Source organism: Mauremys reevesii, linkage group 10 (assembly GCF_016161935.1).
Source record: "Mauremys reevesii isolate NIE-2019 linkage group 10, ASM1616193v1, whole genome shotgun sequence".
Classification (NCBI taxonomy): domain Eukaryota; kingdom Metazoa; phylum Chordata; order Testudines; family Geoemydidae; genus Mauremys; species Mauremys reevesii.
In genome coordinates this window covers 37,673,850-37,956,852 of record NC_052632.1, presented here as the reverse complement: position 1 = coordinate 37,956,852, position 283,003 = coordinate 37,673,850, and the positions used below count along the sequence as shown (strand labels likewise).

General features: G+C 49.0%; 9 protein-coding genes across 19 annotated transcripts; 8 read left to right on the top strand and 1 right to left on the bottom strand.

Moving 5' to 3' along the window:
- Positions 1–53,964: 53,964 nt before the first annotated feature.
- On the top strand, positions 53,965–89,196 carry C10H15orf39 (chromosome 10 C15orf39 homolog). Of its 5 annotated transcripts, none has more exons than XM_039492065.1 (4): positions 57,900–58,288; positions 70,920–74,633; positions 82,090–82,123; positions 85,675–85,809. In XM_039492065.1, the coding sequence occupies exons 2-4, from the start codon at positions 70,979–70,981 to the stop codon at positions 85,676–85,678; spliced, it is 3,693 nt and encodes a 1,230-aa protein (XP_039347999.1). In that variant the 5' UTR covers positions 57,900–58,288; positions 70,920–70,978; the 3' UTR covers positions 85,679–85,809. The 5 variants fall into 5 exon arrangements, with proteins under 5 accessions (XP_039347995.1, XP_039347999.1, XP_039347998.1 ...); XM_039492064.1 differs by lacking the exon at positions 85,675–85,809 and adding an exon at positions 83,245–84,348; XM_039492061.1 differs by lacking the exons at positions 57,900–58,288; positions 82,090–82,123 and adding an exon at positions 53,965–54,042 and having other exon boundaries at positions 85,675–89,196.
- Positions 89,197–98,335: 9,139 nt separating this feature from the next.
- Positions 98,336–115,450, top strand: LOC120374146 (mucin-2-like). Its single transcript, XM_039493442.1, has 13 exons — positions 98,336–98,430; positions 100,967–105,062; positions 105,810–105,868; positions 106,294–106,451; positions 107,058–107,182; positions 107,681–107,739; positions 109,332–109,468; positions 109,558–109,682; positions 110,472–110,530; positions 111,018–111,172; positions 111,802–111,911; positions 112,597–112,719; positions 113,551–115,450. Exons 2-13 carry the CDS (start codon positions 100,980–100,982, stop codon positions 113,599–113,601), a joined length of 5,244 nt encoding a protein of 1,747 aa, XP_039349376.1. The 5' UTR covers positions 98,336–98,430; positions 100,967–100,979; the 3' UTR covers positions 113,602–115,450.
- Positions 115,451–127,304: 11,854 nt separating this feature from the next.
- Positions 127,305–131,675, top strand: LOC120373390 (zona pellucida sperm-binding protein 3-like). Its single transcript, XM_039491786.1, has 9 exons — positions 127,305–127,746; positions 129,501–129,619; positions 129,710–129,813; positions 129,904–130,081; positions 130,160–130,280; positions 130,381–130,472; positions 130,586–130,731; positions 130,885–131,010; positions 131,502–131,675. Exons 1-9 carry the CDS (start codon positions 127,333–127,335, stop codon positions 131,633–131,635), a joined length of 1,434 nt encoding a protein of 477 aa, XP_039347720.1. The 5' UTR covers positions 127,305–127,332; the 3' UTR covers positions 131,636–131,675.
- A 10,084-nt stretch (positions 131,676–141,759) lies between these two features.
- LOC120373389 (zona pellucida sperm-binding protein 3-like) lies at positions 141,760–147,753 on the top strand. Its single transcript, XM_039491785.1, has 9 exons — positions 141,760–142,206; positions 143,668–143,786; positions 143,875–143,978; positions 144,067–144,244; positions 144,324–144,444; positions 144,564–144,655; positions 144,741–144,883; positions 145,055–145,174; positions 147,576–147,753. The coding sequence occupies exons 1-9, from the start codon at positions 141,766–141,768 to the stop codon at positions 147,707–147,709; spliced, it is 1,452 nt and encodes a 483-aa protein (XP_039347719.1). The 5' UTR covers positions 141,760–141,765; the 3' UTR covers positions 147,710–147,753.
- A 6,650-nt stretch (positions 147,754–154,403) lies between these two features.
- On the top strand, positions 154,404–169,394 carry LOC120373391 (zona pellucida sperm-binding protein 3-like). Of its 3 annotated transcripts, none has more exons than XM_039491787.1 (9): positions 154,404–154,859; positions 155,502–155,620; positions 155,711–155,814; positions 155,892–156,069; positions 156,154–156,274; positions 156,374–156,465; positions 156,554–156,696; positions 156,840–156,965; positions 157,683–157,837. In XM_039491787.1, the coding sequence occupies exons 1-9, from the start codon at positions 154,419–154,421 to the stop codon at positions 157,787–157,789; spliced, it is 1,431 nt and encodes a 476-aa protein (XP_039347721.1). In that variant the 5' UTR covers positions 154,404–154,418; the 3' UTR covers positions 157,790–157,837. The 3 variants fall into 3 exon arrangements, with proteins under 3 accessions (XP_039347721.1, XP_039347722.1, XP_039347723.1); XM_039491788.1 differs by lacking the exons at positions 155,502–155,620; positions 155,711–155,814; positions 155,892–156,069; ... (3 more) ...; positions 156,840–156,965; positions 157,683–157,837 and adding exons at positions 167,254–167,372; positions 167,463–167,566; positions 167,644–167,821; ... (3 more) ...; positions 168,592–168,714; positions 169,234–169,394 and having other exon boundaries at positions 154,414–154,859; XM_039491789.1 differs by lacking the exons at positions 154,404–154,859; positions 155,502–155,620; positions 155,711–155,814; ... (4 more) ...; positions 156,840–156,965; positions 157,683–157,837 and adding exons at positions 163,289–163,730; positions 167,254–167,372; positions 167,463–167,566; ... (4 more) ...; positions 168,592–168,714; positions 169,234–169,394.
- A 7,651-nt stretch (positions 169,395–177,045) lies between these two features.
- On the top strand, positions 177,046–180,152 carry LOC120373392 (zona pellucida sperm-binding protein 3-like). Its single transcript, XM_039491790.1, has 9 exons — positions 177,046–177,453; positions 178,182–178,300; positions 178,391–178,494; positions 178,567–178,744; positions 178,827–178,947; positions 179,048–179,139; positions 179,234–179,379; positions 179,516–179,658; positions 179,988–180,152. The coding sequence occupies exons 1-9, from the start codon at positions 177,046–177,048 to the stop codon at positions 180,009–180,011; spliced, it is 1,335 nt and encodes a 444-aa protein (XP_039347724.1). The 3' UTR covers positions 180,012–180,152.
- Positions 180,153–194,958: 14,806 nt separating this feature from the next.
- COMMD4 (COMM domain containing 4) lies at positions 194,959–203,426 on the top strand. 2 transcript variants are annotated; one of them, XM_039493235.1, is made up of 8 exons: positions 194,959–195,181; positions 196,516–196,587; positions 197,263–197,328; positions 198,296–198,335; positions 200,247–200,366; positions 200,921–201,001; positions 201,803–201,979; positions 202,255–203,426. In XM_039493235.1, the coding sequence occupies exons 1-8, from the start codon at positions 195,179–195,181 to the stop codon at positions 202,293–202,295; spliced, it is 600 nt and encodes a 199-aa protein (XP_039349169.1). In that variant the 5' UTR covers positions 194,959–195,178; the 3' UTR covers positions 202,296–203,426. The 2 variants fall into 2 exon arrangements, with proteins under 2 accessions (XP_039349169.1, XP_039349170.1); XM_039493236.1 differs by lacking the exon at positions 196,516–196,587 and having other exon boundaries at positions 194,981–195,181.
- Positions 203,427–205,146: 1,720 nt separating this feature from the next.
- On the top strand, positions 205,147–219,463 carry NEIL1 (nei like DNA glycosylase 1). 4 transcript variants are annotated; one of them, XM_039493350.1, is made up of 10 exons: positions 205,147–205,278; positions 206,341–206,828; positions 208,836–208,955; positions 209,936–209,999; positions 212,177–212,279; positions 213,820–213,944; positions 215,812–215,839; positions 216,448–216,509; positions 217,390–217,630; positions 218,333–219,463. In XM_039493350.1, the coding sequence occupies exons 2-10, from the start codon at positions 206,350–206,352 to the stop codon at positions 218,377–218,379; spliced, it is 1,269 nt and encodes a 422-aa protein (XP_039349284.1). In that variant the 5' UTR covers positions 205,147–205,278; positions 206,341–206,349; the 3' UTR covers positions 218,380–219,463. The 4 variants fall into 4 exon arrangements, with proteins under 4 accessions (XP_039349284.1, XP_039349286.1, XP_039349285.1 ...); XM_039493352.1 differs by having other exon boundaries at positions 205,270–205,302; XM_039493351.1 differs by lacking the exon at positions 205,147–205,278 and adding an exon at positions 205,320–205,409.
- Positions 219,464–235,546: 16,083 nt separating this feature from the next.
- MAN2C1 (mannosidase alpha class 2C member 1) lies at positions 235,547–262,356 on the bottom strand. The gene is given in 28 exon segments (XM_039490294.1): positions 235,547–236,217; positions 236,305–236,408; positions 236,968–237,113; positions 237,326–237,405; positions 238,046–238,155; positions 238,929–239,072; positions 242,838–242,994; positions 243,350–243,454; positions 243,927–244,021; positions 244,205–244,287; positions 244,711–244,872; positions 247,252–247,337; positions 248,352–248,473; positions 249,659–249,782; positions 250,054–250,199; positions 250,696–250,791; positions 252,001–252,117; positions 252,835–252,927; positions 253,976–254,086; positions 254,456–254,562; positions 256,013–256,202; positions 256,656–256,833; positions 257,334–257,404; positions 258,044–258,167; positions 259,695–259,762; positions 259,764–259,821; positions 262,190–262,211; positions 262,214–262,356. Coding segments are annotated over 28 exon segments (3,093 nt in total). The 5' UTR covers positions 262,290–262,356; the 3' UTR covers positions 235,547–236,099.
- Positions 262,357–283,003: the final 20,647 nt, after the last annotated feature.

The window sequence follows — 283,003 nt, the reverse complement described above, 5'->3', positions numbered from 1 at the left end:
AAACGTTTGGCTGCCTAGCCCTGATCTTCGAAGTTAATGGAATGTTGATTTCGAAGGACCTATCAGTGGAAGAACTTCTGGGATTGTCTCCAGCTCCATGACTCAGTGCAGCGAGGAGCACATGGCCCAATAGCTTCTGCAGCCTCTGGGAAGGGGAGCTCCCCTGCCATCCTCTAGAAAATCCTCCTGTGATTTAGGAAGGACAGTGGGTCCAGCTGACATCTTTCTCCCTTGTCCCCAGCTGAGGCTTCACTAAGGGAGGAGAAGCCATCCAATGCCACCTCAATATCCCTAGAGCAAAGGGAGCAATGACCTCATGTGGAGTGGAGCCAGGCTTGGGGAGAGGGTGCAGGCCACTGGGACAGTCTCTCAGAAGACTTGAAAGACAAGAGAGGGGTCTCTGGGCCTTTTAGGCAGGGAGATTGCTGGAGGCAAGTGAAAAGGAAGGAAAAACCTGTTATTAGGATGCAGATCCTAGGCCACATCAAGCAGCAGAGCAGCCAAACGTCCCTACTATTTAGGATGAATTAGCGGAAGTCCACCCTGCAAAGCACTGTGTAAATGAGCGCTCTGTGCGCTAAAGAAATAGGAATTCTGTGCTCCACAGAAATGGACACTCCAGCCCTGGCTCAGGCCAACCCAGAACTTGGGAGGGGAGGAGATGAAGGTGACTTTATGCCACCTTTCTGGGGCTCCTTAAGTCTGACGGTGGCCAAGGGCCAAAGCCCCTGAGGCCATTCCAGCAGCTAGGAATTGTTGGAGCAGCGAGATGCCCCAACTGCACCCACTTGCTCTTAACCATAACCTCATGCCAAGGGCTGCAGAGACGGGTGGCTCAGAGCCTATAAGGCATCCAGAGATTTCCCCCTTAGAGCAGGGTGATAGAGTTTGATTGTAGACCATTAATGAGATGAAACATCAAACAATCAAGCTCAGTTAAGTTTAGTAAGTAAAAGCCTAGCAGCACATACAGAGAGGCAAAGGTTAAGAGTTCCTTACCTAACCTGGGGCCCTCACTGCAGCATAATCCACTCCAAAACCAGTAACTCCCATCTAGCTGTATATATACCTCTGTAGTTTACAATGGAAAGGAAACTCCCTGAATTCCATTGTCTCATTATGTATTCTATCTGTCTTTCTCATCCAGTTTGTACTTGCTTTTCAAGGTTCCTGGACTTCTGTGCCCAGTGATTTCTAGCAAACTGCAACAGTTATAAGAATTGCTCATTAATCTAGCAAACCTCCTCAAAACACTCTTTTGTCCTTAATGGTTACATGTGCCAACAATGAAAGCAGCACAGTTGAATACATATCCAGTGCAGAGCACACCATGAGTGAGGTTCAATTAGCATAAGTACAGGGTGTTTAAAAAGGCATAACATTGGCTAAATAAATATCAGCTAAGAAGAAGTGTTCCTAAATGGCTGGATCTGCCAATTAGAGCAACAGAGATTTGAGCCCAGAGTTTATAGAATCTACTAACAATTCCTGTGCAGTGTAAACCTGAGAAGCCATTTGAGTAAAACTGCCACTCTACCACATCTTGCACACACACAATTAAGGCAATCTGGGGGCCTGGAACACACCAGCACATAGGTCCCCAATGGTCCCACCCCCTGCGCCGTGACCCCTCCCCCCCATCATTTCTTGTGGTAGCGGTAGATTTCAGAGCCAAAATGTTGGACTATTGCTTCAGGCTGTCTGCAGACTCAGGCAAATGTCAGTTACACTCAGGTCACGTTTTCAAGCTTTTCTCTCCATCCATGTAGGCTAGAAAAATGTATATTTTAAATGAAAGCTGGGATACTGATGGAACCACAAGACTCCAGGAGCAAGGACCCTAGACACTGGCCCATAGTGCACATGCATTAATCCAACCCTCGTAGCATACACAATATGCCTTGTTGGCAGCAGAATTCATTTATCTTGTGGATCTGTTGCAGCAAATTCTCCAGTCCTCTCAATCCATTTTGTGACTGTTACATAGATGGATGTGCTCAGACGTGTGTGACAAACATGTGAGTCAGACAGAAGGATTTGCCTGGGATTACTTTTGAAAAATGAGCCCTGTGGGATCCTTTTCAGTTGGGGGTCAGTTCAGAGGTCATGGAAAAAAGGAATTTTCACTTCCTTGCAGTCAAGTGGTCTGTGCAGACTTGTCTGGCTGCCAGCTCCCACATCAGATCCAGCAGTTTCACTGCTATTATTTTGGAATGACTGGTATTTTCCACGTTTCCCCTCCCTGAGCAAAGTGAGTGTGTTATCTATGTGGAAAGCAAAGAGCAGGGCAATCGCATGCCATTCAGGGCTTGGGCATGGAAACGTGTACTAACATGCCCCTTTCTCCACAGAAGGCATTGCTCCATTGTCACCGTTCCCAATGCACTGAATACAGCTGGTACCACTCTGCAGCGCTGGATCCTACAGTGATCGCCACAAGTTGCTTCCATTCACAGTGAACCTTTGTTGTTTGCTTTGATCTTTCCAGCTGAATTAATCCTTCCCTGACCCACCTTGGTCAGCAGCCAGGATTTACTGGGCCTACGATAAGAATATGGAGAAACAGGGATCACCCCTTGGATGGCCAAATCCCTTGCTACATCATCAGCGGGGACCTTGCCCTTCCTTTCCCCATGCCAGGCTGCTTCTCTGTCTCCCCTTCCCCCCCCACTGTCTCAGTTCCCCTTGCTGCCAGCACATCCTCCTTGAGCCTGGCTGCACGATAGTGCACCATGCACACAACACGTCCATTAGCACTCAACCCCTGCCTGTCAGCTCTGCACCTGACCATGAGACACGGGCCCAGGCACTAGCAAGGCGGCCGAGTGTGCTGCTTTGCGCACACACACACCCAAGAGCATGGACCAGCTGCCTGGGGCTCTAACACCACGCCCCTTAGTGGAGTCTTCTCACCAACCCACCTCTCCACTGCATTATACATTATAACATCAGGAGACTGGCAGCGTATGATCTGAGACAGGATTTAGGAAGCAAAGGACCAGGATGTTTGATTACTAGCTATAAGGTCAGCCTGCAGAAAGTGCTTCTGACTAATCCAGACTTTGCTTCCCACCCTGAAACCCCTGCTTCACACACAGAAATGGGGGGGCACAGACCCACCTGCATCTGCCCCTTCTGTGGCCCCCTTCCCCTCTTCTCCCCAAATTAAGCCAGGTTCAACTTCAGGCACCCTCTAGATTTGGTGGAGATTGGATCTGGGGGTTTGGTTCTAGCTCATCTCCTAAACATAAGCCTTAAACCGACACTAGGAAATTGAAAGCCTGCTGAAAGTGGTGTTTGGCCTCTAAAAATTCACTTCTGGGTCAGTTCAGGTTTAAGGGGGGAGCTTAGTTTAGTTCAGCTGTTAATAGATGGGAGATAGTTTGTCCATTCCTGGTTAACATCAGCTCTATGCAACAGTAATGAAGCCATCAGCTTCCATTTGGCACCTTTAGCTGTTTGCTGGAGTCCACCTCCCCGCTCTCCTTTGTTATCACATTCACTTACAGCCTTTTATGGGAGGGAGGTTGCACAACAGCTGCCAAATCGCTAGTCCTTTGGAATCAGGGCTGCTAACTGGCTACTTTAGCAATAAATGCAGCCCTCAGCTGCTGCAGCGAGCGTGGAAGAAGCCGGAGCATTAAGATGTCAGTTATTTCTGCCTTTAAATAAATTCGATGTGTGCAGTGCAGGGGTAAGAGGCGGGGAGGGGGACGTGTGAGTTGTTGAGGATTGTCCAGTGCAACCACCAGGCAAAGAAGAAGTAAACAAGTCCTGTGCAGATGCTGCAACTTACTCAGGCTGATCTCCTGCAAGCCTGCCCCAGAGTTACATCATGGCCCTCATTAGCAGTCGTCAGCACAATCCCACAGTCTCAGGCTTGTTCCGTATTTGTCAGGAGAAGGATATAGTGCTCTGTAAAAGGATCTCCCCGGGGATGGCTTGGAAGCTGTTTAGATTATTTTTCTTCAGCCTCTTGTGATTTCCCCTAACAAGGCCACAAGCCACATTAATTCCATATACCGGGGCTGGCCCTGACATAGAGAACCTGCCACTGCATTCTTCACAAGCTCTCCCTGACGGGCAGAAATCAGTTCTTATGTCCAGCAAAGCTCTAGAGGTGACACATATACACTTGCAGACCCTCAGAATGTCACACCTGTCTGAGTATCCACCAACCCCTAAAGTCCTATAGGTGTGTGCACACTCAGGCTAGCCCAAAGAGTCACACAGCCCCAGAGGGACTTGCTTGAACAGACCAAGCAAGCACTGAGTGATCCATCCCCATTCATCTGGATCCCAGATTCCGACAGTCAGAGGGTTAGGGACACCCAGAGCATGGTTTTGCATCCCTGACCATCTTGGCTAATAGCCATTGATGGACTTATCCTCCACGAACTTATCTAATTCTTTTTTGAACCCTGTTATAGTTTTGGCCTTCACAACATCCCCTGGCAATGAGTTCCACAGGTTGACTGTGCATTGTATGAAGAAATACTTCCTTTTGTTTGTTTTAAACCTGCTGCCTATTAATTTTATTGAGTGATCCCTGGTTCTTGAGTTATGTGAAGGAGTAAATAACACTTCCTTATTCACTTTCTCCACATCATTCATGATTTTATAGACCTCTGTCATATCTTTCCTTAGTCATCTCTTTTCCATGCTGAAAAGTCTGTCTTTTTAACCTTTTCTCATATGGAAGCTGTTCCATACCCTTAATCACTTTTGTTGTCATGCCCTGTACCTTTTCCAATTCTAATCTATCTTAATTTTTAGACAGGGTGACCACAACTGCACGTATTATTCAAGGTGTGGGCATACCATGGATTTATATAGTATCATTATGATATTTTCTGTCTTATTATCTATCCCTTTCCGAATGGTTCCTAACATTCTGTTAGCTTTATGGACTGCCACTGCACGTTGAGCAGATGTTTTCAGAGAATTATCCTTGATGACTCCAAGATTCTTTTTCAGTGGTAACAGCTAATTTAGACCCCATCATTTTGTATGTATAGTTGGAATTGTGTTTTCCAATGTGCCTTACTTTGCATTTATCAGCATTGAATTTCATCTGCCATTTTGTTGCCCAATCACCCAGTTTTGTGCGATCTCTTTGTAACTCTTCGCAGTCAGCTTTGGACTTAACTATCTGGAATAATTTTGTATCATTTGCAAATTTTGCCACCTCACTGTTTACCCCTTCTCCCAGATCATTTAGCAATATGTTGAACAGCACTGGTCCCAATACAGATCCCTGGGGGCAGAGCCATCCCTTGGGTACGGCGAATCGGGGTGACCACTCCTGCCCCATGCTTTGGGGGGCCCCGCAGGCTGCCAGTGCAATTGGCCAGCGTGGTCGGCCTTGGAAGTGATGGGTCAGTCCCGGAAGTGATGGATTCATCACTTCTGCCCCAGGCCGCACACCCCTCTAGGGCACTGCCTGGGGGACACTACTATTTATCTCTCGCCATTCTGAAAACTGACCATTTATTCCTACCCTTTGTTTCCTGTCTTTTAACCACTTACTGATCCATGTCCCATGACCCAGCTACCACTGCTCAAGGAGGTGTTACTTACAGCGATGGAATAACCCCTTTTGTCAATGTAGGAAGCGTCTACACTATGGCGCTAAAATGGCATAGCTGCAGCACTGCAGCCGTACCATTGTAGTGCATGTAGTGAAGACTTAGCCTAACTCTCTTGCCCTGCTGTGCTGCTGCAGAGCCAGTGCCTCTAAAAATATACTGCTCAGTTAGAATCGGTAAGGCCAGCTGTGGTCTATTTCCAGGTGGATGACACAAGTTGCCAGGTGCTTGGGCAAACTCGGGCAAGACCAGGACATGGAGATATAGTGCCACTGTGACATGAGGCAGTGTAATGTCACCATGGCATGAAGCAGTGTCACTGTGGAACGAGGTGGTGCGGTGTCACCCTGGCACGAGGTGGTGCCGGGTCACCCTGGCACAAGGTGGTGCGATGTAACCCTGGCGCGAGGTGGTGCGGGGTCACCCTGGCACAGGCCACCCTGCAAACTGCTGAGGATCTGCAGCTGTTGAGGGCATGGAGCAGACCCCACCCAAACACATTCCAGACTACAGTGTAGCCATCTCCTGCTATTCTCCCCCGCGCCCTCCCTCAAGACACAGTTTTGGCCAGGGCTGGAGCTGCTGTGGCCATGACCCAACATGCTCCAGCCCTGGGGTGAATTTCAGCCCTGCCTGAGGGAGAAACTTCCTCTGGTTGGCTGCCTTTCCCAGTAGCCCGCCTCTTGGGGAAAAGCAGCCAATCAGAGCTGCTGCAGGAAGCATGTTGATCTCCTTCCCCTCAGGAGCCCACAGGAGTTATTGGGGAATGGCGGGAGGAGGGGGATCAGCCAGCACCATTGTCACAGGAGCTGGGGGGAGGGGAGCAGACAGAGCCCAGCTGCCCAGAGCGGCTCTGTCCCATCCTCCCCCACCCACTGCATCTCAGCAACACCAGCTCTGGCAGAGGGAGAAGAGGTTCCTGCTGTCCCCACTAGGTCTGGGAGAAGGGGGTGAAGAAAAGCCACCTTTGTGCCCCCTCCCCTGGGGCCCACGCCCTGGAGGCATCACACAGAACCTCTCCCCTTCTGGTCTTTGGCAGTGTCCTGTGTATCAGTCCAGGCTGGGTGGGGGGATAGTCTCCGGCTATGCTGGTTTACAGGTGAGCCAGGATAGAACCTTGATCCACAGAGCTGGGGATTTCTGCATTCAAAGATCAGCCGAGGGAGAGAATGGATGTGAATGTGTTTCATTATTCGATAGCGCCTTTATTCCCAAGGAGCTTCACAAGCTAGATCCTCACCACACTGACATGCAGCATCTTCTGGGGTGGAGGAGGTGGCAGCACACAGGCATATGGTGAATGACCTCCTTCATACCAGTGGGCGAAAGGGAAACTGACCAAGGACAGTGGGGTTTACTCTTTCCCTTACAACAAGGACCATGGGATCTTTAGGGTCTAATTTTCAGACCCTAGAGAGGTGCAACATACACAAGTATGGGCCTAGTTTCCACTGGGAAGGCACTTTCTTTGTACACATGTGGATGTGCATGTAAAAAGGCATACCTGTCTAGGAGCCAGAAGTAGACAGGCCCTCAAATTCCAAGGACACATCAGAAAACCCCACACTTGAAACAGTCAAGTCAGCAGCATCCAATGCATCTACCACCGACGGATGGCGGGTTGAGTGGACACTGCCAGGATCTGAATATCTAGTTTCACTTGAGGATGTCTTCGTATTACAGAACCGATGCATAGCGTGCTAAGCCACCCCACCGGCCTTTTTGGCAGTGGATTTTCAGTGGCCCCTGGCTCAGGCTGGTGAGGTGCAGTGGCTGAGTGGTTAAAGTGCTCAGCTACATGCCTGAGGGCGGTGGGCTAGTGTTGCTTGATCACACACCGAAAAGCCCCCTCCAGTTCACCAGCTGCAAAATGGATCCTGACCCCTTGGGTTAGGGCAGTCAGATGTGATGGTGGCCACAGCACTTCCTTGTGTACTGTTAACTGTGAAACTGACAGGCCTGAACTGTGTCAGCCCAATGAGCTAAGTTTGGGGGAGCTCTTTGACATTGTAGCCCACAGGATTACTTTGCTAGCTATTATAGCCTACTAATCCAGCCAGCCATAGCCAATAATATGTTTCTCTTGCTGAATTAATCCATTTCATATATGATTCTTATATTTTATCAGTATTAATTCATATGAAATGAGGCTGTGTTGAGGCACATGATATGTGTTTCCTAATAATTATATATAGAATACGTTTTGCTGAAATGCAAGAAACCTACCGGCCTGTACCCGGTAAGATCAGCTAAATAGCTAAAAGTATGATCAGTTAAGAGTAAGTCAGCATAAAGGCTGGCAACCTTTGGCACAGATAGAAATGGTCCCTGAACTTTGGGGAACCAAAGGGAGGAACTACACCCAACACTGAACAGGTTTATCCAGTGTCTGCAACCAGTTGGTAATCACAGGGTACACCACAAACCTGGAAGTCGCCAAGAGAGCCTAGGTTGGCAGTTTTTGGAGTGAGACAATCCTTATTAATATGTAGAGAGTAAGTGTCATAATCCACTAACCTATAGGATAAGGGTGCCCATACATTTCTTAGGGTACAGAAATAAGATTTGGGTATAGTAGGTTGGGCCTGAATTACATAGCAACAGGATCCTATAAAATACCATGTAAGGATATCTGAGAGAGCTTTTTTCCTTTTCTTTGTTTTCCTATAGGATCTTTTTAAATCTACCTATCATTCTATCTTCCATCCCGCCATCAGCTCAGCTTATGCAGTACAATGCAACTACTCAACACTCCTAACCATTGCGGAAGCCGGAACCATTGTGTTATTGGGCATGCCAGGAGTGAGGCTGGTCCTTCACCTCCTATTACCAGGTCCTCAAGGAAGGGTGAGAGTATGTTAGGTTAAGGTACTTATAATAGGAATGTTACCACCAGGAGTTTTGGAATTAGTTTACTGTTTTGCAGTCATAAGTTTCATAGCATTTATTATTTTTTTGTTAATCTCAATAAAGCTTTTATCAATTTAGTATTGTCCTCAGTGTAAGTGTTTTTGCCAGGCACCCCGAGAGTCCTCTCCCGCTATGGAACTCTCTGAGTTCTTGGACCCTGTAGTCTGAATTGGACAAGAACCTATAAATCTTCTGGTCGGATGCGATCAGTGGCGAGGCACAACAACTAACCCATCAAATTCAGGTCAACAACATGCAGCAGGCAATGCATTCCCCCTTCCTCCTCCCCCACCCTCCCGGTATTTGCCCAGAAGTCTGAAGAGCTGAAGATATCTGCCCTTGAGATATTGACACCATGGAGAGATATGGGAGCAATTTTAGACTGGGATCCTAAACAAACAGGTGTCAAGATGGAGCTTGATAAGTTTATGATGGGGTTGCCTACTATAGCAGGGCGCTGTGTAAGCATCCATGGGACAAGAATCTAGGTCTGCGGAACCTGGGCCAGCTCATGCTCACCCATCACCACTGGGAGGCCCTGCACAGCCACACCCAGGGAGCACTGTGGAGATTAGGCACTGCAGGAAGTGCTGCCCACAGGGTCCAGAGTGACAGCACCCTTCTGATTGGCCATGCTCACTATTTAACCCTGGCGAGCACCCCAGGAAGTTGGCTGGGCAACTGTGCAGAATTCTGACCTGCTGTGACTCCAGACCTCACCTTGCTTTCTGATCTCCAGTCTCCAGCCCCAGCCTGACTCTGGCTTCCTGATTCCAGCCTGGTAACTGTCTCTGATCTCCGGTCTCTGACCCCAGCCTGACTCTTGCCTATTTATCATGGCTCCAGCAATTACTCTGATCCCTGCATGTTGGCCACTGTCTCATGGCTGTTTTTGACTGATTGGACTTGATGGCCCAGGAGGTCCCTTCCAGTCCTAAATCCCATGTTCTTTTAGTCACCCAGAAATCACCATGGGATTTCTCTTATCAGGCCACGTTCCTGCAGTCCCTGGGTCTGGAGATGATATAAGGGAGGGAGGCAGGGTAAAGGTCACAGGGGAAAGGGCATGAGATGGCTGCTGGGAGTGGCCTGAGCTACACAGTGGAAGGTTTGAAGGGCAAAGCATCAAAAAGAAGAGGACACCTGGGGAGACAGAAAACACGATGTCCTCCCTGCAGTTCCCCTAGTCAATCTGGGCAGGGGGAGGTGCTGACAGCTCTCACTTGGCATAACAGGAAGGCTCTTGATTCCATGCTGGCTGTGTCCTGCATCACATCCTCAGCTATAACTCGGCCCTTCCCAACTCTAGGACCCAATGCCAAACCGTCTCTGGAGACTCAGCTATACAGCTGCACCTGGAAGGTGTTTCAATCAGTGCTGAGTGAGCATGTTACCTTAGTGCACAAGGGCCTGTGTCTGCCTGCCCATGCCTGGCACACCTACAACTCTTGGTTCATTACGTGTAATGACACAGTCTCTGTTCCCCAAGGGGTGATGACAACACCAGTCAAGGGGCTTACAACTGCTGCCTACTGTGAGATTGTTAGAAGCCAGCAGGAGGGAATGAGCCACCCGCCCGCGCTATGTTGTGCATATGCATAATCCTGCCACGTTTTTCCTCTGAAGGGTAGGAAGCTTGTATCAAGTCTGGTGTTTAGAGCAAACAAGACTTGCCAGCTCTTTAGGAACCATGAGAAAACAGGACGCATTCATGCTGGTAGCCTACTCACAGCGTACACAGTGCAGACAAATGCTACAGGACCGTCATGGGGGGGTCTCTACCATATTGTGTACTGGGAAAGGGACCCTCCATGGAGGGATGCGATGGTCATTAGAACATCTGAAGGAGACCTGGTGAAAGAATTGTATCTAGGGTCTTTTTGAAACTGTAAATCAACAGAAATGAAACAATAGCAAAAAGCAGTAACATTACAAGGTGAAGAGCGAAGACCTGGAGCACACGGTGCTTGGCACTGCATACACCATCTGGCATTTCAGATAAAGATGGGCCTGAGCTGCAAGATTTGGGTCCAGGTTTGATCGTTCCCAGGGATTCGATGAGTTCAGGTCTGAGGTTTTGGATTAGCCCCACAGATGATGAGGGCAGCTGCAGAGTTCAGCTGCAGAGATCTGGGACTGGGGAATCTTGTGGGTTTATGGCATTTCTATTATATGAACATTTGGGAAGGGATTTCTCACCAGATTGTTTAAAAATGTCACTAGTGATTTTGAGTGCCTGAAATTTGGGGTACTCTGTTTGAAACACCTCCCCTCTGAAAATTAAAGTGTCTCACGTTGGGCTCCCAAATCACTAGCTGGCTTGGCAAACCTTGATCTTTGATTTCATGTGAACTTCTGACAAATGCTTGGGAGAAGAGCTCTCTCTGTGAAAGATTTGCCATCTCTGGCCTCTCCAAATTGAGTTGAGAAAGCTCCCACTCTATAGGGTGACCTGATAGCAAGTGTAAAAAATCAGGATGGGAGTGGAGTATAATAGGTGCCTATATAAGAAAAAGCCCCCCAAATCATGTCCCTATAAAATCAGGACATCTGGTCACCCTACCACTCTAGGTCTCCGGTCCTCCAAGGAGTTCTCCAGCAGAAGGCCAGATGTGATATTTCTCATGTGAAAAACAAGTAGAAGAACTGTTCTTGAAAATCAAGAAGGTGGGGAAAAGAGTGCTCAGGTCTTCTTTACACAGACAGGCCTTTTCCTTTAAATGTGAGGTGCCTAGGGGCAGTGTGTATGAAGCCTGGGTCCATTTGAGGGTGCAGAGATGCTAGCTAGATGGGAAGAATTATAGCATGGAGACTGGGGGGGGGGGGGGGTAGATGGGCCAGTATCAGGAGTGCTCTAGAGCTGTCTCCCTGTGGCAGAGAATTGGGAGCCATAAAAAGCTGATGTTAGAGTCTGCAGTGGAGCTATGACTACCCAGCTCAAGTGGGGATTGAACTCAGAACTAGCCAGCTCAGTTCTTTACCACCTGAGCTGTGGGAGAATCTCCTCTGCCTGCATTTGGGCCTGTGACACCTGTTTGAGCAGGCTAGTCATTCTGTCAAGTAGAGCGCAGTGGTGCAGATAGACATTGTTGTTATGTATTTGCACAGCAGCAGCAAGCATTTTGACAATGCTCAGTGCACTTAGGAGGGGCAGGATGTGCCACAATGGACAGTGGTGTGGGCCTGCTGCCTGAGATCACAAGTGGTGTGTGTTTAAGGATGTTTCCCAACATTGGGTACACACTGTACTCAGGGAAAGGGTGTATGGCTTTATCAAGAAGGAGGCATCACAATCATCAGATCCTGTATTCTCTGCTGCATAAACATGATAAATTTTCATTAAAGCTGGACTGAGCTGTAATCCCTGGGCCCTACTGTCTCTGCTACCCCGCTATGCCCCACCCCACACCCCACTGCCTGCTTTTGATTAGTGGACGATTAGAGGGGAGCTCCCAGGGTCTGATTCTCCTCCCACTTACACTGGTGTAATCAGGAGTAACTCTGAGGAGCATCACTAATGTAAAACAGGCATCAAAAGCAGAGCCACATCCCTGCCTGTGCTACAAAAATAATCATGGTTCAGTGTGGCTGTGTCCAAACTGTGTAATGAGGTGCCTGAGCGGGCACAGCAGAAAACCCATGTTACAACCCTGGCAGATACCTACAGCCAGATCCTCCGCTGGTGTACATCAGGAAATCCATTGGTGCTACTCTGATTTACACCAGCTGAGAATCTGGGCCCTAGGTTGAACCATGGTTTTTTTTACAATGTTCCAGTATTGTTTCTTTTCGCTCACTAGCCACAATGAATAATGTTCTACTAGCATGGTTTGGCCAACTGTTTATCTATGGGTTTTTCTAGGGTTCAGGGGACCTAGGGGACAAGGAGGGATCTCCGAAGGGGAAGGAGAAAAATGAATTGTGGGAAATTAACTAGCAAGTATAATGTCCTTCAAGGATCCCCTCCATCAACCTGACCAGGATTCTGGAACAAGAAACAAGAGTAGAAGCAGCCTCTGAAGAATCCATGCCAGGTCACATGTGCTCAGACTGGACATTCTTGGGCCAGTGCTTGGCCACATCCCATTTACCATCATATCCATAGAAAGCTGTTAGAAAATTCTTGCATAGAAGAAGAGCTTTCTCTTCTGGTTCATGTATTGTACCCATCACAGTGGTGCAGAAACCTTCCAGTGTTAGCATCTATCATCCGTGATTTAGTCTTTCTTTCTTTCTTTCTTTCTTTCTTTCTTTCTTTCTTTCTTTCTTTCTTTCGAAAAATTGTGTGTGGACTCTTTTTAAAACTCATTTATCCTTATGTCTCTGTTTATTATTTCTGTGTTTCATTATCAGAGTCAGGCCCAAGAAAGCATGCAGGGTGAGAGGTGCTGAGATTTCAGGTGGTTCCTGGTTCCTGCGGTTATGTCTCCTCCATAGTCGAGCTTTATCCTGGGAGTGGACCATTCCCCTGTGTTCAAGGAGAAGGGATGTAGACTAATGGTCCTTGTCCCAGAGCTTTAGGCAATCTTAAGTATCAGTGAGCACTTGAAAGCAAGAATCAAGACCTTGATATGATATGCTATAGGAAATAGTAGGCCGTGAAACCCCCCTTGGGTTCCTGTGGCGGAGAGGAACTAAAAGAGGTGGCTGTGGAGAGGGAGGTGCATAAAGGGGTGTGGGAGCAGCAGGTTCCTGGCAGGTTACACCCCTTCCCCACTGGAGCCCCTCTGCCCCAAGTCTGCAGAGTCAGGGCTTCAATGTTGTAGAGGGGAGATACTGGGGGGTCAGGAAGAGAAGGAAAGTCCACAAATTGGAACATAGTTTCCTTGTGCCTGTGTGGAGTTTTTCTCCTGTCAGGCATATTCTGGGCTGTTATTAGGGGCTGTGGGCTAGATCCTTATCAGGGGGAGCTATGATGATTTGCACCAGCTGAAAATATGGCCTGCTAGTTTGAGGAGCCCTTAGGATACACTTGTGGCACATTATCAGATTTTTCTCTGCAACCAACAGGGCTAGGAACACACTACTTTCAGTATTAAATGAAAGCTGAATTTCTCCTGCAATTTTCTTGAGAGCAGCTGAGCACCACTAACTCGCTCTGCTCTGGCCCATCAGGCCCTCTGCGTCTCAACATCTGGGAGAAGGTCATGTGAGGCTGCGGTGCTATATCAAGCCAGACATGACTGCATGTGGAGCTGGCCGATAAGAGCATAATTCCTCTTTTGGACCCACTCTGGCCTGTTCTGTCAAGGCGGTGAGCCAGATCGGGCGCACCTGGGACCACTGCACAGCCGGTCCGTTGGCCCCTCTCCCTGGCTGCAAGGCCCAAGCTTCAGTGAGACACATCTGCTCCAAGCTGCTGAGTCATGCCAGCTGGCGGGGCAGGGGAGGGTGGGTGAGCAATGGAAACCCTGCCCAGAGCTTGTGTGTGTGTGTGTGTGTCTGTCTGTCTGTCTGTCTTCAGGGAGAGGTGGCTGGGAGGAACATGACGGGAGGTTTCCTCTGAGCAGGCCCTGGCCAGGACAGAGATAAGGGAACCGATCTGCCGATGCAGCGTCTAACTGCACTACAGTGGAGTGTGCACACCAAACCTCACCCATCCCCTCCATAGCACACTGGGCTCTTCCCAGCTAGAGGCTAGTTGCCTAGCTGGACCAGCTCTGTCTGCGTGGCTGCTACGGTCTCATATAGTTTGCTGTGGCTGGCTGTTAGCAGACATGTTTTCAAGCCTACCTACCCCCACGATCAGGAGGGAGGAGGTTGGACTGTGGCCAGCAGATGGGAGAGATGTTGGGTTTCACAGGTGCCCTGAGATAAAGGAAGGGGCTGCAATGAAGCAAATTGGGTTAAGCTAGCAGCAGCTGCCCTTCATGCCTTGGGCGATGCGTCATTCCAGCCAAGGGGCACGGGGGAGGCAGCATTCTTGTCAGAAGCAGAAACATCTGCCCCAGCACAGCTGTCTCTGTCTGTGGTGCTCAGCGGGGACTGGGAGTGGGGTGCTGTAGTCAGGTTTGCGATGGGCCTGAACTGAAATCCTGGATCTGAGCTCAGGACACTCAGATCTGGATTTGTGTCCACTCTCATCTCTACTTCAGCTCCATGCAGCGCCCCCTAGGAAGAGCAGAAAAGCAGGAGCAGACATGACATAGGGCTTAGACTCATGGGTCCATGCTATGCCCAATGGCCAACAAGTCAGATGCCAACTGCTTCTGGTGGGACAGGCTGCCAGAGCAGGGCTCTTCCAGGAGGGCTGCAGGGAAGCGCCAGCCCCTTCTGTCCCATTGTTTCAATGTCGCGACACAGTGATGCAATGTCACAATGTCAGTTGGAAGCTGTGAGCTTCAAAGAAAGGTTTGAAAGCTAGAAGCCTCTCTGTTAATTGGCTGAGCCTTAGTCAGTGGGCAGGGCTATCAAGAAGGCCAGGGCTTTATAAAGCAGTGCGCAAGCAACCAGGGAGCTTTGCAAACAGGGGCTGCTAACATGGAGTTTTGCAAGGGAGTTGAGAAGGGGGCAAGGTTCACTTGCCATCCTTTAAAACCTGTAAACTAAACTACATTCAAAACTTCTTGATTTAAACAAAACCCTTTCATTAACTAGGTAGCTGCAGGAGACAATGCAGGCAGAAGCCCAGCAGCAGAGTGGGGGCTATCCAGTTTATTGCGCTGAGTGCAGCATGTATGGGCAGGTGCCGTATGTGTGCATTTGGTGCAAGGAGCTCCTGGCCCTTAGAGACCACGTACGGGCTTTGGAGGCCAGGGTGGCGGAACTGGAGGAGCTAAGGGAGGCAGAGAGGTATGTTGATGAGGCTTTCCGGGACACTATAGAATTGTCCCACCTCCGCTCAGACAGCCCCTGCGCTGTTGAGGAGGATGAAAGGCCCAGGGAAGCAGAGCAGTCAATGGGAGCAGAGGGAAACCTTCCCATAGTTAGGACCCTCCTTCCAGATGGTGTTAGGGTATCCTCTCACACTGAGGTTGCCTCTCCGGGTTAGGGAACTCCAGTCACTAGGAAAAGGCAGGTGTTAGTAATGGGAGATTCGATCATTAGAAACATGGATAGCTGGGTTTGTGATGACCTGGAGAACCGTATGGTGACTTGCCTGCCTGGTGCGAAGGTTATGACTCTCTTGAGGCATCTGGATAGACTTATGTGCAGTGCTGGGGAGGAGCCAGTGGTCGTGGTATATGTAGGTACCAGTGACATAGGGAAGGGTAGGAGGGACATCCTGGAGGCCAAATTTAGGCTGCTAGAGAAGAGACTGAAATCCAGGACCTCTATGGTAGCATTCTCAGAAATGCTCCCAGTTCCACGTGCAGTGCCAGGTAGGCAGGCAGAGCTTCAGAGTCTCAATGCGTGGATGAGACAACGGTGTAGAGAGGAGGCGTTTAGATTCATTAGGAACTGGGGAAACTTTTGGGATGGGGGAGCCTATACAGGAGAGATGGGCTCCGCCTAAACCAAAGTAAAACCAGACTGCTGGCACTTAACATTAAAAAGGTTGCAGAACAGTTTTTAAACTAGGAGATGGGGGAAAGCCGATTGCTGCAGAGGAGCATGTGGATTGGGCAGAGACTTCTCTTAGAGGAGAGTCTATTGATAGAGATTCTCTAGGTTATAGTCAGGAGTAGAGGTTGGAAAAGGATAATGTAAGGACCAGATCAGACGAGAAACATTCACATAAAAAATCAGACACATCAGAAAAGGGCAGACAAATAAACAGGGACAAGTTTTTAAAGTGCTTGTACACAAATGCTAGAAGTCTAAATAATAAGATGGGTGAATTAGAGTGCCTTGTGATAAAGGAGGATATTGATATAATAGGCAACACAGAAACCTGGTGGACTGAGGACAATCAATGGGACACAGTCATTCCGGGGTAAAAATATATCGTAAGGACAGAACAGGTCATGCAGGGGGGCTGGGGCGGGGGAAGGGAGGAAAGTGGCACTATATGTGAAAAAAAATGTAGAATCAAATGAAGTAAAAATCTTAAGTGAATCCACATGTTCCATAGAATCTCTATGGATAATAATTTCATACTCTAATAAGAATATAACATTAGGGATCTATTGTCGACCACCTGACCAGGATAGTGATAATGATGATGAAATGCTAAGGGAAATTAGAGAGGCTATCAAAATTAAGAACTCAGTAATAGTGGGTTTCAGAGTAGCAGCCGTGTTAGTCTGTATCCGCAAAAAAAACAGGAGTACTTGTGGCACCTTAAAGACTAACAAATTTATTTTAGCATGAGCTTTCGTGAGCTGCAGCTCACTTCTTCGGATGCATAGAATGGAACACACAGACAGGGGATATTTATACATACAGAGAACATGAAAAGGTGGAAGTATGCATACCAACAGGCAGAGTCTAATCAATTGAGATGAGCTATCGTTAGCAGGAGCAAAAAAACTTTTTGAAGTGATAATTAAGATGGCCCATAGAAGGTGTGAGGAGAACTTAACATAGGGAAATAGATTCACTTGGTGTAATGACCCAACCATTCCCAGTCTTTGTTTAGGCCACAGTTAATAGTATCTAGTTTGCATATTAATTCAAGTTCAGCAGTTTCTCTTTGGAGTCTGTTTTTGAAGTTTTTTTGTAGCAAAATTGCCACCTTCAAGTCTGTCACTGAGTGGTTAGAGAGGTTGACGTGTTCTCCCACTGGTTTTTGAATGTTATGATTCCTGATGTCAGATTTGTGTCCATTTATTCTTTTGCATAGAGACTGTCCAGTTTGGCCAATGTACATGGCAGAGGGGCATTGCTGGCACATGATGGCATATATCACATTGGTAGATGTGCAGGTGTACGAGCCCCTGATGGCGTGTCTGATGTGATTAGGTCCTATGATGGTGTCACTTGAATGGATATGTGGACAGAGCTGGCATCGGGCTTTGTTGCAAGGATAGGTTCCTGGGTTAGTGTTTATGTTGTATGGTGTGCGGTTGCTGGTGAGTATTTGCTTCAGGTTGGGAGGCTGTCTATAAGCGAGGACTGGCCTGTCTCCCAAGATCTGTGAGAGTGAGGGATCATCTTTAAGGATAGGTTGTAAATCTTTGATGATGCGCTGGAGAGGTTTTAGTTGGGGGCTGTAGGTGATGGCTAGTGGTGTTCTGTTATTTTCTTTTTTAGGCCTGTCCTGTAGTAGGTGGCTTCTGGGTACTCTTCTGGCTCTGTCAATCTGTTTTTTCACTTCAGCAGGTGGGTATTGTAGGTTTAAGAATGCTTGATAGAGATCTTGTAGGTGTTTATCTCTGTCCGAGGGATTGGAGAAAATACGGTTGTATCTTAGAGCTTGGCTGTAGACAATGGATCGTGTGGTGTGTCCGGGATGGAAGCTGGAGGCATGTAAGTAAGTATAGCGGTCAGTGGGTTTCCGGTATAGGGTGGTATTTATGTGACCATCGTTTATTAGCACAGTAGTGTCTAGGAAATGGACTGCTTGTGTGGATTGGTCTAGGCTGAGGTTGATGGTGGGATGGAAATTGTTAAAATCTCGGTGGAATTCCTCGAGGGCTTCTTTTCCATGACAGCAGGATTGTCTGGCTATGTGGACTCTCTCCTCAGGCCCTATGCTACCAGCACTCCCAGCTATCTTTGAGACACCACTGACTTCCTGAGGAAACTACAATCCATCAGTGATCTTCCAGAAAACACCATTCTGGCCACTATGGATGTGGAAGCCCTCTACACTAACATTCCACACAAAGATGGACTACAAGCCATCAGGAACAGTATCCCCGATAATATCACGGCTAACCTGGTGGCTGAACTTTATGATTTTGTCCTCACCCACAACTATTTCACATTTGGGGACACAAATCTGACATCAGGAATCATAACATTAAAAAACCAGTGGGAAAACACTTCAACCTCTCTAACCACTCAGTGACAGACTTGAAGGTGGCAATTTTGCAACAAAAAAACTTCAAAAACAGACTTCAAAGAGAAACTGCTGAACTTGAATTAATATGCAAACTAGATACTATTAACTGTGGCCTAAACAAAGACTGGGAATGGTTGGGTCATTACACCAAGTGAATCTATTTCCCTATGTTAAGTTCTCCTCACACCTTCTATGGGCCATCTTAATTATCACTTCAAAAAGTTTTTTTCCTCCTGCTAACGATAGCTCATCTCAATTGATTAGACTCTGCCTGTTGGTATGCATACTTCCACCTTTTCATGTTCTCTGTATGTATAAATATCCCCTGTCTGTGTGTTCCATTCTATGCATCCGAAGAAGTGAGCTGCAGCTCACGAAAGCTCATGCTAAAATAAATTTGTTAGTCTTTAAGGTGCCACAAGTAATAGTGGGGGATTTCAATTATCTCCATATTGACTGGGAACATGTCACCTAAGGACAAAATGCAGAGTCAAAATTTCTCTAAACTTTAAATGACTGCTTCTTGGAGCAGCTGGTATGGGAACTCACAAGGGGAGAGGCAACTCTCGATTTAGTCCTGAGTGGAGCGCAGGAGCTGGTCCAAGAGGTAACTGTAATAGGACCTCTTGGAAATAGTGACCATAATATAATAACATTTAACATCCCTGTGGTGGGAAGAACATCTCAACAGTCCAACACTGTGGCATTTTTAAAAAAGGGGAACTATGCAAAAATGAGGGGGTTAGTTAAACAGAAATTAAAAGATACAGTGACTAAAGTGAAATCCCTGCAAGCTGCATGGACACTTTTTAAAGACACCATAATAGAGGCCCAATTTAAATGTATACCTCAAATTAAGAAACACAGTAAAAGAACTAAAAAAGAGCCACCGTGGCTTAACAACCATGTAAAAGAAGCAGTGAGAGATAAAAAGGCATCTTTTAAAAAGTGGAAGTCAAATCCTAAATAGGTAAATAGAGGTAAATAGAAAGGAGCATAAACACTGCCAAATTAAGTGTAAAAATGTAATAAGAAAAGCCAAAGAGGAGTTTGAAGAACGGCTAGCCAAAAACTCAAAAGGTAATAACAAAATGTTTTTTAAGTACATCAGAAGCAGGAAGCCTGCTAAACAACCAGTGGGGCCCATTGACGATCGAAATACAAAAGGAGTGCTTAAAGACGATAAAGTCATTGCGGAGAAACTAAACGAATTCTTTGCTTCAATCTTAACAGGTGAGGATGTTAGGGAGATTCCCAAACCTGAGCCGGCTTTTGTAGGTGACAAATCTGAGGATCTGTCACAGATTGAAGTGTCACTAGAGGAGGTTTTGGAATTAATTGATAAACTTAACATTAACAAGTCACCGGGACCAGATGGTATTCACCCAAGAGTTCTGAAAGAACTCAAATGTGAAGTTGCGGAACTATTAACTAGGGTTTGTAACCTGTCCTTTAAATTGGCTTCTGTACCCAATGATTGGAAGTTAGCTAATGTAATGCCAATATTTAAAAAAGGCTTTAGAGGTGATCCCGGAAATTACAGACCGGTAAGTCAGTACCGGGCAAATTAGTTGAAACAATAGTAAAGAATAAAATTGTCAGACACCTAGAAGATCATAAATTGTTGGGGAAAAGTCAACATGATTTTTGTAAAGTGAAATCGTGTCTTACTAATCTATTAGAGTTCTTTGAAGAGGTCAACAAACAAGTGGACAAGGGGGATCCAGTGGACATAGTGTACTTAGATTTCCAGAAAGCCTTTGACAAGGTCCCTCACCAAAGGCTCTTACATAAATTAAGTTGTCATGGGATAAAAGGGAAGGTCCTTTAATGGACTGAGAACTGGTTAAAAGACAGGAAACAAAGGGTAGGAATAAATGGTAAATTCTCAGAATGGAGAGGGGTAACTAGTGGTGTTCCCCAAGGGTCAGTCCTAGGACCAATCCTATTCAACTTATTCATAAATGATCTGGAGAAAGGGGTAAACAGTGAGGTGGCAAAGTTTGCAGATGATACTAAACTGCTCAAGATAGTTAGGACCAAAGCAGACTGTGAAGAACTTCAAAAAGATCTCACAAAACTAAGTGATTGGGCAACAAAATGGCAAATGAAATTTAATGTGGATAAATGTAAAGTAATGCACATTGGAAAAAATAACTCCAACTATACATACAATATGATGGGGGCTAATTTAGCCACAACAAATCAGGAAAAGATCTTGGAGTCATTGTGGATAGTTCTCTGAAGACATCCACGCAGTGTGCAGAGGCGGTCAAAAAAGCAAACTGGATGTTAGGAATCATTAAAAAGGGGATAGAGAGTAAGACGGAGAATATATTATTGCCCTTATATAAATCGATGGTATGCCCACATCTTGAATACTGCGTACAGCTGTGGTCTCCTCATCTCAAAAAAGATATACTGGCACTAGAAAAGGTTCAGAGAAGGGCAACTAAAATGATTAGGGGTTTGGAATGAGTCCCATATGAGGAGAGATTAAAGAGGCTAGGACTTTTCAGCTTGGAAAAGAGGAGATGGGGGGGAGGGGAGGAGAGATGATAGAGGTATATAAAATCATGAGTGGTGTGGAGAAAGTAAATAAGGAAAAGTTCTTTACTTGTTCCCATAATAAGAACTAGGTGTCACCAAATGAAATTAATGGGCAGCAAGTTTAAAACAAATAAAAGGAAGTTCTTCTTCACACAGTGCAGAGTCAACCTGTAGAACTCCTTGCCTGAAGAGGTTGTGAAGGCTAGGAGTATAAAAGGGTTTAAAAGAGAACTAGATAAATTCATGAAAGTTAAGTCCATTAATGGCTATTAACCAGGATGGGTAAGAATGGTGTCCCTAGCCTCTGTTCGTCAGAGGGTGGAGATGGACGGCAGGAGAGAGATCACTTGATCATTGCCTTTTAGGTTCACTCCCTCTGGGGCACCTGGCATTGGCCGCTGTCGGTAGACAGATACTGGGCTAGATGGACCTTTGGTCTGACCCAGTACGGCCGTTCTTATGTTCACCCAAATGCAAAAGAGGCACTGACTCTGTGTTGTTGGCAGCCAGCCTTACTGTGGTGGGGTTCAGCCTGGGATCACATCCATAGCAGGGCCGCTGGGTCAGCTCCAGCATTAAGTCCCCGAACACCCTTACTTGGCTCCTCTCTGCCTGCGGTTGCTCTGCTGCAGTTATTTCCTCTCCCTCCACTCAGCTGGTTTCCTGACCTTATGGTAATGGGGCCTCCAGTGGGCGGTAAATAAAGCAGCATTGCTATGTATAATTTAGCGCTGCGAAGAGTGTGGTGATGAGCTGCATATACAGGCACTCGACGCTGTCCCATATCGCTGCTAGATGGGTTCAGGTACAGAGAGGCTGTCTGCTTTAGACAGCCCTCCCCGCCCCCACTGACTCTCCGCAGCCTTGACCTCCCACTGGGGCCATGCACGGACAGGTAATAGGCAACAATAGGAATGATATCTCCAGCTATCCCAGCCCACCCTCTCCTTCTCCCTCGGTGGTTGCCCTTCCTGTCCCATGACACTTGGATGAGCTGATCTTCGGAGAGCGGAAGCTACAAGCCTCCTCCTCTTCAGAAGCACCTGAAGCCAATTAAAGCACCTGAAACCAATTAGAGCACCTGAAGCCAGTCACCTGATAAAACCCCCCTGCTTCAATCAGACAAGTGGAGGTGTTGGAGCAGAGAACAGTTTGGAGGGAAGCAGAGGAAAGTTTGGAGAAGTGCTGTGGTGGGCTAAGAAGACCAAAACCCTAGGTAAAGGGACACCTGGCTTGTGCAGAGGGAGGGCAGGAAGCACCCCCCCACCCCAAGCTGAAGGGCAGGAGAGGGAAGTAGCCCATGGGAAGGAACTGCTATTTCAAGTGGTTTACTGCTATCCCTAGAGCCCCTGGGCTGGGACCTGGAATAGAGGGTGGGCCTGGGTCCCTCCCTCTTCACTCCCCTCCTCTAGGACACTAGTGGGATAGTTAATATCCCAGTTCTGGGGCAAGAAATGGTGTCCTGAACCCCCCCCCCCCCGAAGAGACAGTGTGAGACCCATCATAGTAGTGCTGGCAATTTGCCACAAGACACAAACACAAAGTTACTGGGCTCTGTGCATGGGTAACCCTGTAAAATTCTCTGGCCTGTTATGCAGGGGGTCAGACAAGATGATCTAAGGGTCCCTGCTGGACTTCAGATCTGTGAAAAAGTAACATCTGTTCTCTGTGCCTCATTTTCCTCCCTCTCTAAAATGGGGATAATGAAACTGACTTAGCTCTCAGGTGGGCAAAAGCACTGTCAGATCCTGGGGTGTCAGCATTAACAGTGATCTATTAATTATTATTATCATAACTGTTAGAGAAGTGGAGAGAGAGAGAGAGTGACTAGGAAAAAGCTCACTCTGATCATGCATTGCATGTGCAGGATTAACTGAGGAGCTACTTACTTGGCAGCCACTTGGGCACTTTTAGGACGAGAGCTTTGTTTGCCCTTATCTGGCCACTTGTGTGTTCAGTTGCCCAATTTGTGTGCACAACTGGAGTGATTAACTGCACTAATACAGTCACAAAATTGTGCCTCTAAGGCATTTTTAAAAAGTGTGATTGTTAGGCTCCAGGATCAACACCTGTTTAGATGGATCCAGTAGTTTGCACCAATTCATGCTAAGGCCTTGTCTGTGGTAGCATCAGTGTAATCGAGTGGTTCTAAAATCTGCTTAAATTGCATTTAAACAACATTAAACTAAATGGGTATAAACTTGATTCAATCTGGTTTACACTGGTGTAGCTAGATTAATTTCAGATTGATTATTTACAAGTTATCTAATATAGACAAGGCCTAAAGCTATTTTACATTAGAATTATGCCTGGAAGTTTTTCTTTCCTATTGTAGGAGCCAGAGAGAGAGAAAGAAAGAATTAGATTCTGCAGCAGACTCAGTCCTGGGATTGGACAAACAAATCCCAGATACAGGCTCTCCCACATGTCACACACATTTCCAAGTGAACCACTTGGTCACCACCAGCAGGGGCGGCTCTAGAAATCGGGCTGCCCCAAGCAGCGCGGAGCGCTGCGCCGCCCTTCCCCGGTCCTGCGGCGTGTCCCCTCTTCCCGCTGCTCCGGTTGAGCTCCTGCCGGCATGCCTGCGGCAGGTCGACCGGAGCCCGGGACGAGCGGACCTGCCGCAGTCATGCCTGCGGGAGCTCAACCGGAGCTGCGGGAAGACGGGACCCGCCGCAGTCATGCCTGCGGCAGGTCCGCTCGTTCCGGGCTCCGGTGGACCTGCCGCAGGCATGCCGGCGGGAGCTCAACCGGAGCCAAATGCCGCCCCCCCGCGAAACGGCCGCCCCAAGCGCCTGCTTGGCGCGCTGGTGTCTAGAGCCACCCCTGACCACCAGGGTGGCTCTATACATTTTGCCGCCCCAAGCAGGGTAGGGTGCCGTGGGTCTCTGGTCCCGCTCTGCCGGTCTCTGGTCCCGCTCTGCCGGTCTCTGGTCCCGCGGCTCCGGTGGACCTCCCGCAGGCACGCCTGCGGGAGGTCCACCGGAGCCCTGCCTGCCGCCTTCCCGGCGACCAGCAGAGCACCCCCCCAGCATGCCGCCCCAGGCACGTGCTTGGCGTGCTGGGGCCTGGAGCCGCCCCTGGCCACCACTCCTCAGCTTGTCTGTGTTGGTCCCTGCCAGCCATGTTCCAGGAAGCAGCACAGCTTTCCTTCTAGTTAAAGTGCAAAGGGCTGTCAAAGTCCTGATTCATGATCCTTCCTAACGGCCAGATTGTGGCTTTGGCTTCACTGCTAAAAAACGGTGTCTTTTTACCATCTGGTAATTCACACTTTAGCTCTAGCAGCTTGTTGTAAAACCCTAGTGGAGAAAAGGTGCTGGAGTTTTACCATGAAGTAAACTAGGTAAGATCAAATCTGGGCAGGGGGTACAGTGTTAACTGTGCCTCATTACCTCCCACCTACCGGTGCCTTGTCTCCACTAGGATTTTACAGGGAGATAACTAAAGCAGGATAGGTTTCAGAGTAGCAGCCGTGTTAGTCTGTATCCGCAGATACAGCTGTAGCTCACAAAAGCTCATGCTTAAATAAATTTGTTAGTCTTTAAGGTGCCACAAGTACTCCTGTTTTTTTAAAGCAGGATAGTTATCTCGCTGTAAGCCCTGCCACACCCTATATTGGCAGTGAAGACACAGTGCGTGACTGTGACAGTAATAGCTTGGTCAGTGCTGCTAGCTTCTAGAGCTTTCAGACTTACTGACTGTTTGCAACTGAATTTTGCTTCACTGATTTTTTTTATAATGGAGAGTTTATTGCACAATCACTTTGTTTTCAGGGGTTTCGTAATGGTAATTTTGGGAAGAATTTCTTAGGACAAAGCCTCTGAGCCTATCCTAGGTCCAGCCAGGCCACGTCATATTATAGCAGTAGGCCATATTTTTATGCAGGTGGGGTGGGAGGAATTGGCAGAGAAACAGATTGATAGGAACATAGGAATGGCCATAGTAAATCAGATCAATCTCCATCCAGAGCAGTATCCCGTCTCTGACAGTCCAGGACCAGATGTGTCAGAGGAAAGTACAAGGAACTCCGTGATGCACAATTATTGAATAACTTTTCCTTAAGGAAGTTTCTTCCTGACTTCAAGCAGGCAGTGGTCAGCTGAAGCATGATGGTTTATATCCCTTATGAATTTTATATCTTGTCTAATGTCACAGGGAGTGTTCCATCACTTGCATAAACACCTGATCCTTTTTGGAACTCTGCGATGGTCTCCTCCTTAATACTTTAGTGTGGCAGTGAGCGCCACAAGTTCAATATGAGTTGTATAAAAGAATATTGATGTGTTTACCAGTAACTGTGGGGAGGAGGAGGAGGAGGCGGCAGCTATGAATTTAGCCTAAGTGAGAGGTACAAGATAGACAACCAAAATTAAGCCTTGAGGGAGAACAGGCAAAGCAACCGCAGCTCAGCCTTCCCCCCCAGCTCCCAACAACATGCCTCCGGCCTGTATTGGATGAACCATCTCCAAAGGGGAGACAATAGTTCAGTCTTCAGGCTCATTCAGTCCTTGGCTTGTAGTTTCTGTGATGGGGACAAAGACCAAAAATCATTTCATACAGGCCAGCAAATGGCTTTTAGATGGTAAAGGCTTTTGATCACAACTGGATTCAAACTGGTGAGAAGGGACCACTGTGGTCCTGCTAGTGAAGGCAGGGATGACCTTTCAAGGTCCCTTCCAGTTCTAGGAGATAGGATATCTCCATTAATTTATAACACGGGCCAGAGAACATCCCTGAATTCATTCCTGTTTGAACTAGGGCAGGCTTTTGGAAAAAATCCAACCTTGATTTTAAAATTTCCAGTGGTGGAGAATCCACCACTAACTTTTGGTAAGTTTTCCCAATGGTTATCACTTTCCAAAGCTTGTGCCCTGTTTCAAGTCTGACTGTGTCTAGCTTCAACTTCCAGCCGTTGGGTCTTGGTAAACCTTCTCTGCCAGACTGAAGAGCCCTCTATCATCACATTTCTGATCCCCGTTGTAACAGAGGGGGTAGTGAGCCAGTCAGCCCTGTGCAATTAGCCCCACCCTGCTGCACCTATGCAGTGTTCAGAGCTTAAAAAGAGGAAAGCCCAGGCCTAGCAGTTGAGGATTGGGGGGGCCCTGGTGATGTAGGGCAAGAAGCTGGGCTTCAGCTAGAAACTGGCTGAGGCCTGCCACAGACCCTTGGCAGGAGGATAAAGCTGACCTGGCTGGTTGAATTGATTGGTGCCCCGGAGCTGGTGAGTAGACAGTGAGATAGTCTATTGGTGCTGGAAGCTTGCCTGTAATGAAGGGGTCTGAAGGCTGACACCAGCAGGACTGAAGACTTTGTTCTTATGTTCTTCGACTGGGGGCTCTGTTACCCTGGAAGGGGTGTCGTGCTCTGAAGTGACTTGGCTGCAGAGCCAAGTCATATGTATGGCTGGAGTGGGCTGAAGAATGAGGTGGGGAAGATTGAGGTGGGCATGCTGCAATGCTCTGGGATGGTGAGTCTTGAATGCTCACGTACATGGACAGCTGGTGACCCAGCCACTGGGGGAGGCTGGCCCCTGGCCCCTCCCCTTGTGCCCAAGGTCACGCCCCTCCCCTCCTGCCCCGCCCTTTCTCCCTCTCCTTCTGTCTCCTTCCCCCACAGGAGCCCAGTGCACCCGCACCGTGGTCTGGACCCCAGCACCGGGCGGACGGGGAGGGTGAGGCCCCAGCCCTGGTGCTCCAGGCAGCCGGGTGGTAGTGCCACGAGCCCCGGTGCTCCAGGCAGCACCCCCAGCCCCGGTGTGCAGGCAGCAGCACCCCCAGCCCCGGTGCTCCGGACAGCATGGCCACAGCACCAGCCACCAGAGTCCCTGCAGGAGGCAGGCCAGCCAGGGTACTGGGAACCACAGAGAGGGGTCCTGGCCTGGGGCGAAGCGTGAGCGGGGCCACTCTAGGCCAGTGGTCCCCAACCTTTTTCGTCTGGCGGGTGCCAGATGATGAGCCGCAGAGGACTGTGGTGGCGGACGAACATCCGCTGAAATTCTGCTGACAAGCGGCAATGTCAATAGGCGTTGCCGCCGAAATGCCGCTGACAAGCAGCGTCATCCAGAGGCATTGCCGCCAAAATACCGCCGAAAATCAGCGGCAACACCTCTGGATGACTCAGCTTGTCAGCAGCGTTTTGGCAACTGTTCATCCGCTGGCCAGTACACGGACACACTTAGACACTCCGGCGGGTGCCATGGTGCCCGTTGGCACCGTGTTGGGGACCCCTGCTCTAGGCTGTTTGGGGAGGCACAGCCTACTGCTGCCTAGAATACCCACCACCCATGCTCATGTAGATACTGAGAGACTGACCAAACCCTCCTTTTAATCTTCCATCAGACTCCCGAAGCTCAGTCTCTCCATACCTACGTGGGTGTTCAAGACTCGCTCTTGTGAAAGGGGCTGTATGATGTTATGAGCCCCCTGAGAGGACAGCAGCAGTTTAGTACCTAATATAGCTAGTCAAAATTAAAATAACTATTCATCAAAATCTAGAGTTTTCATTGGAAAATTAATTGATTCAAATTTCCAAAAAAAAGCCCCCAAAACTGGCTCTTTTAACCAAAATTTTTTTTTAATGGAAAATATTTCAAGAACTGAAAGTTTGGTTTCAGTTTAACTTTTTTTTGTTGGAAAAGCTGAAATTTTCATGGTGAATGTTGATGAAAATGCAGAAAACACTCCCCCCAAGCCCCTACCACCACCAAAAAAAAAATCCCCTGTTAAGAATCTCCCAGTTCTAGTAGTAATGACAGTGTGTGTGATTTGGGGGTGAGTGTCCGCACCTCGTGTTTCCTTTAGGGACACTGCCTCATCTGCTTTACCTTCCTCCATACTTGCCCAGCTCTTCCTGGGGTGAGATAAAGACTCCAGCTCTGAACCCAGTGGGGAGAGTTCTGATTTCCCTCTAGCTGGCCATGTGTGTCTTCTGACCAGCCCTGCATGGCGAAGAGAACTTTGGCCTCTTGTCAAGTAGTGATGTGACAGTCCTAGCTGTACTTCTAAAGCATCATTCCCTGACTCTTTCTTTCTGCCAAGGCACGTGGTGCAGCAGGAGCAGGGGGAAACCATCCTACCGGAAAGGGAAATGAATGAACTTGCCTTTATTGTCATCAGGCGCTGGGGGAGGCAGCAAGGCTGCACTGGCCCACCCAGATGGAACAAACACCTAGACCTGGGTACTTTATCATTGCATCAATATGTTTAGTGTGTTGTATCTTCCCCACCAGCTTCCCTGCACATCATTATTATTGCTAGTTAAATAATCATGGGAGCTGTGGGGTGAGATCCCCACCCCTGCTCTGGCTCCTTTACACCAGTTAAAAGAGCAGTGGAAAAGGGGCTCTAAAAGCCCCAGTTCTGTTCAGAGGGCAGGAGGGGCATGAAGGCTGGGGCAGGGGGTTGGGGCCCGGGAGGGGGTCGGGGTGCAGGCTCCACATGCTGGTGCTGCCCCTGCAACTCCCATTGGCCATGGTTCCTGGCCAATGGGAGCTGCAGGGGCGGCGCTTGGGGCGGGGGAAGCGTGCAGAGCCCCTTGGCTGCCCCTATGTGTAGGAGCCAGAGGAGGGACATGCCGCTGCTTCCAGGAGCCATGTGGAGCCACGGTACATGCGGAGCAGGGCAAGCCCCCAAACCTGCTCCCTGGAGGGAGCTCGAGGGCTGGATTAAAATGTCTGAAGGGCCAGATGCGGCCCCTGGGCCATAGTTTGCCCACCCCTGTGTTAATGGCTGGACTGGGGCATGGGGCCACAGGATGCAATGATGCTGAGATTCTAGCACAGCCTGGGGAGGATGCATAACTCAGCCGGGCCCCCAGGGGAGTTATGCCAAAGGCTTCAGAGTGACCCATGATCAGGAAGGCACAAAGGTGGCTTGCAGCCACCTTAGCTTCCTCTTCTCTTGGATTGCAAGTTCTGTGCTGCCTCTGGGAGGCAGCAGCAAAGATCACCCCTGGGATCTATTCCTGGCTTTGCCAATAGCCTGTGGCATGAGGTTGGGCAAGTCACCTCACACTGCATGCCTCAGTTTCCCCTAACAGTCTTTCAGGACAAGTTGCCTGAAAATCCTAGACAGCTGGGAGAGATAAGATCATCAGGAACAGAAATAATAGATTAGTTCTAGTATCTGTGCAGTAAAAAGAATAAAAGGCTGGGTGTAAATTGGACACCTGTCAGCAAACTTTCAGGGGATTCCCAGAATCTGAGACATTTGAGGAAGCCATTTGACTATAAAAATGACAATGTTTGCAGTTTCACCTCCTGTTTGTTATAAACTTCTTCCAAGACACTTCTCAATGACGGGTTCTCAAAGAGTTTATTGACACTTTGAGAGACAAGCGGGATGAGGTAATGTATTTTACTGTCACTTACAGGTGACCTGCATGCGGGGAAAACTGTGCTTTCTCTTGCTGCTTTTTGATGATTAAATAAGTCTCAAAGGATGTTTTGCTCTTTTTACATTAGTAATGGAGTCTTGCTGACCTGTTTTTTTTCTAGAAGATTCTCTAGACAACAGGAAAACCAGTAAGAATATCATAGATACCAACCAAACAAAACCTGATTGAGCGAAGTGCTTTGAATTCAGAGTTCAAGCATTGTTCTTTTGCTGTTTTTGAAAATGCTTATTAAACTCAAATGCCTAAGAACAGCTGTAAGACAAGCTTTCTGTTAAGGATTCGATATCCCTGTCTCTTCCATCAAGAACATAAGAACGGCCATACTGGGTCAGACGAAAAGTCCATCTAGCCCAGTATCTTGTCTTCTGACAGTGGCCAATGCCAGGTGCTTCAGAGGAAATGAACAGAACAGGTAATCACCAAGTGATCCATCCCCCGTTGCCCATTCCCGGCTTCTGACAAACAAAGGCTATGGACACCCTCCCTGCCCATCCTGGCTAATAGCCTTTGATGGACCTATCCTCCATGAATTTATCTAGTTCTTTTTTTGACCCCTGTTATAGTCTTGGTCTTCAAAACATCCTCTGGCAAGGAGTTCCATAGGTTGACTGTTTGCTGTGTGAAGAAATACTTCCCTTTGTTTGTTTTAAACCTGCTGCCTATTAATTTCATTTGGTGATTTCTCAAGGGCTGAGAAGTCGGTCTTCTTCCCTGAATCTCCAAGGAGGCCTCTAGCAAACCCTTAAAAAAAATTAGGCTTTTTGAACACATCACGAAGAACTAAAAGAAGAGGCACTTTTTTGTTTCCCTGCTGAGGTCACTTTTGAAGTGCAAAACGACACTTAGCTCTGGTTTTTTTCATGGTTCAGGAGCTAGATGCCCCACACCATGGACTGCTGGAACAGTTGATCATCAAGCTGTACAGTGAGAAATGCAGAGCTCTGCCTCTGCAGCCCTTCACGAGCTGTCTGCACTGTGCCATCCGCTCTCTGTGCAGGGGGTTGAGGGAATGGCTGCTCTTTACTTGACTTAACAAGCTGGAATAGCTTGTTCCTCTGGGGGGCTAGCATTTCAGCATGATTGCCTCATCCCTGGGAGCTTGTTAGCTCACCGGGACAGGGACCTGGCTTTTTCTCATTAGTCTGCCCTGCCAGCACGTATATAAGGGCTTGAAAACTCTGTCTTGGTACCTCTGTGTTCTGAAACCTCTGAGTGCCTCTCTAGTATCTATGGATCCCGCTTCTTGATTCTCTGCAGCCCAGCCGCAACTCCCTGCATCCCAGCCCCTCATCACTGCTGCGTCAGTCAGACACTACTGCATTCTGGCACCTAGTCTCTGAAACCTTCTTCCTGGGGTCCCTCCTCTCCCAGAGCCAAGGCAGTATTTGCTTGCACCCTGCTGGTGCCATGGGCTGGGGTTACATGGCAATGGGTTAATGAGGAATAGCAGAAGATCTGACAAGTGAAAGGAAAGCTGCATGGGTTAACGGTCAAGCTTCTTGTCTGGGGATCTGATCCAGAACCCAATGAAATCAACAGGAATGTCTCCACAGATTTCAGTGGACTTTGGATCAGAACCTGAATGCTAATGGCACCCATAGCACACCATACACAGAATGCCAAATGCTGCATGTAGCTGCAGTGGTGGAAATCCATTGAAGCTGGGGGGTTTACTCTGGATTTACATGAGTAACTGAGATCAAGGGTTCAAATCCTCAGCTGGGGCTAATTTACATCATTTTAGGATCTGCTCCTAGAAGTGTATTCGGGTAATGGAGAGCGGCTGTAAGATGCTGGTCACAGCAAAGGGCTGGTAATGAGGAAGAACCTCTGTTCATATGCCTGGCTGAGCTACTCCCTTACCATGTGACCTAGGGTGTAATGACACTTGGTCTCCTCAGCCATGCAGGGAGAAAACTGGGACTCGAAGCTGTCAGTTGCTGATATTCCCAATCAGTGTCTGCGCTGAGCTTTCCTGGGTACATAAACTACAAACAATAACCAGACAAACAAAGCGTGCTTGGCTTCTGAGAGGCACACGAGGCATGAGCCTGTGGAGCAAATAGAAAGGGGGTGACATTACTTGGTCTCCCCGAGGAGGCATCAGGTAACAGTGTCAGGTCTCTGGGGTTGGCAGTGCAGACAGGAGCGTGTAGCATTGTGGTTGTTTGTAACACAGCTGCTGCTAAGATGTAGGAGGTTTCATGTCTGGATGCAGTAGAGGGGCATGTTTGGTCCTTGTCAGTGCTTTGAATGACAGATTCTTGGAGTAGTGACCCTTCCCCAGAGGTAGATGCTCCACTAGCTTAGATGTGGCTCTGCTGCACTTTAGTGCCATTAATATGCTAAGGAAAGGTCGCCAATTGTGACCAATGAGAGGTCAGGAAGCGGTCTCTCCAGGACCAATAGGTGTTCAGAAAGAATCTGATCCAAAGCCCATCAAATTCAATCAGTCTTTCCACTGACTCTGGGCTTTGGATCAGGCTGTCAGGGCCCATGCTAGTCGTGCCTAATACTGGGCTCCTGAGATCTCCCCTCTAGGTAATGGTACCGGCGTTGAACTCGGAGACTTCTCCCTGACACCAGGATAATGGTGCCACTGGGAGTTCGTTAAGCACCCTCACCCAGCACAGGGACTCCAGTAATAGGAGACTGAGGAGAACATTGTCCCATCTTGCGCCCCTTCACAGAAAGTGGGCTGATGGGGCACATATGTTGTAGCGTTGATCTTCCCTTTCTTCTTTCCCCGGGTCTCTAAGGTTCTTTCTTTCTCCATTCTGTTCCCTATACCCTGCTGCCTACATTCTCCTTCCTAGCTCTCCCTCCCCTTGCTGATGTGTTTTCACTAGCACTCAAGAATGATGCAAGAGAACCTGGACAGGCTGAGCTTGGGGAGTGTGCGCACTGTAAATTAAGACCATCTGTATATCTCTTATTCCAATTAACTCAATAATTAGCAGCTCATCAAGGACATTGTCTGCCTGAAAGCATCTCCCCAAGGCTCTGCTCTCAGAGGCATCCAGCTTGGAGTCACTAACTAGCCTGGAAAATGATGTGCTAGTATGAGTCTGGTTAGGAACTGGATGGTCACCTCATTGGGCTGGGTAGGGCAAGTATTATTCCATGAGTGAGCATGCCCTGATTTGGTGATATGCTCAAAGCTATTAGGCCAAATTATTTAATGTAACTCCATTTAAGACAAGTTAGTCAGTTTACACCTGTGAGGAATTTGACCCATAACATCTACACTGGTATTTTAAAGGAACAATTGTTCAATCACATGAAAAGAAACCGTTTCAGGTAGGCTATAATTTTAACAAAAATGCATGTAATTCGCAAGTCCAAAAGCACTGATGTTCTGTCCACCGGCTGGGAGTGTAACGTGATCATGCGGCTGAAAATTGCTGCATCATTGGAATTATTCGTAAATTGCCTCAGATCCCTGCTCAGGGGTTAAAAGCTTCATTAAAATAATAAAAAAAAAAAAGCCCAGTTCCCCAGGCTTTATATCAAGGAAGGTTCTCTAGCCTTCAGAGTTGTGAAGAGAACATTCAAAATGTGAAATCAGTGTAAAATATACCTGAATCTGCCGACAGCTCGAAACAATAGCGGGCAGAGATGTGAACTGACCTGCATTGACCTCAGAGGGGTGTGAGTGCTGACGCCCATTTAAATGAATATGTAACCATATCACCACTGATCAGTTTAGCAGAAATATCCAGCTGGATGATGAAAAGGCTGCAGTAAAACGCTTCAGGGCTGCAGTAACCTACTTCTTCCTGTCCCATCTTGGAACGAGAAATTGTGGCTCTAGGTTATGCCAGAGCTGGCTGAAAAATTAGGAGAAATTTTCACAAACATTTTTTGTTGATGATGAAACTTTAAAAGAAAACAAAAAAACTAGCAAAAATCCACTCTGAGAATTCCATCTAGTTGTACTGAATGCCTTGTGGGAGTCTGGCTAGGCCGGCTCAGGGCCTACGAGAGTGGGAGGGAAGCTGGTACAAATTACCAGGGTCTGGCAGTCCGAAGGGGGCCTGAGGCCCAGCTTCGTCGGCCCTGTTTAACCGGTCTGCCCTTGCTGGGGGGGCCCCAAATTTTTTTTCACTGGGGCCAGAACCCGCTGTCAGTGGCCCTGCCTGTGCCCGTGCCCATCCCCTTATACACGGCTAAAGCCACAACCTAGCTCTTGCCATCTTTGGGAGCAAATGCTGAATACCTGCTGCTGCTCTGAATACTCACAGTAATATAGCCCTGGCCTGCTGAGTGAAGGCTGTGCACCTATTTGCAAATATAGTCAAGTACCTCATTTTTTCATGATTCAAACAGCTCTAGTTTTACCTTAGCCTTCCTGCGGTACTGTATCCCCCACCCCAATATCAGCCACGGCCACCGAAAAGGGGGCTAAATCTTCAGATGATGTAATCCCAAATCTATCTCTTCATGTCTGCAAATCAAGACTGGATGCTTCTCCGGCAGAACTGCTTAGTCAAACCCTAGTTGTTGGGCTGAGAACAGGAGTCACTGGATGGAATTCTCTGGCCTGTGTTATACAGAAGGTAGGATTAGATTAAAGCCCTTCTGACTTTAAAATCTATGAATAAATTGACATCTGGCCCGAGGAAATGATTAAGGCTTTGTCTTCTCTGCCACAAAGGTGATTGTTTTTAGTTTAGGGGTTGGATAACAGGCTACTATGCTTCTAAGCGCTGCCGCGCTGCAGCTGCGCGCTGGGCGGCGCAGCAGCGCTTGCAAGTCAGCGCCAGCGCCAGGGAGAAAAAAACTCCAGCGTCCTCCTCCTCCAGCTCCTGGGGGGAATGGGGGAGCGCGCTGGCGGCGCGGGCGGCAGCGCTGGGGCTTACACTGGCGGCGCGGCGCGTAGCGCAATTTGCAGCGCTGCAGAGGGTGTGTTTTCACACCCTGCTGCAGCGCTGCAAATTTGTAAGTGTAGCCAAGCCCTAATAGTCTCACTGTAAATTGCTAATCCTGTAGCATTTACCAGGAGGTAGCTAGATTAGGTTAACACTTTGTGATGTCAAATAACCAACTCAGCAGAAGTTTTATTTAAGACAAACACTCGGTACTTAATACAGCACTATACAGAATATAGAAAGAAAAATATACATTAATAACAACCCCCCCTGTAAGTGATGCACTGGTGGTAGCTTGTCCACTTCCAACTAACTTCTCAAAATTCATCCCTTCGGATACTGGTTTAGAACACAGAAAATTCTTTGTGATTATTTTGAATCTATAAGCCAATGATATTTGTAACTAATTTATCACTCTGGAGACCATCTGGGACCACATCTAGCTCTTAATGCTTAGACATTAATCAATACATTACTACTTAATAGTTTGCTGTTATATTGAGGGCTCCGGCTGGTGGCTCTGGGGTGGGGCCAGGGATGAGGAGTTCAGGGTGCGGGAGGCGGGTCAGGGCTGGGGCAGAGGGTTGGGGTGTGGGGAATGAGGGCTCCGGCTGGGGGCTCTGGGGTGGGGCCAGGGATGAGGGGTTCAGGGTGTGGGAGGGAGATCAGGGCTGGGGCAGAGGGTTGAGGTCTCTGGCTGGGGGTGTGGGCTCTGGGGTGGAGCCGGGGATGAGAGGTTTGGGGTGCAGGCTGTCCCAGGGCTGCAGCGGGGAGGGAAGACTCGCCCATGGCGCTCTCACTGCAGCAGCCTGGGGCCTTGGGAGAGGCGCCTCTCCCCATCTGTGTGGCCCTTGATAGCCTGTTGCGCAGCCACCTGGCCATGCAGCTTTCAAGGGAACTTAGGAGAACAAGTGTTGTTAACAAATGTTCCCTGTCCATTTTATTAATTACCAGCATTGTATCAATTATAGTACTCGCTTATGAGAAAACACCTATTTGGGTAGTTCCTGATAAGTTAAAAGCATCTCTTGAAGGATTATGATTTGATCAATTACAAGTAGTCGCTTTCTGAGCATCTAGACTATGTCAGCCAGGTTAGAGGAAGAGGACACACAATCTATTAACATACTGAGGTCCAGCTAAAAACGTAGGGCACCTCTACACTGGCACAGTTACAGCGCTGGCAGTTACAGTGCTGCTCAGGGAGCACAGAAGGAAAACGGCTGTTGTGTGTTCACACTGACAGCTGCCTGTGCAATAGTGTGTTCACACTTGTGGCATTTGCAGTGCTATTCGCCTGTGTGCAGCAATGGTCTCTCCCCCCACCCCCATCCCACCGCCCCATGATGGCAAAGTGGCGCAGGAAAGTTATCGTTAATGGGGAAAGAAACAAAACAGCTCTGCCGAGGAACCTGTGGCAGCAGATTGCCCGGTATCTCCACGAGAGTTTCCTGGAGAACTCTGAGGATTGACTCCCTCACTTCACGGTAATCTCCAACAGCCCATTCCGCCACTCAGTCTAGGCATGCGGTGGGAGACAAGCCTGCTTTCTGCAACCCTCCTGCCCCCAACAACTCACTTCAGCGATTCCCCAAATCAGATCCACTTACCAAGGGCCTCCTCTCCTGTTTGCGCTTTGTCAAAATCGGTCTGCTTTGACTGGCTAGGCTCCTCCGGGATAGAAAAGAGCTCCTGGCTGCATGCATCTCTGGCCTCTGAGTCATCCTCTGCCTCTGGGTCCTCCCCCTCTTCATCCAAGATTTTCCCCCTCCTGGCTCAGTCTGCTCTCGACTGGCACGCAAGCCAACAAAGTATCCACAGGGGCCCTTGCAGTGGAGGTGGGGTTGCCACCAAGTATTGTGTCCAGCTCTTTGCAGAACCAGTAGCTCATGGGCGCAACATCAGAGAGGCAGTTTGCCTCCCGTGCCTTGTGGTAGGTGTTCTGCAGCTCCTTCACTTTGACCCTGCACTGCAGTGTGTCCCGGTCATGGCCCCTTTTGGTCATGCATCGTGAAATCTGTCCATAGGTATCCTAATTCCTATGGCTGGAGCGCAGCTGGGACTGGACAGCCTTCTCTCCCCAAATGCTGAGGAGGTCCAGCAGCTTGGCATTGCTCCCAGCAGGGGATCGCCTGGTGCGTGGAGCAGGTATGGTCACCTGGAAACATGAGCTGAGACCACTGCACGCATCACCAAGCAAACAGGAAGGAGACTTTCAAATTTGCAAAGGAATGTATGGGGTGGGGATGATTGGTCACCTGAGGGCAGGGCAGTAGAGCTCAAACTAATGACCAGAGAGGCAAGAACAAGCATTGTGGGACACCTCCCGGAGCCAATCGCAGCGCTGTAATCGACCAGGGTGTCTACAATGACACCACAGCACTGTAGCTGCAGCGCAGAAAGCTGTACGCTTCTTGTTGGGGTGGGTTTTTTTAGAGCGCTGCAACTGCGCAGTTGTGTACACCTCGGGAGTTACAGTGCAGAAAACTGCTTTACTGTGCAGAAACTTGCCAGTGTAGACAAGGCCTTAGCTTATAATAAGACAAAAAGGTCAGCAAAAGTTCACTTTAAGTACAAAGAATTATAAACATGAAAGCAGAGTGACTTTAGCTCATCTACAAAGAATCAATGTTTGGTTCATTTACTAAAAACGCTTTGTGAATGATATGCTACAAAAAATCAAGATCACATCAGGAATGATTTGTAAAGAGGAGGAAAAAAAAGTCTAGCTGTGAACTCTTTCATTCTGACACCTTACTACTTGTATGCAGTTTTGTTTGTAGTTGTGTAGGTCCCAGGATGTTGGAGAGACAAGGCGGGGGAGGTGACAGCTTTTACTGGACCAATTTCTGTTGGTGAGAGAGACGAGCTTTTGAGCCACAGGCCCACAGAGCTCTTCTTTATAGCTAGTGTTTTAGCTCTGTGACAGCTCATGCTTAAGTCATATAGCATTGTGCTTGTTTCCTCATTGGGTGAGGTTTTAAACAGGAGAATAACATAATGAGGAGTATAATTTCCTTGTTCCCATGCAAATAGTTGATTGTTTAAAGAACAGCCATTCCCTCCAAACAAACACTCAGGCAAACAAAAGCCCAACGATCGCACATCGCTAACAATAAGGGCATGAAGGTGGCCTCAACCAAACAGCTGTTCTGTATTCCAGTTTGAATATTTGTCAACCTGGGCTTTGCAGCATTCCAGGGACTCTCTGTAATAGCCGTTTCAGTGGGATGTAGTGAGGCATAATTCATGGCTATCTGTAAGGAGTTTTGCAATCCTCTGATGGGGGTACAAAAGCCCCATGCTACATTGATTTACACCAGCTGAGGATCTGGACCCAAGCCCAAGTGCTATGCCTTTCCTGCTGCGGGCAGGTCTTTCAATTCTTCTTTACCCTCCTGTGGCTCCTCCCTCTTCTGTTTTGGAGGCATCATCTCTTTGTTCTGTAGACTTCCAGTCCCAGCACATTCGTGCTTTTCACTTCCTTCTCCCTTGTCCTTCTCCTCTGCCCTCTTCCCTCACACCTTCCTCTGTAATCAATGCCTGTGGCGTTTACATCATTATCAGAGCATAGGGGCCAATTAGTCTGGCCCCCTTGGGGAATCAGTGTGAGGTAACTGTCCCTACCCTCCAGACTCTCCAACATGCACCCTCCAGGCGCCTCGTCACAGCACGGTTTTAATTACCAGTCACCGATGCTCATGAAACGCCAGCCCAGCCACTGCAGGTCCAGGTTTCATACCTGTTGTGTATCCATGGGTCAAAGTCATCTGTGGTGTAACTCCACTGAACTTAATGGAGTTACAGCAGGGGTGAAATTGCCCCAAGTTCCTGGAATGTATGTCCCATTTGTCTTGTTTCTAGCATGATGTCTGGGAGGGTGGCATGATCCTTGCTCAACGTCTGAGCCTGTTCAAGAGTTCACTGTGTCCGAATGGGGACTTGTGGGCATTTGGCAAGGAAGGAGGTGATAAAGGGCTGCTCGCCTGCCCTGATTAATCATGTTCAGCATCAAGCTGTGTAGTACCTGCTGTAACGTAATACGACGAGGCCCTTCTGGGGTGTGGGTGGGAGCCTGGTTCCATGCACAACCACCCACTTCTGAGAGTTGCTCCCCTTGGAAGAGTTGCCACCAGGAATTCTTACCCAAGCCTTAAACAGTGAGAGGAGGCTTGTGTTTCCCACTGGCAGATTCAGTTACCAGACCTCACAGCCTCCCCGGTTGCTGAGCCCTCCCTGCCTTGGGCATCCACGCTCCGAGCGCTTGCTGGTAGTGTTGCTTGGATACTCAAGGAAAGCAAAAGGTGGCTGCCAAGAACCTGCTCCCTTTACTGATGCGACAGGGAAGTCCTGTCACGACCCTCTGCAGTGAGAATCGCTCTTCACCGCCACATTGCTATGAGCTGTCCACAGACCAGCAGAAGACGTGCTTCCAGCTTGCCCTACACCTCCCGCCCTTCTCCAAACTCCCCTTCCAGCCTTTCACAAATAGCAACAGGGACGCAGAATGAAAAGGGAAGGAAACCAGAGGGAGATGCAGAGGATGATGCAAGATACCTCCAGGTTTCTGATGAACTGTCAGGGTGATTGGAAGGCTTTCTCTAAGGGCTTGGTGTGTGTGTATCAGTGGGTAGGGTGCAGGGATGAGCTTGTTGTGTTTATTAGTGTGTCCACTGACCTTGGGAAACTTGAAATAAATGCTGGATGCAGGAAGAAATCTGTTGAATTTCATTAAACCCTTGTGAGTTCAGGGCGATCAAGGTGCAGCGATAACCATCGGTAACCTCTCCTCCCCACTGTAACTGGTGCATGTGCTGACATTAGGGTGACTATATTTCTCAGAGGGGCTGGCTTGTGCCTCCCCCCACAGCTGATCGGCCGACATGTCCGTCCCCCCGCTAGACTGTTGCTGGTTGCTCAAGGGCCCACCCCCACTCCTGGGAGGCTGTCTGGTCGCTCAAACTCTGCCAGCCTATTGCTGGCTATTGCTCAAGGCTATTGCTGGTCACTTGAGCCCTGCCTGCCCCTACACACGGAAACCCTTCCTGCCACCCCTCCCCCCAGCCCTGCCTCCCCGCTGCACGGAGCTGGCATCTCCGCTCACCCCCTGCACATTCCTACATACCGCACCCCACTTGTCTGGCAAACAGGACAGATGCCCACTTTTGCCAAAAAACAAAAGGCTTTAAAAAGGGACTGTCCCAGCCAAAATGGGATGTATGGTCACCTTCGCTGACATGGATCTGGCAGCAATGTGTGCATCACTGTGATCACAGGCAGGTTGGGGGGAGGCTCACCTGTACTGTACAGTACACCAGCCTTTTGACAGCTGGCTGCTGTCTTCATTCCTTTCATGTGACCACAGTGAATCCTTTGCAGCTCTAAGGAGAACCCCCACTTCTCGCTCTCTCCTTGCTGGTAGCGGTGTCTCACTAACAGTAGTGAACAAGTACAATCCCTCCAGGAGATGCCTAAGGGGGAGGATCTCAGCCTCTCTCCCTCTCTCAGCTCAAGGTTGCTGACTGGATGTCATTAAGGCAGCTGGCAAAGTGCCAGTATTTGGCCTCCTGCACCAGTGCAGACAGGGTGTATCCTCGCCCGCTCCCCAAACCAACAGACTCCAAGGGCACTGAGACTCTGCCTGGGCAGGATTGCTGGGCATTCTGTGCAGGTTGGGGTAGGTTATGAAAAATCTGCAGTTTTCTGAAGAATTTGAGATCTAAATGAAGGAAGAAAGAAGAAGGGGAAGAAGGAAAAAAAAAAAAAGCCCTTCTGCATAGAGACCTTCCAGTATAATATGATACTGTGCTGACTTGTGGTCTATGAATCAAGATTTGAGGACATCAGTAACTCAGCCAGAAGTTATGGGTCTATTACAGGAGAAGTGAGGTTCTGTGGCTTGCAATGTGCAGGAGCTCAGACTAGATGATTATGATGGTCCTCTTCTGGCCTTAAAGTCTATGACTTAGAGCCTGATCCAGAACCCATTCAAAATCCATTGGCTTCAATGGTCGTTGGATCAGGCCTTTCCTGAATCTGCAAAGACTGAAGCAGGGACTTTCAAAAAGGTGCCTGTGGGCGTTAGCTACGCCGAGCCCATTGAGTGTCCGTGGGAAACTGGGCACATAACTCCATTAGGCCCTGTTGAAAATGCCAGCCTGAAACAATAGCCCTGCGCAAGGTGGGCAGCCCCCAATTCCTGCCCTCAGATTTAATGCTAAAGTCGAGCAGGTCAGAATCGTTTGTGGGTTTTTTCCCCTTTTCTCCTTCTTAGAAAATTTGGGAGGAGAAATAGCTGTCATTTCAGCAATGAGTAAACAAATCAGCAAGGCGAGTGAGGCAATATCTCCTATTGGACCGACTTGGGGGAAGGGACAAGCCTTCGAGCTTCACAGAGCTCTGCCTCAGGTCTGGGGCCGGCAACCAGACAGTGTCTGAGCTGAAGCCAAGGTGGGACAGATTGTTAAGGATAAAAGGCTTAATGAAGTGAGTAATAGAGGATTAGCAGGCAGCAGGGTGTGTGACAAATTGTTGTAATGAGCCATAAAACCAGTGTCTCTAAGGCCATGTTCTTTAGAGTCCAGCAGAGTTACCAATTGACATTCTTGTAGGCAGTTGAGCCTGGCCCTGTTGGGGAATCAGTGTGAGGTAACTCTCCCTACCCTCCAGACACTCCAACACGCACCCTCCAAGTCAGGGCCAGCCTTAGGGGTGGTCCAGTGGGTGCTGTGCACCAGCACACAGGTGCATGCTGCTGGTGTAGCGTCAGAGACTGCTCCCTGGGAAGCAGGACACCCAGATTTCTTCCCACTTCCTCCCAGTGGAGGATCATGTGGGGGACTGTTGACACACAGATACAGCTCACACCCCTAATGCAGGGGTGGACAAATTTTTTGGTCTGAGAGCCACATCAGGGTTCCGAAACATTACGGAGGGGTAGGGAAGGCTGTGCCTCCCCAAACAGCGTGGCCCCCACCCCCTATCCGTCCCCTCCCACTTCCCACCCCCTGCCTGCCCCCCTCAGAACTCCTGACCCATCCAACCCCCCCTGCTCCCTGTCCCCTGACTGCCCCGACCCCTATCCACACCCCTGCCCTCTGACAGGACCCCAGGATTCCCATGCTTATCCAACCACCCCATTCCCTGTCCCCTGAGCCCTATCCACACCCCTGCTCCCTGAAAGTCCCCCCCCGGGATTCCCACACCTATCCAACCCTCCCGTTCATCATCCCCTGACTGTTCCTCCCCAGAACCTCTGCCCCATCCAACCGCACTCTAGTTCACCCATCTTAGTATCTAGACTTCTAGCATTTGTATATAAGCTGTGTACATTTTATCAATATTCAGTTGCTTGCCTTCCTGTATTATATTAAATGGGACTCTTACGTTTGACTGTTCCTCACTAGCTCCTACCTGTACTTTTGCCAACTTCTTTCCCATCCTTAGCGTTCCCTCTTTAATAAATTCACCCCTAAGGGATATGTCTGCCCACACCGTGTGCTCCTCTGCACCAGTCAGCTTTCCCCCAGCTCCTAGTTTAAAAAAATTATCTGCAACCTTTTTAATTTGACATGCCATCAGTCTGGTTCCATTCTGATTTAGATGGAGCCCATCCTTGCTGGAGAGGTTCCTCCTTTCCCAAAATATTCCGCAGTTCCTGATGACCAATATTATAGACTCATCCAAACATTAAGATCCTGCAGTTCTGCCTGTCTTCCTGACTCTGCATATGGAACTGGAAGTATTTCAGAAATCTGTATATATCTTAGATATGTTTGTAGTAAAAACAAGAAGTTTATTTGACAAAGAACAGAGGTTTGTGAACAAGCAAGTAGAAGTAACAGAAAGAAATGGTTACATATAAAATAAAATCATAACATGCTTTCTGGAGCCTAAACTTAACTAACAAGGCACTATCATGTCATATAGTGCAAAAGTTCACTGTGACAGTCTGTCCCCCTGTCGTCACCCCTTGCACACTATTGTAATAATCTTTGTACAAAGTATACCTTGTGAGGTATCATTTGAATACTCATAATTTGCTGATCATTATTGTCCTAGTAAAATGTGTGGCAACATTGTACATAAAGTTATAAGATTTCACTGTATGGGATTACTGTCACACTTTTCCTGATTCGGGTCACAGCTGAGAATTCCAGATTCAGGACAGACTATAGGAAACAGGGCAGACACACTCCAAAACTGGTGGTATATTCTATTCTAAGATCTTACCAAGCCAGTAACAACAGTGAGCTCTTGTAGAACTACACTAGTTCACAGAGAGACACCCAACAGTCCTCTATGCACTCCAGCCCCTGGTTACCACTCAGACAACTGGACTTAGTGATGAAAGGTTATTAAAACCAAACTCTACCATACATTCCAATCCCAAAGAATCACACACTTACCCCTAGGTCAACATGTACTTTCAGGATATTACAAAATACCACACTGCAGCCAAACTTTAGTAAACTAACTAACGTTTTTTTGTTTGTTTGTTTGTTTGTTTTAAAGACAGAGCATTATTAAATGGTTAAAGGAATCATATACATTACAATCAATTTCAGAGTCTGTAGGTCAGTATAATAGCAGTGACAGTAATTCTGCTAACTTGCAATAAGTGTTTCTGTATCACCCAAAAAGATCAGTCCTTTGTTTAGATCTTCCTTCTTGTTTGAAAATCAGAGTCCAGAAAAATGGAGCAGGATTGAAAACTAAGAACTGAAAGCTAAGATTGAAAACTAGTCCGCAATTTATACTTCTTAGTCCAGGTGCATGGAAAGTTACTGGTACAAATACGAAGTCCTGGGTCACCTGTGCCTTGCTGAGTCATGAGGAATTCATTGCCTATGTGCTGCCTGAAGAGACCTCGGGAGGGGTCCCTGGAAAAGCTGATTGTCCTTAATGGGCCATCAAGCAGGCTGGCTAGCCTTGATGTAAATCTGTGTTGGGAGTGTTATCCAGAAACACAACAGGTTTGAGATACAAACACCTAGCAACATTTCATAACTTAACATACAATGACAATACATGCATAGAGACAGGATAATCGTGCTTAGCAGATTATAACTTTTCCAATGATAAAGTGGCATACTTTGTACAAGATTTATCATAACAGTGTGATACATCAGTGTAAACATGGTGACCTTTCTTTTATACAACCACAGTTATTAAAACACATTCCAAATCCGGGGAGTGGTCAAACCAGTTCCTCAGAGACAAAGGATAAACTGATGCCTCAGCCAGGTGTAAACAAGATCAAATGGGCCATCACCTTCTAAGTGGCCAGGAGGAACCTGAGGCAGAGGGGGAGCTGGAGCTGCCAGCGGCTGAGTACCCGGAGGGACTGGAGGAGCCTGAGGGGGAGCTGGAGCTGCCTGCAGCCGAGTACCCGGAGGGACTGGAGGAGCCTGAGGGGGAGCTGGAGCTGCTGCAGCCGAGTACCCGGAGGGACTGGAGGAGCCTGAGGGGGAGCTGGAGCTGCTGCAGCTGAGTACCCGGAGGGACTGGAGGAGCCTGAGGGGGAGCTGGAGCTGCTGGAGCCGGAGGGACTGGAGGAGCCTGAGGCGGAGTGGGAGCTGGAGCTGCCTGCAGCCGAGTACCGGGAGGAACGGGAGGAGCCTGAGCCACAGGGAGAGCTGAAGCTGCCAGTGGCTGACTACCTGGACGAACTGGAGGGACCAGAGGGACTCATACGAGCAACTGGGTAGGAAGTAGCCCAGGGACAGAACTGCACCGCACTGAGTCTATTTTGCGGAAGGACCCCCACTGACCCAGTGGCGGGCAGTGGCGGGGCGAGGGTCCCGCCACTGTCAGGGCCCTGGGCTGGAACGCAGTGGCGTAGGGTGGGCCTGCATTCCCCATCCCGGCTGACCCGCCTCGGGAACAGAATCCGGACAGCATCCCAGCCTTTTTGCCAGCGCTCCCCTGCCTGAGGGGCGCTATAGACTTTTGCCGGCGCTCTTCCCGCCACTAATTCCCCAATGACAGAAGCGTGACCCAGGCCGGCCAGTGAGGCCGTATCTCCCCATCACCCCCTAGCGGCTCGGTGTGCCAACGGACACAGTTCACAATCTCTTTGTAGTTAATAAGCTTGTTTTATTGTTTTATCTAACCTAGTGTGTTTGAATGGAAGTGTCTGGGGAAACTCCACTTGGGATAACAGAAAGAATATGCACAAATCTTGTTAATAAAATGATGAACATGATCTGCACTTGTATTGTCCAGGATAAGGCCTTGCAGTGCACGACACATACTTCACGGGGGAAATGAGGGAGTGTGCTGATGTCGCCCTGCAATATATTTCAAGCTGGTAAAAGCCTGACTGTGACTGGCAGTTTGCAAGTGCACTGACATAGCTGGGAGTGACTTACATGCTAGAGTCTGTTTGTGAGCAATCCACGAGTGGAACAACAGCAAAGCAGCGTAAAGGGCACCCCAGGTGAGAGGGCAAGGGACACAGCTACTCACTAGTATAGAGTGTATCCTGTATATGTCACACTCACCCAAAATCCTTCCAATATATAGCAGCCAGGTTTGGCTGCTATCTTCCATTCATGAGACATCACATTATCCTCCTGTCTTCTCAGTAGAAAGATCCCCTGTATCTCTTTGCAATCCTAGATATATCACAACAGTCCTTTGATCTTTATTCATAAAGAGGACACACCCTTTTGATTGATCTTCCCTGTGGCCTCCCTCTCTTTTAATTAGCATCTGGCTCCACGTGCAGATAGGCTGAAATTGTGAGATGCACAGTACATGCCTGCCTAGACACACAGAGAGAAGTGTCGCCTATCCTCTGCCTGAACAGAATCCACCCAAGGCTGGTCTCCGCCCGGTAATTTGCCTTTAACTTTAAAACTTTAAGAACATAATTTTCAGTGTATATAGATACAGACATTTTGCAATGACTAGGATGATCAGTGCAGTACTGGCCGTTGGTAGAGACCTCACATGCCACCCTTTGGTGCACTATTATGTAGACAGGCCCAGGTGATTCCTGTAAACCCCTACGTCCTCCCACCCCCATGCCCTGTGCCATTTGGCAACAAGAGGTTCCTGTGTCACACACAGCTTATAAATATCTTACTCCAAATAGTAGGAAGTTGTCTCTAGAGGACAAGTGGTTGGTCAGAACTGAAAAAATAAACACAGTCGCAGGTACAATGGAGACTAAGACAGAGCAGCAGTTCAGAAGGAACGGAGGCCATGGGCCAGAAATCTGAAGCCAGCGTGGTTCCTGAGTGCTCACAGAAAGCCTAAAGACAGCAAATCACAGATAAAGTCACCCAAGTGATGAAGCTGAAGATAGGAATGATTGCTGCAGTGGCTGAGAAGCCTCAGAAAGAAATGTGGAAACCATACCTCCACAATTTGACAACCCACACGTTTCCTGCTGCTTTTAGCCCAGTCACACATCAGTCACTTGGCCTGCCTACACTAGGTATTTTTGGATGTAGCTCTCCCATTGCTATCCCCAATGTAGATGCATTGCATTGGTTTAAAGTGGGGTTCACACTAGTTTGACCAAACCTGGTGTCATACTGGGGGAAGCCCCGCTATGCACCTGTGCAGGGCATCTACACTGGCGGTATGCATCAATACAGCTACAGCCCCATGCAAAAAGCACTAATACAGACAAAATCTTAGGCTTTGCCTCCTCTGCTTAAAAAAGATGTGTTTTCACCATGGGCTAGACAACAATCACACATTAACTATCCTGCTGTAAAATCATGGTGGAGACAAGGCTCTGAAGTTGTACCAGGAGGTAAACTAGGTTGAGGTCAACCCAGTACCCTTGCCTAGCTACTGCACTATAAACAGTACAGGTGCTTTGTCTTCACTAAGACTTTACAGTGAGATAACCATGGAGTGTCAGTGATCTATCTGTAACTTATTTCCCCTGCCTCCACACCTTTTTGGCAGTGATGACATAGCTTTAGAGAAGGAGGGGCTGTTTCTCAGGCCATGTCTACACTACCAGCTAACTTGGCACTGCTGTGATCGATGCAGCGCTGTCGATTTAGCGGATCTGGTGAAGACATGCTAAGTTGATGGGAGAGTGCTCTCCCGTCAACCTCTGTACTCCATCTCCCCGAAAGATGGAAGCCATGTTGATGGGAGACGCCCTCCCGTCGACATAGCGCAGTGTAGACACCGCTGTAAGTCGATTGTATGTAACTCAAGTAGCGTAACTTGCATTGACTTACAGCGTTAGTGTAGACCAGCCCTCAGATAGATCATGGAGGATCTTGAAAAGGAAAGAACAACAAAGTGATTACAGAGGGATATGAATGCTGACTTAGTGAAAGCAGTGCAGATGCCTTTGTGGACACTTCTATTTAAGAATGGCTTATTTTTGGTTTACGCTTAAACCTGTGCCTCCTCAACTTAAACTAAACCAAAAACCTGGTTTAAACTGAAATAAGATCATCCAGGTAGCCTTGAATGTTAACTGTTCACTAAATGATGTATCTGAAAGTCTATATGTGGAACATTCAAGGATAAAGGTGCTGAGCTTCTCCTGCGAGATGCTCAATATCCTCAGATTTGCACTGGAGTCAGGACAGAATCAGGCTCTTAATCAGTTCAAAAAATTAGATACAATTTTGAGCTCACATTACTCTCATTCAAGAATTCAAATTTGTTGCTATGGTCATAACTAGAATGAATGGGTGTGGCGGATCCAGATGAGCTAATCAGAGGGGATATGATAATGAATCATGGTCCTGAATCAAACTCTCAGGTCCAAATACCTCTGAACTCTGGAGAAGTTTGGATCTGTCACTATATCAGTCTGCCTTGCTGGATCACGGCCTAAGAAGCATGCATTTATTTCTATAAACACAGACAGAAAAGAAAAGATGCATCGGATAGTAGAATGGTGGGTTAGGTACAGGAACCCACAATAACAGTGACTATAATAGGTCTTAATGATTTTGTGTCTTGGGAGGAAATTTTATGACAAATATTCATTTTAGAACAAGTCAAAATAAAACTGCATCTCTGGAAATCTGGGGAGGCTCTAGGGAGGACCTTTGTCATGCCCAGCAGTAATCAAAAGTTCTTTATGAGAAAAAATATAATTCAACAGGTGGAAAATAAATCTACTCCAAGAAAAGCTACTGAAAATAAGGAAAAAGTTGAACTATTTAAATAAAGTCTTAATACTGTTATGAAAGGGGGTACTACATAAATAGCTGGAAATAAATGTAAATTTATCACTGGAACTATTCATAAAAATATACTGCTCCATGGACAAATTTTCTAGGGAATCACCAAGAGACAAAAGCATGGAATACACCATAATGCTGTTTTCACACAGTCACTTCTCACTGCAGAAAGGGATGTTAGGATCTCCACTTAAAAACTGGCTGATAGGTTGAAAATAATACTAACAGCAATAGTTAACAGTTGCTGACATAGCTCAGTTTCCCCAGGAATCTGACACATGCATAAGAACAGCCATACTGGGTCAGACCAAAGATCCATCTAGCCCAGTATGCTGTCTTCTAACAGTGACCAATGTCAGCTGCCCCAGAGGGAATGAACAGAACAGGTAATCATCAAGTGATCCATTCCCTGTCGCCCAGACCCAGATTCTGGCAAACAGAGGCTAGGGACACCATTCCTGCCCATCCTGATAATAGCCATTGATGGATCTATCCTCCATGAACTTATCTAGTTCTTTTTTGAACTCTGTTATAGTCTTGGCCTTCACAACATACTCTGGCAAGGAGTTCCACAGGTTGACTGTGCACTGTGTGAAAAAATACCTTTTGCTTGTTTTAAACCTGCTGCCTATTAATTTCATTTGGTGACCCCTAGTTCTTGTGTTATGAGAAGGAGTAAATAACACTTCCCTACTTACTTTCTTCACACCAGTCATGATTTTATAGACCTCTACCATAGCCCGCCTTAGTCGTCTCTTTCCCAAGCTGAAAACTTCCAGTTTTATTAATCTCTCCTAATATGACTCGCAGCCGTTCCATACCTCTAATCATTTTTGCTGCCCTTTTCTGAACCTTTTCCAAGTCCAATATATCTTTTTTAAGATGAGGTGACCACATCTGCATGCAGTATTCAAGATGTGGGCGGACATGGATTTATATAAAGGCAGTATGATATTTTCTGTCTTATTATCTATCCCTTTCTTAATGATTCCCAACATTCTATTCACTTTTTTGACTGCCGCTGCACATTGAGTAGATGTTTTCAGAGAACTATCCACTATGACTCCAAGATCATAGAATCATAGAATTGGAAGGGACCTTGAGAGGTCATCTAGTCCAGTCCCCTGCACTCATGGTAGAACTAAGTATTAGCTAGACCAGAGGTGGGCAAACTATGGCCTGCAGGCCACATATGGTCCACAGGACCATCCTGCCCTGCCCCCGAGCTCCTGGCCTGGGAGGCTAGCCACCAGCCGCTCCCCCGCTGTCTCCCTCCCCCGCAGCCTCAGTGCTCCACACCACCGGTGCATTGCTCTGGGTGGTGGGGCTGTGAGCTCCTGGGGCAACGCAGCTGCAGAGCCCGGCCTGACCCAGTTCTCTGTGCTGTGTGGTGGCGGAGGTGGCAGCATGGCCTGGCTCCAGCCGGGTGGTGCAGCTGTAGCGCCGCCAGCCACTGGTGCTCCAGGCAGCATGGTAAGGGAGCAGGGAGAGGAGGGGTTGGCTTGAGGGCAGGGGAATTCAGGGTGGTGGTCAGGGGACAGGAGTGTGGATAAGGATGGGGGGGAACAGGGGGTTGAATGGGGGCAGGGGTCCCGTGGCGGCAGACAGGAAGGAGGGGGGGTTGGATGGGGCAGCAGGGGGCAGTCAGGGGCAGGGGTCCTGGGGCCATCAGGAATGAGAGGAGGGGTTGGATGGGGCAGCAGAGGTCAGAGGGTGGTCAGGGGACAGGGAGTGGGGGGTGTGTGGATGGGGCAGGGGTCCCAGAAGGGCTGTCAAGGAACAGGGGGAGTTGGATGGGGCAGGAGTCCTGGGGAGGTGGGGGTGGTTAAGGGGGTGGGGGCGGGCCACAACCCCCTCCCCTAACCGGCCCTCCATATAATCTACAAAACCCAATGCGACCCTCAGGCCAAAGAGTTTGCCCATTCCTGACAGGTGTTTGTCTAACCTGCTCTTAAAAACCTCTAATGATGGAGATTCCACAACCTCCCTAGGCAATTTATTCCAGTGCTTAAGCACCATGACAGTTAGGAAGTTTTTCCTAATGTCCAGCCTAAACCTCCCTTGCTGCAATTTAAGCCCATTGCTTCTTGTCCTATCCTCAGAGGTTAAGAAAAACAGTCCTTCTCCCTCCTTCTTGTAACAACCTTTTATGTACTTGAAAATTGTTATCATGTCCCTGTGATGTTATTGACAGGAACTGTGATTATATAGATCATTGTTGCAACCAGGGTCCTATGGTTGCACCAGCTCTTGTACTGAGGAGGCCAAGTGGGGTGTCTATGGAAAGGTTGCAGTTTGCTGGGTATGATTATGCTGTCTGTATGTGAGTATTATTTTTGTATTTGAAGTTATGAATATTGGCTATGTACTTGTTTGATTCTAAGTAGTCTCAGTGAAGCATGTGGTCAGATTCTTGAGAAAGGACTATTCTCAGTAAGTACCCAATTAAGAAACACTTAACTGACAATGGACTGTGGGAGACGCCAATCCACATCTGAGCTTTCCTGGGAACTCAAACTGTTGTAGGAGCAGCCCTGATCTGTATGCTATGTATAATCTGTATGCTCAAAAAGTCTATTACGCCTTCCCCCCCCTCCCTCTTGTCTCCTCTCCCTCTTTGAATACCTGTGAAGTGACTTTCTCCCTCCCCCTTCCCCTCCCCCTCTCCCTCCTGGAACGCTTGTGGGACGAATGGGCTGCTTGAACAGCTGGAAGATCAGAAGAGCTCCCAGATAGAGAAGGTGTCTGGAACTCTAATTAGGCAGCGATCACACACCCAATGCATGCACACTTCATGGACACTGCCTAAGGTGGAGTGTGACCAACCAGACACAGCCAAGTCACCTCTAGTTGCAGGCCATGAGGAGCAGGTCCTTAAAAGGGGAAGGGGCCATGTGTTCAGGAGTGCACTTACAAGATTGTATCTCCCACAAAGGTCCTTTGCTCAGACCGCCTTGCCAGTGGTTTGCCACATTGCATCGTCCATCATTGCGCTGTGGGACACTTACCTTGAAGGATTCTGACATCTCCAGTGCCGTGCCTGTCCTGGGAGTGTGAGTATGCCTGTGTGAGTGTGACCCCCGCCACCCTTCTTTTGAGCTTAGCTATCAGTATAATAAACGTGCTGCTTTCTGCCAAACTCTGGTGGGTCATTAGTCCTCCCTAAGCTTACTAGCTGGCCGAATTTCAGGTAACACAAACTAACATGTAAACAATGGCGTCAGCCTGCAAAAAGCTGACTCATTCATAGACAGGTGACTTGCCTAGGTGGCTAGAGACTCCATCTTGTGGCTGTGATCTTGGTCAGGGGAACAAAGGGGTTTCCTCCCACAAGAGAAAGAATATAAAAGGCCCTAAAACCCCCTCCATTTTGTCTTCAACTAGCTCAAGGGATAGCCTCTCTACCCCAAAGAAATGCCTGAAAAAAACAGGAACAAAGGACAGTAACTACGGGGGTGTGAGTGATTGCTGGACCCAGACTAGGAAGGAGTCTAGTCTGTGAAAGAAGCTTATTGGAACATCTCTGAGGGTGAGATTTTATCTGTAATCAGTTTCTTAATGTATTAGGCTTAGACTTGCATGTTTTATTTTATTTTGCTTGGTAACTTACTTTGGTCTATCTGTTATTACTTGGAACCACTTAAATCCTACTTTTTATATTTAATATAATCACTTTTTGCTTATTAATTAACCCAGAGCAAATATTAATACCTTGGGAGCAAACAACTGTGCATATCTCTCTATCAGTGTTATAGGGGGTGAACAATTTATTAGTAGTAAAACAATTTAGTAGTAAAACAATTTATTAGAGTAAAACAGATTTATTTGTAGTTTGGACCCCATTGAGAACTGGGTATCTGGCTGCTGGAGACAGGATCACTTCTTAAGCTGTTTTCAGTTAAATCTGCAGCTTTTGAGGGATGTGGTTCAGACCTGGGTCTGTGTTTGTAGCAGGCTAGTGTGTCTGGCTCAACAAGACAGGGTACTGAAGTCACAAGTGAGGTAGACTCAACACATTGGGTGGCAGTCCCAAGAGGGTTTCTGTGACCCAACCCATCACAGTCCCCTCTCAGTCTTCTCTTTTCCAAACTAAACAAACCCAAAAGAAAGATCTTTTTCTTGAGTGGTAACAGCTAATTTAGACCACATCATTTTATATGTATTGTTGGGATTATGTTTACCAATGTGCATTACTTTGCACTTATCCACATTGAATTTCATCTGCCATTTTGTTGCCCAGTCACCCAGTTTTGAGAGATCCTTTTGTAACTTTTTGAAATCTGCCTGGGACTTAACTATCTTGAGTAGTTTTGTATCATCTGCAAATTTTCCCACCTCATTGTTTACCCCCTTTTTCCAGATCATTTATGAATATGTTGAATAGGACTAAGCCCAGTAGAGACCCCTGGGGGACACCACTATTTACGTCTCTCTTTTGAGTGTGTGAAGTGGATCTATAATTCATGGTAGATGTTTTAAAGAGATTTGGTTTGTGAGTACATTTTCTAACTGGTGAAAGAATATTTTATGCTTTCATCTTGTCTAGTGGAGTGCATTCATGGTCGCAAATAAGCTTAAATGATGTATTATTATACATCTCAAATATAGATGGATTCGTATCTGTCGAATTTTGTGCCATAATTAAATTACAGTAAACTCTGATGATATCAGTACGTGCAAATAAGAAAACTTATCACCTTCCTACTTGTTGGGTGTGAATCCAAATATATATACCTGTGTATTAAAAGTCAACAAAGACATCAATGTAAAATTATGTAATTGGCCAATTGCAAGAAAACACAACTGGGTGGTAAAAATTACCTCTGGTATATTTAGGAAGAGCTGAGATTCTATGCACACTTTTCCAAACTATTCCATTTTCATTATCAGAATCAGACCTTACCGTCATACATATTAACTAAATATATTGAAAAAAATAAAAGTTTAAACAAACCCCCTGAGTCTGCAGATAGAAGGACTCAACAGGTTTTAGGCCCCAATTCAAGAAAGTACTTAAGCACATTCTGTTATTTGCTGAAAGGGGGTATAAAAGAGGTTTGAACTGCTTCAATCATCTCAATAGGGTGCTAAATCTGAAATGTAGTTAGGAGAATTTAAATGTCAATTTTGTTAACTATTCCACTGATGATAACTTTAGCAGAAACACTCAACTACTCGGGGATTGTGAGAAGAGTTTGGCAGTTAGATACAATATTTCCACCTCCTACCTCCCACGTCTGACTCCTGACACACAAGAGGATTTTCAGTACACATAAATCGCAGAATTAAATACAAAACCACAAAAACGGTGGGAATATAGATCAAACACATTAAACCGTCTTCATGAGCAAATTTAAACTTAGATTTGCATTAAGTAATAATAAGCACTTTACTTGACACCTTTGTGTACACTCTTTTCTCCTCTGCTTCCTCATTACTTATCTATAACAACAGCAATATCCTCAATAAAAGTTGATGGGCCACAATTCGACTGGTCGAGTAAGGTAAGTATATTCTGTGGAAAAAGTTTGAATGAGATAAAAATTCATTTTATCTGAAGTTTTTCATGGAATTTTTGAATAAAACAAAATATGTCATTTAATTTCCAATCACATTTTTGTTTCATTGAAGTTTTTTTTTTTTTAATTTCTCCCACTGGAAAGTGAGGAAAAATAATTTTAAGAAATATACACAATGAAAACTTTCATGCTTATCAAAACATTTTGTTTGGTTGAAAAAATTCCAAAAGAAATGGAATCCCCTCCCCTCCAAGTTCTTGAATTCCTCCAAAGAGCCAGTTTTCATTTTTTTTAAGAATGCAATAATTTCTAGCCACAATAATGTTATATTGAATCAGTAGCCAAAAAATAATGTAGACCTTGAAAACAACATATTTTTCATATAATCCCCATTCAGAGGTCGGTAATTTAGCTAGTGTCAGCCACTTTTCTTCTTTCCCTCACTTCTCCTCTTGGACCCCAAGGGAAGTGGGGAGGGAATGGGGGAGCTAGAGAAATGAGACACTACTGAGTTTCTCTGCTTAGAACAGATATAACAATCGGTCTGAAAGAAGTGTGAACTGATCTCATTCATCACAATGGAGTGTTAACTCAGAAACCTGGTACTGGAATGGTGAATGCCAACATGGCTAATTTTTTCACTGCTGATTGTTTTAGGGTTGGTCTACACATAGAAATTGCAGATTCAACTAAATCAGTTACTAAATCAATGTAATTAAATCCCTTAATTTAAGGCCCTTAAATTAAGCAAATTACATCAATCTTAGCCACACCCAAACTGATTTAACAGTGTTCCCACATGGAGGTGACACCAGTTTAACACTAGTCTGTGTAACCAATCAGTTGCAACACACTTGTATTGTTGTACTCAGCCTATCCCCGGTTGAGCAGGGGTTGGACATGCAACAAACCATGGCTCCTGCCCCCTCCTCCAATTTAAGGAAGAGCTACTGCTGCTGGTTAACTGCTAATGGCTGTCTTTTCTTTGTCACTCTACAGGAGTAGAGCTCAACTCCTGCAGTATATATGAGAGGAGGAGCCAGGAGGCAGCACATAAAAGAGAAGGAGCTGACTAGTAGGCAGCTTTCCCTTAATGCTGTTCTAGTCTTGACCTAGTAGCAGCTGGTGTAGTTTCTACTGAAGGTAGGTGAAATGAAGTAAGACCCTGGGTGTGTGTGTGGTAGTATTATCATCTGGCAATGAAATATTCTCCCATGACCATTCACCATCCACTCTTTACTGTTCTATGTGATGAGAAAGACAGCATGGCTGAGTGGCAGCTGTGAGTTCTAATCCTGCCTTTCCACTGGCTTACTGTGTGGTATTGGGGAAAGTCACTTAACCTCTTAATGTCTCCTTCTGTAACACTGACCATACTTCCTGGAGTATGGTGAGGGTTAATTGTTGGTTAGCTAATGTTTGCACAGCCCTTTGAAGAGGTAAGGGCTAAATAGCAATAGCAAGAAATGCACTTAGGGCCTGATGCTCCAGAGCCTTGCACTTTGTGTAGTCAGCTTTTCTTGTGCAAAGTGCATGTAAATAGCTGCTATATCAGGTTGGGAGTTTTGTGTGTCCTCTGCATGGAGGTGAATTAAGCAAGGCAGTGAAGAATCAGGCCTTCAATGTCTGCTTGAAAAGTGATGTTGCCCTAACTTCCCGCCTAGTTTAACTGCAGAGTTTAAAGGCCTGATTTGCAGGGACACTGAGAGTGCCATTAACTTCAATATGAGCTGTGTGCACTCAACATTTCCAAAAAACTGACCCTTGTCCTAAGATGTAGTAATCTGCACAACTGTAAAAAGGTTCTGGGGGGTGAGATTATTCTGAGCTCCCTCAATAAATATTGCAGGCTGCTTAGGACTTCAAAAGAAAAGCCCTAGATTTCATGGGTCTGCCCGCTTAGGTCAGCTACAAGCCTTCAGTTTATTTAGGGCTCCCCTGCAATGCCAGCACATGACCTCTTGGCTCCTAATAGGATGTTGCACCATTAGGCGAGGACAAGAACTTATCACGGACTGATGCAATGTCAGGAAGTAGCATCACAATGACGCAACTCTTTCCTCCCACTGGGTAAAGACAAAATAAGTAGTCTCATGTCTGGGAGTGTTTTAAAACACTCCCAATTTCCTTGGGGGTGGGGGGAGAAGAGAGAATGATCTTTGGCCTCTATTTAGTTATCTTTCCATTTATAGCTCTGCTTGTGGGGCAGGAAGGATTGTTTTCCTGTGTGTAACTACATTGCTGTACTTATCAGAAATAAACTGCATTAGTTCCTGCTCTGGTGTAAACTTGTGCCCAGAAATCAATTTGTCGGGGTTGGACAGAGTGGAAGTGTGTGTTTGTTCTAATTGAGCTCTTTCCAAAATCAACAAACTCTATACGCAGTCCTGGAATAGCTGGATGTTTCTGTTAATATGACATGAAATAGTTACACAAGAAGTAGGCTCCAGAGTCAACATATGACTGAGATGAATAGAAAATAGATCTAAAAAATATATGAATTATAATTTGAGTCAATCTGCTGACTCAGGAAGACACACTATATGGTTCACATTCAGAGGGGTTTTTTGAGTGACAGTTTAAATTCTCAGAAACTGATGCCCCTGCTCAGCCCACTTCCTGCTGATGTTCTAGGGCCATTTCTGTGTGTGCCCCGAGATAAAAGTTAGTTAACTCTACGGTGAGATCACTCTTCAAAAGAAAAACAATCCTAGCCCAACCCCAAACTCCACCAGCTCTCACCAGCATGGAAGGGAGGTTTCCTCACTTCAGAGTGGTTCTACAACTTGTCTTCATTACAGTGTTTTGTTCCACTGACTCCTGTCCACAACCACAAATCTCCAGCTGAAGTTAAATGGTGCTTTAAACCTTAGCTAGATATCTAGTCATTGGTGGGTTGAAGCTCTAGTACTATTTGTAGTACTTGGGCAGGTGGGCCTAGGCCTACCCCCTTAAACTAGACCACAAATGATTTCTCGGGACAACAATGGGGGGGGGGGGAGGAAGACACCCTGACTAATGGGGGGTGAGGTCAAAGGTAAAAAATAAAGGGATCCAGAGGAGGATACTAAGCAGAGATCCTCCTAACACCCACTGCTCCTCAAAGGCATTTAAGGTGTACATGGACACCACCTACAGAAACTCTGCTTAGAGACCTGACCAAACAAGGGAACAGAAATAAACCCTACAGTCACCAACCACTCCCCCAACCAGCTTCCTTCTCTGAGTATGATGGATGGCATCTTGGCCAGCACCAGGAGGAGGTTGATGAGGTGGTCCTATGACTTTTTGGGGCCATGGATCGGGTGAGTGTAGATCAGGAGACGTGGGGAGAAGTGCAGCAAGGATTCCAGTAAAAGGTTTTGGAGGAGCCAGAAGAAGGGCTGTAACCTAACGCATTCTACATAGACGTGCCCCAGGATCTACCTCTCATCACAAAAAGGACAGGAGTCAGACGGCTTCATGGACTGTGCCAGGTTACATGCCCATGCTCATACCCCTGTGGAGGAGCCACCAATAAATATCCTCAGTGAGCTGTGGAATACAGGCTGGTCTGCTAGGTTCCTCACTAGCCATACATGGCAGAACCTGGTATCAGGGCAGGACATGAAGGCAAGGAGATGGATGGTGTGAAGCATGAGCATGCACAGATGTTTTCTGGGCATGGTTTGGAGGTAGAACGGCTGACTATTGTGCAGCCAGCTCATATGGTGTGCTGGGGGGCCTCATGGGGCATGGGCCTGAGGGCATGTTCCAGAGGGTGAGGGGTGGGTGGAAAGCACCCTCCTGCAATACTTCGAGGAAAGAGAAGCATGAGTCAAGTCTGCCCTTGCCTTCTGGGTCACATGATGGGATGCATGGGGTGGAGAACCCCATGCACTGGCCAACTGCTGCAGGGTCCACCCAGCCCCTCTGAGCGTAGTTCAGAAGTCGCAGTCGGGGGGTGCCGGTCAGGACCAACCTCCGGCACACCAAGGGTAACTCTGTCACTTGCACACATAGATGGCGGTTGTGTAGCAGAGGTTTGGCATGGAGATCCTCCCCCTTGGCAGTTGCTATGGACCTGGGTGCTGACACTAGCTTTCAGCTCCTGAGGAGGTCTCAGTCAAGAAGATCTCAGGGACGATGTCTCAGGTGGAGATGAAAGAGCTGCTGGTCTCTGAGGCAGTGGAGGAAGGCATGTGTCTGCACACTCTACCTGCACTGTAGAGAAGTCTGTTCAGGCTCTGAAGGTGGAAGGTAGACCTGGCTGTGGATGCAGACCCAGCCCTGGCTGCTTTCCCCACAGGGGAGGCTCAGGACACCTGCAGAGACTCAGTGTAGCTCCGTGCAGAAAAAATCCTTCCAGAGGTGGGCCGGGGTGCACGGGGTGGGCTTGGCTGCTGAATCGCTGCCCGAGCATGGCCAGGACCAGCTTGTTGAGCACCAGCACCCTCCTCTGAAGGGAAAGACACCAAATCAGCCCCATCCCCCTCTGCAACCAGTCAGATACCTAGACTGATTCAATTCTCCAGCGGGGAGGAATTAGTGGCAGAAGGGTACACACCCAGACAGAGCAGTGGGCCCAGGCCCCACCAGAGGGCCCCAGGCTCGAGTGGGAGGTAGGACGTCTCAGTGCCACTCCACTGGAGTTGGCCAGGCTCATGGGCTGCTCATGCCATGGCTCTGCCTCGCTCATCAACTCCTGCTGTGCAGCTTTGGCTTGAGCCTGGCCAGCTCCTTCAGCGCAGTGGCCGTCACGGTGAGCGGAGGCAAAGTCTCTCTGTGGCCGCGAAACACTTTGCGAGTCTCTTCAATCCCACGCCCAGGCTGGGTCACAATCTCAGCCCAGGCAGGCTGCCCTCAAACTGGGTCCCGGCTCAGCTCCTGCCAGCACTTCTTTCCCTTTCAACTCCTCCCTCTTCCCCACCCTCTCCCTAGGGCCCCCCTTATCCTCCTACCCCCTTCCCCTTCCTCCCACTGACTAACTTCCTCTTCACATTCACAATGCAGCGGGTTCTCAGCTCTGGCCGGCAGCGGCTCCAAACCCGTTCCTGCGGTGGAGTGTTTTTCTTCCCCTCTTGATCCGGAGCAGCCCGGGAGGAAAAGCCTGTCAGGGCTGAATTTACAGCCCTGGATGCCTGCCTGCCCCGATCGCTCTCACGCGGACGGAGTGGGGCTGGGACCGGCGCTCCCTCGCTCGGAGGTGGATGCGGCGTGGCTGGGAGCGCACGGCGGGCTTTGGGAAGAGAGGTACCCGGACGTGGCCGCTGAGCGCCTGGCTTCACCGCCCTGCCCAGCGCAGAGAGCCCCTTCCTCCGCCGGAGCCCCCCGCTGGCTCTGGACCATGCGCCTGGGGAGGGCCAGTTTACCTGCGGGGAGCAGCCGGTCCCGGCACCAGCAGCCACGGGTAAGCCCAGCCGCCCCCCACTCACAGCAGCCAGTCGGTTAAGTCAGGACAACGTGCTGGGGGCGAGGCGAGACATTTCAGTCTCTTGTTTGGCCATCCCTGGCTGTCCCCGTGCTCAGAGGAGAGGGGCACTGCCAGGCCCGCAGCCTGCGACTGCCCCGTGGGCTGGGGGCAGAACAAGTCACTCTGCAAAATTGCTTCGTCTCTCCATTCCCCAGCACCCCCCTTAAAAAGCACCGCGTAGTTTTGTCGTGTGAGGCAGGGAGCGGAGAGGAACTGAAAGATCTGTTATTGCATCAGATTACTGGAGGCTGGGGGAATAGAAACCGGAGAGGTAAATGTGGTTCCTCCCTCTGTATAGGAGACTCAGCATCGACTGTGCAGAGGGCTGGGTGGGGATCTGAGACGGAGAATTCCTTGACCATCCCCCCCTTTCTTGGGTATTACCAAGGCTTTTAGCTAGTTGTTTAGTCTACTTGGTGGATTTGGGCTAATGCCAAAATGTGCTTCACAAAATGATTCTATGATGTCTCTTGGCAAGTTCCTTCTTTTTCTTACAGTCTGGAACCATTTGTTTTTAAGAAAACTCTCCATTTTAAAAAAGGATCCTAATCTTTTATTTTAAAATGCCTTTTTTCTGTTGTCCTGAGGTGCCCCAGCATGTGTGCAAGCACAACTTCTGGAGAGGAAGAGTACTCAAATTAAAATGTTCGGTGTCTAGATTCTTCTATAGTCTGTTTAAACCTGATTCACTAGTGGTATTTATTGTTTCTCATTTCCCTTCAATTTTATCACTCCTTAACAGTGATAAAATGACTGGACTGGAGCCTGGCCTGTGGCCATGAGAATAACTTTCAGCAACTGGCAATATAATCTTTTGTAAAAAGGGCTGGTTATAATCCGCCCCTCTGACACAAGGGTTCTATATTTTATAATAGTATAGTGAGTTTTCCCCAAGCCCCTCCCACCTTGACTGTACTGGGTTTTTATTAATTCCCACAGATCATCTGTTTCTTGTTGTATGGTTAAGAGAATAATGGGCTCTTCAGGCTTCAGTTACAGCTTCTTACCCGTCTGTGGAGAGTTTAGGTTCCTGTGGTTTATGTACAATGTGTATGCTGGGCCAAATGCTGTTTTCAGTGATTGTATTCAACTCTCATTTAAATCAAAAGGCATTGATGAACAGATCTAAGTAAGTACTATAAGGTTTATTTTTATGGTAACTATAGTACTTGCATCAACAAAGGGGCTCAGTGGGCAGAACCTAGGAAATACCATTTGTGTGAATGTGTGTATTGAATAAACAGCATTTGACAATAGTACATGCACACATGCATGAGCTTTTGGTTCTGTTTCAGCTACAGCTTTTCTTAATTCTTTAATAGATCGTTAGAGCAAGTATAGTTAGACTTAAAATATTTAGTGATTTGTGTTTGTGTCAGCCTGTAAGCTGCCACCAGCTCTAAAATGTGTACGTCTCGGCTTGTTGTATCTTCAATTAAACTGGTATGTTTGAACCAGATCTGTGCATAGGACAGCACCTGCAAACAAATCCCCTATCTTTATAGCTTATTTGCTACAAGCATTCAGATAGTACTATCTCTTTTTGGATACAGAGTACACTTGATTGTTCTCCTGCCTTATTGGACCAGCTCTACACTCAGGCATAGAGCGTTCTTCCCCACTTATGGTACTCTTCAAATGCTCTTAGAAATAATTCTCCTATTTGCAATAAAAATGATGCACACCTGCAGGTAGGGGTGGGAGTGAGTGAGTACCAAATTCACTTGTTTTGAGTTGATGTTTAAGAAGCTGTGTAAAGGGAAAACTTGGCTTTACTCTCCCTCACCATTTGAAAGATCCAATAGTGAGGGGCTTCTTCGGGAGAATAAGCTGTGCAATGTGAGTAAGGGCTTGAACCTTGACATCTTCCATACTTGATCCTGCTACTGACCTCAATGCTGGCTCGAACCCTAAGTCAAAGGCTGCTGGAGAGGTTACTGGAAGCCGATCTCCTTTGTAGGGGCCCAGGGTCTCTGAGATCATGAAACCAGCATTGCAACTGGGCAGAAACTCTCATAATTGTAGAGAGAATTCCAGTAGCTTTTGGGCAACATTTTAAAACACTTTAAGACTGAAAAATCTGACTCTGCCTTCTCAGGCTGCTTGTTTCATATGGTGTCAGTTTTGTTTTCACATGATAGCTGCCACCAGTGTTATCCAAAATGGTGCCCACTGTCTTATAAAATGTGTATTTGCAAGTTATAAATGGATCCAGGACCTGGCAATAGGATCAAGTACCTCCCACCTCTTTAGGCTGCCAGTTCAAATCTGTCCTGTGGTGTTGGCTAAAGCTGTTATCTAGTCACCCATGTGGGCTGTAGAGAGTTGTCTCAGCTGTCAGTCCAGTGCCATTTGCATGCATTAAAAACAGCTTTTAACAGTGTATTCTCAGTGAGACGGGCTTCTAGTAACAAGGTGCTTTTTGTCTCTTTGAACTATCAGTGCTGAGCTGAGTAAAATGCTGGCCTGAAGAAGAGCTCTACGGAGCTCAAAAGCTTGTGTCTTTCACCAGCACAAGTTGGTCCAGTATAAGATATGGCCTAACCCACCTTGTCTCTCTCAAAATGGGTACAGACCTTTTGAGGATGGAGTTCTCCCCCATTTCCCATCCTTTGGCACCCCTTCCTCTATCTTGCCATCCATGCCTTGTCCCTGCCCCAGAATCTCATGTCTTTTCCCATGTGCTTCATGGGACCCAGCATCACAGATGGAGCTTCAAAGGAGGCTCTGCAGTAGATGGCAATGCTGCTTATAAAGAATCTAGAACTGAGGAGGACCTGGCTGGGAGGGACCGAATAAATCTTTTTTAATGGATGGTGAGAGATGAGGAATGAGAATGTAATTATGATTCACCTAATCCCCTGGCCAGCTACTGATACCCTCATGGGAGCTGTACACTATAGAGTGAGAGCAGCTGCTTCATGGGGCTGCTAGAGGAGCATAAGTGTGATATGACTATAGGACTCCTGCCCTTAGATCTAGACAACTGGCGTGTGGATGGGAGTTTAAAAAAGTGGCTAGAGATCTCTTGGCTTGTTGCTACCTGTCTCTTTTGGATTGGCTGAGAGTTGGTGATTACCTCCTCATACCACATGGGGGTAGGAGGAGAGTGGCTGAACTGAGAGACTTACACTTCTCCTTGTTGCTATATTGTTCCTGAGTTGTTGGGCATCTAATCACGTGGAGGAAAGGCAGGGCAGCTGTACTGTGTGGTGTGGCGGCCATGTGACGGCTTGGCCCCTGAGGGCTGAAATGATAGACACAGTTGTACTTGTTCTGAGCTGTCAAAACAAAAACAAATTTATGAAACCTCCTGAGCAGGCTCTGTGGCTGGGGATGGAAGCCCTGATAGACATGTGCTGGATGGTTTCATTGAATTCCTCTCATTTTGGGAGAAGGCGGTGGGGTGGGAACCTCACCCGTGCCCTTTAAAAATCTCAAATGTGCCAGATAAAGCAGATTGTGACCAATCAGTTCTTGTAATAAATATGATTTTGTTCACATTTCCCCACTTTAAAAAAGAGAGCATTTATTTTCATCTCATTTCCCCCTCCCCCCACAGCTTCTGGGAAAAACCCATCTGAAAACAAGAATAAATCTATTTAATCCACCCACCTTTTTCCCCCAGTCATTATTTGTGAGAGGTTTCAAAATCGCTCACAAAGGACTCTGCACGTGTTTGAAATTCATTCAGGCATTTCCCTTGCCTCCGCTTCCTACACGCAAAGGATGGTACAATGAGACAATAGCTTTTGTTTTTGTAGCTTTATCTGTGCCAGGTGCTTATCAGTCTTGTAACTCTTAAGACCACAAGTTTATAAACCTTTCTCATTTAAGTAGTTCCATCCACTACTTGTATGTGTAAGGCAGGATCTGGGCCTAACGCTATAGTCGCAGTGGAGGCAGCTGAACTATATACAAGGAAAAGAAAAAGGGTTTCTCCCCCGTCCCCCACCTCGAATAGCAGTGTGTTCATATATTACTTATTGTGCACACAAAGTGCTTTTAGCAACACTTACTCATTTTTTTCATCCTGGAGTGCTTTATTAATAATGGAAATTGACAAATAGCCTTAGCAATAGATTACAAAGTTCAAGCAAAGATTAAATATCAAATGGGCTGTTTATATGGGATTTGTTCTTAAATGAAAAATATTTACCCACAATGCTTTTAATGAATCTGGCCCAGAGTGTCAATACACTGAGTGGCATGGGATGGCAGGAATGATGGGACTAGAAAACCTAGCCTTTTCCCTCTAGTCCTCTTAACCCTCCTCGGGAGGGTGGGGAGGGAGAAACATCTCTCAGTTCAAGCTTCAAGAATATTGTTTCAAAGTGTCTCCTCATAATGAGTTAGACACTGGTAGTTCAGTGCCTGTTAACAGCTACCAAGTTTGCAGCAGCCTTTAAGTAAATGTAATCAAATGGAAATACTGTGATAATCCAGACTAACACAGCTACCCCTCTGATATGTGATAATTCAGTCTACCAAAAAAACCCTGTATGCTGAAACACAAACTCATTAGGAATTGGGGAGAGGAAACAGTCCTTTGTGCATTTAAATTAATAAACTTACTGTTGCAGTAAGAACACTTCAACCTCCCTTGCCACACAATAGCAGATGTTAAGGTGGCCATCCTACAACAAAAAAACTTTAGGACCAGACTTCAAAGAGAAACTGCTGAGCTCCAGTTCATCTGCAAATTTAACACCATCAGTTTAGGACTAAACAAAGACTGTGAATGGCTTGCCAATTACAGAATCAGTTTCTCCTCCCTTGGCTTTCACACCTCAGCTGCTGGAACAGGGCCCCATCCTCCCTGATTGATCTAACCTCGTTATCTCTAGCTTGCTTCTTGCTTGCTTATATATACACACCTGTCCCTGGAAATTTCCACTGCTTGCATCCGAAGAAGTGGGTATTCACCCACGAAAGCTCATGCTGCAAAACTTCTGTTAGTCTATAAGGTGCCACAGGATTCTTTGCTGCTGTTGCAGTAATGTTGTATTTTGCACTTAATTTATTGTGGGGTTGGGGTTTGGTTTTTTTGGTTAAAGAAATTTGTTGTGCTTAGTCTGATCACTTCAAAAATAGTATTTAGCATTAGAATAGCTTAGGTTTTGACATTAATACGTCCATCAAGGAGAACGGGAGGTGGAAAAGGGTATGTTTTCCCTTCTGTTATAGTTTTCTGCAAGGCTGGGTTAATCGCAGCAGCCAGTCTGTCTTCATTGTGAGGATTACATATGTGAGTTGGGCCCTGCCTGCTAAAATTACAAAAGTGTTGTCAGGATCTAATTGTGCCAAGAAATTGGCTTCTGTATGGTTTGGAGATGGCGTGATGGTCTTGCACTCGCTACACAGTTGAATTGTGTTTACTGCTTGGTTGCATAATTTTAATTTAAAAAGTTTGGAATTTCCAGAAATCAGAGTTGTAGGAAAAACCCACAGGAACACCTCAAAATCTTAGGATCCGCACTCTCTGTTCTTCACCTCAATTTTCCAGACGATGCATCATGACCATGTGAAAACGGGAAGGAAAGATAAATGGAATCTCTCTACAACCTCAGCTACAGAATTTGCTCCTGAGTGGTCACTATAGATAGATTTCAACATAAACTCCTCTTCCAGAACTTGGACACTCCAACTGAGTACATTCAGATTGGGAGGGGGTCTGCATTTTGAAATTTGAGTCTCTTACCATCTTGTTGCCCAAGTGTGGTTATCCGATACTCGCAAAGTCAGAAAAGCTGCTGTCTCCTGTCAGACCTGCTTATTGTTCATCTTGCTAATCCATGAAGCAGTGATGTCTAGTGGTTAGGGGGCATCACTCGGTTCTAATCCCAGCTCTGCCTAGTAACTGCATTGTGACTTTAGGCCACTCACTTCCTATTTCTCAATGACTCAGTTTCTCCATCTGCGCACAAGGTCTGATAACAAGGGTGTTGTGAAGCTGAATTGGTGTTTGTAAAGACCTTGCAGCGGCAACATGTTATCTAACTGACATCTGACTTTATCAGCTCTCCTCTCTCAGGGGCAGTAGAAGACTTCCGGGAGTGGGGGTGTGGAAGGTATCACAGGTCATCTGGCACTCCGGTATTCTTTTGTTGAGGACTTTAGCACTGTAAACAGCCAGCATCATTAAGGTGGTGGGTTTTTTGTTTTGTTTTTTTTATTAAAGGAGGTTAAAGGTAAATTGCCAAGGAGCCTCCTGATCACATTCTCACCCAATCCCCAAGTACCGGCTTCCTGTGAGAGCAGCTCTGTAACAGAGGGGAAAGGTGAGGTAAACAAACCTGTCAGAAACAGGAAGGGTGAGGAGACGCCCACGTGACTCTGCTGTCAGAGTCACTCCATGTTACTATACTCGGGAACTACATAAGGGCAGGTGCATGAGTCTTCTTGCTGCAGTGCCATGTAAATGCCAGCCTGGCCTCTCTGGGAGGACTGAGGTGACTGTAATCTGGGTGTGGCAGGCTGGTCTGGTACTTCCCTAGATGGTCACCAGTCAGTTGTGAGTGGGCCCAATCGCTGGATCTCAAGTGCTTCTAAGCCAGGTGGGTCTGAGCAGAGTCCTGTCACTGTTTGTTTGTAGCTCTGGGCCTATAATGGGCACTCCTGGGTTCAGCCCCCCTGTCTTCCGCCTCAGGAGGTAGGGTGGGCGACTCCAAAACCAGTGTCTGAGACCTCCTGAGTGTCTCACAGAGCTTCAGCTGGGCTGTGGGCTCTCTGGGCTTCTCGTCCGACCCTTCAGAGATAACGTGGCAGGGAACGTAGGTGTAGCAATGGAATGTCTTAGCCACAATCTTCTTGCCTGTAAAAGCAGTCAAAAGCTACAGATCTCTGAAAAGAACAAAGCTCCTGAGCTGCCCCCTCCCCATGTCTGATCTCTCCCCTTCTGTGACTCTCAGGTTTGTCAGTGTCTCAGGCTGGGCAGAGTCTAGGGTTGCCAACTTTCTACTTGCTGAAAACAGGTCTCACCCCTGCTTCACCTCTTTCCCCCTCGCTCAAGGCTCATTACTCTCCCTCATCCTCCCAGCTGGGCTTCCTCTGCTCCAGGGCGGGGACAGGAGCTGCAGCCTGATGTGGAGCTTGCTGTCTGCCTGCCCATGAGATGCAGGTAGGAGCTCTGGCTGAGTAGGGGCTGGTACGGGTTGATGAGCTGGTGCCTCCCCCCACCTGTAGTAACCGGACTCTTGGTGTCCAGTCAGTACATCTGACAGGTCCCCTTTTGGACCAGACTTTCCAGTCGAAAACCAGATACCTGGCAACCCTAGAGAGTCTCTCCTGCCTGTCCTGCTCCCATGTGGCTCCCTGTGCTCAGAGCAGAGACTTGCTCCCAAATAAAGTCTGTCCCTTTGCCACATGCTCAGATGGAAAACTCTAGCTGCCTTTTTCTCCACTCTCTCTCCACCTGTGGGCCCCTGTGCAGAAAATCCATTGTTCCCTTGGCGGTGGGCCAGCCAATCAAAGTCAGTGGCTCCAAATCGCTCTGCAATGGCTTCTCAGTGATAGCCCTTCATGAGGTGTCAAGCACCTTTCCTGGGCAGTGCGGCATTCTGGAACTCAGTACAATTGGCTGCCTGGGGCATAGAGCACACAAAAGGAGTTCGTAATCTGATACAGACGTGAGGGTCTGGCTCAGACTAACAATCGCCTATTAGTCTCCTGAGGAAGCGGGTGCTGCACACACTTTCCTAGAGAAAGGAAGAAACCGAACCGTAAAGCTCATGCTGTGGCAGTTCCTGCTGCCTTTGCTATATGAGAGAGGTTTTCTCACCCTCTTTCTTCCTCTTCCATCTCTTCTCTCCCCCCCCCCCCCCAACTCTTTTAGCTTTTAAATCCTGTGGATCTGTGTCGTGCTCCAGGATGGGTGTGTGTATTGAGGGGAGGGGGAGGAATAGTGATCATGTGCGATAGCTCCCTGTATGGATACTCTAGTCTGAAGTAAAAGTGAGTTTATTTTGGAATAAGTGCTCCACTCATAAAGCGGACTATTTGGAATAAAATCACTTTTATTCTGGAATATCATGTCTAGAGGGGGGAATTATGCCAGAATAGCTATGCTGGTCAATTTCTCCTGTGTAGACAAGACCTTTATTTCATCCCCACTTTCTATTTCCTCCATGTTTCCCTCCCAATCACGTTCTGTGAGCACTAGATCTTGCCAAGAAAAAAACTCAGCCCCAGATAATAAATGGAAAGAAATTCATCAGTATGGTCTTGACATTAAGTGGCATTTCCAGATGTCCTGCAGCCATTGCTATGATGGTCCTATAGCTCCCTCTGCTGGAATGATAACCCATTGTAACAAATGAATACATTGAGCCATATGAAAGGCATTAACTGACATTGCTGAATACTAACACAAGAAGTCCACAGATACATGGAGGGGGGAGGAGGGGGGCAGAGTGAGTGACAGACAGTGTGTGTTGGGGTGTGGGGGGGGAGAGTGTGTGTGTGTCAGGATGCTGTCTCTTTAAGTTCAGACAGTCACCAGAAGCAACCAGTCTGAGGCAGAAGCTGGTGCACAGACAGCTGGTGTCCTCCAGCCTCCCATCTCAGCTGAGACTGGTACACGGGTGGGTGGAGGAGGACACCCCAACATCAGCCTCTGCCTCACTCCCTGACTCTGCACAGCAGGAGTCTCTTCCCACCCTTCCCAGCAGCAGCCTGCCCTGCCTGTCTGCCGCTGTGGTCCTAGGGCCAGAGGGAGCAGGATTCTGTGTTAATTTGATTCCCTCTGAGCTCTCCCGGGTCTATGGGGAGAGGAGGCTGTGGGAGATCTGTCTCCTCCCCTGTAGTCCAGGCAGGAGTGTGTTTGCTGCTGGCATGCCTAGCTGGGCAGCAGCTATGTAAGCTCTCCATGTGGAGCAGTTTCAAAACTTCCTGGGGCTTTGAAAGGGGAGGAGCACATGCATGTGTAGATGGATTCAAGGCAATGGAGTTCAAAACGGTGAGCAGAGCAGTCACGATGGGCATTGTGGGATACCTCCTGGAGGCCAGTTATGGTGACATAAAGAACGCAGCATCTACACCACGGGTTCTCAAACTGTGGGTTGGGACCCCTCAGGGGGTCAAGAGGTGATTACATGGGGGGTCGCGAGCTGTCAACCTCCATCCCAAACCCCGCTTTGCCTCCAGCATTTATAATGGTGTTAAATATATAAAAAAGTGTTTTTAATGTATATGGGGGGTCGACTCAGAGGCTTGCTCTGTGAAAGGGGTCACCAGTGCAAAAATTTGTGAGCCACTGGTCTACACTGACGCTTTGTTGATCTAATTTTGCTGCAAAAAGCTCTATGCCTCTTGTTGAGGTGGTTTTATTTTGGTGGCAAAACGGGCATTTTTGTTGGCAGGAGGAGCATTGTAGCGTGCACACCTTCGCTGTTTTGTTGACAAAAGCTGCCTTTTGCCGACAAAATTGTCTACTATAGACAAAGCCTTAACTGAGTGTAGGGTCTCGGTTTGCTCTCAGCCAGTAAACCGTGATAGCACAATAACATTGTCAGCATCTCAGGCACTAGCTCAAAATAAGAAATCGAGACTGGTCATATTAAAGAATATCTGATTTATAACATTTGGTTTAAAATGAGTATGGTAAACTTTAAGGTTAATTAACCCAATTACCTGTGCTACACTTAATTGAATTCCAAGCGTAATATATGCAAATGTACAAACACAATACAGTTGCATAATATAAATTCCCCAAAATGTTTGGATGATTAAGAAAGATTGGCCTAGAAATACTTTTGAGAAAACCATTTTAAATCATTTAAAAAAAATGGCTCAACTGTTTACACTCCCCCCGCCCCCCCTCTCCAAACGTTAGATTGAATCATGGCTGAACCATCGCACGTTGCTATTGCGTGTTTGGATTTAATAAGGAGTGATAGCAAATACCTTAACTCAGGTCAAGTTTTATTTAATACAATTGATCGGTACTGAATACGCACTATGCAGACTACAGACGGAAAAACATACATTACCAATGTGAAAGCGGAGAAGTTTGTAGCTCACTTTGCTTCCATCTAACATTCCCAAATTCATTCTTTTATATATTGGTTTAGGACAAAGAAAATTCCTTTGAGGAGGGAAAAGCTACTTTCCCATAATGTATCCTAGTGTTTCTTCTCTCTTCAGTATCTCAATTTACCTCAGTACTTGATGGATGTTTTTCATAGAATTCAAGATCAGAAGGGACCATTATGATCATCTAGTCTGACCTCCTGCAAGATGCAGGCCACATAAGCCGATCCACCCACTCCTGAAATAATTCTCTCCCTTGACTCTGCTGTTGAATGCTCGAAATCATGATTTAAAGACTTCTAGTAGCAGATAATCCACCAGCAAGCGACCCCTGCCCCATGCTGCGGAGGAAGGCGAAAAACCTCCAGGGCCACAGCCAATCTACTCTGGAGGAAAATTCCTTCCCGACCCCAAATATGGCAATCAGCTGAACCCCGAGCATGCGGGCAAGACTCTCAAGCCAGACCCTCTGGAAAAAGGCTAACAATATCCCAACATTGACCCTTTGTACTAATTACCATTGTGGCATGTTATTGACCTATTGACTAAACCCGTTATCCTATCATACCATCCCCTCCATAAACTTATCTAGCTTAATCTTAAAGTCATGGAGGTCCTTCGCCCCCACTGTTTCCCTTGGTAGGCTGTTCCAGAATTGCACTCCTCTGATGGTTAGAAAACTTCGTCTAATTTCAAACCTAAATTTCCTGACTGACAATTTATATCAGTTAAATAATTATATATTTTTTATGGTATCTCAGTTTATATGATTGATAAGCAAAAGGAATTTCTAATCCAGTTTTTATTATTAACAGCGGTGGTAACAAGCAATTTTTAATGAGTTAAAAACATCTTTCAATGGGTCATGTTTTCATAAATCACAGAAAACATCTGCAATAACAAATACATCTTATCAATCACAGAACTGAATTGTATTATAAGTAAGGCCCTACTTAATTTGCGATATTGTGGCTTTTCCAAATCACTGCAATTAATAAAGGTCCATTATTAATTTTCTGTTTTTTTTAGCCCCCCCCCCCCCCCCCCCCCCATGTCTGGTCTGCAACTCAGCTGCAATTATTTGACAATCATCCCACAATTCAAGTAGGGCCTTAGCAGGGTAATTGATGATAGATGCTTAAATTTATGTTCATTATAGCACACTTCTGTAATATGAGGCATCCTTAGTTAGTGCCAGGAGTCCCTTCCTGGACATCTAGACTAGCCCAAGGGAGTTAAAAGATCCATACACATTTCCTTATGAGTACATGCCTTTCCTTCATTTTGTCAATGAGGTTCAAGTTAAGTACAGAGAACTCTTCAGTTGAATAGGTACAGAGACTAAATTATACAAATGCACAACATAAAAAGGATTGTAGTTAACATATAAAAGAACTATAGTGGATATTAAAACCCCTAACACTGCCAAGCCTCACAAGTTTATCCAAGGTTTTACATATTTGGTGTTTGCTCATAAAACCCCAGTTTTTGGAATCATGGGATTACATGAAAATCTCAGCTTTCATTTAAACAGTCTATAGTCCTCATGGCTGCAGAGAAAAGCATGAAAAAAGTGACCCTTAAAGGTTTGCGAAGTAGAAGACAAACTTAAAATGTATTTTCTACAAATCTCAGTATTTTGTGGGGCCTGTCTGGACCATGATTTTTGAATGATTGAGATTGGCAATACGGTGTAGGCATGAAAATTTTGATTGGCATTCAACCAAGGCCTATATTACAGGATCTGTGGCTTCCATACTGACAGCAAAATCATCTTTCCAGATAAAGATTCGATAAGATTACTACTTAGAATCATAGTATATCAGGGTTGGAAGGGACCTCAGGAGGTCATCTAGTCCAACCCCCTGCTCAAAGCAGGACCAATCCCCAGACTTTTTTTTTTTTTTTAAACCCCGGTTCCCTAAATGGCCCCCTCAGGGATTGAACTCACAACCCTGGGTTTAGCAGGCCAATGCTCAAACCTACTTGTGAAGACTTTTGATTTATTGTGTATCATTTGCACTGGACTGCCATAAAAATTTTGAACATTGTATGTGACTTTAATAACAAAGCTATTGCCTACCAAAAAAATGTAGAATGAGGTATAGCAATTCCTCCAGCCAATGAGCAAAAACTGACCAATCAAAAGCAACATCCATTGAATTTGAAATCCTGGGATTATGCTGCATTGCTCTCGCAGTACCGATAGTTATACACACAAAGGAGTTCAGTTTAATTATCACCAAAATAATGCCACAAGCAGCATAAGTCTCACTGCCCCGAATTTCATGCTCGAACGTCTCCATTTGGGAAGACCCCTTCAATGCATCTTTCCGTGGTATCATGCCATGGTGTTGGCAGATGCATTGTGTGTGTGTGTTATGAAACTAACCTGCTGTCTTCATTTTACACCCCTGGTTCTCCCCAGTTGTTACCAGTGAAAAATCACATGGCAGGACATTTTGCGTGGCAAGTTTCTGTGTGACTTGGTTTTGGCCCTTTTGCTTAAATCACTGTTTTCCTTTTTCTTCTCTTTCAGGCAAGTCAGAGTGAATCCCCTATTGTGCAGCCAGGACACGAGGTGGAGAGTGACTTATAATGGCTGGGAAACGACACTTAGAGGACCTGGACCCTGTGGCCTACAACAAGTTACCTCGGCTGGAGACAGAGCCAAATTGTGTCCTCCCCACAGGCTTGTGTAAATCAAGCCCCTTGCCTAGTCATGGCTCTGAAAACCATTTCAGCTACAAGGGAACCTACTTTGCTTATCCGCTGCAAAACCCCGATGGGATCGAGTCTCTGACCCACTGGAGTCCAGCCGCATCTTACATGCAATATCCAGGTAATGCTGCCAGCCAGCACATGAGGACAGATGGTGCGCTGATGAACTGCCTGCTGTACGGACGAGAAGCTGAGAGTCTGGCGGTAAGACTCCGGCGCTCTGGTGCTGACAAAGGGAAGGACAGCATGGTCCGAGACCATCTGGTTGTTCAGGAGAAGTGGGCAAATCATATGCAGCAGGCTCAGGGCCATGCTTTCCCAGTGCAAAAACCTGGGCTCCTAAACAAAACAGTTGCTCAGGCAACTACAGGGTATTCCACCTTGGCAGTGCCCAAGCCAGTTTATAGAAGCCCTGTTTGCTATGTGGACCCCAGGGCTTCTATGTCCTTACAAACTCAGATGGAGAGTATGCAGAAGAGGCCGTCGGAAGTGGAATGGACTGTACCAGCCCCAGTACCCTCAGGGCACTATATCCATGCAAAAGACCAGTCTTGTGGAACTGCTTTACCCAAGAGAGCCCATCATCCTGATCCCAGCTTCCTGCAGTTACACCAAGGCACAGGGGTTCCCACTAAAGAGATGGTAGCAGCCTCTGTAGGCTTTCCACCTTACCATGCAGCATTTGAGAAATACAGAGTACATCAAAACACCTCCTTTCTTGAAGCAAACTACCCAGCCATGTACAACAACCAGAAAAGGGCCAAAGATGTACATGGCAGCAGCTTATCCCAGCATACATGGTCCAAGCTACAGCCTGCCGCTGCCAGCCCACTGGCCCATTCCCAAACAGCAGCCTATCGGGATAGATCTCCAGCTTGCTACTCAGTGTCTCACTACCCACTGACCTCACACAAGCAAACGTTTCTTTATCAGGAGGCCCCTCATGCTGAGGAACAGAATGGCACTCTGTCAACCTTGCCAACTGCAGGTGGCTACAAAGGAACCAACTTTCCAGGAAGTGGGGAACCTCGGCCCTTTTCTAGCACTTACCTGAGACATCATTCCCCAAGAGGCTATTATGCCAGCCCTCTGGAGGGCTATGTGTATAGCCCAGCTGGTCTAATTCCAGTGGCCTCTCCAGCTTTGAAGCCTGGAGTTTCTTCTAGCGAACTGGAGCTCCAGCAGAATTCCAGCTGCAAAGTGGACTATCTGCAGCAGAACCCCAGTTTTGTTTTTGCACCTTCTGACATGGCTTTGTACAATGCCTCCTTAGCCAATACGGATGCGGGTCATGATGGGCACGTTGACAGCAGAGTTGCTGCTTCTCATGGGACTCAGTCGGTGAGGGAGAATCCCAGAAGCAAAGAGGTTGCTAACCAGCACGGTGCTTTCCAACTGATTGGTGCTCTAGATAGGCTACCCAACAGCTCCAAAAGGCTCACTGAAGCACTACCTAAAGGAGAGCCAGGCTGTGGATCGGGCCTGTGTCAGACAGAACAACCCAACCTGCATGGAAAGGAACAATCCCACTCGGAGAGAAGGTCCAGCTTATCCATGAAAGAGCCTATGCACAGAAACACAGGGATTCATGAAGCTCAGTTAGGAGCTCCCATTGTCATTACTGATAGTCCAGATCCGTACCACCACCACAAAAAAGGAGAAGCCCCCAAGGTCAAAGGCAGGCTTGTTTCCTCACCCCAGATAATTTCCACTGAGGAGGGACTGAAAAGCCTGAGAGATGCAGGTTCTCCTCCCTCCTCCCCACCTATGCCAGTTATCAACAATGTCTTTAGCCTGGCACCTTACCGGGACTACATAGAAGGGTCCAAAGGGTCGGCAGAGATTCCCTTATCAAAAGATCACCAAGAGGAAGAGTCCCCCTTCCGAAACAGCCTGGCAAGTGGAGACTGTAAGGCTGTCTCAGAGCCACCTTCTGCCAAGGATTCATCAGAAAAGCCTCTTGGGAAAGAAGCAACCCAGGCCCTAAAAGCAGAGATTGGGATGGGTGAAAACCTCAATGCGATACAGCAGGATGGAAGCTGTAACAGCAGGACTTGTGAGATCTACAAGCCAAAGATTCTGCCACGCAGCCTGCCAGCAAGAAGTGAGCCACAGAGCGGCAGCATCAGTGCTCCAGCTGCCACTGGGAGCAGGGAACTTGCTCAAGAAGATGTAGTGCTAGACCTCAGCTTGAAAAAAGAGCTAGTGAAGGCCAATGATCCTCTGAGCCCAGCTGGACAGACCGAGGTGACTCCTAAAGGAGAACGTGGTGAGGAGGAGGAGGTGAAAGAGGGACCACTCAAAAAGCAGAGGGTGTTCGAGAGTTCCAAGACCCAGGCCTTGCCTTTGTCAGTGGAAAATAGCTCCGGGGACAAGAGCAACTTCCAGAGCTCGACAGCCTTCATGTTCAAAAAATACAAAATCTCTAAATCTCTCCCGACGCGAGCAGTGCCCCCAGTACAGGCCAATAGTCCCCTGGCAGCTTCCCAGGCCAATAGTCCCCTGGCACCCGCGCAGGGTCCTCAGGCAGCCGCCCAGGCTAACAGCCCCCCGACAGTGACACAGGATCCCCTTGCAGCCACCCAGGCCAACAGTTGCCCAGCACCCGTCCAGGCCAACAGCCTCCAGGCAGCGATGCAGGGCCCTCCAGCACCTGTCCAGGCCAACAGCCCCCTGGCAGTGACGCAGGGCCCCCTGGAGACCTCCCAGGCCAACAGCCCCCCAGCAGCGACGCAGGGCCCTCCAGCACCCATCCAGGCCAACAGCCCCCCAGCAGCGACGCAGGGCCCCCCAGCACCCATCCAGGCCAACATCCAACCCTTGCAGATGACGTGCCTTTATCTGAAACTTCCCGACATTTCAAAGTCTCTGTCCCCCAGTGCCCCAGAAGCCTCCCCGGCACTGGGTGAGGCCAATGTCTCGCTGCCCAGCAACTGTGAACCCCCTGCCCAGCAGACTTCATCCAGCCAATATTTCACTGCATTGCACATATCTCTCTGCAACAGGATTTCATATTTTGTGTCCGGAACATCTCCGGAGCTCCTCAAGCAGTGGCTGAGGAGGGTGGAGCTGGATGGGGAGCAGAAAGAGAGCTCAAAATCTCCTCTCAAACCCAAGAATGGTTCCCGGATCCTGGAAGCTCAGAAAGCCTCCAAAGGCAAGGAGATCTGGCTGGGTTTCCAGGATATCAGCATACTCCTCAGCAAGCTGCTGTCTCAGCTGGAGACCTTCATGTTCACTCGCAAGTGCCCCTTCCCACATGTGGTTCGAGCAGGTGCCATCTTCATTCCCATTCATGTGGTGAAGGAGAAACTGTTCCCCAAGCTTTCTGGAGCATCTGTGGACCACGTGCTGCAGGAGCACAAGGTGGAGCTGCGCCCCACCACCCTGTCTGAGGAGAAGCTTTTGAGGGACTTAGAGCTTAAGTGCTGTACTTCCAGGATGCTGAAGCTGCTCGCCCTGAAACAGCTGCCTGACATCTACCCAGACCTTCTGAATCTCCACTGGCATGACTGTGTCAAGCACTATCTTGGTAAGTGGTGCTAAATCTCCAGTAAGCCCTTTCCCACCCCTTAGACTGTTCTGCCAATGGGACATTTTCCATATATTAGTAGCTCTCCAAGAGAAGGGTCAGCTGTACATGTCCAGTAATGGGCATTTTATTGTGTAGCTGAAAGTCTAATGTGCTCAAAAGAACATTGATCCTGTCTCTCTCCTTCATTCCCTTTCCCATCACTGTTAACTAGCCGACCAATGTCAATTGACGTACCCTCCTTTCCAAGCAGCCTGCCTCCCCCTCCATCTGACTCATCCAGTGGTGTTGGGTCACCGGCTGGTGTTTGAGCATTTCCGGGGGAATGCATTATGTTACAGTCTCACAGTTCCTGAATTGCAAAATCTCCCACTTGGCCAACACATCCGGTGCAGGTGGATTAGAATGGAGACCAGTTTCTGTTGATGCACAGATAAGTTGGAACTGTGGGTGAAGAAATAAGGAAATGCAGCTTTCTGGGAGAGATGCAAGGTTCTTTATAGAAGCTGGTCTAAATGTTGTTAGGTAATAAAGGTAATAATTGGAGATATACCAATCTCCTAGAACTGGAAGGGACCTTGAAAGGCCATTGAGTCCAGCCCCCTGCCTTCACTAGCAGGACCAATTTTTGCCCCAGATCCCTAAGTGGCCTCCTCAAGGATTGAACTCACAACCCTGGGTTTAGCAGGCCAATGCTCAAATCACTGAGCTATCCCTCCCCCCTTGTTGTGGCTCTGTAACGCCCAGGCTTTCCAAAATGACTAGTGACTTCGTGTGCCACCATTTTGCGGTACCTACCTTGGCACATCATAAAGGGGAATTGACCTTTAGACTGAGGGCACTTTCTGAAAATTGGGTCTGTGTGGGTACTCAAAAAGAAAAAGGCACCCAGAATCATTAGCCACGCTTGAAAGCCTTCACCTCAGTCTACAGTGGATGATTTGCAGCTGTGATTAAGGGTTCCTTGTGTGGGCTTGCAAAGTAGCTAGCTGTATGTTACTGTAAAGATCCAGCTACTCTCTGGGTCCAGGAGGCTTCCCAGAGGCTAATGCAAGGGTGCATTGCATAACCTCTTGGCACCAGACTCTTGTGGCCTAGCCTGTTGGCAGGGGTGAAACTCATGTCAGGAATTCATAACTGCTGGGAGTGATGTCAGGAAATGATTGTTCTGTACCGAGCTGCTGGGTTGCAGTGTTCCATTGAATACAATGGGATGTGCAATGCATCTGAGACAGAGCACTGCACTCTGCTACTGGGTGCTCTCTGAAGCACAGAGTGGCCAGTCTAATGCCATTTTGTGTTCCTTAAGGAGACCACAGAAGTTGGATAATCACTGGCAGCAATTGAGGGAGAGGGTGGGGGGCAGGGGGAGACTTTTACTTCCTCTTCCACTCCCTGTGTCTTGTCCATTTTGGAGACATGAGTTAATAAACATGTTAATGCTTATTACAAGCATATTGAAAAGAGCAGTAAGTGGAGAGGAAGAGGCGAAGGATAGATGAGAGGTAAGTGGAAGAAAAGGAGAGTAAGGGATAGGGGAGGACAGATAGATAGAAAAAGATATATGGTGAGATTTCCAAAAGCTCTCCACATTGAGTTAGGGCCATGCAGAGTCCTCTTGGAAAACTGACACACACAATTTCTTAAAGGTTCTAAGCCACCAAAAAAATTGACAGACAGACCAAAAGAACCACTGAAAGTTCCTATTTTATCTTCTGTAAGGCCCCATCTAAGCCTACTTTCAACCATAGCATGGATGAGGCTGAAAAAACTCTAAATGGAAAAGTTTTTTTAGAGTTCCCTCTTAAACCTTTTAAAATTTAAATTGTGTGGGAGGCAATCATGACTTTTGGGTAGTATTCAGTCATGACCAGCTATGCCCCTATTTTAGCATTTAAATGGGCGGAGGGTCCCAAACTGCAATTTCAGGAGGCCGGACGATATTAACGAGGTCTGATTCTCCTTGCAGTTGACACATGCTATCATTAGTGACAGGCTCTGGGCATGCCATGCTGCCTCTCGATGAGACGGATGGGTCTGGAATGGCTGTGGGCCAGATTCTGATCCCACCCTCTAATGATTTACTTCAGTTGATCAAGTGTTGGGCGTCTCCTGTGATGCTTGTGAATGTGGCCATCCCCTCACGTCTGTCCTCAGGCCTGCTCGGAATGTCATGCATCATGTTGGGATTCCATTGCCAGTTCTGCTCCTGACCCCACCCAGGGGCTGTTGTGTCAGAGGAATTGAAGGCAGCCAGCCAGTTTTCCCAGCTGGTTCCAAACCTGCATGGAAAATGATGTTGCAGCCAGCTGCCCCAGTACCCTGTTAGCAAGGGAGGGAAGGGAGCTGAGAATGGAAGGGGGCCAGCATGTATGGCATAGGCAGAAAGGGGACAGAGCAGGCAGGGGTATGTTTGATGGATAAACTAGTCCCTTGTATAACATGTTGAATTGTGCACACACAACCTGGCCAGAAGGGCCTATGAGCCCTGGCCTTATCCTCTGATTTTTCTCTGGACACGGTGACATGCCTCAAGAGAACAGCTCTTCTGCTGTCAGAAATGTCATAGGATTGGCAGGACGGTAGAAAATGAAGGGTGTGGTAGACACCTCATGGGGAGGTGGAGTGATCTTTACAGTAGAATCTCTCTAAAAAGAAATATCGAGCCTGCAGCTGTCCGATCCTTGTCACAGAGCTCCGTGAACTCTCACCTGTACTGCAGTATATGACGGTCTGGTCAGGGATCAGGGGTGCAATCCAGACCAGTGAGGGGTTATCACCATTTGGCCTGTAACACTGGGTGCCTCACAATGTTTTGCTGCTGTAGCTCCCAGCCTGGGCCACTCTCAACCAGCCTGCCAGCATGTAGATTACACCTTGAGTGTGTCTGTGCTTAGATGGCCCTGGTTCAGCAGCTCTGACCTCAGCAGCCAGTCTAAAGCCCCATTCTGATTTTCACCATCCTTGGTTACAACCAGCAAGATGACCCCAACACACTCCCAATCCCAAATTTTCCCCAAAATCGTGTGCTCTGCAATGTTCAGACCTCTCCTGGATAATAATATGGTTCGTTTCTTCCTCTAAAGACAAACGCATCACAACTTATTAACTTAACTTGGGGGTAAGTACACCCTTCTGTTCAAACACAGCACAGAGCTGGTTTATGGTAAGAATAAAATCTTTTTATTAACAATAGGACATAAGTGATGCCAAGTAAAAAGAATAAAGCTAAAAAAGGTTACAAGTAAAACAAAAGTGAAAACACACATCTAAAAGTCTAAACTTAATCTAGCAAGATATCGGCTTTCTTCAAGATGGTTTCTATCACTGGTCATTCTTTTTCCTAGTCATGGCTGACTTTCCCTCAGGACCTTCCACAAAAGTACAAGGTTCTGGCTTCCCTTGTCGTCTTAAGTGAAAGATCTTTGCATAAGCAAGTTTCTGTCCTACATTCGGTTCTAGAGACTTCAACCCCCTTTGGTTGAAGGACCCATCTTTCTTAACTTGCAAGGGCTCTGTTCCCTCGTGCTTGTCTAGCCATGGATGCCAAAGATGGCTTCAAGCCTTTGCTTATATCTTCCAACGTTCCAATGTCTTTTTGTTTCAAGGGGCAGGATGACCTCCTGCTATTTTTCCTTCCTGTCATCTTCCCATGCTAGTTTCTATGTAAATAGGGCTTCCATTGTTTTTAGTCGCACCTTGCTTAATCTCTTTGTAGACACATAGATAGCCGTGACATTCCCTCCTGTCTGGGCAGACTGTACAGCCTAATATCCATGAACATCCATGATTCCCTATGTAGTATTAATACATACAATTCATAATGATATTGATCACCGTGTGTCCTTAGTTTTCAGAAGAGACCTTGCTCAATATGTTATAACACAGTAATATTGTAAACAATTGTTGATTCAGTTGCTTATCACTTGAGGTTCAGTGCCCTCCAACCCGTCTTTATAGACCAGTGAAGCTTTGCAGTGTATTCTTTGAAAAGTAAAACCCAGACCCAGTGTCTGTCTCCTGCTGGGTGTAGACACCAGGCTGTCTTCTCCCTCACCTGTTAGTGTGAGGTTTGCCTCCACCTCTTGTTAGCTTGATGAGTCTGGTTCTGTGATATGTAAATACATTCTCATTGACTTCCAAAGTACTTGAGAAGTAATTCCCAGGTGGGGAAAACACGTTCCTTTTGTCTAGGGCAGACCTGTTTACCAACTCTTCCTGGCATAACTGGTTTACATACACTTGAGTCATAATTTCACTCTTAATACAAACCACACATTGCACAAGGATATTAATGATCAGTGTGTTAGATTTCAAATAATACCTTGTGACGGTGCTGCCCGTGGGAGCCAGCTGAGGTCAGTCAATCAGGGTGAACTGCAAACAAAACAGGGCAGACAAACACCAAATGCTGGTGGTTATTCCAATACTTAGATTTACCAACCAGTACAAAACAGCTTCTATAGTACCTCACTGGTCACTTAGAAGTCCAAACCACGCAGTTCCCTTAAAGTACCCAGCCATAGGCCTCCATCCAGACACACCTGTCATATATGACGATGATTCCTGAAAATCTTCTCATCATATAAAAGAAAAGGTTCTTCCAATCCCAAAGGATTAGCCACATACCCAGGTTCAATTATAACTTAGATCTTACCCAAAATACACGCTATAGCCAATTCTTATTAACTAAGTTAAAATTTATTAAAAAAGAAAAGAGAGAGAGTGTTGGTTAAAAGATCAATATACATATAGACTTGAATTCAATTCTTGAGGTTCAGATGCATAGTAGAGGTGAGCTTGTAGTTGCCAAAAGTCCTTTTAGAAATAGTCCATAGGTTACAGTCCAATGTCCATATTCGGGGTGGCTCCAGTCAATGACCGGGGATCTCAATCCTTGTGGCTTAAGGTTTCCCCCTCTTGAAACCCAAAGCAGATCTGAGATGAAGCAGGATCATGTCCCAGGCTTCTTCTACATTTCTAGCAGCCTTTTGGCCTGAGAAAACAATAGGCTTAACTCCTTCTCCCAAACATCCTGGCAATTAGCACAGAGTAATTTATTCATTAAACAGTTCAGATACAGGTTACCACAACCTTCAAAGAGACACATAGACAATAATACTATTTCACTCAAGCATCATCATAAATGTTAATATTCCTTTTTTGATCTTTGAATTAAAACTATAGCAACAGACAAGACTTGTTTGCTTACATCACAAGATCTGGGCAAACATCTACCTTTGAGATCTCTAACAATGTAGACTCATAACATCACACCTCACAAGGCATATTTTGTACAAAGATTATTACAACAGTGTGCAGCGTGTGAATACAGGGGTGCTTAGTGTCACAGTAGGTAAATGTGTGTAGCTTGGAGTGCCATTAATCCTACCTCTGGCATTTAACCTCTGGCATCTTCTCCCCTTTCTGCCCCATGAAACAAGGTACCCTGCCCCTGAGCTCTATCAGTCTAACCAATCATTCATGTTCTTGCTCACTGCTACCAGATACCATGGTGATGGGTAGTCTTTAGACAGCAAGTAGATAGATCAGTGCTGCAGAGCACGTGTGAGAATTCTAGGTCAAGGCACTGCTTGGCAGTCAGTTCAGAAGCCCCTTTTCCCCAGTGCAGATCGTGGAGGGGAATAGTCTGCTGCATTTCAGTCAGCATTCGCTACAGGCTAAGAAACTAACTGAATTTTAAAACCAAACAGCAAACGTTTGTTTGTTCTGATCCAGACAAAGTAGCGTTACCTTTTGGGTCCGAGCAGTTATTTAGCATGGGGTAGGGTGGGCCAAGCTGGGCAATATATGCTCACAGCAGCACCTTTTGATTTTCTTCAGAATCTTCTATCACTGCTTGGATATGGGCCCTGTGCTGTGATGACAGAGACTTACTATGATCTGGAGAGGGGCATCTGGTCACAGGTCGGGGCATAAGGAAGTAGCAAACTGCTCCAATTTTACCTGTAGCAGACTGTACAAGTGAGAAGTATTGTCCTGATCTGCCTATGCACTGTAGATGGATGTGTTCCCTTACTGTATTTTTTTTAACATAAGCAGATGGTTACACTCTTGGGTTGTCCCTTAATTTTAAAGGGACTTATTCTGTCCCTGTGGGAGGGACACCTTCTCCAGCTAAATTCTCAGTGGCTGAATTTCTTTTGCATACCCTGTCTGCAAATGCCACCCAAAAACAGCCCTGTAAATAGATGCTCCGAGCTACTAACTGTCCACATATGAACCTGTAACAACAGAGGATTAGGATAAAAACAGGGCAAAGGAGCCTAAAGAAATCTTGACCTTTAACCGCTGTGACTATACAATCACCTGCTTTTGTGGCGGTTAAAATGTCTTTCTAGTCATTAGGGCCATGTTCAGCAAAGCAATTAAGTACATGTTTAACGTGAAGCATGTATAGTCCATCGATGTGCTTTACTGAACAGGGGCTTTGGTCATCTCTAGGTTCCATTAATGAGAAGAATGGAGGTCTTTGCTCTTACCCCTCTAATTCTATACATTTAGGTGTCTTTGAAGGTGTCTTCACTGGCATTAGCATCTCTTCTCGAGTGTTAAAGATAAATCTCCCACAGAACGTTTGCGCTTGCCTCTCTGATGTTGCAAGGCAGTAACTGGAGGAGCACAGCATCATTAGAGGCCCTAGTGTTGGGATGAGGTGTTGAGGCCTGTCCTTCCCATTTTTACCCAATGGAAAAAGTCAATGGAAAAGTTACTCTGTGTGTCATTGGTGACACTTCTCTGGGAACTTGGTTTGCTGTGTCTCGTGTAGGCAGAGCCAGTTGGCCAACTTTGACCAGAAACAAAGGGTCTGATCCCTATATGGAACATTTAGATGGGATTCTGTGCAGCGCTAACTGGATTTATTTCCACTGAAAGCCTTTAATTACCAGAAATATGGTGTGTTCCCAGCATGTGCACCCAGACCCAGCCTGTGTTTCTGCAAGGGAAGCGCCTCTTGCAATTTTTTTGGAGTGACCCACATGGAAGGCATATTAAACCAGACCCCTGGCACAATGAGGTTAAAATTCCCATTTTATTCTCAATGGAATCACCATGCTTTAGATCCTGGCCCTGGAAGGTGCTGGTTTGGAGGTGCCCTGTCCCTTGTAGAATCAAAACCTCAATTCCATATCAATCACAATGCAAATCAACCAAGATTATGCTAGGAATTCCCAGCTTCTCTGGCCTGGTGAAATCCCTCTACAGCCTTAACAATAGGGTGTGCAGGGCTCTAAGTGGTTAGGGGAAAAGAGATTGCTCCGATTTCCCCAGGGGATCAGTTTGCACCCTGAAGAAAATAAGCCTAAGTCTCTCTTTGTTTCAAAGTAGAGACCCTGATCCTACTATAATTAGTTCCAACTGCCCCTTCCTAGTAGCCTTTGAATAGTGTCATCTTTGCGCTTCAGATGATTACCAATAACTTTATTTCTTACAGGTCCAAGTTCACAAGCTGGCCAGCATGCCTCCAAGTAGGTATTTGTTCTTTGTGTGTGTTTTTAATATATTAAAAACAGTTGAAACCATGCTGTTGGGGAGAACACCCAATTATTTATGGGGCACAGAGGTGAAGTGGCACTGGTGTCTGAGCAACTGGCCTTCCATCACAATACTGGACAGCAGATTACCATCTGCCCTTGTGTATGTTAGTCTGTCTGGGGGAGATGAGAGAGGGAATGACTGGCCTAGAGTGTGTTGGCAAAACTGGAATAATTCTTGACAAAGTAACTCCTGCCTATTCTTCCTCTCAATATGCCTTTAAAATCCCATCCAGAACAAATCCCTTTCAAAGGAGCTTAAGGGAGTTAGGTGCCCAAATCCTTTAGGCTCCTTGGAAAATCCCACCCAAAATAATTGGACACTATTTGGTTGTTAAGTGCATCATAGTTTCGGACACTTACTAAGAGAACATTGGCTATCTTTGCTAATTCCTTTTTTAAATTGCTTAGGGGTGAAAGCCCTACTCCAAGAGTAATTCTCAATGGTTTATTGTTAAACTGGGAGGATGCACCTAGTGAGGTATTTTAAAGGGTGTGTCTTGGGTCTGTTACTACTTGATATTTTCATTCACAACATAACTGATGGAGTGGAGGCTCTACTTACAAAATTTGTGGATGACGCTATGCTGGGAGGGGATGCTAGCACTTTGGAGGTCAGGATTAGAATTCAGACAGGTCTTGACAAATTGGTCTGAAATCAACAGGATGAAATGCAATGAAGATGAGTGCAAAGTACTAGACTTAAGGAGAAAAAATAAAATAACAAATACAAAATGGGGAATAACTGGCTAGGCAGTAGTGCTGCTGAAAAGGATCTGGGGGTTATACTGTATCTCAAATTGAATGCCAACCATGTGATGCTGCAGTGAAAAAGGCAATTGTGATTCTAGGCTGAATTAAGAGTGTTGTATCTAAGACACAGGAGAGGTTTGAGCACGGGCCTGCTAAACTTAGGGTTATGAGTTCAATCTTCAAGAGGGCCATTTGGGGCAAAAATCTGTCTGGGGATTGTTCCTGCTTTGAGCAGGGGGTTGGACTAGATGACCTCCTGAGGTCCCTTCCAACCCTGATATTCTATAATTGTTCCACTTTAGTCAGCACTGGTGAGGCCTCAGCTCCAATCTAGAGCACTGCACTTTGAGAAAGATGTGAACAAATTGGAGAGATTCCAGAGGAGAGCAACAAAACTGTATGAGGTTTGGAAAACATAGCCTCTGAGTAAGCCCCTTCATTTTCAATTTAAACTGATTTTTACTGAAAATCCTGGGTTTTATAAAAATTATTTTGGTGGTTTTTTTTCCAATTTTCACCCTACTTTTGTAGCATTCTAATATATTAAAGTACTCGTTTTATTAGGAAAATACAAGACATTGCATGTGATATGTATGATAATACATTAGTCTGTGTGTATATGCAAAGCTGTCTGTTGAAGTAAGGCTATGTATTAGTCTAGAAGAGACACATAATAAACAGGCAGTTACACAAGCTCTGAAGCATGTGCGCATATGAACGTACTGATGAATCTCACACCCACCATGTACCCATTTCAAGGTGTTAGCAGATAATGGTTTAAAGATCTGACAAAAAGATGGGAAGGAAACGAAAACCTGTATCAGTATGTGTTTCAGAACACAAGGAAATATTCGAAAGTTTAAAAAAACCCACTGGAGAAAAGGATGCAGTTGAGTGTATGCGCTGCAAATGGTGTGGTCCAATTATTATATGTAAATATTTATAGGCTAACAGTTCTAAGTCTGCAACAGTCAACTGTTTATTCAAATAAAAAGTTTTATTTTGGGATTAGAGAAATATTGTTTTCTTAAACTCAAAGGTGGCATTGTGTATTAATTTCTGTTTTTAGCTCTGCAGCAAACCACATTGAATCCCATTCATCAAAGTATTAATCTACTGAATACTTCCCCCCCCCCCCGTCCTTCTGTCCTCCTAAATAAAACCCGATGTTTACCCAGAAAAAATATTAATAGTTTTTTTCCACCAATTTTCACTGGTTTTCGTTGGTTTAGTAGTGAAAACTGATAAATTCCTGGGAAAAATTAAATAAAATAAAAACCGAAAATGAAGGGCCCTACCTACGAGGAAAGGCTGAAACATGGGGGGCATGTTTAGTTTACAGAAGAGAAGGCTGGGGGAGATCTGATAAGCATGTTTTAAAGAGGATGGTGATCAATTGTTTTCCATAGTTGGACAAGAAGTAATCAGCTTAGTTTGCAACAAGGGAATTTTAGGTTGGATTGTGGTGGGGGGGAAACTTTCTAACCACGAAGACCATCAAGCACTGGACTAGGTTACCAGTGGAGGTTGTGGAATCTCCAGCACTAGAAGTTTTTTAAGAACAGTTTAGACAAACAAGGATGGTCAAGGTATACTAAGCCCTTTCTCAGTGTGGGCAAATGGACTAGATGACTTCTTGAGGTTCCTTCCAGCCCTACATTTCTGATATCCTAGATCAGATCTCATCAGTACATGACAGCTTCTATTTCCTCATGCTCTAGGCAAAAGCAGGGGCTAGAACAGGGAGGAGCAGTGCAGAAGTGGCTTCCTATCGAAGCTCTGAAAGTTACCCTGGTCTTTTAACTTTATGGTAATTGACTCAGAGCAACTGTAGAGATTTAAACAAGCTGGTCTTGTTTAAATCATGAGGGATGGGGCAGGGGCAGGAGCCAATGAAACCCAGGTTTTTGGCCATAGACCATCGTTGCCAGAACCAGTATAATCTGGAGGTAGCACTTCCATGACAGCCATTTAAAACACATGGCAGAGCATCCACTGGTAGCTAATGGCATCAGTTCAAATTCCCCATCCTAGTCATAAGCTGGTGGGCAGGGCCGGCTCCAGACCCCAGTGTGCCAAGCACGCGCTTGCGGCAGCATTTTGCCGGGAGGGCGGCAGGCGGCTCCGGTGGACCTCCCGCAGAAATGCCTGCGGAGGGTCCGCTGGTCCCGTGGCTCCAGTGGAGCATCCGCAGGCATGCCTGCGGGAGGTCCACCAGAGCCGCGGGACCAGCGGACCCTCCGCGGGACCAGCGGACCCTCCGCAGGCACGTCTGCAAGAGGTCCCCTGGAGCCACGGGACCAGCGACCGCCAGAGCGCGCCCCGCAGCACGCCGCCCTGCTTGGGGCGGCGGAATTCCTAGAGCCGCCCCTGCTGGTAGGTACCCACAGTGCCAGGGTATACTTTATTCTGCCTCATCAGCGTCATGGAATTCTCCTAGGCACTGCTGTCGGAGGAATACAGCAGGGAGTGCTCCATCTCTACAGGTGCTGGATCTGAAGGGACCTTTACCAGGCTCCCTTTCAGGTCACCGGAAGTAAGCCCCAAAGGAGGAGGAAATGGAACCATTGCATTTTGGCTAGTAGACTAGGGTTGAAACTGTATGGTGTGCCTATGGCTTCAGTTCCTGCGGATGTCGTCCTCACGTGTCGTCCTCACAGTGCAACGAGAGCTTTATTTTAAGCAGGTGAAGGTGCTAACTTAACTGACTATGTCCTCTCTTCCTTACCTAGGTGAACCTGGTGCAGGGACTCTGATAGATGACAGCAAAGGAGTAGCAGTGGATTATGTGAAGAAGAAAGCAACTGGGGGCCTGATGAGTGCAAGAGCCGGAACGCCGGCCAACTTGTTCAAGGGAAAGCACAGGAAAGGAAAGTTTCTGATCTCATCTAAGCAGGGGTCTCCTTTCCAGGAGGGGACTGCTGCCCTGGGACCAGAGAAAACCCAGCCGCTTGACGAAAAGCTTCAGGGAAGCTTCTCCCCTCCTGATGGAGGGGATACTTTGCTCAAGGATGGGAGACCATCTTCCCAAGTTGTTCCCAGCTCCCTGGATTCAAAACCAAATGGACTCCCACCACCCTCTGGTGCCAAGAGGCAACTTCTCCAAACCCAAAAGCCTTGTAGGACCCTTCAGCTGAAGCTGACCAGTAAGGCATCCAGGAAGACCAGGAGTACCTCAAGGGTTTTGCACCTCCGGAACTCAATGGTCCGGATCAAATTCCAGAGGGTCCTTCGGGGAGCACAGAGGACTCCTCTCCATGACACTAGTGGGATGAGGGGGAGGGGTCCAGCTTCAAGGCGAGGCTGCTCCCTCCTTAGCAAGACCTTCAGGCACGAGGCAGAGAGTCCAACCTCCCCATCCAGGTACCCAGAACTGGTGGGCAAGCGGATCAGACATCTGTATGAGGAGAATGACAAAACAGAGGCCTGGTACCAGGGGGTGGTGCTGAGGATCCACAAGCATCACAAGGACCCCCTCAAGACCGTGTATGAGGTGAAGTATGACAGCGAGCCTGAGTGGCAGTACTACCTGGAGATCCTGCAGGACTATAAGAAAGGCTGGCTGAAAGTGGATGAATGAAAGTGGACCTTGGCCATCACTGGTGGCTCGCAGCACTAATAGCTCCAACTCAGTAAGAGTAAAAAGCTCTGGGGCTTGTTTATTGTCTTCCCCACCATGGTCTCATCTCAGTCAATGGACTAAACGGACCCAGGTGTCGATGGGGAGAAACGCCACATAACTAAATGAGTTCATTCCTTTCTCCTCCTCCACTCACCCTGCACCTTCTGAATGGACATCAAAGCACCAATGTGCCTTGTGCCTGTAGCAGGAAGTCCAGAAGATAAATTCCACATGGAAGGCCACTGGACTTGGTTCAGTGGGAGAAGAATAATTGCATCTATTCAAAGCAATATTTTCCCCAGACTGACCATTCTCCCCTAATCCATAACCTCCCATCATTCCTTATTGGCATGGATATCCCCCACCGGGGAGAGCAGTCTCCTTCCTGGAGGCTGGGCTCTCACATGGAGGCCACCTTCAGTGTTCAAAGGGGATAGGCCTGCCACGTGCACAACCCCAGCAGCCTATAGAGGGCACCACACCAAGCACATGTAGCTCAGGAGTACAGCAGGGAAGTGGTGTCACTCTGTTCTTCCACTAGGCACCTTTTCTTTTCATCTCCTTTGCTCCCACTTGATTTTTTTGTTGGATCATCTCTCTCTTTACACAGCCTCCCGGCCACTGTTTTCAGATAGAATGTATTTCTGCTCTTTCACGCTCACCTGACTGACAGTTTGTGCAGGTTCCTGTTCAAAATGCACCCTACGAGCAATCCCCCCTGGGCCTAGCTAGTGACTGCTGGAGGCACAACATCCTTGAAGCTGAGTTGCAATTGGACACATGGGGCTTGATTCTGCTGCCACGGAGTCAGTGGGAGTCAGGCCATGACTTTCCATGGAGCAGGATCTGGCTCTTACAGTCAAAATTTGTGGATTTTTTTTTTTTTTTTTTTTTTTTTTTGTGTGTGCACTCTATGCAATCCTCTTGGAGATGGTTTGATCTTGCACAGGATCTAAACTGGTGCTGAATGTGGTCCTTGTACATCTCCTCCTGCCCCAACACACATAGTTTCTTAATTTTTTTTAAATATTTCTTTTTAGTTTAATATTCTATGGTGGGTTTTGAAAGTGCATTTTCTGTGGAGCTGGAAGCTCTACAAGAGACAGACTAAGCCCACTCATGTTAGTGGCCTCATTGCTTCCAGAGCAGTTTGAGTGGGCTTGCTGATGGGTACTTTTAAGAACACTTCAGAATGTACAGCACTGATTGGCTGGGACAGGGGCAGTAGCTGGCTGTTTTCCATTGCTAAGTTTGTAAACCTTTCCTCTTTCAGATCTGTATCTGATCTGCTTGGCAGAAGTAGCGTGTTTTTTTTTTTTTGGGGGGGGGGGGGGGGGAAGAGAGAGAGAACCTTTAATTTCTACCCCTAAAGGAAGCTAGCCATCTACATCTTCATTGCAATGGTCCCCACCACTCAGCCAACATTCACTTCTCCTCCCTCCTTCTTTATACATACTTTATTCATTAAATATAGCTTCTTGCTTTAACTCCCTGCCCTTTTTAATTGTGAAGGGCTACAGAGATTAAACAAACCATCGGGATTATGACTTCCATAGTTACAGGACTGATTTTTGTTGTTTTAAATGAAAACATTTTAAAAATGTTATGAACTTACCTTTGTAAGGAGCTGCTGCCTTGAGGTTTTGGTTTTTTTTGTTTATTTTATTTAAACCTTTGGATTCCCTTGTTAACTTTGCTGAATCAAGGTGAAGTGAGAGAGTGTCACCGGTTAGGAGCTCGATTCTTGTGTCGTAGCTGAGAGACATTCTGAGTGGGTTTTAAAAACTGATTTTTTTTTTTTTTTAATTTTTTTTAAACCTGATTACAAAGCAGGTCCTGGATGCTCACTCCTGGGTGTCTTTTTTTTTTTTTTTTTTTTAAGGAGTTCTTAGGGAATGCACATACTGGTGAAAATCCTTTATACTTGACAAGGAAATGGGGACTATCCTAATGTAACAATAAAATGGTGGGGGGGGGGGGGAAGAAGGAGAGAGACCTCATATGTCTTCAGAACAGCGATAATTTCACTTCCTATAACACTGTAATGATTCCGGACACAATAGTGAAATCTCCCTCTCATCAGCTGAAGTGAATGGCTAAGAACTGACACATCTGTGCTCCACCAGGCAACCAAATGGGACTGGTTATTGTGCAGTAGAGAAGTATAAGAGCAAAGGCCTTTACAGACTCTCTACACACAGGTATTTTCAGCTGGTCGGGGGAACTGAGGAACAAGTTAAAGAGAATTTCTTTTTTCCTCCACTACAGGAAGTATTTATTTTCAACCTACAAAACTAAAACCAGTGGACTAGTCTTTCCAAAATGGTGTTTTCCTGCTTCTGGAGGCAGTTGCTGCTGCATTGAGTACCATTTGATTTTTAAAATGCTTATACTGAACCCACAGGCAACTTGGAAGGAGGGGTTCCCTGTGCTGTTCGTGCACTCTCTTGCCATGTGCAGTCTGTGAGTAGCATTGTAAAGCTATTCGGAGACCAGTGTTTGTAAATAATGTAATTTTTTTGTATAGAGTCGAAGTGGGAGAAAGTCCTTCACGTTATTTAATATTTTGTAAGAATATCACCGTAAGAGGTGCCTCGCCCTGATTAAAGTGTTTTGGTTTGTTTTTTGAATACTCTGGATTTCTCATTATCCATGTTATTACAGTAGTACTCAATCTATTCTTGGCCCTGTTGTGTAAGGCACTGTATGTACCCAGAGTACAAAATGACCCTTGCCCTGAAGAGCCTGCAATCTAAATAGACGTGACAGATGAAGAGTGGGAGGGGAAACAACTTGCCAAAAATCTGTCCGTGACAAACCCAGAAATCATATCCAGATCCCCAGAAGCCCAGTTCAGTGCCTTTTATAAATTAGGCTATGTGGCATAGGCTAAATCCTGTTTGCTTCAGTGGGACTGCTCCTGTGACCAAACGAGCAGAATTTGACTCTGTGTCTGATATTTGTCTGTCTTGCATACACAAACAAACAAAGCCACCTTTGGAGTTTTATCCTGCTTCTATTGAAGCAGAAGGGTGTTCTGTTGTTGATTGCAGTGGGAGCAGGGGCAGATCTATGCTATTCTGTTCTGCCTTTCAATATTGACTGGGTCTTTCTTATATTTGCACTTTGCCTTCACCCCCTTTGGAAAAATTTGTTGCACAGAATCAAACTGCCTTTAGGCCTGCTGGACTTCAACCACTGCTACTCCACAGCTGTTGACCCTCACCTCTGTGTTCTTAGGGGAGGTCTAGGGAGGAGGTGACCATATCACAGGACTCCATGTGCAGCCTCCAGCTATGTGCTGCTCCAGTGGTACAGAGGGGATGCAAAAGTGCTACAAGGGGCCAGGGGAGAATTCCCCTGAGACAGGAACAGCACAAGGACACTGCTGATCAAGTGTATAGTCAATTGCTTGACGACGCTTTGGTTTGATAATGAAATCAATTCAAGAGACCAAATAACCAATATCGGTCAGGGTTATGGCTAAAAACCAATAATGCAGTACAGGACAAAGGTTCAATATGATACCAGTCTGTGGGAAGCCATCTAATGCAATGTTACACGTTTCAGCTTAGAACATTGACAGGATGATTTTACAAGTTACAAAACTCTACGTCACTAAAATCCACCCCATCAGTTCATCCCAGTCACTTAACATGTTATTCTGTACCTTTACCTTCCTTATCTCTGTTTTGCGTATTAGCATTCCAGCTGTTGGTCCATGAAGGTGTCTCTCTAGTTCGTACTAAGATGTAGAACAAATAGATGTAGAACAAATCGATCTTGATTTTTGGCAAGTTTCCTATCTTTTTATGCCAAATGCTGAGTTGTACTTTGCAGGTTATTGTGGGAAGTAGCTTAGCCTGAGCCAACAGAAGTCTGCGAAAAACACATGCAAACTCAGCTCTTACTACATTGTACAAGGTAGTATATGCTAACCTAACTCCACTGTCTCTGGCCCTCCACCATTCCATTACTGCCTTCAGTGTTGGCGGGTGCTAAGGTTGGGAGGAGGAGCATGAGAACAGCCCATATGCACCTGGGTAAAGCCCTGCCTTTGCTCCCCCCGCCTCCTTTGAGCTGAACCATCTGCACTTGCATCTGACGAAGTGGGTATTCACCGACGAAAGCTCATGCTCCAAAACGTCTGTTAGTCTATGAGGTGCCACAGGATTCTTTGCTGCTTTTACAGATCCAGACTAACATGGCTGCCCCTCTGATACTTGACATCTGCATGGTGCCTCCCAGAATGTGCAGCACAGAATCTGTCTCCGGGTCTTTCTCTGATACAGGGGTAGGCAACCTATGGCATGTGTGCCGAAGGTGACACACAAGCTGATTTTCAGTGGCACTCACACTGTCCGGGTCCTGCCCACAGGTCTGGGGGGCTCTGCATTTTAATTTAATTTTAAATGAAGCTTCTTAAACATCAGCCAGAGCAGTAGCTGCCCCCCACTGCCTGGCTCCAGCTTCCCGCCTCACCTGGCCGGGGCAGGGTGAGGAGATGGGTGGGGAGGGAGGTGTGGAGCTGCCCCCGGGACTGCCATGCTATTGTGCTGCAGTTTGGGGAGGGAGGGGGAGGGGCGGGCAGTGCCCTCCATGTCCCCAACACTGCCCATGGGCTCAGGGCTTCTGCCCCACAGACAGCACCGGGCTCGGGGCTCCGGCATTCAGCCCCACATCTGGCTTCAGCCTTGCAAGAGGTGCCGAGGTTCGGGCCTTCAGCTGTAGGGCCTCATGGACCCATTGAAAGGGCTTGTGGACTCCCAGGGGGCTGCAGACCCCAGGTTGAGAACTGCTAATGTAAACAAGCCCTTAAATGACCCTCTGCAATGAGTGTCAGAGGAGAGGGGATGTGGCCTGACTCCAGATGAAACAGAGCTAGGGCATCTGAAATAAGGGCTTGCCTTCACCTTCTGCTTTAGGAAGAAATGGCATAAGCTAGCCATAGCTTTGAACCATCAACATGGAGATAGACAAGCAGTTCGTACTGATTTGACTTACCCCTAACAACTGCTTGGTCTTCCCTGTTCAACAAGTCTCTCTCTTGTGTATCTGTCACTAAGACACAGACGTGACTGAATGGTGGGACTGGGACAAAAATTGTTTTGTTCTCTCCTTGTGGTATCCAATGGTGTTGCATTAGAGGTCAGCCTTGCTTGGGCCAATGTCACTCCCATAGAAAACAGGTAGAATGAAAGAAACTCTCCTTTCAAATTCTGCAAGGCTTGTGGAAGGCATGAATACGTGACCGGGGTCTTCCATTTGAGTTCTTGTTCTAAAAGACTGCATTTCCCCCTGGAGCAATTTATGGCTTCCTTCCAAATTTCAGCAGTCAGCCATCAGGCAGCGTGTAATACAAAGGAGAATGGTTGAAATGAGGTAGTGCTGAAATGGGAAAGGAGGCGATGAAATGTTTTTGGAGTGTGTGAGGCGTTCTGCATGAAAGAGTATTATCAAAGCTGTGTGTGAATCACTGAGCTTATTTTAGATCAACCCTTTCCCTGCATTCAGGGTGACTGCAGTCTGAAATAGATACTTTGGAAAAGATGATCCTGGACCAGTGTATGTTGCTTCCATACAAGGCATTGAAGCTAACGCCAAGTGGAAAAGGATGGTAGCCGACCGTGGTATTTTCACATTGACTCCTCACTGGAAGCCACAGAGACCCCAATTGAGTTTGATGTCTTTTTCTTGGTGGTGTTCAGACAGATGGGCACGCATACTAACCACCATCTGCATAGGAGCAAGAGCAAAGTCCCAAGTTGTCATCTACCTCACATGGTATCCTATTGGGTTTTATCTTACAACATACAGAGCATGGCCAGCAGGGGCCTTGATGCAAAATGTCTGTCTGACACCACTTCTTTCTCCATTGACCGATTTAATACGGTTTAATCCACCCCATCCACTGCATCGTTCAACAGCTAATGGCCCAGTTCTTTAAAATACTGTCAGTCAAATACCGTGAGTGAAATATTTCAACCAAAAGTTCTTTGTAACAGCTGGAAGCAGCTTTAAAAAAACCAAGGTGCTGGGAGAGGGGTCTAGGACCAGGAGAAGTTAGGGTGACTCGATCCAGTGCTGTCTGTGAGGAAACAGTCATGAATCAATTAGTGCTATTGCTGAGCAACAGGGACTGTCCTGTCTGACATTCATATTTTTTTTTTTTTGCTGGCAGTTTTAGGCCCTTCATGGGAGTTGCTATTTTGTGCTTCCTTGAGGGGAGCCTCAGCCATTCTGTTCAATCAGTCCCAAAGTCTTTGTCTTGTCTTGTCTTGTCTGAAGCTCTGGTGTTACAGTGGGGCCAGAAAAAGGAACCCAGGATAGCCACATCAGCTGAGAATCAGTTATTTTTATTCTGGCTGATGTCCCTGTAGATAACTGAAGAGCAAGCCCCCCCCCCCCCCCAGCCATGATAACAATGCTCATTGTTATTCAAGCCTGCCCCGCCCAAGCAATTCCACTTATACAATTCAGCCCTGACCCCCTCCTACACGACGAATTGGAGCCACATCTACCTCTGCCATGATACCTTGTTTTGTAGCTAAGTTATCCCCTAGCTATTCCCCTATAGAGCCCTAACACAGATTAGCCTATGCCCCTTAACCTCTATGTGTCAAGGTTTCTGCCCTGCCCTTCCCAACGTATAGTAGGTTTTAAGACAGTGCATCTATGAAGCCTTCTGATAACTAATGGAAGAGTTCACTTCCTTCCTTTGCAGCAAGAGTCTGCCCCAGCGACAGGATCATTCATGAGAGGAAAACTTGCCCCATGTGGCAGGAAATCCAGAGATTTGTGGAGGAAGTAGCAGCCTGAGCCAGTCTCATCCATAGACCAAAGAAAATCCTTGTTCAGCTCCCCCAGCAGCCAGTGTGGCAGAGAGAAGCAATACCTCAAATATCCTGGGGTCAATGAAAGAGCCTAATGTCATCCTACCAGACCCCAGCCAGGTACCAGAAAACTCTTCTGTAAATGGTTCTGAGTCCTCCAATCTTCACAGAGAAAGGACAATTTGAGGGCCAGAAGGCAACCATATTTTCCTGGCAGGCGCAAGGTCCTGGGCAAGCTGAGTCTATAAAGCTTTGTCCCCCACTAGCAGTTTTGTTTAAAATTTCCCACTGTTGCAGCCCCTCCAGTGGTAGCATTGGTGAGAGCCCTAGCGTAGCCACTGGCATTTTAACTACCATGTCCTCTAGACCTTTCTGAGCAAGTGTAATCCTGGGGAGTGTGTGATACAGGTCTCCCCGTGCTGATCCACAGAGGACATGAGTTATTAAGGCTGTCTCACACACACAGCTTTAGCTCAAGCTGGAGCGGCATGTGCCTTTTAGCTCTGGAAGTGCCTTGTTCGAGCCTTGGCCAAGGTGGCTGTAAGTGGGGGCTCAGCTGGGATTCAAACTGCTGTGGGTGTCAGATACTTGGGATGTGCTTTTTTGGAGCAGCAGAAGCATGCAATATAACCCCCCGGTCAGCGTGTGGTAGAAGTCCACCTCTGGGCTGGTCTGCAGAGGGTATGAGTTGTTGTAGCTCCTGGCTCTGGAGCCTTGGCTGTAGCTGTTAGCGGTATTTATGCACACTGTGTTGGCCAAGAAGGTGGCTGACACGTAAGCATCTCTTCCATCACCTTTGTTGTTGCAGGCATGCGTCCCATGTACACTTCTGCTTATTGATGAATGGCAGCCCTGTGCTGTTTCAGATCTGATCTACACATCTTTGCTGCTGCACCTCTACCCTGACCTGCAGTGCTCCCTGCCAGTCCAGTCCTGGGCCTGTCTTAAATGGAGACTACCAATCTCTTTGGCCACAATCATTATGGCAACATTTTCTGCCTGTGACCTCATACAGGCGCATGCATCTTGCACCTGGCTCAATTAAAAGCATCATTGTTTCCTAGCAGACTGGTCTTTTGAGGTTGAAGGTTTGCCACAAAGAGAGAGAGACAAAAAATATTTTGAGTGTGGAAAGAGCTTAGGAAGGAACATGCCCAGAACACATTCTCCTGACCTAGACAGGCACAGTCTTCAAGCCAGAAGCATACAGGCATGCATGAATCCACTCTGCCTGACCAGAACCTGGCCTTTGGACTTTGGTTATTTCTCTGTCTCCCACCCTGAGGATGCTTTGCTTCCCCTCCAGGTGAAACCAACACAGCTGTTTGTAGAAGTACTCTAACAAAGCCCTAGCTGTTACACATATGCATCCCAGCTAAACCATAGCATGGGGAACAGCGCTCAGGACCTTCCGCTTCAAGCCCCTGCTCTTGAAGCTAAAGCAGAGCTGCCAAGGGCTTGGTGTTTCATATGGCGCGCACGGACTGGGCAGCTCCATCACATCAGCTTGCTTCCCAGCTGTTTTAAAGGCCATCTAGCAGAGCTGCAGGCAGGTAGCAGGGGCTCCCATGCAACTGTTTTCTCTGGGCCCTCAGGTGCTGCTTCAGGGGTTGTATTGGCTGCCTTTCCTCCTCTGCTCTCTATGCTTCCCTGCTGGAGCCCAGGCAGAGATGTATAGGGTGCAATTATAGTGAAGGGCGGTGGTGGAAAATCAGGTAGTTGGCTAATATCCCATTAGCGGGGGGAGGGGAGACAGGACAAAGGTACAGTGGGGAGCAGGATTGAAGAAATAAAAAGCAAACTGAGGGGCAGGATAGGAGGGTAAAATGGGGAGACAGAGGGCAAAATGGAGAGCCAGGCCAGGTAGTGAGACGGGGCATTTTTGCAAGGTGTGACAGGCAGCTTAGCTTGACAACCAGCCAGACAATTTGACTATTAGGGTTGGATTTGCAGCAGCACCTAACAAGTTAGGCACCTAACCCCTGGGAATTTAGATGTCAAACTTCTTTTGAAAGGCCCACCTTTAACGCTGGGAGAGTGCTGAGATTAAACAGCAGAGTTTGTTGTTGTTGACTAAAGCCTCACAAATCAGGGTAGGAATCCTGGGCTCCTGTAATCTGAGTGTGAAACACGAGTTGCAGGGCTGATGGTGTCCCCCAGCAGGGGGAGAGGCTGTTAACAGCAGCAGGAGCCAGCACAAGGGGAGGAAGCTGGATGCAATATGGCTGCTTGCCGGAGACTGCGTCTCTCTCTTTCTCTCCATAAAGACATTTAATCCGTCCCATCCACTGCTCCTTTCCTCAGCCAAAGACCCGATGTCGCTGGAGGACTGTCAGTTAGTTACACTGAGTGAAATATTTCAACCAGCATTTCTTTAGGACAGCGGGAAACAGCCATTAAAATCTGAGAAGGAGGAGATGGGCCTAGGCCCGAGGTGTATGGAGCTGACTCTATCGAGATACATCTATGTGATTTTAACCATGAATCCACTATATTAATGGGGTAGTTGGCCAGCAGAGACTTCCTAGTACCCAACACAACCTTTATTTGAGTGATGCAAGTTTAATCCCCCATAGCATTGGCAGTTTCAGTGCAAGCTCTGCACTGAGGAGTTCTCTCTCTTCACTCTGTGGAAGTCAGTCCCAAAGTTTTGACTGTTGCATTCTTTGTAGCTGGTGGGGTTATGGTAGGAACCCAGGAAAGTTCGATAAATTGAAAAGCAGTAATTGTTATTCTGGCTGTTTATCCTGCCAGAGTGAGCTGCAGAGCAAACCATATCGCCTCATGCCTCCTGTCCCCCATCTGAGGCAGGGCCATCAATAGGCTTAACAGTGATACAGAGCTGGCTAGGAGATTTAAAAGAAGCTATGAGGAGCAAGTCCATTGGCTCACTGAGGCTGTCATGCCTCATAACCAGAAAGTGGGGCTATTTAGAGTCCCCAACTCTCCACACCTGCTTTAATAATGACATAATCAGCAGAACAGCATTACCATGTAATATATAAAGATCACATTAATAGTTAACCAGCAAATTAATGTTTCTGTTTGCCAAAGCAATATAACTCAGGTTACAGTTTTTGACATTGGGCTCTGACATTGTGAGTATGCCGCAGCATCACTCTAAGGCCCTGTGATGCCCGCCAGTCAGGAAAGAAACAAATCCACTTTTATTTCAAATTTCATGCAACATAGACACCTAGAAAGAAACGGAGTTTATAATAACGCCTTGCATAGCTATAGTGCCATTGATCTCAAATGTGTTTGGCAAACAATGAATTGGGCCTCACAAAATCCCTGCGTTGTTATTCTCCTCTCATACAGACTGAGTGACTTGCTGTAAAGTACTGAAAATATATTTGTTAATGGTATAGCTTAGCAAGGGAAACAGACAAGAGGAGTTGGGGTAACTATAGTTCCTTGCTCTCCAAATCTTATAGTTGTCTACCTAGATGCTCCCTTAAAGGGTATCATGGCCAACAGAAGAGCTGTTCCATGGGCTCATCGAACAGTCCAAGTCAGTTGGCCAGGCAGACTGCTAGAGCTGGCTTGGAGTGTGCTAAAACAATCCCCTGTGGGGAAACATGAATGCAAATTCTCAAAAAGTGTCCAGCTTGATACTCCTAGAGACTAAAAACTCTCTTTAGCTCCAGGACAGATGGGAGCAGTCAGGGCCAGCTCCAGGGGTTTTGCCGCCCCAAGCAGCCAAAAAAAAAAAAAAAAGCCATGATCGCAATCTGCGGCAATTCAGTGGCTGGTCCTTCACTCTGAGCGGGAGTGAGGGACCCTCTGCCGAATTGCTGGGCAGGCCGCCCTTCCCTGGAGCCGACCCTGGGAGCAGTGCAAATGTAATCCATTGGGGAGTGTTCATTACAAGTCCCCCTTTGTAGTACTCCACAGAGGATGTGAGTCTGCTACATCTAGGGGGTGGAGAGAGTTGGCTGTAGTAGCTTGTGTTATTTTTGTTGTTTTGTTTTTTAAGTTCTGCAGGTCCCAGGTTCAACCCCTGGTGTGTTGGCCAAGAGGGCATCTGTCACATGAACTTCCCCCACCAATCTACCGTAACCTTTGGAGCAACCACCTCTAGGGTTGAGTGGGTAACTCACTGGCCATTCGGTCCTGGGTTCTCCTGCTAAAATTGCCAAGAATGGAGTCAGTTAGAATGGCAGTTGATCACCTGTCCAGTCGGAGCCAGACCCATTTCACTTGAGCTTCTGAACAGCTGTTAACCATCCTGAGTTTAATCTGATGTCTTAATGAAATTTTCACTCTGTTGCTTCAAAAGTTCTTTCATTCTAACAACATCCTGCTAATCTTTCAAACGCTGACAGGAATACACCATGATCTCATAACTGAGCTACTCTGGGCACACACTCGTTACCTACTAATGCAAACCTGTAAGAGCTAGTACCAGTCCCCTGAGCCATACAACCAGCTTCCTATAGCCTAGCTCTTTTAATCCCCCACTAGACTTATTTCCCTGTTCCAAGCAGCACTGAATTGTGTTCTCAATTCTATCTTTACAGCTCTTCAAGCAGTAAATAGTGAGGAAGCAGCCATATGATGCTGCCTTCAAACTCCAGCCTCCCTTCTGTAGTTAGAGAGGCCAGCTGGTGTTTCCCTCCTACCCATACTTCACAGCAGTAACATATAGAGGGCCTGTTCAGACAAACGTGGCATTTTGAGGAGCGCGTGTTGTGTTTTGGGGTCAATGGGCTGGAGGAACGTAACACACACACACACTCACTCACTCACTCACTCAGAACCAGCAAAGGCTGACCATGCATTTCCCAATTCCTGTAGCCAAAGCATCACAGGAAAACTTGTATTCCTCCTCCCTCCCCCGTTCTGGTGGGGAGAGGTTTCACATGGAGAGGTGCAAAGTGGGTTAATGAGGAACCTGGCCATCTGGGACTCAGCAGGTACTTCCTGCCTTGCATGCCCCTCCCCCATGCCAATGAAATAAAAGAGCAGGCCTGTGGGCTGTTGTTTTGTACCCTTCCTCTGTGTGTGGGTGACTGGTCAGTAGCTCTAAGGTAAGACTAGGTAGGGGCTTGTTGAAAATCAGTGCCCTTGGTTAAGGGGATTGGGGGAATAGTTGCTCAGACTATGGTTCTCACTCTGAAAGTATCATTGCCCTCTTGAAGTTTGTTTGGTTCTGCTGTGGGTGTTTGGCTATAGGTCCTTCCTTAAAAGTGAAACTAGCTCCTTAAGAGGAGTAGCTTTAATGTTTGCCTGGAGTTGACTTGCAGGGCTTGAGTGGCCTACAGGATTCTGGGGTGCTCCTTTCACAGTATGATGATTCCTGAGTCCTATGTGAACAATTGCTAGTGGTTCCCCCCTGCTTTCCCTCTACAAGGTAACTAGTAAGTGCTTGTGCCATACTAGCATTGTCTTAAGCAGCTAGCCTAACTAATTGGCTGTATGTAGGAGGCTTGTTGAGGAGACCTGGGATAAGAAGGTTAGAAGTGGAAAATTTGACAAATCTGACCTTGACTTTTTTTTTCCTGGGCCTGTGTTCCAGCACTGCTGGCTGCTAGTGCACTGAGCATGCATATGAAAGTGGTGGGGGAAGAAGCCATAAAAGCTCTCCTAGAAAAAACAAGCTAAAATCCTACTCAGCTGTCTTCTACAGCAGTTCTAAATGAGAACAAGCAGCTAGGTATTGGGAGTCCCTAGAGCTTATCTTTCCTTTCTGTGTATACATCTTCTGGTGGCCCTGGGCCTTGCATGTACTAGCCCACCCTGGCTTTGGTGGGGGTAGCCTTATTTTGCTTAGGACTGTGCATGGCAAGCCAAGTGTTGGCTTCCTTATACTGGTCCACTAGTTAACTCTAACCTAGAATGCCTAGTGTCCATTCATGTCTAGAGTGCTCTCTTATTGTGTGATCATGAGTTTCCTATGGCTGTAGCTAGGGATGGTTATGACTCACCAGTGCTCACTAATTAACTTTTTAATAAAGCTTCATCTCAGTTAGCCCCAAAGCAAGGGAAGCATTTACTTGCCTAGAATGTCTTCCACTATCTGTAGATACTGCTTCAGCTCTAGCCTTGCTGTGACTACAAGGCATGCTTCTGCATTAGACTCCCTTCACAAACCTCCAAGACACACAATGCTTAGCTTGAGATGGTTATAGGTATACAAGTGCAGGTCCTGCTGTAGACCTAGGGGCTGGTGGGTGCTTGGCATACTAAAGCTATGTGTCTACAACAAACTAGGGGCATGTATCCCAGTTTGCATACACCACTGTTATGCGCAAGTATGTGTAGCTGTAGTAGAATGGGCAGTGGCACCACAGCTTAGCCATGTTAAGTACTAACTGGCCTGACCCCTGTGGGTGAATAGCTTGTACAAGTATGTATTTGTGAGCTGGGAGGCTGTAGTGTAGATGTAGCCTAAAGGGGTCTCTAATCTGGGCTCTGCCTCAGGATTTGGAATAGGCACCCACCCTTCCTTCCTCAGCCACTCTAGTGACACTGCAGAGTGTTTACCTTGTGATAGTTGCACCACTGGAATATGGGTAGAAGCTGCTAAATCTCTTAAGTGGCTACTTGGCATAGACTTTTTTCTTCATGGCTCCTAGGTTTGACTTCCCTACCAAGCCTATGTATTAACCGTAGCTGACAAGCGCTGATCTGCCAGCTGGGGTGCAGTGATATCCTTGGCAAACTGTCCCACATCCCTCTCCTTGGTGTTGGTACCATAAGAATAAAGTGTCCATTCTTCCCAGTTTCTGTAACAAGGGGGTTGGAGGAATGCATGTGGTGGGTGTTTTTTGTTTTGTTTCTGGGTTGGTAGCTTTCTTTACATTTCCTTCCTCTTTCATCACCTCCAGAGCATAGCTTCATATGTAATAGGTGACCCAGAGTAATGGAGGGCTGGAAAAGGAAGGCATCTCTCCACTCCTTGGGGTTTTTAATCTAGCCCAGTACTTGCAGTCTGCACTGTTGCATCTTCTGAGGTCCCATCTAAACAACACTTTTTAAGTAGTTGAGGGAACCCATTTAAAACAGTAACACTCCTAGTCAAGAGCTGGCTATGTTAATACTCAACAAAAGACAATTGCTGCTGCAATGTGTGTGTGGTGGGAGACCATGAGGCTCTGGCTTTTTCTTGATCGCTGTCAGAACTTACCAGTTAAAAGAAAACAAGTACTAGACTAGAACAGAATCTATCCAATGATGTTGGTTTCCCCATCTCTCCCCTCCTCCCCCAACCAATGTTAACTGGGCTCTATCTGAGATTAATTTGAGGAACTGCTTGGTTTGAAACCAGCATAGGAAGGTCCTGGTTTAAAATCCTAGTTGAAAAAGGCAGTGGTTTTTTTAGGGAGAGGGTAGCAATGGAAAACTCATTGCATAGCTTGATTGATAAATGGCAAGGAACTCATTGGCTCAACCTCTGGAATCAGTCTTGTACAGGTTATTAAAGGTATTAGTTTAGTCTTCCATTTGCAGTTGGGCTAGTGGATCCCTTGGGGGCATGAGGATATGAGCTATCAAAGTAGCTGCTACCTTAATTAAGGAATACTGCAGACTAAAGCAACTACTGTATCTCCTAATTCTTCACAGCTGAGCTGCCAAGATGAGATTGCCCATGATAAATCATGGAGCCGGACCGCCACATATGGATAAGTCTTCAGGGCAAGACCCAACAATGGCTTCCCTAAGAAGGAGAAAAAGCACCATGAGAGTAACCCCATGCCCTGCGACTGCCTTAGTGACTGTTGCTAAAGGGCATAGATGGCAAATCATATTGGCTATGGTCACCTGCTTCCTTGCTTGCACCATTGCATGTAATGAAGGGTCTTCAGCTACTACTTGTCAGAACCCTCTTGGCACTGTGCCTACATCTTCGCCCTTGCAGCCTGACTTATTGCTATCCCAGAATGCTACTGCTGGTATCTTGATGAAATCCAACAACTACTTACTGAACCACACTGTAAAAGGGCAAACTGGCTTGCATGCTGCTGGGGAAAAACATGCTAGAAGTTTACCGGCAGACTCTGTAGGCACCACAGACCAACTACGCCTCCCAGAAGCCAAATGGAGTGACTTAAGCCAGATCTCTGCACTTGCATTCAAGCTTGATGGAAAAGGGAGTCTGCATTATAAATCGGGAGTTGCCAAGAAAGATAAGAATGGCATTGACTCTAAGACTCTGAGACCTGAAACTTCTCTGGCTCTTGATGCACTAGCTAAAATTACAGGCTTCTCTTCTAAGCGTTCCCCTGAGGGGCTACAGGCATTCTCTAAGGAGGACCTGATGTTCTCCCCACATGCATCTGGAGCAATGGATTCTAATTACCCTGCAACAGTACCTGGTACTCTGTCCCAAGCACCATCACTTCTGATAGATGTGGACTTCTTGCAGTATGATCCATTGCACTCTGCTCCAAAGGCATCTGCACAGCCCCTAAAAGCTTCTCCAGATACTGCCTCTGTTGCTCAGTTAAGGCCAAACTCCAGCTTGACACAACAAGCTGTTGCAGACAGTCTCACTAGTGAGGCATGGGGTCTGTATAAAATGACCCACTTTACCACACTAATGGCTTCCAGCACTAGCCTAGATCAGAGGGCCACTAGTGTCTTGCCTACATTCCTGAACTCTGCACTTCAGACACCTAGGGCTAGCAAAGAACCTTCCTATTTAATGTCACTGACCACAAGTCCTACCATGCCAGTCAGCCCAACTGTTATTCCCACACAGAATAACTTAACCATGAGTACCAATTTCCCACAGTCCACATCTCTGGAAGCAACTAATGTTGGCCCTGCAGAACTGATTGCCAGTAGGTGGCCAGGTTCTTCCCCCATATCAAGTGGTGTGGCTGCTCATGAAACTGTGGTGCCAGTGTGGCTTGGTACTGTCCCTGGGACACAGCCAGGGTCTCTAACACCATCCCCTCCTTCAGGAGACAGTTTCTTGGACACATCCCCCAGTGTAACTGTGCCCAAACAGGAACACAGTCCCTCTGAACTATCTGATGTGACTAAATTCACATTGAGTGCTCTTTCTGTTAGCATGTCACAATCCACTAATCTGCTCCCAGCCCCAGTATCTATGGGAAGACTGCCCTCTGCCAAACCAGTGGCCAGCACTTCAGCTTATGCACCATTGCATGTAGGTGACCTGAGCTACTTCACAGAACACCCATCTCCTGGGCCCCCTACTGTTCCAGACACCTTAGCAGGCCCCACTGAAGGGGTAGAGACTGAGGAGCAGCTTACTGCAGCAGTACTGATGGCTGTCACACCCACTGTTAGAGTCTCAACTGGTTGGCCAACACTACCTGTACATGTCAGCACTACTGCACAATCTCATCCCCCATCTGGTGCACCAGCCTCACCATTAAAGGTAACTCTTGCTGGTGTGGTGCATTCAAGTTCAGTAGAAGTTTCATCTGGGTTTCCTTTACAGAGTGGTGTAGGGACAGATCTCCCTATTGCTCTGTCTGGACACACAGGAACCAGGGCTCACATAGCCTCAGTTCCCAAGGCAGCCACTGCTGGGCTGGGCCAGCCACTAGTTCTAACTACTAGTTTATCAGACATTCCAGCTGATCTTGGGACACCAAGCTCTCTGGTGCTGGAAGAGACCTCTCCTGAGGCCTTTTCAGAACAGACCATTCTCCCTGGAGTCCCTCATGGTCTAGTAACTAGTGCTAACACTTTCACTGGTGCTGCAGACAGTGATAGGACTCAGCTGACTGGAGGTGTTACAGAGGGTTCCCCTTCAGTTGCAGCTGGAGTTGGCCTTTCCTCAGCCACACAGCCCCTTGATCATCTCAAACTTGATGTAGAGACTGCCAGCACTTCCTCTACAGAGAGAATCCTGAAAATGGGACAGTTGGGTCATAGACTGAAAGAGCAAACTACTGAGATGGCATGTGCTGGCTCTGATTCCACTAGCTGTCCACCCTGGGTGTCTGCTGACCTGAATACAGCTGCAGAACAGAAGGGTTCTCCTAGCCTTGCTATTACACATGCTCCTGCCAATCTAACAATAGTTTATCTCCCTCAGGAATCAATGAGAGGTGTCTCCTCCAAGCCAGACACTCCAGTTGCAGGTACCAGTCAGGCTTTGACTTATTCCACAGTCCTGACTAGTGTGAAGCCTATTGCAGACTTCCTGCATGAAGGCACTGCAGCCTATTCTCCATCCCATATGCTGCTTATTAGCAAAGGCCCTAGAACTCAGTCCAGTGTTTCTGCTTGCTGCCCTGAGACATCCCCTAGTGTCCCAGGAGCCAGTACAGCTGCAAGTATCACTAGTGCTACCCTCTACAGGGAATTAACTAAAACAGTGAAGTTCCTTGGTAAAGAGCAGACTCAGCCAACTGCTGAAGTAGTGGCTAAAATGCCTACTGGCTCCTCAGAGCTCCCGCTCAGAGCTTCAAGTGATGCTCCAACTACAGAGCTGCTTTCCAGTTCAAGTTCAACAAAGCCACGAGCCCAACCAGCACGTAAGCATTATTCGCTCCGTAGACCAGGAATGAGAAGAAGACTGTCCACCCCAGCTGACTCAGTCTTAGCCCACTCAACCACATCTCTGCCTAGTGGGATGGACATCCAGCCAAGGCCAAAGGTGCACACTTCTCCACAGAATAAGACCTTCCCTATGTTGCCCACTAAAATAAGTAGTGATACAAGTGCCATAATGGAGACTGATGCAAATGTCACCCATTCCACTCCCGGGCACCTAAACAGGACAGGGCTAGCATTGCTTGCTGGCTCAACTCCTATTGGAATGGAACATACTCCAGTGCCTATAACAGCAGTAGGTGTCCCAGTAACCTCCACTACAGCTGCATCATCAGAATGGAAGCCCACATCAGCAACTCTGGGAGAGCACAAAATCCCAGGTGTGTCTACAAAGGCCGCAAACTTCAGTGGGTTGGCCTCTGCTGAGTCTCCAGTCACTGCTGTGGCACCTGCTGTTGGGTTGACCTCCACAAGCACAGCTGTGTCCAAGGCTACACCAGTCAAAAACAGAACAGCTGCTCCACTGCCATCACCTCCAGCACAAAGTACAACTACACTACTTGCTAGTATAAACCTTACACAAGCTTCTGGGCCCAAAGCTCCCGTTTTCCAGTCCCTCACTGAAGCCAAACCTAGTGTGGTGACTTCCCTTCATAGTACCCCCCATATTCCACCCACAATAAAGACCACTGCCCCGCTGACTAGTGTCAGAACTTCAACCACAGCTGGCCTGCAGCTTCCTACTGTAGCAAAGCCAACTAGGCTGATGCCTTGGAGCAAAACCACTGTATCACCATTGCTTATACCTCCTACGTCAACCTTATCCACCCGCTTGCTGCTAATCTCCCAACATCCTTCAACAGCTAAAACAGATCTTAGTGTATTAACTAGGACAATGGCTGCAAGAAAGAACTTAACCACAGCTGCAGTGACTGCCAGGCAGGTGGCTACAACCAAAACTGGTATTTCAAAACAGATTCTGCCTGAATCCAAGGTTCCAACACTGAGTTTCTCTCCTAAGGGAAAGACTGAGTCTGCAAGTAGACATACATCACCTTCACTGCAGTTGCCTGTGCATATCCTACCTCTGCAGTTCTGTCTTACTAGAATTGCTTACACAGAACTCCTGAAGAACAAGTCTTCTGATGATTACAAGAAGCTGGAGAAAGAAGTGAAGTTAACTGTAAGTAGAACTCCTCTAAATTCCAACACTTCCAGAAGTCAGTTACCAGGGCTAAACTTGGCTCCTCTGGTTGCCAGGCTGCAACTGAGTAGCTACTTGCAGCTTGTTTTCAGCTCATGTTGGCTATGAAGACTCCTCCTCTCTGAGGAGGAGTCTTATCTAGCGCATAAGGATCCTAAGTAGGATTCTTGAGGTGGTGGTGAACTACTACCCATCCATATCAGACTGGCATCTTTAATGAGTATCCAGTGCACATACTTCTATCATTGAACAGCCACAAGTTTGGCTTTAGTCATGCTCAACAGTACCCAGATGCAGACAAGCAGTCTGTAAGCAAGGGGCTCTGTCCTCCCAAATGATCCTGACTGTAAGATGAGTAAGGTAGCTCTAATGCTTGGAACACAATACTTGGACTGTGGTAAGGCAAATTCTTCTATGCATGGTGATGCTGAGATACCATTTCCTATTAATCCTTCAGACCCATGTGGACGTGTGTGTGTATATATACACACCCCTTCTCCTCCCCCCTCCCCACCAGACTCTGTGCTTATCTATTAGTCTCATTTGAACCTCTGCTTCACTTCCCAATCCAAGAACAACTAGTGGTGTTGATTTCACTTCCTGGACTCATTTGCACAGAGCCAGGTTCCTACAAGTCTGACCACACTTCCAGTAAGCCCTTGCTATTCATAGTGAAGTAACTTGTAAAAATCTGTGTACTTAACAAGTGGCTTTTCTTGTTTCCAGCTAAACAAGATGTTATCCAGCTATGAGAACTTTCTCAAAGCAAACATTCTCCAGTTTTTGTGAGTATCTTACACAACATGCACCAGGCCTCTGAGGAAGGCAACACTAGCTCTGAGAAATACTAGGAATCCATGCACAGCATGTTTAAAAGCCATCACAGCTTCTGCCTAAGCTATGCAGGGAAGAGGGTAAGCCTCAGGTGGGGATCAAGTACTTCAGGTTGTCTTGCTTCCCTTTCCATCTGGATGGGATAACTTACCAAGTCACACAACAGAAACAGGTTGGGTACACGTAGTGATGGAAACTGTCTACTAGAACAGACAGTAGATGGCTATTGGCTGACAAACATCTTGGGGGAATACTAAGTTAACACTTTAAACTGGTGTTCCTTTGGAATAGCCTCTCTAAAGCTTGACTTGTGTTGGCACAATCCTATCGTGCCTCTAAACAGTTCTAATCTAGCTGTCTCCCTGGCCTCTCACAGGAATGGCTCCGTTATTGTTGAGAGTGAGGTTCTATTCCAGAGAGATGGCCCTGCTCCCACAAACTCTGACCTCATCCGTACAGTTGTCACAGAAGTGGAAAGGAAAATGGACACCTTTTTTGACTGGAGAGTGGATGTCAAGTCTGTCCGGTCAAATGGTAAGCACCTAGTCACTGCAGGACAATACAGTGCCCAGCAGCAGGGTAGAGCTCCCGCTACCACTCCTCCTCATTCCCAGATGGCTGCAGGAACAGTCAAGCCTGCCCTCCAATAACCAAGCCAGGTGGCATGTGCCTCCTAGAGGTGGCTTCTGCAATCTCCATGTACACTCAGTGACTCATCACAATTGGGTGATGGGAAGGGGTGTTGGCTCTCAATTAGGCACAAGCCATATATTTGGAGTCTACTATACCATGTTTCTTTATAACCATTCACTGTCATGGGTAAACTGCATTTGCTGCACTTTGCTTCAAGGAAAATATCAGAGTAGCATGCCCTTCCTATGGGTTCTCCATACCTGAGATGGAGCATGCCTCCTGCCACCTTAGATTTGTTGGTACCCCATGCACTCTCCCCCTCTGGCCAAAACTTTATCTCCCCACACATTAAAACAGTGAGTCTTCTAGTTTGGGCTTCAGGCCCAATGCCTATGTACTGCTTGAACATCAGCTCTCCAGCATTAGACAGACAAGCGGGAGGGTGGCAGAGTAATGGCTTGGTGTCCTGTCTAGAGAATGTTACTACCATTCTGCCTCCTCATCTAGGTTTCAGCCTTGAGAATCTAGAACCAGAAAAGCTGTCTCTCTCATTCACTGCTCTGAGACTCGGCTTGATTGCAGCATTTGGTGGTGTGGTTAGCCAGGGCCCTCTGGACCAACTAAACAATGTGGTATGGTAACTCTTATGCTGAATCATATGACAATGGACTAGTGTCTCCCCTTATCTCCTGTAAGGGAAGAATGATAACCTCCTGGTTAAGGCATGGGAATGTGGGCTCTTCTGTCCCTTTGCAGATATCAAGGGACATATCCAAAGTGGGGATAATGCTTGACAGTCTTGCAAGGCTGAGTGACTCACTAACTGTAACAGAGGTCTTAGTGCCCTGCAAGTAGAGGCTAGTGGAAACGGTGCCACACAGATAAGAACTATATGGCTGTAGATGGCAATCAGACCACCAGAATTCCAATCTAGTTCCACTGGGGTGAAAGGAAACAGCAGCTCAATTGCATATCAAGGACTGTGAGACATGAACAGATATTTAGAGGATGGAAACAGCAGCCTAAGTAACTGAATTAAGAATAAGGTACCTGATGAATAGCTGCTTCAGAAGGTGGGTTGAGGAGGCTGGAGAAGCTGGGAAACAAATTGTCCCCTTTCTTCTCTGTAGGTGGTTCAGTCTCTGGAGGCCCTGTACAAAGTGAAGAACTTCTCCTTTGTCAGACTCAGGTATGGAAAACGCAAGAGGTGGTGGTTCCTTCCAGAGCTCTAGACCTTACTTGGAAGTGAAACCTCCAGAAGCAGTCACTTGGCAGTGTGGGGGAACTCTGGCCAGTGCTAGGCGAAGTGCAAAGCAGCCAAATAACTTTCACTAGACTGCACAAGGCTAGACTGCTTTAGGGCACTGGTGGGTGGAGAGACCCTCTTCTGGGGTGACCCTAATAACCATTCAGCAGCTTCAACTACCATTGACCACAGGACAGCAGGCCTGAGGCTCCCTGAATTGTAGGGCATATAGAGAGCTTGCAATACATCTAGCTACCCACAGGATGTCATAGTATTATCTCTCTACCAAATACTCCTTCCCTAAGGAGCTCAATGACTTGCTCCTGTTGCCACTGTTTGTAAGCTAAACACCTTGATGCAGGAGAGGGTGGAAGGAATGGAAGCAGCAAAGTAGTGGCAAGAATCCAACACTGCATATAATATCCTTGTGTTCCATACATAGAACACTGAACTTTCAGGATAGCAGGAGTCATAGAATATCAGGGTTGGAAGGGACCTCAGAAGGCCATCTAGTCCAACCCCCTGCTCAAAGCAGGACCAAACCCCTCAGACTTCCCCCCCAGATCCCTAAGTGGCCCCCTTGAGGATTGAACTGAAACCCTGGTTTTAGCAGGCCAGTGCTCAAACCACTGAGCTATCCCTACCCAGATTGAGACAAACAGGTAGAAAGCCAAGGTCTCCATGCTGTGATGCTAACAGGACTCAGGAAAGTGCATCCTGTTCCATTAATGAGAACTTCCTTGTGTCCTAATACAACATCCTGTGATGAAAGACCATTCAAATGCCTGAAGCAGCATGTTGGGCATTGGACTCATTCTAGTTCTAGCACTGGCTCCAACCTAGTCAATAGTTTCTGGCTCTATTGCAATAAATCCCTCCTCCATTTAATACAAAAGCCAATTAAAGGATGAGTAGGGGAGTGTATTAATCATCCAGTCTTAGATGCACCTGCTGTGAAATAGTCCCATGCAGAGCTCTCTTTTTTTAAATCCTGCTCCTGCATTGTTTCAGGTATATATAATTAATCCCACTCCCCAGATTTCCTCCCCAATGCTACTAAAGTCCATTAATATACACATGGAATTAAGACAGTTCTTTTATCACTATCACTAAAAGAATAACACATCTTGCTTAAACCATGTAAAGTACTTAACTCAAACACAAAATAATTTAGCCATTTCCAAGATAGACTAGTATTGGTAAACTGACAGATTTAGTGTTTTCCTGCAAATTACCACAGTCTGTATGTATGGGGTTTGGTTTTTTTGTTTGCAGAATTTGGTGGAAAAAGTACTTTTTTTTTTTGAGCTCCTGCTACTAGGGCAGCAGGTCCTGTGGGATCACAGACCTGCTGCAGAGCTTTATTGTGACTTCATAGTCTCTGCAGGGATTGCTATCAGAAATTAGTGACTCTACTGGGTGGTTGCAGTGCTGTTCCAGTAACAACTGAAATGTGGCAGCAAGTGTGCTGTCAAGCCTACAAACCCTTGCTGGCTCTTATCTTTATGCCCTGCTAAAACTCTCTTCTCCCCTAGGGATATCAAAGGTGATCTGGAAATCCGTGGTGAAGCCTACGTTGACACACATGCCCATGCTGACGTCCGCCAGGTTCTGCAAGCACTGAGGGGTCTTGTTAACTACTCTGTAGACTTGACAACTCTCTCTGTGGATGGTCAGTACCCTTCCCTCTGGTGCTGTTTCACTTCTCTGGTAGAGGCCACTGAACATTTATCTAGCTCTGATCTCTTCTTCCAATTCCAGATTCAAGGCTTAGCTTGCAGGTTTTCCCCATTTCCTTCCTGATCAACAATAGGACAGTCAATGAGAAACTGCTGGATCACTCTTCTGTGGAACACCAGAACCTCACCAGGGACCTTGCTGATGTGGTAGGCATACCCAGTTTCCAGCCAGTGATCCCAGTGTGATCTGAGAGGTTTCTGGGGATGGATGCACAACCCTATAGAATCTCTCGAGATCTTTAAGGCAGAAAGGAGGAATCTAGAAAGCATTGCTTCAGGCTAATCCTAAATATAGGCTTTGGACTGCTCCATCTGCTAGGAGAAGGAGCACTCTTAACTTGGAATAAAATAGTTTTTATCATAATGGGTGCTCCAAGCTTCTGGAGATGCTAGTAATTCCCCAAGGCTCTCTAGTGAAACTAGACTCTCTTGAGGAGGACAGTCTGCTCTTTCTTGTTGATCACTTAAATGATCACAAAAATCAAACAACTTTGTAAAATTCCATCACAACAAAGCTTCAGCTGGAGGGCTGTGGTAGGGAAGGGGAGTTGCAATTAAACACAAGGTCAGCTACATGACTGTTAAGACTACACTACTGGAGCATGCTATGCTTAATCAGACTTAAGTGTCTGAGCTTCAAAGCTTCCTAATGTGGTGGTCTACGTGAGGATTTAGAATTCCAGGCTCAACCTAGAATATTGACCTGGACTTAAGGTATCTGAGTTACTCCAGATCATGTATGTTCTTGCTGGAGCTCCCACAACTCTAACTGGTGGGTGAAGCTAACTCTTAAGCCTGGGTCTGACTCCCAACTGAGGAAGGAGTGGTCTGAATGGGGTTGAGCTGGAGACATGTTCTGAGTATCTTGTTGGCAGAAGCTTCACAATGGGACAAAATACCTATAGGAGGGGAACTAAATCAGTCTAACTCTTCCAGCTGATGCATGCCCTGAAGAAATACCAAGGCCTCCTGCAAGTGGTAATTCGAGACCTCCTGTGAGTAAATGCTCTACCTCTGTGTAGGCTGGAAGGCCTCTTGTCTGCCTCCTACAAGATTGGTCCCCTGGTGCCCCAGAAATCTGTATCTGTATAGGATATATCACTACTTTAGGATTAGGAAGATGCCAGCTGAAAGTGGCTGACCAAAGCATTTGTTTGTGACACCTGTTTAATCTCTGACCATTGAGACTCCCACCCTACAGTAATTGTTTCTGGATCCAAAAAGCATGCCTCTCTTCTACCTACTAAGTTCCCACCAACTTCAGTGAGCCTCTGCCTAGAAGGTAACCTTCTCCATAAGAAGTAGTGGATCTTAAATTCCCATGCTGCCTAGAGCCTGTGATAATTGGGTGTCTAAGACTGAATGATTCCAGGATGCAGCCCTGGGTTGAAAGCCAGATCCATGGCTTTTAAGTCCAGACAGCCTGTGGCCCTCTGGGTGACTGCTGCTGTGCCTCACTGGAATCTATTGCTCTCTCCACAGAAGTGGCTCCCTGATCTGTCATGGTGATGTGGTATTCCAGCATCCTGCCCCAGCAAGTGCAGATGTTCTGCAGACTCTTGTTCTTTCAGTTGGTCCACATGACATGTTGGCTGGGTCAGGCTTTCAGGTGGACCCATATTCTTTCACAGTGGCAGGTATGACGGCTTGGGGATCTAGCTGAAATACTAGATGTCTTCAGTGGGGTGTTGGTCAAGTTCTGAAGTCTTACCCAGCTGTTCTAACATAGCTGTAGAACAGACCTCCAGTCTGAAATGCCTGGCTCAGAAGCACTAAATGTCAGGAGCAGAACCACAACCCTATGTGGATTGTACTGTACTACTGCTTTACCTGAGGGGAAGCGGCAATTATTTCTTCCCCTGCCACTCAAAACTAAGAGCTGGTCACACTTCCTGCTGCCAGTGGAGACTCAAACACCCTGCATAAGGTGGAACTCTAAATTGTTGGCTATGGCACCTGGCCACACCACTGCTTCAAACAGCCCACAGAGATTGGCTCCAAAGAACTATTGGTCTAATGTACCAGTTGAGACTCCTTTTCGTGCAGAGGAAAGAATACTAAACTGAGCTCCTGGTGGAAGGCAGGAAACTGGGGAAGCTCTCTAACTGCCCCTGGAAGGGCTACATTCAAATAGCTCAGCTAAAAATAAGGCTGTGGTGATCACTAGATTGCAAGGCGGAGTGAAGAGGTGCTACTAAAAAGAATCTGTCCCTTTTTGACAGGGGATTGCATAGTCACTAGAACTAATCATCTCTCTTGACTCTAGATGATCAACTGGAACCTCCCTTTGTGCATCCAAGTTTCCCTGGATATGCTGTGGCAATTACTGTCATGTGTGGCCTTGTTATAATTGCCATTCCCATTGTGGCTCTGCTGGTAAGATGGCAGTAATACTTAGTAAGCATAGCCTCTGGCAGAAGGCATGGTATCTGAATTTCCTGTAGTTTTTTGTACCCTCTCCATTCACCTTGGGGGTGGGGGGGGTGAATGTTCCTGTAACAAGGGATCTATAAACAGACATGGTGTATTACTTGGCATGCAAAGGGATAGAGATCCCACAAATTGGCTTGAACAGTGGTGAGCATTTCTAGAGAGACCATCTAACTGGCTCATGATGGTATACTACATCTTGAATAAGTGAGGCACAAGCAGATGGCTGTAATTTGCTCTTGAGCAATGCAAGTGGAGACACTTGTGTGAAATATAAATTGGTCAACCTAACTATTCTCCTCCTGGAACTCTTTTAAATAAGGAATGAGGCCATCTTTGGCTGTAGAAGCTCACCTAGCAGTAAAGCTGAGTTAATATGTACCACCAATTTGCTCCATTTCTAGGTGGTAACTTTTTACCTCTTGTATAAAAGTTATATACTCAACAGGCTTGTCCAGTAGCCTGGTCCACTGAGCCATTGTGTAGGCTAGCCTACACAAGGGTGCATGTGGCCTAGAGCTCTCTATTCAGAGCAGCTGTCAGTCATTTCCTAGTCACTGGTGATACATCTCACTAGCCTGTTAGCACAGATCTCGTCTCACACTTACGGTGTAATTTTTTTTCTGACTAGTACCTACATTCTGGGCTATTTGGCTGGCATGACAAGGCTATAATTCAGGGTAGGAGAGACCATGAAGCAGGGACACAAACATTTGAACTGGATAACCAAGGATTCTGCTCTACCACTGAAGAGGCAAGTAACAATTGGGGGTGGGGGGGACAATGTTTCCTTTCTTAAATTCCCTGCCTAAGGTGAGCACAGACTATTATTGCTACCAGGCCCCAGAATACTAAGGTGGCACATACAAGGGAGGTAACAGGTCTAGAGATGCCAGTGTTGCTTCTTACTGGGCTTTGTAAAGTCCACTGCTCTTCAGAGCTTTCCTACCATGTCCCAGAGTGCTGCTTTGCAGATCTGCTATTAATACCCTCACTCTTACAACTATTATCTGAAGCTTCCTTTCCCCCACTGAAGAGACTCCTACCAAATCCCCATGGCTTCACACTCTTCCAATATTAAGAGATGTGGGGATCCTTCCTTCCAAGCTGAGATCCAGCATTAGAGGGGGAGATGGCATATTCCTACTCCTGGCAAGGAGCAGCTTGCTAGCATTCTGTGATGACTCATTCCACATAATGCAATGTTAGACTTCTCCATATATGCCTTTCTCTAAGATAATGGAGCTCTCCCTCATGAGGTAGACTTGTCCCTCTGTAGCAAAAGGTCACTGAGTACAGGGTCCCAAAGATCAGAGGTAGCCTTGTTAGCCTGGATCTGTAAAAAGCGGCAACGTTCTGTGGCACCTTATAGACTAAAATGTATTGGAGCATGAGCTTTCGTGGGTGAACACCCACTTCAATACAGTTTAGTCTATAAGGTGCCACAGAACGTTGCCGCTTTTTACAGGGTCCCAAAGGAAAGTCTCTGGGGGGCGGGGGGAGAGGGAGGGGGTAGGAGAAGATCCTATCTAGGGCATGGGCAGATCTCCAGGGGTGTGAGTGACTCTCTCCTTTTGAACTGCAGGTTGATGGCAGACATTCCCACACATCTACCAAATACTCTGCCAGAGAGTGAAGATGCAATGTACAAGTTCTTCCTGGCTCATGGGCCTAAACTTCCAACCTGCTGTAGAAACAGGAAGGTTCCAAGCACTATCTCTGGTGGGGGGTGTCAGCATTCATGCTGCTTTCCAAATGTGAATGATTCTGAAATCCCTTGGATGGTGCAAACTTTGTCATTTCATATAACTGAGAATCCTTGTCTGCACCCTGAATAAACTCTATCTACACTATAGAACTACAAAAGTAGCCACAACTGGGTTCATTTTTCCACAGTCTGGAGGGAGGTGGCAGCACCAGGTGCATGCTGGCTAACTTGTTGGTGGAAGTGACACCACCTGCCTCCTTGAAGAGAATCAGTGCTGTAATAAAACAAAGGCCTGATTCCCTCCGTGATGCTTAAATTGTGCATAGCTCTATTGAGGACTAGCTGCTCCTTCTGAGGGAACATGAGGAGGCAGACTTCTATCAACCTGAACTAACTCCTAGATGAAGGGCCTCTTGACCTAGCAAGAGTTCTGATGAGGTATTCAGTGTGAAGAATGCCCCAGCTCTCCCTGACTTGAGCAGAAATCCCCCTGTGAGATAGGGAAGTTTTATTGTAAGCATGCATTTGACTTAATGTTTTAAGTTGTTTTAAACTGTCTCCTACTTGTCTCTTGGCTTGCTACTGAGTGTAGCTACAGTGCCAAAATATCTTCTGATGGTTGCTGTGATTAGGAGGCTTAAGATACTTGGTTTCTGTAACTCTGAACCAAGGGCAGTTTTGTGACTGCTTAAACTAGCTGAGCTCTTCGAGCAGGGAGGACATCAGACCATCTCACTCCCAGACTCTCAGTAGCAGTACTAGGGCAGTCTCTAGGCAACTGCCTCTCAAACAGCTCCTTAAATGAGTTAAGATAAGGTCTTCCAGCTAAGTTTCCTAGAAGCTTTGCTGTGGCACACAAACATCCCTCCTTGATCTTTCATTTCCTGCTTAGGCAAGCCCTCTGGAAGCTGCTAGCCTGCCCAAGTGAGGACTCCTTCCTCCTCAGCTCCTTTCCAGGCTCCCCTTTTAGCCAGAGGACATGCTTCCCTTTAACAGCTACCCATGACCTTTTTTTCTCAGTCTGAGCAAATACAGAAGATCCAGCCCAGACTTGCTTTCACTTGCCAGGTGGACTCCTGCCCAAGCTAGCTTATTTGGTGGCAGCATCCCTGGGATGTGGAAATGGTGTCAGCTTGAGTCACTATAAGGCCATGTCTCCTTAGCTGACATGTCCTTGAATGATGGGCACTTCCAATTCTCTGAGAAATGTCTCCTGTCAAACTGGGGTCACAGAAACCAACTAGCATGTTCTGAGGAAGCTGAGACTCTACTTCAGATGGGTGACCTAGATCAAGAGGGATGATATTCCAGTACTTGGGATGCTTCCACTCTTAAAGGAATCTCTTCTTGTGCCATTCAGAGAGACCACTTGATTACCTGGGTAATGGTGCATTACTTCTGCATCATGGACTGCTTGCATTCAAACTCTCAGCAAGCCTGTGCTTTCTTCTGAGAAACTACTTGGCTAACATAATTATGCAGAAGAATCTGCTTGCCTTAGAAACAGACTCCTATTGTAGTCCTCCCTCTCCAGGCTGTGGGGAGGGGAAGAGTAGCAAACAGTATGAGGCCACATGTAGTAGGGTGACAGTCAACTCCTATTTCAAAGTGCCTGCTGCTGACATAGCTTTCTCTGCCAACAGCAGGATTTTTTTTTCCCCCTCACAGCAAACTGGTTTAATTTGTGCTGCTTTTTTATATGCGTATCTTTGGATTTGTGGTAATCATTTCAGAGAATGTGTACTTTGTGTTTCTGAATAAATGGTCTAAGAATAAACTCTCTGCTGGCATGTGCTTATTCAGAGAAGTCTTAGAGTGGGTCAAGGGTAGCCTGAAGCTGACCCTCTAACAATGTTCCAGATTCACTGTGGTTTCCATAGTCATTACTTTGTACATGGGGGATTGATAAGGATTTTTGCTGGGTTTTGAAGGAATTACATTGGACTGCAATGGTTCCAACAGGGGGAGGGACCTCCTTTCCTCCCCCCCCCCCCCCGAGTTTGTGATCTGCTCCTGCAGCATAACAACCCTTTACCTTCCACATGTCCTCCACGTGCACCTTAACCTATTGAAGATGGTGCAGCATGCTCCCCACTCCACATCTGGACACTTCCCCTTTGGGGTGGTTTGCTCCCCTAGGGGCTCTGACATGGAGCAGTCTATGCACTCAGGAGACTGCAGGGTGGGGCTGTGACTATTCCCTGTGCTAAGGATGCAAGAGGCTGGAGTGCAGGAGAGGGAGAAGGTGCTTCCTTATGCCCACCACAAGCTTGTATTTCTGTACCTGGGTCAGTCTCCATCTCTGTCAAAAGAAACTGAGATGGGATGGTTTGGAGTGAAGAGATCCTTGACTGGGTTAGTGTTTTGGAAAACTAGGGCTAGTTCAGACCCACCTATTTTCTCCAAACCCTCTTCGCATTCTGGAGTGGGGTGGTTCAGAGCTACCAGATTCATAGCTTTTTTTTGCCTTAAAGTCTATTATGATTATCAAGTCTGACCAGCATGTGATGGGTCACAGAGCCTCACCCAATTGTTTCTGCATAAAGCCCAGAACTTGTTTTTGAGCTGTAGCATTTTTCAGAAAGGTAACCAGTCCTGCCTTAAAGACACAAATGATAGGGAATCCACTGCATCCCTAGGAAATTTGTTCCAATGGTTGGTTACCCTCACTGTCTAAAATTTGCACCTTAGAATCAGAAGATTAGGGTTGGAAGAGACCTCAGGAGGTCATCTAGTCCAACTCCCTGCTTAAAGCAGAACCAACCCCAACTAAATCAACCTTATTTCTAGTCCAAATTTGTCTAGCTTCAGCTTCCAACCATTAGATCGTATGCCTTTTTCTGCTAGATCAAAGAAATCTCTTCCCTATGTACTTTGTAAATCATGATCAAGTCACCTTTAACATTCTCTTTGATAAACTAAATTGAGCTTTTTTGATCTCTAGCATAAGGCAAGTTTTCCAGACCTCAAATCTTTCTTGTAGCTCTTTGCTGAACCCTTTCCACTTTTTTTGAAGCATGAAACAGACTCCAAAAATGGAAGTTGTGTTGAGCCCCATGTGATGTTAGCAGTTGGTCTTAAAAAAAAGACTTCTCAATGGAAGTCCAAGCTTTTTGTCACTTATTAGAGCAAGAGTAGTTCTCTTGTGTCTTGACTGACTCAGTGCAATCCAATAGCCACAATAACAAATGTGCTACAAACTTCTGCACTGTGGCCATGTGTGTTTATTTGGAGCCCCATAGTGCATGGCTGGGAAAATGGAGATGCACAGGATGGGCCTGTGGGGAGAGAGGATCAAAGAACTAATTATTTCAGTGCCTGAGATAGGGCAGCTCCACAACAGAGTAACATCACCTGTAAACCATATGTGTCCAGCTCTGTTTGTAAAACGGTCTGAATGATACATTAAGAATTAATTTAATATAAATACAGATTTAAAAAAATATACCCTGTTTATCATCACAATCATCTACCTCCTTTTTGCTTTATTTTGTATTTGTTTTCTGTGACACACATTCTGTGTCTGTTTTGGCATCAGACAGGAGTTATCTGCTATCTCAGACACAACTGCCATCAGTTCACTGACTCTTTAGCAAATCTTCAGAAAAGACAGGAGCACCCTCATGGTTCTACCAAAATACCAAGCAAATGAATCAAGGTGCCAGCCACTCTTCAGCAGATGCAGCCAAACTGCCCTTTCCTGACTCACTCCAGGCACCAACCACTTCTCAGAACAGCTGTGCATAGCCCCAGATTGTACCTAGCTGACCACTGAGAACAGAGGAACCCAGGCCCACAGAGTATGTTGGTTAGTCAGTAGACTGAGGTCTTTATTTTTGACTTTATCCTTTGGCTCATCCTAATGCATCACTATAGCATTTGGCCAGGCAATACTGTTGAGCAGCAGGTTGGCATTTGTGGCCTTAAACAGCATTAACCTAGAGGCCCAATGAGCAGGGAAAGAGCAGTATGCTGGTGGGAAGGAAGAGGGGAAATCCCACTTTGTAGTGTGAGGCTTTGCTGTGTATTTTGTAGGGTGATTTCAGGGTAGATGCACCAGCAAGCCTCCTACAGAGATCTGGTTTCTTTGCCTAGACATAACAGAGTGACATGTGCTATGGGGTTTGGGAAACTAATGTAGTCTCCTCACTTTCATGTTCAGCTCTTCCTTCTCTAGGTCTGAAAAGGGAGCTCTCCCACCTGATCAGAGCTGAGTAGGACAGTTCCTCCCCCTCTCACCATCAGAAGCTAGAGTGTCTGGTCTCCCTAGACTAGGAGGTTTGGTCTCTTCAGGGGAGGATTTAGGAGGCAGCTAGCCCACCAGGGAAGAATGGCTAGGCTGGGTAGGTCAGGCTTGAAGCTGGGGACTCAGCTGGACTTTCTGCAGACAGGGATTGCCCCTCAGTTTCATTCTTCCAGAGAAGGAATTTGAACTCCCAGCTCAAGAAGCCACTAATTGCTGGCTGACCACTGCCATGTCTCACCATGACAATCATCATAGGAATCGCAACAATCAGCGGCATGCATATTACAGTGGTGGCTGTGGCATAGCTGGGGAAACCTCTCTCCTTTGGAGGACCAGTTCGTGAGATGGGAGCATCTGTGTTAAAATAAGAAAACCGGATATAAATGCTGATAGGTGTAGTCCATCCCCCAGCCCCTTTGTTCCTTGTCACCCATTAGAGCCTGGATTGAATCCAGCCAATATCAGGAAGTCTAAACTCAAAGTATGCCAAATGACTTAGCTTTATGGACAATAAGGACACTTAGCTCTTACATAGTGCTTTTCATCAGCAGATCTCAAAGTACTTTACAAAGGAGGTTGGTATCATGAACCTCATTTTACAGCTGGGCAAACCAAGCATGGAACAGTGATGTGACTTGCTCAAGGTCATCCAGCAGCCGAAGCAGGAATAGAACCCAGATCAGGAGTCCCAATCAATGGGCTTTTTCCCCCTTTATGGTTTGCAGTTACCAGCAATGCCATCTTGTGGATTTTATAATGCTCTGGATAACTGCAGGGCTCTCTGGAGCCTGATCTATACTACAGAACTGTACCACTACCAGGTTAATTGATACAGCTAAGCAGTGATTGAACCACTTCTCCTGAAACAGTCAACAGTAGCCATCCCAGTTCAGTGCTGTGCCAGAATGGGGGGGAGGGGCAGGGAACTACAGCCCTCCCACTTTGGCCTGTCTACTTTTTGCCATGGTGGACCCCGCCCCTTCCCCTCCCCTTCTGCCTGAAACCCCACCGCCTGGCCTGGCCAGCAGCTGATGGAGCCCGGCTGTGGAACCCAGGCAGTTGTGGGAGCCATGCAGGCCCTCCACCTGCCCATGGGTCTTACCATGGCCTGGCTGCGGCTCTAAGGCCCCACACCCCTGGCCAGATCCAGGTCAGGGTAATACCTGGGCCATGCAGGCAGCTGTGCGGAGCCTGGGTCCCTCCACCTGCCCTAGGCTGGGGTCCTGGGGGGTGGGAACACAGGCAGGGGGCTGCTTTCAGCATGGGGGGAGCCCCTCTCTGCCTTCCTGCTTGACTGGGGTGGGGTCTCTGGGGGAAGAGGATGGGTGCGGTCTTGGGGAGGAAATAGGAGGGGTATGGTCTTAGGAGAAGAGGAGGGGCAGGGGCAGCTCCTCAGGGGGGAAGGAGACCCCCCCCACACACACTTTTGGAAAGGCTCAGCCACTCTTGGCTGGAGGTATTTATAGTTGATGATGATAATGAAGCATTTGTAGGTGGTATAGTTGATACCATGTCACCTGTGGAAGGCACTGATGTCCCAGGCATACATGTTAGTTTATCTGTAAAAATAAGATTTGGAAATAAACCCTAGTGATCACGCGAACATCTTTTAATTGTTGTTGTTCTGATGTCTCTGGTCTTTTACTTCTGATGTAAGTAATACCATTTTCCCACGGCATAGTCCATTCCTTATCTCAGAAAAAAATACAATGACCAAAGTTGTTGTCAATGTTGCAGTAAGGTCTGGTGAGAAAAAAAAAAAGTATCCCCATTTAAACATGTTTTGGCTGCATATCAACATAATTTCTGATAAGACTAAATAATGGTCTAGGTTTACTTGGTTCTCCCTCAGGGCAGGAGCTGGACTTGATGCCTGCTCAAAGTCCTGTCCAGCCCTCTGTTTCTGTGATAATGTGTTCCTCAGTACACTCAGTGCTGTAGCTGGGATTTTCAAAAGGGAGTTAAACAATTTACAATAGACAATAGGAATTTCTATCAGATTGGGGCACCTAACTCCTTTAGAAACCTTTGAAATTTCCAGCCTGTAAGTATCGAAAGTATTTTTTTAACTGCCTCCTTATACCCATAAGTAACCATTCTGGTATCTTGTTTGTCTCCCAACAACACTCCGAGTGTGCATGTTGATGTCATTCTAGAAAGCTATAACGTACAAAGGATGAGATTATGAGAGGATGTTGAGTAAATCATTGTAATATGACACCAGGCAGACATTTCTGGTGTGACTGGAAGCCATCTAGATCAATAACTTTGTTGCTACATGCAGGTCTTGAATTCACCATTACAGTGTGAAGTGGAATTCAAAAATGATATTTTATTTTGGGCTGTGCTGCTTGTTACTGTATTAATATGAACTGTTGTAAATGTTAATAATGTTATTGTAGGTTGTTTCCTGACACAGACATGAATCTTAGTTTCATTGAAGTCAATGGCAACACTTCCACTGATTGCGGTGGGACAATAAGTTGGCCCAGACCAACCAGCACGCCATCTAACAGCCATCAGATGCTAATGACTTTCAGTTAATACTCGCATAGCTCAGTCACAAAAAGCATTGTCTTGCTCATTCTCTGTACCATCTGAACTCTCCAGTGACAATTGCTTATAACCATCAATGGGTATTTGTAAGCGACATCAGTTCTCATTAAAGGGAACTATATCTTCTAGCCTGACTGGAAGTCTTGGCATCCCAACGTGAAGAAAGCAGCTGTCAAACCATTACCTACTGTAGTGGGCAGAGGTGAATTTTCTTCAGAAGTTTCACTTCTCAGAAGACCTGTTAGACGGAGAACAGTTTAATAACAATTTCACATAGTCTAAATGGAATATTGTCTGCTTATTGCTTCTTTTGTATCAATGAATACAAGATGTCTTAATTTACAGATTGGGGTACAGCTCCTCAGCTGGCGTAAACTGGCCTACTTCTAAGCACACTGTCCATATGCGCTGACTCCGTGGGTGCTCCGGGGCTGGAGCACCCAGGGAAAAAAATTGATGGGTGCTCAGCACCTACTGGCAGCCCCCCGCCCCTGCTCCAGCTCACCTCCGCCTCCTCCATGAGCATGCCGCTGCGTCCTGCTTCTCCCCCTCCCTCCCAGCGCTTGTGCTGCCAAACAGCTGATTCGCGGGGCAGGAGGGGGAACGTGATGCACTGGGGAAAGAGGCAGGGGTGGGGATTTGGGGAAGGGATCCAATAGGGGCAGGGAGGGGGCGGAGTTAGGGTGAGGACTTTGGGGATGGGGTTGAGATGGGGCGGGGCCAAGGGCGGGGAAAGGGTGGAATTGGGGCAGGGCCAGGGGCAGGGGCCTTGGGCACCCACCAGCGCTGGAGAAAGTTTGACACTGTCTGGAGGGGAGCTGTTAATAAAGTATATATCTGGGTGCATCATTTCTATCCTGTTTGGAAAGCCCCACAGAAGCTGAAAGCCGAGGCTTACCTGTTCCTGTCTCTTCTTGTGCTTATATTTGAATATGAATCCTATTGCTTTTGGAAAGCCGTCTTCCTCTTAAAACCAACTGCCGGATGTTCCAGGTTAATAGGGACTTAAATAGAAGGGGCAATGCAGGCAGGCAATGCAATGAATGTGCGATCGGCCAGATACCTGTGAGAGTAAATTTCCCAGCCCAGCCCTGCCCTGCTCTGACAACTTCTGTGCCAGGGATTGTACCACCAGCACAGTGTGCAGAGTGTGAGCATATGAGCAGATGCACCTGCAGCTATCCAGGGGGGGTCAGATTTCGCTTATTTCATAAATATATTAGTCTAACTATCGGAAAGGAAACAATGTCATTGTTTACAGCACTTAACACAATGGCGTCCTAGTCCGTGGCTCCGGCTCTGAGGCACCACTGCAATACCAATAATAATTAGTAGTAGCAAAGGATCTTAAAGAGGAAGGAACTGATATAAGGTGGAGATATCTTCCACTCCCAAAGGGATCAGCAGGGAACCTCAAGTGAGGTAGGATCCACCAAACACATTTTAAATATTCTGTGGATATCACCTGTCTTTGGGTTTATGGATTTTCCATGGAATTTCAATTCACAGTGACTTATTGATAGCCTCCTATATTAATTTTGATGGTCATCTCAAGAACTTTGCCAGGAAGATGCTACAGTCCCATGGACACTGGACTGGGATTAAGGAGTCTCAGGGCTAACTTCTCAGCTGTGCCTAATAGCCAGTTGCAGCTTTCTGATCCTGGGACCAGTTCTATGCCAGCTCTGGCCATGGTGTATTTTAGAGCAGCCTCATGACTGCTGTAAAGTAAATGTCTATGCTGCAATTAACCACCCATGTCAGCTGACTCTGGCTCACGGACCTTGGGCTACGGGGCTGTTTAACTGCAGTGTAGAAATTCAGACTTGGGTTGGAATCCAGGCTCTGGGACCCTCCCCTCTCGCAGAGAGGCTTTCCTTCTAAAAACTCTCTCCAGGGAAAGGGAACAAGGGATGTTGGACAAATGAAAGCATCACTTAATCCTTTACATTTCAGATGCTTTGTCTGTATCTTTAATAAAAGGTTAAAAGGATTTTTAATGGTGTGTTTGCCATGGGATTAAGAGGTCTCTGGATACCAACCCCTAGACCTTGTTCAATGCTGTTTCAGATTGTACAGTGACTGGGTTGTGTTAACACCTTTGGCCCATGTATTCCATCTAAATTAATTCAACAGACGTACTGGGAAGTTCACCCCGTATCAGATCCCTCTCTAAGAGCTGGATCCCAGGCCCACAGAAGTCAATGGGTGTCTTTGAATTAGTTACAGTGGCCACTGGATCTGGGCCCTGTAACATTTTTGTTTTCTCACGGGTGTTACAGATGGAGTTTGATTTTGTGACTCAGCTCACGCTTCTTGTTATCAGCACATCAATTCCAGTCTCTTCCTGTAAAGCTCTGCAGTGGATTTTCCGGCACGACAGCATGAGAACCCAAACAAACCCTTCATGGATGGATTGAAGGGCAGTTTGAGCTGCAAGCTCTGGGCCATCCCCACTCGTCCAGAACAGGCTAGAGCAGTCGATCACAAACTGGAATGAGCCCCACCAGGGCAAAACTTGTTGGGCAGATTGGAAAAGAGAGAGGAGAGAGAGAAGCCAGGTGACAGACCGTGACAATGGACCAAATCCTGGGTTCATGTCAATGGACATAGCTCTATTAAAGTCAGCGGCCCATTGACACCAGCTGAGGATCTGGCCCTCTCTGTCTGTGAGGCTTCACGGCAGAAATTGTCTCTTGTTCTGAGACTTACAGAGCCCCATGAATATTCTGGGGCTATTTAAATAGTCATTAATAACAAGAATATGAGTAAAACTAGGAATGGCTCTTCCCCAGGTAAATTGATTGGCACCAGTGCATTTTCACTAGGGGCTGGAGTGTGCCCATTGGGTCAGATTTTGCTCTCAGCCTCGCCAGTGCATTTCCCTTGGAGTCTAACCTGTAGTAGCCCTGTCCAAAGAATAATGACCTCTCTGAATATACATCAGAGCCCTCTTCAAAGCCAGTGCCAAGAGCTGTGTGAGTGACAGCTGCCCAGCAGTTGAAAGGCAGAGTCCAGGAGGCCAAAGGGGCTTCCACAAAGCAAGGAGCGTCTGTTGGTGCTGCTGTCCATAACAAACACAGATGTAGCTGAACGGCTATGAGAACCAACTGCTAGTCCTATGAAGTCACTGGCAATATTCCCGTTGACTGCACTGGGAGCAGAATTACACCCAGAGGGATAAAAGCTGTTAGCACGGTCAGGGAGGGATGTCGACCCAGAATTTTCTGTGCTGATTGGAAACAGCTTCTGCCAATACCAAAGAACTGTGCTAGGTGTGAACATGCATGAAACATGTATGTGCAGTCGCCTGCCTGCATTTACAGTGACTGGGAAGGGGGTCAGCTGCAGATATAGGGGGCTAGTTATGGGCCTCTGCATGGGCAATTACCCAATTAACATATGAAATTGGAATCAATAAGGATGCAAATTAGGCCTGGATTCTGTGTGCATTTTTGCATGCCAAACCTATTTCAAACTCAGGCCTTGACATGGGGCACCAGCTGTTGAACTGAAGGGGGGAGGGGGGAGGATGGCAGTTGGGGGAAATAAGGAGGGCGGAGAAGAGGAGGGGCAGAGACTCTGGGGCCTCCAAGTCAATCCACTTCTGACCCTTGACTGTGAGGTTTATTTGGAGCCTTTTAACGTTCTAGAAGAGCCCACCAAGCCCTGGGGAGATGCAAATAGACACTTTGTGTGTAAAACAGTACATGGAAAAACCTTTCTGCATCAACTGGCAACCAGCAAATGGCAGTTCACCCTCCACAGCCAGACCAACCCTGGGTCAGTGCAGTAGTGCTAGAGATTGCCTCAAATCCAGGTGATTGGTGGCCCCCATCTCCAGGCCACAGATTGCTGCGCTGGAAGCTTTAACCTACCCATACTTCTGTCACACGCCCCATCTCTAGCAGCTCCTGAAGCCCAGATTCTCTTGCTGGTCAACAAGGTTATTAGTGAAAAGCAAATGATTTATTGAAAGCTATTAATTAAACTAACGGAGCTTTACATAGTCCCAGGAGGGACCTGGACTTCATTCCTAGCCCTGGTCCCTTGCTCCATGGCTCAGCAGGGGCAGGGAATGTGTGTTCTACTGTATGCCACAAGCCGCCTGCATTTGATGATCTCTGGCGAGCTGGAGCTGGGAGCACACCTCATTATCACACAGGAGACCTAGCCTCAGCTGCTGGGTCTGGCTCCTGACTCCTTAAGCTTGTAGGACAACTGTATGCTAGAGGTGGCTTGCAGAAGATTCATGCTGAAGTTCTGCCACTGAGATGAAGAGAGGTCAGGGAGTTCCCTGCCTCTGGTGAAGTCATCCCCCTCTGGATTCTCTTAAATCACCCTTGCCAGACAGGAACGTAATCCACAAGGTTCATCAAAATACTTCTGCAGAGCAAGTGTTCTGCCATTGGAATGCACTAGGTTCTAGCCTCTCTCAGGCATACTTGGAACATTTCCTGGGACTGGTGCACCCTGGTTCCCCCACTCTGAGGCCTTCTCTTACCCCCGTCACTCCATTTCCAATGGCACAGGTCTTAGCAGCATGATGTTTAATCAACCTGCTCAGGCGAGTTTTCAGGAGCAAATGTTTCCAGTAACGGTGGGCACGAGGTAGATGTTTGTTTGCAATGTGGTTATGCTTCTGCCAAAGTAGGAAAACAACATAATAGATTCCCAATACCTCCCTTTATTCAGTGCCATTGCACCCTCCGCCCCAGCACAGAGAGTCAGGAGGAAGTCCAGGCTAATGGAGAAAAGGTTCATGGGTGCCCCTTGTCTGTACTTTGGCAGCACATCACTACGGCAGGGGCAGTGGGTGATTGTCATTACTACACAAGAGGCCAAGGGCCTGATTCGCAGCTCTACTTGGGCCAGAAACAGAGGGGAAGGCAAAGTTGGCTTTCAGCCACAGCTGCATATTTGGGGGCTGGCCTGGTCCTGGTGAAAGTTTGAGCAGCCTGTGCTAAGTTACGCTCTATTTCCTGGGACTCCAGCAAGCAGAAAAATAGCCACAGCAGGGTACAGTCCAGCCATACCCCTCTCCCTACCTTGGGCTCACCCTTTCCTGCCACCAGGATGACCCCCTGTAGTCAGGGCCAGGAGCAGGGCTAGTGTACAACCATTACCCCAGCACTGTAGCATCCAGGGATGCCCCCTCCCTGGGCGGTATTGTCGAGGGTCATTGCCTTCCCCTTTAAAAAGTCTTTATGCTGCATACAGGGGAATCTTGGATTAGAATCAGACACCAAGAATCAGGGCCTGACTGTCCCCTTGTGTAGTCATTCATATCTGTGCCAAGTGGGTGCAAAATGCTCCTGTTCTGACAAGGTGCCAGGCAGGGGAGAAGCAGGCCCAGATCCTGCTGTGAGCCCAGATCCTCAAAGGTATTTAGGCATTTAGCTGGGAGATAGGTGTCCAGCTACTTTCAGGGCTCTGAGCCCTTGTCTTTACTACTGAATGAGAGCCCTGAGTTTGATCTCCACACATCAGGAGATGGGTGGGGCACAGCTGTGCCCCCAAGAAATGAGCACCAGGATAATGCCAGAGCCCAGAGGGGATGGACCAAGTATGCAGCATGGGGGGCTAGGGTCAGACCAACCAACAGTGATGTCAAACTGTCTCCCTTCCAATGGAGAACATGGGGTATCTCACCACCCAACAGGGAGGGGTGATGGGTAGGGCACTTCTCCACACCCAGCTGCAACACTGGACCCGCTACAGTGGCTGTTTTGGTTCCGTTATCTGCCCCATACACCAAGGCACATCCTATTTGCTCAGGAGGGTGTGAGAGGGATGGATACAAAGGAGAAATCCTGCTGTTAAAGGAAGCTCTATTGTCTGTCAGGCAGAGAGGTGGGTGGAGTGCTGGGCCTGGGCCGCTCTGGCCTGCAGGCACTGAGCTCCGGGTTCACTTACTCTGGAAAATTTCAGGCCCAGATCCTCAAAGGGATTTAGGATTCCTTTGAGGATGTGTGGGCCAAGAAGCATTATGAGAGAGGCTGCTTCCAGGAACACAGCACTCTGCTAAACAGTCTGGGTTGGTTTTTTTGTTTTTTTTGTTGCTGATGTTCTTTGATCCATCTGCCCAAGCAAGTCCTAATTTACTAATGCTCACATGAGCACACAGTGCGTTCAAAGGCAGTTTGATTGAATGTGCTTCCCAGGCAGCACACAACTGCTAGTCATGGCAAGACGTCCTTGAGATTCCAGTCCTGGATTCCTCAGGGATCTGCCAAAACACATCATTCCTGGGCTGCTCTTGTTTCAGTTGTGGGGCTCCGTTTCCACTTTACCAGGGCTCCACAGATCTGATGTGCATCACTTCCTTGCTATTCTTGTCCTGGGCCATTTGTGGTGTCTATGCAGTAAGGAGCATTTCTCGCCCTGAGACAGCTTTCCAAACAGCACGGAGTCATATTTGCTCAATTGCACTGTCTGTTAAGAGCACAAGGCAAAGCCTAAAGCAAATAAATCTTTAAGACTGTGATTTAAACTATTTCATCAGCAAATCAGTTGGACTTAATGCTTCCCACTCATAGCACAAGATTCGTAACATACAAAAATTCCCTCTGGAATCCATTATCAGTATCACACGCTACATGGCTGATAGTTCCCATCAACATCAAAGTCTGTTAGCCATTAATTGGCTGAAACCACGTAGGGAGTTTCCTAAAACACAAATGATAACAACTCCCAGGTGGCATTAATTCCCATTCATTATTTCCCTGCCCCAGGGTCTGGGCTTTGGGTGAGACTGGGGAATTAATTACCTGGGGCAGCTGTGAGCTGGCTTTAGGTCAGGGTATAAAAGGTCCAGAACAGCTGTTTCTCTCCATGCTGGGTTTGCTGCAGGCAGGATGGGGCACAAAAGCAGCTTGGGCTTTACTTTCCTGTGCTGGGTGGTCAGTGGGGTGACCAGTTACAATCCCTGGGATTTCTCTAGGAGGGACTCAGCCATCTGGAGATCTGCCCCCAGGGCTGAGCCCCCTCACAGACAAGTCTATGTATCCTCTCTTGCCCAGCCCTACCCCTGGGCTTGGGTTGATGCTTCCCAGCTCAGGGCTGTGTCCCCACTGCAGCCTGTCACGGTGCAGTGTGAGGAGGCTCAGCTGGTGATCACTGTGCACAGGGATCTGTTTGGGATGGGGAGACTGATCAAAGCTGCTGACCTGAGCCTTGGCCCAGCTGCCTGCCAGTACACGTCCCTTAATGCTGCGGAGAACACAGTGACCTTTGCAGCTGGTCTCCATGAATGTGGTAGCACCTTGCAGGTAAGGCAGCTTCATACAAGTCTGGCGCTCCAGTGGAGGGATCAAGATACTCATCCGACCCCATTGTGCAGGCCCCAGCTAACTTTCTGCGATGCATGGTTCAGTGGGTGGGTGATGGGCAGCTCTAGGCCAGTCTGATATTAACATCTAGGATGCCTAATGGACTGGGTCCATAGCTAGAGTTATTGGTTTCCCCTACTTGCAGTGCTAAACAGGCAGCTGCTATCAGCTGTCAGAGCTTTCCCCCTTTGAGTGACATCCTCTCCCTTGAAAGAACAGTGAGCTGAGCCATGCCCCTGCAATCTCCTCCTCCACTGGGAGTCCCTATTTCAAGAAGCCCCAGCAGCTGCACTGCTCCCAGAGAGAGATGATGGACAGCAGAACTGGAGTGGCCAAAGGGTGCTACATGTCAGCTGTCTTCCAGAATGCTTCTGTCTTGTAAGGGAAAACAGCTTCTCCTACATAATGGTTGGACAGTGCTAAAGCAGTAGTTGTGGTGACCACAGCTGTGCAGATCTAGGCCCTACAGTGCCTATCAGTAGTCCCCAGGCAGTCATTCCAGGGGAGTGAGTGCAAAAGGCTCTAATGGTTATGTTGCCTTTCAGCAATGGTGGTTCCATGAGTTGTGCATGTGCTGAAATACTTTCTGTTAATAGAAATGTCTTTCTAGGTCTTGCTGAACCTAGTACTGTTATACCAATATAATAAAAACCAGCAGGATCTTATTAAGAGGGATAAGGCAAAGATGCCACATTTATTGTAAATACCATAACAAAACAAAAAACAATGTTTTTCTACTTGTTTCTATTACTACTTATTCCTTATATATATACATACACACACACATATATTCATTCACACAATCATTCATTCAGGTTCTGTATAGATGTTATAGTTACCAGCCTAGATGTTGCTCATGCCAAGTTACTGGCCAGGTATCTTGGTCATGAGGATGGAGCCGAGTCTGTGTCAGATGCATCTGATGCTCCTGGAGGTTGGTATCAGAACCATAGACTCAAAGTCCTCAGTCTTTAGAGTCCAGTTTTATAGGAATTTATTCCTATGTCAGTTCATGAGAGTTGCTTCATTTTGCTGTTGCTAAATCAATCAGCAGGTGGCTGGCTCCATGTTGTCAGATGCTTTGTTTTTCCTTCCTTTGAGGTGTGGTGGGTGGATTCCAGTTTGCCCTCCTGGGGTCATCTGGTTGATCCCACTTGACACCTTCTTCAGCCGACACTGAATTCTTCAGGCTGATACCTCCCTAACCATTCATTCACATACATTCTCTATCTTAATCACATCTATTTCACTGTCTTTTTACCTTTTGGGGTGTTACCAATTTATGTGAGACTCCCTGTCTTTTAACAAGCAAAGATAAAGTGAGATGAAAATTTACAGAGGGTGGGGGTCTCTATCTATACACTATAACAGCTACTGCTTTGGCTTACTTAAGAGTTAATTAATGTTTAGCAAGTTTTATACAAAATATTTCTTTGAGCTTAACAAGTTTTATACCAAGTATTTCTTTGAGCAGGCTTCACACAGACACAGCTGGTGGCTTGCAGGTTAGAGGCTAAATGTTGGGAATCACAAATTTACTTCTAACAAACCATAAGTTATAAAGTATCAATTAACAATAAATCACTTCTCATATAAACCATGTTTAATATAAACCTTCTTTAATATCCCTACAGTACTGTAGTTTTGTATGTCAATTGTGTGCTGTTAACCCTTCCAAGTCTGATTCTTCCCAGATGACCCCAGACTCCCTGGTTTACAGCACAAGCCTCAACTATAACCCCACCCCTGCCAGCAACCCAGTGATCCTGAGAACCAATCCGGCTGTGATTCCTATTGAGTGTCACTATCCCAGGTGAGTGTCTGAGATGTTCAGGTCCCCTCCCTCACATTCAGTCCCTGTTGTGGGATCTGGGTCAGTGACTGAGGCTTGCTCCTCTCACAGGAAGGACAATGTGAGCAGTAAAGCCATCAAGCCAACCTGGGTTCCCTTCAGCTCCACCCTGTCTGCAGAGGAGAGGCTGGGTTTCTCCCTGCGCCTGATGAATGGTAGGTGGAAGGAGACTTCAGGGGAACCGAGCCCAGCCCTGCCTGTCTGTCCTGCCTGTCTGTCCTGCTCACTGTGAGCTTGCCTTGCAGATGACTGGAGTGCTGAGAGACCCTCCAGTGGATTCCAGCTAGGGGAGGTCATGCATATCCAAGCTGATGTCAACACTGGGAACCATGTGGCTTTGAGGCTCTTTGTGGACAGCTGTGTGGCCACCCTGACCCCAGACAGGGACTCCTCTCCCCACTATGCTGTCATTGACTTCAATGGGTAAGAGCTGGCAGCCCTTTCTAGTCTAGAATCTTCCTCAAGTCTGTGAGGATCTTACTAACGAGATCTTGTGTGTAGATGCCTGGTGGATGGTAGATCAGATGACACCACCTCAGCCTTCATATTCCCCAGGCCCAGGCAGGACACACTGCAGTTCATGGTGGACGTGTTCAGGTTTGCAGGAGATACCAGGAACTTGGTGAGCTCCCAGATTTCTGCTCCAAGTCAATTCCCCCAGGCTAATCAGGTGTTAGTGTCCCCTGGGATGGTCCTAACCCCTCTTCCCACTTCCCCTCCAGATCTACATCACCTGTCATCTGAAAGTCACTGCAGCTGAGCAAGCCCCAGATCCCTTGAACAAGGCTTGTTCCTTCAACAAAGCAGGCAACATGTGAGTAGCTGGAGTAGAACCCCATGGAGGTGGTGGTCTGGGGGCTGGTGGGATCAGCAGACTGAAGAGGACAAGTCTTACTGTAAATGACCCTGCCCCTTCATCTGTTCCAGCTGGGCTCCAGTGGAAGGCACCAGAGACATCTGCAGGTGCTGTGAGACTGGGAACTGTGCATTACTTGGAGGACAGTCTGGGAGAGGCAGCCCTCTGGACAGATGGCCAGGGAGGCGCTTCTGGAGAGATGTGGCCTCCAGACATGGTAGGCTGTACATCCTACATAGCTAATAGAAGTTTGAACCCAAAGAGAGCTTTCTTTTAGCCCAAGCCACTGTTCTTTGGCTGTCTTTCTTCTAAATGAGGATAAGAGCAGGAATGTTGATGGGTTCTCTGGTAACTCCTCTCTGCAATACAGGTGACTCCTCAGTGAGGGTAGGAGAGGCTGATGTTGTGGTAGGACCCCTAATCATCCTTGATGCCTACCAAGAATCCAGGGATGCTGTAGAAGATCGAGTGGAAGCAGGGAAGGCAGCAGCACCAGGTATCCTTAGGTTATAAGAACCAGCCATGCACCCTGGGAGCATATGTTATGAATCTTTTGGGGGAGGGGATGCCTTCCACCTCAAGGGAACTCTGAATAATGAACCTTTCAAGGACGAATCTTAGTGCTATCCAGCCTGTGGGCAGCAGTTGGAAAGCAAAAGAGCAAACTAAAGCCAGGGGAGTTCTCGGCAGTGCCTAAGAGGGCATCTCTAGACATCAGCAATACCCCTCCTGGCTCAGCTGATTAGCTGCACCAAAAATTGGCCTAAAACCTACAACTTAGGAATCTAGATTCCTGTTTACTCCAGCTAGTCTTGACTAAAACACGATTCAACAGAATCAACATGAAGGATCAGGTCCACAAAGCTGAGCAATAGCTGAACAACACAAACAAAAACTTCATCTATCACAGCACTCCCTAGTCTGTGGTGCAGACAGACACCAAAAGCTCCAATTCCAGTCCTAACCACTGAACTCTTCTTCCTGCAGGTGCAGAGGAGAATCCTGGGCTGGAGCTGGGATTGACCTTGGTGGCAGCTGCCATAGCTTTGGCCTCCATGATTCTGGCCATCTGTTTCATCTACAAAAACCACAGCCGTGCCACTGCTGGAACTGTTGTGTGACTGGCACTTTGTCTAGCATAAAATAAAACTACAAAATGTCTCATCTGGTCAGTGGTGACTTCCTAGGGGGTGAGGGAAGGGTCTTCTGTTCTGGAGGCAAGTGGGGAAGGAGACAAGCTGCTCCATGCACTGCCCATCTCATAGAGCCATGGGGTTAGAAGGGACTGCAAGGGTCATCTAGTCTAACCTCCTACTAAGGTGCAAGACTTAGGTTGAAAACCACTGGTTTAGACACATGATCCAGGGACCTCTGGGGGGTCTATGGATTCCTAAAGGAATCCACACCTCCATTAAAACCCCCTTTTTTTTGTTTAAGGGTCTGCAAATGAGAAGGCTGAAAACCACTGGTCGAAACCATCCAAGACCAATGGATACAGAGGTGCTGTCTTTCTGAATTGCTGGCAGGTGCTGGAACCCCCCCCCCCCCAGTCTACCCCTTCCCCTAGCCTTGAGCATGCCCCACCCTCACTGCTCCCAGTGCCTCTTGCATGCTGCTGAACAGCTGATTGTGGTGGGGGGAGGCTCTGGGAGGAGAGGAGCTGATTGGTGGGGCCCACTGGTGGGCAGGAGGTGATCAGGGGCTGTTGGGTGCTGAGCACCAGTATTTTTTTTCCATGGGTGATCCAGCCCTGGAACACCCAGAGTTGGTGCCTGTGGATGGCTATACAGCCTCCTTTTGAAAACCTCTGAACAAGTTTTCATAACTTCCCTAGTCTGTTCCATTGTCCTACTGTTCTTAGTTAGGAATTCTTTTCTGAGATTTAATTCTGCTCTACTGTAATCTGAACCCATTGCCTCTTGTCTTGCCCCAGAGGGCAAGACAATAATTTTTTTATGGCAGCCTTTCAAGTATTTGAAGACTGCTGTCATATTTCCCTCCCTCCCCATCTCTCTTCCAAACAAAACAGCACCAGTTCCATAGGTGCCAACTCCATGGGTGCTCAGCAGCCAAGCTCCCTGCCTCCACCTCTTCTCCCGAGTGTGCTGTGTCCCTGCTCCTCCACCTACCTCCTAGTGCTTGCTGTCACCAAAGAGCTGTTCAGTCGCATAGCAAGCTCCAGGAGGGAGGTGGGGAGAAGTGGGAAGAGGCAGGGCCAGGGATTTGGGGAAGGGGTTGGAATGGGAGAAGGGGCAGGGTCAAGCTACCTCCGATCCAAGCAGAAGTCAGGGCCTATGCCTAGTCTTTCAGCCTTTGCTCATATGGCCTATATTCTATGCCTTTGATCATCTCTCTTGCCTCTGGATCCTTTTCAGTTTCTCCACATCCTTTCTAGATAACTGTGCCCAAAATTGGGCACAGGACTCCAGTTTAGGCCTAACCAGCAGTGAGTAGAGTGATATCTGCATGTTATGTTAATGCAACCCACAAATGCCCCCGATGCCCCAAACCACTAATGCCCCAGTATTGCCTGGCTGATTCCTGCTGATGATGTGATCCACCACAGCTCCCCAATTCTTCTCAGCAGCGCTGCTGCCAAGGCAGTTATCCCCCAGTCTGTATTTGTGCATTTAGTTTGTCTTCCCTTAAACTTTTCTTAATTGAATTTCATTTTGGCTGTTGCCTAGTTCTCCAATTTATCAAGATCTCTCTAAATCTTAGTTCTTATTCTCCAAAGTGTTTACAACCAGTGCTTAACTTGTGCCAGCGCTAAGCCCTGGCATCTCTAGGCTTGGCAGCTCAAAGCCCCAATATCTCTGGGATTGCTGCATTTGGTTATGGAAGTTCTCCTTCTCTCCCCCCCCCCCCCCCAAAAAAAAAAAAAAACTTGAGCCCTGGCATCTTTCATTACAGATTCAGCACTGTTTACAACCCCCAGCTCTGTCACCTGCAAATTTGGTCAGTAGCTCTACTCCTATGTTCAGCTCCTTAATATTAAATAATACTAGCCCCAGAACAGAGCCTTACGGAACCCTACTCAAGACCTTCCACTCTGATGTCATTCCATAAATAGTTACTCTGTTGATTAACCATTATGTATCCACTTACTGGGAGTTTTACTGAGCCTACATTTCTCCAGCTTGCTTATGACAATGTCATGTGGGACTGTGTCAAAAGTTTTGTAAAGTCCAGGTATCTTATGTCCATCACATTCCCCCATCCATCAAACCAGTTCCCTTGTCAAAGAAGGAAATCAAGTTGGTTTGACATGATTTGTGCTTGGTATATCCATGCTGGCTGCTAGTCTTGCCCCTTCATTCTCTAGCTACGTGCAAATGGAATGTTTTATACATTGCTCTAGTAGCTTCCCAGGTATCAAGGGCAGGCTGAGTGTTCTATATAGTTCCCCAGCTCCTCCTTTTTAAAGAGGAACCATGTTAGCCCTTCAGTCTGCCAGGACCTCTCAGTCTGTTAGTCTATAAGGTGCCACAAGACTCTTTGCTGCTTTTACAGATCCAGACTAACACGGCTACCCCTCTGATACTAGGACCCCTCCTGTCAGCCCTGAGTGGACAAATATCACCTGTGGCTCTGGGATTTCTTTCACGACCTGGGGCAAAGAACATCAGACCCTGCTTGAATTCACTCAAATTAGTCAGTTCTCCAATGTGTTCTTTACTAAGCCAGAGCTGCATTTCTTTAACTTTATTGTCTACGATAACTTTGCTAGTCATCTGATCATATTATTTTTTGTGTGAAGACTGAAGAAAGGCAGCAGTGAGCAGCTCTGCCTTCCTATCTTCTATTACCAGCTCACTACCTCCAGTGAGCAGCAGGCCCAGGTCCCTGATCTTCCTTTTTTGTCTACTATATTTGTAGAACCCTTTCTTGTCACTAATATTTCTCGCCAGTTTTAACTCAGGCCTTCTCTTGGCTTGCTTGACTTTGTCCCTGGGGAGTATTTCAAAGAGATTTTTTGCAGGGGCTGTATGTAGCATCCTCCTCCATCTATATGAAGAGCTGAACTGCTGGGGCATGCCATGTAATGGACACATGCAAAAGGAGACGTCCTCCTGTCTCTGAGCTGCTCACTGCCAGCTGCAAGAACCTAGAGCCCTTTCCCCAGACTAGTGGGGGAAAACCCTCCCAGCCACTACTCCCCTTTCAAACAGGGCCCAAGGCTGAGTATTGACAACACGCTGTATCTATTCACAGCCCTCTGAGTTGTGGCAACAGGTTAATAATGGCCCAGGCTCATCCCTGGTCTGACTTCAGTAGGCAGGTGTCTGTGATGAATGTGGCTCTGTGCTCGCTGATATACCTTGGTTTGTCTACGTATTGGTCTAATGTAAACTACTTAAACCACCTTCGGTGCTAGAGCCTGATTAGGTTAAAATGCCATTGGTGAAAGAGGTCTGTCCCCAGGTCAGCAAGCTGCTTAACTAGGCCCTGCTCACACATCCAGAGAAGAACTCTGCTCTCTGTGCTGACTAAAACTTGCTCTCTACAGGGGCCAATCTTCACTTCTTTAGAAAACTGTTCTGTTGCGGCGACAACCCGCTTCCATCAACATGTTCTTTGGCCACCTGAGCAGGTACTGGCAGACCTAGTACAGGGGGGAGTGGGGAAACGTCGCTAGCTGTGCCATACAGCTCTGAAACTAGGAACATTCTAGCCATTCTGCTCTTTGCCTGGTCTTTTCAAAAAGAAAGAAAAATGAGGTGTGCTGCTCTACTCTCAACTGTGTGTGTTCTCTCCAGGGCCCAGAGTTCTTCCATAACGTGGGGAGAGTAAGAAAGATCAGCAGTGGGTGAGTTGGCCCAGCAGCTCCTACATAGGGAGGAGACTGTAGACACAGGGGGCTTCTTAACAGATGAAGACATAAGAGATGTGGGAGCTGAAGTAACCAAATTGAAACTGAACAGAAGATGCCAATATTTACAAGGGGAGATGAACAACCCTGAGTACCAGGGCCGGCGCTTCCATTAGGTGACCCTAGGTGGTCACCTAGGGTGCCAGGATTCGGGGGGCAGCATTTTGTGCGCTCCCCATGGGGCACACGGGAGCTTCCAGTTCCGCTCCCGTTGCGCTGCTGAAGAAGGACCTTCTGCCAACGTGCTGCAGAAAACAGCGGCAAGCAATTGAGCAGCTCAATGACTGCCACTGTCGCCTGCGGCATTTCGGCGGAGGGTTCTTCGGCGGTGGCGCAATGGGAGCGGAACCGGAAGCTCCCGCGCACCCCATGGGGAGTGTACAAAATGCCGCCCCCCCGAATTCTGCCTAGGGTGCCAGAAACCCAGGCGCCGCTCCTGCTTGGTACAGCTCAGCAGGAGCACTAGAGGATTTGCTAGCACCTGGAGTCCTTAAATTCAAACTAACACCTCTACCCTTTGACTGTTTAGGCCTGGACCTGAGGGTAGCTGCCAAGGTGTTCGCTATTTAAGACTGGTTTCGGAGGGAGAGCTGTGTTAGTCTATAGCAGCAAAAACAACAAGCAGTCCTTGTGGCACCTTAGAGACTAACAAATTTATTTGGGAATAAGCTTTGGTGGGCTAGAACCCACTTGCATCTGATGACAGGGCCGCCCAGAGGGGGGGGCAAAGGGGGCAATTTGCCCCGGGCCCCGGGCTCCGCAGGGGCCCCCAAGAGAAGAGCGGAGGCTCCCGCCTCCGCCCCTCTCCTGGAACCTCAGCGCATCAAGCGCCGAGTCTCCGGCTGAGCCCCGCCCCGATCCGAGCCGCGTGGGGAGGGGGCGGGGCTGGGAGCTCCAACGGGGCCTGAGCCCCGCCCCGCTCAGAGCGGCGTGGGGAGGCGGCGGGGCAGCTGCCTCCACTCGGCGTGGAGCTCACAGCCCCGCCCCCTCACCACGCGGCTCTGAGCAGGACGGAGCTCAGGCCCCGCCGGAGATGCGCTCGGTAAGAGGGCGGGGCGGGGGGAGAAGCGGGACGGGACCCGCCGCCGCGCAGCCCAGTCTTCGGCGGCGGGGGGCCCCTTCTGTTCCGGGACCCGCCGCCGAAGTGCCCCTAAGGCCCGCGGCGGGGACCCCTCCCCGCAGGGGCGGCTCTACAAAGTAGGCTGCCCCAAGCAGCGCGGAGCGCTGCGCCGCCCTTCCCCAGTCCCGCGGCGGGTCCCCTCTTCCCGCGGCTCCGGCGTCCTGGGGAGGCGGCATTTGGCTCGGTGGAGCTCCGCCGGCATGCCTGCGGCAGGTCCACGGAGCCGGGACGAGCGGACGGCGCGGTCATGCCTGCGGGAGCTCAACCGGAGCCGCGGGAAGACGGGACCCGCCGCAGTCATGCCTGCGGCAGGTCCGCTCTTCCCGGGCTCCGGTGGACCTGCCGCAGGCATGCCGGTGGGAGCTCCACCGGAGCCAAATGCCGCCCTCCCCAGGATACCGCCCCAAGCGGGCGCTTGGCCCGCTGGTGCCTAGAGCCGCCCCTGCCTCCCCGCCACCGAATTACCGCCGAAGACGGGGCTGCGCTTCGGCGGCGGGTCCCGCTTCGGTGGTAATTCGGCGGCGGGGGGCTCCCGCCACGGGTCTTCGGGGCACTTTGGCGGCGGGTCCCGGAACGGAAGGGCCCCCCGCCGCCGAAGACCCCGGGCCCCCGGAATCCTCTGGGCGGCCCTGTCTGATGAAGTGGGTTATAGCCCACAAAAGCTTATGCCCCAATACATTTATTAATCTCTAAGGCAGAGGTGGGCAAACTACAGCCCGCGGGCCACATCTGGCCCGCAGGACTGTCTTTCCTGGCCCCTGAGCTCCTGGCCCAGGAAGCTAGCCCCCGGTCCCTCCCCTACTGTCCCCCCTCCCCCGGAGCCTCAGCTTGCTCGCTCCACCACTGGTGCAATGCTCTGGGTGGCGGGGCTGTGAGCTCCTGGGGCAGCGCAGCTGCAGAACCTGGCCTCACCCGGTCTCTGTGCTGCTTGGTGGTGGCGTCGGGGTTGTGGCCTGGCTCCAGCTGGGCGGCACGGCTGTAGCGCCACCAGCCACTAGTGCTCCAGGCAGCGCGGTAAGGGGGCAGGGAGCGAGGGGCTTGGATAGAGGCAGAGGAGTTTGGGGTGTGTGGATAGGGGTCGGGGAAAGCGGGGGTTGAATGGGGGCAGGGGTCCGGGGGGGGCAATCAGGAAGGGGGGCGGGGTTGGATGGGGTGGCAGGGAATTCAGGGGCAAGGGTTCCGGGGGCAGTCAGGGGACAGGGAGAAGGGGTGGTTGGTCCTGGGGGGGCCATCAGGAATGAGAGGAGGTGTTGGATGGGGCGGTGAAGGTCCGGGGGTAGTCAGGGGACAGGGAGCGGGGGTGTGTGAATGTGGCAGGGGTTCCAGGGGGGCCGTCAGGGAACAGGGGGGGTTGGATGGGGCAAATAGAAGGTGGAGGCCGGGCCATGGCCCCCTCCCCTAACCGACCCTCCATACAATTTACGAAACCTGATGCGACCCTCAGGCCAAAAAGTTTGTCCGTCCCTGCTCTAATGTGCCATGAGTTTCCTCGTTGTTTCTATTTAAGACTGCCCCTTACCTAGCTTCTCAAGGGTTAGAAGGGCTGTCCAGACTCTCCATGAGTCTAACACTGGAGGTGGTGCCTGAGAGCAGCCACTGATGGCTCCAGCGAGGTGCTTACACAGCCCCATCACTATACTATCTGAACACTGCTAATATTAGTGAAGATACCCTGACAGTGTTGCGGGAGTGAGGAACAATTATCTCTATTTCACACGTGGAAACTAAGGCAGAATGACTTGGGCAAGGTCACAGAAGAAGAGAGTGGCAGAACCAGGGCTGTAACCTGCTCTGTAATCTGAAGCCAGTGCCTGATCTGTACAAGTCTCTGACCCTCCTTCATCCCTGGGATCCCCTGGCCACATTCCCAACAGCCCCTTTGTCCCTCTGTTCTCCCAGCCCTCCTCCACCCTACGCAGCAGATGGGGTCCCCATGCTAAACGCTGCCTCTGGCACAACTCCAACCCTCTAACACAGACCAACGTTCCCCACATGACTGTCCTGACCTAGAAAGTTCCGAGCCCCTGATATCTCTCCACTCTTCTTCGCAAACACCCCTGAATTTATCTACCCAAAGCTGCAGTGGCTGAGGGGGAATATGATCATCTCCATTCCACACTGGGAAACTGAGGCACGTAGCTAAAGGGCCAAAATGAATGGCCACCTAGCAAAATTCTTGTGTGATTGATTTTGAAGAAAGTGCAACATTTGATTTCAAAGAGAAATTTAGCTGCAACCTTCACCAAGACCCCCAAACAGAAATTCCTTCATTTGGAACCACAGAACTCACAATGTAGCGCAGCAGAAAGATTTGCTCACTGACCCTTCAAAACCACCCCATGGTCCCTCACCCCGGAGGTAACTTGCTCTGTAACTAGGGCTGTTAGACAGCAGCAGATGCAGGCTTCCTGGCTTCTGTGCCTGTATCTGGGCTGCAAGTGTTCTCTAGAGGTTAGAGCTGAGGCTGCAGACAAGAGAACCAACCATAGACATTTGGGGTGAGCATTTCAAATGCCAGTATGGATCAATGGATGACCCTGAGCTCTGTCATATTAATGGCCTGGATTTTATTCTGAGCTCTCCCAGAAGGAGCCTTGTGCAGCTAAAGTTACCTGATCTGTAAAATGGGGGAGAATGAGAGATATGTCCCCTGCAATGTAGGATAGGAAGCTCTAGTCAATTATCAGAGCTGAGTGATACACATCAATATTAACAGCCAGCAGTAGAAGAGGACTCAAATTTATGTCCTTCTGGGTCCTAGCCAAGTGCAACTTCCCCAAACTACAGGGCCTTCTGTCTATCTTCAGCTACGGCCTGGCCTGGCACGCAGAGCTCCCAGCAAGCCCTGGACTGCTCTCCAGGACCAGCAATAAAGTTGAATGGATGGGACAAGTTTAGGAACTTGCACTTTGGGGCTGGACACTAGCCCTTAGCAGGGGTATCCCTGATCTCGGCTTCAGGTGGCCCCTCCCTCCCCCTCAAGCAGTACCTATCTCTGTGCACATAAGAGCTCAGGCTGGGGAGTTCGCTGTACCGATAATTTTGATTTTCAGTAAGTGTTGGCTCACTGGGAGGTTCAGAAAACTAGAATACAACTAATGTGTCAATTTTTATAAATGGTAAATGGGATGACCTGGCTAATTATAGGACTGTCAGCAATTCTGGGCACGCTAATGGAGCAGCTGATACGGGACTCAATTAATAAGATTTAAAGGAGAGTAATGTAATTAATGCCAGTCAGCATGGCCTTATGGAAAACAGATCCTGTCAAACTAACTTGATATCTTTTTTGATGAGATTGCAAGTTTGGTTGAGAAAGGTAACAGTATTGACATACTAGATTTGGACTTCTGTAAGGCATTTGACTTGGTACCACGACATTTTGATTAAAAAACTAGAACGATCTAAAACGAGCACGTCACACATTCAGTGAATTAAGAACTGGGTCACTGATAGGTCTCAAAGTATAACTGTAAACGGGGAATCATCATTGAGCGGCCGTGTTTCCAGTGGGGTCCCACAGGGATTGGTTCATGGCCCTATGCTATTTAACATTCTCAGCAATGAGCTGGAGGAAAACATAAAATCATCCCTGATAACTTTTGCAGATAATACAGAAATTGGGGAAGTGGTAAATAATGAAGAGGACAGGCCCCTGATACAGAGCAATATGGATCACTTGGTAAACTGGGTGCAAGCAAACACTCTAGGCATTTTGCCGCCCCAAGCACAGCAGGCAGGCTGCCTTTGGCAGCTTGCCTGCGGGAGGTCCCCGGTCCCGCGGATTCGGCGGCATGCCTGCGGGAGGTCTGCCGAAGCTGCGAGACCAGCGGACCCTCCGCAGGCATGCCGCCGAAGGCAGCCTGACTGCTGCCCTTGTGGCAACCGGCAGAGCACCCCCTGCGGCTTGCCGCCCCAAGCACGCGCTTGGCGTGCTGGTGTCTGGAGCTGCCCCTGCAAACAATATGCATTTTAATATGTCTAAATGTAAATATGTACATCTAGAAACAAAGAGTGTAGGCCATACTTACAGAATGAGGGACTCTATTCTGGGCAGCAGTGACTCTGGAAAAGATTTGGGGGTGAGCTCCCAGTGTGACACTGCAGCCAAATGTGATCCTGAGATGTATAAACAGGGAAATCTCGAACTGGAGCAGAGATTTCATTTTACCTCTATATTTGGCATTGGTACAACTGCTGCTAGAATCTTGTATCCAGTTCAAGGAGGATATTGATAAATTGGAGAGGGTTCAGAGAAGAGCCACGAGAAGGAGTAACAGATTAGAAAACATGTCTTATAGGGATAGTCTCAAAGAGCTCCATTTATTTGTCTTAACAAAGAAAAGGAGAAGGGGTGACTTGATTACAGCATATAAATATCTACCTGGGGAACAAATATTTAATAATTGGCTCTTCAACCTAACAGAGAAAGGTCTAACACCATCCAATGGCTGGAGGTTGAAGCTAGACAAATTCAGACTGGAAATAAGGTGTAAATCTTTCACAGTGAGAGTAATTAACAATTGGATCAACTTACTACAGGTGTGTGTGTGTGTGTATATATATATTCTCCATCACTGGCCATTTTTAAACCCAGATTGGATGTTTTTCTGAGAGATCAGCTCTAGGAATTGTTTTGGGGAAGTTCTCTGGCTTGTGCTGGTCAGGACATCAGACAAGATTTTGTGTATAGTCTCTTCTGGCCTTGGAATCTATGACTCTCATGATAAGAATGTTCACATTTAAAAACAGGTCCTTTGGCAGAGCTGTATCTGGAGAAGATGCCTTTGGTCAAATGAACTCAACTTTGCATCACAATCTCCACCCCTGCCATTGACCCAGAAGCTGATCTGCCTGTGTATGTGGATTTCTGAGAGGATGCAAACTTCAGCTTTAAACAGAACCCATGTTGCAAGTATAACACTGGTGCAGCTATCACTGCCCCATGATGGAAAGCCCCCTGGAATCCATCATTCCCAAAGCAGACCGTACAGCTGGCACTTCCATCATGTCACAATCTTTTAAACTTTAATTGACTAAAACATGGTAGGAATCTCCCAAAATACAACTGATGAACTGACCAACAGGTGGGACTGATTCCCATTGGTCCTCCCACTTCCCTGCTCCAGGGTGTGGGCAGTGGGTATGATTGGGCTCCAGCTGCCTGCAGTCTAGGGGAGGGCGTTAATTACTTGGGGCAACAGTGAGCTGGCTTTAGGTGCAGGGTATAAAGGGCCCCAGAGCTACAGTTTCATTCTATGCTGGGTTTGTGGCAAGCAGGCAGGATGGGGTACAGAGGTGGCCTGGGCTTTGCTGTTCTGTGCTGGGTAGTCAGTGGGGTGATCTGTTACAATCCCTGGGATTTCTCTAGGAGTGACTCAGCCATCTGGAGACCCAACCTCATGGTTGAGACCCCTCAGAGACAACCCCGTGTACCTTCTCTTGCCCAGCCCTACCCCTGGGCTCGGGTTGATGCTTCCCAGCTCAGGGCTGTGTCCCTGCTGCAGCCTGTCATGGTGCAGTGTGAGGAGGCTCAGCTGGTGATCACTGTGCACAGGGATCTGTTTGGGACGGGGAGACTGATCAAAGCTGCTGACCTGAGCCTTGGCCCAGCTGCCTGCCAGTACACATCCCTTAATGCTGCAGAGAACACAGTGATCTTTGCAGCTGGTCTCCATGAATGTGGCAGCACCTTGCAGGTAAGGCAGCTCCATACAAGCTAGCCCACCTGTGAGTAAGGTGAGGCTCATACACTTTGTCCTGTCTGTGCTTTGTTGGGTGGGATAAATGGGGAGTAAAGGCAGTGTAGCCTTAAAGGCACCAAAGGGTGGGATTAACTCTCATCCTCCCTTGTGGATGATGGATCATAATCCCTAATATCACCTGTCTCACAACAATCCTGAGCTGTGCTTTTAAAGCAGTGCCTAAAAATAGGGTGGGGAGGGATGCTTGGTAGCACAATGTGACTTCCCCTCTGGGGACACTGTAAATTTTGCTTAGGCTGGAGTAGGCCTGGTCCTGTGAGACACCAGAAAACCCAAGCAAATGCACTGATAGGTTGTGATCCCTGGTGTCCCATAAGGAACAGGGGTAAGTGAATGATTCCTTAGTGCCTGGACAGATCTGAGTTGGAGACCAGGAACCTGACATGTGTCACTATTAGCTTGTCTAACACTTGCCTCACAATAGTGACCCTGTAGAGGGATTGATCTAGTGTGTGTCTAAACTCAAATGAGTTCTTACTTGGCATTGGCATCTTGGGGGTCAAACAGCACTGAAGACACAGCAACTTGGCTTTTTAACTTGTGTTAACAGCTCAGCTAAAGCTTGTAGAGGAGCCTGGGGTTGAATCTGAGCTGCAACCTGGATTAAAATCAAATGTGCCAGGTCAGCTCTGCTATTTGAACCCAAGTTAGCGAACCCAAGTTAAGAACACTGCTTTTATTTGTAGCTTTAGCTGTGACTTTAGAGAAGTACATGGTGGCATGTACAAGTGCAACTGGATCCCACTTAATTTTCTGTCACATCTTTGCCCAGTCCTGTAGGAGGCTATAGGCCAGTGTATTGACCCAGAGGCTTAGGTTTCCTAGCCATCTCTTGAGGTACCACCATGTTGATCAGCTTTCCCTGCTTGTAATGCTAAGAGATGGTTGCAACCAGCTATTGGAGCTTCACCCTCTAAGAAGGGACCTCTTCCCTCCCCCCTCCCCCCAACCAATATTTTCCCAATATGTGACTTGCTATGGGAAAGTCCCTATAACAATAGGCCAGGACAGCTGGATTAATCCTCCTTGCCCAGGGAAAGATGGCCGACAGCATAAGGGAGTGCCCAATGGGAGCTAGATTCTCCTACAGTGAAGATGAATTCACTTTGGAAGATTGCAAGAAAAGATGATTATCTGTAGGAAAGACGGTGCTAGAAGCAGATGCTGCAATGACCAGAGATGGGTTTCTCAGGCCCTAGTTCTACACATCAGTATTGACCTGGCTGGCATTCTATGGCATGATCTCTAAAAACAATGTTTCTATTACCATACAACTATGGTTGTACATGTGTTGAAAGACTTTCCATTAATAGGAAATGTCTCTCTAGGTCTTGCTGAACCTAGTGGCTTTGAACTTTGTATGCTGCTAACCCTTCCATGTCTGGTTCTTCCCAGATGACCCCAGACTCCCTGGTTTATAGCACAAGCCTAAACTATAACCCCACCCCTGCCAGCAACCCACTGATCCTGAGAACCAATCCAGCTGTGATTCCCATTGAGTGTCATTATCCCAGGTGAGTGTCTGAGGTGCTCAGGTCCCCTCCCACCCATTCAGTCACTGTTGTAGGATCTGGATCTGACTGAGGTTTGCTCTTCTCACAGGAAGGACAATGTGAGTAGTAAAGCCATCAAGCCAACCTGGGTTCCCTTCAGCTCCACCCTGTCTGCAGAGGAGAGGCTGGGTTTCTCCCTGCGCCTGATGAATGGTAGGTGGAAGGAGACTTCAGGGGAACCAAGCCTGCCTGTCTGTCCTGCCTGCCTGTCTGTCCTGCTCACTGTGAGCTTGCCTTCCAGATGACTGGAGTGCTGAGAGACCCTCCAATGGATTCCAGCTAGGGGAGGTCATGCATATCCAAGCTGATGTCAACACTGGGAACCATGTGGCTCTGAGGCTCTTTGTGGACAGCTGTGTGGCCACCCTGACCCCAGACAGGGACTCCTCTCCCCACTATGCTGTCATTGACTTCAATGGGTAAGAGCTGGGAGCCCTTTTTTCCCTTTAAAACAAGACTGATCAGGGACTCTCACTGACCCTTGGTTCTTGTATGTAGATGCCTGGTGGATGGGAGGTCAGATGACACCACCTCAGCCTTCATATTCCCCAGGCCCAGGCAGGACACACTGCAGTTCATGGTGGATGTGTTCAGGTTTGCAGGAGATGCCAGGAACTTGGTGAGCTCCAGACTTCTGCTCCAAGCCATTCTCTCTCTTCCCCCACCCCCTGCCCCAGGTTAAGCAGGTGTTAGTGTCCCCTGGGATGGTCCTAACCCTTCTTCCCACTTCCCCTCCAGATCTACATCACCTGTCATCTGAAAGTCACTGCAGCTGAGCAAGCCCCAGATCCCTTGAACAAGGCTTGTTCCTTCAACAAAGCAGGCAACATGTGAGTAGACTAGAACCCCATCAGAAGAGTGATGGGCAGCCTAGAACAGACCACTTCACTGTAGATTGTTCCTGTTCTGTTGCAGCTGGGCTCCAGTGGAAGGCACCAGAGACATCTGCAGGTGCTGTGAGACTGGGAACTGTGGTCTGGCTGGACAGTCTGGGAGAGTCAGACCTCTGGACAGATGGCCAAGGAGGCGCTTCCAGAGAGATGTGGCCTCCAGGCATGGTATGATCTATATAATTGGAGTTAATAGGTGGCATGTGTGGTGTTTAGGCCTTTCCCAATAAAAAGGGGCATCTGCTAGCTGAGCTGAAGGTCCATGGGTTGTCTTTATCCACTTTGTGAGAATGAAAGAAGCCACACAGATGTAATAACTTTTCTTTTCCCTCAATACAGGTGACTCCTCAGTGAGGGAAGCTGATGTTGTGGTAGGACCCCTATTCATCACTTATGCATATCAGGGATCCAAGAATCTTGTGGAAGAACAAACGGGAGTAGGGAAGGCAGCATCACCAGGTACCTAACTTGTACAGCAATAGTCTATGCACCTTCAGGGCATTGGGCCTGTTGTAAAAAGTGAACACTCCCTCCAACCACTTATTCAGGCGAACACTGAGTAAACAGCTTTGCCAGGACAAACCTATGGGCCTGTCAGACCAGTGGGGAGGATAGGAAAGGAGCTAACTAGAATCCAGGGGAGTTCTCCACCCTCCATTCCTGACTCCACCCCCAGCTGGGTTGAACCATTAAATTGGTCAAAACCAATTTATAATCTGGGTGGCCTGTAGGAGACCAGTACATCCTGCTAAACTCCAGGAAGTTGACACCACATAACCAATACAGTGACCTTTACAGAGGGCTAGAATTAGGAGGGAACACGGAAAATGACAATAGGGTCATAGGATTAACAAGGTGGGAATCTGATCCATGTCTTGGATGTTAATACACAAATCCAAGGAGTATGTGGAATAAACAGAATTGGTAGCATAAGTACATAAACTAAACCATGACTTAATTGTCAGACTTGATGGGATAAATCTCATGACTGGAACATAGCTATAGATGGGTATTGCTCCTTCAGGAAGGACAGGATTAAAAAAGGAGACCTTATCTAGTCTTGATGTACATGTGTCCTAAGATCCAGAAGGAGATGAGGCAGATCAGTTTAAAGTCACTGCCTAAAGATCAGATCATATGGGGGATGGGGGAAGTCTATTGTAGACCCCTAAATCAGGAAGGGGTGGCTGAGGCATTTCTAGGACATAGAAATATCAAAACAGAAGACCTGGTAGTAATAGGGGACTTTTCTAAGATGTATTGGACTACCCAGACAGCAAAACCTAACTCTTCCAACAAGTTCTTTGTTGTCCCCACTACATTCTGTCTTGGAAAGTAGAGGAAGTAACTGGGGAGAGCCATCAGACTTAGTGCCTCCCTGTTGGTCACGATCAGTAACAAATCAGAAGGTGGAAGGCAATTGGGGTGGAAGTGATCATGCAATGATCTTTTGCAATCCTAAAGCAAGAGCAGTAAAATCAAGACAATGGACTTCAAAAAAGCAGACTTTAACAGACAGGTAGGGAAAAGTCCCAAGGGAAGAAAATGTAAGGGGAAAATTAATTCAGGTGTGCTTGTGATTTCTCAAGGAGAAATCTTACTAGCTCAACTGCAAACTAACCCAATTTAAAGGCAAGCTAGAGTAAGGCCAAGATGGCTCCATCAAGAGCTCTTTAATTACCTGATTTAAAAATGCTAAGGAGTACAAAAGAATAGCACAAGCATGTAGGGACAAAATCAGACTGTAATGAAACAAGGTATTTACCAAGGGACATAAGGCAATAAGCAGTTCTGCAAATACACTAGGAGTGAGAGACTAAGAAAAAGACCTACCCTTTTCTTAGTGGGGAGGAGATCTAATAATGGATGACATCAAGAAGGCTGAGGTGTCTAGTGCCTATTTTGCTTCAGTCACCATTAAAAAGGCTAACAGTAACCAGATACTCAACACAACTAATAACAAAAGGTGGAAGGAACACAACTTTAAGTAGTTAAAGAACAGAATAAAGAGTATTTTTAGATGTATTCCAGTTGGCAGGGCCTTGTATCTATCCTAAAGAACTAGCTGAAGCAATCTCTGAACTGTTAGTGATCATCTCTGAGAACAGAGGATGAAGTGAGGTCCCAGAGGACTAGAGAGGTGCAAACATAGTACCTAGCTTTAAAAAGGGGAACAGACAGCCTGGGAAATCAGACCAGTCAGCCTCACTTTGTTACCTGGAAAGGTATTGAACAATCAGTTTGTAAGCACCTAGAAGACAATAGAGTTATAGGGAGTAGGCAGCACAAATGTATCAAGAACAAATCCTGTCAAACCAATAACTGTCAAATGAAACTACTGGCCTAGTTGTGCCAGAGGTGGGGGAAGCAGATATGTTGGGAGTGAATACATTTCTTAGTAACCCTTTGACAGGTCCAATGAGTGTCACAAGCAAACTAAGGAAATGCATGTAGATGAAACTACTATAACTGGGTTCACAACTGGTTGAAAGATGGTACTCAGAATAACTATCAATGGTCTGCTGTGAGACCAAGGGTGTCTTTAGGGGGTCAGTCCCTGGGTCTAGTACTAGTCAATATTTTCATTCTCAAGTTAGATGGTGGGGTGAGTGTATTTATAAAATTTATGGCTGACACCTTGAAACTCCTCTCAGCTTGCACTCTGGAGGACAGGATAAGAAGTCAAAATTGACTGGAGAACTCAAGATGAAAGTCAAGTGCAAGCACTACACTTAAGAAGGAAAAAATCAAATGCCTGACTTCAAAAGAAGGGGAATAACTGGCTTGCTTATGTATGATTGACTCCACTAAAGCTGGAAAAACATCTAGTTCCCATTCTAACCACAGATCTTTCCTACAGGCATGGAAGAGACTCCTGGGCTGGTGCTTGGGCTGAGCTTGGTGGCTGCTGCTATTGGCTTGGCCTCCGTGACTCTGACCATCTGCTTCATCTACAAAAACCACAGCCGTGCAATGGCTGGTGCTGTCATGTGACTTGTACCTCATGTCATATAAAATAAACCCATACATGGACTTGAGTCTGGTCAGTGCTGACTAGTCTGGGGGGTGTGTGTGTGTGTGTGACTCAAACAGGTGGTCCTCTCATGAATTGAGACTGCAGTGCTTGTGAATAGTCAGTGGGGGGTTGAGTGTGGAGTTAGCCTCTCCTGGCAACAGAGTTGAGCTGTTGGCAGTGTGAAATGTTGGAGGTGCTGTCCTGAGCTGCTTGGAATCTAACACCTGCCACCTGCAGCCCTTCTCCAAATGAAAGCAGTATCCCAGCCATGACTCCCTCTGCAAATGGGCCAGTGCTGAAGGCTGAGTCACCAGTGACAACAGCCAGAGTGCTGAGAACAGATCTAACAGCATGCCTATCCTAGATAGAAAGATACCCATGCTAAAAATAGTGCCCCTATGGGATGGGAGGGGCTCACTGCCTCACCATGTTCCAGGGTATCCCTGTCAGGGCAACTAGCATCTCACAGCACCCCACTAAACTTTATTTTGAAGTTGGCAAGCTCAGACTAGTGCAGATAAGCCTCCTCCAGGTGGAATTGACACCTTATAATAGTCTCCATGAGACACTAGACTTTACTAATGAGAACAGCTACCAATGGACCAAACTCATCCCTGGTGTAACTTCAGTGGCCAGGCATTAGTCATAATCCTGGCCCTGGGATGGTTCAGTAGGGCTTGCTTTTTTGCTAGGCCACTGTATAAACATCACTTAAACAACCTCCTGCACTCTCTGGATTGGTCAGAAAACTAGGCTGCTCAACACCCCTTACAGTGTGGGGAAGGGACTCTGCAGCTGTGCTCTGGCATCAACCTGCCTTGCTCTAGACAAGTCATGTTATAGTGAAAACTGCCAATGCAGGGGTCAGCTGTCCCCAAGTGGGTGCATAGAGCAGGAGCACTGATGGCACCAGTAGTGTTGGGGTGGAGGATGCCAGCAGCTATGAGGTGTGTTCCTATTAGGGAGATAGGAGGCACACAGGTTTATTTCCTAAACATCTTCATAGGGCTGTGCTGCTGTGGGGAACACTATATGGCCTTGTCTACATTGAACAGTTTTGACAAATCAGCTTTTGCTGACTTGTTCCTCCTGCCAATGTAACTCCCCTACAATGGCAACATAATACCACCTTGAGTGGCATAGTGCTTCTGTCAGTGTAACTAGGGTGATGGAGGGACAGTGTAGATACTGTTCTTTACATCAGCTGTTGACTGGCATTCTTGTCAATTTCATGGCTCCACTGAAGTCATGTAATTCACAAAGCCACTTTGCCCAGCCTGGCTGCTGCCAGGTCTCCACTCAGGGCTGGTTTTAGGCCAATTCCCCCCAAATTGGGCCCCATGCCAAAGAGAGCCCTGGCCAGAGCATGGCAAGCCTGCAACCCTGCTCCCCCAGCTGAAGTGTGGCAATCCCCATGGCCCTGCTACCCCTGGCAGGAGCTCAGCAAGCCCCACCACCCCTTCCCCAGCCAGAGAGTAGGCAGACCACTCTAAGCATGCAGCCCCAGACCAGTGTGTGCAATGGCCTTGCTCCCCCACACTGGAGCACTGGCCAGAGCATGGCAAGCCCCACTTCCCTGTCCGGAGCACAGTAAGCCCCATGGGCCCCCCTCCCCTGGCAGCGCACAGCAATCCAAAGTGCTGCTGAAGACTCAGAGCACTGGCCAGTGAGTACTAGCACCATGAATTAGGCCCCACACTTGCTAAAGCTAGCCCTGTCTCCACTCCAAACCAGGATGCCATCCTGGCTTGGGCTGCTACCTGGACTCCCCATTGGGAGCCCTACTGCCCCCCAGTAGCTGGCTGCCACACTCCTGGCAGCAACTGACTCCAAGTGTGGATCTCTTCCAAGAAAAAGCCCCAGGCAGCTGGGTGAGAAGCCCTGGCTCTGTCCTCCAGGTGGGCCCCTCTCCAGTTGGTACATGTCCTCACCAGGATCACTTCCTACCAACAGGAGGAAGATAATGTGGACAGTAACCACCGTGGTAATTAATACAGTGGCTGTAAGTTGACCTAACATAAGTCCACTTAGGATTGTAGTGTAGACAGCTTAAGTTAGTGAAGCAGCAAATGTGTTGGTGTGTACAAAGGGTGGAGTTCTTCTATAAACTAGGGCAATTGGGAAGAGTGATTTGGCCCAAGATGGGGAGGAGATGTAATCTGCCAGGAAAAGGCATAACTAGATCCAAGGGCTGGGAGGGGAACTAACCAAATTCACACTGGGCAGAGGATGCACTCTCTTCCTGGGGTGAGTGAAGAATCACTGGTAAAGCTTAGCAAGGGCTGCTGTGGATCTGCTGTCATGTGGGGTCCTTACATCAAGACTAACACCACTGCCTTTGGCCTGGAGCTGATGAGGCTTTCACTAATCAAGGCTGATACTTGGCAGCCTCTTGAGACTAAAGCACTGCCAGTGTAGACTAGCCCTAACATAGCTTGTGTGTCATGACACAGCACTGGAAGAGAGCTCTCCTAGTGCTCCAAATCACCTCCACAAGGGGTGAAGCTACCAGTGCTGGTGCACTGTCTACACGGGTGCTTTATAACACTGAAACTTGCTGCACTTGGGTGTTTTTTCACATCCCTGAGCAAGAAAGCTGCAGAGCTGTACAGTGCCAGTGTAGATGCACCCTTAGAAGGGCTGATGGGGCCCCAGTGAACCTAAAACTGGAGGTGCATCATGGTTTTTATGCTGTTTTTATGCTGTTCCCTATTGCCATGCTACCTGGGCACCTCAGTAACATGAGGGGAGAGATCCTGACATACACAGGCCCAGACTTTCCAAAGTGCTGGGGGATGCTTGACCAGGGCTGCCCAGGGAGGGGGCAAGCAGGGCTGGCTTTAGGAAGTGTGGGGCCCAATTTGAACATTTTCGGCAGGGCCCTGGTAGGGATGACTTAAAAAAAAAAAGCCTTTCATTTCTTCTATGTATTATTTACTTTCCATAACTATATAAATAAAATTATATATTATGTACATTGCATCATATATGCTGCTGATTGGTTAGTAATGACTGCCATTTCACATGTGTGGGTCCCTGCCACTCCCTGGGGGTGTGCCCATGTGTGGGTCCTAGCTGCTCCCTGCCCCCCTCATTGAAGCAGGTGTGCAGGGTTACTGCCCTGGGAACTGCAGGGCAGCAGTGGACATGGGGCTGGCTGGAGGTAGGGGCTGGCTGGAGACAGGGGAGTGTGGGGTGGGCTGGCTTCAGGCAGGGGTGCAGCAGGGGTTGGCAGGGCTGGAGACAGAGGAGTGTGGGACTGGCTGGCTTCAGGCAGGAGTATGCAGCAGGGGTTGGCTGGAGACAGGGCAGGGGGTGCTGGGCTGGTGTGGGCAGGGGTGTGTGTGGGGCTGGCTGGCTTTGGGCAGGGCTGCAGGGGTGTGTGGCAGGGGTTGGCTGGAGACAGGGCAGGGGGTGCAGAGCTGGCTGTAGGTGGGGAGGTGGGGTTGGTGCAGGCAGGGCAGGGGGTGCAGCAGAGACAGCTGGAGCCCCAGCCCTTTAAATAGCCCCCAAGCCCCCTGCTATCCCAGGGCTCTGGGGGCTATTTAAAGGGCCCAGGGCTCCCCTGCTTCTACCCCGCCCCAGACCTTTTAAATAGCCACAGGAGCCCTGGGGAATGCATGGGGGCAGCGGGGCTCTGGCAGCTAGTTAAAGGACCGGGGTGGCAGAGGCAGCTGGAACCCTGGCCCTTTAAATAGCCCCTGGAGCCCCCCACTACCCCAAGGCTCTGGGGGCTATTTAAAGGGCCCGGAGCTCCAGCCAGGAGAGCAGGGCTTGCCGCACTCTGGCCAGAGCTCCAGCTGCGAGAGCGGGGCTGTGGGGCAGCCGTGCTCCCGTCGGCACTTTGGTCAGGGGAGTGGGGCCACGGAAGACCCCGGAGCAGACCGCAGCCGGAATAAGTAAAAAAAAAAAATTGAAAAGGCGCCTAAGGCGCGGGGCCCGATTCCTGGGAATCAGGCGAATCAGTCTAAAGCCGGCCCTGGGGGCAAGTGGGGCAATTTGCTCCAGGCCCCACGAGCCCTGGTCCGGCAGCAGTCTAGGTCTTTGGCAGCAGTAGGCCCTTCAGTTGCTCTGCATCTTTGGCAGCACTGAAGGGCCCCCTGCCACCGAAATGCCGCCGAAGACCCAGACCGCCACCAGGTGAGTGCAAGTGTCACAGCTCCCCTGCTTTGCCCCAGGCCCCTTGAATCCTCTGGGCAGCCTTGTGCTTGACCCCCTTCCACTGCTTCACCCCTGCCCTGCCTCTTCCTGCCCAGTTCCACCCCCTTTCCTCAAGCATGCTGCATTCACACCTCCCTCCTGCATGTTGCAAAACAGCTGTTCACAGGAGGCATAGGGAGCGGGAGGTGCTGATCCACGGGGTGTGCTGGTGGGCAGGAGGCACTGGGCTGCACCGGGTGCTTAGTCCCCCACCATTTTTTTTCTCCATGGGTGTTCCAGCCCCAGAGCACCCACAGAGTCGGTGTCTCTGACACAAGATGTGGGGAAGAAATTTTATCCCTGTTTTACACCTGTGGAAACTGAGGCATAGAGAGGCTGTGACATGGTTGTGGTCACCCAAGAATACAGTGTCAGAACCAGGAATTTAACCATCAGCTGGTGAGTCCAAAGCCAGTGCTTCAACCACAAGAACACCCAACTACCCGGCTGAAGGTCACCAGCAGGGTTCTGCACATACTGCCCTCAAAAGAGCAGAGCTGCCTCTATCCCCTGCCCATATTCCTAACAGCCCCTCTGTTCTCCCAGCCTCCCCACACCTGGTGCTGCTCAGCTGCCTCCGGTCAACTTTAACCTTCCCATCATTCCTTATGCTTTCAGCACAGCCCTGTTCCACTCTAGACAGCTCCCAGCCCCTGACATCCCTCCACTCTGCCTCCTAAACATGACTGCGTTTATCTACCCAAAACTGCAGTTAGGGAGGGGGGTGTAATCATCCCCATCTCACACAGGGGAAATGAGGCACGATGACAAAGGGCCAAAATTAGTGGCCACCTACCTAAATTTCCATGTAAGTAATTTTTTGGTGGGGGGGGGGAGGAAGCAAAATTTGGTTTTAAAGAGAAATTTAGCTGTGGCCTTCATGAAACTGGCCACAGAGAAATTCCATCATGTGGCACCATAAAATGCCGAACCGTGATTGGCATCCAATTTAATGCAGGCTTTTTAGAACCAGCCCATGGCCCTCTGCCCAATTAGCTAATCCACTGTGTAAGTGGACTGTTCAATGGTTTGTTAGACAGCAGCAGATTCAGGCTGCCTGGGTTCTGTGCCTGTGTCGGGAATGGAAGTGTGCTCTAGTGGTTAGAGCTGTGGCTACTGACAGGACAACCAACCACATGCTTTGGATGTTTGCTTCAACAGCCAGCCTGGCTCAGTGGATGACACTCAGGTCTGCCATATTAATGACCTAGATATTAACGTGACCTTTCCCAAGAGGACCATTGTGCAGCCTCTTGGTGACCTTACCTGTAAAACAGGGGAGAATGAGACCTGTCTCCCCTAGTGCATGCAGAGGAAGCTACAGTCAAGTACAAATACAGCCATCACTGGAAGCAACGACTCTTGAATTTACAGTCTCCTGGGCCCAGTTCTTCCAAGGTATTTAGGCTCCTAACTTCCATTGAGCCTAACTACCTTTGAGGAACTGGGTCATGGTTCCCAGCCCAGTGCACTGTCCCCTGGCTGAAAGAGGAGTCCTGGGTTTAGCTGTGTATACAGGCATGGCATGCAGGGCTCACAGAAAACCCCTAGGCCCTTCCCCAGGGCCAGAAATAAAACAATGATTTTGGATAGGCTACGTTTTGGAACTTGTTTTTCGGACTGGACATTAGCCCTCAGCAGGGGTAGCCCAACAATCTCCATTTCACATGGATCCCACCCCAATCATTTCCTAGCTGTGCAAAAATATCATGATAAGGCTGTTCAAACAGGATACTCAACATTTAAAACCAGGCCGCTGGGGAGAGCTGTGGCTGGAAAACCCTTTGGTCAAATGAACTCAAGTTTGCATCCCAAAACGCACCTCAGCTGCTGAACTAGAATGCCAGTTTGGGAGCTGATCTGACTATCTAGGCCAAGTTCAGATCCTATTGGGATCCAGGAAGTGGGTGGGCAGAAATCCGCCCACTGCTAAAGGACCTCCCCCCAGTCTAAGGGGAGGATCCACAGGACCTGGAAGCCAAATGATTCCAGGGGACAACTAATGAGATAACAGAGACAGGAGTGAGGTCACAGGGCTAAACGAAGGGAACCAGATGAGGACACCGAGCAGAGAACCCCACCGAGTTCAGATAAGAGGCAAAATTCAGAGACCAGGAATTTAAACAGAGATTGTGTCACAAACGTAACCATATTGCAGCGATCACTGCTCCATAGTAAAAATCCCCTTTGGCATTGAGCATCAGCACTGCAGTCGCTGCACAGCTGATATTTCACATCCACATCAAAATGTTTCAGCCTTTAATTGAACGAAACATCACAGGAATCTCCCAGAATACAACTGATGAACTGACCAACTGGTGGGGCTGATTCCCATTGGTCCTCCCATTTCCTTGCTCCAGTGATGGGTCATGGATGTGATTGGGCCCCAGCTGCCTGCAGGCTAGGGGAGGGTGATAATTACGTGGGGCAGCTGTCACCTGGCTTTAGGTGCAGGGTATAAAGGGCCCAGAGCAGCAGATTCTCTCTATGCTGGGTTTGCTGCAAGCAGGCAAGATGGGGTATAGAGCCACCCTGGGCTTTGCTCTTCTGTGCTGGGTGGTCAGTGGGGTGACTAGTTACAATCCCTGGGATTTCTCTAGGAGGGACTCAGCCATCTGGAGATCCGCCCCCAGGGCTGAGCCCCCTCACAGACAAGCCTATGTACCCTCTCTTGCCCAGCCCTACCCCTGGGCTCAGGTTGATGCTTCCCAGCTCAGGGCTGTGTCCCTGCTGCAGCCTGTCACGGTGCAGTGTGAGGAGGCTCAGCTAGTGATCACTGTGCACAGGGATCTGTTTGGGACGGGGAGACTGATCAAAGCTGCTGACCTGAGCCTTGGCCCAGCTGCCTGCCAGTACACATCCCTTAATGCTGCGGAGAACACAGTGACCTTTGAAGCTGGGCTCCATGAATGTGGCAGCACCTTGCAGGTAAGGCAGCTTCATATAAGCCAGGAACTTCCTATCTGTGTGGATTTAAAAGGGTAACGGTACTGTGCAGGGCCTTGGCTCAGTTTCTGACCAACTGGCTATCCCTCTGGAGGGAGGGGGTATGTTTTTCTTAGTCTCCAGTCTCCTTATAGTTGAGAATTTCATGTCTAAAAGCAGGCTTAAGAGCATGTATGGGGAGGGAGCCATGGTGGCTGTCAGATTTCACCATTGGACATGTGTGCCCAGTCCAAGCTAGGGAATTTTACTGCCAGTAAAGCAAAGTTTGGCACCCTGAATTCTCTGAGCTCTGCAATGACTGCAGAGGGGAAGGGGCCAGCTGAATGTGTTTCTGTTCTCTGGTAGCTCAATCTGAGTAGTGGTGTGAGTGTGTTGTACCTGGAGGTTACTCTATGGCACTTTCCTCAGAATAGGCACAGAGGAAACTAGTCAGCAGAGTCATGCAAAACAGGGCACTATGGTAGCTCCAGTATTCTGATGGCTGCTCCAACAGAATGAGCGCAGGAGCCACTTATTGAAAGACATGGCCACTTTCTGTAGGCTGGAGAACTGTCTTCAGCTGAGAGCTGTTAATATTGAGCTTAACTACTTGCCCTTAATCTGTCCAATGTCCACTCCTTCCAGATGACCCCAGACACCCTGGTTTACAGCACAAGCCTGAACTATAACCCCACCCCTGCCAGCAACCCAGTGATCCTGAGAACCAATCCAGCTGTGATTCCCATTGAGTGTCATTATCCCAGGTGAGTGTCTGAGATGCTCAGGTCCTCTCCTACCCATTCAGTCCCTGTTGTGGGATCTGGGTCAGTGACTGAGGTTTGCTCCTCTCACAGGAAGGACAATGTGAGCAGTAAAGCCATCAAGCCAACCTGGGTTCCCTTCAGCTCTACCCTGTCTGCAGAGGAGAGGCTGGGTTTCTCCCTGCGCCTGATGAATGGTAGGTGGGAGGAGACGTCAGGGGGAGCCCAAGCCTGCCTGCCTGTCTGTCCTGCTCACTGTGAGCTTGCCTTGCAGATGACTGGAGTGCTGAGAGACCCTCCAATGGGTTCCAGCTGGGGGAGGTCATGCATATCCAAGCTGATGTCAACACTGGGAACCATGTGGCTTTGAGGCTCTTTGTGGACAGCTGTGTGGCCACCCTGACCCCAGACAGGGACTCCTCTCCCCGCTATGCTGTCATTGACTTCAATGGGTAAGAGCTGGGAGCCGGGAGCCCTGTCTAGTGTAAAACAAGACTGATCAGGGACTCTCACTGACCCTTGGTTCTTGTGTGTAGATGCTTGGTGGATGGGAGGTCAGATGACACCACCTCAGCCTTCATATTCCCCAGACCCAGGCAGGACACACTGCAGTTCATGGTGGACGTGTTCAGGTTTGCAGGAGATGCCAGGAACTTGGTGAGCTCCAGATTTCTGCTCCAAGTCGATTTCCCAAGGCTAAGCAGGTGTTAGTGTCCCCTGGGATGGTCCTAACCCCTCTTCCCACTTCCCCTCCAGATCTATATCACCTGTCATCTGAAAGTTACTGCAGCTGAGCAAGCCCCAGATCCCTTGAACAAGGCTTGTTCCTTCAACAAAGCAGGCAACATGTGAGTAGACTAGAACCCCATCAGGGGAGTGATGGGCAGCCTAGAACAGAACACTTCCCTGTAGATGATTGTTCTTGTTCTGTTGCAGCTGGTCTCCAGTGGAAGGCACCAGAGACCTCTGCAGGTGCTGTGAGACTGGGAACTGTGGTCTGGCTGGACAGTCTGGGAGAGTCAGACCTCTGGACAGATGGCCAGGGAGGCGCTTCCAGAGAGATGTGGCCTCCAGGCATGGTAGGTTCTGTGCCCACTTCACCTGGGAAGATGTCTGGCTTACTCCAACAGACTGTTCCTAGGGGATCTTCCACCCAAAATGGGATGGCTGAGATTAACCTGACACATTGGTGCTCTAGTAGTGCTTCTCTTCCCCAATACAGGTGACCCCTTGGTGAGGGAAGCTGAGGCTGATGTTGTGGTAGGACCCCTAGTCATCTTTGATGCTTATCGAGGATCAAGGGATCTCTCAACTGATCAAATGGCGGCAGAGAAGGCAGCCTCGGAGGGTAAGCAGTTCTAGTGAAGAACAAGTCACACAGAGCCTCCATTGTTACTTATTAATCTACATTAGGTTGGCTTGGAAAAGCTGATCTAAAGGATGAAAGAAATGAGTCTTGCAAAGTCAGCTGTAAGAATCCCTTAGCCCAGGAGTGGGTGTTAGGAATGAGTCAACGCGGCTCCTCGTTGAAAGAGTCCAACCAGAGCCAGTCAAATCTAGGTCTGTCAGCCATTGCAGCCTGGGCTTATCTGCTGGGACACCAGTTGTGGCCTGAGACCTACAACCCATGAACTAGTGAATTTATAAACAGGTGCTAATCTCCTGCTCCAGCCACTTCTAGTAAACAAGTATCAGAGGGGTAGCCTTGTTAGGCTGGATCTGTAAAAGCAGTAAAGAGTCCTGTGGCACCTTATAGATTACAGACATATTGGAGCATGAGCTCTTGTGGGTGAATACCCACATGCATCCAACAAAGTGGATATTCACCCATGAAAATTCATGCTCCAATATGTCTTAGTCTATAAGGTACCACAGGACTCTTTGCTGCTTCAATTGGTATGGCTTAAAAATCACAACCCTTCAATATAGCTCCAATAAAATCCCCAACTTTTTATTAACTATGGCCTTCACTAATGTACCCAGCAAGTCCATGGTGGATTTTTATGGAGAGGTAGTTAGAAAAGCAACTAGTTGCAGTTTTAACCACCTGTCTGTCCTTTTGTAGGATTCTCTTCTACAGCTGGGCTGATCTCCATGGCAGCTGCCACTGCACTGGCCTTCATTACTCTGGGGATACTCGTATACAGAAGATGCAGCCATTCTAGTGCCTGAGCAGTCACATGCCTTGTACCTTCTGTCTAAATAAATCCAATGACTTGAGTCTGGTCCATGACTTATTCTTTATGGGCAAGGGAGGTGTGTGCCCTCCCCACCTTCTTTGGGGAAGGAAATGGGGTGGTTGATGCATGGGCTGAATGAGAGAGATCATGGGAGGGTGGGGAGAATAGAGCTTGCTGCCTTCAGGTTCCCAGAGTCAAATGGCTGGTATCTCTCATAGGCAAAGGGCAGAGGAATTTCCCTCCTTCTGAACAGTCCAGCTGGCAGCTGTAACCATTACAGGGATCTAGCAGAAGAGAACAATATTCCCCAGCCACTGTGCCCTCTGAGTGAAACAGACTCCAGAAGGGAGTTCCTGCTGACTGACTGGCTTTACGCAATGCTCTAGGAGAAGAGTTCTCAAATTTCATTGGACCACAACCCCTTCTGACAATTACTGCCCAGCCCAGGGGGTCAAACCCCAAGAGCTTTAGCTCAGGGGGTGCTCAGGGTCTGTAACCTGAGCATCCCCCCATGTCAGGCAAAAGCCTCACCCCTGCCACATAGGGCTGAAGCCCTTGGGCTCAGTTTGTGGCTTTGGCCCCAGGCAGCCTACCACAGCCCTGGCAAACCCATTAAAAGGGTGGTGGTGACCCACTTCGGGGTCCCAACCCACAGTTTGAGAACTGTCGCTCTCAGGTAACTGCCCCAATCCTTCTCTCTCAGGTGAGTGGGCTAGCCAGGTTCTTCTCCCCATGGACTGAAATCACCTCTGGGGTGAATTCCTTTGGCTTAGGCTAGATTTAGTTGTGCAGGTGAGTCCTGGTCTTGTGCAAAAAGAATCTAAAAAAATCTTCCCGCTCATGCTCTAGGCCATGACCTGTGAGGGCTGCTCCAACCTGATCATGCACCCAGGGCAGCTTCAACTCAAACCCAAGTCTAAAGGGTTCTGCTCCATTGTGCTCTCTCCAGTGGTAGAAAGCAGGGTGGGCTGCTATGTGATAGGATGTCATTTGTTCAAACAACATCTGTCCTTTAGGTGGGTGGGGAGCAGACCTTACTCAGGGTTGCACAAGCAAACATTGTCAGCAGGGCTGAGGAGAGGAAAGGGAGCAGCAGAGTGTATTTTCCCCCAACAAGCTCTCTTCAGCAGTGGTTATTCAGCCTCTCCCATGGGATGCTGCAGTGGGGCACTGAAGCTGGCAGGCAAGATAGTGGGGCAGGATTCCTCCAACAGATGCAACTCTCTGAGCAGTGGCCCTTGTAGGTTTGTTGTGCACCTGTGAGCTGAAGGGACTTGGTGCTGACAGGGGCTGTCCAAGGTCAGAGCACCTCATGTACAGTATCAAATGACTCTCAGCACCCTGGGAGGCAGGGGAGGGCTGACCCCCTGTCATACAAGGGTGGAAGGAGACATGGGATCATTAAGTGAGATTGCCCAGGAAGGCATTGGCACAATGTGGAACTTAACCTTCATCTCTTGCATGCCAAGGTGGTGTTTCAACCATCAGACCATTGTTCTCATTGCTTTCCAGCCTGTATTTCCATAGTCCCTCTGTTCTTCTCCCCCTGCCCAGCTGAGATCCAGCCCCTCTGTCATAGGTAAATGTCCCCTGCCTCTGGCATAATTCCAGCCCTCCCAGAAAACTCTGGGTCCCTCACTGTGGAAGCTCCAGAGCCCTGACATCCCTCAAATCCCCCTTCTTTCTCTGCACTCAGCTTGTTTCTCTTTCTCCCGAATGATGTTGGCTGTATCTAGACAAAGAGCAGGAATCATTACTGTCCTTGTTTCATGGAGGAGACCCTGAGGTTCAGTGCCGCTAAGCCAAAATTAGTGGCCAGTTCCCAAACAAAGAATTTTGTGCTGTATGAGGGGTGTGGATGCAATGCCTGGAGGTACTGCAGCTGGTTGAGCTGTCAATTTTCTGGCTTTCTAGGGTGCCTTGAAGAGAGGATGCAAAATTTGGTTTTTAAATAGAAGTTTAGCTGCAACCTTCACTAAACTGGGAAAAGAGCAATTCCATCATGTGGAGCCAAAATTACACCAGTGGGAGTCACCTGGTTTGGACACAGTCCTCTGCCCCTTGACCTAACCTTTCTGTAAGTGGGCTTCACAGCTGCTTGGCAGAGAATCAGGATTCCTGGGTTCTCTACCCAGCTGTGGGAGGAGACTGTGGTCTCATGCTTAGCACAGGGAGGGTAACCAACCACATTAACTCCATGCATTCATTTCAGAGAGCAGCACGGCTGTGACTGGGGTCAGCTGGAGACACCAGGGTTTTATTCCTAGCTTTCCTAGGAGGACCATGATGTAACCTCTCAAGCAGCTTAGCTCTAAGATGCTGGATGATGAGAGCTGCCTTGCCCTAGTATAGGGCTATGAAGCCTTAATCAGTTATTAGCACTGTGGGTGCAAATACATATTAAGAGCTGTCAGTGGACTGGAACAGTTGCATGCCATCCCATGGGCTCCCCACAGATATGGTGTTGACAACAGGTGTCTCTCTCCCTTCCTCTGGGCACACTGTCATTCCATGCAGGACTCTCAGCAGTCCCATTGGTTGCACCATTAAAACAGAGATAAACCTCAATAACTTCAAATTGACTAGCTTTTGGAGCTTGCCCTTGATGCAGGCCACTAGATTCCCCCAGGGGTACCTGTGACCCAAGAACCTCATGATGCCAACTGGCAGAGGACACTGGGGGGTACAGGGATCCCCTGGGTTCACCAAGAGAAAGTCATGTAAGTTCTCTAATGAAACCCTGGGTCACACTGGTCATCATAACCATTGTGAGATGTAGGTATGGGAAATATGAAAGGAGCACTGAAAATCAGGTTCTGTAGGCCATGTAAATAAAGCAGGCCTCTCAAAGGTAGTGGGTCTTGAGACAAAGTCCTGCAGACAGGAGGGGTGGGCGATGCTTATCTCCATGGTGGACCATTATGTGTTGTATGCCATACAATGTCTAAGTCAAATGCTAATGAGGAGCTGGCACCGACTTCAGAAAGAAACTAACAGGAAGAATTCAGCATTGGAGGGGGAACCCTAGCTATAGGTAAACATAAAAGGGACATTCTGGTATATTTGAGGAGCAAAAAGACACCCTGACATCAGGTGCTATTTTCTAGATGGGAGGATACCTTGTTAGTTAAGTGTAGGCTCTGGAATGCGGGTTATGATTTTGTTTCATAACTAGCTGTTTGTTTCCAGATCTCACACAGGTTTCTATTTAACTCTCTGTTCTGTCTTAAATAAATCTCCTTTTGCTTTAGAATTGAGCTGAAGTGTTGTGTGTGATACAAGAGCGGTGAACTAAGGCCAAACTGGTAAATGGTGATGCGCTGTTCCTCTGGAAACAGAGGATCTGTGATTTCTATGGGCATCCACTGATCAGGGCTGAATCCCAGTTTGAAGGGACTTGAAGTCAGGGGTGCATTGATTGTTAACCTGCAAGGCAAAACACAGGAGTGGGCTAGCCCAGAGAAGAATGCTTGAGGGGCTGATGGGCTGGTTGCATTGGGGAGCTAACACCCAGCTGGCACAGAACATAAGAATGGCCATCCTGGGTTAAACCAAAGGCCCATCCAGCCCAGAATCCTGTCTACCGACTGTGGTCAATGCCAGGTGCCCCAGAGGGAGTGAACCTAACAGGTAATGATCAAGTGATCTCTCTCTCATGCCGTCCATCTCCACCCTCCTTACCCATCTTGGCTAATAGCCATTAATGGACTTAACCTCCATGAATTTATCCAGTTCTCTTTTAAACCCTGTTATAGTCCTAGCCTTCACAACCTCCTCAGGCAATGAGTTCCACAGCTTGACTGTGTGCTGTGTGAAGAAGAACTTCCTTTTATTTGTTTTAAACCTGCTGCCCATTAATTTCATTTGGTGACCCCTAGTTCTTATATTATGGGAACAAGTAAATAACTTTTCCTTATTCATTTTCTCCACACCACTCATGATTCTATATACCTCTATCATATCCCCCACTTTGTTTTCTCTTTTCCAGGTTGCAAAGTCCTAGCATCTTTAATCTCTCCTCATATGGGACCCATTCCAAACCCCTAATCATTTTAGTTGCCCTTCTCTGAACCTTTCCTAATGCCAGTATATCTTTTTTCAGATGAGGAGACCACAGCTGTACGCAGTATTCAAGATGTGGGTGTACCATGGATTTATATAAGGGCAATAAGATATTCTCCGTCTTATTCTCTATCCCTTTTTAAATGATTCCTTACATCTTGTTTGCCTTTGTGACTGCCGCTGCACACTGCATGCAAAGCAAGGCTCCTTCATACAGGAGGCAGGTGGCAACTAGGATGATGCACAACCCTGGCTGCCGTCAGAAGTGTCACAGTCCCTATCCCAGGAATCTCATTTTCACATGGATCCTCCCCCCAGGACAGGCCCTCTCTTGGCTTTGAAAAACAAACCAGTCTGGGGGAGGGGAGAAATGGGGGCAGATGTGGGAAACACGTTGAGGAAAACAACTCAACCCTGTAAACTCCACCCCAATCCTGGAACGAGAACACCAGTTTTGGAACTCATCTGGCTAGTTATGTGGATATTAGAGAGGACACAAATTTCCCCTTGAACAGATTTCAGTTTCGCACTTATCCACAGTGGAACAGTCATTGGGCCAGACTGAAAGAGCAGGTGACCGGGAATGCTGCTGTAGCCCGGTGGGAGCACTGGGGGCTGGTCCCTCTTTCATTATTTATCCACAACAGAACAGCTTGAATGGGAGAGCAGGAGAAAGCCCAGCATCAGAATTCCCCCTAGCTCAGTGGTTCAAGCGTTCTTCTGAGAGATGGGAGACCCCTGTTCATATCCTTTCTCTCTCCCGCAGTAGAGAGGGGGAATCAAACTTGGGTCTCCCACATTCCAGGTGAATGCTCTAGCCACTGGGCTAAAAGTTCTGATGTGGACACCACATCCTGCTCCATTGTGAATGGGGCCCACGCTGGTAAGCAGAACAATTAGTAAATTGGGCCCCTCATGTGACTTAGGCAACTAAATGTCTAACTTCTCTGGCTCATGGATCATTCTTGGCTTAGGTGGGAGATAGGTGCCCAGACTCCTAGAGGGAGGCAGCTGTTTATGAGCCCAAAGGCTGAAACACGGGCACCAAAGGAACTTAAAAACATAGGTGCTGCTGAGTGAATTTAGGCACCTACGGAGTTCGCGGTGTGGTTTATAGATCACAGTGGAGCCAAACCCGGGATTTACAGGTCTAAATCTGGGATTGGGGAGCCTGGGTCCCTTTGTGGTGGAGCCCACCCTTAGCCTTCCATTGAACGAAACAGGCAGGAATTTCTCAAACTACAGCTGATGAACTGACCAACAAGTGGGGCTGATTCCCATTAGCCCTCCCATTTCCTTGCTCCAGAGTGTGGGCAGTGGGTGTGATTGGGCCCCAGCTGCCTGCAGATTAGGGGAGGGTGTTAATTACCTGGGGCAGCTGTCACCTGGCTCTATGTCAGGATATAAAGGCCCCAGAGTAGCACTTTCCCTTTATGCTGTTGGTTACTGCAGGCAGGATGGGGTACAGAAGGAGCCTGGGCTTTGCTCTCCTGTGTTGGGTGGTCAGCGAGGTGATCAGTTACAATCCCTGGGATTTCTCTAGAAGGGACTCAGCCATCTGGAGACCTGCCCCCAGAGCCGAGCCCCCTCGCAGACAAGCCCATGTATCCTCTCTTGCCCAGCCCTACCCCTGGCCTTGGGCTGATGCTTCCCAGCTCAGGGCTGTGTCCCTCCTGCAGCCTGTCACAGTGCAGTGTGAGGAGGCTCAGCTGGTGATCACTGTGCACAGGGATCTGTTTGGGACTGGGAGACTGATCAAAGCTGCTGAGCTGAGCCTTGGCCCAGCTGCCTGCCAGTACACGTCCCTTAATGCTGCAGAGAACACAGTGACCTTTGAAGCTGGGCTCCATGAATGTGGCAGCACCTTGCAGGTAAGGATTCATGCAAGCTAGGAGCCCTTATTGATTTCTAGCATTGCTACCCTGTCTTGTCTGATGGGGTATGGGAGGGAACAATGGGTGGGATTTTGTCCTTGTCATTGACAAGCTCCCTGTTTTTCCTGAGTTGTTCTTCCTAGCTTCCAATCTCCTGCACCAGTCAAAGAGTTTTGCCCAATTTGGCTCCTGGAGCAGGCTCACAAGTGAAGCCTGAAGCAGGTGGTCTGGTGGCTCAGATAGACTTTACTTCTGGACCCCCATGTTCAGACTCTGTCTGGAGACTCTGCAGATAGGACCACTCAACTGAATACACTGGTTGGTTGGTGTTAGCCTGAGCTCCACATAAGCTGCAGGAGGGAAAGGGACAGACAACTGGATTCCTTAATCCCTGGTCAAAATTCACCTGAAAGAAGCTACTAGATCAGGCCTGCACAACTCATAAAGTGGTGAGGGCCACATTACTCCAAAGAAAACAGCCGAGGGCTGAAACTTCCCGGTCCTGCAGAAACACCCCCGTCCCAGGGCCATCCAGCCCTGCAGAAACAAACCCTCCTTCCCCAGCGCCGCCCCACCAAAACAGCTGTGGGCCAAAAAGGAAGGTTGGGGGTGGGGAGGTGATACTTTATTTTAAATCAACTGGGGGCTCCCAGCTGAAGAGGTGGCTGGGAGCCCTCAGGGTCAAATTAAAAGGCTTGGGGCTCCAGCAGCTGGGGGAACCCGGCAGGGCCAGCTCTAGATTATTTTTTTTTTTTGCTGCCCCAAGCAAAAAAACTTGGCTGCCCACTGTCCCAGCCCTGGGCTCCTCTGCTGCCCCAATCCTGGGCTCTCCCACCACTGACACACACCCCCTGCTGTCCCAGCACTGGGCTTCCCCCTTTCCTCCCCACCAGTGCCCTCCCCTGCTACTGCCCCCCCAGCCCTGGGCTCCCCTACCAGTGCTGCCGCCGCCTCCTCCTCTTCCCCACACCTCCTGCCTCCCCAGCCCTGGGTCACTGGTAATGCTCCCAGGGCAGGTCATTCAGCAGGAATTTTGGATGTGCACAAAACACAGACAGGACTGGTTTCCATATGGTTACAGAGCTGCAGTAAAGTGGAACAATTTTCAGCTTGTGTGATTGGACGATATCTGGATGCATATTATAAGACTGTTGTCCATAAATGAGGAAACATTGAGGTGCCTTTTAGTATTCTTTTGTTCCTCTTTCTTTCTATGGGGAATTTGCCAATGCACTATCACTGTCTTCCTTTTAAACAAACAAAAAGGCAATGGCTGTTGAAAATAGCAATTCCATTCCTAATAAGCATTTCTTGCTCAATTTTATCCTGCTTTTTCTACAGCAAGTTACAGTGGATCAGTATATTTGATTTGGGAGAAATGAAGTAACAGCTGCCCAAACTGAGCTTGAGCACTCCTGAATTTTGAGGTGTTCAAATCTGGAAGGCAGGTGCTGGGGCGGGCAGGTGGGTCTGTGGGCTCCATGGGGGAGCATGGCAGCAATGTGTCTGGAGCTGCATGGAGCCAGACACACTGGTTTGAGTGGCACGGTAAGGGGGCTGGAGAAGGGGTAGGGGGTTCCAGGGGGCAGTCAAGGGACAGGGAGCAGGGGTGGTTGGATGGGGCAGAGGTTCAGGGGGGCAGTCAGGGGACAGTCAGCAGTTGGATAGGCATGGGAGTCCCAGGGGTTTATCAGGGGACAGGTAGGGGGTGGGGTCCTGGGGGAAAGTTGGGAGGTCTCAGGAGGGGGCAGTTGGGGACAAGGAGAAGGGAGGCTTAGATAGGGGGTGGGGGTCCTGGGGGGCAGTTGAGGCAGGGGTCCGGGGAGGGGGCAAACAGCGGCTGCGTACCTGGATTCAAATGGCTCTGGGCTGCCCACAGCCGTGGGGAGCCCTTTAAATCCCAGCCGTGGCTGGGAATCTCTGCGGGCAGCCCAGATCCCTTTGACTCCCTGCGGCTGGGATTTAAAGGGCTCTGGGCTCCCCTCCGCTGCGGGCAGCCCAGAGCTCTTTGCTTCCTGGCCGCAGCTGGGATTCAAAGGGCTCTGGGGTGCCCGCAGAGCGCCGTGTGCGGGGGATTTAGAATCCCCTCGCGGGCTGCACAGTGAGGCTCCGCGGGCTGCATGTTGTGCAGGCCTGTACTAGATGAAACTTGGAGGTTTTACTGCCTGATTCCTTTACAACCTGCACAGAGGAAACTAGTGAGTAGAGTTCTGCAAAATAGCACTACATTGGCTCTTGTATTCCTCTGGCTGCTCTAGCAGACTGAGCTCTGCAATCCCCTGCTTCCAGTGTCCAGCCCTTCCAAAGGCAGTTCCCAGTTGACTGGGCCTTTGTTGGAAGACTTGAGCTCTTGTTTCCATCTGGCTCAGGCTTGTTCTTGGGCTCATCTGAATGACTTTTCAAATGCCATGTACACTAGTAAAAACAGGAGTACTTGAGGCACCTTAGAGTAACAAATTTATTTGAGCATAAGCTTTTGTGGGCTATAGCCCACTTCACTGGATGCATAGAATGGAACATTCATGTTCTCTGTATGTATAAATTTCTTCCTGTAACAGTTGGTATGGCTACTACCACCTTAAGAGGCTAATTAAGAGAAGCTATTATCAGCAGGGGAGAGAAACTTTTGAAGTGATAATCAAGATGGCCCATTTTGGACAGTTCACATGAAGGTGTGAGGATACCTTAACATGGGGAAATAGATTTAATTAGTGTAATGACTGAGCCATTCCCAGTCTCTGTTCAAACCTAAGTTAATGGTATCTAGTTTGCATATTAATTCAAGTTCAGCAGCTTCTTTCAAGTCTGTTTTTTTAAGCTTTTCTGTTGCAAAATTGCCACCTTAATGTCTGTCACTGAGTGGTTAGAGAGGTTGAAGTGTCCTACTGTTTTTTGAATGTTATGATTCCTGATGTCAGATTTGTCTGTTTATTCTTTTGCATAGAGATTGGCCAAACTGGACAATCATCAGGGGCAGCTCCAGGCCCCAGCACGCCAAGCGCGTGCTTGGGGCGGCATGCCATGGGGGGCACTCTGCCGGTTGCCAGGAGAGCGGCAGGTGGCTCCGGTGGACCTTCAGCAGGTGTGCATGCGGAGGGTCCACTGGTCCTGTGGCTTCGGTGGAGCATCCGCAGGCAGGTGCAGCCGTGCTTGGGGCGGTGAAATGGCTAGAGCCGTCCCTGTGGCCAATGTACATGGCAGAGGGGGCATTGCTGGCACATGATGGCATATCACATTGGTAGATGTGCAGGTGAATGAGCCCCTGATGGTGTGGCTGATGTGATTAGGTCCTATGATGGTGTCACCTGAGTAGATATATGGACAGAGTTGGCATCAGGCTTTGTTGCAAGGATAGATTCCTGGATTAGTGTTTTGTTGTGTGGTGTGTGGTTGCTGGTGACTATTTGCTGCAGGTTGCAGGGCTGTCTGTAAGCGAGGACAGGTCTGTCTCCCAAGATCTGAGAGTGAGGGATGAAACATGTACACTAGTGTTAACCTTTCCATGTTTGGCTTTTCCCAGATGACCCCAGACTCCCTTGTTTACAGCACAAGCCTGAACTATAACCCCACCCCTGCCAGCAACCCAGTGATCCTGAGAACCAATCCAGCTGTGATTCCCATTGAGTGTCATTATCCCAGGTGAGTGTCTGAGATGCTCAGGTCCCCTCCCACCCATTCAGTCCCTGTTGTGGGATCTAGGTCAGTGACTGAGGTTTGCTCCTCTCACAGGAAGGACAATGTGAGCAGTAAAGCCATCAAGCCAACCTGGGTTCCCTTCAGCTCTACCCTGTCTGCAGAGGAGAGGCTGGGTTTCTCCCTGCGCCTGATGAATGGTAGGTGGGAGGAGACTTCAGGGGCGCTGAGCCCAGCCCTGCCTGTCTGTCCTGCTCACTGTGAGCTTGCCTTGCAGATGACTGGAGTGCTGAGAGACCCTCCAATGGATTCCAGCTGGGGGAGGTCATGCATATCCAAGCTGATGTCAACACTGGGAACCATGTGGCTTTGAGGCTCTTTGTGGACAGCTGTGTGGCCACCCTGACCCCAGACAGGGACTCCTCTCCCCACTATGCTGTCATTGACTTCAATGGGTAAGAGCTGGGAGCTGGGAGCCCTGTCTAGTGTAAAACAAGACTGATCAGGGACTCTCACTGACCCTTGGTTCTTGTGTGTAGATGCTTGGTGGATGGGAGGTCAGATGACACCACCTCAGCCTTCATATCCCCCAGACCCAGGCAGGACACACTGCAGTTCATGGTGGATGTGTTCAAGTTTGCAGGAGATGCCAGGAACTTGGTAAGCTCCCAGATTTCTACTCCAAATTTTCCCCAGGATAAGCAGGTGTTAGTGTCCCCTGGGATGGTCTTAACCCCTCTTCCCACTTCCCCTCCAGATCTACATCACCTGTCACCTGAAAGTCACTGCAGCTGAGCAAGCCCCAGATCCCTTGAACAAGGCTTGTTCCTTCAACAAAGCAGGCAACATGTGAGTAGACTAGAACCCCATCAGGGGAGTGATGGGCAGCCTAGAGAGGAACAATTCCCTGTAGATGATTGTTCTTGTTCTGTTGCAGCTGGTCTCCAGTGGAAGGCACCAGAGACATCTGCAGGTGCTGTGAGACTGGGAACTGTGGGCTGGCTGGACAGTCTGGGAGAGTCAGACCTCTGGACAGATGGCCAGGAAGGCGCTTCCAGAGAGATGTGGCCTCCAGGCATGGTAGGTTCTGTGCCCACTTCACCTGGGAAGATGTCTGGCTTACTCCAACAGACTGTTCCTAGGGGATTTTCCACCCGAAATGGGATGGATGAGACTAACCTGACATGTATTGGTGCTCTAGTAGTGCTTCTCTTCCCCAATACAGGTGACCCCTTGGTGGGGGAAGCTGAGGCTGATGTTGTGGTAGGACCCCTAGTCATCTTTGCTTACCGAGGATCAAGGGATCTCTCAACTGATCAAATGGCAGCAGAGAAGGCAGCCTCGGAGGGTAAGCAGTTCTAGTGAAGAACAAGTCACATGGTGCCTCTATTGTCACTTATTAATCTACATTGTGTTGGCATGGAAAAACTGATCTAAAGGATGAAAGAAATGAGTCTTGCAAAGTCAGCTGTAAGAATGAGGAATGAGTCAACAAGACTCAAGGAGGGCTCCTCATTGAAACAGTCCAACCAAAGCCAGTGAAACAGGTCCGTCAGCCATTGCAGCCTGGGCTTATCTGCTGAGACACCAGTTTTGGTCTGAGCCCTGCAACTTATTATCTAGTGGGATTTATAAAAAGGTGCTGATCTCCTACTCCAGCCACTTCTAGTAAACATTATCCAGTTGGTATGGCTTAAAAACCACTTCAGAAATCAGAACCCTTCAATATAGCTCCAATAAAATCCCCAACTTTTTCTTAACTATGGCCTTCACTAATGTACCCAGCAAGTCCATGGTGGATTTTTATGGAGAGGTAGCTAGAAAAGCAACTAGTTGCAGTTTTAACCACCTGTCCGTCCTTTTGTAGGATTCTCTTCTACAGCTGGGCTGATCTCCATGGCAGCTGCCATTGCACTGGCCTTCATTACTCTGGGGATACTTGTATACAGAAGATGCAGCCATTCTAGTGCCTGAGCAGTCACATGCCTTGTACCTTCTGTCTAATGTAAATAAATTCAGTGAATTGAGTCTGGTCCATGACTTATTCTTAATGGGCAAGGGAGATGCCTTCCTTTCTGTGGGGGAGGGAATGGTGTGGTTGATCCACCAACCACATCATGGACACACCAATGAGCACCACAACCTCCTTCTGATGACAATTACTGTCCCAGCCCAGGGATTAAACCAAGGGCTTCAGCCCTGGGGATGGGGGGCATGGGGACTGAAGCCCTTGGGCTTTGGCACTGGGTAGTAGGGGCTCAGACAGGCTGGGGCTAAAGCCACAGACTACAACCGCCCTAGCAACCCCATTAAAATGGGGTCATGACCTACTTTGCAGTCCTAAGCCACAGTTTAAGAACCACTTCTCTAGGTTAACTTCCCCCTGATCCCTGTGTCTAAGGTGAGCAGGCTCTCCAAGTTCTTCTCACCATGGACTGAAATCACCTCTACAGGGGTGGTACCGGGGACTCTTAAGGGCCCTACCAGCAGTGACATTAAGGTGGCCGTACCACACCCCCTAGCATGGGTGTGGCCCTTGGGCAGTTGTGAGTCTGGAGGGTGATATCCTGTGATGCTGCTGGTCTTGATCATTGGCTAGTTTGGGCGGAGGCTGGCGCTGTGGGGATAGGGTGCACTGCCCTGTAGGGGCAAGGTTCTGATTCTGGAAACAGCGTGATGAAGTCTGGGTAAGCAAGGCCAGTCGAGCGTGGGCCATGTGACTCTGCAGGAAGCTGGTGCCCATCAAGGAGTTTTGAGTTGGGGGGCTGGGCAGTGCCGGCTGGGCAGAGCAAGCCCCTGACCCTGCTCCCCAGCAGGAGCTCAAGGCCTGGATTAAAAGGTCTGATGGGCCAGATGTGGCCTGTAGGCCTTTGTCTGCCCATCCCTGTCTAAGAATCTTCCAGTTTCTGCTCATGTTCTGGGCCATGACCTGCAGATCAGTGAGGCCTGCTCCAAACTGATCATGCACCTGGGGCAGACTCTGCCCCAACTGAAGTCTAAAGGGCTCTGCTATCTTGATCTCTCTACCACTGTAGAGAACACATCCCACCCTGCTATGTGACAGGATGTCATTTGTTCAAACAACCTCTCCCCTATAACTGTCTGGGGAGCAGATCTTGCCCAGGGTGGCACAAACAAGATGTGCTATTAGCAAGCCCAGGGAGGGCATAGGGAGCAGCATGGTGGATGTTCCCAGAACAAGCTCTGCAGCAATGCTGATTCAGCCTCTCTGCCCTGTGATGCTTCAGTGGGGCATTGAAGGTGGTGGGCAAGATAGTGGAAAAGGAGCAGCCCCTTTTCCTCAACCAAATGTAGCACTCAAAGCAATGGCCGTTCTAGGCTTGCTGTGCAGCTAGACTTGGAAGGGACTCTGAGCTATAAAGGTTGTGATGGGGGCTGACTAATGTCAGCACCTTGCACACAGTATAAAAATGCCCCTACAGCACCCCTGGGTGGTAAGAGTGCTGACCACCTTTCACACAAACAGGCAAAAGACTAACTTGTGGGATGATTGAGATTACCCAGGATGGCTTTGGCACAGTGTGGAAGTTAACCTTGGTCTCTTGCATGCCAAGGTGGTGTCTCAACCATCAGACCACATCTCTCAATGCTTTCCAGCCCATATTCCCATGGTCCCTCTGTTCTTGTCCCCTCTCTGACTAATTGAGATTCAGTACACTTTCCCTGCCTCTGGCACAATTCCAGCCCTTCCACCACAATCTGGGTCCTCTAGTTGGGAAGCTTCAAGGCCCTGACATCCCTTGAATCCCCCTTCTTTCTCTGCACTCAGCTTGTTTTCTCTCCCTTCCAAATGTTGGCTGCAGGGCCAGCTCCAGACCCCAGCACACCAAGCACATGCTTGGGGCGGCATGCTGCATGGGGCGCTCTGCCTGTTGCCGGGAGGGCAGCAGGCAGCTCCAGTGGACCTCCTGCAGATGCTCCACCAGAGCCGTGGGACCAGCGGACCCTCAATAGGCACGTCTGCAGGAGGTCCACAGGACCGGTGACCGCCAAAACACCCCCCACAGCATGCCGCCGTGCTTGGGGCGGTGAAATTCCTAGAGCCGCCCCTGGTTGGCTGTATCTAGACAAACAGCAGGAATAATTACTGTCATTTCATGGAGGAGACTGAGGTTCAGTGCAGCTAAGCCAAAATTAGTGACCAGTTCCCAAACCCAGGAAGGGTAACTAACCACATTACCTCTATGCATTCATTTCAGAGAGCAGTATGGCTGTGACTGGGGTCAGCTGGATACCACCTGGGTTTTATTCCTAGCTTTCCCAGGAGGAACATGATGCAACCTCTCAGGTAGCTTAGCGCTAAGATGCTGGACCATGAGAGCTGCCTTGCCTTAGTATAGGGCTATGAAGCCTTAATCAGTTATTAGTGGTGTGTGTACAAATACATATTAAGAGCCATCAGTGGAATGGAACAGTTGCATGCCATCCCATGGGCTCCCTACAGGTATAGTATTGAGAACAGGTGCCGGTCTCTTTCTGGGCATACTGTCATTCTATGCAGGACTCAAAGCAGTCCCATTGGTTGCACCATTAAAACAGAGATAAACCTGAATAACTTCAAATTGATTAGCTTTTGAAGCTTGCCCTTGATGCAGGCCACTAGATTCCCCCAGGGGTACCTGTGACCCAAGAACCTCATGATGCCAACTGGCAGAGGGCACTGGGAGACACAGAGGTGCAGGGACCCCCTGGGTTCACCAAAAGAATGTCATGTAAGTTCTCTAATGAAACCCTGGCTCACACTGGTCATCATAACCATTGTGAGATGTAGGTATGGGAAATATGCAAGGAGCACTGAAAATCAGGTTCTGTAGGCCATGTAGATAAAGCAGGCCTCTCAAAGTCCTGCAGACAGGAGGGGTGGGCGATGCTTATCTCCATGGTGGACCATTATGTGTTGTATGCCATACAATGTCTAAGTCAAATGCTAATGAGGAGCTGGCAGAGACTTCAGAAAGAAACTAACAGGAAGAAGTCAGCATTGGAGAAGGAATCCCAGCTGTAGGTAAACATAAAAGGGACATTCTGGTATGTTTGAGGAGCAAAAAGACCGCGACATCAGGTGCTTAGGAAGTAAACTGACCGAGTTGGCATCATGAAAAAGGGGTCTCAGCCAGGCTTGGCTGAAAATGCTGGAGGGAACTTGGGTGAGAGACACTTTTCTAGACTGGAGGATAACTTGTTAGTTAAGTGTAGGCTCTGGAATGTGGGTTATAATTTTGTTTCATAGCTAGCCATTTGTTTCCAGCTCTCACACAGGTTTCTATTTAACTCTGTTCTGTCTTAAATAAATCTCCTTTTGCTTTAGAATTGAGCTGAAGAGTTGTGTGTGATACAAGAGCGGTGAGCTAAGGCCAAACTGGTAAATGGGGATGTGCTGTTCCTCTGGAAACAGGGGATCTGGGATTTCTGTGGGTATCCAGTGATCGGGGCTAGACCCCACAGGAGACCACTTTGAAGGGACTTGAAGCCTGTGGTGCATTGATTGTCAACCTGCAAGGCAAAAGACAGGGCTGGGCTAGCCCAGAGAAGAATGCTTGAGGGGCGGATGAGCTGGTTGCATTGCGGAGTTAACACCCAGCTGGCACAGGCAAGGCTCCCTCATACAGCATAAGGGGAGGATCCACAAGATCCAGGATCTCAAGTAATTACGGGGGGACAACTAAAGATATAACAGGGATGGGTGTGAGGTCACAGGACTAAATGATGGCAACCTGATGGGGACACCCAGCAGAGAACCCCAGACAGCACCCACTGCTCCTCGAAGGTGTCAAGGAGCCAGCGGATGCCGCTCAGAGGAACTCTGCCCAGATACATGAGCGGACAGAGGATCGGAAATAGGTCCCACAGTCGCAGGAAATCCCGTCAGCCAACCTCCTCTCTCTGGTCTTGTAGATGGCTATTTTGGCCAGTGCTAGGAGGAGGCTGACAAGGAGGTCTCAGAACTTTGTGGGGCCACAAATAGGGAGTGTGTAGATAAAGAGGTGAGGGGAAAAATGTGGCCAAAAATGCAATAGGATATCTAAGAGGAGCCGGAATAGGGGCAGCAACCTGGAGCACTCCAGATACGTGTGCCAGGGTCTCCCTCACGCCCCAAAAGGGCAGGTGTCCAGGACAGGGGCAAACCATGCCAAGAACATGCCCATGCTCATGGCTCCATGAAGGAGCTGCCAACTTACATCCCTGGTGGGCCTTGGGACCAGGGTGGAGTAGAGGCTGGCCCACTGGTGTTCCTCACCCTTCCAAAGTAGTAGGAGGTCCTGCCATTTCCTGTCACAGCGGGACACAAGAGTGAGGATGTGAAGAGTGTGGAGCACGAGCGTGTGCAGATGTTTCCTCAGTGCGATCCGGAAGTGAACTGGCTGCAAGTTGTGCAGCCAGCTCTCGGTGAAGGGGTGGGATGGCCGGGTAGGTCCATGGGGTAGGGGCCCAGTGAAAAGGTCCGACGGACCTGGGGTGTAAGCTGGGTGGGGAGGTCCAGGTAAGCCTGAGCAGTGGGCGGTAGAGCAGCCCTCACCTCCTGAAGTATGAGGGCTGGAGAGCCCCATGCACTGGGCAAGCATCAGCGGATCCAGCCAGTCTCCCCAGTTGTAGTCCAGGAGGTCTCTGAGTCTGGTGACTTCTGCCAGGACCAGCCTCTGTCACACCGAGGGGGACTCTGCCACCTGCACGTGGAGCTGGGGGTTGTGTAGCAGGGGCACTGTGAGGAGATCCGCCCGCTCGGTGGCTGCCACGGACCTGGTTGCTGAGACCAATTTCCGGGTCTGGAGGAGGTCCTAGTAGAAGACCGGCAGCCCAGAGAGGTCTCATGGAAGACCTCTTAGCTGGAGATAAAGGAGCTGCTGGTCATATTGGAGCCCTCAGAAGCAGCGCAGGAAAGCGTGCGCCAGTATGCTCCACCCCAGACTACCTGCACCATAAAGGAGCCTCTGCAGGGCCTATAGGCGGAAGACATGGACCTGAGGACTTCAGGCCCTGTCCTCCCTCCTCCAGGGGCAGGTGGAGAACCTGTGCAAAGACCCAGTGCAGTCCTGGCCAAAAGAACTCCAGAACCAACTTCCGGAGGTTGGCCAGGAAACTCGGGGCCAGGACCAGGGTGTTGAGCCAGTGCCAGAGCATGGACAGTACTAGTGGTTCAATACCAGTGCCCTCCCTCAGAGTAGTCCTGTCCACCTCCGCAGCCGCTCCAATACCCTGCCCTCTAAACCTTGCCAGTTCTCCAGCGGAGATGGATGTGTGGCAGAAAGATAAACGCTGAGATAGAGCAGCGGACCCGTGCCTTACCGGATGGCGTGAAGCACAGGTGGGACGGATCTCACCTGCCACCAGGAATTCCGCCGCCCCAAGCAGGGCGGCGCGCTGCGGGGGGCACGCTGGCGGTCGCCGGTCCCGCAGCTCCGGGGGACCTCCTGCAGACGTGCCTGCGGGGGGTCCGCTGGTCCCGCAGCTCTGGTGGACCTCCCGCAGGCATGCCTGCAGATGCTCCACCGGAGCCGCGGAACCAGCGGACCCTCCGCAGGCATTTCTGCGGGAGGTCCACCGGAGCCGCCTGCCGCCCTCCCGACAAAATGCCACCCCAAGCGCGCGCTTGACATGCTGGGGTCTGGAGCTGGCCCTGCCTGCCACCTGTCCCCAACCACTAGACCAGAGCTCTTGACTCAGTTAACCCGGGCAGAGGAGGCTGCCGAGTAGATGGCCTGGCAAGCCTCCACCCGCACCAGGTCACCTGGGTCCTGGACTGCGAGGAGCACATCGTCGGCATATGCCAACAGGAGCAGCCGCAACTCCAGCTCTCACAGCACCAACCCCGTCAACTTCCAGCAGAGCAGACAAAAGAAGAGCTGAGCACACAGTTGACCCAACAGTGGACACCCCAGCGCACCCCTTGCCCAAAGCTGACCGGCTTAGTCAGGGTCCAGTTGAGCTTGACCAGACACTCCGCAGAAGCATACAGCACCTGAAGAAACCCCATAAACTGGGGCCTGAAACCGAAGGCTTGCAGAGTGCCTAGGAGATACCTGTGGTCCATCCAGTCGAACACCTTCTCCTGGTCTAGAGCTAGGAGGGCAAAAGACAGACCATCCCTACACCCCAGCTCCAAGAGGTCCCAGACCAAGTACAGGTTATCGAGGATGGTCCAGCCCAGGATGGTGTATGTCTGGTCAGGGTGGACCACATCCACCAGCACGGACCCTAGCCGCAGCGAGATGGCCTTTGCTACGACTTTGTAGTGCGTGCTGAGGAGCAAGACGGGACGCCAATTCCTAAGGTTGCGGGGATCCCCCTTCTTGGGAAACAAGGTGAGCACAGGTCACCCAGGCCTTCTCTGGCTTTGAAAAACAAACCATTCTGGGGGAGGGGATAATGGGGGCAGATGTGGGGAACACGTTGGGGAAAACAACTCAACCCTGCAAACTCCACCCCAATCCTGGAACGAGAACACCAGTTTTGGAACTCATCTGGCTAGTTATGTGGATATTAGAGAGGACACACATTTCCCCTTGAACAGATTTCAGTTTCGCACTTATCCACAGTGGAACAGTCATTGGGCCAGACTGAGAGAGCAGGTGACCGGGAATGCTGCTGTAGCCCAGTGGTGGGAGTACTGGCATCTGGTCCCTCTTTCATTATTTATCCACAACAGAACAGCCTGAATGGGAGAGCAGGAGGAAGCCCAACATCAGAATTTCCCCTAGCTCAGTGGTTCAAGCGTTCTTCTGAGAGGTGGGAGACCCCTGTTCATATCCTTTCTCTCCCCTGCAGTAGAGAGGGGGAATCAAACCTGGGTCTCCCACATTCCAGGTAAATGCTCTAACCACTGGGCTAAAAGCTCTGAGGTGGACACCATGTCCTGTTCTAGTGGAATTGTGAGGGGGGCCCAAGCCAGTAAGCAGCACACCCAGTAGATTGGGGCCAACATGTGACTTAGGCAGCCAAATGACTAACTTCCCCTGGCTCATGGATCACTCTGGGCTTAGGTGGGAGATAGGTGTCTGGACTCCTAGAGGGAGGCAGCTGTGCATGTGCCCAGAGGCTGAAACATGGGGGGGGGGGGCGGAAAGGGAACTTTATACTGTAAAAATTTAGCTGCTGCTGAGTGAATTTAGGCACCTATGGAGTTTGTGGATCACAGTGGAGCCAAACTCAGGATTTACAGGCCTAAATCAGAGAATATTAGGGTTGGAAGGGACCTTAGGAGGTCATCTAGTCCAACCCCCTATTCAAAGGGGAACCAATTCCCAGATAGATTTTTACCCCAGTTCCCTAAATGGCCCCTTTAAGGGCTGAGCTCACAACCCTGGGTTTAGGAGGTCAATGCTCAAACCACTGAACTATCCCTCCCCACCAAAATCTGGGATTGAGGGGCCTGGGTCCCTTTGTGGTGGAGCCCACCCTTAGCCTTCCATTGAACGAAACAGGACAGGAATTTCCCAAACTGCAGCTGATGAACTGACCAACATATGGGGCAGATTCCTATTGGCCCTCCCATTTCCTTGCTCCAGGGTGTGAGCAGCGGGTGTGATTGGGCCCCAGCTGCCTGCAGATTAGGGGAGGGTGTTAATTACCTGGGGCAGCTGTGGGCTGCCTTTAGCTGAAGGGCATAAAGGCCCCAGAGCAGCAGGTTCCATCCATGTTGGGTCTGCTGCAAGTAGGCAGGATGGGGTGTAGAGGCAGCCTTGGCTTTGTTCTCTTGTGCTGGGTGGTCAATGGGGTGACCAGTTACAATCCCTGGGATTTCTCTAGGAGGGACTCAGCCATCTGGAGACCCACCCCTAGGGCTGAGTCCCCTCACAGAGAAGCCCATGTGCCTTCTCTTGCCCAGCCCTATCCCTGGGCTCATGCTGCCCAGCCTAGAGCTGTGTCCCTGCAGCAACCGGTCATGCTGCAGTGTGAGGCGGCTCTGCTGGTGATCACTGTGCACAGGGATCTGTTTGGGACGGGGAGACTGATCAAAGCTGCTGAGCTGAGCCTTGGCCCAGCTGCCTGCCAGTACACGTCCCTTAATGCTGTGGAGAACACAGTGACCTTTGTAGCTGGGCTCCATGAATGTGGCAGCACCTTGCAGGTAAGGATTCATGCAAGCCAGGCACCCATACTGATCCCTAGCATCACTGCTGCTGTCCTGTCTGATGAGGTTAAAAATGCAGTGGGTGGGAGGGAACAATGAGTGCAATTTTTTTATTTTTATTTTTTGATCCTGTCATTGACAAGCTCCCTGTTTTTCCTGGGTGCTTCTTCCTAGCCTCCAATTTCATGCACCAGTCAAAGAATTCTGCCCTGCTCAGCTCCTGGAGCAGGCTCACAAGTGGAGCCTGAAGCGGGTGGTCTGGTGGCTCAGTCAGACTTTACTTCTGGCAACCCCCTTTCAAAGTTTTGTCTGGAGACTCTACAGACCAGACCACTCAACTGAATACATTGATTGGTGTTCAGCTGAGCTCTACATAGGCTGTAGGGGAGAGAGAGAGAGAGGGTGGCTTCCTGAAACAGCGCTCAAAACTTACCTGAATGCAGTTAACAGATTATAGGGAGGGGGGGGGCGGGATTGTCTGATTTTTTCACAACGTGCACAGAGGAAACTTGTGAGTAGTTGTACAAAATGGCACTACAGTGGCTCTAGTATTCTGATGGCTGCTCTAGCAGACTGAGCTCTGAAGTTCCCACTTGACTGGGCACTTGTTGGAAAATTTAGGTCTTGTTTCTATCTGGCTGAGGCTTGTTCTCAAGCTCCTCCCAATGGCTTTTCAAACACCCATGTATATTAGTATTAACCCTGCCATGTCTGGTTCTTCCCAGATGACCCCAGACTCCCTGGTTTACAGCACAAGCCTGAACTATAACCCCACCCCTGCCAGCAACCCAATGATCCTAAGAACCAATCCAGCTGTGATTCCCATTGAGTGTCACTATCCCAGGTGAGTGTCTGAGATGCTCAGGTCCCCTCCCACCCATTCAGTCCCTGTTGTGGGATCTGGGTCAGTGACTGAGGTTTGCTCCTCTCACAGGAAGGACAATGTGAGCAGTAAAGCCATCAAGCCAACCTGGGTTCCCTTCAGCTCCACCCTGTCTGCAGAGGAGAGGCTGGGTTTCTCCCTGCGCCTGATGAATGGTAGGTGGGAGGAGACTTCAGGGGAGCCCAACCCTGCCTGCCTGTCCTGCTCACTGTGAGCTTGCCTTGCAGATGACTGGAGTGCTGAGAGACCCTCCAATGGATTCCAGCTGGGGGAGGTCATGCATATCCAAGCTGATGTCAACACTGGGAACCATGTGGCTTTGAGGCTCTTTGTGGACAGCTGTGTGGCCACCCTGACCCCAGACAGGGACTCCTCTCCCCGCTATGCTGTCATTGACTTCAATGGGTAAGAGCTGGGAGCCGGGAGCCCTGTCTAGCATAAAACAAGACTGATCAGGGACTCACTGACCCTTGGTTCTTCTGTGTAGATGCTTGGTGGATGGAAAGTCAGATGACACCACCTCAGCCTTCATATCGCCCAGGCCCAGGCAGGACACACTGCAATTTATGGTGGACGTGTTCAGGTTTGCAGGAGATGCCAGGAACTTGGTGTGTTCTAAGATTTCTGCTCCAAATCAATTACCCTAGGCTAAGCAGGTGTTAGTGTCCCCTGGGATGGTCCTAACCCCTCTTCCCACTTCCCCTCCAGATCTATATCACCTGTCATCTGAAAGTCACTGCAGCTGAGCAAGCCCCAGATCCCTTGAACAAGGCTTGTTCCTTCAACAAAGCAGGCAACATGTGAGTAGACTAGAACCCCATCGGGGAGTGATTGGAAAGGCAGCTTAGAATAGAGAACTCTTCCCTGTAAATGATTGTTCCTGTTCTCTTGCAGCTGGTTTCCAGTGGAAGGCACCAAAGACATCTGCAGGTGCTGTGAGACTGGGAACTGTGGTTTGCTTGGAAGACAGTCCAGGAGAGCAAAGTCTTTGAATAGATGGCCAGGAGAGCACTTCCAAAGACATGTGGTTTCCAGACATGGTAAATTCTATTTCAGCCACTCCACCTGGAAAGGTGTCTGGCTTGTTCTCGCAGTCTCACTTTGGGATGAGAACACCCAAAGACCAGTCAAACGGAAAACTTAATGGGGTCTTGCTTATGCCTCTTGCCCAAACAGGGATTATTTCCAGGAGGGAAGCAGAAGCTGATGTTGTAGTAGGACCCCTATTCATCATGGATGCCTATAAAGGATCTGCGATGATGTCCCTGGATCCAGTGGAAGCAGGGAAGGCAGCCTCCCACAGGAGATGGCACCAGAGGGTATCTATTTTCTAGCTTATAGGCGGTCCCTAGTGTCTTCAAGTCGCTTATAAGTATGTGTTTCAGCTGGCTGTCTTGGTCTGTCAGTAAGTGCAGCACTGGCTCAGCTGCTGGGTTGAAGCACTCAGTGGTGGTTTGAGAAGCAGAGGTGGATTGGGGATTTACAACAGTTGAGTATGGACAGCAGCAGCATTAGCTCAATGGAGCATGCAGAATGCTTCCAAAATGCTGTACTCTGTGAATGGGCCAAGTCATCTTGGTGGACTTGACAGGGCAATGGAGGTGGATAAATTCCTAGTCCTGATTCTAACTACCTGTATCTCTCTCAGGGGCAGGGGAGAAGGCTTGGCTGAGGCTGACCATGGTGGCTGCATAGGTTTTTACCTACTTTTTAGGGGGCCTCCTCCATATCCAGCTGTCTCAGTTTCATTGTGGGAGCTGTTGTGGGAGCTGAACCTTCTGTATAATGTAGAATAAAACCCCTTGGAAGCTGAGACTGGCCTGTACTGACTCTGTAACAGGGGCAGCCCTTCAGCTCAATGGGCACATGAAGGGAAGGATAAGGAGGAAGAGGAGGCTCCAAGGTGATGCTAGTTACCTCCATGTGGGGAGGGGAACTATCTCCTCATCTAAACAGAATTGTCTATTGACAAAACAAATATTAAATAAGTGCCCCCAGCCCCCCAATGCAGCCCTAGCAGTAGTTAGCTGGTTTGCACCACTCTGCACAAACTGGTTGTTTAAATTTTGAAGCAACTTTAGAACCAGTTGTTAACTCACTTCCCTGCAAGGAATCACTGCGGCTTTGATGGGCTCTGGCCAGGAAGTGATGTAATTCCTCCTCCAGCCGCTGGGGGTGCTGTGCTGCAGGAGCCATGTGGGCCACCACCTAGCCCTGGGCATCGGCCCTGCTGCTGCTGCTCCTCTCCTGGGCCTGGGGCTTCTACTGTTGCTTGGTGGGTGTCCTGCTGCTCCAAGCTCCTCTCCCTCTGAGTACCTGCCACCCTGCCTGCAGCCAGCCCACCCCGTACCTCCTGCCCCATGTCCACTGGTGCCCTGCTGTTCCCAGGGCAGTGACCCTGCATACCTGCTTCAATGAGGGGAGCAGCTGGGACCTACACATGTGCACACCCTAGGGTGATCAGACAGCAAGTGTGGAAAAATTGGGATGGGGGGAGGGATAATGGGAGCCTATATAAGAAAGACCCAAAAATCAGGACTGTCCCTATAAAATCAGGACATCTGGTCACCCTAGCATACCCCCAGGGAGTGGTGGGGACCCACACATGTGAAATGGCACTCACTTCTAGTTCAAGCCCTTTTTTATTTTTTAAACTTTAGGTGGGGTTAATATACAGCTGTATTTTCCCAGATGTGTCAGGCTTCTTGGTTCTTAAATAAAAAAATACATCTGTATTTTTCCTCCTGGACAGCGATTTAAGTATGACTCCTAATGACTCAATGCATTGCCACTTCTTATGGTGACTATAAATGGGGTGTTCTCCCTCTCCCAGCCATCATTCCTCTGCATGAAATGGCTTCCAGGACTCTGACTTTGGCAGGGTAGCTTTACAAAGCCCTCTAAGCGATATCTAGGGCCACAAGTGTCTCAACAGCTTAGCTCAGTGGTGGTTGCTTTAGTTAACTGCAATGGCCAAAGTCATGCCCAGTGCCCCCTCTGGGCTATTGGTTAACCTGGCCCCGTGGAAGCTCACAGGGGAAGCGTCTCAGTGACAGAAAGAGAGCTGGTGTTCAGAGGCCCAAGCCAGGGCCTGAACCCCTCCTTTCAGGGGGTTTTAGAGACAAACCTCGGAAGGGCAAAACCAGCCATATATCCTGCCTCCTCCATCCCTGTGGCAGAGATCCAGCCTCCTCTACACATACAGTTCCCCTCCCATCGTTTCCTGATGTACCTAATGTACTTGTAGGTCCTCCACCTGTTTCTTCCTCACCTGAGAGCTCCCAGCTGCTGACTCTCCTCCCTGCAGGGTGATTCATTTCCAAGAACACAACTGAATTTATCTGACACTTGTGTGAGGCAGAGAAGCCTCCCTGGCTCTGTTTCACATGGGGCAACAGAGGGTCCTGGAGGTAAGGTGAAACTGAGGGGCCAGCACCACAAATCCTTAAGTGATTTTTTGTCCTGCATCCCACAGGAAATCTGGCCAAGATGGCATAGATCCCTTTCCCTGGGCCCTAGTTCATACTCCTCAGCACAGAACCCTATTCTGTACTTTAATTCCTCCAGCATTGCCAAGCAGTGATGTCATCAGGTACAGTTGTTTACTAGGCAAATTTATCTTTGTGTCCTAGTGCTTTTTAGGAGGCAGTCTAGAGGATTTTAGCCTCGCTGTACAGACCAGCACTGACATTTGGCCTAATCTTTCTGAGAGGCAGTGAGGTTCAACTGAAACTTTATTTTGTCCACAAGGGGCCCCTGGATCTATTTCTGCCCCTGCCAGAAGTGAGCCTGTGGAACTGCTCCTATACCCTCATCTGCTGATAGTCAGGCTCATCTGACTTCCCTCCCTGATAGTTCTTAGAGTAGATGCACTATTTGTTTTAAAGAAAAACTTACTTGCAGCCTTCACTAAACTGACGAAAACAGAAGTTCCAGCATGTGAAGCTATTAACACCCCTCTCCCTGCTCCCCCCCAACCTGGTCATCAGCAGCCTTTGAATACTGGACTCTCAGAATTCCCCTACAGCCAATACCCCTGGAGCTAACACATGCTCCACAGCTGCTTGTAAAACAGCACTGGGACTCTGCCTTTTATCCCTGGAGTTGGGACAAAAAACGGGGGCTAGTGGCTAGAGTACATCTAGTTGACATTGATTCAGAAAGGCTGGGTGGATGAGATCTGGGTCTGTTTTATATTAGAGGGATGGGTTCTAGTCTCAGGACTGTGCTTATATAGCCTAGGAGCTATGGGTGACCTGAATTTTATGGGTTGTTAGTTATGGCTCACTACTGATTGCATCTGACCAGAAGATTTATAGGTTCTTGTCCAATTCAGGCTCCAGGGTCTAATAATTCAGTGAGTTCTATAACAGCAGAGGACTCTCAGGATGCTTGGAAAAAACACTTACACTGAGGACAATACCAAATTGATAAACACTGAGATTAACAGAAGAAAAATAAATGCTGTGAAACTTATGACTGTAAAAATTCCAAAACTGCTGCACCTAACATTCCTATATAAGTACCTTAATCTAACATACTCTCACCCTTTCTGGAGGACCTGGTAAGAAAAGGTGAAAGACCAGCCTCACTCCTGGCATGCCCAATAACACAATGGTTCCAGCTTCTGTAATGGTTAGGAGTGTTGAGTAGTTGCACTGTACTGCACAAGCTGAGCTGATAGCGGGATGGAAGATAGAATGATAGGTAGATTTAAAAAAAAGATCCTATAGGAGAACAAAGAAAAGAAAAAGCTCTCTCAGATATACTTACATGGTATTTTATAGGATCCTGATACTATGTAATTCAGGCCCAACCTACTATACCCAAATGTACCCTTAGAAATGTATGGGCACCCTTATCCTATAGGTTAGTGGATTATGACACTTACTCTCTACATATTAATAAGAATTGTCTCACTCCAAAAACTGCCAACCTAGACTCTTTTGGTGACTTCCAGGTTTGTGGTGTACCCTGCAGTCACCAACCACTTGCAGACACTGGATAAACCTGTTCAGTGTTGGATCTAGTTCCTCCTTTCAGTTCCCCAAAGTTCAGGGACCATTTCTATTAGTGCCAAAGGTTGCCAGCTTTTATGCTGACTTACTCTTAACTGATCATGCTTTTAGCTATTTAGCTGATCTTACCGGATACAGGCCGGTAGGTTTCTTGCATTTCAGCAAAACTTATTCTATGTATAATTATTAAGAAACACATATGTGCCTCAACACAGCCTCATTTCATATGAATAAATACTGATAAAATATGACTCATATATGAAATGGATTAATTCAGCAAGAGAAACATATTATTGGATATGGCTGGCTGGATTAGTAGGATATAATATCTAACGAAGTAATCTGATGGGCTACGTTATTTTACCATTACAGTGGGAGGGAATTATAGTTGCTTTCTTCTACAGGAGGGGTATGATCAATAATGAAGGTTGTGAAGTACACTTTGCATTCATAGCTGTCAGGGGAAGATGAGAACTGAATGCATGGGGCCCTGGCTCTCAGCCAAGCACACCTATTCCTAGAGGAAGGGGTATTTTGTATGGCTGTCTTTCTTCCTCTCTCTGCATATGGAGTTCCATGTAAGGGCTCATAGCATTCCTATGGACTGCTTCACTGATCCAGAAATGAAGTTTGAACAACTTTCTGTGGCTGAGTTTCTGACGCTTGCTTTTGGTGCAGGACATTAGATCTCCACAGGCATATCCCAGTGATCTCAGTTTTATTTTGATCCATGCTATACTTCATCCCTATCTCTCTGTAAAAATAGCATTATACTATTTAAGAAACCATTGTGGGTGAAGTGGCGTACCTAGGGCCCCAAACAAGTTCAAGTTTGCATCACAGTCTGCACCCCAACCCTGGAGCTAGAATACCTGTGTAGGTGGATTTCAGAGAGGAGTCAGAGATAGAGAGAGACCATATTGCAACTTCAACTCTAGTGCAGCTGTCTCTGCCCCATAATGGAAAGTCCCTCTGGAACCCCTCATCTCTTATAAAGACTGTACAGCCAATACGTTACAGCCATATCAGAGTTTCAGCCTTTAATTAAATTAAACATGACCAGAATCTCCCAAAATACAACTGATGAATTGACCACCAACTGGGGCTGATTCCCATTAGTCCTCCCATTTCCCTGCTCCAGGGATGGGGGAGTGGGTGTGATTGGGCCCTGTCTGCCTGTAGTGCAGGGGAGGGTGTTTGTTACCTGAGGCAGCAGGGAGCTGGCTTTAGGTCGGGGTATAAAGGACCTGGAGCAGCAGTTTCCCTCTAGACTGGGTTTGCTGCAGGCAGGCAGGATGGGGCACAGAGGCAGCCTGGACTTTGCTCTCCTGTGCTGGGTGGTGGTGGGGTGACCTGTTACAATCCCTGGAATTTCTCTAGGAGTGACTCAGCCATCTGGAGACCTGTCCCCTTGTTGTGGAGACCATGTACCCTCTTTTGCCCAACCAGAAAGCAGAGCAGTGTAAGGAGGCTCAGCTGGTGATCACTGTGCAGAGGGATCTGTTTGGGACTGGGAGACTGATCAAAGCTGCTGACCTGAGCCTTGACCCAGCTGCCTGCCGGTACACGTCCCTTAATGCTACCAAGAACACACTGACCATTCAGTCCCCAAATAGGTTTTGCTTTGTGCCTCCATGTACTCTGTGAAAGAACTGTGAGTGTATCTTCTAATAGCACAGACTCAAAGCTAAGGGGGTGGAGGAATTCTTGGTGTGGTAATCAGGCTTCACCTTTGGAGACATGGGTTTAAATCCAGTCTGGGGACTACAATAGAAACTAGTACCCAGCCCAGAGCCACCAAAATAGCTAGACTTCTAACTTCCGTTGACATTAGGAACCTGAATACCTTTGTAGCTCTGAGCCCCAGTGAGCAGTTGGCTTGAACTTCCCAAGGCCCATGCAGGTGATCAGCCTGGTGAAATGAGTTCCCACATCTGAGCTAAATGCAGGGCACACTTGTCTGGCACTGGCCTCCTAAAATATGCCTTGTACGTGGGTTGAGTTATCAACTTACATGGGATACGCCCTAGATCAGAGGAACTCCTATAAGAGCTCCTTAGTTGGATCCTATTTAACTTTCTGCCATATGTGTAGTGGCAGGTACCTTTGGCAGACCCTACCACCCCTTAGCCAGTCTGATCTCACTATGGGCCATCCATGACCTCCAAAGTCTAATGCCCTAGGTCCTGATCCCAATCTCTCTTGCAGTGATAAAACCACCGCTGGTACAAAGGATCTCTCAGCTTCGTATCCCTGTTGGGAGTGACTCCTTTGCCAGGAGCCTCTCTACACTAACTGGGCCTCCGGCCTACATGCAGATGTGAACTGCAGAGTCAGGGGGTCTCCTCCAGCTCACACTACAGCTGCACTGAATCTCCTAAATAGCCCTCCTGTGCAGCGTTTCTCCCTCTTCAGGTAGCAATGGCAGCTGGGCTTAAGTTGTGCTGCTCCTGCTGGGAGATGGTGACTCTCTTCCAAGGTAACTCCATCAGCCCTGCAAATAGCTGATCCTGGCACAATCTCTCCCTCTGTAGATAGAGAAAACAAGTAACTAAACTGAGCAAGCTGAGATCCCACTGTGGCCCAGCATGTCCTGGGGTACTTCTGTTAGCCAAAAGGGCTCGTTTCCCCCCGGAGCTTACCTAATTACACCAAGGAGGCACGGAAGACCAGGAAGACGAGTACCATTTACTTTATTGATCGATCAGCTGAGCGGGTGTTCTCGTCCCGGCTAGTGCCAGAGAGAGAGACACCCCCATGGCCAAACGGGCCTACCTTTATACCCAGAAACAAACAACTTTGTTGACGTCTTATTTACGTTACTTGGCTGACCTTACGGACCCTGTAAATGTATCTATAGGGAATAATGGAGTACATAGAATACATATATCAATCAAAAAGGAACAAGATATGCATAATTGTCACGGATACATTCATCATGATAAGGGTACAGCTGTTGAGGATACATTTATCATTGTAAGGAAGACATAAGATATCCCTTTTGACCCATTATACTAACTACTTTTGGCTATGAGCATGAGAAGGCAGCTGCATATATGTTACGCCAAGTGTAGGCCGACTGATAAGCATGAACTAGCACAGGCCAAGCGTAAACAGATAATAGCTGACACAGGCTTTTCTCTCCACTTGTATTTCGAGGCCTTGATTCTACTTATGCTAAGGGCCTAGTCTTGCTCACAGGCCTGTATTTGCTTATTTTTCTAACACTTCTGTGGCATGTCCTAGGAATGGGGCACTTGTCGGAAGTATTTGAGCTGAACTCAATCTCAGTAACTTTTCAGACGAACTACTTGCTCTTAACCCTTCAATGTCTCCTCCTTCCCGCTGACCTCTGACTGTTGGGTATACTGTACAAGCTGAATGCTGGAGCCCTAGGTATAACTAACAGTATGAGCTAAAGGCAGTGAACCAGAGTAGGCCTGGCCTTGGCAAATACCACCACACTAGGTATTGCTTAATGACATGTAAGCACATTCCTGACTGGAGAGGATGGTACAGAAACACCCAGATCTCTCAAGTAACTACATAAATGCATTCCTAAGAGACGTACAAGAACACACCGACCTCTTGTAAGATAATGAGGGGATGACAGGATAACAGATAAGGATATTTTGTTCAAACTAGCAGGAACGAGGATAAGGGCGGTAACTAATAACAGCTGGAGTGTAATATGAAACTTGTTTGTATCAGTGTGTAAAAGGAGAAGTGCTCGGTAGGGCATCTGTGTATCAGCTGTGGGGACAGGACCCTGGTGTCCTGACCTGAATCTTTATCTTGTCACGGGCATGGATGTTAGTGTCCCTGTGACCTGTTAGACTTGGCACTAGTACCGTGCTTTGCTGACGATACTCTTGGCCAAGCACCTTCACCACCAACCGAGCCTGGGGTCTTTGGTTATGAATAACATTGAGGTCTGCTGAATTGGTAAGCGGCATTCTCTGCTAGTGCAGCTGGCATCGGAGCACCAAGAACAGCAATGCTGGCAGCAGTAATTCTGCAGCATCAGCAAATCTCTGCAGCACTAACCTTGGCAACCCTCACGTTGCTTACTTGGTGTTAGCTAATATCTACTGTGGTGTTTTGCCAAGGCCAGGCCTACTCTGGTTCACAGCCTTTGGTTCACACTGTTACACCTAGGGCTCCAGCAAGGCCTGACCCCAGACAGGGACTTCTCTTCCTGCTATACTGTTATTGACTACAATGAGTAAGAGCTGGGAGCCCTTTCTAGTCTAAAACAAGATTGATCAGAGATTCTTACTGTCCCTTGGTTCTTCTCTAGGTGCCTGCTGGATGGGAGATCAGATGACATCATTTCAGCCTTCATATCCCCCAGGCCCAGGCAAGACACGCTGCAGTTCACCAGGTTTGCCGGAGATGCCAGAAACTTGGTGAGCTTTCAGCTTTCTGCTCCAAGTTGATCCCCCAGGCTAAGCAGGGGCTGGTGAGTGTCCCCTGGGATGGTCCTAGCCCCTCTCTTCCCACTTCCCCTCCAGATCTATATCACCTGCTGTCGGAAAGTCACTGAAGCTGAGCAAGTCCTAGATGCCTTGAACAAGGCTTGTTCCTTCAACAAACAGGTGACATGTGAGTAGCTGGAGTAGGACCCCATGGAGGTGGGGTTGGTGGGAAGGGCAGCCCAGAGAGGAAAAGTCTTACTTTAAGTGACTCTACCCCTTCTTCTGGTCCATTTGGTCTCCGGGGGAAGGTGTCACTGTCTGGAATGGCTCATGACTGTGAGGGCCTATCTCAGGGCAGACTGTCAAAAACAGGGCAGACACTCCAAACTGATGGTGTTCTAGAATTAGATTTCACCAAGCCAGTAACAAATGTGAGCTCCTTGATCACTATAACAGCCTTGCCCTGGAGTCACAGACTCTCCAGTCTATCTTGCCACCCAGACAAACTGGACTTGGTGATAAATGGTCGCTCACACCAAAAATCACACCCTATTCAAGTTGCTTCCAGTCCTGAGAAATTTATCAGTTACCCCCAGATCAATTGGTACTCTAGATCTTACACCAAGGGCAGCACCTGTAACCAATCCTGTAACAAACGATCTAAAGGAATGTTATTTACAGGCTGTCAAGGCTGATTCCCCACTCTGGCACTTTGAGAGCAGAAGGTGGGGCCCGCAAGGATTCTAACAATTAACACTGGCCACTCCAGGCTTGTATTAAACTCCCAAGGTTACAGCTTTACTCTGACCTTGGCTGGGTAGATGCTGCCACCACCCAAGTGCAAAACCCCTTTGAGAACCCAGGAAGGCACACTTGGGGATTCCTTCCTGTGGGTACCCTTAAGCCCTGTCATTTCTCCCCCCCCCCCCCCCGCCCCCAGGGAAGAGCTGAGAAAAAAAACAAAGGAAATCAGCTGTTGCCACCAGCTAATTAAACAACATGTGCACAAACCTCTTAGGACACAAAAATCAAATCCTGTTCTTAAAAAAGGTAAATGTTATTAAAAACAAAAAGAGAGAAAATACAGTAACTCCTCACTTAATGTTGAGGGTGGGGACTCGGGTGCCAGGGTTGTAAGAATGTCCCCGGGGGCAGGGCACGGGGTGGGGACTCGGGTTCCAGGACTGTAAGAATGTCCCCGGGGGCAGGGCACGGGGTGGGGACTCGGGTTCCAGGACTGTAAGAATGGCCCCAGGGGCAGGGCACGGGGTGGGGACTCGGGTGCCAGGACTGTAAGAATGGCCCCGGGGGCAGGGCCCGGGGGGGGGACTCGGGTGCCAGGACTGTAAGAATGGCCCCAGGGGCAGGGCACGGGGTGGGGACTCAGGTGCCAGGACTATAAGAATGGCCCCAGGGGCAGGGCATGGGGTGGGGACTCGGGTGCCAGGACTGTAAGAATGGCCCCGGGGGCAGGGCATGGGGTGGGGACTCGGGTGCCAGGACTGTAAGAATGGCCCCGGGGGCAGGGCACGGGGTGGGGACTCGGGTGCCAGGACTGTAAGAATGGCCCCAGGGGCAGGGCACGGGGTGGGGACTCGGGTGCCAGGACTGTAAGAATGGCCCCGGGGGCAGGGCACGGGGTGGGGACTCGGGTGCCAGGACTGTAAGAATGGCCCCAGGGGCAGGGCACGGGGTGGGGACTCGGGTGCCAGGACTGTAAGAATGGCCCCAGGGGTAGGGCACGGGGGAGGCTGGGTTCAATTCCCCTCTTGGCCCCAGGCTTCCTGTGGAACCTTGGGCAAGTCACTTCCCTGATCTTAGGCCTCCATTCCCCACCCCCTACATGGGGATAGCATGTCCCTGCCTGGAAGGGTGTGGGGAGGGGAGTATCCATTAGTGACTGTGAGGCACTGGGTTCCTATGGTGACAAAGGTCAGATAAGCAGGGCCAGACTTTCAGTACAGCTCAGCATCCACCTGCTCTGCTCCTACCTAACCCAGTGAGCTGAGCTCTTCTCAGCCGCATCCAGAGTGGGGCTGGGAAGGTCTCCAGGGAAAGGTGGCCCATGGAATGGTTTTTCTGCTGCCTTTTGTTCCAGGCCCAGCTCGCTGCCTCGGGACTGCCCTGGCAGACACTGGCTTCCAGAGCAGAGGTGCTTTTCCTCCAAGGGGCTCTGCTGTGCGGGGCCAGGGGGTCCCGTCCCGTCTCTGCTCTGCCTTGTCCAAGTCACTTAGGCCAAGATCCTCAAAGATATTTAGACTCCCAACTTCCATTGAATTTAAATCAAGGGAAGGGAGGAGCCTAAATACCTTTGAGGATCTGGGCCTCAGTTCCCCTTCTGTGATATGCACTTCCCTCCCTTCCAGGAATGTTGTGAGGACAAATACATTAAGAGCATCAGGTGCTCACAGCCTATGCAGCTGAGGATGAACCTTAGCTAGCAGAGTAGCCCTGGGGGCAGAGGCAAGGTACAGTGTTTGCTTTGCAGCTGGGAATAGAAGTCCTGAGAACCCGATCTGAAGGCCTCTGCCGCCCCCTGCTGGCAGTAGAGAATTATAGTGTTACCACCTGGTGCACCTTACTTAGGTGGTACCTGGCTTTTAGTGTGTGTGATTTTGTCACACTGGGAGTGGTAAGAGCAGCTTGACTCTCAGTGGTGGCTCTTTTATCTGCTCCCTTCCTTCCTGGCTCCTCCACTGTTAGTGGTTTACATTGAGTTTATTATAGTTTTGCTGCCATGGTCCATCCTAGACTCTAGTACAGGGGTAGGCAACCTATAGCACGCGTGTCAAAGGCGGCACGTGAGCTGATTTTCAGTGGCACTCACACTGCCTGGGTCCTGGTCACCGGTCCGGGGGGCTCTGCATTTTAATTTAATTTTAAATGAAGGTTCTTAAATGTTTTAAAAACCTTATTTACTTTACATACAACAATAGTTTAGTTATATATTATAGACGTATAGAAAGAGACCTTCTAAGAACATTAAAATGTATGACTGGCACATGAAACTTTAAATTAGAGTGAATAAATGAAGACTCGGCACAGCACTTCTGACAGGTTGCTGACCCCTGCTATAGTACCTGGAGCCGCTGGTCTCTGCTCTGCTGGGAAGGAAGCAGAGAGAGGGAGGGACAGGGGACTAGGGAATGGGAGAAGGAGGAACCAAAATAAGAGAAAGGAGCAGGGATTTGTTTCTCCCCTTTTACTCCTAATGGCGCTAAAAATCTAACATGGCTTTTACTTATTTTGCATCAGAACCAATAGCACAGTTCTCAGAACAGGCGTTGAGAGGTAGCATAGGCCTGGGGCTAGACTACAGCATTGGACTGGGCCTCAGAAGATCTGGGTCCTGCTCCTGGCTTAGGGTTGCCAACTTTCTAATCACAGAAAACCAAACAGCCCTGCCCCTTCTCCGAGGCCCTGCTCACTCCATTCCCCTCCCTCCGTCACTCACTCTCCCCCAGCCTCACTCACTCGTTCATTTTCACCAGGATGGGGCAGAGGGTTGGGATGGGGCGTGAGGGCTCTGGCTGGGGGGGTGCAGGCTCTGGGGTGGGGCCAGGAATGAGGGGTTTGGGGTGCAGGAGGGGACTTTGGGCTTGGGCAGGGGGTTGGGGTGCAAGAGGGGGTGAGGGGTGTGGGTTCCCAGCGGTGCCTACCTCAGGCAGCTCCCAGGAAGTGGCTGACGTCCCTCTGGTAGCCCTGGGGTGGCCATGGGACTCTGCGCACTGCTCCCATCTGCAGGTGCTGCCCCCACAGCTGCCATTGGCCACAGTTCCCACGAAGTCCCCGTGGCTGCCCCTCCACCTAGGAGCTGGAGGGACATGCTGGCTGCTTCCCAGGAGCCGGGCAGGGAGTCTGCCAGCCTCATGCCAACTGGACTTTTAATGGCCTGGTCAGTGGTGCTGACTGGAACTTCCAGGATCTCTTTTTGACCAGGTGTTCTGGTCAAAAACTGGACACCTGGCAACCCTATCCTGGCTTGGCCTCACCTGCTGTGTGATCTTGAGCAAGTCACTACCTCTGGCCCTGTCATGCCTAGTTAGATTGTGACCTGTTCAGGGTAGGGACTTTGTGTATGCACCGCACCAAGTATCATGGGGCCCTGATTTCAGCTGGAGCCTCTAGATGCTCCTGTAATCATAGGCAGCGAGTTATATGGCTCATGGTGCCTGTGCTCCACCAATGTTTAGGAACGTGGGCCTGGCTCCACCAATGTTTGGGCTTACTGCGTTTTTGGGGAGCTCTGCTCTTCGGGGGGACGTGGGGTCCAGGGCGGCCTGTGGGGTTAGTGGGGGGCCTGGCGCTGGCAGCAGCGAGCAACCTGGCCCCAACCCACCCTGTTCCGCTCTGCCCCACTGGCTCCTAGCATCGCTCGGGGGAGGGGGCAGAAGCCTGAAAGAGGTGGGGGCTTGGGGGAAGGGGTGGAATGGGGGTGGAGCAGGGGCGGGCTGGGGCCAGGTCGCTTGCTGCTGCCGGCATCAGCCCTCCCACTAACCCTCCAGGCTGCCCTGGACCCCGCGTCCCCCTGAAGCATGGGGCCCCCCAAAGCGCGGGGCCCAGAGCGGTTGCCCCGGTCTGTCCTATGGACGGACAGCTCTGCCTGGAGCCCACGTCCCCCTGAAGCATGGGGCCCCCACAAAGCACAGGGCCTGGGGCAGTTGCTCCAGAGATGGCTCTGCTTGGACCCGTTCTGGGCACCACCAAAATTATACAAACCTGGTGCCCAGGACTGTAATATAAATAATAATAGGCATGTTAAATGCAGTTGCACAAAAGATTAATGTTTAAGTCCTATTTGGCTTTTAACAAAAACCCTACATTCTGAGAAATTGAACACAATAGCTATTTAAAAGCATGCTTGTTTTCTCTGCTAGCGTGCAACCCCTTGATGTGATTTTGGGTGAGTCACTTAAACTCCCCGTCCCTCAGTTTCCCCATTTGCTGTGAAAGGACGTGTGAGATCAGGATGAAGACAAGGTCTCTGTCCCAGACACTTTACAGGCTAACTATCCAGATGAAGGGTGGGCAAAGGCTGCAGCAAAAACAAGCTATGGAGCAGTGACATTAGCTCAGGCCTTGTCAGCCCCAAGATTAGTGTTTCAATATTTTTATGGCCATTTTGCTCCCGCTGCTTTGAACAGAAGCCTTAGGGCCAAGGGTAGAGAGGTCTCCTGGGACAGTGTTTTAAGGGGGAGAGGCAAGAGGTTGGGTCCATGTGGGAGCGGAAATGCTACCAGTGAAATCCTATTGAAGCCAATGGAGGTTTTTGCTACTGCCTTCACCGGGGCCAGGATTTCACCCTACAAGGTTCAGCTTGCAACATTCTCATCATTTTGGGGGACTGTGTGTGGGAGGGGAACCAGTCACCCCAGCAGAAGAGGCAGGGGAGTTGGTGCCTAATCCACTGGATGTACCTGGCAGGTGCATAGCTCTCCCCAGATCCTCTGTGCAAGGTGTGGTGCTGGCAGGGAGCTGGCACTCCTCCCTCATGCCCCCACCCCTCGGTATGCCCAGGCTGGTTACTTCCCATGTGCAGCCACAGAGGGAACGATCTTTCCATTGACCTAAATCCTGGGTGTGTGCGAAACGCTACGCCCTAAATCAGGGGTAGGCAACCTATTTCATGCGTGACAAAGGCGGCACATGAGCTGATTTTCAGTGTCACTCAGGCTGCCCGGCCACCAGTCCAGAGGGCTCTGCATTTTATTTTAATTTTAAATGAAGTTTAAGGTTTTTAAAATGTTTATTTACTTTACATACAACAATAGTTTAGTTATATATTATAGACTTATAGAAAGAGACCTTCTAAAAACGTTAAAATGTATTACCGGCACGCGAAACCTTAAATTAGAGTGAATAAATGAAGACTTGGCACACCACTTCTGAAAGGTTGCCGAGCCCTGCCCTAAACCCTGCCTCTCAGTGGCCTCCTTGCTTTTAGACCCAGCTTCACCTCCTTCTGCAGAGCTGCTTTTAATTCCCTACAGCTGTGGGAGACTGTCTGCATCAGGAACACAGGAAGGGGACCAGTGTCCCAGTGCAGCGTGGAGCTATTCCTGGCCAGTTACTGAGTGAAAGGGAGCTGGAGAGGGGAAAGGCGTGTGGGGCCTGAGGCTGGAAAGCCAGTAGGTCAAAGCCTGGCTGACCTGACCCTCCCCTGCCCATCTAAGCTGTTAACCCTTCCTGCAGGCATTGATGCCCTCTCATCCCATCCCCAATCCCTCCTGCATTCCCCACAGCAATGTTAAGGAAAGCATCAAGCTGGTTTGAAAGTGAATGCATCTCAGCAATGACACAGAACTACCCCATCCCCCAAAGCTTCCTCTTCTTCCCCCCTCCTCAGGCAGTGTGTCATAGGCACATTTTTGGAAGAGCTTGGATCAAACCTGCTTTGGATTCAGATCAAAATCTGAACTCCCCAAGACTGGACATGTTTGGATTTAGGGCTCTGGTCTGGTCCATCATAGAGAGAAACCCAAGCAATGACATTTGGATCAGATCTTCCCTAGAATTGGGGGGGTGGGGTGGAGTTGGGCTCCCATTCTTTGGCCTTTGTGATGATTACCCAATAAAACTGATCATTCACTGCTTTAATTTAGCAACAAAGCAGGCTGCTGGATTTATTCTCAGTTCACTTTATCAGCTGTCTCACTCATGACAATTGATGCTTTGCCTTAAAGCCCCAACTCATGGAGTCATGAGATTATGTGAGACTCTCAACTTCCATTTAAAAACCCCGTCATTTTCCAGCACTGCATAGAAAAAGCTTCAAAATGTAAGACCTGAAGCCTCAAAAACCAGACACCAAATGAAAAGAACCCCTAACAGTAGGAGCAGTTTTTTAAACTCATGATTTTTTGGATGCAGTGTTGTTCGAGCTGTGTTGGTCCCAGGATGCTAGAAAGACAAGGTGGGGGAGGTAGGGTGACCAGATAGCAAATGTGAAAAAATCGGGACAGGCGGTGGGGGGGTAATAGGCACCTATATAAGAAAAAGACCCCAAAATCAGGACTGTCCCTATAAAATCGGGACAGCTGGTCACCCTAGGGGGAGGTGATCGCTTTCATTGGCCCAGCTTCTGTGACCTGAGATCGGAAGCTCTTCTCTCCCACCAACAGAAGCTGGCCCCATAACAGACATCCCCTCCCCCACCTTGTCTCAGGACTTGGTAACACCCCAGCGGGCAGCTGCCGCCAGCTGAGCCTCAGTCTGTGCAATAAGCCAGCCGGCTCCACGGCTGAAGCGTCACTACATCTGCGCTCCGCTGACTCGGCTCAGCGAGCGGCTGACAGGCTGCAGCGTCGGGAGGCCTGTGGTCAGCTGACCGCGCTCCGAGATCAGCTGATGGGTTCCGGCCCTGCCGTGGGCGTGGTCAGGCGTTGCAGAGAGAGCAGGAAACCATGGTGAGCGCAGGCGCGGTGCATGGCTGGGGGGTGTTGGTGCTTTGCTGGGATTTGGGGGCCTGGGGCGATGCAGAGCTGTGTCCCCCGGGCAGCAGGGACTCCGGGTAACAGCTGGAGCCATGGCTGAGGACTCCCCGTTGCTAGTCCAGTGCTTGGGATTAGCCAGGCCAGTGTCACCAGCTTCCTAACACGTGCATGGGAGGGGGGCGTTAAATATTGTGAAGGGTCTGGCTTAAAAACTGCTCCCTCCCTCCAGTGACCTGAGATCAGTGGGGCCCCGGGAAGGAGCTGGAGCAAACAGAACGAGCTGCCCCTTTGCATAGTAGGTAATTGGCCCGGGGAACCCACAGGGGCAGCCCTTTGAGTTCTAATACCTCTCCTAGTTAAGTGTGCTCAGGGTAAATGAATCTCATGCTTCAGGGTGCGGGACAGTAGCCTGCAAGGATCAGGAAGGAAACGCTGCCTTCCCTGCCTCACCCCCACCCCCAAAGTGCTGCACCGCAGAATGGGGCAAGTGAAAACTCCTTGTAATGCATCTTTCCTCTGAAGCAGCCAGGGCTGGGGGCAGGATGGTGGGAGTGATGGGCTGTTGCTGTAGCGGCACCTGTGTTTCTAAAGCAGGGAGTAATAAAGGCTTCAGCACTGGATGTGCAGGGGAACAAGATGACGGGAAAGGATCATTTCAGAGCCATGTTAATGTTAAACACTGCGGGGGTGGGGATCAGCTGTCCTGCTCCCCTCGACCCAGACGTCTTCCCCCTGCTCTGAGAGGCTTATGCCTGGTTCTGTAGCATGTGGACCTGTATACATGAGATGCCAGGGTCTTGTGCCCTTGCTCTCGCTATGTAACTGCAGGGGGTATAAAGCTCCTGCTCCAGGATTCAGGCTCATGGTCTCTACCAGCATTTGCTGGGTTAAACTGCTGAATCAGCGGCCTAACTGGTAGCTATTAGGAACAGGAAGGGGCCATCTGCCCTGCCCCACCTTCATCCCACCCCTTCATCAGACTGATCCCTCTGGGCACACCCCAGCCCCGTCTATCTCTTTCCTTCTCTGGGGATGAATATCTCTCTCTCAGACTCTGGGCCCAGTTCAGCCCGGGGGGGAAGCCCATTGAATTCAGGGCAGTTGCGTCCCCCCGTTGGCAGCCAAGTACTCAGAGAAGAGAGAAATCTAGGGGCGGCTCTTTTTGTGCAGTGGGGGCAGGGCAGCAATAAGGATTCCCCTGCTCTGGCAAGAAGAGCTGGGCTGCCCTGCAAAGGACACTCTTCCGCTGACGTCCCCTGGCCCAAAGGCCACCTGGGTCCTATCTGCCCCCGATCTTCTCCTTCCAGAGGTTCCGGTTCTGCGGAGACTTGGACTGTCCCGACTGGGTCCTGGCTGAAATCAGCACCTTGGCCAAAATAGTTAAGTGGAAGCTTTAGCTTTCTCTTTCTCTGTTTTCTTCTGGATCTTACCCAGTGCCCGGCGCCCTGGGATCTGAGCCATTTTTGCTATTAACCCCCCCCCCCCGAGATGGTATCGGGTGCTGTGAAATCAGACAATCAGCACAAAGCCTTGGCTGTCAAGAGGGGTATCTACGGCCTCGGGGAGCACTGGGAATATCTGAGTGATGCATCCCAATCTGAGCTCTGGGACTCGGGGTATCTGGTGAAGGGGGAGAGCTCAGGTCCCTGAGCGACTGGCATGAGCTCTGTGCCTGTCTGTGGCTGACTGGGCTTCCCTAAGAGAGCGGGGAGAGGCTCAGGAACATAGAACAGGCTTTGATTGAGGGCTCGAGCAATACACTCAGTGCAGCACAAGAGCTGGCTGGGGCTTTAGCCTGACCGTTGCATCCAGAACTCCGGGAGTCTCTTTGTGGAATCCAAACCATGGTGTTCCCCAAAGTGGCAGAGAAGCGAGTTTTTAAACAACCCAAACCAGTGACTGTTTGGCTGGGGCAGGCCAGGGCAAGGTTGAAATGGGTCCCCCTGATGTGGCAGAGAGCGTGTGTTTTGAGGGGAGCTCAGACTCCTGCTAGGCAGTGCCCGCCGGGCCCAGTGCTGCGGTGGGGTTTTATTTTCTTGCTCTCTCCTTTCCAGTCCTCTGTGAAACTGAAGCTCATCTGTGGCCAGGTGCTCAAGGACCTGCAGGGAGAGGGGATTGATGTAAGTGCAGGACGTTCTTCTCCCACGTTCAGCCCCGCTGAGCAGAGATCCAGCGATCGCAGAGACTAAGTCTCCCCTCCCCCCGGCTGAGTGGCGTGGGCCATGTCGAGCTGGCCGGCCTCAGGGCAGGCAGTGCGGTGGAGTGTGTGTGTGTGGGTGGGGGGTTCCGAGTGGGAGTCAGGACACCTGGGTTCTAGTCCCAGCTCTGCCACTGATCTTGGGCAAGGTGCCTAAAGCCTGTGTCCCTACCTGTAAAATAAGGCCAGTGACACTCCCCCATCGGGGTGATCTGTTGGTGGAAAGGGCCGTACGGCTGCTAAGTACTTACTAGTAAGTATTAGTGCCTGTTTTTCTAAGGGTCCTGTGTGGTCCGCTTCACCTCATCCACCCATTGGCCCTGCCATCGCTAGGGGAGTGGCCAGTGGTTGACAACGCATATTCCCTTGAGGTCTCCCAGCAAAGGGGTTTGGCCGCTCGGGGACATGGGGCTGAGCCATTTGTAACGCCCATCGCAGACAGCAGCTGCCCGCTGTTTGGATCGTGGAGGTTCCCTGTAGGACACGCCTGGAACACTAGCAGCCAGTGGGAATGGCCCATCCTGCCTCCCCCATTGTGAAGGCAGCTTGGGCTAGTGGGAGCCAGGAACCCAGGAGTCCTAGTCCCCGATCACCCATGTGGCCTTGGGCAAGTTACTCAGGCTAAATCCAGCAGCTTCTAGTAATTTGGGTCCCCCCTTGAGACACCTCGGCCCCGTTACTCAGAAGTGCTGAGCCCCCACCGCTCCTATTGACTCCAAGTGCACCCGAAACCAGACGGCCCTTGTGGAGTGTTGGCCTTACCCTGGCTCTGCTTGCCCCGTGGGGGATCTGCTCAGCGAGGGCTCAGTGATCATTCTGCACCGTGCCGTGCGCACTGGGAGCGGGGTCCCCTGGGGCTGATGGACCTGGGTGTTGCTCTTCTCTTGCAGTATGAAAAGATCCTGAAGCTAACGTCGGATGCCAAGTTTGGTGAGTGTTGTTCCTTTCCAGAGCTGTTGAGTGTCCATAGCCTGGGCTCCTCTAGTGCTGTCTGTGAGGCTGTCATGGTGGATTTGGCTCTTTGCCTCACCCGCCTTCCAGGGAGCTTTGCTGGCTTCATTACTAGAACTGCCATTCCTCTGTCTGTGCTTACGGCAGGGAGGCTGCAGCAAGTCGGTGGCTTTGGGATGCTAGGCCAGGCTTTGGCTGACTCTTACCTCCCCCCTGGCCCATTCCACACCCCAGTGCCTGGCCTGAGAACATTTTACCTGCAGCGTTTATGGGCGCTGGGCTCGGTTTTGTTAGCCGCATTGCCTGAAAAGCGTTGCTGGCTGGGGTCACGAGTGGAGAGGCACGTCCTGAAGCAGTGAAGGCCTGAAGAGTTAATGCCCAGCCACTGGAAACCGACCGCACGCTCTGCTTGTGAGCAAGCACAGGAGCCCTGCTAATCTCCCAGGGTCCTTGCCCCTGTTCTGTTGGGGGGAGATGCTGCTAATCGGCAGCCTGATGAGTTCCCCCTTCTCACCCCAAACACTGCCCTGGCTTTATATTTTTGGGTGGTTCTGGGCCTTGCGTCGGGGGGGAGACACCATTTCCCGAGTGTGTGGAAGTGCCCCGGGCCTGGTGGTTGTGGTGATCACAGTAGCAATCCAAACTTCCCAGATGCTGCCCAAACAGCTGAACAGCCCCTGTCCCTGCCCTGCAGAACTTGCTGTCTTAGTGTGGCAATGGAGAGGGGAGGGGAGGGGTCCCAGGAACTCAGCCAGGTTAGCGGCACAAAGAGAAGGTTAAGGGGAGACTCGATGGGAGCCTGTAAGTACCTACATGGGGAACAAACAGCTGATAATGGGCTCTTCAGTCCAGCAGACAGATGTCTAACATGAGCCAATGGCTGGAAGTTGAAGCTAGACAAACTCGGACTGGAAATAAGGTGTTTTAACAGGGTCATTAACCATTGGAACAACTGCCCAAGTGCTCTCCATCACTGGCAGTTTCTAAATCCAGATCTGCTCTGGTTCAAACAGGCATTAATTCAGGGGCGCCCCGTGGGCTGTGTTACACAGGTCAGGCTGGACGATCGAGGCCAGATGGGACCATGATGTGAAATGCCTGGTTTGGTTTTCATGGATGAGCTGACCCTGGCTGAGTTGCCGTGCTGTGGCTCGGCCCTGTCTTACCGCCACTGGCCTGGTTATTGTGCGGTGTTAACCTTAGGCTTTGGCTGTATGAATGGTTAGTTTTGGCAAGCCAGGGTGTAAATCTGCCATGCGCTAGGTGCCCGGGTGGACTCTGCTCCACACCCTGAGTTCTGCAGCGCGCCTGGCAGCTGCCCTGCTTGGAAACAGCAGGTGAAAGTGCCCTAGGGAGCTGTTAGTCCGCGGCAGCAGGGTCCTCACGGACAGTGCGCAGCTGGCTAGGGCAGGGTAGCTTTACACCCCGGCTCACCACGAGCTAAGTGTGCGCTTAGACAGGCCCTTACTAATAATGGCCAAGGGCCAGAGGCGTATTTGGATCCCTAGCATCAATCGATTCTAGTTAGACTTAACCCCTGCCAGTCCCAGGCTTGTTGAAATCCTAACCTGTTTTGACCCCTGCTGGTTGCATTGACTCCCCCCTCCCCAACACACACACAGTCCCCTGCCCATCACTGATTCTTACCCAGGTTGGTGACAATGAGCCCAGCTCTTTCTGCCTGTTTCCCTGCTGCCCCTCGTGGCCCAGTGCGAGGTGGCGTCTGTCCGTGCACCCTCTCTAGTCTCTTGCAGACGATGAACTGCAAAGGGCAGGCCACAGCAAGGGCTGTTGGATCCTACGTCAATTTTACAGGTCTGTCAAAGCTGCCTCCCTGCAGGGAAGAGCCCTGCTGCCAGGCAGAGTCCCAAAGGTTTCTCCTCTCTCCAGAGTCCGGGGACGTGAAGGCCACTATTGCCGTGCTCAGCTTCATCCTCTCCAGTGCAGCCAAACACAGCGTAGGCAGCGACTCTCTGTCCAGCGAGCTGCAACAGCTGGGGCTGCCCAAAGGTAGGGGAAGTGCCAGGGGATGGGTCCCTCGGAGAGGGCTGCAGCGCACTGGGGAGCCTTGGGGTCAGTAGCAGCAGCCTGACTGTCTTGTGCGACGTCAGCCAGGGGAGGGCACCGGGGAGCAGAACAGAGTCTGTCTACCCCATGAACCAGGCTGTAACCCTGGATAACTGTGTCCTTCCACCCTTGCTCCAGCACTGTGTGGACTTCAGTACGTTGGCTCTCTGGGGGAGGAGGCGATTGCTGCTGGGTTGTGTGTCCCCCGCACTCTCCCATCAGTGAGAAGTTAGAACTTGCTGTGTCAACCAGCAGGAAAGACTTTGGAGCAGTAGCTGGGCCGTCTTCTGACTGAAATGCCCCACGGTACCATCATCCCCCCGTTATCCCACATGCGCCCCAATGTCAGCATCCTGCTAGAGTCCCCCTGCTAAACGGGCCAGCTCAGCAGTTTGCAGCCAGGGTCCCTTCTGAGCCCATTGGAACCAGAGTCGTGTTGTGCAGAGACCGATCTGATGCTCTTTGGTGGGTGGTTTCTTGGTCTCCTTGTTTTGTAGAACATGCCACAGGATTGTGCCGGTCCTACGAGGAGACACAGAGCCCCCTGCAGGACAGCCTGAGGACACGCAGCCTGAGACGTAAGTGTTCCCCCTCCGGCTGTGCAAACCTGACACTGCTCCAGGCAGCGGATGGGAGATGGTCCTTCAGCAGGGATACAGGCTGGCACCCACTGCCCCCACCCCTCTAGCTGTTCCCCTGTGTCCATGGATGGAAGTTCAATAGGACTTTCTCAGCCATTCTCCTCTGGGACTTCCTGGGAAGAACCTGCTCCTGAGGACTGTGGGATAGGATCAGAGTTTGCTGAGGGCAGATGGGTTTTCAGCAGCAACCGAGGGGATGACCAGGAGCTGGGACCAGAACCCTGTTGTTTGACCCCCTTGGGCTGTGACCTTGTCGGCCTGACAGGTTAGGATCTGGCCAGGTTAGTTCACCTCCAGGACAATCCAAGTGCAGCAGGGAGTGGGGCAGGTGAAGCACTAGGCAGTGCTCTGCCTTCTGCATTATCTTTCTTGGCCATAAAGAGAGAGAGAGCTGAGGCGGTGCTAAGCACTTGGACTCATGGGAATCTATGCAACAAGGGGTGTTAGCTACATTATCCCAGCCACACTCCATCTCGGAGGGCTCCACTCCACTGACCTAAACTCCCTTGGTATTTCAACTGGAGACATTTCCTTCCTGTAATGTCTTACATTGTCGCTGTGGGCCGGTAAGACAGTTGCTGTGTTGCACACACCAGAGGTGGCTGCATTTCAGGGGTGGGTGAAGCCGCTTAATGCTTTTGAAAAATGCTTCTCAAATCCATATCGCTGGCTTGTGCATAGAGAGAGAGTTTTACACTGACAGTGCAAACCTGAGACTGGCTCTGCCTCTGTCCTCAGTGAACCATCTGGACTCTGTGTCCTGGAGGGTGGATCAGACGCTCAGCTCCAGTGAGCTCCAGCAGGTCAATGAGCCCCTTGTGCACCTGAAGTTCACCGTGCGAGACGAGGACCGAGGTGTGACGGAGCCCTTTGCCATGACCGTGTCGGCAGAGAAGTTCCGGGTCTTACTGGCAGGTGAGTAGACAGCAGATGGGCAGCTTGGAATCGCTCGCCTCGTCCCCGCCCTGCCGGCTGGTGCTTCCTCTCCTGTGTCCCCGCTGCTCTCCCTACTGGCCAAGGCAGAGATCGGGTGTCTCCATGTCGTGTCATTTCTCTGTTCCTGCTCACAGCGCAGAGGTTATTCTCTGCCCTGCTGTGACCGGTGAATTGGCAACTGGCTGCAGCGCCCCCTGCTGAGATCCAGGTCACTGTGCCCCATTGGCTGTTTGCATCTCCTCTTCCACTTTCAGAGCTGAGACAGGCCCACACCATGATGAAAACTCTCAGCTGAGCAGCTGGGAGGACGGCAGCGAGCGTGGAAGGAGCCGGCTGATTGTGCTGCAGCCCGTTGGAGAGTCTGGTGGGTGCGGTTCCTCCGCTGGGGAAGCCCCTTGCTGCACACAGCCGCAGACACCGCCGGGGCAGAGGTTGGACTGGGCTCTCTCCTCCCTTCTCAGACCCCTGCAGCTGAAACTGACGACTGCTCTTCCCACTCTTTCTGGCTACTGTCCTCCTCTTCCCCCCTCCAGCTCTCTTGCTGTGAAGCCTCCTGCCCGCCCCTCCTCCATCCTGCCCACAAGCCCTTGTGCTTCCAGGAGCCCCACCCCAGGATCTGTCCCCAGAGCAATGGTGGATGGGAGCTTGGTGGCTTCTGCATCTGCTAATGAGATCTCCACCTCGAGACCAGCTTCAGCTCGGAGTTCCCATAACAAAGGCGTCCAAACCCATGGGTCGGGCCACCGTGTAACACACACGCTTCCGGAAAACACCCAGGCCTGCCGGCTGGGGGCTGCTTTAACAGTGAGAGACCCTGATGTCCCCTGCCGAGCCCTTTGGTGGTGGCTCTGTTCCTGTACAGCTGCAGGGAGCTGATCTGTCCTTTTGCTTCTGCCTGAATTGTCTCCTGTGCCTACTCCAGGGCAGGCACTTGGGCTCTCATGTCTCCTCTGGAGACTAGCGCGCTGCAGCCCACCAAATGCTGCGGCTAGGCCAGCTCCACATCACCCGCTGACTGAACTCCTGCAGCAATCCAGGATGCCTGTGGCAGGGGCGACTCTGCCAGTCGTACATAAGAGGTCGGAAAGTTTCATCAGCCGAAGCGTGATGGAGCGTTCGCTAGTCCCTTCTTGCTCCCCCGCCTCCCTCCCCTAAAAAGCACTTTGCCTCTGTTCTTTCCACTTCCTTTAAAGGAGCCCCCTCCCTGGGGGATAAATGCAGCTTTTCTGTCTTTCCTTCCCCCCATGCTCCTACCACCTTTTCCAGGGCAGCTCAGTGCATGGAATAAAAGTTCAGCAGGAGCGTGCATCTGGGAATCTCTCCATGCGTTTCCAGTTGGCCTTGGCACATGAAGCCACTTATTTGTGATGTTTCCTATTTTGCCAGCGGGATCCAATAAAGCCACATGGAGCATTTTTAATTTGCATTGCTGCCTCCCTTGTCACCCCTGCACTCTCACTTCTCACACCCTCAGACCGGGAGCAGAGATGTCTTTAAATAACTGGAGTAAATCTTCCCTATTTGAAAGGGAGGGATTGATGCCACAGACAAAATTCATCATAGGGGCAGGTGCTCTATAACCTATTCCCACCCCCTGCAGCTCTGTCAATGTCTCTCCATCCCACATACACCCTCCCTGCTCCTTCAGTCCTGACCTCTGCAGAAACCAGAGCCAGGATAGGCAAAGTCCGTAAACTATTCGCTCACCCCAGCCTTGTCTCGTAACAACCCTGGCTAGTCCAGCCCTTGCCCCGGGCACAGCTCTGGTAACAGCCATCGAGGGAGCAGTTGGGTTTTGCTAACCTCATTTCAGTTGTGCTCAGTTTAGATTGGCCCCTGCCACTGGTGCCCTATTGTGCTAACCCCCTTTCCCGGCTATAGCTCAGGGCTCTGATTTACAGGAACTTCACAGCTTGGGGATGATGCAGTTGCTCCTTTAGAGCAAAGCCAGCATAGCCTGAAGGCAGTGAAGTGGGGAACCATTTTAACTGCAGACTCTGAACTACATTTGGTAAATTGCTGTTAAACAGCAAAAGACCGGGGCAGCCCTTTATTTTTAAGAACAAGGCTGTGCTCCATTGAATTACAATTAAACTATTCTTTGTACCATTTTAATAATAATAATACCTAACTCTTCTATCACACGTTCAGAAGTAAATCTCAACACACTTTAAAAAGGTGGTCCGTATCATTATTAACAATTTACAGGTGGGGAAACTGAGGCAGTGGGAAGGAAGTGACTTGCCTAAAGTCAGCCAGCAGCAGAGCTGGGACTGGAAACCAGTTCTGAGTCCTAGTTCAGAGATCTGTCACCTCAGCCACACTGCCTAGGTTACACAACAGGTAACTAACCAGTGGAACTGCCTGCTGTAAGATATTGTGGCAAATAGGTAAATCTTACCAAGCTTAGTGTTATACATGGATAAGAGTAGCTTGGGAGGTAGAAGATAAAGTAAAAGTTACAACAGCTCCCACAGTCTCTGAAGCTACCACTGGAGGCAAAATTAGATGGTGCTGGGGAGGGAAGAGAGAGGAATCATCTCTATGAGTGAAAAGATCGGGCATGTTGTGACATTGTGCCAAGCAAGTAGGTTATGAATAACTGCTCCGCAGGCAGGCTCTGGTAAATCTAACTGTGGGGCAGGGAGGTGACCCATCCGCATGGGGAAGCTGGCAGCAGTGCTGCTGAGGTGGTAGCCGCTTTAGGTGGGTGCAGGACAGTGGGATGCAGGGGTGTCCATGCAGCAGATGGTTGGGTGTGGGCGCAGGACAGTGGGGTGTATGGGTGTCCATGTGGTAGCTGCTCTGGGTGGGTGCAGGACGGTGGGGTGCAGGGGTGTCTGTGCGGTAGCTGCTCTGGGTGGGTGCAGGATGGTGGGGTGCAGGGGTGTCTGTGCGGTAGCTGCTCTGGGTGGGTGCAGGACGGTGGGGTGCAGGGGTGTCTGTGTGGTAGCTGCTTGGGGTGGGTGCAGGGGTGTCCGTGCAGGAGATGGTTGGGGGTGAGGGCCTGTGCGGTGCTTTTCCCCAGCCAGCCATAGAATACAGGGCACAGGGAGGAGGAGGAGGAGGAGAATTCCATTCCATTCCATTCCTTGCCCGTGCCCCCGAGCCGCTCCTAGCAGCCACGCAGGGCTGGAGACCTCCCACTCCCCACCCTGTAGGCTGATGCTCTCCTGTGGAACTACAACTCCCATCGTGCCCCGCGCTGCCCCGCCTCTCCCAGCCGGGGGGCTGTTTAACCCTCGGGCTGCCGGGGAACAGTGAGAGCGGGAGCTCAGGTGCGCGGCGGGGGCTGCCGGCCGGTCGGTTCTGTGCTGGGACAGGCTTTGCGGGAGCCCGAGCGCGAGGGGTCTGGCCCTGTGCTGGGGCTGTGGGCGGGGACTGCGGAGCCGGCCTGCTGCGGTGCCTGGTTGTGTAACTGCTCCAGCCCCGCTGCAAACCCCGGTGGGAGCGTTATAAGGGGAAACTGGTGGGGGGGAGCCAGCCCTGTACTTTATGGGGGCAGGCTGGAGGGGAAGCTGGCCCTCTGCTGGGGTACTGATGGGGAAGCTGGCCCTGTTCTTGGGGTGGGGAACAGGCTGGGGAAGCTGGCCCTGTTCCGGGGACGCTTGCTGGGGGCAGCCGGCCCTGTTCTTGGGGGGCAGGGAGACAGGCGGGGTGGGGACAGGCTGGTGAGGGGAAGCTGACCCTGTTCCGGGGGGGATGCATGCGGGAGGAGGGAGCCGGCCCTGTTCTTGGGGCGGGGACAGGCTGGTGGGAAAGCTGGCCCTGGGACGGGGATATTGGCTTGGGGGGGAAGCTGGCCTTGTGCTGGTGGTCTGGGGGGACCACTGGCTGGAGGGGGAAGCTGGCCCTGTACTCAGGGCGAGGGGACAGGCTGGTGTGGTGGGGCTGGCCCTCTGCCGGGGGGGTGGGAGGGATACTGGCTAGTGGGGGCGGGGGAGCTGGCTCTGTGCTGGGGCTCTGGAGGGGAGCTTCCTGGCTCACGGGTACCCAGGGCCCATCTCTGTTCCTGGTCCGGCCAGCTTGGTGGTGCCCATCTCCTGGCTGTGCACTGGCTCCTCATGGAAAGGGTTGGTGGCTCAGCCCATGGCCTGGTGGTCCCTAATACCCATCCTCAATGGTATCCTTGTCCACTGGCTCAGCCTTGCAGTTGTCCCCTGCATGGACATGAACATGGACATGGACATGAACATGGACCAGCCTTTGGGTCCATGTTCACAGGCCAGGAGGGTCCGGCAAAGCCAGGGATGGAGAGAGCTGCCCGCCCTGATTGGTAAGATGCACGTGTTACAGTAGCTACTATGCCTTATGCCTGGATCTTGCCTTCATTTGGGCAGGTGTCTAAGATGCCAGAGGGCCCAGAGCTGCACCTGGCCAGCTGCTACATCAACACGGTGTGTGCAGGACTCATCTTCTCGGGGAAGGTGGAGAAGTCTGAAGTGAGCAAGAACCCAGAGGTGCTGTTTGAGAGCGACGCGTACCTGATCTCTGCCACCTCGCGGGGCAAGGAGATCAAGCTGACCCTGACGCCACTCAAAGAGGAGAAGAGCACACTCCCTGGCAGAGGGAGGGACAGGGAGGGGCTGAGCCAGAACGGTCTCCAGCAGCCCATGGATCTTGTCTTCCGCTTTGGAATGTCAGGCAGCTTCAAGCTCACCTCCGCGGCCGAGCTGCCCAAACACGCCCATCTGCGGTTTTACACCAAGGAGAGCCCGCACCGAGCCCTCTGCTTCGTGGATTTCAGGCGCTTCGGGAGGTGGGAAGTGCACGGGACGTGGCAGCTGGATCGAGGGCCATGTGTGATGCTGGAGTATGAGAAATTCAGGTGAGATCCACCATGACCTTTCATCTCTACTTGAGAAACTGACTAGGAGTGTGTGTCGAGGGGTGGGGGCGGAATGAATGATAGACACAATATTCTAACAGTGAATTCTGTGGGGAGCCTGGTGATAGAATATGGGGCCTTTCACCATTACAGGGACATTTGTAGCACACGTTTATAGAAACTCTGTCTTGGGTTGAAGACTGTCTGGTGCTTTGCATTCCCAGAGCTCTCGCTATGAACAAGAGAACAGTCTTGGTTTAAACATCCTCCTGTGTGGCTTTTTCTTATATAACAAGCGAACAGCACAAAAATAATTCTTAAGTATTGCAAAAGGGAAGAGCACAGCTGGGCGATTTAACCCTCACAGCAATGGCTCTCCAGTGGCTATGCAGACCACCTTGCTATCTACTCAGTTCAGCATGTTGAGAACCAAGCCAGGGGAGGCTGAATGGTTGGGAATGACGTAGGTCCATGAGGTCTGTTACGCAAAGTGGGAGGCTGGAAAAAGCTGGAGATCCCCTGGGTTAGTACCTGTTAACTGACTATGTCAGAGACCCAGAGGACTTTGGTCGAGCTCCTGTATTGTTTTGTACAAGTTAATGTTTCACTCTTAATATGTGTCTATTACAGTTGTGAAACAGTGCAAGTGAGCGAGATCCCTGCTGTAGCTACTTTAACACCCGCAAAATCCCATGGCAGTCAAGGAGGAGCTTGTAGCTTAATGGATAAAGGGCCTGGTCCCCAAAGATATTGAGGGTCCTAATTTCTGTTGGAAGAGCCTAAAGACCTTAGAGGGTGTGGGCCAAAGTGCCCTCTTTGTATTTCACAGGTAGAATTCATAGCTGAAGGGCGTATCGCCGACTGACAGAGGTTGGAGATTGAAAGGGGTCATTGGGTTGTTTGGTGTACACACACATACCTGCCTGTCCAGGTACCATGTGGTACGTTCATTAGTGGATTTTCAGGGTTAGTTTTGAATTTGCTGAGCATTCAGATTTCCACCGCTTCCCTTCCAATCTTTTCCGCCCTCATATTCTTAAATCTTCCTTTCCCTAATTGAATCCCATTCAGTCATCAGAAGCTTAGTGAGTTTGTTGGTTCATTCCCTGAGCACCTTGTCAAAGGCAGGTTGCATAAAAGGATTCCAGAGTCTCAGGCATTCAGTCCTTGTTCATTTCATCCCCCTCCTCTTTGATGAATGAGCTACTCCTTCTTCAGTGCATTTCTGCAGGGCCACTTATATTTCCCTTTGGCAGCATTCCTTGAACCCTTGTCTCTCCACTGCAAGCCTCACCTGGCTCTACATGTTGGTGTTCCCTTATCTCTTTGATGTGCAGATCTTAGAGCAGCCCTTCATAAAGCCACTCTTCAAAGGCTCCTTCTTGTTCATTGTATTCCTCAGCTTCGGAGGACTCAGACTGCCTTCCATGCCTTAATGGAGATGTTTCTTACTGTTCCTCCAGCCTTCTTTACGCTGTGGTGGGTCTTTAATGCTTCCTCTTATCACACTCAATTTCTTAATTTGCTTCCCTGCAATCAAAAACCTTTATAACTTCTGCATTCCGGGAACCCGTTCCCTGCGGGGCTGAATTCAAGTAGCTTACAGCACTGCCCCCGCTAAGGAAAAAGCGGGTCATCCCTGTACCTTTATCCAAAGGGTTTCGCCGCTACCTTTATTGTTACCTGTCTTATTGTAATGCCTCTTGATGTCTAATGCTGCCCACTCCTCTCTCCTACACAGATTGTTTGCATCTGTATTTACAGTCTTGCTATAAGAACCATCCCCCAAGGTTTCACTTGTGCCTGCTAGACCATGCCCTCCATCATTTTTAGTTTCACTTCTCCCTGCTTATGTCTGGAGGCAAACCCTTCTGCAGCAGAAAACCCCACTGGAGAACAACCTCACCTCCCATGTTGGTTACTGTGTTGGAAGCACATCACAGGCTGAGTGAGTTGGTCATTTCCCCAGCCCCTCCTCCCTAGCTGACCGGCCCTGCTGTCTTCCAGGGAGAACGTGCTGAGGAACCTGTCTGACAAGGCTTTCAACAAGCCCATCTGCGAAGCCCTGTTAAATCAGAAGTTTTTCAATGGGATTGGCAACTACCTCCGAGCTGAGATTCTCTACAGGTGAGCAGGGTGCAGAGCGGAGAGGAGGAGGCCTGGCCTGAGAAGATGTGGTCCAGTTCCCTATTCCACCCCAGGCTCCCTGTGTGACCTGGAGCAAGCCAGGCCTTGTTTACACAGGGACGCTGAGGAAAGTTCAGATGAAATAACTAAAGCTGTGAAGTTAATGCGCGGGACTTCGAGTGCATTAAACCCTCGAGGAGGATTCAGCTAAGCAAACTAAGGTCACTTTACTTTTGAATGAGCCTCTTCAAATGGGGGGTTGTGATGCACTTTCACTGATGTACCTTCACTTCACAGCTTCAGTTAACTGGTCTGAACACCCTATGGAGACAAGCCCATAGCCTCTCTGTGCCTCAGCTTCCCTATCCGTACAACGGAGATATTAGCACTACCTCAGGGGTTGGGAGGATAAATACATTAGAAAGCAAGAGGTGCTCATGTATGTATAGAGTCCCTTCTACATAGTATTAGACAGCCAGACCGTGTGATTCCCATCCCTGTAGCTACGAGACCAGCACCATGGAAGTGTCCAAACTGTTGAGAGGCCACCCATTTCCCTTGCTGAAATGCAGCCAGCCCATGTCCATTCCAGCGCTAAGCATCCACAGACAGCACTGCCAGGGCACCTCATCTTTGAGCACTGTGCAGTTCCTGCACTACACGCGCTACCAACACAGCCCGGACCTTTTTTTTTCTTTCCCCTGAGTGGCCTATATATGCTGGGCATCTCAGATTTGGCCTGCAGTGACACTTTCAGTCTGGGACCTCGCCTGGGGAGCTGAATTTCACCGTGCTCACGTGCCGTAGTCTGAATGCACCAATGTTTTACTGTGTAGATTACATCCAGCGCGTCAGAGGTGAAAAGCCAGTGCTTCCACCCACTGCGTCAGCAATCTCCCTCCCCTCCCTTAGGCCGGGACTTCGTTTGCACTGGCTGGCATTTGTGTTGGGGTCCTCACGTAACACATGGACTCTCCTAGGTTAAAGATCCCTCCCTTTGAGAAGGCTCGGACGGTGCTAGAGGCTCTTCAGCATCGGAAGCAGGTGAGGAGGGTGGAGAAGGCTCACGCACGTGCACAGAAATGTTCCAGCTCATCACATAAAACTCGGGGTTCGGTGCTCGCCCCGTAGCGCCTGAGGATCGCAGCACATGGGGCGTGATGGTGTCAGTGTCTCTCGGACCCTCTGCAGCCCTAGTTACGAGTTGTAGCTTTAACCCTAGAACGTCCACCGCTTCTGGTTCGGGTCCTGTTGCTCTTTCTTCTTGTTAGAATTGGCTGCTGTCTCGGAGGTGGATCCTCACCATGAATCAGGAGGCCAGACACTCTGCCTTCAGGGCTTGTTCTGGGTCTCACAAAATCCCTTCTTACAGGGGATTCTCAGTTTAATTCTTCAGGCTTTACCCCCGCCCCGTGACGTGCAGCCACACTGCCATGGCCTGGAGTCTCTCAGATCCCCCCTGCTCAGCCATATCATTATGTGCATGGCTTGGATAGGTGACCTGTGCAAACAATAGTGGTGCCCATTTAGCAGTTGGCTCTGAGTCAGGCCTGGAGCAGGCAATGCTTCAGCATGGTGTTTGGAGGGGTGGTTTTCTGGAGAGCTGTGAGACAGGGCCTGTTCCCATGTGGTCGTTGAAGCTCCTCTGGCACCTTGTCCAAGCAGGGATGTTAGCACCAGAACTCGCCAAATCCCAGCTCTGCTGACTGCATTCTGGCTCCTCAATTAGCTACGCAGCTTGAGCGGGAGACGGAATTCTTCCCTCCCCGTGCTCAGACTTGCTGTGGGCTCTTTAACAGTTCAGCGATTGTATTTGGCTCCTCCATGAAGGAATCGCTCGCTTCCTCGTGTGATATGCAGCACGTATATGGTTAGTTTATAAAGCACGTTGGGGTCCTTTGGGAGGACAGATGCTACGCAAACATCCGCTTATCCTCCAGTGCCTTTAACTCCTAGGTGTTGCTCTGCAAAAGTGCTGCATGTAAAACTTGTTTGCAAATCTTGAGCCAGATGGACCATGACTGCCTATCATGGCATATACGTCTATGGCTCCTGCGTTGTGTATACACTGGCCTTTGCTGAGGGGGACTGCACTCTGAAATATGCAAGTGGCTACTATACTAGGCAGTCACTTGACCATTCCCTCCCCCTACCAATCTCAAATGTGCTCAAAGGGATTTAGGCACTGAACTTCCACTGATTTCAAGGGAAGTTAGGAGTTTAAGTACCTTTGGGGATCTGGGCCAAAGATCCTAGTTGCTGTGAAAATAACCCACAACTAAGAGGACCACACTAGTTTAGGCTCCAAATCTGACTATTCTGGTCTAGTGCTGTGACACCTCTGGAGGGGAAGTAGCTATTTAAAAAAAAAAACAAATACCGTTTTTGTCTGACCGGCCTTTCTGCCTCTCCTCCCCCGGCCTGTCTCTGTAGCAGCAGTTAAGTTACAAACACCTGCGGTGCAGTCAGTGATGCGTCCCAGCCATAAGAGATCTTTAGCCTTCAGATGCAGCCAGGCTAAATACAGCCCTGCGTAGAGTGGTAAAGTGACTGATGTATACAAGCGGGTACTTTACAGAGGCAGGTCAGATTCCCAACTGCATCAAAGTCTATGGAGTTAGGCCTGCTTATGCCAGGGCTGAATTTGGCCTGGCATCTGGAAACAGGGAGCATTTAGCAGCTGGAGGGAGAGGAAGCTGGGTTGGAGCACATGTCAGGGCAGGCTTAGGCCGCTGGTGAGGGAAATCTTGGGGAGGGGCGAGGAGCAGGATGGCTTGGCAGCTGTGGAGGAGTTGCCTTATAGGAAGGGCTGGACAGCTGGGACGGGACTAGACTGGTTGTTTTTGGAGTGGGACCAGCTGCTACAGAAGGGCTTGGAGTAAGGTCTGCACCGCAGTCAGAGGTGTAAGTGCAGCCCGTGTCGACATAGCCAAGCTCTCTTTGATTCTGCCGCCTCGCTAAAACTAGCAGAGAGGCTGTGGCGCCCGGGCTAGCCACCCCCATACAAGCCTGCCTGGGACCCGGGGTATGTACGCCGGTGGCTATTAGCAAGCTGGCTCAGATATGTCTGCACCTGCTGTAGTTGCACCTCAGATTGCAGGGTTGGGCCTACCCTTGCTGGGAGGAGGAAGGGCTGGATGGCTGGGGAAGGGTTGGATGGGAGAGGGTTGGCTTGGACTGTGTCCAGGCTGCCTGTTTGAATCTCCTCCTCTCAAACCCAGCAGAGTCCGGACCTGACCTTGAGCAAGAAAGTGAAGTTAAAGCGGGAGAATCCAGACCTGCTGGAGCTCTGCCATGCGGTGCCCATGGAGGTCATTCACATGGGTAAGGAGGCAGCTCAGGGAGCACAGCCTCGGGTTCCTGCCCTGCAGTGGGCCATGGAGCCTGCGGGTGGGGGTGACTCAGCCGCACCAGTAGGAGAAGGTGCAATGAGATGTTGAAGTTGGGATTGGGTCCCTGCTGTCTCCAGCTGGGCAGACACTCAGCGACAGGGGAGGGGTGGGACAGAGCCCTGCTGGGGTGGCTTGGGGCGGGGGGTAGCGGGAAGCAGGGGCGCTGTATGAAAACGCTCGGGCTGGGCGTTTAATGCCAATGGGAGGAGGCTGGGCCTTTGCGTGAGAGGCAGGATGACGCCAGAGGTGCTGCATGGGGTGCACCAGTCGCCCCTGCAAAGCTACTTCCATCACGCTGAAATTGTTCAGGTTTCAATGGGTAGCTATTGTCATAGGCCAGTAGCAAAACTCCCCAGTAGCCAGAGACGGGACACTCGATGGGGAGGGCTCTGCGTTACTCCAGAGAATTCTTTCCCAGGGGTCTGCCTGCTGGGTCTTGCCCCCTTGCTCGGGATCTAATTGATCACCATATTTGGGGTCAGGAAGGAATTTTCACCCAGGTTAGATTGTCCAAGAACCTGGGGATTTTTTGCCTTCCTCTGCAGCATGGGGCACAGTTCACTTCCAGGTTTTAAAGTAGTGTCAATGATGGATTCTCTGTACCTTGAAGTCTTTAAATCCTGGTTTGAGGACATCAATAACTCAGCCAGAGGAGTGGGTGGGTGAGGTTCTGTGACCTGCAATGTGCAGGAGGTCAGACTAGATGATCCTGATGGTCCCTTCTGACAGTAAAGTCAATAATAGGAGAGACCCATGGTGGCCCTGTTTGCTGAAGAGTGGAGAGCAGGTGCATGTACTGTCCCCCTGCTCAGTCTTCCCAACACAACGGTTGATTGCACAGGACAGACTTCACTCCCTGTCCCAGCTGGGATGTGTCCCTGACTCCGTCTCTGGGACTAAGCGAGGAGAGGCCCCAGGTCCATCCATTATTTTCCCTCTCTTGCATCCTTTCTGGGTCTGCCTCTGCTTCAGCCTGTTGTAGGTTGTGGCCAGACTTCCCCTGAGGATTTCAGCAGACAGACCCCTCCGCCCCGCCACAGCTAACTGCATTGAGCTCTGGCTGTGGTGGCCAAGCCAGACAGCAGCAGACATTGGGGGAGATGCAAAGCAAAGACGTGTGAGCCAGGATACAAGAGAAATCGACGACCTCTTGGCTTATCAGAGCAGTCGATGTCTCCAGCTGGTGTGGAAATAGAGGCACTCCCTTAAAAACACCAAGCTCCAGAGAGCTGAATGCGTGTGTGCAGGCTGGAGAGGTGCAAATCCGTCTCCAGGCCATCCCACGTGGGGTACGTGAGAGGGAGCCCCTGGAAGGGTTCAGAAAGCTGTAGCTGGGCATTGCTGCTGCCCCCAGCAGGGGTCACTGTAGCATAGAGCAAAGCCCACAGCTGATCAGCCCCTCACTGCTGGAGTTGCAGGGGGAGCCCTGTAGCTGAGAGTTTTCCCTGATGCTCATTTTTGTGTCCCACCAGGGGGGAAGGGTTACGGCTCGGAGCCCTCTGACGATGCCGCGGCCTTTGAGGAGTGGCTGCAGTGTTACTGTGTCCCTGGCATGAGGTCGCTGCGCGATGGCAATGGCAGGACCATCTGGTTTCAGGTATGAACCGCGGTGGCCTTGCATTTGGCGGGGCTTGACTCATGACTCATGTGGGGCTTGACCCTGCTGCAAGAGGAGACTGGCAGGATGCCTGCCCCAGGGCCGGATTAATGCAGGGGCTTCAGGGGCTGCAGCCTTGGGCCAAGGGGAGCTCAGTGAGCCAGATGTGGCCCACTGCTTCTTTTCATCCAGGCAAGTCTCAGTGCAGCAGGCTGGACACCTGTCCCTGAGCCTCAGCACCCCACCCTGGAGCTGCGAGCACCAGCTCACTGATGTGCCCCTGTGGCCCCTAGGCGGGGGTGTTCAGGGAATCTCTGTGTACCAGCTCTGCAGCTCCCATTGGCTGGGTACTGTGGCCAATGGGAGCTGCGGGGGCAGTACCTGCAGGCACGGGCAGTATGCATCGCGCAGAGCAGCCTGGCCCCTCTGCCTAGGGGCCGGACATGCCGGCCACCTCTGGGAGCAGAGCAGCGTAGAGCCAGGGCAGACAGGGATCCTGCCTTAGCCCTGTTGCGCCGCCAACCAGGAGCCGCCCGAGGTAAGTGCCACCCGGCCAGAGCCTACACCCCGCACCCTAATCCCCTGCTCCAGCCCTGAGCCCACTCCCCACTTCAAACCCCTGGGGTCCCCACAAAATCTAATAGCCCTGGGCCCACAGGAGAGAGAATCCAGCCCGTCCTGCTCTGCATCACCAGGAGACATTAGCTAAGCCTAGCACAAAGTCTGTCCCTTTGTTACCCGCACAAAATTCTCTGTCACTTGCACACTCTAGAGCACCCACCTCTACCTAGTTCCTAGGGCTCAGGTGTGACGCTCTTAATTTAGGCACTCTAACTTACCCCTCCATGGACTCTGGGCTCTACTCCTCCAGGCTCAGAGCAAACACCCATTCCCTCTGGACTCAGGGCCTAATCTTTCTGAGGGTTTGCAGGGTCCCAGTGAAGGCGCCTTACACAGTAATATTCTACTTAACCTCTATTTATTAACAATCACCAAAACAGAATGCACATGCTACACATACAATGCTCACCACTCCCAATAAGACAGATGAACTTTCCCTGCTGGCCAGTCAGGATCAGGTCATCTGGGGGATTCCAGTTTGTGCACGGTGTGATTGGCAGGGTGTTGAGGTCTGGTAGCTCTGATCCTGGGGCTGTGTCCTAGAGTTGGTTCCCAAGAACTTCCTTTTGGACCCCAGTTTATATAGTGAAACTTGAGTCCTGCTTAGCTAAAGACAAAACAATAAAGAAATGAGGATTTCCCAGCCACAACTGTAAGTGGTTTCTTGCCAGACAGATGCTGTCAAACTAAGTCTTTTTTAACCATCTTAAGATCCATTTCTTTATCTGGTGATCGTGGGTGCTATTAGGACAGGGTCTCCTTATCAGCCCAATGCGACATTCCTTTAATGTAATTTAGATGGAAAGTGAGGATGTGACTTCCTGCTTCTTAGCTAGTGGCTGCTGCTCTCAGTGTGGCTGCAGACAAAGGCCTTAGGCCTTACCATGTGGCTACAAGAAAAGGCCTTGTCCTTACACTTAGAGACTGAGATCTCTCCCGCTCACCAGCAAGGAGACCGGATGTGCTCAAGAAATCCTGTCCCGCTCACCTGGGCAACTTGGAGGAGGGGTGGAAAGAAATGAAGGACACAAACTCCAAGTCTAGGGTGGCAACATTTGGGCTTTTACATTATTTTGAGTGAGCTACTGCTGCTCCGAGATGCCATTCTGCCACTGCCTGTTGCTCTGGCTAATGTACGGGTGCCCCTGCTGCAGGGTCTGGCAGCATTGCTGATGCCTGATGGGGGTTTGAACTGCCCTTTGGATTGGGTTAGGGCGCTGTCTAAAAGCTCTTTCTTCCTTTGCAGGGGGAGCCTGGACCTATGGCCCCGAAAGGTGAACATCAGCTTTACTCTTCCATGCTTTGCAGGGTTCTCTTGCTTCCGGTTGGGTTGGGAGAGGCAGGGAGAGCCGTCGCTTGCTGTGGAATTGTTAAGGAAACAAGCGATGCTCTTCTCAAACTCTAGCTCGCTGCCCTGAATCCAGTAGTGGTTACGCATCATTACCCCTGGGTGACAGTTCAGCAGCCCGGGTGAAAGGAGATAGTGAGTCTCCAAGGGTCCCATTATTGTTGGCAGCCCAGTATCACGTGGCTTGTGTACCCTACAAGTGTCCATGCATGTGAACGTGGGGAAGCTACCACTGTCGCTCTCTGTGCTATACCTGCTCTGTGGAGGGAGAGCTACGCAAACCAGCCCACTCTGAGCACCCTCAGTGCACTCAGTTCATGTATAGTCCAGGCAAGATGTCCACAAAACCAGCCAGCTGTGTCCAACCTCTCTCAGAACCATCTCCAAGCTTCCAGACCAGATGGGGGAGCTTTTCTTCCTTGGATGGCTTCCCAGAGGAACAGAGGGCTGGGGATTAGACCTCTGACTCAGCTGCAGTCAGGCCCCTTTCTCACCTCCAGAGTTAAACTGTCATCTTAACATTCTTTCCTGCAGGAGAAAAGTCCCGCAAGAAGCGCTCGCGGGTGAATGCTGACCCTGAGCCTCCAAGTCCAAAGGTACAGAGCCTTTGTCTAGACATCTCCTGTATCCCTCAGTCTTTATGGGGCCCCTCTACTCCCAGAGTCATTCTCCTGCTGCCCCATTGTGCATTTCATTGGATCTTTGTATGGAAGAAGCCAAACACCATCTCAGCCTTCACAACCCCCCCATTATTCCCAGATGAGAAAACTAGAACAGAGAGGGACCAATGTGTTGCCATTAGGGTTTGATGAATCAGGACTAGAACTAATAGAACCCAACCTTGCACTCTTCTCTTCTAAGCAATAGTGAAACAGCTAATCTATTCCCCTTTGTTGTTAAACTGTGCAAATCCGCAAACATCCCTATGCATCTCTGGCTGGCAGACTGTCAAATACCTGTGTCTGTCTGCCTGTGTAACATAGGCACTATCAAAATAAATATTCTTTCTAAGGGCCAGCCAAGAACCCCACTGCACTAGGTGCGGTACAGACAGAGTAGTAGATGGTCCCTGCTCCTAAGCCAATGATGTGAGCTCTGTCTTTGCGTTGCACTGCACCAAATGTTCTCTGAGCATGTATTGTAAGGGCTGCGTGAACAGCTGGTGATGTGCATTCCTGAGGTGGAGAACTTTAGGGAGAACAAGGCCAGATGTTCACATTTGATGCCTGACTTTAGGCAGGTTAAGTTTTAAAACTTGCCCCAGTTTGCTCCCAGCTGATGTGTGTGGAGTAAACTCCATAGAACAGATGGTTAAAACTGTGCATCTGAAGGTTGAGCCGAGAGCAGCTACAGCTCTTCCCACAACAGCCTTTGCCCCTGGTTCCCCTGAACTTTCTAGTGAGATCCCCAAACATACAGAAGAAGTTAAAGTCGCTTCCCCGTGACTGAGAGTGCACATTTTAATCATCTGCCTAGGTCACAAAGCCGGTGCCTAAGAGAGGTTCAAAGGGCAGCAGCAGCCAAGAGAAGGTAGCAAAGCGATCTGGCAGGAAGAAGGGGAACGAGCTCGTCCAAGGAGCCGAGAATGCCAAGGCACATGAAGCAAGAAAGCCAAACACCAGGTCCAGAAGGAAAGCATCAGCAAGTCAAGCGTCTCCCACGAACGAAGCTCCTGCTGCAGATAGGAAGAGGCAGGCATCTGCTCGGAGAAGCACAGGTTAGAATGCTGCACTGGCTCCAACATAAGCATGGGACAGGGATAGGCCCAGATGGCTTATGCTGGTCAAGGTCAATCTGGCTTTTTTTCAAAAGTGGAATAAAAGAGCTTGTGTTCTGCAGGGAAAGGGAAGCCACATCCACCACCCACGCACTGTAGGATTGTTGGCCGGGCACTGGAGTTAGAAACTCTGAAGCTAATTCTCTGTGCACGTGTTGTGTGACCAGATCACTGACCGTAGGCATGGTGGGTTCGCAGCGAGTGATTCCTTAATGGACACCAGGATAGCAGACTAGTGGGTTGGAGCAGGAGATACCTTACACAGGATCCTGGGGCCCCAGTTCTGCTGCTTTGACTGCAGAATTTCCAAGTACCAGGATGCAAATCTTTAAAATCGCCTGGTCTGCTCAAGGCAGGGGGGCTACTGAGAGAGAGAGAAGGGTTAATCGTGAGGTGATGAGGATGGCTCTGAGGACCCCAGCTGCAGTAGAGGGGAGGAAGGAGAGGATCTGGCCAGGACTGAGATCTGAGTTCTATTAGGAGGAAATTGACACTCCCCCCGGCGCCCCCAGGATTCTCAGGCAGCAGAGGTACCTTCAATCTTCCCGTGGGAGAAATTGAATTTCCCCTGCTGCAGGGAACAGGCAACTTGACTGTCAAACTTTGCCCTCACTGCTCTGACTTTCTGCCCTGTCTTTTTAGGAGCAGCTACTGCTGTCCCAAGATCCAGGTGGGTGAAGGCTGAATGACTGGTCTGGCATGGCATCTGTTCTCGCTCCAGCCTGGAGTAACTCAGCTGGGAGCTCGCTTGCTACTGCTGCATGTGCTGAGGGAGACGCGCTGGGAGCAGCTGCTGGGGTGACTCTTCTCTCAAGCGGGCGTGCCCGCTGCATTGTTTCTTAGATCCCTCCTCAGAGGGGGCTTGCTGCAGGGGCTCTAAGCAGCTGACGCAAGAGCCCTGCCCCATGAAATGAAGAAGGTGATGCCGTGGCGTCAGCCTCCCTGCTCGGTTACGGGGTTTTATTCCTTTTTAAATGTGGCTCCAGGACACAGCAATTGGGTGACTTTGTATCAAATCCCTTGGTAGCTGCCGGGGCACCCGCTGGTGACTGCAGCTGAAAGCTGGCGGCTCTGGGCAGAGAGAGGGAAATGCACCGAGAAGGGGAAGTCTGAGGTTGAAACAGTTTCCTGAGGGTCAGGTTAAAAATCCTCAGAAGACCCTAGCTCTTCATTTCCTGCTCTCAGCTGCCCTTTTCAGCCTCTCTGCACGCTGCCACGAGATGGCTCTGGCTTCAGAGGCTGTGTTTGGCCCAAGTTAGTGGGGACAGAGTGGAGTATGCAAATGTTTTTATTGCCCTGGCTGATTCCAGAGTCTCTAACCCTTGCTCTGCAGGAGGGCAGAGCTTTGCAGATCAGCAGCATTTTATCTCGTGTAACTCGGGAGGAGGGTGGCAGTGGCATGCCCGAATAAGGGATCAACTTTGCTACCGGAAACATGTGCAGTTTCTGGGCAGCGGCGATGCAAGCTTTTCCTTGCTGTCCCCGCTCGTGTGCCTGAGTGCTGGCGAGGATCAGAAGGTAGGACAGCCTGGGTGGCTCTTTCAGAACTTCACCTCTGCAGAGGGGATGTGCTGACACTTAGCTGTTGTGTGGAATGAGTCCATCAGTCAGTCACTCCTGAGCTGGGCTGCCCAGAAACCAGTGCCCTGAGGTTACAGGCTCAGCAGCTGTGCCAACCTGCCCACCCTCCCCATAGTGTGGTTCTCTGATCCAACTGCCAGTGCTTTTAGCAATCTGATTTTAGTACTAACAATAAAACTTTTCCATAAGCAATACCTTGTGTGGCTGCTTTGCTGTCACTGCAGGAGACTCTCAGCTGTTCTGGAGGCCAAGTATTAGGGCAAAGCAGCAATACAGTAGTAGTATGGCTTACAAGGCATTCTGCTGGGACCTGCCCTTTCTGGGCGCTAGTGGTTCAGATGTGCCTCTTTTCCAGCTAGCTAAAGGGAGTTCCTTGTGGCCAGTAGGAAAACTGTGCTGGATTCCTGTTGTGAGCATTCACATGGGGAAGGATGCTACAGAAATACCTGTCCATAAACGGAATAAAGAAGCCCTTCTAATAACTGGGAATTAATGGCAGATTCTTCTGGCGCCAGTTCAGGTGCTAGCCTGGATCATTTCGTTATAACTTTTTTTTTTTCATGTCTGGAGGGAGTTGGGGGGGGGGCTTTGACCGTGGGTGAGAACCCTGGCTCCCCATCTCAATTAGGAAACTGTTGCAGTGAAACTGAAGGGCTATTGAGAATGCCCCCTGTGACAGTCTGTATCCCTATGCTCACCACTTTATACAAGAGTGTTCATGGTTTTGTAAAAGTATGCCTTGTGAGGTATCATTTGAAAGGTCATAATTGGCTGAACATTATTGTCCTTGTAAAATATGTGCAGCAACATTGTGTGTACAATTATAAGATTATATGGTGTGACTTTACTGAGACATGCTCCAAGTTTAGAAAAACAGTTTCAAACTATTTGCCCAGAGACAAGGCTAGCCAGCACCTCAGCCAGCTGTCCGCACAATCAAATGGACTATCACCTGGTTAAGCAACCATTCTTTAGCAGTAAGAAAGGTGTGAACGAGAAATTTACATCTTGGCAATGGAACAGCTGGGCTAAACAGACAGGCTGTGACGTGAACTCCAGCTGGAGATGATCTTCAAAGAGGAGGAAAAGGTATAAAAATGAGGAATAGAGGCCCCAAATCACCTTTCTCTCCTCATCTCTACTCACGGCATCGACAATGTTTGAAAGACAAAGAACCTGGGGAGGGGTCCTGGCTTGGGAGGAATCCAGTCAGACCGTTGTAAGCCTATCGTGCTTCTTCTTGCTCCAAGTTCACTTAGCTTGTTAGGTTAGGTATTAGTTTGCATTTTACCTTTTATTTCTTTGTAAACAATTCTGACTTTTATGCCTCATTCCTTGTAATCACTTAAAATCGATCTTGGATTGAAGTGTTTGGGGACAACTCCATTTGGACAGCAAGGTTTGTGCATATCGTTTTCTATTAATGAAATGACCGATTTTCTATGAACTTTTATTGACAAGAAGGAGAGAGCTGGGCAGTGCAAGTCGCCCGTTTCTGGGGACACGTCTGGGACTGGGAATTTGCTTGTGTCCCTCTGCAGTATAATTCAGGAGTGGCTTAGCAAAGAGCAGGCGTCTAACTCAGCTGGGAGTAGTTTACATGCTAGAGGCTGTGAGCAAGCCAGGAGTGGTTGCTCTCACAGCGAAGCAGTGTAAAAGGCAGCCTATGCTGGAGAACTGAGGGGAGACAGCTGCCCAACAGTCCAGATTGTACCCTGGGTGGGTGAAAGTGAGCCGGTACAGCGTACCGGTCAGGAGCCAGGACTGACCCATACGCAGCCCACGTTAAAGCTCTATGGGCAAAGCTTTAACATCCCTGTCCCTTTTGCCTTCCCTGTCGGCGGCCCTGCCCGTAGGGTCTATACCGTTGCCCCTTTCTCCCCCCCACCCTGTCTGGCAGCAGCGGCCAGAGCCCTGGGCCCTTTAAAATCATCGCTGGAGCCCCGGGCAGTGGGGGTCAGGCAGTGTATATGGGCTGGCTGGGGGAGGCTGACACCCCCCCCAGCTCCGCCCCTTCCGCCCGAGGCCCTGCGCCTTCTGGGGCTGCCCCCTGTACCAGTAAGAATTTATTATTACTGTTACCCTTGACCCTGGAGAATGTCACAACCCTCAACCTTTCTACTTCGTCATTGTCACGGAGTCACCGGGTGATGCTCTGGAACTGCTCCCCACCAAGCCAGTCAGGACTTTGGGGAGCCTCCTCTCCCTTGGAGCAGACTTGTTCAGGGCAAGAAGCTCACACGTCTTCACCTCCTGTGTCTCTCCTTGGAGCATTCAGCATCCTCTGCCCCTCTGTGCGCTTCCCACAGTGAGCCCGCCCCAGTGGGGTCCTGGGGAAGCCACAGGGTCCTGCACCCCCACTTTGCAGTCAGACGTGACTCTCAGCCAGCCAGTAAAACAGAGGTTTATTCGATGACAGGAACAGGGTCTAAAACAGAGCTTGTAGATACAGCGAACCGGACCCCTTGGCCGGGTCCATTCTGGGGGGCAGTGAGCCAGATCCCCACATCTGCACTTCACTCCTTGTCCCCAGCCAGCTCCAGACTAACAACCCCCTCCAGCCCCTCCTCTCTGCTCAGCCCCTTTCCTGGGCCAGGAGGTCACCTGACCTCTTTGTCTCCAACACCTTCAGCTGGCACCTTTGCAGAGGAGAGGCCCAGGCCATCAGTTGCTAGGAGACAGGGTGCCACGCATTTAGGTGCACTGGCCCTTTGCTCTGCAGCAATCACACACCCTTCTCCCACCACCTAGATATTAAGGACTGCATAGGGGACACTGAGGCACCAACACAGTATTCACAGAAAACATTGAGAACATTCCCAGTTCGTCACAGTCATCTTTAGCAACATCCAAGGCTCCTATGCTAGCAGGCAATCCCAAGTCTTTCACCTAGGAAACAAGTGACCAAAGCAAGTTCCTACAGAAATGCAGCTGGCTTTTCATAGGAAATACTTCTCTTGGCCTGATGAGTGATAGCACAACTAAACTGTGCCATGACGAGAGGTAACATCCTATCCCCAAAACAGTGGTTTTTTTAGAAGGGACTCTTCCTGGTGCAGGGCATGGTAAGGGGATTCATGGCCCAGGGTGGCATCTACTGCTACAAAAGTCCCAGTTGAGCAGCAAATGCCCCCTGCACCTGGATTCCTTTCTTTCACATTTATGTATCAGTGATCTCGCATGCATGTGTCTCTTGTGGTAAGTGGGAGACACATGGTCCAGTGGATCTAGCTCACCCACTGGCCAGCTGGGTGATGTTTAGGCTACCAGCCTGATTTAAAAAGGGGTCTTATTAGTGACCTGTCAGCTAGAAAAGTGTCATTGCTATCATGTTAGGTGCATGCCTGGTGCTCATCACCGGGTGTATGGAGCTGCTGGAAGAGGATCAGTTTTGGTATATCATGTAATGCTTAAATGTTATTGGGTAGCCAATCTGGAAAAATCATAAAATTCACAAAGAGCAATAACTTGAAGCAACATAGTGTAATTTTGACCAGAATTGGCAGAAAGCTTCTAAATACGATTGATAATATAACTATACACTCAAACTAGTATTGGTTGGGAAATATTTAGCCCCAGGTGATACCTTTTATGCATTTTCCCTTACTTTTTTGCCTTTGGTTAAAGCAAAAGTCTGTAGTCACATGACAGCATGAGCTTGTTTGACCATGTGTTACACTGTCGACTGGATTTATGAGAAGATTTTCTCCAGATATTTTATGACTATTGGCTACTGTCCAATGGTTCTTGCACTGGCAAATGATGATAATACAGTGTATACTATGAAGAACTATTTTCAGGCTATGTTCTGCTCTCTGGACCAAGACTGGACCTATGTTGTGTATGATGAAGCAATCTACTGCAAAGCACAGATTATTAAATAAAGGAATCAAAAGGAATTTGACCATGAGCACCTTAATGTGGGAGGCATGCATCCTGCAATGAATTTCATGGGTGGTGTAAGCAGTATGATGCAGGAAAATGGGAAGCCACTATGGTGCTTTAGTCAGCCATACACTGAAAAGGACAGCATTAAAATCCATGAACTTATAAATGAGGCAATGAATTGCTTGAAATGGATGGCACTTGGTGATTCCATGAACAATAATGATCACCCAGAAGATGAGACGCATGTTAGAGAAAAATTGAACATGCTTTGAAGCTTTGGAGAAGGCACACAGAGAAGACAGAGTGGAAGCACAGAATGCTGTGGCAGACTTCATGAACAGAATCCAATCAGCTCATGAACTCTTATGTTACCCAATCTGTTCAGATACATAGTTCTCCCAGAACAGAAATGTAACGGATTTCTCCCAACTACCGATGGATTACATAGCAGGAAAGAGAGAACTTGTCTATGGAACTTGAGACATTTGTAGTGTGATCACATGAATTCGGCTAGGTGGGGATGTGTAACTGTAGCAGAAGCCAGACTTCTGGAGGAGAAGCCAGCTATACATCATGCCCTAGCTGATAGCCAAGGAGCAGTATACTGGACTGCCAGACCTTTCAGTGGCATATGGCGTGACATGGCCATCGAGCAATCTCTCAGCAAGGACTGTGAGAAGCATTATCATCTTTGCACAAAAGATAAGGCTCTGACCAAGTATTACCTGACTGCACATTTTGAGGCATCTGTAACAGCTATGAGAAAACAAATGTGTGGAATGCAGCCTTCAGCAACAGAGCTCCACCAAGAAGCTACCACACAGAGCATGGCTGAAGATGAAACTGCTGTCCCAGATATTAGAAAAGTTGTGACTGAATGATGAATGCTTTTAGCTCTCAACCTGGAACGAGCCCAGATGACAGACAGCCACGTGTGAACACTGCAATGTGGACTGGGGCCCCACCTGAAATTGCAGAAAGTTTGTGCATGAGACGTGAGAATGGCCTACAAGAGAGGAAGCAGTTTGTAACCAGTAGGCTGCAGAGGGGTGAGGTAGATCTCTTTGATCTCATAGAAAGGTGTAATTTCAAATCATTTGGTAATCCCAACAAGACAATCTAACAAAAGAAGCAGCAGACAGCACAAGGGAAAGCTACTGATCATCACATATTCCACAAGCTGACAATTATCTAGCTCAGAGATGTTGGTAGCTAGGGTGATATGAAGTGTGAGCTGGCACCTGTTCCACTTTCCCTCTTCAACTTGGATGGAACTCTAAGGGCTTCTCTACACTACCCGCCGGATTAGTGGGTAGCAATCGATCGGGGGGGGGGTCTATTTATTGCATCTAGTATAGACATGATAAGTTGACCACTGAGCGCTTTCCCGTTGATTCCAATTCTCCACCAGAATGAGAAGCACAAGTGGAATTGATGGGAGAGTGTCAGCTGTTAACTTACCACAGTGAAGACACCACGGTAAGTAGTTCTAAGTACGTCGACTTCAGCCACACTATTCACACAACTTCAGCTATGTGATCTTAGATCGACCCCCTGCAGTAGTGTAGACAAGCCAAAGAGCAGCACTTGTCTTGGCTGCAGAAAAATCTATCAGTGATTGAGCTACCAGCCTCCTGTAAGCCAACATTAGCTATTACTGACGTCACGAGGATTCTACCAATGGTATGCACGGACCCTGCCAAGTGACAAACTTTTGGGGAGCTGTCTGATCAGCTACTGAACCTTTATCCTTGGACTAAAATGACAATACCCTGCTGTTGGTGCAAATGAAGAATCAATGAAAACTGGTGAGAGCCCACAAGGGGAATGTCCAAATGCAAGAAGTTTGGAACCAGATTGTAGTAACACCATTACCAAAGCAAGACTTGAAGCTCATATCAAAGAATACACGTAACAATGCAAACTTTCTCCTCAGTGATGGGAGCGGGGAGTGTGAACAGAGCTGATCATCTGGTCACGAAATATACCTTGGTGGTGGGTTTCACATCGCACAAGCAGTGAAAATAGTGCCTGGCGCCCATTCTGCAATACCAGAACTTGAGGCAGATCACAAGGAAGCAGGTTCGTGAGTCACATGCAAGAACATGCTTGAAAGTCTCAGGGAAGGAGAACACCAAGCTGGAGTGGAGGGAAACAATCCCAGAGTTAGGACCCTCCTTCCAGGTGATGACATGGTATCCTCTCATTAAGGATACTCCTCCATGGGAGGTAACCCCAGTTATTAGGAAGAGACAGATAATCATAGGCCTGGAAGGGACCTTGAGAGGTGATCTAGTCCAGTCCTCTGCACTCATGGCAGGACTAAGTATTATCGCTAGTTAGGTTTTGTGGTGACTAGGAGAACTACATGGTGAATTGCCTGCAGGTTGCAAAGGATGGGGACCTGTCGACATCTAGATTGACCTATGTGCACAGCTGGTGAAGGAGCCATTGGCTGTGGTATGTGTTAGTACCAATGCCCTAGAGAAAGGAAGGAGGGAGGTCCTGCAGGCCAAATTTAGGCTGCTAGGTAACAGTTTGAAGTCCAGGAACTCCATAGTCACATTTCCTGAAATGCTTCCAGCTCCATACACGGGGCCAGTCAGACAGGAAGAACTACAGGTCTCAATGCATGAATGAGATGCTGGAGTTTGGATTTAGGTTTATTGGGAACTGGGGAACCTTTGGGGAAAGGAGGAGCCTATACAGGAACGAGAGGCTCCAGCTAAACCACAATGGAACCAGATTGCTGGTATGTAAAATTAAAATAGGTCATAGTTTAAAAACTCTAAGGTCTAATAGCTGCAGAAGAGCATAGAGTTTGGACAGACCTATCCCTTAGGGGAGGATTAATTTAAAGGGGATACTCTATCTCCTAATAAAGAGGAGAGGATAGAAGCTGATAAATTGCAGGTAGGCACTGACGAGTCAAACAAAGAAGAGTCCCATTCAGTTACATCCCATGAAGGCAGACAGCTAAATATTGACATTTTATAAGTGCTTGGGTACAAATGCTAGAATTCTAAAGACAAAGCTGGGTAAACGTGAGTGCCTCGTATTAAAGGAGGCTATTGATATAATAGACATCACAGAAACTCAGTAGAATGATGATCAATGAGACATTCCTATATATTTTGTACCTTAGTATTACTGACAGGATGTTGTGCTGGTGGGGGCGTGGCACTATATTGGAAAGAAAGCATAGAGTCAAATATAGTAAAAATCTTAAAGGAATCAAACTGTACCACAGAATCTCTATGGATGGAAATTCCATGCTTGAATAATAAGACTATAGCAGTAGGGATATGCTATCTCCCCCCCACACACACACACCTGACTAGGAGGGTGACAATGACTGTGAAATAGAGAGATTAGAAAGGCTAGAAAACCCAGTAATAACTGGAGAATTTCAACTATCCCCTATTGGCTGGGTCCATGTCACTTCAGGAAGAGATGCAGAAAGAAAATTTCTAGACACCATTAAATGACTGCTTCTTGGAGCAGCTAGCCCTGGAACCCGCCAAGGGGAGATGCTGCTCCACTCTTCGGCGGCAGGTCCTTTGCTCCGAGAGGGACTGAGGGTCCCACCACTGAATTGCCGCTGAAGACCCGGACGTGCCGCCCCTTGGTATTGGCCGCCCTAAGCACCTGCTTCTTTAGCTGGTGCCTGGGGCCGGCCCCGGTTAAGTCCAAAGCTGACTGTGAAGAGTTACAAATAGATCTCACTAAATTGGGTGACTGGGTAACAAAATGGCCGATGAAATTCAGTATAGATAAGTGCAAAGTAATGCACATTGGAAAGTACAATCCCAACTGTTCATCCAAAATGATGGGATCTAAATTAGATAGTATCACTCAAGAGAGAGATCTTGGGGTCATTGTGGCTAGTTCTCTGACAACAGCTGCTCAGTGTGCAGTGGTGTTATCAAACAAAATGTGAGGAGCCACTAGGAAAGGGCTAGATAAGACAGAAAATAGCATCATGCCACTTTCTTGAATACTGCATGCAGTTCTCAACTCATCTCAAAAATAGAGTAGAATTGGGAAAAGTATGGAGAAGGGCAAGAAAAATGATTGCGGGGGGGATGGAACAGCTTCCATAGGATGAGGGATTTAAAAAAAAAAAAAGGTCCTGTGCTGCTTAGAAAAGAGGTGAGGGGGTTGGGTGATAGAAGTTTATGAAACATGAATTGTATGAAGGAAGTCTCATTTACTCCTTCACATAACACAAGAATCAGGGGTCACCCTATTAAATAAACAGAAGGAAGTGCTTCTTCACACAACACACAGTTCACCTGTGGAACTCATTGCCAGGGGATGTTGTGAAGGCCAAAAGTATAACTGGGTTCAAAAAAGAATTAGATCAATCCATGGAGTATAGGTCCTTCACTGGCTATTAACCAAGATAGTCAGGGATGCAATCCCATGCTCTGGGTGTCCTTAAACCTCTGATTGCCAGATGCTGGGACTGGATTGCTTAATAATTACCCTGTTCTGTTCATTCCCTGTGAAGCACCTGGCACCATCCACTATCGGAAGACAGGATACTGGGCTAGATGGACCATGGGTCTGACCCATTATGGCTGTTTGTATGTTCAAAGCAAACACTCAAAGTAAGCAGGGTGATAATGTGGAGCTTGGACTCAGAGCAATATCTCGGGCACACACATGCACTATTCTTTGGGTGGTACTGCCAGGGAATTTGTTTACCCAATTTGTAGTTACTATGTAACAATTTTTTTTCTTGCCTTCATATTAGCTGCCATTTGCTTGTTGATTTTTACCTCTGTATTAGTTAAACAGTTTAGCAATGTTATGCACATTGTAAATGTTGTACAGCAATAATATAACAATACAGCAACAACTGCAAGCAACTGCCTCACCTTAACTTCTAGAACCGAAGGTGGTATCTCTGAACATACAGCTCACGAAAGAGACCTCCAGAGAACAGGGAGAGTTATCACTTATACAAATTTCACTCTAAGGAACACTAGATACTGGTTTGCACACAGTAGCCAAATTCAATTAAATGACAATTTAACCTGGTTCAGCTTGTGGTTTCTAGCTGCCTGCCAACTTAATTGTCCATATATGGTAAACTGAGGTGTAGTTTCAGAGTAGCAGCCGTGTTAGTCTGTATCCGCAAAAAAAACAGGAGTACTTGTGGCACCTTAAAGACTAACAAATTTATTTTAGCATTAGCTTTCGTGAGCTGCAGCTCACTTCTTCGGATGCATAGAATGGAACACACAGACGGGATATTTACACATACAGAGAACATGAAAAGGTGGAAGTACGCATACCAACAGGCAGAGTCTAATCAATTGAGATGAACTATCGTTAGCAGGAGGAAAAAAACTTTTTGAAGTGATAATAAGATGGCCCATAGAAGGTGTGAGGAGAACTTAACATAGGGAAATAGATTCAATTGGTGTAATGACCCAACCATTCCCAGTCTTTGTTTAGGCCACAATTAATAGTATCTAGTTTGCATATTAATTCAAGTTCAGCAGTTTCTCTTTGGAGTCTGTTTTTGAAGTTTTTTTGTTGCAAAATTGCCACCTTCAAGTCTGTCACTGAGTGGTTAGAGAGGTTGAAGTGTTCTCCCACTGGTTTTTGAATGTTATGATTCCTGATGTCAGATTTGTGTCCATTTATTCTTTTGCGTAGAGACTGTCCAGTTTGGGCAATGTACATGGCAGAGGGGCATTGCTGGCACATGATGGCATATATCACGTTGGTAGATGTGCAGGTGTACGAGCCCCTGATGGCGTGTCTGATGTGATTAGGTCCTGTTATGGTGTCACTTGAATGGATATGTGGACAGAGCTGGCATCGGGCTTTGTTGCAAGGATAGGTTCCTGGGTTAGTGTTTATGTTGTATGGTGTGCGGTTGCTGGTGAGTATTTGCTTCAGGTTGGGAGGCTGTCTATAAGCGAGGACTGGCCTGTCTCCCAAGATCTGTGAGAGTGAGGGATCATCTTTAAAGATAGGTTGTAAATCTTTGATGATGCGCTGGAGAGGTTTTAGTTGGGAGCTGTAGGTGATGGCTAGTGGTGTTCTGTTATTTTCTTTTTTAGGCCTGTCCTGTAGTAGGTGGCTTCTGGGTACTCTTCTGGCTCTGTCAATCTGTTTTTTCACTTCAGCAGGTGGGTATTGTAGGTTTAAGAATGCTTGATAGAGATCTTGTAGGTGTTTATCTCTGTCTGAGGGATTGGAGCAAATACGGTTGTATCTTAGAGCTTGGCTGTAGACAATGGATCGTGTGGTGTGTCCGGGATGGAAGCTTGGAGGCATATAAGTAAGTATAGCGGTCAGTGGGTTTCCGGTATAGGGTGGTATTTATGTGACCATCGTTTATTAGCACAGTAGTGTCTAGGAAATGGACCGCTTGTGTGGAGGAACCTATCCTTGCAACAAAGCCCGATGCCAGCTCTGTCCACATATCCATTCAAGTGACACCATAACAGGACCTAATCACATCAGACATGCCATCAGGGGCTCGTACACCTGCACATCTACCAACGTGATATATGCCATCATGTGCCAGCAATGCCCCTCTGCCATGTACATTGCCCAAACCAGACAGTCTCTACGCAAAAGAATAAATGGACACAAATCTGACATCAGGAATCATAACATTCAAAAACCAGTGGGAGAACACTTCAACCTCTCTAACCACTCAGTGACAGACTTGAAGGTGGCAATTTTGCAACAAAAAAACTTCAAAAACAGACTCCAAAGAGAAACTGCTGAACTTGAATTAATATGCAAACTAGATACTATTAACTGTGGCCTAAACAAAGACTGGGAATGGTTGGGTCATTACACCAATTGAATCTATTTCCCTATGTTAAGTTCTCCTCACACCTTCTATGGGCCATCTTATTATCACTTCAAAAAGTTTTTTTCCTCCTGCTAACGATAGCTCATCTCAATTGATTAGACTCTGCCTGTTGGTATGCATACTTCCACCTTTTCATGTTCTCTGTATGTATAAATATCCCCTGTCTGTGTGTTCCATTCTATGCATCCGAAGAAGTGAGCTGCAGCTCACGAAAGCTCATGCTAAAATAAATTTGTTAGTCTTTAAGGTGCCACAAGTACTCCTGTTTTTTTTGAGGTGTAGTTGACCAGTCTCTTATTTATAAAGCACTTTACTTTTTTTATTTTTAGGTTTTTTTTATGCTAGGGGGTTCCTTCACTATAAACTGATATCTTCTAGTGCCTTTGGTCTGGGGGCTTCATCTTTAAACAGCTAGTTAGTTAACATAATAAAGGGTTTTTTTTTGTTTTACATTTCTTCTGGGTTTTAATAATGCAAATTTAATACACAGATTAACTTAGTTTGTTTACAGTGTAATGGAGACCAAGTCTTTTATAACACAAGCTATACTTTTGCAATTGTATAGATATTCATTTTTATATGAGGTGCATTACTAATATTTGATACTAAGCATTACATTTAAGTGCTAGAATAGATGCTCATCATCTTCTCTTAGAAGGTGTATTGCTCTCCCTTGCTGAGCACTCTGTTTTAGCAAAAGTTAGTAACATCATTTTTACCAAGCTCTTTAGAGTTAATTTGCTTGTGATACCAATTCCACTTTTAAGTATTTAGAAACACAAACTTTAACAACTACTTCACTGCAACAGAACAGAAAAGTGTATAACAATTAAACCAAAATAAATTTTAAATGCAAGTTCATGCAAACACTGTAAGGGTATTAAATTTTTATGACAGTTTGTTGTGTTTGGGAGCCAAAGGTGGAAACCTGTTGAAACCATTTGGTTAGCTTTATGAATAAAATTGTTATTTTTAAACATTTTTGCTATGATATTTTTATAGGGATATTTAAAATTGCAAACAAGTTCATAAAAACCCAACCAAGAAATTGACATTTTGTTAATATTACCTTTAACTTAATGTTGAGCTTTCCCCTTACATATTTTTCTTTGAATAAAAAAATAAAAAAAACTGCTTAATAAAAGAGAATTCTTTTGGTTTTTAATTGTATAACTATTTCTGCCTCAACAAATAATGCATCTATTTATAACTGAGACCTTTTTGAACTTTAAAAAAATGGTGATAATAATATGATGATGCTTATACCCCAAACATAATAGTAAAATAGTGGGGTACCACTTATATATTTTTTAAAAAGGCAGAAAATTGACTTCTGTTGCAACAAAATAAAAATATATTTTTTAAAAAAGTGATGTTTTACACACACACACACACACACACACACACACAACATACAACACAGGGCAGCATACATGATGTACATGACAAACTTACAATTAAAAACAAATGGCGCCAGACTTCTTATTTATACCTTTACGAAATAAATAAAATATAAATATATTTTAAAAAATAAAAATGGTTAACCATTTAAATAAGCAAGTTATCTTATTTTTATTAAAAAATTAATTCATATTAATATTTGCAAACATTGTTGTATTAATTAGTAAAGGCATTTTCCATTATTTTATATTAATTTTATTTTAAAACTCTGTGATAATAAGGAAAGCCCATGTTTCAAATATTAGTTAGTGGCTAGGATTAGACGCAGAGTGTGCATTTCTGTTGCTTGACAATATCTTCAAGTACGTTAGGAGTAATTCATAGATTCAAGGACTGGAAGGGACCTCGAGAGGTCATCGAGTCTAGTCCCCTGTCCTCATGGCAGGACCAAATACTGTCTAGACCATCCCGGATAGACATTTATCTAACCTACCCTTAAATATCTCCAGAGACGGAGATTCCACAACCTCCCTAGGCAATTTATTCCAGTGTTTAACCACCCTGACAGTTGGGAACTTTTTCCTCATGTCCAACCTAAACCTCCCTTGCTGCAGTTTAAGCCCATTGCTTCTTGTCCTATCCTTGGAGGCTAAGGTGAACAAGTTTTCTCCCTCCTCCTTATAATACCCTTTTAGATACCTGAAAACTGCTAGTATGTCCCCTCTCAGTCTTCTCTTTTTCAAACTAAACACAACCAATTCTTTCAGCCTTCCTTCAAAGGTCATGTTCTCAAGACCTTTAATCATTCTTGTTGCTCTTCTCTGAACCCTCTCCAATTTCTCCACATCTTTCTTGAAATGCAGTGCCCAGAACTGGACACGATACTCCAGTTGAGGCCTGACCAGCACAGAGTAGAGTGGAATAATGACTTCGTGTCTGGCTCACAACACACCTGTTAATGCATCCCAGAATCACATTTGCTTTTTTTGCAACAACATCACACTGTTGACGTATATTTAGCTTGTGGTCCACTATAACCCCTAGATCCCTTTCTGCCATACTCCTTCCTAGACAGTCACTTCCCATTCTGTATGTGTGAAACTGATTGGTCCTTCCTAAGTGGAGCACTTTGCATTTGTCTTTATTGAACTTCATCCTGTTTACCTCAGACAATTTGTCCAGATCATTTTGAATTTTGACCCTATCCTCCAAAGCAGTTGCAATCCCTCCCAGTTTGATATCCTCTGCAAACTTAATAAACCTACTTTCTATGCCAATATCTAAGTCGTTGATGAAGACTATTGCTATTGCATTCCTGAAGGGTTACAATTATTTATTTACTGGAGTTTTTTAACGTAAAATATTTACCCTAGTGTTTTTGATTGTTTTGTTCTATTTTTAATCTTTCAGAGGTTTCTGTAAAAACTACTACTACTTTTTTTGGTGGGGGGGGGGAAGAGGGGATGAAGAGCAACCTAGGAAGGTAGTGAGACATGAGCCATTAACTCTATAAAGTTATCTTAAGGTACAGGCATCAGCAGCAAGTTTAGCAAACTGAGAAAGGAGATAAAGGAAAAAGTAACCGGTATGTAAAAATATTTGAGAAAGAAGGTTCTATTTTTAGCCATGAACAAGGCGTGTGGCTCCAGGGGTTAAAGCAGTTGGGAACCCACACCCCTGGTTTTTATCCTGGCTTTGAAAGGAAGTGGGGATTGTTACCTGCTCTTGCAAAACCTCAATTTGTTTCCCCCAGTGTTTCTTGCTTTTAGCCGCATGCCAAATGGAGGGCGGGAGTGCCCTTACATGCTCCAGTTAACTGTTTTTGGGCAACGCCCTCTGTTAATGCATCTGTTAATTTTGCTAGGGCCACTTTTTTCCATTTCTGTTCCCATTCTTCAGGCAGAGGGTAGCTACCTCAAGCTTGCTGGTGACCACAAATATTTACAACAGGACAGCACATTATTTTTTTTTCGGGGGGTGGGGGCGGGGAGGTTTTTTACAGCTGTTTCCATGCTTGGTGTCTCTGGAGTGCTTGCTGCCCTGTTAGGAGAGCGAGAACATTCCCGGGCTCAGTGTCTTCTCCTGCTTTCTTTTAACTCTTTGTTTCTGTTATTTGCCCTGCCAATTTTGTGGCATGTTGTCTTAACTATTTAACAGCCATGCAATATTCTACATTTGAAGGCTACAGTCTTGGCCCTAGCCTTACAGATTCCATTCCATGTTCCTTCCCCATGTGTGTCTCCGGCAGATCAGATAACCTCAAAATGTGTTTTATAATTAATGAGTAGGGGGGTCATATCTGCATAACTTCAGAAAAATAGCAGACAGAAAACCTTTTCTCAGATGAGTACATTCTACAAATAATGACAAATATTTTAATGTAATACATGGTACAAACAAACTCAATGTTGTGTGACTACAGACTTGTTTTAACCAAAGGCATAACACCACAGGAATATGTATAAAACATATCATTGGGGGCTAAATATTTCCCAATGATTCCAAACCAGTGTTATTTTGAGTATGTAGTTCCATTATCAATTGTATTTCAAAGCTTTCTGCCAATTTTGGTCAAAATCAAACCACCTTTCTATGAGCTGTGGCTCTTTTTGTGATTTTATTATTTTTTCAGATTGGATGCCTGATAACATTTAAACATTGTGTGATATAGAAAAACTGCACCACTTCCACCATCTCTATCCACACTGGTGATGAACACTAGATAGGTGCCTAATGTGATAGAAATAACTTTTTTCTAGCTGATGGGTTACCCCTTAGCGCTCAGCCAAGGTCCAAGCTAGTAGACTACTCAAGCAAGCCACAGCACTGCTCTGTGCCTCAGTTTCCCAGCTGTCAAGTGGGGATAATGATACTGAAAGTGCTAGGGCCTGAATCCACAAAAGGGCCTACGGCATCACAATGCTTAACCGTTAGACACCTAGAAAATCACAGGAACAACCCTGCAGTAGGGCCCTTCACAGTGAATGGGGTGAGACAGGCGTCTTTGATAACAATCCACAAAGCCAGCAAGGTAGGTGGGGAGTCAATGGAAGAGGCCAGCAAGACGGATGTGCTAAGCCCCACCCTGCCCCTCTCTCTGAGTTCAGCCTCCAAGTCTGGGCTGGTGGAAAGCACCTATAGTTGGTAGCAATCCACTAACCAGGAGCAGGCAGGGGTTTGGCTGCCTAAGTCACAAGCGGGGCCCAATCCACTGAGTGTACTCAGAAGCTGCCTAACTCCACAAAAGAGCAGGGACAAAGGGGGTTCAAGTCCCTCCTCTGCCAGATGAGAAGGGATATGAACAGGCCTCTGCCACCTCTTAGGTGAGTGCCTCAAGCAGAGTCATTCCAACTTTCTCTGCCCTTGTTAATTATTCAATTACACTTCTACCTCGATATAACACGAATTTGGCTATAACACGGTAAAGCAGTGCTCCAGGGGCGGGCAGGGCTGCAAACTCCAGTGGATCAAAGCAAGTTTGATATAACAGTTTCACCTATAACACGGTAAGATTTTTTGGCTCCTGAGGACAGCGTTATATTGAGGTAGAGGCATATTTAATTAAAATGAAAACTTAAATAGCAGAGATTGAGAGAGACTACATAAGAATATCCCATTCTCAGGGCCCTGACCTGAGAGGTAGCAGATCCCTGCTCAAATCCCTTCTCCCCTCTGCGAGATAAGGAGACTTGAACCAGTGGTCTCCTTCCAGCACTCTAACCACAGGGCTACAGCTGACAAAGGAAGGCCTCCCCCCACACTGGCTATCCTGTGGAGCTAGGCAGTCTCTGAGCATGCCCAGTAGCCCCACCCATGACTTAGGGGAACACCAGGCTGTGGCTCACTCACTCTGGGGTGTAGGTGGGAGCCAGGTGCCTAGACACCTCAAGTGAGGCAACAGCATGCGTGTAGAGAGGCAGAAACCTAGCACCTACTGCAGAACCTGAGGTGCCTGCACAGTTAGATGGCAGCCAAACAGGAGCTTTGAGGGTCACAGCTGAGCCTAAAAACAGGACTTAGGATCCTAGGAAGCTTTGTGGCTCCTACACTAGGGATTTTATTATCTGCCTGGCACTGGTCTGAGTGAAGGGCAGCGGCCCCATTTCTGATGCCATAGGCAAGAGTCAAACAGTCAGAACTTTACTCAGCACGTGATTCAGTGTTTAATGCTCAGGTTTTACAGAAAGACCAGGTGAAAAGACGCTGCGTGTCTACAGAAACAGTGACGTGCCTGTAAACAGGGAAGCACAGGACTGTTAGAGTTGTAGGACACACAGTAAAGGAAACCGATTCTACCATTATCAAAGCTCAAACCCCAGCACCACTCCCCTGAAAGGGACAGGAGTCTATTGAGGATGTCCACTTGTGGGGTAAGTCAGTACAACACCAGCTCTGTGATCGCCCCCCTGCACCCAATCGAGATCTCCCCACCCCCCCGGCATTACTAAGGCCATGGCACGCCAGTCAGGCATTTACACACAGAATCAGCGCTGACTTGAGCCCAGAAGCTGCTGATCTCTGTCCTGACACCGCCCTTTGCCGCACACTGAGAAGGGGCAACTCCTTACTACCCCACTGTGTAGCGCTGGAATCGACGCGTCCATGATTTGAGAAGCTAGTGAATCGCCCAGAGCACAGTGATTTTTGCCCGATTCCGGGATAGGGGCTGGGCTGCCAGCAGCGGTAGCCCTCTTACTGCCTCAAGATCAAAAGGACAGAGCGCACTTGGAATGGCGTAAAGGAAAGCTTCAGGCCATGCTCCTCCAGCGGCAGATGACTGCTCGGGTCTGGCCGTTCCAGAAGGTCACAGCTGGGGAAGGAAGAGAAAGAGAGAATGAAGCTGAAGCCCCAGAATACAAGGTCTGACAGCAGCCTCTCCCATCCCCCACCTACTTACTTGATTGCTTCCTTCACAGGAAGGGAGGTCTGGAGCCACGTGACCACAGTGCTGCCATGTGACTCATACAGTCTGACCACCAGCCCGTCCAGCCTGTCCTCAGCCTTCATGGACAGAGAGAAACATTATTCTCAGGATCAGCCAGATGACTGATGATACCTGATTGCCAAATGCTTCACTGCAGTGGGGGGGAGGGGAGTTTGTGGGCGCTCAGCAACTCTGAGCATCAGGCCTAAAGCACTGTAAGCTGAAGGCCTAAAAATGGAAGAGAAGCTGCCACTGCTCTGAGTGCAAGATTTTGCCTAGTGTGATTCTCCCAAGTCCAGACGGCGAGCCAGGCTGCCTGACTCCCAGACTCCTGCTATAACCACTAGCCCACACTGCTTGCCCTGTCAGCATAAGAAATTCCTGCCCAGCTCAGCTGAATGTCAAAGATCTGGGAGGTGAGGGCAGATTAAGGATGAATGGAAAGGTCCAATCACTGGACTAGGACTGAGAGCTGTAGCTAACGCTCCTGCAGGGCACTTGGCCTCTGTCAATCCAAAGTGCTGTAACAACGCACAATGCTAATACAAGAACTGCCAGTGCTTTGTGTCTGCAGATACCGCAGCTGGCATCTTGCAACACACCGCTGCCCCCCTCATCTCTCTTTGGGGCACGTGCCTGTTTGACGGTTTCTAGCACAACCGCTGGTGAATGCACAGAGAAGGCACTCCAGGCTGGACACCGTGCTGACACAGCTGGTACAGTGTGCAGAGGGAAGTTCAAGTTGTAGGCATAATGGATCACACCCGCCTCCTGGAAGGAACCTGCACAGAGAACACAACAGCAGCTGTCAGGAGCTAAGCGTGCAGCACAGTAAGAAACAGCAACAGCTCCCGTCTCACTGGGGATGGCACAGTCGCTGTGCTGCAGTCCCTCACGGGAGAGAGCTATTTTCCTTGCCCACATGCTCCCTTCAGGAATTGGCAGGCTCCTAGGGGGCATATCAGTGCTGTGCTGCTCAGCCCACAAAACTCACCCCTGTGAGGCATCATGGCGTAGGTGAACTCATGGGGTCCAATATCTGCAGTGGCATCTGGTGACTTTGGTGCTCTCAGCCTGGAGAGAGGAATGGATTAAGGGGGTTAAGCCTCTTCCACTGGCCGTGCCTAGAACCAGCCCCACTCCCTTTAAATGCTAGTGCATGTGCACTACCGGTGTCAAACCACCCTGCTGTTCCATCACGCAGCAGGGACCCCTGAAAACTGCACCACAGTCAGGCTCTGTTGCGGGAGGAACTCCTGCCACAAGACTACAAACGTTCGCTGCACTCACACGCCAGAGGCCTAGGTTCTGTCTTGACTTGTCACCAAACACTGACCCAACACTAGGATCAAAGTATTCAAGAAATTGATCCCACCACAGAGAGCAAGGTGCTGCAAGCTCAGTAACTATATCAGTGACAGGCAATCCTTAGTGGCATGAATTCCTCACCACTGCAGGAAAGGGTTAAAACCTTGTCATCTCCGTACTTGACGGGATGGGGCAGAGAGCGGATCCCGTTATAAATGAGACACATTCTAAAGCACAATATGCACTAGGGCTTCCATTTCCAGTCCAATCCCACTGCTATATACAAGGTGCAGACCACAGCGTTTGCAAAGTTAAACAATAGTGCACATGGGACTGCAGCATCCCCAGCGAGCAGAACTGTAAACCAAGGCATCCATTGCCCAGACCCGCCCCCCCACCCACTCACAGTGAGAGGCTCATCACGTTCTTGTGCACCGATGCGCCGTATTTGCAGTCGTTCAGCAATGCCACCCCAAAGCCATGCTCAGACAGGTCCATCCACTTGTGAGTCCACACCTTGGGGAAACAACCGGCCTGGCATTAGGGGGCTCTCACCTGGGATGGTTATTTGTGGAGCAAGGTGGGTGCCACACAAACTGTCCTACTGATCAAGAACACAAAGGGTGGCTGGGGGAAGCAGATGATGGCCCCTTGGGCTCTGCAGAGGGCCAATCTCTGTAAACAGCCTAGCTGCACCAATCAGGAGAGTAACTGGAAAGCTAGTCCCCATGAAGGAAAGGCAGCTCGGGCTCCTTCATCAAACTGACCAGCAGCTGCAGTGAGGCCAGGATGCAAATTCCCTAGCTCTGGGGAACTGCATGACCCACTAACTCTGAAATGCAGCCTTGTCTGCCCCAGGCCGGCTCCACACAACAGCAAATCACAGGCCATTCCGAGACAGTTCAGCCCCCGTCTGGATCCCCCGGAGGGAGCTCGTGATTGGGCAGTGGGAGGCTGGTACTTTGCTATGTCAGTGTACAAAGCCGTATCTGTGCCCTGGCTAGGAAAGATTTGAATAGTGGCACCGACTCAGCGACCCAAGATTTTGTTCTTGCTGCGGTCCCTGCTTAAAGCTCTGCTCTCTTGGGATATGGGGACTCTGCTCCTGCTGGGTTCACCTCCCCCCAGGAGGCAGCCTATCAGCAGGTTCAGCAGGCAGGCGTGGTCCGAGGCGAGCTGTTCTCAGAGGGCACGCAGGATGGGGAAAGAAGGGACCATGTCGATCTATCAGAGCTATTTCTGCCTAGAGAGCAGGGGCAGGGGCAGGGCCCAGGCTACTGCCCTCCTACCTCGAACCGAGCCCAGTCCCAGGATGTGTTCCAGTGCGTTGGCCTCTGCAGGTGCCCAAACTGAATCTCATACGTTGCATTCATGCTCCGAACCCGCAATGGGAACTCCACCTTCAGGAATCGATGAGCCTCATTCCAGTCAACCTAGAGCAAACGGGGCGGCCAAAAGGAGGCTCAGGTCATTGTGGGGGAGACGGGAAAGATGGTGTCATCCTCACCACAGTGGCTCCCCTGAGCTAGCTTCCCCAGGAACTCCCCATTGTCTGCCAGCTAGTTAACCCCACCCAAGGGCAAGAGCAGGAAAGTATTGAGCAAGGACTAAAATTGGCCCTGGGACTGTTCTCTATTGCCTCGGAACATGGGAAAACACGATCACATCAGTCCATCCCAGTGGCTATAAACAATCCCAAAGCTCTTCCGAAGTGCTTCGTTATACGCAGGGGTGGCCGAACTGTAGCTCGCAAGCCACATGCAGTTCTTTTACAGTTAAAATGCAGCTCACTGAGCCCCCACAGACCTCCTCATTCTCCCCTTACCAGACTGGGGAGGAGAAGTGGGGGGAGGCTCAGGGCTTCTGCCCTGCAGCGGGATGGTGCGGCTCAGGGCTTCTGCCAGAGACAACTGGCACCTGCTGCGGGTGGGGGGCAAAATTAAAATATTCGCCCCTCCAACAGCTTGAGTGATGCCCTCCCAGGCACACACACCCCTTACCCTCAGTGGCCCCTGCCTGCAGCTCCCGGGTGTTAGCTCCTTGTGGAGAGACAGTGGCAAACAGTTGGGAGCTGAAGACTGTTGTATGCAGCTCAGACTCTTGGTATGTTTAGCCACCCGTTATATGCAGTAAAGGCTAGATGGGAATAGGGGCATCCAGGAGAGGCAGCAGAGGTGATAGGTGTTGCCTCCAGTGAGGAGACATGCCTGTCTTTGGTTACGAACATTCACTATCTTGGCTGCTTCTTGATTCTCCTCCAGTTCCGGTCTTGGGTTGCCTAGGATTTTCATAGATTCAAGGACTGGAAGAGACCTCGAGAGGTCATCGAGTCCAGTCCCCTGCCCTCATGACAGGACCAAATACTGTCTAGACCATCCCGGATAGACATTTTTCTAACTTCTTAAATATCTCCAAAGATGGAGCTTCCACAACCTCCCTAGACAATTTATTCCAGTGTTTAATCATCCTGACAGTTAGGAACTTTTTCCTAATGTCCAACCTAAACCTCCCTTGCTGCAGTTTAAGCCCATTGCTTCTTGTTCTATCCTTAGAGGCTAAGGTGAACAAGTTTTCTCCCTCCTCATTATAACACCCTTTTAGATACCTGAAAACTGCTATCATGCCCCCTCTCAGTCTTCTCTTTTCCAAACTAAACAAACCCAATTCTTTCAGCCTTCCTTCACAGGTCATGTTCTCAAGACCTTTAATCATTCTTGTTGTTCTTCTCTGGACCCTCTCCAATTTTTCCGCATCTTTCTTGAAATGCAGTGCCCAGAACTGGACACAATACTCCAGTTGAGGCCTAACCAGCGCAGAGTAGAGCGAAAGAATGGCTTCTCGTGTCTTGCTCACAACACACCTGTTAATGCATCCCAGGCCTGGTCTACACTACGCGTTTAAACCGGTTTTAGGAGCGTTAAACCGATTTAATGCCACACCCGTCCACACTAAGAGGCCCTTTATATCGATATAAAGGGCTCTTTAAACCGGTTTCTGTACTCCTCCCTAATGAGAGGAGTAGCGCTAATATCGGTATTACCATATCGGATTAGGGTTAGTGTGGCCACAAATCGATGGTATTGGCCTCCGGGCGGTATCCCACAGTGCACCACTGACCGCTCTGGACAGCAATCTGAACTCGGATGCAGTGGCCAGGTAGACAGGAAAAGCCCCGCGAACTTTTGAATATCATTTCCTGTTTGCCCAGCGTGGAGCTCCGATCAGCACGGGTGGCGATGCAGTCCGAAATCAAAATCCAAAAAGAGCTCCAGCATGGACCGTACGGATGTGATCGCTGTATGGGCAGGCAAATCTGTTCTATCAGAGCTCCGTTACAGAAGACGAAAGTCCAAAGCATTTTTAAAAAATCTCCAGACAGACGCCATAGCAGGGACTCAGCACGCTGCTGCGTGACAAGCGTAACGAAAAGCCAAAGAATCAAATAGACACTCATGGAGGGAGGGGGGGACTGAGGACTCAAGGTATCCCACAGTTCCTGCAGTCTCCGAAAAGCATTTGCATTCTTGGCTGAGCTCCCAATGCCTGTAGGGTCAAACACATTGTCCGCGGTGGTTCAGGGCATAGCTCGTCAATGTACCCCCACCCCCCACCCCTGGAAGGAAAAGGGAAAAAAATCATCTCTTGACTCTTTTAAATGTCACCCTATGTGTACTGAATGCTGCTGGTAGACGCGATGCTGCGGCACTGAACTGTAGCATCCTCGCCCCCCCTCCTTGGTGGGTAATGGTACACTATGGCAGATATCTGTCGTCATCATCAGCCTTGTGGCAGATGGTGTAGTGCAATACGACTGGTATCCATCCTCATCATCATCCCATAAGTACTCCTGACTGGCCTCCCGGTCATTCCCAGTAGTCGGTACAGTACGGCTGGTAACCGTCTTCATCATAGCAACTGGGGGCTGAGCTCCATCAGCCCCCGCCCTTCATGTGTAAAGAAAAGATTCTGTACTGCCTGGACTATCATAGCAGCTGGAGGCTGCCTTCCCCTCATTTTATTTCACTAACAAGTCACTGTTTCTTATTCCTGCATTCTTTATTACTTCAGCACACAAACGGGGGGATACTGCAACGGTAGCCCAGGAAGGCTGGGGGAGAAGGGAAGCAACAGGTGGGGTTGTTGCAGGAGCACCCCCTGTGAATGGCATGCAGCTCATCATTCCTGCGGGATCTGACACGGAGCGGGTGTGCTCTCTGGTTCTCTGATACACTGGATCTCTAGTACACTTGCCCCGTATTATAGGCAAAAGCAAATTAATGCTGCTGTGTAGCGCTGCTGAATCGCCTCTGTCTGCGGCATCTAGTACACATACGGTGACAGTGACAAAAGGCAAAACAGGTTCCATGGTTGCCATGCTATGGCGTCTGCCAGGGAAATCCAGGGAAAAAGGGCGCGAAATGATTATCTGCCGTTGCTTTCCCGGAGGAAGGCATGACTGACGACATTTACCCAGAACCACCCACGACAATGATTTTTGCCCCATCAGGCACTGGGCTCTCAACCCAGAATTCCAAGGGGCGGGGGAGACTGCGGGAACTATGGGATAGCTACGGAATAGCTACCCACAGTGCAACGCTCCAGAAATCGACGCTAGCCTCGGACCGTGGACGCACACCACCGAATTAATGTGCTTAGTGTGGCCGCGTGCACTCGATTTTATACAATCTGTTTTACTAAACTGGTTTATGTAAATTCGGAATAATCCCGTAGTGTAGACGTACCCCCAGAATCATGTTTGCTTCTTTTGCAACAGCATCACACTGTTGACTCATATTTAGCTTGTGGTCCACTATAACCCCTAGATCGCTTTCTGCCATACTCCTTCCTAGACAGTCACTTCCCATTCTGTATGTGTGAAACTGATTGTTCCTTCCTAAGTGGAGCACTTTGCATTTGTCTTTGTTAAACTTCATCCTGTTTACCTCAGACCATTTCTCCAATTTGTCAAGATAATTTTGAATTATGACCCTATCCTCCAAAGCAGTTCCAATCCCTCCCAGTTTGGTATCATCTGCAAATTTAATCAGGATGCAACCTTTCCTTGGACCTCACCCCGGTCATCCATCTTTGCCATCTCTATGCTCCATTCCTGCAACATACTCATCCTTCTGGGATTCTCTCCTCCCCCAACAGCAGTCTGTATAAGGAGGGCGTGGCCTGAACAAGCCTTTCCAAACCTGGGTCAGGAATCGAAGATAAGGACACATGGCATCCAGGATGACTTCTTGGGTGATGACACTCCGCTCACTGATCTGCAGAGAGAACTTCACACTTCCTCGCAGGCCCCCAGCCAGGACAATCGCCAGAGGCTTCAGAAGGGTTGTGACTGGCTTCCTAAAACAGATGTCAAGCATAAGGGCTAAGATTCAGGGGGTGACAGCTGTGTTCAAAAGGTTAACGTAAGGCTCCTACACTCAGAAGACAAGCAGGGATACTCCCCACCCACCTGAGGCTGCATTTTTCTCACCAGAGGAATTCTTAGAACCCCTCCCAGGTGCTGTGTAATCTTACACTATTCTACACTACTCCCTTGGACAAAAAGAGTTGGAAAAGAACAAGCACATAGTTTTCCATTGCAGAAGTTTTGTCCTCTCTCTGGAAAGTTGGTTCTTTGCTACAATCCCAAGAGGCAGAGAGCTTTGCAGAGTCCTAAAGAAGTACCGGTACCCATAATGCACTGCTCACCTACCTGGTTTCCAGGTGATAATCCATCACGTCCCAAGCATCCCAGTACAAGGGAACATCATCAAATATCACAAACTGGTTAGCGCAGTGACCATCCTGGACTGATTCTCTGAAACAAAGCAGAGAGGCAGAAGATCAGCAAGGGAACAAGAAGCTGTGGTGAATGACACAAGAATTCCATGACCTGAAACAACATTCCAACAGCCTGGAAACAGACACCTGCCACTTTAGCTTCTCTGGGAGGAGACTAGGTAGGAGAAATGAACCAGCCTTTCATTTGGCTGATGTTCAAGCCCCACAGGTGGCCTTAGTTATGATGAAACTGAGAAGAGGAGACCTCAAATTAGTCCCCACTGGGTTTCACACCCCAGTCTGTCCAGGCAAGATGGAATCACTGGAGATGGTTTCAGTGAGAGCAGATCCATATTTTATTAATGTTAACTAAAACCAATGTAGACCATCAGCTCTTTGGGGCAGGGTCCATTTGCTCCTGTATTTGCCCACTGCCTGGCACACCGAGGCCCCAGTCTGGATTGACCCTCAGTCATGGCTCCAATAAATACAATGAATAATCGTCATACCTCCCCGAGTGCACTAAGTGAAGTGACATCACACGCCCCATGGAGTCCAGGTGAGCTGCGATAACCCCGTTCTCCATGGTCACAGAGCCATCTGCCTGGTGAGAAAGAGGAAAGAATCAGAAGAGAGCACAGGCTCCACACCAGCCAAAGAGTGAGTGAGCGTGTGTGTGTGTGCGCGCAATGCTACAAGTTACTGAAAACGGTGTTGCAAATCCAGCTTGGGCTTTGCCCATGGAGCTTTCTAATGTGCAAGCAAAGAACCCCACAGGGTGGCTCACCTGTTTTGTCACCGTCACAGGATGAGGGGGTGTTAACGAATCCTCCACAGCAGAGTAGCCCATGCTAGGCACCTTCACCAGGGCTGAAAGAAGAGAGGCAGAGTGCTTCACTCAAATGCTTTTCCCTTTATGAGATGTCTTCTCTCTCACTCCGTGCCATTGGGCCCCCTCTTCATTAGGAAATACCTCCCCCCTGCTCTGATGTCCAGGAGCTTCCCACGTGAAAATAATTTTCCATGTGATGCTGAGAGAGATGGAGACTATTTCTAGAGATCATGGATAACCCTGATCTAGAGATAATGTATGAGCCAATGTCTGTCTCAGCTGTGTGAGAGGCAATGGCTCTGTATCCTCCATGTGACTGGAATTAGACAGCCATCACTTTGTTGGTCTAGTTTTCCAGGTCCACCTCCCCTGCTCCTGTCCCTCCTACCAGAAGATTTAGGGTGCATCTGTGCTTTGTGGGGGATGATCTGCAAGTCTTTAGATAGGCAGGACAATGGCACCTAAGGTCTTTGCTCCAGTCCTGGAGATGACTTCAGTCCGTTCCCAGGGCAAAGTGTTCAGAACAAGAAGGCTTTCTTCTGTCTTGGGACCAGTCGGCAAAAGTTCTCCAAACAAGGACCGAACAGCATCTTTAATGAGGAGACCACCCGTGCTACGGATTTCTGGGCCAAGAAAAGGCATTTCAGTTCAGAGCGGTCTACAGTAACTCCTCACTTAAAGTCATCCCAGTTAATGTTGTTTCATTGTTACATTGCTGATCAATGAGGGAACATGCTCGTTTAAAGTTGTGCAATGCTCCCTTCTAACATTGTTTGGCAGCTGCCTGCTTTGTCTACTGCTTGCAGGAGGAGCAGCCCGTTGCAGCTAGCTGGCGGGGGCTTGTAACCAAGGTGGACTGGCAGCCCCCCATCAGCTCCACATTCCCCTAAGTTCCCTGGGCAGCAGCTGCTTGCAGTTCAGCTGACTCTCCCCGCACCCACCTGCCATGTGCTGCTCCTGCCCTCTGCCTTGGAGCTGCTCCCCAAGAATCCTGCTTGCTTGGGGAAGGGGAGAAGAGGGGGACTAATGTCAGAGTGTCCCCCTCCCTCTGCTCCTGCACCCGCCTTACCCCATCTTCCATAGAACAGGGTGGGACACACCAGAGCTCAGGATGGAGGGAGCTTGCAGCAGCTGCAGTCTCAGCAAGCTGATCTAATTAACAAGGCAGTGTACTTAAAGGGGAAAATCAGCATCTCTCTCACACACATATACTCCCTCCATTCCTGCTGCCTTGCAGAGTGAGAGAGTTAACCCTTGAGGGCTCAGAGAATTGCTAGTTCATCATTTAGCAGTAAGGGAAATATCCCACCCTCTGACTCCTCCACTTCAAGAAACTTCACAATCATCTCACTGTGTACCAGTATTGTTTGTTTAAAACTTACACTGTGAGTGTGTGTGCACACAATTTATACACACACACACATCTTTTGTCTGGTGAAAAAAAAATTTCCTGGAACCTAACCCCCTCATTTACATTAATTCTTATGAGGAAATTGGATTCGCTTAATATCGTTTCGCTTAAAGTCACATTTTTCAGGAACGCAACTACAATGTTAAGTGAGGAGTTACTGTATTATTAATTACAGAGCACCCCAAAGTTGGCTAGGCCCTTTAGAGACATTCAAAAAGGCAACGGAGTGAGAGAAAGGATGCAGTACACAATGGCCTAAGACTTACTGGTCCATTTGCCCCATCATGCCTAATCTTACTAAGCAAATTCTCTTTACTCTTAACCCTAATTCCCCCAACTCCCTTCCATTCATCTGGTGTGTTTAACTCTGGGCTGCATTTTTTCCAGTTAAACTCTGGATTCCCTCCTTGCACCATCCTAACATTCCTCTGTCTTCCATGCAAATTCAGACTGGCCATAAAACATATATTTTTTAACAGTGAGGGTAATTAGCCATTGGAACAACCTACAAGGGTTGTGGTGGATTCTCCATCATTGGCAATTTTTAAATCCAAGCTGGATTTTTTTTCTAAAGTATTTGTTCTAGGAATTATTCTGGGGAAGTTCTCTGGCCCGTGTCATATGGGAGGTCAGCAAATTCTTTCCCAGATATATGGCTGATGGATCTCACCCACTTGCTCAGGGTCTAACTGATATCCACATTTGGGATCAGGAAGGAATTTTTCCCCCCAGGTAAGATTGGCAGAGACCCTGGGGGGGTTTTGCCTTCTCTGTAGCATGGGGCATAGATCACTTGCTGAACTAGTGTAAATGGTGGATTCTCTGTAACCTGAAGTCTTTAAATCATGATTTGAGGACTTCAGTAACTCAGCCAGAGGTTAGAGGCCTACTACAGGAGGGGGTAGGTGAGGTTCTGTGGCCAGAAATGTGCAGGTCAGACTAGATGATCATGATGGTACTTTCTGGTCTTAAAGTCTACGAGTCAGTGAGATGATCACAATGGTTCCATCTAGCCTTGGAATTGATGCATCTCTGCAGCCATTTCTAGCAACCTCCCAACAATCCTCCCCATCCCCACTGCTCAAACCAATCCTTCACATGCACGGTCTCTTCCAGTCTCACAGGCCTCCTGGGGCCTGCAGAGGAGTCTCCACCTGCAGGGAGGGTGTGTGTGTGGGGGGGTCCTCTGCTTGTCAGACTCTGTGTAACCAGACACGGTTGGGGCTTGTTTTCTCTGGGTATCGACAAATGGCATAAGGCAGACTGGCTGAGTGCAGCAGGGCCATGGCCCAGGACACTAGGGCGTCCTTCCTCCTACCAACCTCAGTGGAAGCAGGATGCGCAGAGGAGGAAAACAGATCGGGTCCCATTTGTTATTACCAACATCAAGAGCACCACCTATTAATATGGAGTCCCCGATGCCTCTAGAGCTTGTAACAAAACCAAACCACAACCAAACCTTCACCAAACCAGGCAAGGAGTCAGATCAGAAATCAGCAACACCACCTTTCAAAACCCACCTGACAGAGGGTGTTACAATGAACCCAACCCACTTGGCAGGAAAAGTCTCTTAGTACAAATCACTCCTCACCTGCATAGTATCTCATGGCATCCTCCACAACTAGCTGGATACAACTGCCCGGCAACACGTCATGGAACTGATTCAGGAGCAGCAACCTGAGCATGGGGGACCAAGGCAAGAACCAGAAGACAGCTATGGATTAGTATCACTATGAATGAACTATGCCACCCTCATTTTAGAGGACAAAGCCCTTTGTATCTTGCTGATGGCTGATGGGGACTGCAACAGCCAGGCAGTTCTCACATGCACATGGTAACTGTGGCCTTCTGGTTTCAGGTCACCACTTTCATTCCATCCATCAAAAATGTGAGTTCTGCCAGACCCTGCTCTGCTGCTATTGGAGACAAGAGAGAGTGCAGCCAGCTCAAAGGCCCGGAGCTCTCTTAGCAGTCACCTGAGCCAGGCATTCCTAGCCTTTTTCTGGGAGGATTTTCTGGGCACAGGTTTGGGAATTCACAGAAACAAATATACTTGTTCCTTCAATTCCCTGCTTTGGCAGCAACCTTGGGCATTGGTGGTATATCAGTGTCTCCTGGTCTCTGCCTGTGGCACACAACAGTTCAGCCTCCTGAGGACCAGAGGGGTATTTCTAATAGCCTCTGATAGACAGGCAACTGACACTTCTCCATAAAATGAATTCTTCTAAATCAGTCTGTTGAGAGACTGTCTGGGGTTTGGTCTAAGCTATAAATGAACGAGGCTACTTTTTGGTTTGCTACTTAATATATTGTTTGTTACTATCTCATCTAATGAGAACACTGTGTCCGCTTGTTTTTTATATACCTGAGTGTGCTTAACGCTAGAGCCCTGCAAATCTGCGGTTATCCACTTTATATCCGCAGATATCTGCATCCGCGGATGCGGTTGCATTTGTTACCATCTTTGCAGATTGCGGACTGGATGCTGGTCCAAATTTTTGTATGTGCGCAGAGCTCTACCAGTGAGGTAGGGTGTGGATGCAGATGCATATAAAAGGGGGAGTGGGGATTGCAGGTCAGATACAAGTTAATTATCACGGATGCAGATCCAAATTTCTGTATCGGCACAGGGCTCCAATTATCACTGCAGCTTTATCCAATCAATGGTGGCACTCGGACGAACTACTTTACCTCCAGAGATGCTGCAGTTTGATGGAAGGATACTGGAAAGTATTTTTCTGGGTCAGAGCAAAACTACTCAGTACTTCAGCATCATGGAGTATCCGCTCGCACTCCCGATTCCCTTTCTTTATCTGATCCCAAAGTAGGTGAAAACAGGAAGAGCTATATCAGAGGAGATTTTTGCCATCTGTTGCAAAACATTACATCAGGCATTGGGATGCAGACAGTATCTATTACTGGGGGATAGCTCAATGGTTTGAGCATTGGCCTACTAAACCCAGGGTTGTGAGGGGGCCATTCAGGGAACTGGGGTAAAAGTCTGTCTGGGGATCAGTCCTGCTTTGAGCAGGGGGTTGGACTAGATGACCTCCTGAGGTCCCTTCCAACCCTAATATTCTATTATATATTCACAAATAGCAATGAGATTCTCTTTTCCCTGACGGTACCTTCTCCAGAGCCCCTCCCACTGTAACAGCAGAGATTTCAGTCGCTCAGAAATTAGCTAACTGTTCTGAAAGATGGTACTTCCCACAATGCTCTGTTAATCGATAGCAGCAACCACTGCTGCTGTGTCAGTTTTGGAAACAACAGGGTTTGGGTGGCAGCCTCTCTGTACCATGTTTACAGAGGTCAGGCAGCGAGACACACTCAACTGAGGGCTGAAGGCCCCTTCCTACTACGGGGAAAACCCCCAGTGGCTCAGCAATCAACCTGAGAGCCAATGAACAGCTTTAGCTCATCTCTGGCTCAAACAAGAGCATCCCTCTTGTTTTCAAACACAGTTCAAAGAGACCCTGTTAATAGTTTAAAGCTGAGACTTAAGGCCTGTAAAGAAGAAAACCTGAATTAACCAAAAGCAGTGCTAAAAACCCCAACCCACCAATGCTGTGCCAGTGCATGAGACCTAGAAAGTGGACCGACTAGAAACAGGGTGTGTCTACGCTGGAACAGAGCTTAAATAGAAACGGCGTTCAAAACGGACCATCTGCAAGAGAGTCTTGTCTACACTAGGGTTCAAGCCGATGGGAGTTTTCTGTTAATTTTCATGGTGCAGTCAGAGCACCAATCATTGTAGCACATAGGGCTCTGTCCTGATAACTTATATTGGACTAACTGGGAAAATTACATGGGCTCAAAGCTTTAGAGAATCACAAGGTCTTTATCGGGTCCTACTATGGCGCTAAATTGCGCCAGTGATGGCACACCAAGGAGATGGATTCAGAGTGGAAGTCTTCCCTATTGGTCAGAGTTAACATTGATCTAGATAGTTTCCACCCACTGCCTTATCTCCCCTCCCATCCCGGGCAAGTGGTAACCTGGGCCTGGGTGGTATAAGTGCCGTTGTGTAGCTCCAGGAACAGTTCTCCTGTCCAGGTGAACAACTGGGTCTTCTCCTTCTCCAGCATAGAGAAAAAACGGTCAGGTGTGGACATCTGAACCCTATGAGGGAGAAATGCAGATAGTAACAGGACAGGCTTAGCAGCTGCTGCCCACTGCAGAGGGAACGAGGAGCCCTGTGGTTCCTTCCCTAGCATGAGTTGATGGATTGCAAGTGGGAAAGCAACAGCCCCAGCCGTGAATCATCAGCTCCCTCCAGCCCCACTCTCCAGAATGCTAGGACCAAAGGGGTTAGCAGAAATCTCTCAAGAGTCAGCAGTCGGCACTGAGCTCTGAAGGACAGATGAGGAGAGAGAGCAGAGCCTCCCCAGACCTGGGCAGCCCATCCGTATCTCTCATTCTCTTCAGCCTGTCCAGCATCTTCTGAGTCGGGCCACCTCCTCCGTCTCCAAACCCAAAGAGAGCAGCGCTGTGGTTCACACGGCCTTTGTCTTTGTTGTTGTTCATGGTTTTCAGCATCTAGAGAAGATTATGTATACACATGACACGTAGTGTCAAGCCCTCACATAGTCAAGCCAAGGAGAGCCCTGCAGGCGTAAAGATCAGGCACTAGCTTGTTGTCTTCTCACCATGTTCATTCTCTTTTCAGCTCTGCCTCCCGGGACACATCCACCAGGGCCCAGGGAGACAGGAGAATCTGGAGAAGCTGAGAGCCCTCCTGCAGAGACTCATCAGCTCCCCATTCCCCCATGAATTTATCTTTAAAATGCAGCTCATTATAGAAACTCAAGGCTCTGACACATTGCATGGACAGACAAATCTGGGCTTTACTCCAAACCTCTAAAGCCCCCAGCTGCTTGTCCTATCACCTTTCCCCACCTACTCGCTATGTGGCACTCCCCTCCAACAGTCTTTGCTTACAGCCCAGATGGCGGTGACATTCCCTTGCAAGGTGGGTACGCTGGGACAGAAAGACAGAAGCATACCCATCTGCCTACAATGTCATACCGCTCACCTCCTCCACTCGACCTTTTAGGTCATAGGAATTGCCAGGCGGGAAATGGGTCAGAACTTGGGAGCCGTCGATGCCTTCCCAGAAAAAGGTGCTGTGCTGGAAGAGAGCAAAATGTCACCAAGGGGGAGTCTATTACAGCTTCACAGGGGGACACCACAGGGACAGCCAGAATGGGGCGCACGAGTCCAAGGACCTACTGAAAGGAAACTTCTGGTTGCTCACCATTAACTTTTCAAAGCTGTTGGCGTCATACTTCAGAACCTTATCATGATGTGATCAGTAGCCAAATCTTCTCTTGTCGTGGCTAATGAACTACCTGATCCAGTCAGCCTCACGTAAAGCTCTGGTGAGCTCTCTGAATGAGGGCCTGTCAAGGTTCCTTCCCCACTCTGAACTCTAGGGTACAGGTGTGGGGACCTGCATGAGAACCTCTAAGCTTAACTACCAGCTTAGATCTGGTTTTACTGCCACCACCCAAATTATTTATGAGTTATCAGGGAAACTCTGTCTACTGCCTCCCCAGAATATTTTCCTCCCAAGTACTATAACCCTTCCCTGAGTAGCCTTAAGAGACTTTTCCACCAAGTTCCTGGTGAACACCGATCCAAACCCATGGATCTAAAAACAAGGAGAAATTAACCATTCCCCTTCCTTTGCCCCCCACCAATTCCTGGTGAGTCCAGATCCAAACAAGGAAAAATCAATCAGGTTCTTAAAAAGAATGGCTTTAATTAAAGAAAGAAAGGTAAAAATCATCTCTGTAAAATCAGGATAGAAAATAACTTTACAGCGTAATCAGATTCAAAGAGCCCAGAGGAACCCCCTCTAGCCTTAGGTTCAAAGTTACAGCAAACAGAGGTAAACCCCCTAGCAAAAGGAACATTTACAAGTTGAGAAAACAAAGATAAAACTAACACGCCTTGCCTGGCTGTTACTTACAAGTCTGAAATATGAGAACTGGTTCAGAAAGATTTGGAGAGCATGGATTGATGTCTGGTCCCTCTTAGTCCCCAGAGCGAACAACCCCCAAAACAAAGAGCACACAAACAAAAGCCTTCCCCCACCAAGATTTGAAAGTATCTTGTCCCCTTATTGGTCCTTTGGGTCAGGTGTCAGCCAGGTTACCTGAGCTTCTTAACCCTTTACAGGTAAAGGGATTTTGGTGTCTCTGGCCAGGAGGGATTTTATAGTATTGTACACAGGAGGGCTGTTACCCTTCCCTTCATAGTTATGACAGGAGCGAGCCCACTGGGCAGATTCCCATACACATGTGCACACCCCCCACAGCAGGAAAGACCAGCTCACCGGGAAGGTGTTCACCAGGCTCCAGCTGAGTTTCTGAGTGAGGAACCATCGTATCCCACAGCCACGCATCACCTGGGGCAGCTGGGCCGAGTATCCAAAAGTGTCTGGCAACCAGAACTGGGAGCAGAGAACAGAACGTGAGAGAGAGAGAGAAACACAATCCCATCACCTGCTCAGATGTCTCTCAGACAATGTAGTCGGGTGCACCTATCTCTCCATACATCTCTAGAGCCGAGATGGGAACAGGCCCAAATTCTGGATACCCCATATAATGAGCCACGTATCACTGTGGCCCTAATGCCCTCCACAGGGCCCCTCAGCCTGGAGAAAATATTGCTAGGTAGTGGGTGCTATATGAACTGGCCCAGGCCTATGTACTGGGGGGTAGGAAGAGGTACGCTGCACTAATATATCCGAGGCCCTAGCAGCCTCCAGCTGCAATTTCTTGTGGATGGTCCAGCCGTTCAGGCACTAGTTTAGGACTTGGGAGACCTGGAATAAAGTCCCTGCTCTGCCACAGATTTCATGTGTGACCTTGGACGAGTCACTGGGCCGGTCTGTGCGTCAGTTTTCCCATCTATACAGTGAGAATAGCAGCACTGCCCTTCCCCACAGGGGCGCATGAGGATAGATACAAAAGAGATTGAAAGAATTCAAATACCACGGTGATGGGCCACATACATACCTTAGATAGATCACTCCAAAGTGAGCGTGTCCCACCAAGAATGAAGCAGAGACACCGGGAATATCAGCTCTGGAAGGGACCACATGGATCACTTCCCCACCCCCACAGAGAAGGAACATGTAGAGGATCCACCGAGGAGGAACACATACCTCCGAGCAAAGCTTCCCAAACTGCTGCTGGAAAAACCGCTGTCCCTGCAGGAACTGACGCACCATTGATTCGCCACTGGGAAGATTCCCGTCCTGGGAGATAATGGCAGCCCTGAGGAATTCTATGCAGATCTCCTGCCCCGCTTGCCAGCAGAGAAAGGAGAGTGGCCACCCCAGTAGCATGCACCCCATGGCAGGCCCAATCCATACAGCTCCCAGCTGAGACACTGCAGTCATGTATGGACTTGACACACCCTCCAGGGGGGCCGGGGAGGGTAACAGAGTCTGGGGAAAGGGAAGAGCTGTGTTCACAATACAGCTGAGGGTGCTACTGCGTTATGGTTCCAGGGTATAAGGCTGCCTAATCTACAGTTGGGGTTACAGAGGGTAGGACTCCCTGGATCAGGGCTAGGATTCCAGTTGATAGGACTCCCCAAGCTAGTGCTATGGTTCCAGAGGGTCGGGCTCCCAAGGCTAGGGCTAGGGTTCACGTAGATAAGACTCCTGCAGCTAGGGTTGGGTTCCAGAGGGCAAGGCTCCCCAAGTTCAGGTTAGATTTCCAATCGATAAGACACCCCGGCTAGTGTTAGGGTTCCAGAGGTTAGAGCTAGGGTAACAGGGCTGCGCAAGCAAGCATTAGGATTCAAGATGGTGCGACTCCCCAAGCTAAGGTCGGGGTTCCACAGGGTATGGATCCCCAAGGTAGCATTAAGGTTCCAACAGAGAGGACTCCTCACACTATATTTAGGTTTCCAATGCATAGGACTCCCCTGGTGAAGGTTAAAGTTTCAGAGTATAGGGCTCTCCAGGATACATTTAGGTTTCCAAAGGGTAGGAGTCACTGTGTTAGGCCCCAACGCCTAGGATTAATGTCCCAAAGGTAGGGGTCCCTGAGTTAGGATAAGGGTTCTAAAGGGTAGTGGTCTTCAGGTACCATTAGTATTCCAAATGGTAGGGTTAGGGTTACGTTTCCAGAGGGGAGGGCTCCCCAGGCTAGGGGCTGGGTTCCAAAATCCCTCTCATGATTCCCCTTGAGGGTCTGAGCAGAAGAAGATGTTAAGAGAAGGCATCTGAGACTCAGTAACTGATCTGTTAGAGACAAGACTCAGAGGGCAATGCAGAAGGGCTGCCGTGACCTTACCATTTCTACCCAGGTGCCGCCAACAGGTATGAACCGTCCCTCTTTGGCATAGTCCTGAATCTGAGCGTACAGCCCAGGATACCAGTTCCTCACCCACTCAAACTGCTGGGCCTGCAAAGAAGACAGAGCCATAAAGCACCCGGAGATTATTTTAGAGATTATCCAATTTGTCTAAAGCTTCTGACTCACAGCAGCTGCAAACCTGAATTTTCAGCAGGCATTGGAGCTCAGTGCAAATAGGACTGGTCCCAGACCTGGCAGGACAGCTACCAGGCAGGAGGCTTGGGCTGAAATCTACACCTGGCATCTGGGCTTGGGAGCATGGTAGAAACAACTTGGAGACCAGGGATAGAGAAGTCCCTTGCATAGCAGCCCCTCTCCCAGCCACTTACCATGCTCCTTAGAATATGCACTAACCTTCCTCCTGTCTTTGCTCCAAGAGTTTTGCTGCCCACCTGAGAGCGGCAGATGACAACTCACCTGCGAGCAGACAAACGTGAACTCCGGGTTCTTCTCCATCAGGCGTACAACAGTCACCCAGCTGCGAGCACACTTGCGGATAGACTCCTCGTATGGCCACAGCCAGGCTGCAGGGACAGAAGCAGGCTGATCTCACTGTGGCCACATGGCCTTTCCATTTTAAATGGCCATTATTTTATATACACATACAGCCTGTCGCCTGCCAATGCCCATTCTGTGCTGCCTTCCCCTGGCTGGAAAGACACAACTGAGCCTCATCACAACTGTGAAAAACGTGTCACGGACCATGAAATCTGGGTTCCCCCGTAAAATCTGATATTTTGTGTACTTTCACCCTGTACTATATTCTTTTATACTATAGGGTAAAAGTATATACAAGTACACAGCATTTCTCAAATGGGGGGTATCAACCCAAAAGAGGGTCTCAAGCCTATTGTATAGGGGTTGCAGTACTGCTACCCTTACATCTATGCTGCCTTCAGAGCTGGGTGGCTGGAGCGCGGCAGCTGCTTGCTAGGCACCAAGGTCTGAATGCAGTGCCGCTGCCAGCAGCAACACAGAAGTAAGGATGGCATAGTATGGTATCGCCACCCTTACTTCTACCTGCTGCTGCTGGTGGCACTGCCTTCAGAGCTGAGTGGCCAGAGAGCAGCGGCTGCTGGCCAGGAATCCAGCTCTGAACGCTGCGCTACTCCTGGTTGCGGCACTGCCTTCAGAGCTCGGCATCAGTCCAGCAGCCACCATGCTCCAGCTACCCAGCTCTGAAGGCAGTGCAGAAGTAAGGGTGGCAATACCGCAACCACCCCTATAATAGCTTTGCAACCCCCTTTTGGCCTGGGACCCCTAGTTTGAGAAACACGGACTTAAGGGCTTTACAGGTTTGTATTTTGCTCTTTTTCCATACATATTCATGCTTTGTTTACAACTGCGTGAAATTTAAGATTTAAATATCTGAAATTGTGACAATAAAGATTTTTAAAATGCTATGACCATGCAATTCACAAAGATGGACGGTGAATTCGGTAGGGCCCTACTCATCTGGGATCCAAGCTGTGCTGCCTTTACAAGAATCAACCACTGCAGGGTGTGAAGACATGGGAAAAATCACACTATTAAAATGTCAATGGATTGAAGCATGGCTGTAAGTCCTGAAGAGTCCTCAGCTCACGGGGCTGCTGCCTGTCCTGGATACCTCACTTCCTTTCCCCACAATAGCATGACTAGGAAAAACCCCACTGGGAATTTGAAATCTAGGGGCCAGGCAAAGCAACTAAGGAATGGGCATGGAAGGCTTTGACATGCCCCTTTGTAAAGGATGCCTTCCAGCCTTGTGGTAAGTCACCATCTCCAGTCAGGCTGACACGGCTACATACATTTTGTAGCTGATAGCTGGGATATCCCTGTCCCTTATCCTAGAGGCTCAGAGCATCACTTCTACAGAACACTCAGTGCCTATTCGCCTGAGAACTGCTCCCCTCTGGCAGCACCCAGCATCACTGGCCAGCCCTACTAACCACAGGCCTTTCCATAGCACGCATCCCCTGGACCCATTCTTACCAGAATCAATGTGGCAGTGGCCCATAGCATGGATGGAGTGCTGGCTCTCGCCATTCTTCTGCCTAAAGATGGAAGAAGCGAGGTGACGCACTGCAGGGAAGGTAGAGGAGTCTGTGACATCAAGCAGGTTAACCATCTGATTGGCCACATATAGTGTCTGGAAGCTCCGCTGGTTTTCCTCCCCGAGGAACTGAGGGAGGGCAAGAGTGAGAAGAGAGAGACGCTTAGCTCAGCAACTCTTATATCGGACAGGCTGAGAGTCTGTATGATGGATAGCACGCTGAACTGCTGCACATATGGACAGCCCATTAGCAGTGTCCTACCAACTTCCCACCTCTCTACCAATGACACGTGTAGCCTGAGGCAATACATACGCAAAGATGGTGTTTCCTTCCCCTACTATACACATTTCACTTTTTTGGAACTCAGAGGCTGCTGATGTTAGCTGACATGATGAAACAAAGGAGACACTTCCAGTTGTACACAAACTACAATGGCAAATACTTACTGCTTCAGGTCTTTTTGGTAGACGCTGGAGAGCTGGGGGAAGGAGGTCAAACCAAAGGGAAAGTCATGAAAAAAGGAGGAGAGAGGGAGATAGAGGAGCTGGAGAATAAAAGAGACAGAGGACTGAAGTATTTACCTTGGCCATGTCCACTAGTATCTCAAAGTCTACCAGCAGCTCATGGACATCCCTGTTGAAGACCACAAGCTCCGCCTTGTGCAGGGTGAACTTCTTGTCAGGGTCAGGAGGTGCAATCAGGCTGCCTTTTCCAGCCCCAAAGAGACCATTGCAGGCAACTTCCACATAGACAGTCAGACTGTAGAAATGAGAAAAAGGGAAACAGAAGTCACCAGAGATCAATGAGCAACTCACTGTGTTCTCTGCATAGAGACTGGGAAACAAGATCTGCCAAAAGCACAGGAACGGTCGGACCAGGCCAGACCAGTGGCCCGTCTAGTCTGGTATCCTGTCTCTTACGGTGGCCAGTGCTTCAGAGACAGACAGACATACTACACCAACCTAACTGTGCAACACTACCCCACGAGGGACACATTTCTTCCTCATCCTACTTAGTGAGCAACTCACACCCTGAAGCACAGCAATCAACAAACCTTGTCATTGTAATCCAGCCTGATGTTACCTCATGAGCTGAGCAGCCAATAGGTGACAATGCTACATCACTGGTCCTCACAGCTCTCAACAGAGAGGCCTGGGCATTTTCCCTGTGTGGTGTGGCTGTGCCAAGAGTACCTCACAGCCCCTCCAACCAGTGCAGGGTGGGGGTTTCCCTGAATTTCAGCAAGCATCAGTGCTCACCTGTGAGGCTCTGCCTCCTTGAGGCTGTCTGTCAGGATATAGCTGGTCTTCTCCCCTTCTTTAGTCAAACCCTGTGTGTCACGACAGGGAGGAGGAACATTAAAATAGCTCCATGACAACACGCACGTCAGAGATGTTAACACAGGTTCAATGGGAATGGCTGCCATGCTGCATCAGTACAGAATCACTAACCCATGGCTTGTTGATACATATCAGCAGAGGGGCCCCTTCTGACACATGGCAGATTACCACGGAGTTGTGCGTACTGAGACTGTGCTCACTGTTTGCCTGTAGAACTACTACAAAGACCATTTGCAGCACCCCGCTGAATGAAGATTTTGCTCAAACTCCCTAGGACATGTCTCCATGCCTCATCAAACAGACACTAAAAACATCATAGAAAGGGTCGGCTTCTCCTGGTGAGTTGCTGCAACCGCAGGGTTAATACCAGTCCCATGGGTATTCCATGCCAGAGACCAATGGTCAGGAATATTGCATTAAAAACCTCACAAAACAGGGAAGCGCTATATAATTAGAGGAAATTCAAATCCAGTCTGATGCAAACCATGTAACAAATGGCAGGGAATTCCGACAGCCCCATTATAAAGGGCTGAGGCAGAGGACATGTCATGGAAACAGCATTGATTGCAGCACTGCCTATGACATACTTCTAAGAAAGATCTAGCATTGGCACACACACTTCCTCTTACCTGAACCGGCTGCGCATCCCTCCACACCATCCCTTCCCCATCGCTTTCCCACAGGAGATGCACTTCCTTCCCCACCCATTCTCTGGGGATGCTAAGCTCCACTTTAAACCAGCAGGTCCACCACCTGAAAGACAGGTACATACACTTCTGAACTGATGTTGAGCCGTTCCTGATTAAGGATTTCCCTATGAAAGGTTAACATGCACAAGACACTACAGCCTCAGTAGAATCTCTAAGGAGGTCTGTGGGGAAAGCACATAGTATGTACAGACACCAATGCACAAACACACACAGGAGACAATCCCGCCAGGGCTTGCTTTTATTTTTTCCTAAGAGTGAAAGATGCTCAACTGACAGCCCCGTAGACAGAGATCTGCTCTGTATAGATCAGGTATGATAGGGCATGGTCAGCAGCAGTACAAGCACCCCACGCTCTGCCTCCACCCATACACATCAAGCCAGACCCACCAGGAACATCCACGGGCAGTTTGTTCTCCATGGCTCATCCAGTCAGACAGTCAGCAAGGGGGGAAAGTTTAGAGGCGCTTTTACAGTACAGACACCTGTTGTCTAGGAACTGGATTGAGACACCCACACATTCCACCCAGGTCCCAAAGACCCAGGGCATCTCAGCCAGCTGTCGAGTGAATCAGCCAGCTGTCTAGCAACAGTTTGACCTGCTCTCTCAGAGAAATCAGGACAAAGGAGCTGCCATGCTGGAAGCAGAAGGGGTGCACAAAGAGGGTCTCTCATTACCAGCATGGAGTGAGACCAGAGATTGTGACTGCAGGGATAGAGCAACTACCCACCAGGCAGGAAAGGCCTCAGAAGGGGAGAAAAGGGATGAAATCAACCCTATTTCATGAAGGCCCAAGTCTCAAAGATCCACTCCCCGCACCTCCATAGTCTAACATGAAGTATTCCACAGGGACTGCTGTCATGGGAGTCAAGTTGGAGGAGAGGGGCTCAGGATGGACAGAGACAAGTAATTAGCTTCCAGAGTTCTTGGGTCAAGTTTTAGTCTGGAGTTTATTTTTATAACAAATTACAAACACCCAAGAAACAGGTATTTATGATACCTCCTTTACCTGCCCCAGCATTATCACAGGCCTTCTGTTCTGCCTGGAGATTTGCCGATAGGCCCAACGCATCAATCAAAATCAAAGTCCTAAACATGGAGCTGAAAGAATCCAAAAGAGTGAGGTAGATGGCTGAGCAAAGAGATTTCAGAGTGCCTAGCTTGCAGTCTAGTCCTGCCTCTGACACTGACTTGCCACAAGGCCTCAGGTTACTTAACTTCTCCATCCCTCAGTTTCTTCCCAAATGTAAAACAGGGAGGATTAGATATCTTCTGTCCTACTTCATCAGGGGTTTGTGAGGATTAGCTAATACATACAAGTAACCTGAAGTTAAAGTACTAAAGATATCTTTAGGTGTAGAAAAAAATAGTTGCATACACACAGGTGTTGCACACAGTCCTACTGATTAATCTGCAGCACCTGGGGAGTAAAAATGGAATCTCACACACAGCTCATTGTGTCTGTGTCCTCAAGGGGAAAAACAATAGCGACTTCACATCACTTCCTCATTTAAATAAACGTCAGTTAAAAATCAATTCACATCACTTTGTTCCTCTAAGGCTGGTACTTACGTGGGTCCAAAGGAGTCCCCAACTTTCACAGGTTTGAATTCTTGTCTGACAGCTTCATCACGTGGGCTGATGCTCTGGGGTCTGGAAACAGGAGAGAGACACCAGGGGGCAGGTGTCCCCGAAAAGCCTGCAGGAAAGATGACATGCAATAAAGCCAATCACCCCAAGGTACGAGGATCTGTCTCCCGATCTCCCGACAAAGGCTAAAGCTTTGTCATGCTTGGTTTTTCCCCAGTGGTTCACCATTGCAGAAACATTCAGTTTAAAAAAACCCAATGTTTTAAAAAACTAACAATCCTCTTGCTTATTAGCCTGACAATCCCTGGTGCCCAGCGTGGCATGTGGTCACCAATGGCAGCGCATGTGGTCAATGGCAGAACACCTGTATCTGCCTTGTATATTTTGACTACCACAAGTGCCAAGCCATGGAGATTTTCTTTCTTCCCACAAATCACACCATCATAGAAACGTACGGCTGGAAGGGACCTCTAGCCCAGCCTCCTGTGCTGAGATAGGATCAAGTAAACCTAGAAGGCCATCCCTGACAGGTCTTTGTCCAAGGTGTTCTTAAAAAACCTCCAATGGTGGGGATTCTACAACCTCTCTAGGTAACCTGTTCCAGACCTTAACTATCCTTATAATTAGAATTATTTTCCTGATGTCCATCCTAAATCTCCCTTGCTTCAAATTAAGCCCATTACTTCTTGTACTATCCTCAGTGGATGTGGAGAACAATTGATCACCATCCTCTTAATAACAACGTTTCCCTTTTGTTCTTTTCTATTTAAATGATAGGAGCCCCCATTCAACGCCTTACAAATACCTTTGCAAGCAAAGGTTACAGCATATTAGCACTGGATGAAGCTATGACAATCTACATCACCTGAGGATCTGTCCCTAAGTGAACTCACATGAACTACATATAGCAATACCATGGTACAGTTATTTACTTGTACAGATTTTAAAGACACTAGCTGAGCAGCAATAGTCACATTATGACTTAAAGCATCAAGAGGAAATGTATAGTCCAGACAGAAATTCCACTCCTGAAGCAGCAGAGTGACATAGTCTTAGACCCAACATGTCATTCATTCATCTGAGTTCTGAAGAAGGTGGTTACAATGCAATTATTGGTTTGTTCTTTTCCAGGAAAACAGGACTGAAGGATTTTTTTAAATGTAATACAAGGGGGGGGGGTTGACATAAGGTAAAAAAGGTAATAATTGGAGATATACCAATCTCCTAGAACTGGAAGGGACCTTGAAAGGTCATTGAGTCCAGCCCCCTGGGCCTTCACTAGCAGGACCAATTTTGGCCCCAGATCCCTAAGTGGTCTCCTCAAGGATTGAACTCACAACCCTGGGTTTAGCAGGCGAACACTCATACCACTGATATCATACCACTCATATCCCTTCCCCCTGGTTAGTGGCTGCACCATGCTGCTATCAGAGTAGTGCACGTCTGTGCAGGGAACTAGAAGTGACAACAGTAGTATTGCTTTGAGGCTGGCTGGTTCCCACTTTCTCCCACCCAACACAGCCTACCTGACTCCTTTGTGCCCCATGGCAGGATTGGAGGGGGACACACACATGCAGCAATCCTGTTTAGCTCACATCTAGTTTCCTGGGCATGCATATATTCAGGCCCCAATCCTGCAAGTTATTTTAAGTGGATTGGCTGTGCGTCTATGCAGAAGCCCCATTAACTTCAATGAGGCTCCACGCTGGGGTCCTCCTGAGCAGAGCCAGTTGCAGGAGGAAGGATTTATGTGACAGCTGCCAGGAGTAGATGCAGTAATTGTAGAGTCTTTTTGTTTAAATATTTGAGAGCCAAATAACAGGAAGATTGCGGTGTTGGTAAGACAGATGGGTCTGTGAGAGGATCTCTCTGGAGCTGCTGCACAGGGTGAAAAGGAGAACCTCCTTCCTACACTGTGAGAAACCCAAAAGCATTGTCAGAATCCGAGAGAAAGAAGCAGAAAAGTGAAACTGACCAGCCTAACTGCAGCGTGAAACAGCAAAGGGGAAAGACAGAGCAGCAGAGCACCTTTGATTTGTAAAGCCTTTAAACGCACAATAAAGGAGCTTGCAAGTGTCCCTTCACCCGCCCCCCGCAGCCTGCTCCAAGCTTTCGGAGCAGCGACACCCGCTGTAGTAGGTGGGGACGCCCCACCCGATCGCCCCCGCCCCGGGGCACGGCTGGACTCACTGCGACTCTCAGGCAGAGCCGCAGCCCGAGCAGCGGGTTTCACTGCGGAGAAGCCACGTCGCTTTCCAAACCCAGACCCGTCCGATCCCGGCCCGCGCTCACAGCCGGGCCAGCAGGACCCAGGGGCCGGTGGCGGCTCGGGTCCCCCAGCGGGGCTCGCTCCGCAGCTCGCCCGCGCACCCCCCGGCCCAGCGTCCCGAGCGCGAGCGCAGCGCCGGCCCGGGGACGCCCGCCCGCGGGCCGCTGGTTCCCGGCCGGAGGGCGGGGCGGACCGGTCCGGCTCCCACCTGCCCCGGAGGTTGCAGTCGGGAAGCCGGGCCCGGAGAGGAGCTTCTCGGCCCGCTCCAGCGTGGTGCGCCGGTGCTTCAGCACCTGGGGCCCGGCCATGGCCCCGCGGAGCAGCGCGGACACGGGCCGAGACACAGCTCCGGAGCCCGGCGACAGGGGGAGCCCGAACCCGTGGGCTACTGCGCATGTGCGGGGCCGGGGGGGTGTGTGGTAGTACGGTGGGGAGGGAGCGCCCCGGGGGCGGGGCCTGGGTCCCGCCTCTCCCTGTCGCCCAGCAACGGGCACTCGAGTCCCTCCAGCTCCCTTTCATGTGCTGCTTTCTAGTCCTCACCGCACGCAAGAGAGATGATTCATCCATTGGAATTAGCGATAGCACTGGGTCTTCTACTGACTCTGACCCCATTGCCTGGCAATTTTACACCTTCAAATAGTTTTACTCACACCACTGGGTTGTCACTGTTACATCAGCTGCATTGTGAATGTATCATAGGTAGAAAGGGGACCCCCTTTCAAACCCTCTCAGGCTCAAACCCTGCAGGCAGCTCCCTGTAGGTGGACGCCTGCAGAGTCTTCGGTGAGCTTCATCCTAGGTGCAGTGAGCCACCCACACTGATCAGCTTGTAAGATCGGGGCCTTCATTGGGACAACTTCTCTGATGATCAGAACAGTTGCTGAAATCGTTCCCAGAAGTGTGAGCAACCAGAGAAGCTTGAACTCAATCACGTATTAAAATATACACTCTCTATCTCCACTTCTGCCAATGTGCTCAATAGGCATTCACGTTGTCCCCTAAGCCGTTAATAAGCATGGCCTATGATGGGGCTAGAAACCAGGCAAGGGCAGTCATTTAAAGATACAGCTCTGTAAGAGAAGAATTTGGGCCCTGTGAATTTCCCATGTTGCAGAATTTGGCTTCCAGAAAGTAGGAGAGTACAGAAAGTTCCACACCGCCCTTGCTTGTTCTCTCCATTCACTCCTACTGCACCATGATCCTTTGTCCAATGAGGGTTTTGATCTGACCTGAATTGTTTTCAGGATGCAGTTTCTTGGGATTCTGCGGCAAAGTCATCCCACCCCCATGGTCAAACCCATGGTAGAAGGCTCTGGGGGAGGAAATCTCCATGAGGAATCATAGAATCATAGAATCTCAGGGTTGGAAGGGACCTCAGGAGGTCATCTAGTCCAACCCCCTGCTCAAAGCAGGACCAAACCCAACTAAATCATCCCAGCCAGGGCTTTGTCAAGCCTGACCTTAAAAATCTCTGAGGAAGGAGATTCCACCACCTCCCTAGGTAACCCATTCCAGTTCTTCACCACCCTACTAGTGAAAAGTTTTTCCTAATATCCAACCTAAACCTCCCCTCTGCAACTTGAGACCATTACTCCTTGTTCTGTCATCTTCTACCACTGAGAACAGTCTAGATCCATCCTCTTTGGAACCCCCTTTCAGGTAGTTGAAAGCAGCTATCAAATCCCCCCTCATTCTTCTCTTCTGCAGGCTAAACAATCCCAGTTCCCTCAGCCTCTCCTCATAAGTCATGTGTTCCAGCCCCCTAATCATTTTTGTTGCCCTCCACTGGACTCTCTCCAATTTATCCACATCCTTCTTGTAGTGTGGGGCCCAAAACTGGACACAGTACTCCAGATGAGGCCTCACCAGTGCTGAATAGAGGGGAATGATCACTTCCCTCGATCTGCTGGAAATGCCCCTTCTTATACAACCCAAAATGCCATTAGCCTTCTTGGCAACAAGGGCACACTGTTGACTCATATTCAGCTTTTCGTCCACCGTAACCCCTAGGTCCTTTTCTGCAGAACTGCTGTCCAGCCATTCGGTCCCTAGTCTGTAGCAGTGCATGGGATTCTTCCATCCTAAGTGCAGGACTCTGCACTTGTCCTTGTTGAACCTCATCATATTTCTTTTGGCCCAATCCTCTAATTTGTCTAGGTCCCTCTGTATCCTATCCCTACCCTCCAGCGTATCAACCACTCCTCCCAGTTTAGTGTCATCTGCAAACTTGCTAAGGGTGCAGTCCACACCATCCTCCAGATCGTTAATGAAGATATTGAATAAAACCGAGGAGGGGATAGAAGCAATGGGTCCCACAACAATCAATCTGATGTACAGTGGAGACTCGTGTTCTCTCTTAAGAGATGCCGAAACAACGGAAATTCAATTTCGTCAGAGATTCCAAAGCCCATTTTGATTATCTAGACCAGTGGATTTTTTTCTCATTTGTGGATGAATCCAAAATTTTGAATGGAGGTGGAAATTGTAGACACAATCTGTGGAGCCCTAGGAATCCACGGCCCACAGGTTGACAAGCCTTGTGCTATGGTAACAACCACCTCTGGAGGAGCCCTTAGATACAGTCTGTGGATCCCACGGTGTTCGCAGACGATAAATTCAACCCCCCCAGTCTAGTCCAATTGCTGGTATAACACAGGTCCTAATTTTTTTCCAATAGTTTTCATTGTAAAGTAGAGCATGTCTTTTAAACAATCATCCAATCTTGAATTAAAAATCGTCCGTAAACTGAGTATCCACCACGACCCTTGGTTGTGGGAACTTGGCAGATGGGTATGTTAGAAGCTAAGTGTTTAGATTTCTAGGACGGGCTAATTAGGCTGTAAACTGTGTTGTGAGATGCTGGCCTTGGGCTGGTTCTCAATCTGCCAGCAGGCAGTAAACAGGATAATAAATCAGAAAGTTGTACAGGATGATAATTACCCTATGAAGTTGTAGCTGTGCCTGTGTGTATCTATTTAACCAATTAGCAATTGCTTGATTGCCTGCCATAATTGTATATAAGAGCATGCTGGAGAGAAATAAATGACTTTGCTACCAATCACATTGATTGTTGGGTTCTGTCCGTGCCCGCCTGAGAGGCACCGAGACGCAACACTTGGTAAATCATCCCAAGAGTTAATTACCCTCCCTGTTAAGAGAAGCTTTTTATGTCGAGCTGGTCAAAATTCCCACCTGTCCCCTTGGAAAGTGTTGAGCTTTTATGAATAAAACCCCAAATCCAAACTATTTTGGGGCTGGTCTATTTTGGCTGAAATCTGAAGTATTTTGGTTTTGAAATGGAGCAACTGGGAGATGTAGTCGAACCAACAAGACTGGCCTATAAAGGAGAATGGAAGCCTGAGGCGCTTCAGCTGGACAGATCAGCATGTGGACAGCTCAGTGCTGAAGGTGTTTGAAAACAGGTCAGAGAAACACCCATCGGGATCTTTCCTTGTTGTTACTTGGTCTTGCCCCAGCATGGGGAGCCTGACTTGACTCCATGAGGTCCCTTCCACTCTACATTGCTAGGACTCCTGAATAACAATATTTGTATTGATTATTATTATTTTATTTTATTTGTTGTAAAAACACTGACATTTCCATGGAAAAGTTCAATGCAAAAGAGATTTGTTTGTTTTTGTGGGAGGAGGGGAATTTTCATCTATCTCCTAGGAACGTAGTGTTCCCACTCACTGTAGGGGGTCTGATCCAAAACAGATTGACGCCAAAGGGAGTTTTTCCATTGATTTCAGTGCGCTCTGGGTAAGGCTGTTTGTTAATATCAGATTTAATCATCTTTCCAGCTAGCAGAATGAGAAGCAAGGCAAGGTAACACTCAGTGTATTTGAACCTTCTGCACTCCCTAATGCAGGAGATCTTCAAGGCAAAGAGATTAGTAAAGTTCACACCGAATTATAAATGTACATGAACTAAGAGAGGAAAAAGCATGTCCTCTTTTTCTGAACTATTCAGTATGAGATTTTGAATGCACTGAAATCAGGAAATTGAAAGCAGGGTCTAAAATCCCAAGATGTTTGTGACAGCTTTACCTGCCTTTAATTGATTAGTAGAATCCTAGAATATCAGGGTTGGAAGGGACCTCAGGAGGTATCTAATCCAACCCCCTGCTCAAAGCAGGACCAAACCCAACTAAATCATCCCAGCCAGGGCTTTGTCAAGCCTGACCATAAAAACCTCTAAGGATGGAGATTCCACCACCTCCCTAGGGAACCCAGTCCAGTGCTTCACCATCCTTCTAGTGAAATAGTGTTTCCTAATTTCCAACCTAAACCTCCCCCACTGCAACTTGAGACCATTGCTCCTTGTTCTGTCATCTGCCACTGAGAACAGCCGAGCTCCATCCTCTTTGGAACCTCCCTTCAGGTAGTTGGAAGCAGCTATCAAATCCCCCCTCATTCTTCTCTTCTGCAGACTAAACAATCCCAGTTCCCTCAGCCTCTCCTCATAAGTCATGTGCTCCAGCCCCCTAATCATTTTGGTTGCCCTCCGCTGGACTCTTTCCAATTTTTCCACATCCTTCTTGTAGGGTGGGGCCCCAAACTGGACAGTCTCCAGATGAGGCCTTACCAATGTCGAATAGAGGGGAATGATCACATCCCTCCATCTGCTGGCAATGCCCCTACTTATATAGTCCAAAATGCCATTAGCCTTCTTGGCAACAAGGACACACTGCTGACTCATATCCAGCTTCTCGTCCACTGTAACCCCTAGGTCCTTTTCTGCAGAACTGCTTCCTAGCCATTCGGTCCCTAGTCTGTAACAGTGAATGGGATTCTTCCGTGCTAAGTGCAGGACTCATCAGGTTTTGATGAAACCTCATCAGGTTTCTTTTGGCCCAATCCTCTAATTTGTCTAGGTCCCTCTGTATCCTATCCCTACCCTCCAGCGTATCTACCACTCCTCCCAGTTTATTGTCATCTGCAAACTTGCAAAATGCCATTAGCCTTCTTGGCAACAAGGGCACACTGCTGACTCATATCCAGCTTCTCGTCCACTGTAACCCCTAGGTCCTTTTCTGCAGAACTGCTTCCTAGCCATTTGGTCCCTAGTCTGTAACAGTGAATGGGATTCTTCCGTGCTAAGTGCAGGACTCATCAGGTTTTGATGAAACCTCATCAGGTTTCTTTTGGCCCAATCCTCTAATTTGTCTAGGTCCTCTGTATCCTATCCCTACCCTCCAGCGTATCTACCACTCCTCCCAGTTTATTGTCATCTGCAAACTTGCTGAGAGTGCAGTCCACACCATCCTCCAGATCATTAATGAAACAACATCCATAACAAAATGGCATGACCAGTCCACTGGCCAACTCAGCCAATGCAAAATGCAGCCAGGCTCACCCAACCATCTCTCTACGTGGGCTCCTACCTGAAATCTCTTTAAAGGTAAAGTTATGGAGCCAGATCCTGAGTAGCTGTAAACTGGAATAGCTGGTGGACTTTTCATTCAAGCACTTTAATACTTTGAGTATCAGAGGGGTAGCCGTGTTAGTCTGGTTCTGTAAAAGCAGCAAAGAATCCTGTGGCACCTTATAGACTAACAGACGTAAGTGGGTATTCACCCACGAAAGCTCATGCTGCAAAACGTCTGTTAGTCTATAAGGTGCCACAGGATTCTTTAATACTTTGAGATCATTTTGGGTTAAAGTCTTGCAAATAAAAACATGGTGAACAATATATTTGCATGAATATTCAGTCATTTCCCTGAGATATGCATCTTCTGTGCAAACTGGTCTTCTTTCACTGCTTTTTATTACAGCTCCTAGTTTTTTTCAGATTTGCCCATCTATGGTTATGAACAAGGTCACCAGTAACAAAGTTCTTGCATTTCTCCATGAGACAAAGAAACACCAAAGATAGGAATCAAAATTTCCATATGGAAATGGAAGCATAAAGTCACACTCATCTGGAAGCCCCATTTCCTAGTAAGGTGGCTATTTTGGTACTAGATTTCTACAATTCTTTATCTTATCAATGTGAAAAATTAAAACACATGTGAGCGCGCGCGCACACACACACACACACACACACACACACACACACACACACACACACACACACACACACACACACACACACACACACACGTTTCAATTGTCCTGTTGGGACTAATCATGTTTCACCATAATAGGAACCCATCAGAAAACATCAAGAGAAAAAAACATTATATTAAACAGACAACTGAAAAATAAAGGATTTTTTCCACCAAAAGGAATATTAATATATTATTATATCCGTTATCATTTCCAGGTTTCAGAACTGCTCCTAAAACATCATCAACTCTTACCTTGTTGTAACAAAACAATATCGAGAACACTTTCAAATGCCGTGTTCCCTCCTAACTGTGATGTAATGTGGGATAGAAAAGAAATTAATTCAAGAATCATTTTCAGGTAGAAAGAGCCAAAGTTGCTAGTAAAGTTAAAATATTTAATCTCTAAGTGAATCCCACTAATACTGTAGCTATTTCGAGAAAGTGAACTGAATGACAATGGCAGAGAAAAAGAATTACTTTAAAAAGAAGGAGGTGAGCATTGCGGAATTTCCAAAGGCTGCTTGCTTCGAAGCAATTGACAATTGCAAATGTCCCCCCCCCAAGTCAGCATTTTAGAAATGCCAACCACAAACAATGCAAAGTCAACAATTGCAAATATAACTTTCTTGTTATGAAACTAAAAGGCCAGGTGTCACCACAGCCACCTGATCTATGGCGAGGGGTGCTTGGAGTGGTAGATTTAAGCCTCATATTAGCACTCTAGCACCTTTCCATAACTAAACCCGGAGCTATGCTATTTATAAGAAGTCAATTAAAACCACAAAGTAGGAATAAACTCTGATAAGTTCAATAACCAGCATTCTTGTTGAAATCAATAAGATTACGTTCACACTGGTTCACTGTATATTAACTGAAGAGATATGAATGAAGAGCAAAGTTAAGCAGCGAGAGCTGAATTAAAACTATGGGTGAGACCCTCATGCCTGCTCTGGCTTATTGCACAGCCTACAACTGGAGTTCTGCAGTGGGGAAGCAGAGGCAGCAAGTGAGTTTGGAAAAGCTTCCACCTCCAAAGGAAAGGACCTCAATGAATACTAAGGAAAACATTTCCCTCTCTCCCGTGCTCACATGCAGTATCTTATCATCCTGTACAACCTACAGCTACAAATCTCTATAATTTACCGTGAGTGAGTGGAGGCAGTGGGAGGACCAGCCTGTCCTTAGAAGATATTACTTTAGCAGAGTCATAAAGCAGCTTCCTCGAGAATACCCACTGATCTCCACCTAAAGGGCCACAATGAATTGCTGGTCAAACAGCATCAAGAAAAATGGTTCCCTTGGAAGCTAGGTGGGTCCAGAAGTTCCTGTTCCTTCTCCCGCTTCAAACTAAGAAGAAAACTCAACTATGCAAGAGAGATTTCATTCCATTGTTGGTGTGTATCCACCCCGAACCCATGAGACCTTCCATGGGGGCAGAAAATGGTGCACTGTGGAAGCCCATTCCATACTGTACTGTCTTTTTTCACAAGCTTCTCTCTCCAGGGCTGTCAACTGGGAATATTTCACCAGCACAAAACCCACTCTGGGAAATTTTAAATGAAAATGTTTGATATGCAAATAAATGAAGCACATTTTTAGGGAAAAAAAAGAAAAAAACCTCCATTAAACAAGATTCTTTGAATCCAAAGGGGTAATTTTAAACAGACTATTTTCATCTTCATACGCACAGCGTATGAAATCTTTTAACTCATTACAGCACAATGGACCAGACACTTCAGTTGGTATAAATCACCGAAGCTCTGCTGATGCTGATGGATCTGTGACAACTGATGCCAGGTGATGATCTGTCCTGATATTCCCAAACTCTGACATGCAGCGTTCAGGATAGTTTAGGCAGTTGGTCCCATTTCACTGCAAGTTATTTTGTGAGAGAAAATGAAGACAACATTTTGGGGTCAAAAGCATCAGCACTTTGAGAGCAGAAAAACAATCTTTTCTCTTGGTCGACAGAATGGATTTTGAAGCTTTCATCAGGTATTAGAACTGAAAGAAAAAGAGACCACTCACCTTAGTCTTTGCCTCGTAATGTTAATACTTGTTGCAAGACAGATCTCTCTTTCTTGAACTCAAATGGATTGTATAAGGGGTAATTGGAGGTGGGGTTTATTTGTTCTGCCAACACAAGAGGACAGAATAGCAGGGTTGGAAGGGACCTCAGGAGGTATCTAGTCTAACCCCTTGCTGAAGGCAGGACCCATCCCCAAACAGAATTTTACCCCAATTCCCTTGATGGCCTCCTCAAGGATTGAGCTCAGAAGCCTGGATTTAACAGGCCAATTCTTAAACCACTGAGCTATTCCTCCTCAGGGTGCTGAATCTCAGGTCAGGCACAGGTGGGGTATGTGTCTCATTAAAATACCAGTTGCGTCTCCCGGCAGCAGGAGGTCGTTAGACACCAATATATGGTCTTCAAATATTGTTCAAGTTCTTAGACGTGTTGATGCTTCTCTTTGCCTTTCCCTCTGTTTCATGCAGTTCATGTATCTGAAAATCCCCCCTAGCAAGAAGCACGTCCAATCACAAATACACTTAGAGGAGCACGGCAAGATTTTAATCAATATCTGCCAGGATTAAAGCTGTGAAGACGGTTTCTTTCAGAGCAGCAGGACTAGAGGTCTGTGTGTCGCTCAGCCAAAGGGCAAGGAGCATTCTGCTGCTCAGCGCTGAGCGAGAAGGAACATTTGCAGCAGCAGCATGAGAGGGTCCAGGAGTCCAGTAAAAAGTCAGGAAATGCAGCTGCACATGCCCGTCCGATTCAGATCTCGATTGAGCGCTGCCAAGGGCCTCCAGCAAAGAGCCTGTCCTGCCACATGCCATTTAGCTGAGCCCTGGCGGGATCCTTATCAGGCAGGATAACGAGGGTGATGCTGCAGCTGAGAACAGGGAAGATCCTGCCAATGTCCCTAAAGGCCAGGATGTGACCTCACATTAGATCAGGAGGACCAGTTTGGAGACGATAGCAGTGAAAACTCTGCAGAGGGGGATGTGCCTGGCCAGAGACTGGAAGTCCAGGTGGTTACTGCAGCTCTCTAACCCCTCCCTCCCATTGTTTTCTAGAGAAATTGGACTTTCAACACTGAGGCTTTGGTAGGTTATGGCCAAATAATTTACTGTCCTGGATATTACACCCTGTATTGTAGTGTGTGTCTGGGGGGTAGTGCAGACGCCACAACATTTGCATGGCCTCCTCTCCCTTCCCTTCCCTTCCACCAGCCTCTGCTGGGCACAATCCCAAGTGGATGCAAGGCACTGGGGGGAAAGGTTTCGGAAAAGCTATCTTTGCTGTTTATCCAAGAGTTCAGAGTATGGGCTGTACGGCTTGTGCTGAAGCCCATGGTCTGTAGCAAGTTCACGACTAGAAATCAGTGCCCCCCTGTCTGTTTCACCATGGGCAGGCAGGTGGGAGATGGAGGGGTTCAAACACGGCTTGGATCAATGCTCTCCATCCTAGCTCAGGCTTTGGTTGGTTTCCTTCATTCCCCCCCAGTCCTGGTAGCTTATTCTGGGAAGTTTCTCAGGCAGCAGGAATTCTCCACGGCCTTTCAGGAGAACTGGGAGTGCAAACCTGCTCGGGCCTCCATAATAGCCAGGTCCCTACCAAATTCAGGGCTCACTTTGACTAATTTACAAACCCTCTGGCCTTGAAATTGACCAACGTCATCATTTCGATGTTTCCACCTGACATTTACTGGTATTGTAACCATGGGGGTCCCCACCAACCTGGGAGAATGGGGGAGTTCAGAGGTTGTTGTGGGGGGATCACAGCATTGCCACCCTCACTTCTGTACTGCCTTCAGACCTGGCTCCAAGGGCAGCAGCCAGCAACCTTTCTGAAGCTAGAGGAGGTTCCCAGATGTGCAGGTGGGTCCCTGCTGTTGGGAGCACCTCAGCTCCTACCGACTACTTGGGAGCACCTCGGCTCCTACCATTTTTGGGGCATCCAGAGAAATGGACCCCTGAGCCCCAGAAGGACCTGCAAGGGAAGCCCTGAGCCGCCGCTGCAGATGCCAGGCAGAAGCTCCGAGCCCAGGCACCCAGAGCGCCGGCAGGAGTGGGGAGGGGCATGAAAATCCTGAGCCCAGTGCCCCAGCACTGGCTGCAGCCACAGGGGGCCAGAAGCTCTGAGTCAGGGCACCCAGAGACGTGAGTGGAGCAGAAGCTGCCAAGGCCAAAGCCCTGAGCCCAACGCCAGGCTGATGCAGCGCTCACTTCTGCATTTCCTCTGCAGGTGTGTCTGATATCCCCACGGAGAGGAAGTCCTGTCCCCAGCCGGGCAGAGAAACAGCTAGGAGGCCCCTACTGGGTTCTCCTGGCCGGGGGGTCCAGCAGGACGGGGAGATCGGATTTTATGGGTTAGGGCTAATTCGATCTAGCCAAAAAAGGCACAACAAGAACCAACAACAGCCAGCTGAAGCCCGAGAAATTCAAATGAGACGTAGGCACACATTTCTGACAGTGAGGGAGACTAGCCACTGGAAGAAATTACCCAGGGGAGAGGTGGAGTCTCTGTTTCCTGGTGTCCTACCATCATAACTGGTTGGGAAGGTGCCTTTTAGTGACTTACAAGCAATTGGGCTTCATATGGTGCAAAGTGTGTGAAATTTCATAGCCTGTGAAATAGAGGCCAGATTAGGAGATCAAATTGTTTCATAACCTCTATGAAAAGCTCAGTGAGGAACAGACTCTGCTGTTTTACTGGGTGGCCTGCTTGCTCCCCAGAATCAATAATGAGCAAGTGGGGTGATCTGGGGTGCAGCTCAAACATCCAGCTGGGCTGGCCAGGGGCAGACATCAGGCCTGCCAGGGAAAGGTGGGTGTGGCAGTGACTTCACAAAGGCCTTGGCAGGAACTCAGCCTATTGGGCAAAGATGATGAGGCGTCTGTGACCTCACAGAGCTCCCTTGCCAACAGCCAGGCAGGACAGGGATGCGGGGCAGGGGGAACCTCGGAGAGCCCTGTAGCCTTGCTGCAGCAAGCCTCCAGCTCGCGGTCTCTCACTCAGGACCAAGAGACGTTGGTGTGCAGGACATTCAGTGCGTGTGTTTTCATTCCGTGTGTATTTGGTTCAAAGACGTTGTCATCTGTGTAGAAGGTAAGAAAAAATATAGGTTCTAGATATAGATACAAGATAGGAGACTCTATCCTAGCAGATTCAAAGGCATCACCACCCTCCTAGGGAAAAAGTTTTTCCTGATATCCGAGCCTTCCACACTGCAACTTGAGAGCATTGCTCCTTGTTCTGTCATCTGCCAGCTCTAAGATTTCATGAGAATCAATCTTTCATTACGAAAATAATTCAAAAATGCAAATACAAAACACTTTGAGTGAAATCAACCCCTCCTGATCTTTAGTGTCTGCGGTGCGGGCCTTGGGGGCCAGACTGAGACCCTCATGGGCTTGTAACACCCAAGAAGCCGGTAAAATAATTCCAGTTCTCTTAGCATCCAAGCCTCTCTAAGCCAAGGAACACCTGAGAGCTGCGGGAGACAGAGGGGTGCTGAGAATGTCTAACTCATGACTGAAAATACAGAGATGTGTTATTGGCTTTGGTTGGGGGACAAGTAACAAATCTGTCGGGATTCTTACCCCAAACAATAATCGCCCATTGTCCTTTAGAGCACGAGGGCCCTAACGCGCCTGACTTGCTCAAATCTCTCTCCTGCTAGGGCTGAGAGAATTTTCTCCATCCCCCATGATACCGAGGAAGAGAAAGAAGTGACCTCTCTTTGGTCACACAGCAAGGCCATGCCAGAGCTAGAAAGAGAAGCATAAGAAAGAAGTTGTATCAAAATATTTTGCATTTCAAACTAACCGATTTCTTAAACAAAGGCAATTTGATGTGTGGTTCGTGAACTGAAATGATACATTCTAGTCTCCACATGTTTCTAGACTGATGAACCAGTAGATCTACCCCTTAGTTTTTATCCATAGATTGAGGAGGAAAACAAGTTTGCCTGTTTCGTGAATTCCCAATGGCTTTCTTGAATTTCAGCAAACTAGTCGATTGAACTGAACGATTTGAATAAACTGAAAGGAAGACAATATTTTCTGCACCTTTCAAGGAAGCTACTGCTGCCGAAGCTGGGTTAGCATTTCAGCTAGCTTTGCTTCCAGGGCCTTAGCTATCACATCAGTGGTTCGACTGTCTGAAAAGCTTGGCAGTGAACATGTTCTACTGAATGTTATTTTTCTCTTCTATTTAAATTATTTAAAGATTGTCATAAATTGGGCCCTTATCAGAGGTTGTCAATTTCCAATATAATTATGACAGTGAGGAGACTAGCCACTGGAAGAAATTACCCAGGAGAGGTGGAGTCTCTGTTTCCTGGTGTCCTACCCTCATAACTGGTTGGGAAGGTGCCTTTTAGTGAATTACAAGCAAATGGGCTCAATAGGGCGCTAAGAGTGTGAAATTTCATAGCCCGTGAAATAGAGGCCAGATTAGGAGACTGAATTGTTTCACAACTGATGCCTCTATGAAAAACTCAGTGTGGGGTGCGGAACAGACTCTGCTGTTTTACTGGGTATCCTGCTTGCTCCCCAGAATCAATAATGAGCAAGTGGGGTGATCCGGGTGCAGCTCAAACATCCAGCGGGGCTGGCCAGGGGCAGAGGTCAGGCCTGCCAGGGAAAGGTGGGTGTGGCAGTGACTTCACAAAAGCTTTTGGCAGGAACTCAGCCCATTGAGCAAAGACAATTAGTTGGGAATTGGTCCTGCTTTGAGCAGGGGGTTGGACTAGACACCTCCTGAGGTCCCTTCCAACCCTGATAGTCTATGATTCTATGAGTGAGACGTCTGTGACCTCACAGAGCTCCCTTGCCAACAGCCAGGCAGGACAGGGATGTGGGGCGGGGGAACCTCGCAGAGCCCTGGAGCCTTGCTGCAGCAAGCCTCCATCTTCCCTTTACCAGAGAAAGGTTATGAGCAGACAATGGCTGGAAGCTGAAGCTAGACCAATACACACTGGAAAGAAGGCGAGGAGCATTTTTAACATTAGAGTTTGGAGCAATTCACTGAGGTTGTGCTGGATTTTCCACAACTGGCCTCTTTTAAAATCAAGCTTGGGTGTTTTACTAAAACCTGCTCTAATTCCTATGGGAATTCTTTTGAGGCACATTCTATGGCGAAGTGAAAGAAAGTCAGGCGACAGTGGTTTCCTCTGGGCTTGATTAATCTGTGACTCGCTGGGAGCGTTTGAAATGTGGCCATTTGCTTCCCTCTTGTCCCTTCTTCTCAATTGGAAGCAGGCCACCAGAAAAGCCTGATTTCCACCTGTGCCCCTTCCATTCGTGCTGTAAGCTGAAGGGCATTGTGACTTGAGAATGAATTCAGCCAGTCAGTGCTAACTCTCCACAGGTGATTTGCATAAGTCAGTAAATGAGCCTGCAGGTTTCCGTGGGAGGCGTGCCCAAGGCAGGGCTCAGGCTTGGGTTTACGCTCCGGGTTAGTGGAGTCAGGGGCGACCGGTGGCTGAGTTACCTCTGGTGTCACAATGTTACTGCTCAGGTTCCTCTGCCTGCTGCACCACCTGGGCAATGACTGTCAAGGGGAAGGTTTTGTGGATTTGAAACTTAGAAACCAGGAAGCGCAGGAGAGGACTGGCTTAGAGAGTTTGGCAGTAAAATGTAGGTTTGTGGCAATATCCTGTGCAATTGCCACTGGATCTGGGACGGAGACAGCATTCTGCCCCTCCACCACCTCTTAGCTGGGCCTACATAAAAGAGACTAGCTAGAGTTTTGCACACTTGTTTGTTTGAGACTGAGCAAATAAGGCCCAACAAATTATTGCTAGGATGAATTTTGCTGCCTCCTCTCCTTGACTAGAATACAAGCAGTTTCTGATTCTCTCAGATGAAGTAGTTCTTCTAAAATCAAGGGCAAGACCAGTCAGTGGCTTTTTCACAACCTAACCCCCCCTCCCCCACAAAAGAGGGGTTATGTTTATTTAAACGGGGTTTTTAAATTTATATTGAAAAAGCTTTTTTTAAACTTATCAGTATAAAATTTGAAATGATGACAAGTGATGTTAAGGACTCTAGTTGCTCCAGCCTATTAAAGTAATTTAAATAACTACATATATGAAGAAGTCCATGTTTGCTTCCAAGTGTCAGGGGAAGTCAAAGCGCTGAACTGTTGGAAGTCATTGCCTAAGCACCTGGGGTCAGAAGTTATTGAAACACTCAGCCAGATTTTGGCAGCACTAGCCTCTTCTGCGGGTGCAGAAAGAATATTTTCTTCATTCCAGTTGATGCAGCTACTTCATTCAAATGTAAGAAACTGATTGGGAGTTGAAAAGGATGAAGGCTTCTTTTCCCCTTGTAAAATATGAATAAAGGCTAGAGAGGAGGAGGTGTGAGCTACTACTTCTAAAATCTGGAAGGACGTTATGAGCAGGAACAATCAGTTCAGTGCACGAACTAGAGATACTTCTTTACCTCAGTTTGTTTGAAATGAAAACAAATGGTTCAGTCAACCTTTTTGTTTTTCTGTATCCTGCAAAACCAGCAAGTCAGCATGTTTCAATGAATCCCTATTCCTAGCATCATAGAAGACTAGGGCTGGAACAGACCTCAGGAGGTATCTAGTCAACCCACCTGCTGCAGGCAGGACCAACTAACTTCATCATCCCAGCCAGGGCTTTGTCAAGCTGACCTTTAAAAACTTGTAAGGATGGAGATTCCACCACCTCCTAGGAACCCATTCCAGGGCTTCACCACCCTCCTAGTGAACTAGTGTTTCCTAATAGCCAAGCTAAGCCTTCCACAGTGCAACTTGAGACCATTGCTCCGTGTTCTGTCATCGGCCACCACTAAAATTTCATGAGAATCAATCTCTCATTAGGAAAATAACTCAAAAATACAACTACAAAACATTTGGAATGAAATCAATCCACCTGACCTGTAGTGTCTGGGGTGTGAAACCTCTGAGGCTAGACTGAGATGCTCATTGGCTAGAACCACCCAGTGAGCCAGTAACAATATCCACTCCTGTTACCGTCAAGCCACGCAGTCAAGGAACAGCTGAGGGCTGCGGGAGACAGAGGGTGCTGAGAAGGTCTAACTCATGACTGCCAACCCAGAGATGTGTTATTGGCTTTGGATGGGGGACAAGGAGCAAATCCATCAGTCACTACAACAGGTCCCACTTGGAGCCAGGGAGACTGGGAATTGAGTCCTGCTGGCACTGCCAGCTCTGGCTTTCTGGAGGAGGAGGAAGCCCCCAGGTCCGCTAGCTGACCCTGAGGCACCTTCTGGGCCCAAATGGAGGTGGCCCCGGTACAGATATGGAGTGTCCCATGAGCGGTCCGCTAGTGGCATTGTATTGTTTTCACAGCCTGTTTAGAGCTCTGGTTTCTACCCCTTGCCCTGCTGGCAGGGCATTGAGCGGCACCTGTTGCCGGCCACCTGGGTGCGGAGAGCGAGGAGGGTAAAGGGAGGAGCAACCCCGAGCATCTGCCATTCAGCATCATCTGATCTAGAGTAAGTAAGTGGAGTTCTCCAGAGCCTCCCCAGTGTGGTGGGAATATCCCACCACTAGGGCTCCCAGCCCGCCCCTTGTCAGGGTTTGTTCCCCAGGTTAAGGGTTCCTGTGCCCTGTGGTGGGATGTGTCGGGAGGAGAAATTGCCTCAGCAGAGGGGAGGTGGGCAGAGGAGCAGGCAGGCTTGTTAATGAGAGGCTGCTTTGAAGCCAGACTCATGGCTGCTCCCCACTCACTTCCAGGATGAGGCGAATCAGGCAGATGCTCAGGAGGAAGGCCGGGCAGGTGGCTCCACAGCCAGAAGACATCAGCCCACCTACCCAGGTGGAGAGCGGCCCCTCTGTCCCTGCAGGCGGGGAAGAGGCTCGTGGCCAGGGGAAAGGGAGGAGCTGCTTCGCCTGCTCGAGTAGGCGGAAGACAGCAGCTCCTCTAGCTGACCCGGAGGCACCTTCTGGGCCGAAACGGAGGTGTCCCCGGGTTCAGCCGTGGAGCAGAGAGCCAGGGAGGGCAGGAGCCGGGGCGGCAGCTCTGGGGCTTCCTTTTCAGGAAGCCAGGATCCAGGATCTGCGCCCCAGGGCCCAGCAGGAGCCGCCAACCATCGTGGCAGCTGAGGGCCCTCGCCAGCCCGACCCTGGCCCCAGAGGAGCCTCCCGCTGGCACCACCTGGCCCGGAAGAGCCTCCGCCGGCACCACCCTGGCCACGGAAGAGCCTCCGCCGGCACCACCTGGCCACGGAGAAGCCTCCTGCCGGCACCACCTGGCCACGGAAGAGCCTCCTGCCAGCACCACCCTGGCCAGGAGGAGCCTCCGCCAGCCCCATCCTGGCCACGGAGGAGCCTCCCGCCAGCCCCAGCCTGGCCACTCAGAAGCCTCCCGCCAGCCCCAGCCTGGCACTTGTGGCGCCTCCTCCCAGCCCAGAGCAGGAGTTCAGTGACAGCACCAGCTCTGTATTCTCCTGCGGGTCCAGCAGCTCCTCCGTGGGGTCTGGGAGCCCTGTGTTTCAAGGCTCCCTCTTTGGAGGTGAGGGGAGACCCAGGGGAAAGGGAGGAGGACTGGGGCGGTGGGGACTAGTAACACCCTGTGCCCATCCGACCATCCCCCAGCCAGGGCCCAATCCACCCACCCGGTAACTGAGCCCTTCCCAGCCAGGAAGAAAACTCCCCCCGAACACCCTGGGGCAGGGGAGCAGCCTCCCAGTCTGGCAGGTGGGAACTGAGATGCAGAGGAAGGGCTGTGGGCCTGGTCACACAATCCTGGGTGTAGATCTGGGAAGTGGACTGGGTCCCGGCCTAGAGCCTTTCCCCCAGGGGCACCTTCGCTTCTGCCCCTTTATTCTCCCCTCCGGCTAGGGGGTCTGAGAGTGTGAAATGAACAGGGAGGGTGTCGGGGTCCTGGCACATAGCCTGGATTGGAGCTCCCCTTGGCTTGGACCCCAGGCTCAGAGACATCTTTGTCATCCTGCTGTCCTTCTGTTATTGCTAGGAAGGGAGTCCCTCGATGAGGGTCTCAGGCTCAGTAAGTCATCCACATTCCCGCCGCATGTACCCCCTGCCCTGCCCTGCCCTCCAGTTTCTCGCTGTTGACTCTGGCTGGACTCTTGACTCCGGTCTCTGGCTATGACTTTGGTGTGACCCTTCTTGGCTCCAGATTTGGGTTCTGAACCCCGGCTCAGTATTCTCCTTGCCTTTCTCTAGCCTCGCTCCAGGCCCTCCAGCCACCCGCTCCAGCCCTGCCTCCTCCTCCTCCTGGTCTTCCCCAACACCGGCAATTTCGACCACCCAGCTTTGACCTCAGGCGCAGATATGGACTCTGGCTCCGGATGTGCCTGCACATAGTCAACACCTGGCTGCAGTAGACAGGCCTGTAGTGAGGCGGTCTGGCTCCCGGCCGCACCTGAGAGGAGGAGCCAGAACAGCCGCCACAGTGGGGAGCCATTGCCGCCTGTCCCGCCCCGGAAGTCAAGGGGAGGGTCAGGACGTATAAAAGCCCTGGCCCAGCGCTCAGTTGCAGCCCGGCGGCCGGAGAGGACAGACGCTCCTGACCGAGCTCCTGCTGGACCGAGCCTGCCCGAGCCGGTATCCTGAAGTGGACTGGCGAGCCTTCCCGAGCACGGTACAGCGAGGAGCTACCTGGCGTAACCGGACCAGCGTCCTGAGGAGCAGCCTGAGCTAGCGACACTCAGCACGACGAGGCCCATGGTGTGGGACCCAGCGCCGGACACGGTACTGAGCAGGTACCCATGGAGGAAATGGAAAGTAGCCGGGGTAGCTGACCCCAGTCTGGCTACAGCAGGCGTTGAGCCGATGTCGGTGTGTTGCGGTCAGGACCCCACCGACCCAGCAGCAGACTAACTGCTGCTGTTAGGGCCGGGCTGGGACACAGTGGAGTGGGTGGGCCTGTGTCCCCCCTGCCACCCCACTCACGGGTGGCAGTCTCCCCCTCACCCCAGCGCTCAGACAGAGAAGTCTGGACCTACCAGCTGGTTGCTCAGCTCCCGCCAAGGACCTGAGCCCTGAACTATTGGTGTGTGCTCAGCTCCCGCCAAGGACCTGAGCCCTGAACTGTGCTGTGTGCTCAGCTCCGCCAAGGACCTGAGCCTGAACTATTGCTGTGTGCTCAGCTCCGCCAAGGACCTGAGCCTGAACTGTTGCTGTGTGCTCAGCTCCCGCCAAGGACCTGAGCCCTGAACTATTGCTGTGTGCTCAGCTCCCGCCAAGGACCTGAGCCTGAACTATTGCTGTGTGCTCAGCTCCCGCCAAAGGACCTGAGCCCTAAACTATTGCTGTGTGCTTAGCTCCCGCCAAGGACCTGAGCCTGAACTATTGCTGTGTGCTCAGCTCCCGCCAAGGACCTGAGCCCTGAACTATTGCTGTGTGCTCAGCTCCGCCAAGGACCTGAGCCCTGAACTATTGCTGTGTGCTCAGCTCCGCCAAGGACCTGATGCCTGAACTATTGCTGTGTGCTCAGCTCCCGCCAAAGGACCTGAGCCCTAAACTATTGCTGTGTGCTTAGCTCCGCCAAGGACCTGAGCCCTGAACTATTGCTGTCGCTCAGCTCCGCCAAGGACCTGAGCCTGAACTATTGCTGTGTGCTCAGCTCCGCCAAGGACCTGAGCCCTGAACTATTGCTGTGTGCTCAGCTCCGCCAAGGACCTGAGCCCTGAACTATTGCTGTGTGCTCAGCTCCGCCAAGGACCTGAGCCCTGAACTGTGCTGTGTGCTCAGCTCCGCCAAGGACCTGAGCCCTGAACTATTGCTGTGTGCTCAGCTCCGCCAAGGACCTGAGCCCTGAACTATTGCTGTGTGCTCAGCTCCCGCCAGGACCTGAGCCCTGAACTATTGCTGTGTGCTCAGCTCCGCCAAGGACCTGAGCCCTGAACTATTGCTGTGTGCTCAGCTCCCGCCAAGGACCTGAGCCCTGAACTATTGCTGTGTGCTCAGCTCCGCCAAGGACCTGAGCCCTGAACTATTGCTGTGTGCTCAGCTCCGCCAAGGACCTGAGCCCTGAACTGTGCTGTCGCTCAGCTCCGCCAAGGACCTGAGCCCTGAACTATTGCTGTGTGCTCAGCTCCGCCAAGGACCTGAGCCCTGAACTATTGCTGTGTGCTCAGCTCCGCCAAGGACCTGAGCCCTGAACTATTGCTGTGTGCTCAGCTCCCGCCAAGGACCTGAGCCCTGAACTATTGCTGTGTGCTCAGCTCCGCCAAGGACCTGAGCCCTGAACTATTGCTGTCGCTCAGCTCCGCCAAGGACCTGAGCCCTGAACTATTGCTGTGTGCTCAGCTCCGCCAAGGACCTGAGCCCTGAACTATTGCTGTGCTCAGCTCCGCCAGGACCTGAGCCCTGAACTATTGCTGTGTGCTCAGCTCCCGCCAAGGACCTGAGCCCTGAACTATTGCTGTGTGCTCAGCTCCGCCAAGGACCTGAGCCCTGAACTGTGCTGTGTGCTCAGCTCCGCCAAGGACCTGAGCCCTGAACTATTGCTGTGTGCTCAGCTCCGCCAAGGACCTGAGCCCTGAACTATTGCTGTGCTCAGCTCCCGCCAAGGACCTGAGCCCTGAACTATTGCTGTGTGCTCAGCTCCGCCAAGGACCTGAGCCCTGAACTATTGCTGTGTGCTCAGCTCCCGCCAAGGACCTGAGCCCTGAACTATTGCTGTGTGCTCAGCTCCGCCAAGGACCTGAGCCCTGAACTATTGCTGTCGCTCAGCTCCGCCAAGGACCTGAGCCCTGAACTATTGCTGTGTGCTCAGCTCCCGCCAAGGACCTGAGCCCTGAACTATTGCTGTCGCTCAGCTCCGCCAAGGACCTGAGCCCTGAACTATTGCTGTGTGCTCAGCTCCGCCAAGGACCTGAGCCCTGAACTATTGCTGTGTGCTCAGCTCCCGCCAAGGACCAGAGCCCTGAACTATTGCTGTGTGCTCAGCTCCGCCAAGGACCTGAGCCCTGAACTATTGCTGTGTGCTCAGCTCCCGCCAAGGACCTGAGCCTGAACTATTGCTGTGTGCTCAGCTCCGCCAAGGACCTGAGCCCTGAACTATTGCTGTGTGCTCAGCTCCGCCAAGGACCTGAGCCTGAACTATTGCTGTCGCTCAGCTCCGCCAAGGACCTGAGCCCTGAACTATTGCTGTGTGCTCAGCTCCCGCCAAGGACCTGAGCCCTGAACTATTGCTGTGTGCTCAGCTCCCGCCAGGACCTGAGCCTGAACTATTGCTGTGCTCAGCTCCGCCAAGGACCTGAGCCCTGAACTATTGCTGTGTGCTCAGCTCCGCCAAGGACCTGAGCCCTGAACTATTGCTGTGTGCTCAGCTCCGCCAAGGACCTGAGCCCTGAACTATTGCTGTGTGCTCAGCTCCCGCCAAGGACCTGAGCCCTGAACTATTGCTGTGTGCTCAGCTCCGCCAAGGACCTGAGCCCTGAACTATTGCTGTGTGCTCAGCTCCGCCAAGGACCTGAGCCCTGAACTATTGCTGTGTGCTCAGCTCCGCCAAGGACCTGAGCCCTGAACTGTGCTGTCGCTCAGCTCCGCCAAGGACCTGAGCCCTGAACTATTGCTGTGTGCTCAGCTCCGCCAAGGACCTGAGCCCTGAACTATTGCTGTGTGCTCAGCTCCGCCAAGGACCTGAGCCCTGAACTATTGCTGTGCTCAGCTCCCGCCAAGGACCTGAGCCCTGAACTATTGCTGTGTGCTCAGCTCCGCCAAGGACCTGAGCCTGAACTATTGCTGTGCTCAGCTCCGCCAAGGACCTGAGCCCTGAACTATTGCTGTGTGCTCAGCTCCGCCAGGACCTGAGCCCTGAACTGTTGCTGTGTGCTCAGCTCCGCCAAGGACCTGAGCCCTGAACTATTGCTGTGTGCTCAGCTCCCGCCAAGGACCTGAGCCCTGAACTATTGCTGTGCTCAGCTCCGCCAAGGACCTGAGCCCTGAACTATTGCTGTGTGCTCAGCTCCGCCAAGGACCTGAGCCCTGAA

Excerpts from the sequence above, each read along its gene's own strand:
- C10H15orf39 (XM_039492061.1), top strand. The coding sequence starts at position 70,979 with ATGGCTGGGAAACGACACTTAGAGGACCTGGACCCTGTGGCCTACAAC. Across the intron at positions 74,634-85,674 it reads CTGTGTCAAGCACTATCTTG|GTGAACCTGGTGCAGGGACT; the intron begins GTAAGTGGTGCT and ends TTCCTTACCTAG.
- LOC120374146 (XM_039493442.1), top strand. The coding sequence starts at position 100,980 with ATGAGATTGCCCATGATAAATCATGGAGCCGGACCGCCACATATGGAT. Across the intron at positions 105,063-105,809 it reads AGAAAGAAGTGAAGTTAACT|CTAAACAAGATGTTATCCAG; the intron begins GTAAGTAGAACT and ends TCTTGTTTCCAG. Across the intron at positions 107,183-107,680 it reads TGGACCAACTAAACAATGTG|GTGGTTCAGTCTCTGGAGGC; the intron begins GTATGGTAACTC and ends TCTTCTCTGTAG.
- LOC120373390 (XM_039491786.1), top strand. The coding sequence starts at position 127,333 with ATGGGGCACAAAAGCAGCTTGGGCTTTACTTTCCTGTGCTGGGTGGTC. Across the intron at positions 127,747-129,500 it reads AATGTGGTAGCACCTTGCAG|ATGACCCCAGACTCCCTGGT; the intron begins GTAAGGCAGCTT and ends GATTCTTCCCAG. Across the intron at positions 130,281-130,380 it reads CAGGAGATACCAGGAACTTG|ATCTACATCACCTGTCATCT; the intron begins GTGAGCTCCCAG and ends CTTCCCCTCCAG.
- LOC120373389 (XM_039491785.1), top strand. The coding sequence starts at position 141,766 with ATGCTGGGTTTGTGGCAAGCAGGCAGGATGGGGTACAGAGGTGGCCTG. Across the intron at positions 144,445-144,563 it reads CAGGAGATGCCAGGAACTTG|ATCTACATCACCTGTCATCT; the intron begins GTGAGCTCCAGA and ends CTTCCCCTCCAG. Across the intron at positions 144,884-145,054 it reads AGATGTGGCCTCCAGGCATG|GTGACTCCTCAGTGAGGGAA; the intron begins GTATGATCTATA and ends CCCTCAATACAG.
- LOC120373391 (XM_039491787.1), top strand. The coding sequence starts at position 154,419 with ATGCTGGGTTTGCTGCAAGCAGGCAAGATGGGGTATAGAGCCACCCTG. Across the intron at positions 156,697-156,839 it reads AGATGTGGCCTCCAGGCATG|GTGACCCCTTGGTGAGGGAA; the intron begins GTAGGTTCTGTG and ends TCCCCAATACAG. Across the intron at positions 156,966-157,682 it reads AGAGAAGGCAGCCTCGGAGG|GATTCTCTTCTACAGCTGGG; the intron begins GTAAGCAGTTCT and ends GTCCTTTTGTAG.
- LOC120373392 (XM_039491790.1), top strand. The coding sequence starts at position 177,046 with ATGGGGTGTAGAGGCAGCCTTGGCTTTGTTCTCTTGTGCTGGGTGGTC. Across the intron at positions 178,745-178,826 it reads GCTGTCATTGACTTCAATGG|ATGCTTGGTGGATGGAAAGT; the intron begins GTAAGAGCTGGG and ends TCTTCTGTGTAG. Across the intron at positions 178,948-179,047 it reads CAGGAGATGCCAGGAACTTG|ATCTATATCACCTGTCATCT; the intron begins GTGTGTTCTAAG and ends CTTCCCCTCCAG.
- COMMD4 (XM_039493235.1), top strand. Across the intron at positions 200,367-200,920 it reads ACAGCTGGGGCTGCCCAAAG|AACATGCCACAGGATTGTGC; the intron begins GTAGGGGAAGTG and ends CTTGTTTTGTAG. Across the intron at positions 201,980-202,254 it reads GTTCCGGGTCTTACTGGCAG|AGCTGAGACAGGCCCACACC; the intron begins GTGAGTAGACAG and ends TTCCACTTTCAG.
- NEIL1 (XM_039493350.1), top strand. The coding sequence starts at position 206,350 with ATGCCAGAGGGCCCAGAGCTGCACCTGGCCAGCTGCTACATCAACACG. Across the intron at positions 206,829-208,835 it reads CTGGAGTATGAGAAATTCAG|GGAGAACGTGCTGAGGAACC; the intron begins GTGAGATCCACC and ends GCTGTCTTCCAG. Across the intron at positions 215,840-216,447 it reads TGGACCTATGGCCCCGAAAG|GAGAAAAGTCCCGCAAGAAG; the intron begins GTGAACATCAGC and ends TCTTTCCTGCAG.